Below are 288,358 nucleotides of genomic sequence, written 5' to 3'. Positions count from 1 at the left end.
AAACAATGTGGATATTCCTCAAAAAATAAAAATAGAGCTACACTATGACCTGGCAATTGCACTACTAGGTATTTACCCCAAAGATACAGACCTAGTGAAAGCAAGGGGCACATGCACCCCAATGTTCATAGCAGCAATGTCCTCAACAGCTGAACTGTGGAAGGAGCTGAGATGCCCTTCAGCAGATGAATGGATAAAGAAGATGTGGTCCATATATACAATGGAATATTACTCAGCCATCAGAAATGATGAATAGCCACCATTTGCATCGACATGGATGGAAATGGTGGAGATTATGTTAAGTGAAGTAAGTCAGAGAAAGACAATTATCATATGGTTTCACTCATATTTGGAACATAAGCAATAGCACAGAAGACCATAGGGGAAGGGAGAGAAATCCAAAGGGGGAAAATCAGAGAGAGATGAACCATGAGAAACTAGGGCCCTGAGAAATAATCTGGGGGTGTCAGAGGGCAGAAGGGTGGGGGAAGGGGGTAACAGAGTAATGGGTGTGGAGTGACGACATGCTGTGATGAGCACTGGGCATTATACTTAACTAATGAATCCTTGAACGCTGTATCAAGGACTAATTATGTATACACAGTGCTAACTGAACAAAGCAGAAAGGAAAGAAGGAAAAGATTGGTAGCAACCGGAAAATGTTTGCTTGTCATAACCTGCAAAGGACATGGTTTCTGACCTCTACTCTGCCCCCAAGAGGCAAAGGAAAAGACAAACAGAAGTTGCTTTTTTTAAAGAGTGGTTTGAATGCGGATTCTTGGCTCCTTAGCACCTGGAGTATAGCAGCCTTTTGGTAAATGGAGGTTCCTTCCTTCTTCCTTCCACTTCCCTTCTTTTTGTTCCCTCATTTATCTTCTCTTTCCTTTCCAGGCTTTCCCACCAGGTACCACATTCCTACTGGGAATCACTGTCTTCGTGTACTGTGTTTCTGCTTCATCCGGTGCCCTCCTTCCCCGAGCAACATCTGTAGATCCAAATGGATGTGGCCCAGGGACTGTCACTTACACTTTCCAAACCTGGGTATTTCATTTTGGTCACACCGTGGGGCTCTTTCCCTCAGCAAGTAAAATTCTGCTATTCTCATTCCTAGATTGTAGTCCTAGATTGTCTCATTCCCAGATGTGTAGGAAGAACGCCAGAGCCCAGTAAGATACGTCCACAACACCACCACAATATCTAAATCAATAGGAACAACAATTTCAAGAGCTGGAGAGGGTTTGGAGCCATGGGAACTGTTGCCTATTGTTTGTAGGAGTATAAATTGGTATGGTCACTATGGAAACCTTTGGCAGTATTTATTAAACTCAAGTATCTGTCTATCCTGTGACCCACTACTTCTATTCCTGCAGATGTATCTAAGAGAAAGGATTGTGTATGTCCACGAGGAGGCGTGTACATGAATGTTCGTAGCAGCTTCTTGACAATAGTCCCAAACTAAGAGGAACCCTAATGCCCTCAACAGGAGAGTACGTCCATAAATCATGGTGTAGTCCTAGAACTGAATAATACGTGGCAATGATGAAGGATGAATTACTGTTACATGAAGCAAAATGCTGACTGAAAAAGGTCAGGCAAAAAAAAAAGGACACATTTTCATTTAGACAAAGTTTGTAATCAGCATGCCTCGTCTATGGTGATGGAGGTCAGAACAGCGGTTTCCTTTGGGAATATTGATAGGGAGAGGGTACAAAGGAGCCAGCTGGGTTGCAGTCAATGTTGGTTACCTCAATCTGGGTGGCTTTTAATAGGTATGAAGTATGTAAAAATTAATTGAGCTATACACTGAAGGTTTATAGATTTTATGTATAACTTACTATGTGTAAGTTTTACTTTATTTCAAGAGTAGGAAAAGGATTTGGATGAAAAGAGGGAGACATGGGCTCCCCCAGCTCTGCCAATAACTTAATGTGACCATGGCCCAGTCACTGTCTCTAGGGACCTTAGCATCAACTCTGAAGAACCAAACCTGCATTCCATGGCTTTTTGGACACTCTGTGATGAGGTCCGTGACAGCAGTGAAGCCTGGGATCCATTGTCCCCCTTTTATCTCCACTACCACATATCCCTCTTGCTCTGTCAGCCAAGGAAGCCAGCCTCTAGGCATCTCATAAACCTCGTCCTTGGACGGGCAACTTCCAAATGCTTCTCCGAGCCCATGGGAATGTGGGTTTCATTTCTTAAGACTCTGGGAAAGAATTCTCAGTAAACCCACCTAGGTGATAGAGGTTCCTCCTGTCTTCTTACTTAATTTTAATAAACAAATTAAAATGGTGATATAAACTTGGGAACAGTAGTCCCACTGTACAGAGTAATTGTAGAGGTGGATACGTTTTTAAATGACATCATCATCATCATCATTATTTTGCCTGTAAAATAAATAAAACAAATTATTAATATTCAGTTCTGGTCATGAAAGTACTGGTATTCAGTACTCATATAGAAGATGCTGTCATAAATTGGCCCAAGCAGTTTGGAAAGCAATTTGGAAATAATTACCAGGGAATCTGTTTTTAAGAGACAGTTCAAAGTATAGAACAAAGATACTGTGTTCACAAGATGACGATGGAGCGAATTCCCTTACAATGCTTCTCCCCACATTCTGAATCCTGTAGCCACTCCCAGGGTCACCCAGGGTCGCTGGTTCTCCTAGGGTGGTTCCTGGAGCAGAAGCCACAGCCTTACCTGAGGCCTTAACAAAAACCCAAGTTCCTGTGACCCAGTCCAGACCTATGGACCTACCAATTCAGGAATTCTGGGGACAGAGCCCAGCACTGTGGGTTTTAGCACACACCCGGGGGGATGGCTGTTGCCCGTTCAAGTCCGAGACCAACTGACTGAACTTTTAGTAAAGCCTCTGAGAACCTGACAAGAGCAGCTAAAGGGAGGGAAGGGGGCATGTGTCCTGCCTCTGCTCAGTCTTGACGTCCCCTCCTCCTCATCTGGTCACCCAGCACACATGTCACGAAGCACAGAGCTTCTTCATTTCTTTGGCCAATTTTCCGAGGTTTTCAGCTACTACCAATCCTTATGACATCGATACAGGATGCGAGAGCGCACAAAATGGAGAGAAGAGACAGGAGAACCCTGTTTAATAAATGTGTCCCCTGTTGGAGTTGTGAATAGGGAGTGTAAGACAGTAGGGATCACTCCTGGTCACCCTAAAAAGTGTCCTGATGAGCACAGTAATAAAATGGTCGTTCCACTGTTCCTTGGAAAGACAGCCTCACTCACTCCTCCTGCTGCTCTGGGTGGGGAGAGAGGCAAATTCTGCTGCAGGACAAACTCCTCATCCTTCAGGCAAGCCTGACCCTGGTGGGGGTGGCTCCTGGGAGTGCCCGCTCCCTGGCTGCCGCAGTCTGAAGCCTCGTCATGTTTTCACCCCCACCACGAGCACGGCGGCTGGTGCCCAGCAAATTAGATGTGACTGTCATGCTGACCTGGACAAACTGGCAATTACAGCAGAAATAATTCTGCCCTGGACTTTGTTCCTCAGCCCATGCTTCTGGGAGATCTCGGCGGGTAGCCTTCTCCCAAGTCTGGAGTGGCCCGCGACACCTCCGGAACCTCTCCCGCCTCTTTCCCAGGAAGAGCAGCCCAGGCAGTTTTGCAGTTCCATCTCGCTCATCCTCAGCCAGCTCGGCCATGGGGGCTGCCCCCCACACCCAGGTGCATCTTCCACAGGACCAGTGACCGCAGGATCTGGGGTGGGTGGGCTCCATTCAGCCTGAGGAACCTAGGCTGAAAGATACATCCCACATATTAATTAACATATGCTGGGCTCTTGTAGCTTCCATAGTTACCCAAATGGAAATGTCAGAATTGAGCACATGGTGTCTACAAGGGCCAAATAACTGGGGCAAAATTCTGGACCCTCCTGCAGTCATGAGGCATTGAAAAGTGATCTCTTTTTGGTTGGCTGGGGTGAACTTGGTGACGTACTGGGGTGCATTATGGTTCTTTTCCCTATCTAGTTATACAGAGCTGATCTTGAAGCCCACAAACAAATGGGAAGGTTAAAGTTGGTAGAGGATTGCTTTTCTTTTTTTTCTTTTAGTATTTTAAAAGTTTATTTGACATAGAGAGAGATCACAAGTAAGTAGAGCAGCAGGCAGAGAAAGAGGGGGAAGCAGGCTCCCCGCTGAGCAGAGAACCCAATGTGGGGCTTGATCCCAGGACCTTGAGATCGTGACCTGAGCCGAAGACAGAGGCTTAACCCACTGAGCCACTTAGGCACCCCAAGAAGATTGCTTTTCAAACCAGACCATGTTATTATACACATCGCATGGAGATTGGTGAACGTGTAGTTTTAATTCAGTAGTTCTGGAATGGGGTCCAAGGTTCTGCATTGCTAAGAAGTTCCCAGCGGATACTGATGCTGCTGGTCTGTGGACCACTGTTTGAGCAGCCAGACTGTAGAGCAAGGAAGGCCAAACATCTGTACATTGGAAACACACGGGGAACATAAACAATTGTTGACATGTGTCCCACCCACCCTCTCCAGAGACTGTGACAACTGGGCTGGTGTTGTAGCCTAGATTTTGGAACTTTTAAGACACCAGGTGATGGTAATGTCCATGTTTGTTGGGACCCACTGTGGAGAAGCAAAGCAGCTGACACCTCATGGACTCAGCAGCAGGATCTTGAGTAAAAAGGGAAGCAGGTTGAGGGAGAGTAACATCCTCAGATGGGCTGATTTGTGGAGTCAGCTTGTCCTGGTTCCTGAAGCTGGCTGGCCATCCAAATCACCCAGGAACTTTTTGGGAATTTGGAACATAGAGCATCATCCCAGATTTACTGAGTTGGAATCCGAAGTGGGGTCCTTGAAAGGTGTATTTGTAATGGACTCTTCAGGTGCTTGGGAACAGCCAGCTCTGCATGGGTCTCTGCCTGTCTAGCCCTGACCAGTCTCTCCCAGTGGCCTGTCATGGGGGGCATTTATTACCTCCTTAAGGGCACCTGCTGCTGCACATTAGATACGTGCGATTTGAATTAGAGTCTGCTTTGCTTCCATACGTCTTAGAAAAATTCCACGTGCCGTCATTCCTGCCCTGTAATAGCTGTTAGTGGCTGCCACAGGGTCTAAGACTGACGTGATTCATGATTCCAGAACTCTGGGACCTACCTAATCATTGTTTCCTCTGGTGGAACATTAACATCGCCTTGGTCTGACCTTTACAGAAGAGGGCTCTGTGGTCCTGCCAGACACAGCTGTGCCTGGAGGAGGGCTCTGGGCTCCCACCAGAAGGCCTGGCCCTCATGAACTTGTGTGCCCTGGAGAGGCCAGTTTCCCCTCTTTGAGTTTACCTTTTCTGGCTGTGTGATCTAAAGCCCCCAATCATTTTTTGTAGCTAGAAATTTCTATATCCGTTCTGTTCTTTCTACTTTTTTGTCCTTGTCAGAGAAAGTCAGTATTTAGAATAAATACTCCCAGACTGTTGAGTAGAACTGAGGAATTTTAGGGCAGACAAGGCTCTGTGGGTATCCCCATCTCTCCTGGGCCTTGTTCCAAGCAAATCAGGCCCATTAATGTTCCTGGTTGTACCACCTTGAGACTTTCTAGTCATGTGACGTTTGCCCATGTCATTCGCCCTTACCTCTGAGAATCAACTTCTGAATCTGTCTTCCAATTCAGATCCTTCCCATCCTTCAATATTATGCCAATTCCTCTTCCTCAATGAAACTTGTCAGTGTGAAGGATGGGTAGGATCTGGTATTGGAAATTTAAGACAGTTCATTGAATAACTAGCCAAGATGTGTGGATTTTTTTTCTGCTAGGCATGGTGCACAGACAAGGTGGGAAATGATACAGCAGAGCTCTGCATGAGGAATACTGAGAACAGACAAGAAATGGGAACCATTTATGAGGCAATTACAAAAACCTGAGTGAGAGACACCCTCTCTAAGGGTAGTACGGATGGAGAAGAGGGAATATAAATGAATAAAATAATACTTCATGAAGAGATAAGCCATTGTCTAGATATATTGTGGTTGACTCCCCACTTCTTAGGAGATAATGTACATGAGAGTGCTTTCACCAACTCGGAAGTGCTATGTACGAGAAGGATATTGCTATTACGAGTTCATTCCTCATCAATTTATCTAAATCTTAGAAAAGCTATTAAATTAAATATTTATCCAAAAAAGGTGGATAAAAACTAAAGCCATGATAGCTATGACGTGATGACATGATATCTCATCAGAAGAAAGTTATCCAAATAATCTATTTACTTTAAAGGCAATACGGATTTTAAGTCTGCAACTTCTGCTTTGAAATGGCATAAAAATGGAAATTTCTCAAGTGAGTCATTCAATAGGACAGGCTGTTCCTTTTGGCTGTTCTATTCAAGCTCCTCTCCAGTCTCAAAAGTTTAAAAATACATGTCTGTCCCTGTGGAGTCATCTTGTGTGGCTTGGTGTACCAATTTATGGTTTAGATCCAGGAAACAACTTGACTCACCTATGTCTCCACTGGGTTTTTAATAAAACATTTATGAATGTAAACTTCTTTCAAATAGATGTCCATGTGTTATTTCCAAAGGGAAAATGGGAGATGAGTAGAACAGGCCACCATTAAAATCTAATGGGTTTCTCTCAGAAACCTGAAGTATTATAAATGTTTTAAGGGAAGAGAATCATATCTTAATTCTCTTAGAATCCTTTAAAGATTCCAGGCTGATATCTAGCCCAGAGTAGGTGATATATATATATATAAATACATATATACATATATATATATATATAAATATATATATACATATATATATAAATATATATATACATATATATATATATTTTTTTAATTAGAGGTCATTGCTATAATTTAAAAGTATTTGTCTGCTTGCTAGTAAATGTACCAAAACCAGTTTGATGAACACATTCTTACCTAAAATATGTATGAAATGCCTATCATGGGGTTAGGGCTTAGTTGTGGTATTGGATTGAAATGAACAGAAATCTAACTCAAGATGGCTGAAACTTTTTTTGAATTTAGGATGGGGATATTTTGGGAAAAAAATTGTTGGTTTTTCGTCTTTCTGCTCTGCTTGCTTTTGTGTTGGGTTTATTCTCCTACTGGCTGTCTCCTTGTTATGGAAAAATGGCAGCAGGAGCTCCAGGCCTGCCTTCTATAGGTTTTACTAACTTGGGAAAATTTTTTTTTTCTTCCAGTTGTTCCAGCAATAGTCTCAGACTGACTTGAATTCATAGTCATTCTCCCAGGAGATATGACAGTGATCCCTGGATCTGAGGGACAGGGCCAATTGGGCTGAGTCGAGAGATAGAGTTCCCAGAGGCAATCAAAGGACTGTTAATAAAAAGTAGAATCGATCCTGGACAAGCAAAAAAGTAGCAGATATCCATTTCAAGAATATTGACATATTTATTTGAAAAAAAAAAAAACCTCAGCATTTAAGGAGCTTATAGTCTGGAACAGTACTTACACAATTTATAGACTATACCACGAAATTCACCCATTTATATTTCATTCATATTCCTGAATAGAATTCAGACATGCAAATCTACTTTCATGGACTATTCAAATTCAAGGCATTTAGTATAAAACATTGCATCAGGGACTCCTCAATAAATGTTTGATCAAGTTTAAACACAACTTCTCCAAGAGTTAAAATATCTTTGCTTAAGCTTAACTTCATCCTGCCCTCAATTAAATGATTGAACTTTGTCTTAAATTAAAAATCAGTACTGCCTTCCTAAAAACCTTATGCAAATACATATACATTCCTAAGGCATATTTTCCATGGCAATCATTCCTTAGAGCATGATCCTTGCGGGTTGTATGGGTAAGTTTATGTGCCTATCATGACTAACTGAGCCTTTGAAGTCCAGGGATGCTCCTAGTCTTTGATGCTGAAACAGCACCATGGAATGAAAATAAGAGACCTACACCTCCCAAGGAAGGGGCCACCACCATTGACATACAGATGTGATTTCCTGTGCTTAGCCTTGCTCCTTACTCAGTGCCTTAAGTTGGGATTCTTAGGAGCAGAGCCAGAGATAGGAGTAGATTCCTGCATAAGTGATTTCTTGAATGAGTGCTCTGAGATACATTCTGAAAGGAACAAGGGAAGCAGAGGTCTGCAAAAAACTTAGACAAGGATATGAGGACCTAGCTTCAGTGTGATGGCACAGGGGGCTGTGGAGTATGGGGAGCACCGCAGAGTTGTCCCAGGGGGAAAAAAAGGGGTTTGCCTTTAATATGACATAGTATTCACTCATTGGCTATAGGATTCTGCCCACCCCACTCCCACTTTGCAGGGAAGTGAGCCTTGAGTAACTTCCAAGGCATTGCTGGGGAAAGTGGTTCCTGTGGATGAGGATAATTCTAATAGGAGGGTGGCAGCTGTGTTTGCTGGAAGAAGGATGAGAGCACCAGCCTGTAGAGAGGATCTGGAGAAGGCTCCACCGCTTTTGCTGTCCTGGTGATAAATCATACATGTGTGGATGCCAAGGTCAGTCTGGTAGATGGTTCATTTGGTTGCAGAGTCACTTTGAGAGCAGCAACAGATTTTGAACACACACACACACACACACACACACACACACACACACACACACACACACATTTGTGTCTACACTCCCATTGTAGGAGATTGTAGGGCTCACTGTGGTACCTGATTGGCAGTATAGCATGTAAGTTATTATTTTACCAGGAACAGTGGGATCATTGCCATACTGCGACAAAAGGGCTTTCCCTCCTGGAATGCCACTATGACATCCCCAAAATTTTCCATCATTGCTCTGTTTTCCAGAGAAACATTAGGCTGAGATTTGTTTTCTCAGTTTGTTAAGGTCAATATGACTATCAGAGACAATAGAGGTTATAATCCACCCTTAGGTCTCATTGCTTTAGTGTGTGATTGGCGTTTCTGAGCAGACAATGCAAGGAAGAAGGACAGCTTCCAGTTCTTGTCTAAGACTAGCTCCCATTAATTAACTGGAGGGCATCACTGTGCAGAAGGGCAATTTCTAAGGAGAACTGATGAAAACACATTTCATTTGCAGGGAAAGATTAAACTGGGCCATAATGGAGACATATCCAGGAAATAGAAATGCAACTCTTTCTGACAAAGAATTCAAAACTAGCCCATGCTAGACTTAAGGCCTGGGATATATCCTTCTTTCTGGCTTTTTCTTTCTGTGTCAGTGGGGACTTCCAGATACTTTCTCCAGCTGATTAAGCATTTTTTTTTTAAAACCATGTTCAACATCAGGTGACAGTGCCTGCAATAGAACACTATGGGCAGGAGTTTTAGGGAGTGAAGACCAGCCTCTGCTGGTTTGGGGCTAGAGGGGGCAAGTTGTGGATTGCTTACAAGATGAAGTTACTCTCCTTTGTGATGACTTTGGAGGCAGGGAAGGCTGTTCTGGTCTTTCTGAATTAGAAGGAATCTTGAATGACCTAATAAAGGCTATTGCTTTGTATTCACAAATAGTTGTGCCCAAGAATGCTACCCTGGGTTTCCTATATTAAGTGGCAACAGCTAAAGCATGGTCATCTTGTTTATGTGCAAAAGATGAAGGTTAAGTAGATGAAATTTACTTCTATAAAGGCAAAATGCTTCTCCCATGCTGTACCTACAACCCAACTGCCTCTTGATCAGGTTGTTTATGGAGTAGAAGAGGCAACCCATGACAGACTGTCCATGTGTGCTCACATCTCTTAGGTAAAAGACTTCATTTCTCTCTTTGTATAAGTGCTAGGCAGAGCGAATGGGATGTGGAAATACAGAAGCCAATGTCCCAGTGAAAAGATGGCCTTGGGAAGACCAGAGACGGTGGGAATGAGGCAGGCTAAGGAGATGGCCTTGCATCATGCTTGCCTAGTAGTGCGGTAGAGCCTCCTATTGCATTCCTACTGCCACCTTAAGCCAAGAGAAAGTGACTTGTCTGAGATCCCACAGCTAGTTAGTGGAGGCAGATCCAGGACCTCACTACTCATATCCCATCTCCTGGGGCTTTCCACTAGACCTGACTCATGGCTATTACCAAAGAAAAACCAGAGTTGCACAGTTGTGAACGTGGTAAAAGTAGATTTGACTCAGGATTTACGTGATAGGAGAAATGTGACTTCCATATAGAACCAAGCTCAATTCTGCATACTGCATGGACAAGTGGTGACTGAGAGCCAAGGAATGGTGTGTTTTGGGGGGGGGGGGTCACTGCATAAAAAATTGCTAAGAGGAAACATCAGGAATGCAGTGGGGTTCTGATGAAACTGACCTGGTGGGATTCTTGCTGAAGGCAAAAATAGAGGGATCAAGCATCACCTAGGACATGTGATCAGATATTAATGATGGGGAATTCTGGCTAAGTCAAACTCACAGGATTCTTGCTAAAACTGGACTCCCCAAGGACAGAGACGGAAGCCCATGTTGGGGCCTTGAGAAGCAAAGGGCTCAAAGGAGCCTCATAGTTTGGTCAAGAAGAGAATATTTGTCACTATGTAACATATCTCTCAAAAGCCCCTTGAATTGTTTGCAGATTCTCTTCCAGAAGTGGAGATCCTACCATCACTCCTACCTACCTCACAGGGATTTTAGGATAGATGAGAGATACACAAATGCTTTGGAAACTTTAAGCCATTATTTAAATATAAGGACACCTAAGGATTGATTCCTCAGTACCACACTGCCTCCCAGACTCCTGAAAAATACTCCCTCTGCCAGGTTTTTCATCACTGTCTGGGCTGCTCTTTCTGATGGTTTGGAATGGAAGTATTTGGAAATAGTCTTTGTCCTGCTGAGAAAAGGTGTCTCTCTTCAGAAAGCCAGGTGTTTATTTAATGATGCATCAAAGACTACTTTTGGAGCACATGAAGGCTTTTGTATTCTAAGGGGAAAGAGCGAGAAACATGATTTCAGCCCTCAGTTCTCAATTCTTACGCCAGTGAGTAAGATATTACAAGGATTCCTGGAAACATTGCAGTGGACCAGCATTTCTCTATGGTTTTCCCTGGCAGGGATGCAAGGAAGGAACAACCCTGGACAACCTTTGCCTGATTAGGAACAGGATCCACTCCCTAGGTTATGGCTTCCGTTTCCTTCTTGAGCTGTGAGTTAGCCAAAGACTGAAGAGCTCCAGCCTCATAAATCAATAACTCTTCAGGCAATGACAGTTAGCTTTGAGCACTGTATTAGACAGGATGGAACAGAGGAAAGAACAGTGGAGAGAAGAGAAAGACTTCTCACCTGACTCAGTGGGTTTCCTTATGGGGAAACAGCTGTGTGTGGCTCCGACTTGGCACTACCCACAGAATTTTCCAAGTGAGCTTTTCTTATTTGTTTCTTAGGCTGGCTTTCAGGCTCTGTATGTTCCTTAGGCTGGCTTTCAGGCTCTGTATGTCCCTGCCCTTACTTTTCTATCTCTTCCTCTACAAAATTATCTTGTATAACATATCCTGCTAAGCTACCTTAAAGCTTCTTTGGAATAATGGCAGGTAGAGGTCATAACGCCTGTGAGCTGAGCTGACCAGTCCTCCTTTCTGAGGCAGCTTAGAACTTGGCTGGCATCTCTTCCTGCCCTAAGGTGCAACCAGACCATGAGTCGATGATGAAATTAGGAAGATGATACTAATAGAAAGCCTGTGAGTACTACTCTCAAGGGTTAAAAAAAAAAAAAAAAAAAGAATGGGCAAAGGCAGAAGCACAAGACCAGTATAGAGACAAGACTCAGAGAATTTTAGTGCTGGAAGGAACCTAACAACCTGAGGGTCTTAACCATCTATTTTCCAGATGAGTTACCTGAGGCCCAGAGAGAAGGGTGTCACCTAAATTCATAAAACTGGTACTGGCCGCTCTGGTCCCTCACCCCGATTTGTGTGTATGGCAGGGCACGGTCCTCCCTTCACCCCTTCCTATCTTCAGCCAAGGTGGACAGGATGTCACTTAATAGTCATCATCAAAGTTTGCAATCAGAGGTGATTTATATTAGCAAAAGACTTATTTCTTTACAGATACTACCTCAATGGATGTGACTGTCCTAAACCAAGCTATGCTTGCCAGGGCATGTCCTTGGAGTAGCAGTGTGAGACATACCTGCGATTTGTTAAGAGTCAGGAAGAACTGTATAAAAGTGGGGCTTACGAGCATCAGTACATGGGAAATCTCAGTAGGACCCTCGGGTGGGGACTAGTAAGGAAAGGAAGACGAAGGGGAAAAACTGAACAGTCTTCAGGGGACTCAAGTGGGCAGATTCTCAGCCTGACCAGAAAGGTACCCAAAGGAGCAAGAAAAGGAATGTTTCTTTTGCCTTCTGTGCTCTGACTTGTGTTTTTCATTGGTTGTGAGTAACTCTGGGATGTTCTGAGGATGAACAAAGGCTGTAAGTCTTTTTGACCATGGCAGGGCATAGCGATCAAGATCCTTTTAGGATCTTCCTCCTTCCTCAGAGGCTCTGCTCTGTGTGTCCCTTGCATGCACTGGCTTGGACTTTGATGCCTTGTCCAATCTGTCAATGCCAATTGTCTCTAGGTCTATCCTCCCTGGTGTAGTAAACCCCATTAGCTGGGGGTCATCTGCACATTTAATGAGTACACATTCTATTACAGTCTATGAAAACAAAACCCATTATCTGAGAAGACTTTATAGAGAAGACAAGACTTCTGGGGGCCTAAGTGGAATTGGCATAACTGATAGAGAGAAAATATTATTTTTAGCATTAGTAATTACCACCAACCACCATTCAAAAGCATCTCTCTGTAATTAATACATTTGGAGACAGATTCCTCTGTTTCAGCGATTTCTCAGTAGAAATGTCAACTTTGTCATTTTCTTCCTGATGTGTAGCGTCTCTAATTACAAAGTATTTGGGAGCTGAAAATTACAGATGCTCTTTTGCAGTGCAACTTTAAGGATGATTTTGAGATTCCCATGTCACTTACCCTCTGTGACTGAGCTTTTGTTGTATAAGCTTGACCACGTTTCCAGGTGGCGTGGAATCAGGAGCCAGAGGACGTCAAGCAGACGGTGCTGACCCGAGGTCTTTATCATGTAGCAGTAGAACTTGATACAGCTGCTGCTGCACTGGTCCAGAGAGGACACTCCTGGAGAATTTAAGATGTTGCTAGCAACATTCTTTACTTGAGTTTTTCATATTTTAAAAGCATGAAGAGCTACTTTTGGGTTGAATGATCAAAGATGTAACTGACCAGAACTTAAGTACACCGACTACTACTAACTCACTCCAAATCCTGCCAGCTAGCTTGCTTGGAATGTACGGAATGCATGAATTAATGACAAAAATCACACAGAAAGTAGAATGTACCCAATCTCATATTTTTATTTACATGGGAGATTTCATGTTTTATTTCTGCTCAATAGGAGAATGTAAACATAAATGACAAGAGCTGTATTAAGTATACTCATGTAACCTATCCTCAACCTGACCTATTGATAGGCTTCTCCTCGAAAGGAAATCCCCAGTGGTGATCTGCCTCTAGTAGAAGTGATCTCATCCAACCTGTCCCTGCCTGGTGCCCTTTGTAGCAAGCAGGTGGTTTCAGGGGATGATGTGCTCAAGAAACTCCATAGAGCTCTTGAGGAATCTGAGGCAAACAGGTTGATGCCCTTGCCTAGAAACACCTGGACAGATATCCTTAGAAAGTCAATGAGGGATATGCCAACTCCTTACGGGTTACTTTTAATCCTGCCTGAACCACAGAGAGGATTAATGTCTTCAGAAATGGAAATGGTTTCATTTGATGTGTTTCTGAAACTTTGCCTTGTTAGCATTCTGGGTGAACCTTTTAGAGAGAAAGCTCTTAGTGGGAAAACAGAAAAGCTGTTATTATGCTACCTTTAAACCTTTCTTCCTTTTCTGTTTCAATTTAGAGATTTAAAATGCCCTCTTGTTTTCACCCCTTGGTTTGTTTCACTTTTATTCTTGCTAAAAGGAATAGCTTTTAGAAAGTAAGAAATAAATCAATGGGTAATTTCTTAAGCATCTGACAGTTTCCTTAATGTAGATAAGAAATGGATTGTTTTTAAAAAGATTTTGAGTGTGATTTTGCTTTTGGGTTTGCATTAAATGTATAGGGTGTCTCTGATCTCAACAATAGAAAATGGAAGAGACTAGAATGAAAATAGAAGAGAATTCATTTGATTTTTTAGACCTGGAGAGGTGTTAGAAATAATTTAATCAAATGCTGATTTTTATAGATGAGCAATGTGAGACTCAGAAAGACAAAGTATTTTTTCCAAGGTCATACCGCTGGATGGTCATGGTGCTAGGTCCATCTGATCAATGGGTACCCACGTACCCATTGACTCCTGAGCATTGGTCATAAATATTCATGGTTTAAGGTTCTATTCCCCATATTCCCTCTCCTGCCCTCCTTGCCATCACTTTAGTTTCCTTTACCTATTTCTGGACTTTTCACTTCCCTTCCCATCTCTATCTGGTTCTATGGTGTCCTCACCCCCGTCCTACTTCTGGCCTCTGATATTTGGGATATTCTCTCCGGTTTTGGGAATTTGATACTTGCCCTGTGATTCTCAGTGCTTGTGTTGCCTTGTGTGAGATGCTCTGTTCTAATTCCAGCCCTGCAAAACCTAAGCCTAATCTAGGCCACCCAGCAACCATCCTGGCTGTATTAGTCAACCAGTCCTGGGTTCCTTCCATTACCCCCATTTGATTTGGTTGGAGCACACTTAACTGGTAGCTGCTGAGACTTTTCAGCCTACAAAAGACATTTTCCTCTCTCTCCTTCTCATGTTCTGGCGTCCTTTATGACCTGCCATTTCTTTGAAAGTGTGATGAAAAGGGGCAGTGAACAGGGCAGTCCCGAGAGAAAACTCACTGTAAGAGCTGCTAATGTGTTCATGTGTTAAAATTCTCCTGAAAATGTGTGATTTTAAAGGCCTTCTGAAAATGCCTTCATCCCAAAGAGCAAAGCTGGTGATGAAAATTTCAGGCAGTGTGGAAAGTTAGTGAAGTCAATGTGTCTGTTCAATCTGAGCCATCTGAGAGCCCCTCAAATCACAACACTTAACACAACTCTTCTCTTACACTTGGGAGCAATGCTTAGTTAAGGAGCTCTGAACTTGGAGTAAGAAAATCTGGGTTTGAGTCTCGCTTCTACTTCTTGCTTCTTTCATGGCTTTGTGGGGTTTTAGCTCCTCAGGGTGTTCATTTTCACATTTGTGAAATGGAGGTAAACATACTTGCTCTTTGTCTTCCTGAAGGGTGGTCAAAAAGAGAAAATAAATCTAATACCTCATCATTTGACTCCCAAGAGGATGAGTTCTTATTTCTTATCCTTCCTGGCTAATCTCAGTTCTTCCTCCTGTGTCTCTTTTTTTATTACTTCTTACATAGGATATACCCCAATAATTAATGCTTGAGAATAAAGATCCCCTCTCATGGCCTTTAGGAAGTTATTTCTGGCGGGTGACCATTCATATTTCCAGCCTTAACTTCTTTTCTAAGCTTTGTACTTTGTCCTTATGCATCTGAGTATATTATAAGCAGATCTAATCCAACTTGCCCATGGCCACACTTGTGTTCTCTTCCACCACCAGAAGGATGATCCCAATAGACAGACAGACAAATAATAGGAATTGGATCATGTGGTTATGAAGATGTCCTACTGCAAGCTAGAGAATCAGAAAGCGAGTGGGTAATTCAGTTTAAGTCTGAAAGCCTGAAAATCAGGAATGTCGAGGTGTAGCCAGGAGAAGGCAGATGTCCCAGGTCAGGGAGAGAGAGCAAACTCATCCTTCTTCTACCTTTTTATTATACTCAGTTTCTCAATGGATGGTATGATGTCTACACACATTGGCGAGGGTAATCTTCCTTACTCAGTCTACAGATTCAAATGTTAATCTCTTCTGGAAGCACCTTCACAGATACACCCAGGAATAATATTTTGCCAGCAGTCTGGGTATCCCTTAGTCCAGTCAACTTGACACATAAGATTATTCATCACATAGCCCTTAATAATACTGCCTTGTAAGATTATGTCTCTTATTTTTTTCTTAAAGATTTTATTTATTTACTTGACAGAGATTGAGAGAGAGAGAGAACAAGCAAGGGGAGCAACAGGCAGAGGGAGAGGAGAAGCAGACTCCCCACCAAGCAGGGAGCCTGGTGCAGGGCTCGATCCCAGGATGCTGGGATCATGACCTGAGCCGAAGGCAGCTGCTTATGGACTGAGCCACCCAGGTGCCCCGTCTGACTCTTCCTAATGCTGAATTATAAGATCCTGAGAGCAAAGACTTTTCTTTTCATCCTTTCCCCCTAGAACATGACATATAGTAGGGCTCAGGAAATGTTGCCTGCCTGATGAGATAATTCATACCATGGAGCTTTGCAAACCAGAATCTCTACACTCTAGTTAGAGATCAAAAACATTCAGAGATGTCTCATGAATGCATGCAAATGGGATATCTTAGACTTTTCCTATGAGGACAAAATAAATGATACAATTAAGGTTATTATTCATGCAGCAAACATTTATAGGAACACCTGCTCTGTGTCAGGGTCTCTCATCCTAGCAGTACTAAGATGAATGAATAACCTATCCTTTTTTTTACCCGCTCACTGAACTCCAAGATTGTAGTCGATTGAAGGACCCACATTTTCAGGTTGTAAACAAGGATTAAGGACAATATAATGGGATATATCAAAATCCAAGTTCCTTAAAATGTTCTCTACCCCCCCCCCCCGTGAATAGTCTGAGGCCAGCAAGGTCATATAAAATGTATTACAAAATTCATGAGCTCATGCACTGTATAATGATTTATTGATAAGAAGTTAGAATAATTGTTCATTGTTCAATCAATGTATAAAGATTCATCATTGTGTTCAGACACCATCTCTTCATGTTTGGGCTCATAAACTATTTCTTTATGTTCTTTGCTGCCAAATGAACCATTTCTGGCAAATTTCATAACTCACTGAGAGAAAGAGATGGCAATAATCCCATAGGTCTCTAGGACCTGTTTCTATCGAAACATGTACACCTTCTGAACTCTACAGCTTCCTAATGCTACTTATTTACTAGTAGTTATATCATTGCTCATGATACTGCATTTTACGTGATGTTGCTTCAGAATATTGGCTTCCAATGACTCTCTTTGAGATTGTCACTGTGTTTTGTTGATGATGATCACAAGTGCAAGTTATACCCAGTGTGTATAGGAAAGAGTGAAAGGTAATTCATTTCCAGGGCAAGTTAATCTCACTTTTAAGAATGATAGCACAAAGAGAACAACACAATTTGCAACTTGGTCTTCTCTTGAACTTTTTCATTGTAATCACTACATTCCTAGAATGTGATCTCTTTCAGTGTTAATTATGTCCCAGTTGTCCACATACTTTCCCCAGTGGGAAGGATAGGTGAGGGACAATTGGTGGACTGAAAGGAGTGGCCCCATTTGTGCAAGAAATGCCTATTCCTTGTCTGGCATGACTTCAGACTGACTGAAGAGAGTCATCACTCCATCAATAGAACAAGAGAGGACATCACTTGGGACAGTCCTATAAAATTTGTGGAGGAAGAGTTTCAAAAGCCCTTTCCAGGAGTCTAACTGTCCTGTGGTGTGGGAGCACACAGCAGAAGGGTTAGATGCCCCTGGGTACCAGAATATACAGTGCTCACGGGAAAGGATGCCTGCCACCATCCCTACCATCCTTGGGTGCTGTAGACTGAAAGTGGCTCCACTGGTGGAATAGGAATAGCCAGCACAAAACAGGCCCATGCCTTAAGCTCAAGCCTGAGAGTTGGGAGTGGCCCACAGGATATCTCTAGTGCCCTGAATTTGTCCTTTATTTTATGTCAGTGAGTCATCCCAAATTAACTTGTCAACACCATCCTAGTGGCCCAGTTTTATAGTATCCTGTGAAGGAAATATCATGCCAACCAATAGGAATGATTTGCTTTCCAGTCCTTCCTCCTAAAACTGGGACCCAAGCCTAGACTGTGGAATGACCCTATAGGTGTGAAGGCATCTGGTAAATCTCAATGATGGCTGTCAAGGGAGATGACTAGGGCCCAAGTGAATTCTGGTTTGGGCACAGGGCTCTCTCCTTGGGCTGACATTGTTGGCTCACACAAATTCCAGGCATCTGACTAGGGCTTTGACATTTTTGAGGAAGAGACTCCAAAGTATAGGACCTCTGGTTTCTAACGTTGGGACTCAAAGTTCTCAGCCCTGACTGCACATTACCATCACCTGGAAAGGCTATGAAAACTAACCTGGGAACCATCCCTAGAGATTCTGATTTCATTGATCTAGAATCAGTAAGGTCTGGGCATAGAATATTTTTAAAGCTGTCTAGGTAATTCTAATGTGTTTCCAGGTTTGAAAGTCAGCAATAAAGATAAGATCTCAGATGTGATATTATCTTAGAAGGAAAGTGTCTCTTTTGGGGGTAGGGGTGGGGGCAGGCAAGACTGCCATGAAGGTACACAGGGAACTCTGCCTTCTGGGGAAGAATTTCTCCATACCTAAGAAAATCCCTTATAATTGTTTGCCAGGAAGAGAATGCTGGCCCAGTTCAGCTATGTTTAATGTATAATTGTTACAAATCTCCTTTGAAGCAGACATTTTTGTCAGCTGTTGACAATGAGGGGATAACAAAGGCAGATTCCCTTACCCAAGTACTTAATATTCAAGTGGAAGAAGCAGGCACATAAACAGACCATTTTATTTTTATTTTTTTTAAGGATTTATTTATTTATTTGAGAGAGAGTGTGTGAGAGTGAGCAGAGAGGCAGAGGCAGAGGGAAAGGGAGAGAGAGTGCAGCACACTCTCCACTGAACATGGAACCCGTCATGGGACTTGACCCTGAGATCATGACCTGAGCTGAAATCAAGAGTTGGACCCTTGGCTAACTAAGCCACCTAGGCACCCCTTAAGCAGATCATTTTAATGTGCTATGGCAGGTGCTGTAAGATAGGTAAAGATGGAGCAATAGGAACACTTACCTAAGTTTGAGGGTTAGCCCAGATGAAGTGGTGTTTCTCCACTGTTTCTCCACTGTCAGTGGCAGATACTTAGTGATGCATGGTGCCTGTCTAGTATAGTGAATGGTCTGTGGAAACTGGAGAATACATTCTGAGGAAACCGTAGAGAGAGATGAGGCTGGAGAGCATTATGGTTAAGGGTTGCAGAGGGCAGTGATTGTCATGCCAAGAACTTAGATGGAGCCTTAGCCAATATAGCATCCTTAGCCAATAGGAAATTATTGAACAATTTTATTGATGAGAGTGCCATGATTGGATTTGCATTTCAGATGGATGGGATGGGAGCTACATAAGGAAGTGGTTTGAGGGGGACAGCATGGAAGTAGAAAGACCAGTTAGAAGACCCCCAAAGAGCCTAGATGAGAAATGATGAGGAATGGAACCAGAGCTCTGATAGTGTGGTTAGATAGTCTGGAGGAGTTTGAGAAATTTCTTAGAGGCAAACCTTTCAGGGGTCTGTGTATGGCTGGTTGGGTGTTGAGGGATAGGAGAGGGAAGCATCTAGAAGGACCAATGTTTAGCATGGACAAGAGGGTTTGTGGTGCTGCAGGGAGAACAGCAGGAGGAACATCTTCTAGACAGGTTTTCGATCTGTGGTATTTGAGGTGCTCATAGGACTTTTGGTTGATTTTTTTTTTAAAGATTTTATTTATTTATTTGACAGACAGAGATCACAAGTAGGCAGAGAGGCAGGCAGAGAGAGAGAGAAGGGGAAGCAGGCTCCCCGCTGCCCAGAGAGCCCGATGTGGGGCTCGATCCCAGGACCCCGGCATCATGACCCGAGTTGAAGGCAGAGGCTTTAACCCACTGAGCCACCCAGGCGCCCCCTTTTGGTTGATTTTTAAATCAACCTTCAGATGCAGGCTGTGGCATGTGGGGAAGGGATGGTGATGGGAGGTTCAATCCTGTGGCTCTCTCAAATTTCAGCTATTGTGTGAGGAAATTAAGAGTGAGAAATCTTGAAAGATGTTAGTAGATGACATAGCCAATAAAAAGTATCCAAAATATATAAAGAACTTATAGAACTCAATACCAAAAAACAAATAATACTGTTAAAAATGGACAGAGGAGAGCAAACAGGAAGATGGTGGTGGAGTAGGAGGACCCTAGGCTCATCTTGTCCCATGAACACAATTAGATAACCATCAAATAATCCTAAATACCCCAGAAATCAACCTGAAGACTGACAGACCAAACTCCACAACTAAAGGGAGAGAAGAAGCCGCATCAAAGAAGATACCTGACACATGAAAAAGAAAAGGAAGAAGACATGAACAGCTCTTTCTCCAAAGAAGACATACAGATGGCCAGCAGACTCATGAAGAGATGCTCATCATTTTTCATCAGGGCAATGCAAATCAAAGCCACAAAGAGATATCACTTTGCACCTGTCAGAATGGCTAAAATCAACAACATGAGAAACAACAGGTATTGGTGAAGGATGTGGCACAAAAGGAACCATCCCACTGTTGGTGGCAATGCAATCAGTATGGAGGTTCCTCAAGAAATTAAAAATAGAACCACCCTAAGATCCCATAATTGCACTACTGGATACTTACCTGAAGAATACAAAGCCACTGGGTATTATATACAACTAATGAATTGTTGAACACTACAACAAAAACTTATGATGTACTATATGTACTAACTGAACACAATGAAAAATAAAAAAAAACACAAACAAATATTTACAGCAGCTAAATTATGGAAGCAGCCCAAGTGTTCATCAATGCATGAATGGATAAAGAAGATATCTTTCTCTCTCTCTTTCACACAGAGAGAGAGAGAGAGCAAGAGAGAGTGCATGTGGAATATTATGCAGCCACAAAAAATAATAAGATCTTGCCATTTGCAACAACATGGATGGAGCTAGGGAGTATAACGCTAAGCAAAGTAAGCCAGTCAGAGAAAGACAATAACCTATAATTTCACTCATATAGAGAATTTAAGAACCAAAATAAATGAACAAAGTGTTGGGGAAACAAACCAGGAAACAGACTCTTAACCATAGAGAACAAACTGATGGTGATCAGAGGGGAGGTAGGTAGGGGTGGGTGACCAAAAAAGAGTGAGAAATCCACTTCCTAACAATTCCCCCATTAAATTCCTCAGCATGAGAGAAAAAAAAAATCACCTCATATGTTTTTTGTAAGCTCTCATGCTATTGTGGCTAATCTAAGACTAAGATTTTTCCTTTCCTTCTAACCACCTGTGTGCATTGTTTTTCAAATGCTATTTAAGTGGGAAACATGGCACTAAAGCCAATTTGGTATGTTAGAACTCTTTACTACTTTTATTAGCAAATGAGAAATTCTACCTTTTGCCCAAGGCAATTATATTAAGTTCCTGAAAGTGTAATAATTTTGCATGTTACGCTGAGGATGGATTTCCTGATAAAAATGCTAAGAACCCAAGGGAGGAGTCAAGATGGCGGAGAAGTAGCAGGCTGAGACTACTTCAGGTAGCAGGAGATCAGCTAGATAGCTTATCTAAAGATTGTAAATGCCTACAAATCCAACGGGAGATTGAGGAGAAGAACAGCAATTCTAGAAACAGAAAATCAACCACTATCTGAAAGGTAGGACTGGCGGAGAAGTGAATCCAAAGCGACTGGAAGATAGACCGCAGGGGGAGGGGCCGGCTCCCCACGAGCGGCAGATCAATGGAGCACAAAATCAGGACTTTTAAAAGTCTGTTCCACTGAGGGACATTGCTCCAGAGGCTTAACCGGGGTGAAGCCCAGGCGGGGTCAGCGCGGCCTCAGGTCCCGCAGGGTCACAGAAGGATCGGGGGTGTCTGAGTGTCGCAGAGCTTACCGGTATTAGAACAGGGAAGCCGGCTACAGAGACAGAGCCGAGGAGTGAGCTCTAAGCTTGGGGTTACCTTGAACCGGTCGCAGGCTCAGTCAGCTCGGAGCGCGGCCGGAGGCCAGGGTGACGGGAGTCATTGGGCGCTGTTCTCTGAGGGCGCACTGAGGAGTGGGGCCCCGGGCTCTCGGCTCCTCCGGGCTGGAGACCAGGAGGCCGCCATCTTCATTCCCGTCTTCCAGAACTCTACAGAAAGCGCTCAGGGAACAAAAGCTCCCGAAAGCGAACCCAGCAAACCCGAGCGGATTACTCAGCCCGGCCCCGGGTAAGGGTGGTGCAACTCCACCTGGGGCAAAGACGCTTGAGAATCACTACAACAGGCCCCTCCCCCAGAAGATCAACGATAAACCCAGCCAGGACCAAGTTCACCTACCAAGGAGTGCAGTTTCAATACCAAGGAGAGCAGCGGAATTCCAGAGGAGGAGAAAGCAAAGCACGGAACTCATGGCTTTCTCCCCATGATTCTTTAGCCTTGCAGTTAATTTAATTTTTTTTTCTTTTTCAATTTTTTTTCTCTTCTTCTGCTAATTTTTTTTTAACTTTTACCGTTTTCTTTTTTTAACGTTTTTTAAATAGTTTATCTAATATATATATATATTTTTATATATATATATGTATATATTCCTTTTTATATTTTTTATCGGATTTCTTTTTTTAATAGTTTTTTTTTTTCTTTCTGAACCCCTTTTCATCCCCTTTCTCCCCCCTCACGATTTGGGATCTCTTCTGATTTGGCTAAAGCATATTTTCCGGGGGTTGTTGCCACCCATTTAGTATTTTACTTGCTCCTTCATATACTCTTATCTGGACAAAATGACAAGGCGGAAAAATTCACAACAAAAAAAAGAACAAGAGGCAGTACCAAAGGCTAGGGACCTATTCAATACAGACATTGGTAATATGTCAGATATAGAGTTCAGAATGATGATTCTCAAGGTTCTAGCCGGGCTTGAAAAAGGCATGGGAGATATAAAAGCCCTTTCTGGAGAAATACAAGAACTAAAATCTAACCAAGTTGAAATAAAAAAAGCTATTAATGAGGTGCAATAAGAAATGGAGGCTCTCAAAAAAAAAATGGAGGGTCTCACTGCTAGGATAAATGAGGCAGAAGAAAGAATTAGCGATATAGAAGACCAAATGACAGAGAATAAAGAAGCTGAGCAAAAGAGGGACAAACAGCTACTGGACCACGAGGGGAGAATTCGAGAGATAAGTGACACCATAAGACGAAACAACATTAGAATAATTGGGATTCCAGAAGAAGAGGAAACTGAGAGGGGAGCAGAAGGTATATTGGAGAGAATTATTGGAGAGAATTTCCCCAATATGGCAAAGGGAACAAGCATCAAAATTCAGGAGATTCAGAGAACCCCCCTCAAAATCAATAAGAATAGGTCCACACCCCGCCACCTAATAGTAAAATTGACAAGTCTTAGTGACAAAGAAAAGATCCTGAAGGCAGCCCGGGAAAAGAAGTCTGTAACATACAATGGTAAAAATATTAGATTGGCAGCAGACTTATCCACAGAGACCTGGCAGGCCAGAAAAAGCTGGCATGATATATTCAGAGTACTAAATGAGAAAAACATGCAGCCAAGAATACTATATCCAGCTAGGCTATCATTGAAAATAGAAGGAGAGATTAAAAGCTTCCAGGACAAACAAAAACTGAAAGAATTTGCAAATATCAAACCAGCTCTACAGGAAATATTGAAAGGGGTCCTCTAAGCAAAGAGAGACCCTAAAAGTAGTAGATCAGAAAGAAACAGAGACAATATATTATAATAGTCACCTTACAGGCAATACAATGGCACTAAATTCATATCTCTCAATACTTACCCTGAATGTTAATGGGCTAAATGCCCCAATCAAAAGACACAGGGTATCAGAATGGATAAAAAAACAAAACCCATCTATATGTTGCCTACAAGAAACTCATCTTAAACCCGAAGACACCTCCAGATTTAAAGTGAGGGGGTGGAAAAGAATTTACCATGCTAATGGACATCAGAAGAAAGCAGGAGTGGCAATCCTTATATCAGATCAATTAGATTTTAAGCCAAAGACTATAATAAGAGATGAGGAAGGACACTATATCATACTCAAAGGAACTGTCCAACAAGAAGATCTAACAATTTTAAATATCTATGCCCCTAACGTGGGAGCAGCCAACTATATAAACCAATTAATAACAAAATCAAAGAAACACATCGACAAGAATACAATAATAGTAGGGGATTTTAACACTCCCCTCACTGAAATGGACAGATCATCCAAGCAAAAGATCAACAAGGAAATCAAGGCCTTAAATGACACACTAGACCAGATGGACATCACAGATATATTCAGAACATTTCATCCCAAAGCAACAGAATACACATTCTTCTCTAGTGCACATGGAACATTCTCCAGAATAGATCACATTCTTGGTCCTAAATCAGGTCTCAACCGTTATCAAAAGATTGGGATCATTCCCTGCATATTTTCAGACCACAATGCTCTAAAGCTTGAACTCAATCACAAGAGGAAATTTGGAAAGAACCCAAATACATGGAGACTAAACAGCATCCTTCTAAAGAATGAATGGGTCAACCAGGAAATTAAAGAAGAATTGAAAAAATTTATGGAAACAAATGATAATGAAAACACAACGGTTCAGAATCTGTGGGACACAACAAAGGCAGTCCTGAGAGGAAAATATATAGCGGTACAAGCCTTTCTCAAGAAACAAGAAAGGTCTCAGGTACACAACCTAACCCTACACCTAAAGGAACTGGAGAAAGAACAAGAAAGAAAGCCTAAACCCAGCAGGAAAAGAGAAATCATAAAGATCAGAGCAGAAATCAATGAAATAGAAACCAAAAAAACAATAGAACAAATCAACGAAACTAGGAGCTGGTTCTTTGAAAGAATTAATAAGATTGATAAACCCCTGGCCAGACTTATCAAAAAGAAAAGAGAGAGGACCCAAATAAATAAAATCATGAATGAAAGAGGAGAGATCACAACGAACACCAAAGAAATACAGACAATTATAAGAACATACTATGAGCAACTCTACGCCAACAAATTTGACAATCTGGAAGAAATGGATGCATTCCTAGAGACATATAAACTACCACAACTGAACCAGGAAGAAATGGAAAGCCTGAACAGACCCAAAACCAGTAAGGAGATTGAAACAGTCATCAAAAATCTCCAAACAAACAAAAGCCCAGGGCCAGATGGCTTCCCGGGGGAATTCTACCAAATATTTAAAGAAGAACTAATTCCTATTCTCCTGAAACTGTTCCAAAAAATATAAATAGAAGGAAAACTTCCAAACTCATTTTATGAGGCCAGCATCACCTTGATCCCAAAACCAGACAAGGATCCCAACAAAAAAGAGAACTACAGACCAATATCCTTGATGAACACAGATGCAAAAATTCTCGCCAAAATACTAGCCAATAGGATTCAACAGTACATTAAAAGGATTATTCACCACGACCAAGTGGGATTTATTCCAGGGCTGCAAGGCTGGTTCAACATCCGCAAATCAATCAATGTGATACAACACATTAATAAAAAAAAGAACAAGAACCATATGATACTCTCCATAGATGCTGAAAAAGCATTTGACAAAGTACAGCATCCCTTCCTGATCAAAACTCTTCAAAGTGTAGGGATAGACGGCACATACCTCAATATTATCAAAGCCATCTATGAAAAACCCACCGCAAATATCATTCTCAATGGAGAAAAACTGAAAGCTTTTCCGCTAAGGTCAGGAACACGGCAGGGATGTCCGTTATCACCACTGCTATTCAACATAGTACTAGAAGTCCTAGCCTCAGCAATCAGACAACAAAAGGAAATTAAAGGCATCCAAATCGGCAAAGAAGAAGTCAAACTATCACTCTTCGCAGATGATATGATACTTTTGTGGAAAACCCAAAAGATTCCACTCCAAAACTGCTAGAACTTGTACAGGAATTCAGTAAAGTGTCAGGATATAAAATCAATGCACAGAAATCAGTTGCATTTCTCTACACCACAACAAGACAGAAGAAAGAGAAATTAAGGAGTCTATCCCATTTACAATTGCACCCAAAACTATAAGATACCTAGGAATAAACCTAACCAAAGAGACTAAGAATCTATACACAGAAAACTATAAAGTACTCATGAAAGAAATTGAGGAAGACACAAAGAAATGGAAAAATGTTCCATGCTCCTGGATTGGAAGAATAAATATTGTGAAAATGTCTATGCTACCTAAAGCAATCTACACATTTAATGCAATTCCTATCAAAGTACCATCCATTTTTTCAAAGAAATGGAACAAATAATCCTAAAATTTATATGGAACCAGAAAAGACCTCGAATAGCCAGAGGAATATTGAAAAAGAAAGCCAAAGTTGGTGGCATCACAATTCCGGACTTTAAGCTCTATTACAAAGCTGTCATCATCCAGACAGCATGGTACTGGCACAAAAACAGACACATAGATCAATGGAACAGAATAGAGAGCCCAGAAATAGACCCTCAACTCTATGGTCAACTAATCTTCGACAAAGCAGGAAAGAATGTCCAATGGAAAAAAGACAGCCTCTTCAATAAATGGTGTTGGGGAAATTGGACAGCCACATGCAGAAAAATGAAATTGGATCATTTCCTTACACCACACACGAAAATAGACTCAAAATGGATGAAGGATCTCAATGTGAGAAAGGAATCCATCAAAATCCTCGAGGAGAACACAGGCAGCAACCTCTTCGACCTCAGCCGCAGCAACATCTTCCTAGGAACATCGCCAAAGGCAAGGGAAGCAAGGGCAAAAATGAACTTTTGGGATTTTATCAAGATCAAAAGCTTTTGCACAACAAAGGAAACAGTGAACAAAACCAAAAGACAACTGACAGAATGGGAGAAGATATTTGCAAATGACATATCAGATAAAGGGCTAGTGTCCAAAATCTATAAAGAACTTAGCAAACTCAACACCCAAAGAACAAATAATCCAATCAAGAAATGGGCAGAGGACATGAACAGACATTTCTGCAAAGAAGACATCCAGATGGCCAACAGACACATGAAAAAGTGCTCCGTATCACTCGGCATCAGGGAAATACAAATCAAAACCACAATGAGATATCACCTCACACCAGTCAGAATGGCTAAAATTAACAAGTCAGGAAATGACAGATGCTGGCGAGGATGCGGAGAAAGGGGAACCCTCCTACACTGTTGGTGGGAATGCAAGCTGGTGCAACCACTCTGGAAAACAGCATGGAGGTTCCTCAAAATGTTGAAAATAGAACTACCCTATGACCCTGCAATTGCACTGCTGGGTATTTATCCTAAAGATACAAACGTAATGATCCGAAGGGGCACGTGCACCAGAATGTTTATAGCAGCAATGTCTACAATAGCCAAACTATGGAAAGAACCTAGATGTCCATCAACAGATGATTGGATAAAGAAGATGTGGTATATATACACAATGGAATACTATGCAGCCATCAAAAGAAATGAAATCTTGCCATTTGCGATGACGTGGATGGAACTAGAGGGTATCATGCTTAGCGAAGTAAGTCAATTGGAGAAAGACAACTATCATATGATCTCCCTGATATGAGGGAGAGGAGATGCAACATGGAGGGTTAAGGGGGTAGGAGAAGAATAAATGTAACAAGATGGGATTGGGGGGGAGACAAACCATAAGTGACTCTTAATCTCACAAAACAAACTGAGGGTTAATGGGGGGAAAGGGGTTGGGAGAGGGGGGGTGGGGTTATGGATATTGGGGAGGGTATGTGCTATGGTGAGTGCTGTGAAGTGTGTAAACCTGGCGATTCGCTGACCTGTACCCCTGGGGATAAAAATATATGTTTATAAAAAATAAAATTAAAAAAAAAATGCTAAGAACCCATCCTGTGCCCCATTGAAATGTTACATATTTGGTCTCAGCAGATCCCATATAACTCAGTGCAGAAGAGCAATGAATTAGTTTGGGTGGCAGCAACACAACAGAAAAATAACCTTTTTTTTTTCCCCAACCAGAAAAATAATCTTTAATGTAAAAACAGATAAGTATGAAATAGAAGGCTTTACTAAAATCACATGCACACAAAATGTTTTTGCCTTTAAATATAACTAGAGAAGGAATATTTGTTATTGTGGAAGTAGGGATGAAGAACATAGTCTGTTAGAATGAAAAAGATACATGGCAAATTGGAACTCAAAGAAATCAAAGTAAGAATGTTACCCTTGAGGCCCATGTATTAACCACACCTCGTCTAGTTTCTGCACCAGTTACAGAGGAGTGATGAGGAGACATCACCCAACAGAGCCCGTCCCCATCAGTCCCAAGCCAGCAGTCCTGGTCTTGGTCATGGCCATTTGTGCCCCTGTTCATTGTTGCCTGTTTTATTTTACATTCTATTGTTTATAGTTTTTATTCTTTTTTAAAGATTTTATTTATTTATTACAGAGAGAGTACATGCTCCAGAGAGAGAGAGAGAGAGAGAGAGAGAGGGAACGATCAAGCAGGGGCAGGGAGAGATGGAGAAGCAGATTCCCTGCAGAGCAGGGAGACTGACGTGGGGCTCAATCCCAGGACCCTGAGATCATGACCTGAACTGAAGGCAGACACTTAACTGACTGAGCCACCCAGGTGCCCCTAATTTTTGTTAATTCTTAAGAGCATTTATTTTAGAAATATTAAATCCATCTTTGGTAGTTATAATTTATATACATATATGTGTGTGTGTGTATATACATAAATATATATACATTCATATATGTATAGTAAATATTCTTTTTCAGTTTTTTTGTATTTTTATGACATCATTAGCTGAAATTTAATTTGTTCCATATAGATAGTAAAACATGACATGCTGGTTTTTCTTTTACGACTTTCAGCGCTTTATCACACCAAGGAAGGTCCTGCCCACTTGAGTGTTATAGAATCTATTTTCCTGTAGTATCCCCTATGACCTGAATAGATCTTCCTTATCTGGTTAGATTTTTAAAAAATAAACTTGTTATGTTATGTGTCTATAATACACATACAGAGAAATGAGCAAATCATAAGCATGAGCTCTGCAAATTATCTCTGGTTAGCTTCTCTCAATAGCTTTAAAAATATATACTTAAATTTAACAAAGGTATGATATACAATCATGTAATTTAGACATTAAAGTATACCTATCAGTGATTTTACTATATTTATAGGGTCGTGAAACCCTCACTACCATCAGTTTTAGGACATTTTCACCATCCCAAAGAGAAACTCCCTGTCTCGTCACAGTCACTCCCCATTTCCCAGCAACCCCTCAGCCCCTGGCAACCACCCATCTATTTTCTGTCTCTGTAGAATTGCCTATTCACTCCAGTTAGCTTTTTCATCCATCTGGAATCTCTTTTCATGTGTGATGTAGAGTTCTAACTTTTTTTTCTCAAATGGAAAACAACAACAACAACAACAACTCTCAGTTGTCAATAATAGTCTACTTGAGTAAACAAATAGATAAATTGCCCGGAGAATTGGAGGAATCCAGGAGCAGAAGCTACTGCCTTCCAGTGCACAGTGGGGAAGGCTGCCTGGAGGAGGAGGAGTTGCATCTTGAGTGCGGTCTGGGAAGATGGAAGAGCGAGGAGAGAAGAGGAGTGGCAGCGGGGGAGACTCGGGAAGACCCAGCATGAGCAAAGAGCAGGTCCGGGAGTCCAGTCTCTCTGAGGCAGCTCCTATGTGTCAGAAGTATCACCACCTGGGGGCGCCTGGGTGGCTCAGTGGGTTAAGCCTCTGCCTTTGGCTCAAGTCATGATCTCAGGGTCCTGGGATGGAGCCCAGCATCGCATCAGGCTTTCTACTCAGCAGGGAGCCTGCTTCCTCCTCCCTCTCTCTGCCTGCCTCTCTGCCTACTTGTGATCTCTGTCAAATAAATAAAAATCTTAAAAAAAAGAAGTATCACCACCTGGAAGGCCCACAACAATAGCTAACTAATGCATCCCCTGAAAATGGCTTGACTTAAAAGTGCCATTTCATGTAAGAAGTCATGGGACTCTCATAGAGCCTAACTTTAGGGAAGAGCTGAGCTTCCCAGGAGTGGAGAGTTATCGCTTCCCAAAATCAGTTAGCGACTCTCCCTAGCTTTTTGGAGTGACCCAGCCTCTTGTGTCTGCTGTGTACTGTTTCCCATCTCTCATTCTGTATATTGATTTCTTGCTGTGCTTGCTTCTTGACTCTACTGGTTGGTGTGTCGTATGGGGTTGCCATGGGACCACAGCTGCCCTGACTCCATGTGTCTTTACCCCAGGGCTAATTCAGTCTAATTCAGTCCCTGGGTTCCATAGCATGTTCTCAAGAAAACTCAGCTTGAATCACGTTGTCTCTCATGACAATCCACGTGACCCGGGGCCTGGTCACATGGCACTGCAAGGTTCCTTTGCCCAGGCTGAGAATGGGCGGATTATACTAAAATAAAACACGACAGGCCAATTGATTACCATTTTCCAAACACATCAAGAAATTATTTATTAGCAACAATGAAATACATTAGGGCATTTATTTTCATCTTTTTAAAAGGTGGGATCCTTTTGAGAGGTAATACGTGCCCTTAATTTATCTGATTGCAAAGTTTGTTTTCTCATTTTCAGCATTCATGAAGTAGGAACACACCTGCAATTTTATGCACCAATTACTATGTCGTGTAATGCTCTACTAAAAAGAACTTGTTTCCTGGGGGAAGAGCCCTGTTTTTGTGTGGGTGCTTAAGTTAGCAAAATATGAAGTTGGTTAGTAAAAATTTCATGTCTCAGAAGGCAAAATAATACCATCAACTGAAGAAGAGGGGAGAGTCAGATGGGCCTAAATCTGCATCCGGAACTTAAAACCGGATGATTAAGGACTTCTCTAAGACTCTGTCTCTTCTCAGTAAAATGGACCTAGTCATTATCTCATAGATTCTTGGAAGAAGTAGATGCGTTGACGTATATAATATGCATAACGTGGTACCCGGCATGTGTTAGGAACTTAATAAAAACAAGGTCATTACTATGCTTGAGAAACATTTTTTCAGCCCCTCCCCAAGAGAGATCTCTTCCAGAACCCATTGTATTTGTGGGGAGATGGAAAAGTATCCAATGCCTGCTATTTTTGCCTTGCAGGTTTAGGGCTGGTCTGGAGAGAAAATAAGTGAGCCATACAACCCACCGCTATCATGACCATTTTTGCAACTCTATGAAATAGCAGGTCGGGGGGAGCATTCATGGTGGAGGGCTGCACGCTGGGTCACACAGTGAAATGGAGTGAGCATGGAGCCCCGAGGCTTGTGGCTGTCCCAGACAGGACCTGAGGACCTTTCCTCCTCCTGTTTGTCCAAGTGTAAATTCCACCCATCCTTCTAGGGTACTTGTAAATACCACCTCTAGTAAGCCTTCTCTGATTCTTCCTGGTTTCAAGGGTGTTCTTTCTCCTCTGATCCTTTACATGTCCTCCATGCCTGTTATGCCCCCCCCAAAATGGGTCCGTGATTAAAGGAGTGAGACTGATATAAAGTGAAGGTCAAGCAAAGCTTTATTTCGAACCAAGCATCAAGAATCTAACCGAATGTTCAGGGGCACGCCTCTTACAAGAGAGAGTGACCCTTCTCTGTTTCACAGACTAGCTTTTAAGAGCAAAGGCCATGCGGTCGGGCCTGGCCGCGCACAGGTGGCCACACACACAGAAAGCTGCACAGTGATGCTAGGTCACACATAAATGACCAATTGAATTATAATTTACCCTAGTAGACATTTGAACCAGCCTATCACCTTGGTCAGAACTGGCGCCCAAAAGGTGCCCAAAGGGTGGGGCCCATACTCCTTGGTAACTAGGGAGACAGTATGCATCCCCCCACTGATCGGATGTCTCCACCTGGCCTGACCCACCCTCGTATCTGGGCTTTGTTACCTGGAGCTGGTTTCCGGGACTTGTTTTTAAGTAAGTCCCCTGGGGGAAGGGGAACAGGGATAGTTTAAGGGCTAAACAACATTATTATTTTAACCTTGATGGAAGCCTCTAGCTAAATAGGTCCTTACGATGCCCAGCGTGGCACCTTCATTCAACACATGTCTAGTCCCTACTGTGGGTCAGGCACTGCTGCCTGTTGAGGTAATGGTGAGGCAATGGCGAGACCAGCCAGCTTCTTGAGGAAGAGACCCCATGGCTGGCATTCTTATCCTCACCCCTGGGGATAAAAGGAGTCTGCTTTCTCTCTGCTGCTCCCACAGGTTCTCCCGCAAACCTTGCTTCTGGTGTGAAGGGTAAGAGGTGCTTTGGGAGTCATTTGTTTTCTTTTGCAGGTAATTGCACTGCAGCAATCCTAAAGGCTTAGGAGGCAGCCTTCTATATTATAATTAAAAAGACAAAGGTTTTGGAGTCTGTTTGAGTCTTGAGCACATCATAGCTGGGAACATTGTAGGATTCTGGTGGATCTCTCTAACTCAGTGTCCTCATCTGTAAAAGGAGATGATTGTCCCCACCTTTATAGATAATTATGAGCCCTAGAAATCAGAGCAGAACACCGAGACCTAGTATACACTGGCCAAGTGTAGCTAGCTAGTAATGTTCATTTTATCTTATTTAACCATATCATTTTATTTAGCCAAATATTTATTGAAAGCCAACTTCGTCCCATTCCAGTCAGTGTTGCAGGCACTAAAGGTACAGCACTGACCAAAGAAGGTAAAGCTCTTGGTCACAGGGAGTTCTTATCCTCAGTGCTGGGAGACAGACAACCGACAAATTTGTGTGGCAAACACGGTGAAGGAAGGAAACCCACAGGAAGGAACTGGGAGAGAGGAAAGTGCTGGACTGGGTATTTTACAGTGAGCTATCCGGGAAGGCCTCTTTGGTGGTCTAGCATGGGAACGAACCCTGGGATGATGTGAGCAAGGCATCCAGGTGGCTATAGGGGGTCACGTAGGCTTCAGGTAGAGGGAATCGTCATATGCAAAGAGCCGGGGGAGAAGGATTGGAGTTTGATGAATGGCAAGGAGAGTAGTGAGGCTGGGATGGAGTGAGAGAGAAGGGAGGTGGCAGGGACCGTACTGACATACCATCGAGGGCCTGTGGAAGAAAGACCCCGATGTAGTGAGGATGAGCCTTCCTCAAGAGGATTATTGCAAGGGAGAGAAGGGACTGTCCTTACAGGGAGGATGTTATGATCACAGAGGAATAGACAAGACTCTGGAGAGCTGGGTGTGGGGAGGAAGGGCAGAAGGACGGTGGAGCTGACAGCAGATGAGAGAACATTTCACCCTGCGGGCAGCCTCCTTTGAGAAGGGACCGAACGCCGATTCAGGCTGAGGGTAGGCTCAAGTTCGGAGGCCCAGAGGGGTTACAGAAGCATGACCAAAACTCAGCTAACAAGTGTTTTTGCTCTAGTTGAGCAGTGAGGGCAAGCTGTTCCGTTAATAATGTCTGAGACAAAGAATAGGAATTTGGAGGGTATGTGCCTGGTCTTGCCATAGATAAACAAGGGGCAGAGGGCATCCATGAGTCTTATCCAAGTCCTAGGGGGAAGCCAGTTCTTTGCAGTGCACTGTTTTCTGGAATGCAGAGGGTCAGGCCATTTCTTAACCTTCTCTATTTTGCTGGATCACAGGGCGCTGGTGAAAGGCAACACCTTCAGGCCTTGAGATTTTTTTCCATGTGAGAGATGAAGTGAGTGATATGTGACTAATCAACACATGGGCTGTAACACTGGGGATTCATACTGAAAGACTCTACTCACAGAATGTTTAGGGGCCTATCATTCCTGGGTCCCCAGCCTTCCACTTCTCTTTAGCCCACACAACCCAGCCTGTTGTGTAGCCAATGGACCCCGCACCACCAGAGGAGAAACATGGACTCCGATGTCAGTGGTTGGCCCATCATGCTCTTGCTTGCCTGCACTGTATAGTGCAGGGAGCACTTCATTCTAGAAATGTCCAGGGCCTACTTCTTATTTTTATTAAGATAATCAGAGATTGCCAGAATCTGGTCCACCTAAGGGCAAGGAGGACTCTTCCGCATTAAGAACATTTTACACTCTGATCTGCCTGGCTTACCTCCCACCAGAGCCCACTTTTATTGGAGAGATTTGCTCTTTTCTTAGGACTCTGGGTCTCTCCCCTGAGCGCTCTCTCAGTGGGAGCATGGTGAATCTTCTGTGCATCTTTGGTGCCCCACAGGTGGTGCTCATTTGGGGGGCATTATCAAGAAGGCACTTTACAGAATAAAGGCTCCCTGTCATAGGCCTCCATTTCCCATCTGTTTTAGTTTGACCGAAAGGAATCAACATTTATGAAATTCTTTCCACAGTTTATCGAAGCATTTCAATCTTTTTGCTTTTCATTGTCTTTATGATTATAAATGCAAGGTATAGATTTTATGAAATATTATAAATATACAGAAAGATATTTAAAAGAAAAAGACCATATTAATATTTTGGCATGTCTTATTTGGATCTTTTTTTCTTAGATATTTAAAGAATTGGATATCATGACAAAAATACCATTGGATAAGCCTTTCTGTCTTGGTATTTCAAGCACTTTCCCATACTATCAATATCTTGGTAAAATAATTTTTAGTAAATATGTATAAAATTCCATTTTACAGAGATGGTAAAATTTATTAATTTCCCTAATTATGATACTCAGGCAGCTTCTCTCTTTTGCTATAATTAATAATCCCATAATTTATATATAAGTCTCTATCATTATTTGTGCTATTTTTTTATAGTAGCATTCTAGAAATGGAATCACTTGGTCAAATGGTAGGAATCTTATGAGCTCTCTTTATAATTATCACCACATTTCTTTCCTAAAAGCAATTCCAAATTACTTTTCCAATATACTTTCCTAGAAGTATATTTCAACTTATATTCCTTAGCTCTTAACATTTTTTGTTTTTGCTAATCAGCTAAAATGTTATTTTGTTTTAATTCACATTTATTTGAACTGGTAATATTGAGCATCTGTTTATGTGTTGGCTGCTCATTCCTGTTCCATTCCCTATAATACTTCCATTGTAACTTGTTCCCCAGTATTGAAAGTCAAGGTGACCAGGTTCCAAACCTGGCTCATCCATTTTTCCATCTGTTCCACCTGGGAAGACTCTGAGCCTTTGTAAGCCTCGGTTTTCTCATCAGTAAGATGGGAATGGTTCTACGTACAGTCTTGTGACGATTGAGAGTGCCAAGCACCCTGTCTGGTATATAGAGGTTCTTGAAAACTTCGGGGATTGTGAAGTTTGAGAGAGAATCTATTTGATCCTGCATCTAGAGTTTCTGATGTCTTTTGTTGATTCACATTTGGAATTTTGTTTTTAGTAAATGTACAAAAGTAAAAAAAAAAAAAAACGACCACAACTGCATGTAGTTGAAGGTGTGTTGAAGGTGTGTTGCCTGCACTGATGGGGTACCAGGGACTAGAATACAGAGAAGAATGGAGGCTGCAGCCCACCAGCACTGCCCCCTAGGCTCTGGCCACCCATGGGCATGAATGGAACTCCATACTCTGTAATCACCATGCGGCAAGCAAGTTCATCACTCTATCACAAGCTCATCACTCTGAAGCCTCCCTACCTGTGTCAGAACCTCCCCAAGCCTCCTTGCCACATACTGGTAGAGCTCCCACGCCTTCCCTGATCATTTGGGGGACTGCCGAGGTGCAAATAGGCCAGTCTGCCCCGCAGCCTCCTTCTCTGTTTTTGCCTGGTTAACAATGTCACTCTGAGTCTCTGCCCTTGCGTTTGCCACCCTAACTCCTTGCTCCGATGCTTGCTTCTCCACTTTATTTTCCAAACCATCCCCACCCCAAGGCTGTTGGGCAATAGAATGTAACATAGGGAAAAGGGAAAGAGGGATTTTCGTACTTGAAAGCAAGCAAAATAATTTAAAATTCAATAGATGTCATTAAAATTTCCTGGTCCATCGCCAGCCCCAGGGAATTTCTTCCTGATTGTTCTTCTACTGAATTTCTGACTTTTCCAGAGGCAGACAGGTTCTTTTCTCTTCTACAGCAGGTGTTGACATTTTGGGTGGGATAATTCGTTGTTGAAGCTGCCCTGTGCACTGCAGGGTGTTTGGAAGTGTCCCCGGCTTCTACCCACTAGATGACAATTGTACCTCCCCCCTCCCATTGTGGCTCCTGAAAATGTCTCCAGATATTGCCAGATGTCCCCTGGGAGTCAAACTGCACCTGGTTGAGAGCTACTGCTTTAAAACTGTCTTTCCTTATGGTCTTCTTCTTTCATTCCTGGGTCCCTAGGCCCCTTACTCTTCCGTGCACCAAAGAACACTGACAAAATTCTTGAGATTTTACTATGCAGAGCAGTTTAATTTCTAATATTCCCCTCACACTGGGCTCCCATTTTTGACTTTGTGGTTGCGAAGAAACTTCACCGAGGTATTTATTTTGACTAAACCCAAAAGCTCTCTGCTGAGCCTCTATCCTTAGCAATACAAAGAACGTGGAGGTTTTGAGATTACAGTCCTTTCCTTAACTTATCCTAAACCAAATGAGTAATGAAAGATCCTTATCCACCGAGCATCTTTCCAGCAACTCTGTACTGTAACTGAAATGCAAAATTTGGTTTGGATATTTGTTATTTTCAGGAGCATTTACTAAGCATCTGAAAGTCCCCCATGCCTAAAATCTCACCCTTTTATAAACTGGCTCTTTCCTCTGGAGGTTGCAATTACATTCGATATACGTCAATGGAAGGCCTCTGGGAGCCTTCCTTCTGTGGGCTCTGCAGCAGAGAATAGGGTCAGTAGATCCCCTGCTTTGAACCTTAGAATCCATTTCTCCATGCAGATTTCTGTATTTGGCTAATGTATTTCCGTGGGCAGGAAGGATGAAAAATGCCAAGTCACGAGCTTCACAGAGTGCATTTTCAGAGTCAGCTGCACAAATGAGACGAAAGGCTGGGTGGGTAGTCAACACTGTAGGATGCTTCTTGACAATGGCCAGCCTCGTTCCTTTGTCCTGTCTGAGCTTAGATTGCTGCAGTCCGGCTGCACCTGTAATTCCCTCGGAAAGACCCCACAGCCTTCAAAGGCACATCAGGCTCCCGGGTGGCATTTTCCAATTCACAGGTATTTGTTCCTTTCCTCAATTTCACACCATTATTCCCACTTATAAAGCTTTCCCTTACATTGTTATCCTTCCATTTTTTTTTTTTTTTAGAAGAGCGAGTCTGTACGTTATGGACTCAATTCTGCCATCTTCCCCCTCCACACTCAGACGTGCTGTGTCTCTGACAGAAAGGGCTCGGGGACTGACTGATGTGCTACAGCTGCAGGAAATGTCCGCTCTTTGCACCCAGGGTCTCCGGTGGCCCATGGCAGTCTCTCAGGTTTTGTTCTTCCCTTTCCTATAAGAATGCAAACACACCTGCTCTCCAATGAGTAAAGAGGAGGAGGAAGGCAATGTAGAGTCAGAGAAGCGAGGAAAGTTGAAAGCAATGCTTTCTTCAGATTACCAGGGTTGCTTCTTAAGATTAATCATGCACGTGCTGGGGGCCTGTTGCTTTGCTAAGCTTCCAATATGCAGTATTTCATTTATCACTACAACAGTCCACCAAATTGCTGCTATTATTCTTATCCCTATTTTAAAGGTGAGGACACTGAGGCTTAAGAAAATAAGTCTCATTTACCTACAGTGGACTGCTATTCACAAAAAAAAAAAAAAAAAAAAAAAAAGACGAACACCTGATATTTGTTATGCCATGGGTGACGGATGAGCCTTAAAACCTTAAAGCCTTAAAAAATAAAAGAAGCCTTAAAGCCTTAAAAAATAAAAGAAGTCAGACACAAGAGACCTCCTACTGCATGATTTCCCTTATGGAAGTGTCCAGAAAAGGCAAATTTATAAAGACTGGAAATAGATGTATGTATAGAGACAGAAAATAGTGGCTACCTGGAGCTAGGAGCGGGGATGGGGAGTAAGTGTGTATGGGAATAAAGGTTCTTATCGGAGAGCTGAGAATGTTCCAGAACTACTTTATAGTGAAGGCTATACTTGTTGGTAAAGTCATTGATTTCTGCACTCAAAGTGTGAATTTATGACATAGGCACTATAATTCAATACAGTATTTGAAACTGGAAAGAAAGGGAAGAAGGAAGGAAGGTGGGGAGGGAGGAGGATGAGAAGAAGTCTCAGGGGAAGAAGCAGAACCCGTATGTAAACCCGGGCCTGTCTGTTTCCGGGGGCCCTGGTACCTCCCCTGTCTCCTTGATTATCTCTCCTGTTCTGTAGTCTCTCTTCCAGTCCCCCTTTCTTTATTCCTTTCTTCCTTCTCTCTCCTGAACCTAATGGTTTGCTGCCTTTTGTTCACCCTGAGTCTTTTTACAGGCTGACCCCTATGCACCAGGTCCCTGGAACCCACTTATAAGGAGGTTTGAGCATCCAGTATGATTTTGAATTACTACACTGGCCTTCCTGACTCCATCCAGGCTGTAGATCCAGCCTGGTTTCTTTCCCTGGGCTTCTGAGTATATTTTGGCTTCCCAGGTTTGTCATTTGGCAGTTTGGGGGATGTGGGGGTGCCCTTGTTGTCTGCGTCCATCTGCCCTTGGCTCTTCTGTACAACTACTTGGCTCCCAGGCCACGGATGTGGCCTCAGCAGTGTTGGCCAGTGCCTGTGTGCAGCCTGCCCAGGGCTGCTGGAGGGAGGGGCTGGGCACTCTGGGGCTCCGATGCAGGGTTAACTCGTATGCCTCTTGTCTGTTTTCTTTTCCCCTCCATGGAGCCCGTGTGAATTTCTTTCCACTGGATCAGACCAATCTGGACAAATGAAGGTTATAGTCTGAGATGTTGGGTTAAAAAGGCTATTTCTTCTTTAAAGCTCAAGATACTGAAGCTGAAGTACATTAAAGCTGCTACTTTCCTGAGAGAGAGAGAAACACAAATAATGAACACTTTTCAGGGGCCCTAGGATTCCTTCCTGTTGGTCAAGAATCATCTGGTTTTGAGTGACAAGAAACTAAAACTAGACAAGTGTAAGCATATAAGGGCATTTACTGGTCTCATAACTAGAAGGTCTAGAAGCGTATGTGCTTTAGGAATGTTTGTATCCAGGGACTCACGTAGGATTGTCGCTGTTCTCTAGGCTTCTGTGCCCTGATTTCCTTGACGTTGCCTTGATGTTGCCTCCAGTCAAAGGTAGGCATTTCCTTCATGGTAAAAAAAAAAAAAAAAAAAAAAAAAAAAAATCAGAAATTTGTTACTCAAGTCAGCATTTAGGGGAACTTCAGAATACTTTGAAGTCAAGTTAGCAGTCTTGATATACGTTTTTCTTTTCACTGGCAACTCCTAAGCACAATCCTAAAACAGAAGTCTTAGGCATGACTTATTCTAATCCCCTCAGGGAAGATCTAGCCGCAGAGAGGATGTACACCGCTCAGAGTAATAGCTCAGGTCGGTATTCACTTTGGTGATAGTTGTTTCTCATGGCTAATGTGGGTCACAGATGCTCTCATACCAGAGAATGGAAGAGTGTGCAGCCAGTTCTGACAGCACCTGATTCTAGTTCTTTAATCTGAGCTTAGACCAAAGCAACATGCGGGAATCAAAAATAGATGTGAATGGGAGCTTCAACACTGCCGCTTGGAACGGAGCCCTCAGAGTCTGGTCCTGAGAGGGAGTCCAGCTGGCTTTGGAGACATCCGCCATGACAGCCGGGAGCACTGGACCTCAGCCTTGCCAAGCCCCAATGTGCCAGTACTGCAGCCGCGATTCTCAAATAACACCCTCAGATTGAAGAGCATTTGTAAAAGTGGCTGATGTTGGGCGCCTGGGTAGCTCAGTCGGTTAAGCGTCTGGGTGTTGATTTTGGCTCAGGTCACAATCTCAGGGTTGTGAGAGCGAGGCCCACGTCAGGCTCCCTGCTCAGAACACAGTCTGCTTGAGATTCTTTCTCTCTCTGCCCCTCCCCTGCTCCCTCTCCCTCTATAAAATAAATAAATCTTTTTAAAAATGGCTGATTTCCTCAGCAGAGGTCATGTTCCCTAACGAGACTGAAATTGTCAACCTGTTGCATGTGTCAGATAACAAGACACATTTAATATAGAGAAAGCAACAAGCTACGTAATGTGGCATTCACTGCTAGCACCAGTGATTAAACTGTGCTCATAGCATTGACTTTGACAGCATTTACTATCATCTTTATCCTGGAACTACCTCTTTCTAAAGGGAATGGGCGTCCACCCGCCACGTCTTCATCTGTCAAGCTCTTTCCAGGAAATTTGAAAAGGATTTTACTTCCTCGACAGTGGGGGAATCCTGATGAATTTTTGGAAATGGTTGGATAAAGATCTTTGGTGTTATAGACTTTAATTTTGAATGTCTGAGAGATAGAAGTTATTCTGCATTTGGGCTTAATGGGAGTCTCTTGCAAGAACCACAAGGTCAAATTGCAGTGAGATGAGGGGGAGGAGTCTGGTTTGCTAGCAATATGTATGACGATGACAGTAGTTTCCTGATGGCGGTGCTGCAGAATGTGGCAGAAGTGCATTATCAAACCGGTTCTCCTCTTAGAATGCACGTACCTGGGCTTTGGAAAAAAGTCCTTTTGAGTCTCCTTCAGCGTGATCCCTTCAGAATTTTATTGGCTGCATATCAGGCAAGCTCCAGTGAGATGATTTTCTCTAAGCAGTATGTACAACTATGAAAAATTGATGATTTTACCATTTTTTATGTGTAGGTCCCATTTTAGTTATTCCAACTACTCGCTATTTAGGTGACACAATGATGTTGAGTTTTACGATGGCTAAAATTCAGGCGCATTCTGGCTCCAAGCCCCAATATCCTATGTTCTTGTCTCTTAGCCAAGCTGACCTTCTCTTGTATGGAATAGTCTTTCTCTCCTGGCTTCAATCCCAATGGCCAGTGCATCTGGAAGCTGTACAATACAGTCTGCCAGTGAATCGGGTTGTGAGTGGCTTATTTTGGACTTTGATTAATAGGCCTTTTAATCTGCCATGATGGTCAAATGAAGGCTATAATGAGGTGATCTCCCTTGTCTTGTGGGGACTGAAACTCCAGAGGATTCCCAAGTTTACTGCTCCTTCATCAAGGCTACTGGGCTCGGCCTTTTGCCATGTGGAGCCAGAAGTTGGGAACACAGGCGAAGAAAGCAGGCCTTACAGAAAAAGGCTGTAGCTTCCTTTCAGTGGTACTTGGAGAGTGAGAGCATCCAGTTTTGGTCACTAAGCAGGTGCCTGGCTTGGTGCCTGGCTTTCAGCAGTGGTGGTGTGGAGAGGGCTGGAAATATGGCCAAGCTGCTCCCAGCACATGGGATTCTTTTCGAGGTCTCAGAACCAAAGGAAAATTGCCAGCGTGTAGCCTGTTGACATGCTGAGTTTTGCCCCATGTAACATCCTATGCTGAAAGGGTGTTCTTTGAAGTAACAGTCTTTTTAAATTATTAGTGCTGTGCCCAAGCGACTATCATTTTCTTAGAAATGTCACTACTCACCTTTATTTGAACGATGCTGCACTTTCAGTGACCAACGGCACAAAGCTGTCAGAGCAAAAAGGAAGAAAAAGAAGAAAAAAAATCAAAAAGAAAAGAAAGAAAACAAACAAACAAACAAAAAATGACCAGCTTAAAAAGAGACCTTTCTCCATGGAGGTGAAGGCTTTTTCTAGGAATCTGGGGGGAGATAGAATTTGGAAGAAGCACCCGGACAGGTGCTCCCTGGAAAGAATTTATTTAGAAGTGTGGATGACCACAAACAAGCTCAACCAAGAAGAGGGAAGTCAGGAATTTGGGAGGCCCAGTGCTGCTGGCTGGTTACTCTGATCTGTAATCTCCAATCTTTTGCATGCCTACACCTGGGGTGTGACATGGTGTCTAGGGCCTTGTAGATGCCCAGGGCTTGGTGTACAAAGAAGTGAAACTTTCTCGTGGAGTGAAGGTACATGACCTTGTACGGTTAACAGTTCTCAGTTCCCAGACTTCTGGTTGCTCTACAAAGATCATGCAAAGTTGAGCTGAGAAACATGATCCTGGCTGGGAAATAAATCACTTTTATGTTACCACAAATCATGCTGCATATGAAAACACACCAAATGTAGTGGCTTAACACAGCAGGTGTTTGTTTAGCTGATGATTTGGAGGGTGGACCATTTAAGTTAGCCCCAGTGGGGGAGGTCATATGGTCTAGGCTGGGTTCCCACAGGGGCTTGGTTTCCTCATGTGGGGGACAGGTAGGCGGCTTCAGGAGGTTAGCTGGATGTCAGCAGGGAGCGGGGGTTGCCTGGCTTTCATTCTCCATTCTGCTCGCATGTTTACCTGACAGCACCAGGGTTCTGAGCAAATGCTATAGAATGACTGTGTCCTTCCCCAGACTCACTTGGATGAAATACTATCTTCCAGCGTGATGGTGCTAGGAGAGAGGCCTATGGGCTGTGACTGGGTCACAAGGGCAGAGTCTTCCTGAATGAGATGAATGCCCTAATAAAAGAGACCCCTTCCCTGATGAGAGGACACAGTGAGGAAGTGCCTGTCTCTGAATCCGGAAGTGGACTCTAAGCGGACACTGAGTCTGCCAACACCTTGGCCGACTGCGAGAAACGAACGATTGTTTTTTGAGACCCCCAGTCAATGGTATTCTGTTGGAGCGGCCCAAATGGACTAAGAGAGTAGGCAAAAGACAAGTTTTTAAAGGTCTAGATCAGAATGGGCAACAGCATCCCTTCTAGCACATTCATAAGCCATCCCAGATTCAAAGGATGGAGAACTAGCCTTCATCTTTTGATAGGAGTACCTGCCAACCTACACTGCAAAGGGACATAGATACAGGAAGGGAAATAACTGTGGTTATTATTTTTAAAATCAGCTTTTTTGAGGTGTAATTAACATACCAACAAACAGCCTGTATTTAAAATGGACAATCTGAGACGTTTTGACATATCCGTATGCCTGTAAAAGCATCATCACAATCAAGGTTATGCCCATAGCCCTCCTCCTCAAAACTTTTCTCACATTCCTTTGTAATCCTACCGTCTTTCCCCTTTCCCCATACCCAGGTAACCCCTGATTTGCTTTCTGTCTCTATAGATTGGCTTGCCTTTTTTTTTTTAGAATTTTATAGAAATGGAATCATAAAGTAGGTACTCTTGCCTGCCTTCTTTCCTCAGCATAATTATTTTGGGATTTATGCCTGTTCGTTCCTTATTTGTGAGTGTTCATTTGTATAGATACAAGAGTTTATACATTCACCTATTAGTGGGTTTGGATTGTTTTTAGTTTTTGGTTATTGTAAATAAATCTGCTATGAATGTTCCCATTCAAATCTTCGGAGATACACTTTGATTTTTCTTGGGTAAACACCCAAGAGTATTTTTACGTTGAAGTTTTTTGAGAAACTGTCAAACTGTTTTTCAAAGTGGTTGTCGCATTTTACACTTCCCCAGAAATGTATGAGGGTTCTAGTTCCTCTAAATCATAGCTCTCTATCCCTTGTAATTGGTAACTTTTTAAATTTTTGGCTACTCTGATAGGTATGCACTGGTACCTCATTGAGGTTTTAATTTGAATTTCCCTAACGATTAACAATGTTGAGAATCTTTTCATGTGCTTACTTCCCTCTGGTATATCTTCTTTAGAGAACTATCTATTCAAATCTTCTGTTCATTTTTGAAAATGGGTTTTTTTTTTCTTATTATTGACTTCATTTAATTATTATTGGCTTTTCAGGGTTATTCATTTATTCTGGGTATAAATCCCTTTCAGAAATATAATTTGTAAATATTTTCTCTCATTTTGTGGCTTTTCTTTTGTTCTTTTAGCTATCTTTTAAAGAGCAAAAGTTTTAAACTTTGTTGAAATTTAATTTATCATGTTTTTCTTTTATGGATTATGTTTGTGATGCGCTATCTAAAAACTCTTAACACAGTGCTCGCTTTGGCAGCACATATACTAAAATGGGAACGATACAGAGATGATTAGCATGGCCCCTATACAAGGATGACATACAAATTAAGGAAGTGTTCCATATTTAATAAAAACAAAAACAAAACTTTTAACACAAAGTCACTAAGGTTTTCTCCTATGTTTTCTTCTGGAAACTTTATAGTTAATAGAATTTATTGTTTTAGATGCTACATTCATATTGAGTCAACTTTTGTATATGGTGTGAGGTATGGATAGCCGATTGTTTCAGTATTGTTTGTTGTAAATATTAGACTTTCTCCATTGAACTGCCTTTGCATCTTTGTCAAAACCTAGTTGTCCATATGTGCATGCATCTCTTTCTGAATTCTATTTTGTTCCATTGAAGTACTCGTTGGTGTCCTAATACCATACTGTCTTGCTTACAGTTTTATAGTGAGACTTGAAATCAGGTAGTGTTAGTCCTTTATCCTAATTTTTCTTTTTCAGAGCTATTTTGGTTTTTTGGAATGATCACAGCTTACCTGCATGCTGGAGGAGACTTCTGAAGACCTCTGGGATGCTCTCTCAGGGCAGCTCTCTTCTCTCTGGTACTCTGTCCTTTAACTCTAACCACCCTGGTGTCCCCAGACTCTCAGCTCTGTCTCCTCAGCTCAGTCCATTATCTTCTGAAAGTTGGCCTTGCCCTATGCCATGTCCTGGAAATACTCTCAAGGCAGGAAGTGGGGGAAAATCATAAGACTCACTGAATTTGTTTCTTGTCCCTCAAGGGTTATTGTTCTCTTTTACTTGATATCCAGTGTCTTGTAAACCATTGTTTCATAGATTATGTTTGTTTTTTGGTTGTTTCAGGATGGCGGGTAAAAGTGTTACTCCATCTTGGCTGGAGTAAAGCCTCAAATATGGCTGTATTTGCAAGTAATCTCCTATAGGAGATATAAAAAATCAAGACACTAATTATTCTTGTTTTTCTATTTTGGCTTTGGTCATCGGGTGAACATCTATACCTCAATGTGGAAATAGTCGTAAGACATTTTGCCCAGTAATGGTTGGGTTAAAACAACAAGCTGTAATCATTCAAATTCCCTTGGAATTGAAAAGCAGCAAAGTATTTGGTAACTTGTGGGCATATGGTGTGTCTGATACAGCAGACATAACAACGTATTTCCTAGAAATGTTGCTTGCCAAGGTCAGTTCAATTCTACGATGCAAAGAGGTGTGATGTAGTCTGTTGTTTGGAAAACTGAAGTAGTTCAGCCTGGAGAAGCATATGTAGTATGTGTGGTGGAGAGGAAGAAAGAGAACTGTAGGGATCAAGGGGAGTTATTTAAAGAAAAACCTGGAACACTATGCAAAGTCTAGACATGGTAGCATAAGCAACCTTGTACACAGTGCTATGGAATTTGGATTATACTGAAGGCAATGGAGAATCTGATGGATGTTAAAGAGTTTAATGATATTCATACTTTACAAACACTATTTTGGAAAAAGGGTATGGGCAATGCTCGAACAGGATTTGGGTATAATCATGCAATATGTAAGAGATTCATTAAGTGGATTCTGGAATAGTTCTACTGAGGATTGAGAAAGACTTTAGAGAAACACTAACATGGGGTTGTAGAAAAGCAGGTGAGTTTAGGAGATATTTAAGAGACAAAGTCAGTAGAACTTTGGAATTGTGTAAACATATTTAGGGACTGGAACGTGATAGGGAGAGAGGAATCTGGATTTTTGACTCAAATAATGGGAGAAGTTGGAACAGTTGAACAAACAGATGAACATAGGTGGATGTTTGTGTCCACCTATGTATGTATCAACAGACCTTCATGTGATAATTTGCTTTTTCTTAGACATTTCAATGTTATTTAAGCCTCTCTCAGTTATATTGCATAAATCCAACTCATACTGGCTTAAGGAAAAAAGGAAATTTATTGGCTCTCATAATTGAAAAATCCGAGGTGTCTTTCCTCAGGTATAGCTGAATCTAGGTGTTTAGTAATCTGTAAATTGTCACTCTTCTTCTTTTGGCTCTGATTTTCTCTGTGTTGCCTCTGTTCTCTGAGAGCCTATTTTGTGTGTTTGTATATGTGTGGGGGTGGCAACTATGGCTTCCATTCTATCAGTTAAATAATCTCAAAGGAAGGAGAATGGATCTTTATCAATGGTTCTAGTAAGAGAGATGAAATGGACTCTCATTGGATCAATCTGACTCACGTGCCCAACACTAAGTCAATCACTGTCCAGGGCGATAGATTATTCTCATTGGCCAGAATAGGATCATGTGACGCCTCTAGAAATCTGAGTCAACTGCACCAGAATCATGCAGACTGAGTGTGATTCACCTGCCTACCCCTTCCAAGGAAAACTGAAGTGCTACCACAAGAATGGGACTAGATGCTGAGCAGGCAAAACCAACTTCTGTCTCCCATAATTTACTTCTAGTTCTAGAGCAGCAGCTGCACATTTGATGAATGAAAATGCTTAACTTTGGCCACTCTTGAGATCCTGCCTCACATCTGCTTCTCCATCATGATAGCCTGTTTTCTTGTCACTGGGAATCATGACTTCTTTCAAAGAGGGAAGACTGATGGTGTACATTGTTACCATGCCCCCCTGCAGTGGAGCTGGCTTCAGTTGATTTTTAAGCAGCTAAGGAAAGAATCCATATCCCCAGTCTGTATTCATAGTGTGAACTCAGTGTGATTAATAAAACGCCTCCTGAATAACAATGCCATATTGGCAATTATATTTATGGGATGTGCATAGAAATAATAGAGCTGCACAGTTTCACTGAGACAGGGACAGTGAGAATCAATAGGCACCTAAGGTATCATCCAACCCAGTGTTGCTCATGCTGTCAAATTCTGATTGTTTATAACATTGCTTTTTCTACTTCCACGTGAAAGCATTTTATTCAGATGTTTGCATGGATTCAAGAACCTCTGCTGATGGTTTTCTGCCACTTTGGGAACCCTTGATCTCATTCAGCCATCTTCATTTTGACAATTTAGGAAATTAAAAGAAATTGGTAATGAAGAGAAGTGATTTACACAGAGTCACATGGAAGAGCTAAAACAAGAACCTGTGTCCCTTGGACTCTTCTAATTTTGAGGTTTTTCCATGACAGTTGACCCTTGAACAAGGCAGGAGTTAAGGAATCCATCCTCCCAGTCCCACACAGTTGAAAATCCACATATAACTTTTAACTCCCCCAAAACTTAACTACTGGTAGCTTACTGTTGACTAGAAGCCTTACTGATAACATAAATAGTCGGTTAACTATTATATGTTTATATATTATGTCCTGTTCTTACCAAAAAGTAAGCTAGGGAAAGAAATTGTCATGAAGAAAATCATAAGGAAGAGAAAATACATTTATAGTATTGTACCATGCTTATTGAAAAAAATCTGCATGTAAGTTGATCTATGCAGTTCAAATCCATATTGCTCAAGGGTCAACTGCATATCAGGCTAAACCTGTTGCATGTTCTGTTGATACAGAAAGACTTGGTATTCTAAAAAATACTGACATTTAAGAGGAATTGCTAGAGCAATTTTTAGGCAAGTTAGACTTTTTCATTGTGTTCCTTTATGTCCACTTTTTAGAGGAAACCCATCCTTGCCCTCCATGTTTAATAAAAAGGGAAAGGGACCTGTCATGTGTTGAACAGTTACTCTGAAGTTCTTTAAACAGACTGACCATTCTGTCCAGGAGCTAGTGTGATTGTCATTTTATAGATGATGGAAGGAAGCTCAGAGAGATTGGAAATTGCCCAAGTTTGCACAGCCCACAATGAGGAGGGCCTACCAATCATCATGGCTGTGCCTTGTTTGTTCTTTAATGAACATTTTCTACAGGTAAGCAAGGACACTTCAAAGATGCTGAAAAGGTCATTGGCTGTTGTTTATTTACTAGACTGTCAAGGTGACATGTAAGCAATAATAGTAACAACAATAAAAATAATCTATAGCACTACATTCTTCAAGGTAAGAATATGCACTTAACCTTTCAGACCTTCAAAAAAGGAGGAGGAGGAGGTGGAAGAGGAAAAAGAGGAGGAGGGGGGTGGGAGGAGAAGGAGGAGAAGAAGGAGAAAAAAAAGCTTGCACCTAACCGTTCAGACCTTCAAAAAGGTAGAAGGAAGATGAGGAAGAGGAAAAAGAGGAGGAGGGGGATGGGAGGAGGAGAAGAAGGAGGAAAAAAAGCATATCCTGGCTTCTAGGGGCTGTTGACTTTCTAAGAACCTCCTCCTCTTTCAGCCAATGCAGAGATCAGCAATCCATAGCCTAAAGGTCATACTCAGTCTACTGCCTCTTTTTATAAACAAAGATTTATAGGAACACGTTCATATACATTCATTACCTATTGTTCATGGCTGCTTTTGTGCTACAATGGCAAATTTGAGTATTGCTGATGAAAACTGCATGGTTTACAAAGCCTAAAATATTCACTACTTTGCCCTTTGCAGAAAAGGTTTGGTGACCCCTGGGCTAAAGGAATGGTTTGCAAACTGTATTCTTGAGAGATTTATTAGTTCACTAAAATGGAACTCAAAAGTCTCTTTCACTAGGCATGGGTGTCAGTGTACAAGGTTATTGGGGCCTAATTTACCTCAAACAGAGCAGGTCCACTTTCATCTGTATTGCATACTGAGCTTTCACAGTTGAATCTGTGTTAGGTCAGGTGACGGACTGGAGACATTAGGTCAGATTCCTGGAGAGTCCTATAAATGTTTGTTTAACTGCTGACCCTGGGAGGAAAGTCCAGGTACCTGTGAAAAGTAAATTTGAGTATTTGGCACTTTTTTTTTTTTTTTTTTTTGTAACAATGAGAAACAGAAATTCTTCTGCCTAATACAAAAAAAAATTGCATTTACTTGAGAATCAGAGGCTTCTGAGTGTAATTGTACTGGGTGTTTTCCTTAGGAAATATGCCCTGCAATGACCATAAAGTTTGGGTGGATGATAAAAATAGTATATAAAATATGGTCTATAAAATATGGTCTATAAAAATAATGTGTTAGAACGGATATTTTGGTTGTGGAGAGTTTGATCATGCAGGAAGCCCCTGAGGCATATTACCAAAGCACTGAAAGTCTGAGATCTTTGTTCATAAGAGTAATAATAACAATGGGTACCATTTATGTAGCATTTACTCTAGAAAGAGTTCTAGGTACCCTTCCAACACTTCGCCTGGATAATTTCATTAAATCCTCAGCACGAACCTATGAATTAAGTACTCAAATTATCTCCATTTAACATATCAGAAGCCTGAGGCTCCAAGTTATCTAGTAAAAGAAGGTGGGGCTGGGACTAGAATCAAGCCTGTCTGACCCTAGCACATGAACTTACCTACGTACTGCTGTCTCAGTAGAATGTTGAGAATGAAGAACAACTATGGCTAGGAGCTGATTCCAATCTGCTCTCAGAGTGTCCAGGACCCAGGAGTCCAGACAATATATTAAGGTCTTCAATCAAATGCCCATATCTGTGTCTATAAAGGCTGAGCGCCTGCTTGCCAACTCTGAAATAATTGCAGCAGGAGACAGTGAAGTTTTGTTTTGGTTCCAAGTATGTGTAAATTCAAACATCTGTTTCTTTTGAAAATTTTGCTGAAAATATATGACCATATTTAATATATAGCCATGTAAACACATAGCTGAGGTTCCTTCTAGGACCATGGAAGGAGCCCATGAAGGTGGGGGATTAAGCTTCTACAATAGACAGTTGGCTGCTAGCTGTGAATTTGGGGATCACATGATTTTATAGTTCGTGAGACTATTACTAATGTTTGTCTTCTCATCTAGAAAGAAATTTTATAAGTAGAGAAAATATGTGGCCTTTGTTACTTCATTTTATTGTCACATAGTAGATACTCCTTTGTGTTTTAAGGTTCTAGGCTGAGCTTTATTTTTTGCCTTCTGTTTGAATCATCTTTCTGAGATGGGGAATGTAGCAACCACATTGTAGTTGGGAAAGAGGAGATATTCTGTCTTTTTTTTTTTTTTAAAGATTTTATTTATTTATTTGAGAGACAGTGAGAGAGAGCATGAGCAAGGAGAAGGTCAGAGGGAGAAGCAGACTCCCCATGGAGCTGTGAGCCTGATGCGGGACTCGATTCCGGGACTCCAGGATCATGACCTGAGCCACCCAGGTGTCCCGATATTCTATCTTTCAAAGAGGAAAGTTAATGCAAGGAATTGGTTAGCCAAGTGATGGAGGAGCTAAAGTGCCGAACAAAGGATGTTGAAGCACATCAAAAGTTATGGAATAAACTGAGGGTTACAGAAGGGAGGGTGTAGGGGGATGGGGTAACTGGGTGATGGGTATTAAAAAGAGCATGTGTTATGATGAGCACTGGGTGTTATAAGCAACTAATAAATCATTGAACACTGCATCAAAAACTAATGATGTACTATATGCTGGTTAACTGAACATTATAAAGAAAGAAAGAAAGATAGAATGGGAAAGAAAGAAAGAAAGAAATTAAAAACCCAGAAAGCTAGCTCCACCCTTAGGGATAGAAGGTCAAAGGAAGGAGACGGTTACCAGAGCTAGACCCCAGGATTATCTGACAAGAGACACAGTTATGGCAAGGACTGCCTAGTAGGAATGGGCACCATAAAGGAGGAGCTTCCTGGCTGGTGCTGGAACAATGGAGGAGAGTCATCGTCTGTCAGAGGGGCTGCTTGAGGCAGAGGGAGGAATGTACTGGCTTCTTTCCTCCTCCCACATTCAGTCTTCTCCCAGTGCCTTCTATCAACCCAGAGCCAGTTGGCAAGGGAGCCTTGGAAATGTAGTTTTCTGCAATAGAGAACAGAAAAGAATAAAGATTGGAAATAGAGCTGAGAGGAAAAAAAGTCACAAATATGCTTAAGGAATATTATGGGCTAGATTGTGTCTCACACACCCCACCCCCGCAACACATATGTTGAAATCCTAATCCAGTACCTAGGAATGTGGTTGTATTTAAATAAAGGATCTTTGAACAGGTAATTAAGTGAAGATGAGGTGATCGGGGTAGCCCTAATCCAATACAACTGGTGTCCTTATAAGAAGAGGGAATTTGGATCTGGATGAGCACAGAGGGAAGATCATGAAGAAGACAAGGAGAAGGCGGCCATCTAGAAACCAAGAAGACACCAGAAGAAACCAATCCTGCTGACACCTTGATCTTGGACTTGTAGCTTCTAGAATCATGAGAAATAAAGTTTTGTGGTTTAAGATACCCAGATTATGGTACATTGCTATGGCAGCCCAGACTACTGCAACCTCCAAAATATTCCAGGTTACAGTATTCTGAGATAGAAAATGGCCTATTATGACCTGTGGAGATTGTCTTTAACACTCCATGGTTAAGTTTGTTGTCCCCAGGTTCCTTTAGCTTCTGAATTACAGAAATCATTTGGGTCATTCCCGCAGATGGAAATCTCATTCATTATCATTTAATTCTCCTTTTCTTTCTGACGTTCCTAGAGTTCTGTGATGTCTCGCCTATGTGCAAAGTACATCAATTAGTTGTCTTATTATAGAAAGTACTCCCTTATCCATAGGCCAGGAAACAAAGAGGTGGTAAAATTTGCTTCTGAAACTGTCCAACTCCTCAAGGAAAAACAAAAATGCTTTTTGGAGCTACCTCAACTTCTATATGGGAATGGTTAAATAATAAATTCCTTCAGACCAGATGGCAATTTGATGCTTTAGAGGCAAACTGCTACCTTTTCATTTTCCCTTTGCTGCACCACAATTCATGTGGATCAGGACAACAGGAGCAGGAGGAAGAACGTTCTGCATTTTCTCCCCATCTGTTCCTGTAAGGTCAGTGTGATAACAATATGGCATTCACTGCGGGATGACAACACAAGACTCTAGACTCAAACCAGCAGAATCCTATTTTATTATAGGAATTTGTACTGCTAGACCCTGAAGGGAATTGTGGCCAATTCCAGAGCCTGAAAATATGATTACCGAGTCCAGTTATGTAATAAAAAGAACATTGTATTTGGCCACAAAATACTAGGACTTGGGGCCTGGCTATGGGGCTTCCCATATGTGTGACCTAAGGAAAATGACCTTTTCTCTCTGGACATGAGTATCCCATCTGTCAAGTGGGAGCAATACTTATCCTTTGACAAATTTAAAAAGCTGAGCAAACTGCAAAGCTGATAAATCTGAAGAAATCCTCACTGAGATAAATCATAAGAAAACTTTTGAAAATTACAGATAATGAGAAAGCAGCCAAAGAGAAACAATGTGTTACCTATGGGGTGCATCAATTTGAATTACAGAAGATTTCTCATATAAAATCATGAGGCTAAAAGGAAGCAACACAGTACTTTTCAACTGTTGAAAGAAAAGAACTGTAAATAATGAATTCTCTACCTGGCAAAATTATGCTTCAGAAATGAAGGGGACAAACACTCTCAGATAAAGGCAAACTAAAATAATTTGTTATTAATAAGACCTATCTTATGACCAGCTAAAGCAACTTCTTCAAACAGAAGGAAAAAAAAAAAAGAGGAAATCTTGGAGCATCCAGAAGGAGGAAGAGATGGAAAAAGAGAAATGTGATACAAACAATGTATTATCCTTTTCCTCATGAGTTTCCTAAATCATATTTGATGATTGAAACAAAAATTACAGCATGATCTGATACCCAAGACAATATTTAAGAAGGTAAAAGACTTTAAATGCATTGAGGTTTCTACACTACTCAAAATGGTAAGATATTGATACTAGTGGACTATTATGAGTCACATATGTATATTTGTAATGTCCAGAGCAGCCACTAAATAAAATTTTCCAAAGAGATATATTAAAAAATATTACAAATAAAATTGAACCCTAAAATATGTTCAAGTATTCTGAAGGAAGACAAGAGAAAGAAATGAAGACTAGAGAAAACAAATTGAATATACTACAACAACAATAAAAAATGACAAACTTAGGCACAAAGATATCAATAATTACATTAAATGGAAATGGTCTAAATATACCAATCAAAAGGCACACATTGATAGCCTTGATTTAAAAAAATTATAACTCAAGTATATGCTGCCCATAAGAAACTTCAAATTCAATAATGTAAGTAGACTGAAAGTAAAAACATGGAAAAAGAGATACAAACATTAATCGAAAGAACAGGATTACCCATATCAATATCTGATAAAGTAGACTTAAGAGCAAAGAAAATTACTAGAGACAAAAAAGGGACATAATGTGACAAAAGGATCAATTGCTAGGAAGCCATTACAGTCCTAAATATGTATTCACTGCACAACAGAGCCTCAAAATACATTAAACAAATACTGACAGAGCCAAAAAGAGAAATAGACAAATCCACAATTATAGTGGGGACATCAGTGTTCCCTTCCAGGAACTGACGGACTCTATTAGATGAGATCAGCAACTAATAGAAAATCAGCAAGGACAGAGAAGATGAGTAACACAATCAACCAACAGCATTTATATAATGTATATAGAACACTTTACCAAACAATAGCAGAATACACTCCCCTCACCCCAGTAGCCTTAGAACATTCACCAAGAACCTTATCTTAGGCCATAAAATGAATGTTGGCAAACTTAAAAATAACTGAAGTCATACACAGGGTACTCTCTGATCATAATAGAATCAAATTAGAAATCAGTAACAGAAAGACATCAAGAAATCCCTGAATGCATGGAAGTTAATGCCTTACTTAGAGGGGAAAACAATCTTAATTTAACAATGGCAAAGCCTCAATTATCTTATAGGTCCTCTTTAGCATATGAAAGTCCTTTTGAAAACCTCCCTTTTTCCCTACCCCCAACTCCCAAGTATATAACCCTTCACTCCTCACAACCTAGGTGCACCAGCTCCCTCTGCCCATGGGTCCTGTTCCTGTGCTTTAATAAAACCACCATTTTGCACCAAAAAAATAAAATCTTCCAAATAACTCAAAAGGAGTTAAAGAGGAAGTCCTAAGGGAAGTTAGAAAAAAAAAAAAAAAAAGAACTGGACAAAAGCACAAACATGACATCAAAATTTGTGGGATGCAGCTACAACAATATTGAAAGGAAAATTTATAGTACTGAATGTTACATGAAAATGAGGAAATGTCTCAAATCAGTAATTTAAGTCCCTATCCCAATATTTTAAGAAGGTAAAAAATGAGCAAATAATACAAGACAGAAATCAATTAAACTGAAAATAGGAAAGCAATAGAGAAAATCAGCGGGGAAAAATTAGTTATTGATAAACCTCTAGCAAGACTGACAAAAATTTAAAAAAGATATGTCACCAAAAATCATGAAGGAAATAGTGGTTAATACTTCAAATCTTTCAACCATCAAAAAAAAATGAGATACTGTGAGGAATTTTATACAAAAAATGCAAAAATTTGGAAGAAATAAGCCATTCCTTGAAAGTCACAAACTACCAAAACTCAACCATGATGAAATGGACAATATCAACAACCTTATAACCATCCAGGGAACTGAATGCTCAAGTAAAAAATCTATCAAAGAAATATCCAGGCTTGGCTGGTTTTACTAGAGATTTACCAAACATTTAGATTAAAAATTAACAATGAGGGGGGCCTGGGTGGCTCAGTGGGTTAAGTCTCTGCCTTTAGCTCAGGTCATGATCTCAAGGTCCTGGGATGGAGCCCAGCATTGGGCTCTCTGCTCAGCAGGAAGCCTGCTTCCCCACTCTTTCTGCCTACTTGTGGTCTCTCCCTCTCTGTTAAATAAATAAAATCTTTTAAAAGAAATTAATGATGATTTTACACAATGCCCTCTAAAATATAAAAGATGAGAGAATACTTCCCTATTCATTTTATGAGTCTGGTGCTGCCCTAATATCAAAACCATACAGAGATAGTACCAAACCAATTCAATACAAACCAAACCAAACCAAAACTATAGACCAGTATCTCTCATGCATGAACTGGAAGGCGAAAAGCCCTTAACAAAATATTAGCAAATCGAATCCAAACATTATAAAAAGAGTTACATACCATGACCAAGTAGAAGTTTTTCAAGTATACAAAGTTTGTTCAACATTCAAAAATCAATCGATAAAGTCCTCCATATTAATAGATTAAAGAAGGGAAATAATATACTCCTATCAGTTGACATAGAAACGCATTTCACAAAATCCAACACTCATTCATGATAAATTCTTTCTGCAAATTATGAGTAGAGAGAAAATACCTCGGCTTGATAAAGAACATCTAATTAAAAGTTACAGGAAGCCTCATACTTAATAGTAAGAGACCGGCTGCTTTTTCCCCAAGATCAGGAAACAAGGCAAGGCTGTCTACTTTCCCCACTCTTATTCTATTATAGTACCGAAAATTCTAGCCACTGCAATAGGCAAGGAGAAGAATTAAAGTCACAAACTGGAAATAAAACTATTTCTGTTTGCAGATGATATGATGGTTTGCATATAAAATTCCAAAGAATCTACAAAAAAATTTCTTGAGCTAATAAATGAGTTCAGCCAGGTCAGAGGACACATAATCAATACACAAAAGTCAACCACATTTTTATAGACTTACAATAAACATGCAGAAACCGAAATTAAAAATACAGTCACTTCGGATAAAATTACTCAGGTGTACTTTCAAGAAAAAAAAAGTTCCTTATTTGCATGCTGAAAATTTTAAAATGATAATGAAAGAAATAATGAAGACCTAAACAAATAGAGAAACATATGAATTCATGGATGGGAAGATACAATGTGGCAAAAATATCAGTACTTCCCAAGTTGATGTATAGAGTTAGTGCAACTCCTATCAAAATCCAAGCAAGATAATTTGTAAGCATAGACAAGTTTATTCTAAAGTTTATAGGCAGCAATGGCCACAGTTGCCAAACTGTGTAAGAGCCAAGATGCCCTTAAACAGACAAATGGATAAAGAAGATATGGTCCATATAAACAATGGAGTATTATGCCTCCATCAAAAATGATGAATACCCAACTTTTGTATCAACATGGACAGGACTGGAAGAGATTATGCTGAGTGAAATAAGTCAAGGAGAGAGACAATTATCATATGGTTTCACTTACTTGTGGAGCATAAGGAATAACACAGAGGACATTGGGAGATGGAGAGGAGAAGTGAGTTGGGGGAAATCGGAGGGGGGTACAAGCCATGAGAGACTGTGGACTCTGGGAAACAAACTGAGGGTTTTGGAGGGGAGGGGGATGGGGAGTTGGGAAGGCCTGGTGGTGGGTATTATGGAGGACACTTATTGCATGGAGCACTGGGTGTGCTGCATAAACAATGAATCTTGGAACACTGAAAAAAATTTTTTTAAATAAAGTTTATATGGAAAAGCACAAGCTACAGAATAGCTGAAATTATCTTGACAATTGTCAAAGTGGGAGGAGTTGCCTCCTCTCAAGACTTATGATATAGCGGGGCGCCTGGGTGGCTCAGTGGGTTAAGCCTCTGCCTTCGGCTCAGGTCACGATCCCAGGGTCCTGGGATGGAGCCCCGCATCGGGCTCTCTGCTCAGCAGGAAGCCTGCTTCCCTTCCTCTCTCTCTGCCTGCCTCTCTGCCTTGTGATCTCTCTCTGTCAAATAAATAAAATCTTAAAAAAAAAAGACATGATATAGCTACAGTAATCAAAACAATAAATGGAACAGCATAGAAGACTCAGAAATAGATTCATGTAAATAAGACTGATTTTTGAGAGTCACAAAAGCAACTTGATAGAGGAAGCCTTTTTAGGAAATGGTGCTGGAGCAATTGGTCATCCATAAACAATAAAAAATCAATAAAGGGAAAACCAGTGAAACCTCTCAACCTAACCCTTACACCTTACACACAAAAATGTCAGATCATGGACTTAAATATAAAACATAAAACTACAAAATAATAAAACTCTTTGACGAGAAGAACAGGAGAAAGATCTTCAAAATACAGAACAAAGTTAATTTGGCATTGAAAACACAAATCATAAAAGGAAAAAATTAATAAATTAGGCCTCAACAAAATTAAAGACTTTTCTGGTGCAAACCCTCATGTGAAGAGGATGAAAAGGCAAGTTGCAGACTGGGAGAAGCTGTTTGCAAACCACATATTCCATAAAGGGTTGGTACCTCGAATACATAAAGAATTCCAAAAGCTGAACAGGTTTTACTCTAATTAAAAAATGAACAGGGGTGCCTGGGTGGCTCAGTGGGTTAAAGCCTCTGCCTTTGGCTCAGGTCATGATCTCTGGGTCCTGGGATCTAGCCCCACATCAGGCTCTCTGCTCAGCAGGAAGCCTGCTTCCCTCTCTCTCTCTCTCTGCCTGCCTCTCTGCCTACTTGTGATCTCTGTCTGTCAAATAAATAAATAAAATCTTAAAAAGAAAAAAAGAAAATGAACAAAAGTCATGGAGAGACATTTCACTAGAGGTTTGCCCATGGAAAAGAAGCACAGAAACAGTTGTCCAACATCATTCGCTACTAGGGAAATGAAATTAAAGCCGTGAAATATCACTACATACCTATCAGAGCGGCTGAACTCCACCACCACCACCAAAATCTGTAACAGCAAATGCTGAGGAAGTTGCAGAGAAATCAGATCACTCATAAGTTGCTGATCTTTACCAGTGTAAGTTGGTACTGTCATTCTGGAAAATAGTTTGGCAGTTTCTTATAAAACTGAACATGCCATTACCATTTGACCCAATATTCTCACTGCAATTTCTCACATACAATTTCTATGTATCATAGAAAAATGAAAACTTATGTTCATACAAAAACCTATACTTGAATGTTTATAACAGCTTTTTCTGTAATAACCAAATAACCAAAAACTGGAATAAGCCCATGTACCCTTCAGTGGGTGAAAAATTAAACTGTGGGATCCCATACAATGCCTAACATTCCGAACACGCTGATAGCAATAGAAAGGAATGACTGATAGAGTCAAATACTTGATACATCTCCAAAGAAACACTTCAAGTGAAAAAAGCTAACCCCTAGAAGTTCTATAGTATAGGATTCCATTTATAGAACATTCTTGAACTGATGATGTTACAGAAATGGAGACCAGATTAGTGGTTTCCAGAGGTTGAGAGTTAGGGAGGGGTATTAAGGATTTAATTCTGTGCCTCCCAAATTATTATGTTGAAAACCTAACTCCCAGTGCCTTAGAATGTGACCTTAATTAGAAATAGTGTTGTTGCAAATATAATTAGTTGAGATGTGGTTAAAATGAGATAAGATGTGTCCCTGATTCAATATGCCTGAGTTCCTTATAAAAAGTGGAAACACACACACACATACACACAACATATAGAGAACACTGTGGGAAGATAAGGGCAGAGAAAGCCAAGTCAAAGAAACCCAAAGTTTATCAGCAAACAACGAGAAGCTAGGAAAGAGAGATGGACTAAATTCTCTCTCATACCACTCAGAAGGAACCAAATCTGCCAGTGCCTTGGTATTGGCCTTATAGCATCCCGAATTGTGAGGCAATAGATTTCTGTTGTTTATGCTACACAGTTGGTGGAACTTTGTTATATAGTGGCCTTGAAAACTAAAGGGTATGCTTTTAAGAAGACTACGTAGAGATCCTTTCACTATAAAAATATTCTGAAACTTGTCTGTATCAAAGTCAGCATCCTGGTTGTGATATGGTACCACAGTTCTGGAGTGTGTTACCATTTGGAGCACTGCATAAAGAGCATTTATAATTTCTCTGTGTTATTTCTTACAATTCTATCTGAATCTACAATTAATTACTCAAAAATTTGTTAAAAGCATACCTGATATGCTAAAGAAAACATACATGATATGCTTGAAATTTTTTTTGCATCTATTTAACCTTAAAATTAAAAAAAAAGTCATAATTTTTGCAAAGTATATATTTTCTCAAAAACTTTTAAGGGTATATACTAAGGAAAAAGTTGGAAGACAACGCTGTGGAATCAAGCACGGTTGTTTCTCTAAGAAGCTGGCATGTCGAGACCAATTGAGAGCAGTCCTTGGGGAGTAACGACCATGATTCCTTGAAAACAGGCTTCAGCTGGGAAGAAGAAGTATTTAAATCTGGAGCATAATCTGTGCTTTTTATTGATTTTCCTCTTGTGGCTGTGTCCCTGAAAGGGGCTTTGAGTCTGTAGGGCCTTGCCTCCTTTAGTTAACCTAATGTCTCTACCCCTGCCCCATTCTGTTACTCTCTCCGACCATGTTCACTGTCAGCCAAACACATGCTCTGGAATTCTCTGCAAATATGGAACCGGTCTTTTTGTTTATCTGCAGAAAAAAGGCCAAATGAAGTTAGTTTGGGGAGAGAGTGTGTATGTATGGTTTGAGACCAACTAGAACTGGGGGTGGGGAGATCCTTTTAAATACTTTTCTTTTCTTTGTGTCTCAAGGACAGGCACACTATCTATGCTCTTAGCGTCTGATGATCTCTTTTCTTTCTTTACTACACTGGACTTAAATAAATAAGATAATGCAGAAAAGCAGCCATCAAGGCACTAGGCACAGAGGAGCCCCGTCCTCCACGGTGTGGTTTGGAGGAAAAAGCTTCGCTTTACCGGCTGCAGGGCCCTGGGTTCAAACTCAGCTCTGGTACTCATCAGCTCACTCAATCTCTCTGGGCTCCGTTTTCGTATCTGTAAGGTGTGGACCACACTTGACTCTCCAAGGGTTGCTAGGAGGGTGAAAAAGAAATGAGATGTCATGTGTGGAACTCCTGGCAGATGGCTGGACACAGAGTAAACACTCAATAAGCCTTAGTTCCCTTTTCCCTTCTGTTAATTACTGAATGAATAAAACCATCTGATAAACTAATTTATGAGAAGGCCATTGGAATGTCAGCCATTGATTTTTATAGGTTTAATATAGCTCCAGTTAATGACTTATGGATTCCTGTGTGGTCAGGCTCCACTAGAGGTGTCTATTAATGTCGAAAAAGGCGGTGGGTGGCAGGCAGCCTCAGGGCTAGATGCCAGACCTTCCTCTGGCCCAAGATGAGCAGGGATGCTTGATCAAGACATAGTGTTTTCTTTGGTGTCTAAGTCTGAATCTATTACATAGAACCCCTTCACACAGGACCCTTCAGAGCTAGTGGCAATGGCCTCTGGAATGAAAATGCATTGTTTCTCCAATTCTGAGGCAGTGATCTTGAGAGGAGATGACGAATTGCACTGACGGAAAACAGCCTCTTGTGCAAGGCTGCCCAGGGTCAAATCTTAGCTTTACTACCCACTAGCTCTGTGAACCTGGGCAAGTCCTTCACTTTTCTTTTTTCTTTGCTTCAATTCCAATAGTAATAGTGTCCAACTCATGGGGTTGTCATGAAGATTAACGAGTTAATTTAAAGAAAGCAATTAGAACCATGCCTGGCACAAAGAAAGCACTATATAAATGTTGACTATTATTATTATTTCAAGCTTAGGAGAGCTGTTCAACAGATTTGGCTGCCATCAGCCACCACGCCCCTGAGCAAGCCTACTAAGGACAATGGCAGGAGGTGCCTGGGGAATAGAAGTGGCTTATTATACTATACTTAATTATAATAGTTCCAATTTATCAAGTATAAATTGTACCCATATAGTATCAATATAGTTGGAACATTATAATGGAGAGGGGCTGGGAAGGAACCACTTAGGTATTTAAAAGAGAGAGAGCATAAACCAGGAAATTGGTGACACAGGTAGTAGAAGAGCGACAAGGCTTTCTGGGATATGAGGGAACTCTGAGATTAGCCCTAGCAGAGGGCGACCTCCACCCCTGGGCTGGAAAGACAAGAGAAGACTTTCCGGTAATTGGCAGGCGTCGGGTGGGGTTCAGCAGTAGGAACTAGAACCATGGAGGACCTGTTTGCTAGGAGCTAGGGTCACGGCGGCAACGTTACTATAGGGATGCCACCAAGTCAGGGAAAGGGAGAGAATTCCGTGGCTTCTGTCTTCCTCGCACCCTCCATTCTCCCATGGGGACTCCCATTCGCCAACCCAGCCACAGCCAGCCTGTGAAGTAGAGCAAAAGGAAGCCGGAGGAATGGATGTGAAAACTAGAAGGTCCAGGACAGGTACAGTGCATCACTGGCATAAACATATGAAGGAGGCATTTTTATTCCCCAGTTTATAGATGCAGATACTGAGCCTGAGGGAGATTCAGTTAATGGTTCAAATATTCACAACGGTCGAAGTGGCAGAGGCAGGAATGAAATCCAAACCAGCCCAACTCCAAAGTCCCGTTTATGCAGTGAGGCTTCCTGACTTGGTTCTAGAACTAAGTCCGTGCTCCATGGTCAGCCTCACCTCCACTGGTCTGAATGTCCCACATGGAATCCCCTCCTTGCCTTTGACTCTGCTTGGGAATCGTCAGGTCACGCTTGACCTGAAGGGGTATGGCTTTCATGGCAGCTCTTCAGGCATTTGGGCAAGTGGGTGAGAGAGGTCTTTGGAGCCTAAAGACCTAATGCTTTTCTAGTCACACCTTGCCTCCAGGCCTCTACCCCACTGGGTCCCAAATCAGATACATCGGTGTCCCTTTGAGGGAACTTTGTAAATATAATTCTCTTTATCTTTGGAGATTCTAAATCAGACAGGGTAAGAGGGATCCAGAAGCTTAAGATACATGACTTTAAAACTTTCTAGAAGTCTGGCCTTGACTCATATCCTCTAGGTTTGCCATCTGCTCTGATCGCTTGAAGTGGTGGTCAGGAGTTGCTTTGTTCAAGTTACATTAGTCATTAGAGGTCACAGTCACATCCAGCTGGCCTCATGGCATCTGGAGTGAATATGGGGGAGGCCAGGGAGACCTTTCTGGCCCCTGAGGCCAGCATAAATTAGACCGCTTTCGTACCTGCTATTAAACTGCTTTGGTATGCAAACATACCAGTCCATAATAGGTTTTCTTCCAACCTGGGAAATCTCTCCCTGTATATGTTTTGCTGCTTCTATCTGCTATGCCAAAATTTTACATCCACTCTTTAGAGTCTGTAAAGACTCCACCAAGAGGGACTGTTTGGCACACAGAGCTATTTCGCTCACTTTGTTCCCGGATACTCAAGCTTCCTGGGCTAGCCCGGAACTATCTCATGGCTGGAGAATTTGGGTCTCGGTTTGGAGGGTAATTCAATGTGTGATTATTCCTACGCAGGAATCTTACCTAGAGATCTTTTTCCCTAAGTGCTAAGTATATGAATTCCAAGTTGAAATGCTACTAATTTCTAAAAGTCTCAATTTTGGTTGAACTCTGGAATAAATGGAGAGCTTTAAAATATTGATGCAAATAAATATTTCACCCATGGGCATCCTGATTAAATCAGTCTGTGGGCTGGGTTTATGTTTTTTTAAGTTCTCTAAGTGATTCTAATGAATTAATGGATTGGGAAGAATCAATTGTAGTACCTCCCTACTTCTAGGACGTGCTTTGAAAATAGGTGAGCCTAGCTTCAGATCTGGGGTCAAGTATGTAAGAGCTATGTGAACTTAGCCATTTGATTTCTCTGAGCCGGTGGCATGCAAAGGGAGTGTGGGGTGGGGAGCAGGAAAGTGGTAAGACGAAGCAGCTTACCCCAGGTGATAAAGGAATACATTATCTGCGGAAAAATTTAATGCAATAAAGCAAATTAAGGTCAGTTTGCTTTTTGTTTTCACTAAACACTGGTAATTTTAAGCAATGTTAGTAATAAAACACTTCTCCCCACAGGACCAACTCTTCTCACCTCTAGGTACCTCTCCCCGACCTTCCTTGTATGCCATGCCACTGAGCTTAAGTTTCGTTATCTGTAAAGATGAGTCAAGTAGCGATAAAAGGACACGATTTTGTCTTCGCAGTTTAGAAATCATAGGTTTGAACTCTGTCTTGATCACTCTCCTGGACTGGCTCTCCAGCTATACTGCTTGGTTGGAATTTCATCTCCATCGTTATAACTTTGAGCAAATTAATCTCTCTGCTTCCGTTTTCCTTACCTATGAAATGGGGGTAAGAAGATATCTACCTCATGGGGACGCCTGGGTGGCTCAGTTGGCTAAGTATCTCCCTTTGGCTCCTGTTGTGGTCCCAGGGTCATGGGATTGAGCCCCGTGTCCAGCTCCCTGCTCAGCGGGAGTCTGCTTCTGCTTCTCCCTCTGTTCCTCCCCCCAGTTCATGTACATGCACCCAATCTCTCTCAAATAAATAATCTTTGAAAAAAAAAAAAAGGAAGACACCTTATCATATTTCCTCATCCATGAGACAATAAATACAAAATGAGGGGCGCCTGGGTGGCTCAGTTGGTTAAGTGGCTGCCTTCAGCTCGGGTCATGATTCCAGGGTCCTGGGATCGAGCCCTACACCGGGCTCCCTGCTCAGCAGAGAGCCTGCTTCTCTCTCCCCCTCTCCCTGACGCTCTGCTTACTTGTGTCTCTCTCTAACTCTCTGTCAAATAAACAAATAAAATATAAAAAATAATAATAAATAAATAAATACAAAATGATGTGAATCATGCCCTCAGAGTAAGCACTCAGTAAGTATTAGATATTGTTATTTGGCTTAAAGTTAGATGTTTATTTAGTAATGATTATTGTGTTATAGCTACTAAAGATTTGTCAAATACCTGTATTTCTGATCAGTATCATTTGCTTCTATACAAGATAGAAGGGTACTCACCCTCTAAAGATACCAAGACAGTGGACTCATTCAGCCTCTCTCGTTACCCGGCTCCTTGTCTACTCTATAAATCTCTTTCTTCTGTCCCTTCAAATCATATTTATGCTGGAGGTAGACAGGATCTCGTTGTCAGTGTTTCAAGTCGCTAGTCATGGCAGGCCTCCAGTTCCCTGCCTCAAATATGTTAAGATAGATCATTTTTTCCGAAGGAGAATCTGAGGAAAGAAAGTTGGGCTTTCTTTGGGCTAATAGGTGTGCAATTCTGGTTAAACATGAAATTTTGATTTACCAGTCCCAATATCACTTAATCTTACTCATTCTGATAACATTGTCATAATAATAACGTTTACGGTATATCAGCTCTGTGTTAAGAGATTGACAAGTACCATCTCATTTAACGCTCATTACAACTCTTAGGTATGTTCTATTTCTGTCCCTGTTCTATAGGTGAGAAAACTAAGCCAAAGGAAGTAAGCACTTCTCTGATAAGTACAGCTAATAAGTGGTAGCTTGAACCCAGGTTTTTAGCTCCATGTTCTTAAAAACACCACCATCAGTGTGAGGGGGGGCGGGCACACAAACCTATTGCTTCCTTATAGCACATATTACCTTAGGGTCAAAGTTGGAAAGTGTACATTTTCAGCAGACAGCTCAGCAGGTCTAGAGAGAAAAGCTCCACCTGGGTTAATTCTGTAGATGGAGTAAGTTAGGAAAGTTCTACATTTGGAGCCTGTCTTACGTGGAATTCAGAGTCTGCACATACCCCTCATAATGTTGGAGTGTCTAGCTATAGTCTTGCCAACATGGCTGGGCAGGTTTGTGGTCTTCTCCCCCACTTGGTAAGGTCCCCCCACCAGCTTCCATCCCTGAAACATCCAGACATCAGCTGGCATTGTAGAGTATCTTAGATTTGCTCTTAGCTGGATCTGGTCCTGTGTAGTTCAGTCCATCCCCTTCCATGGGCCAATGCCCACTGGTTGGTGCTTCCATTGGAATCCTTTCTTGGCTGGCTCAGTGTTCTTGTGAGTTTCCATCTCCGCACACATAGACCCTCAGCTGTCACCATATAGTCTAGCCCCTTTCCTCATGAATCCATTTGCGCACATTGATTTTCTAGCTCGTTATTGCAATGGCCATTACAATTACAACTGGCTTCCTAATTCATAGCTGTTCTGATCATCAAGACAATTATGGTTAATTCTCAGTAGCTCTTATTGTTATCTTTAATATTCATTTATTCTCTTTCTTTTTTAATATAATTATGGCTTGAGTCAGGGCATTCCAAGCTTGTAAGAGGTGAGGGCACGCCACACGGTATGGTGCAGTCAGTGTAGTCTGGGCCTCCTTATTGCAAAAACAATATTATAGTAATAAAGGAAGTTGAAAAGGAAAAAAAAAATCTTAATTTCACCACTCTTGCAAAACTGTTTTCGTGTTTTCCCATTTCTTTCTAAATTAGTGGAGTGCTTATACTCCATGGTAATTACAGTGTGAATATGATTTTGTATATATATTTTTTCTTTTAGTTAACACGAGGCCAAATACAGTTTTCTATGTTGTCTTACTGTATGTATAAATTTTAGGTTGGATTAGAAAGAATTTGAGTCCCTAGCTGTGTGACTGTCAGCCTGTTGACATAGCCTTTCTGAGCTATCCTGATAAGGTAGTTTGTGATGCTTTTGAAGTTTTTGTGAGAAGTCAGTGAGAAGACAGATATGCAGATGATTCTAAGAGGACTCAGAACAAGGAGTTTCAATACTTGTTAGCTCCCATGTCATTCCCTCCCAAGATTTGGCTTTAAAGGCCTATCTTTGATCAATATCTCCCTCTTTGGGGCTGAAAAGCTTGGTTGCTGAGATTCCTTGGAGAATGCAGATACCTCTTGGAGTTATAAAGCCTAATAAATTAGCAGTTGAATTTACTGAGAAAGACCACTGGAAAGACAGCCTTGCGAAGTCTTATTAGCCATTTGGCTGGCCCACCAATAAAATTTCTCGAAAAGCACCATCTTCCTTCATCCTTTTTGTCCCTGGGGCCAAAAAACCTGATTCTTCTCTATTTTTTTTTAAAGATTTTATTTATTTATTTGACAGACAGAGATCACAAGTAGGCAGAGAGGCAGGCAGAAAGAGAGAGGGAAGCAGGCTCCCCGCCGAGCAGGGAGCCTGATGTGGGGCTCGATCCCAGGACCCTGGGACCATGACCTGAGCCGAAGGCAGAGGCTTTAACCCACTGAGCCACCCAAGTGCCCCCTTCTCTATTTTTAAACCTTAGTTCTCCAACTTTACAGCTTGCAAAAAAATTACCTTAAACTACATTTAAAAAATGTTAGCCATTCTCCATAATTTGCCATCCTCCTACGACTGCTTTATTTTTAGATAGTAGTAGTTGTGATCAATATGAAATTTAGTATGCCTTTGCACACTGCTGCTAAGAGTCACAACTTTCATTTTCCATTTCATAGCCCCTATATTACTAGCTAGTGCCCCCATGGTTGAGCATTCAGGTTGTTTGAATGTCTTACTGTTTATTATATGTAGTGCTGCAATGAACTTCATCTAATGATTATTTTATTTTTTTTACCTTTAAAACACTTCTCCAGGACAAATCCCAAGGAGTGGATTTACAGAGTCCTAGGGAGTAAGCTTTCTAATAGTGCCTGGAACATACTGATGCAGCTTTCCAGAAGATTCACACCAATTTAACCCTCATATCTTTAATATAACAAATGCTTTGCTGATACATAGGATGGTCAATTCATACCAACTCTTTAAAATCATAGCAAAGTAGATTAAGAAGAATTTTGTAAAATGAAAAAAATATAATTTTTTTTGAGTAAGTGAATCATCATTCAGGGCTTTCTTGTCTCTATTTATTTGTTTGTTTATTTGTTTTCTAAGCTTTTTAGAATTTATATTTGTTTGTTTGTTTGTTTACTTATTGAATTGGCCTCAGCCCTGTCCTAAGCTTGTGTTAGATGCCAGAAGTGAGAAGAGAGTGACATGGAAAGGGAGATTGTTATCATCCGTTACAGTTTAAGGACAAATCATTCTAGCATGGATTTTAACAACAACCCTGGAAAGGCTAAGGGGCAAAGATCATTCTCACTTTACAGACACCAGAACTGAAACTCAAGAAGGTGCAGAGTCCCCTGACTCGTCAGCTCCCCAAAATAAACGTCGACTTTCATCTTTTGGTCTGCTGACGCCGCAATCAGTACTCTTTAAATGGCACAGTTCCTGTGGCTCAAACATGGTTTACTTACAAAGTTGTCAGAGAATAAATCGGGACGTACAGAGTGCTGATTTCTTTGAGGAGGAGGGTGATGACTGACATTGATCGTGTTTACTCTGCATCAGACATGTACCTTGTCTCATTTAATCCTCATGGCAATCCTGCAAGGTGGGTATTATTAGTATCTTTATAGATGAGGTCAGAGAGTCAGGAAAAGGTGAAGTCACTTGCGTAAGATCACAGAGCTAAGAAGCGACAGAGCCAAGATTTAAAGGCAGGAAGCCCGACAGAGCTCCTGCTCACAGCACCTGCTCTGTATTTCTCTGCATCTGCTCTACATTTCTTCCCTTGGCTAAGTTCCTTTCTGGTCTGGAGAAAGGATCTCCTTCCACCTGTCCTGCTTGGAGAAGCAGCGGTGGGACTGCCTATAATGGCAAAAGTGACTGGGGCATGTGGAGGAGCAGGTCACTGGCATTTCTGAACCTAAGTTGTCTACTAAGTGGCCTGTGGCAAAAAAGAAAAAAAAAAAAAACTGAATTCCCTTTGTTCTCTGCTTTTATGTTGCCCAAAGGAAAACCAAAGCAAAAAAAAAAAAAAAAAAAAAAAAAAAAAAATACCCTTTGAAGCTGTCTTCTAGATGAAAAAGTAAGCAGACCCCTTGGCAGGGAGATACTCCAACCTGAGAGCAGAATTTCAGTAGTTGCCCTGATGGCCAGTGCCTGAGGGCAGCTGCCCTGGGGGAGGACAGACACGAGGCCCAGAGGCCGCTCCGCACCTTTCTTCATCCCATTCATCCATTTCTCTTCCCAAGAATGTCCATTCTTTTAAGCCACGTGAATGGGAGGGTTTGAGCATCCTTTAAATGACACAAAGTCAATTAATATGCAAACTATTAATAAGCTTGATTCTTTTCCTATATTCAGAATGGCAGTGGTTGTGTTTTGAATGGACAGGGTGTGGTGGGCAGGGAAGGAGATGATCTGGAGGAGAGATCTTTGCAGCATCCTTGAGGATCCTGGATTCTTGCTCACCCATGCCTCTATTCCGCTCCCATGTGTACATGCGCGTGCACACACACACACACACACACACACACATCCCTTTGATGACAAGAGTGCATTTGACTCTTGTAATCACCAGTTACCTTAAAATAATGGCTGTAATAGTGAAATATTCCTGGGGCCAAGGCTGGTCCTCAGTGAAATGCATTTAGTGAACCCCTCCTTTTGGGTCTCTTGGCTCATGGGACTCATATTACTCTCTTTGGGAACCTACAACCTACATCCTTCATCCCGCTTTCTCCAACTCCCAACAAAGGGCCATGCGCCCCAATTCCCATGGGCTTTGACTTGTAGCCTTGTATGACTGCTTCTGCAGGGAAAGGTTTTATGAAACAAAGATCATATGCTGGAGGATCCCCGGGAGCATTTTGTTCGGCCTGTGCAGTGTCTAGGAAATATCAAACCTCATGAGATTTCACATAAAAGTTGAATGTGTCAGCTTTTGATGGGGGATGTTGGGGATCTCACAATGTGTCCATGACCGCCTTCCAATCTCTCAGCACTTAGCTGGCACTGAGCAGAGGTAGCCCCTGCCTTGACTACAGTTTCTTTTTACCCCTCCAATGGGTTGCTGGAGAAGTGGAGGCTCCCTATCAATCAATCTGTAGGTCATGCCCTTGTGCTGCTCTCTCTGCACACCATACTGCCTACTGCCGGGCCATGCCCAGTGGGTGAGAATCAGAGATTGTGGTCAACCGTCTAGGCACTTACCCCTTTCTTGAGAGCCTACCTTTTGGCAGCTGAAATGGTTTGCTTCATTAATAAGATCATTACATGAATCGTTAAGGTAAAATGTTTTTACCCAGTGTCAGCTGTTCCTTTTACACTATCCCCTGCCCCCTTGCTATGTAAGAACAGAGCTTTACCCAACCCCCAGGGAAGCAGACAGTCCATCCATTTTGCACACACAAACCCTTTGCCTTACTCTTGCCTCCCCCAGGCCCAAACCTTTTGTCCCAGGACAGGGCTTCAAATATAAAAGACTGAACTGTGAGGGGAACAGCTCTTGGCCCCTTCTCTCCCTGACCTCCAGGACTATTCACTCTCCAATTCAGAACAATGAACTTTTTCTTTTCTTTTCTTTTTTCCCTAATGGCATAAAAAATTTTCCCCTCCATTGCTCTGATGCAAACTTAGAGGTATTTGGTCATCTCACTAAAGATCTGATGCCCCCTGGCTCTAATGCTCTTACCCCAGTCATGATCTCTGCAGCCCCATGTTTCTTTATCTGGAGTATTCAAATAGACTGTAGTATGTATATCTCACGTTTTCCTCAGAAAACAAAGCAGGCTACTTTTTTTTTTCCTTCCTCCCTCAGAAGCTTTTGGTTCCTTGGGAGATTAACATCAAAAGACTTTGATCCAGTCCTATTAGACCAATGGCTCTGAGACTGTTTGAATGCAAATGATTTCTCTGCAAACTGTCTCACTCTTGCTCTCATGTTTACCTTCTTATCGCCAATTACTCCTTGAACCTTTTGTACTAGATATTATTCACTGGGTGGCCAGGATGCTTCTAGAAGATACTCTCTTTCTAATCAAGTCAGGATGCAAACATAAAACAGAGCAAATGAGTGCCTTGAGAGGCCCACTGCCAGCATAGGTCTCATTTTTCACTAACTCACCTTTCACATTCAACAAAAAGAAACTCAGGGACTGAAAGGTGAGTCTCCCCGCCCCCTGTGCTGGGAGCATCCTATCCCTTGAATTACGCTCTGGCCCATTTTTCAAGAGTTGTACCACTAGACACATTTCCTTCGGCTTCTAAGGGAGTTTCTGAAGAAGGCCCGGAATTAAGGTTTCTTTTTTTGTTTTGTTTTGTTTTAAGTAGAGTCAATTGTGTATGGAGAGATTAAGGAAACAGCATTATTATCAGAGCTGGTACCTTCTTTTCGATTCACTGCCATTGATTAAAACTTGGCAAAGGGATTCTTTGTTAATTTGCATGACATTCACATCACATGCTGTCAGATAACTGACTGTGTCTTCTAATTCTTATCCTTTGTAACCCTGAGATGTCAGATAGCCTGACGGATTTGTTCTAAATTGGCTTAATTTCCAGCCTAAGCAGGCTGAGATCTGAAAGGCCGGTTAAGAAGATCACTTAGAAAATAATCTTCCAGGGGCGCCTGGGTGGCTCAGTGGGTTGGGCCGCTGCCTTCGGCTCAGGTCATGATCTCAGGGTCCTGGGATCGGGCCCCGCATCGGGCTCTCTGCTCAGCAGGGAGCCTGCTTCCTCCTGCCTCTCTGCCTGCTTGTGATCTCTCTGTCAAATAAATAAATAAAATCTTTAAAAAAAAAAAGAAAATAATCTTCCAGATAAATCTTAGAAATGTAAAATATTTTCCAGTAAAGCTCAATTTTTAATCAAACCTGATTGCATATAAAAACCTGTATTAAAACGGCACGTCTACTGATTATGAAATTTTCCTCTTCCATATTATAGGTTGGTAGACACCCGTGTAACACATGGGGGTATGAAGTGAATAGTGAAGATTGAACCACAGTGTGTTTGCTACGTGCATTATGCCTTTATAGATACAGAAATTAAATGGATTAGATACCTCCATGTGAATTTCACACATACTCCATAAGAATTATCTTTTCAAAATAAAACTCATTTTTCTCCTCCAAACACTCCTTCTCCTCTGTATTACCTGCCATGATGAGTGGCACCATCACTTAGCCCGCACTCAAGGGAGATATCAGAGAACCTTCAATAACCCGTCCCTGTAGCTCTCACACATCTTGTGTGCCACCATGTCATAAAGGTTCTTCCTAAAAGTTCTCTGTAATTGGACTCCTCTTTCCCATCCCTCTGTGGAGTCCTTGGTTTTGGTTCTCATCACCTGGAACAATAATAGATTCTTAAGTGAGAAGCCTCCATCTTTCCCTCTCATACTCTCTCTTCTACCCCAACTTTGCTGCCAGGATATTCTGAAGCCCAGGCCTCCCTACATCAATCACCGCGATGCTCAGACAACACCAACAACTTTAGTGGATTCCTATGTTGTCTATGGGATAAAAGCCCTGACACAGGAGGAGCTCTGAGGCTGTCATGATCTTGCCCCAATCTACATTTATGGCCTATTTTTCTGCTTCCTCACTTTCACTGTAGGACTGAACCAAGCAAAATTCTACCTGTTCCAAGTTTCTGGGCCTTTGCAGTGCTCTCTGCTCCAGCAGAGCGGTGAGTTATGTACTAACCTATAAATAGGACAGGTAGTTTTATCTTGTTGCCTGGGTTGGGATATGCAGTTAATGTCTTCTCTTTCTCGCTACTGTTTCACAGTCTTCTAACACCCTGTCTTGTCCACTCAGTAGTTTACACCATATGGTGATGCCTGTATTCCCTTTTGTCTTTGTAGTAATAGCTGAGCCAGAATTCTTTTCTTTCTCCTCATTTTTAAGAGAGTAGACCGTCCAGGTTTCCAGGCAGTATTCTCTTGCTCCGAGAACTGTTCAGCACAGTGGTTCTGAAACTTCAGCGTGCATCGGAGTTCCCGGAAGAGTTTGTTAAACACAGACCATTGGTCCCCACCCCTTGAGTTTCTGATTCAGGAGCTCTGGACCGTGGCCTAAGAATCGGAATTTTTAACAAGTTTCCAGGGGATGCCAGTGTTGCTCATCTGACAGCCACTCATTGAAACCCACAGAACAGAAGACTAGAGGTGAACTCACAGAAGACAAACCCTTCTTGGGGTGAAACTGAGCTAAATTGGCATTTTTGGATGGTTTGCCCTGTTTTTCTTATATTTTGGGGTTTGTTGTTGTTTAGCTGGTAGGGGGCTGAGGATTGTTACAGAAACAGAAGAGGGGTTGGTTCTGATGCATCTCTGGAAAGGGACTTGTCACTGCAAACAAGGGTGTGACCAGGTACATTTTTGTTAAAGTGAACTACCTAGAGCCTGACCTTGGGAGTCTCCTTCCTGGTTTCTGTGCCAGTGGACATCATAAGGCCGCCAAACATCCCTAAGAGTCAGTGAGACCCACAACTCTCATTCTTGCGTTCCCCTGTCCGGCTTGCCCACGAAGGCCATGGTCATCAAGGTGCGTGAGGGGCATCTTGATAGTAGCAGTCATTTTCCCTCTGCCTAGACTGTGCCTTCCTCAGCAACCTCCCAGACATCTGTAAGACAGTTTGCAAATCCTTCTTCATCCTTCTAGGAGAGTCATTTATTCTTGTGTGTTGAAGAAAGCCTGTGGTTTTTACAGCACTGATCGAATGATATTACAATGATGTAGTCTAAGGATTTCTCACCTCCATACTAGATGAGTAACTCCTTTGAGAACAGAGCATATGTGTATTTATATATGTGTGTGTATGTGTGTGTGTGTAAAGTATGAAATGTATATCCATATATTTCATCTTTTTCTCCTCCAAGCCAGGGTATATTTGCTGAATGAATGAATGGGTCCTACTTTCATGTACCTTGCTCTTTCCTCCCTTTTCAAGTGTGTAAATCTTGTTTTGATGCAGATTTCAGACTCCTACAGGTGGGTACTATATGTCATCTTTTTTCTGAGTCCTCCTCTACTCATTTTCTAGCCCCAAATTGAATATATGGTCAGAATTCAACAACAACAACAACAACAACTTGATGATAACTTGACTTTCATCTGCTTCTGGGAAATGGGAGAGTATTAGCAAGGAGGGTTTCTACTTTCTAGCCTCCACTTTAAGAGGCCAGAAAGATTAAAAGCTGCCGGATGCTTCAAAGTCAAGGTACAAATTTGAGAGAGGGATGAAATTGCTCAGACTTGGCTGTGAAAGTCTTCTCTGATTGAGAGGACTATTGCCTTTGAAAGATCAAAGAGTCACTCTTTCTGCTTTCTCCTGGAATCATTACTGCCCTTAATAAGCCATGCTGACTCTTTCTTGGGTAAATGGAGAGCTTATACCTCATCCTTATCCTGATGCGTAGCTCACAATTCAGTCATGGGCTCAATCCACTGGTTTTGGTTTAGCCACAGGTCTTCCGTGGGAGCTGGAGTGGATGGAAGTGGGATGCGCAGGATGGAAACAGCTGTGTGAAGGTAGCAGTAAGGATCTATGGTCCTCCACATCAGAGGATGGTCCACTTTTTTTCTGACAAAAGGCTAGAGAGTAAATATTTTAGGCTTTGGGGGCCTTAATAGTCATCACAACTACTCAGCTCTGCCATAGCATGAACACAGCCACAGCCAATATAGAAATGAACAAGCATGCCCGTGTTCCAATAAAACTTTATTCACAAAATCAGGTGGTAGGTTGGATTTGGCCCTCAAGCTAGTGTGACAGCCCTGGACCTCCGGCCTATAAAGCCCTGGCCCAGGGTCTGCTGGGCCTCCCAAACATGGGTGCTTTCTGCAATAAATACCCACAAAACCTAGGGTCACTGGAACAAATAATTGAAAGCTTTTGAAGGTAACTAACCAAGTATGCCCAAGAGTGGCTTCCATTTCAAAGGAAAGGGCAGACCTGCAGGCAAACAGCAAGAAGCACGCCCTTCTTCCCTCCTAACTTCTACTCTCTCTTCAGAGCCCCATATTGGTAAAACCTAAGCAGAAGCCAAATGATGGAGGAGAAAGGTGTTTTGGAGAGTCCCAGACCCAGCACCGTCAAGCAGAGTAGACAATGGTGGACTTGAGGCAGACAGACAACGGCCGAGTAACTGGCCAAGACTTCACCAATGGTATCAATACAGTCACTATGCAATGAGGTTGGCATTGAGACCCAATGCAGCGACCAGAAGCGTGAGATTGCTCTCTGAGAGTTGAACTAGTGGCTTCGATTCCCCAGCTGCTGTGATTTCACCTCTAACTCCAGCCCTACCAGTGGGGATGAGGGTGCACCAAACTTTGCATAAGGTTATCTGAGTTTATCTTCGGAGAAATGAGACTGGCATGTCATTCCAAGTCATTAAGTAGAAACCTAATCATTGCAGCATACCACCTTGGGAAAGGGGACGATGCGAGTGGAATGGAGCACATTAGCCTAGAAAAGACACCCAAAAAGCGTGTGAGTGCACTCAGTAATGATTGTGAGCCTGATGTTCACAAACAGACTCTTTGAAGTGATTATTTCAACTCTGGCCTGGTAGAAATTGAATATTCGAGGTAATGAGTTTAATTGATTATAAGAGAGTGTTCCTTTTAATAGGATGCAATAACTGCTAAGGGCAGGTTGGCTGCTTGAAATGCACAAAAGCAAGAAGAATTTGAAGTTGAAAGTCATCAGAATGATTGAAGTGTTTAAATATGTAAATGTGATTGGCCTCTGCAGCCCCAGGTGCAGCCACCATCCTCATCCCTAAAGGGTAAAATAGGTTAACGCCCACCCCCAACCCCCTCACATCTCCCTAAAAGTAGTTGTTTTGCTGATTGAGCCTTAGTAGAGGCTTAATCTGTTCTAAGCATTGTGTCTAAAGAACGCTCTGGCTTGCTGATGGTTGAGCCCCCAGAACCCCACAATGACCAGATTCTGCAATTCTCCATTTTTCTCTACCTGCTGTGCCAACACAGGGGAGCTGGGGAGATGGAAATCCATGGGGTGGCTTAGGCTATAGAATAAAGCCTTCCTCTCTGAGAAAATGTGAACATGCTTGATTATGTATTTTCCTGCACCACTAATACAGAGAATTGTTCCTCAGTCTTTCCTCTAGAGAGTATCCTTTGGCATTTCATGTGTATTTATCTACAGGCAGAGACTCCTTTTTTTTTCCCTGTCTGTCAAAGAGCTCTGGTTCACGTGACACTTGTATTTCTCGTCACAGGAACACATTGCTTGGGCTTCTGGTTTTGACTCAGCCTCTCGTAGCTTGGGCTAACATGAGTCAAATCCATACCATTGGGTCCACTCTTGTAGAGCTGACAAAATTTAGATTCTGCAACTTCAAAAGGCGGGTGCCAGAGGTGAGCCATGGTGAAGTCATCAAGGTGAGTGACTTCTTGGAGCCCTCTGAGCAGCTAGCCAAGGAAGTCTCTCTGATCTTGCTGGGTGCTGTTCTGCTCAAGCGATGGCAGATTTCAAAGTCCATTTTAAGGTGGCCTTTTCTACAAAATAAAATGCTAACCCTGCCTGGAGCTTCGTTTCTGGCAATAAAGCTCAAATCCCTACGGCTTTATTGATATTCTTTTGGGTATGAATAAGTGGGTTTTTTATTTAAAAAACAAAAACAAAAACAGGGAGAAACAGAGAGAGAGAGACAAAAACCCCCACAAAATGGTAGATCACTTTAAAAAATGAACTTACAGATCATCTGTGAGCTGTTAAGAGAAGCTGCTCTTTTTTTTTTTTTTTTTTAAGATTTTATTTATTTGTCAGAGAGAGAGAGAGAGAGCGCGAGCACAGGCAGACAGAGTGGCAGGCAGAGGCAGAGGGAGAAGCAGGCTCCCCACAGAACAAGGAGCCCGATGTGGGACTCGATCCCAGGACGCTGGGATCATGACCTGAGCCGAAGGCAGCTGCTTAACCAACTGAGCCACCCAGGCGTCCCGAGAAGCTGCTCTTTTGAAGCAAGATGGAGGACTTGGTGGGCCTCTGTTTGAAAATCGTGTCTATTCTACTGAAAAGGTTTACAGTGGGGGAGGAGGTAAGGTTTTTATTCAAAGCTTCTACCATTCTCAGTCTTTAGATCTCTGCAGAATGCAGAGACAGAATTAGCTGTGTTGCCTTAATTCAGCATGAATGCTGTACATGCTGAAAAGTTCACAGAATGTTCTACAGCTGACATTTTTTTAAGTGATGATATTTAATCAAGTCTATGGCTTCAAGAGCAACAATTCTGCTTTCCTGCATCTCTTCATACCTCATTGACTCTCCGTAAGATCTGATTTCCAGGCCCATCTTGGTCTTCTCTGCCATGTCTTTTCATTTCTGTTTCTTTCTGCTAGTGGTTTTATGACCGAATGCTCCAATTTCTCTCCATGGAGCAAAATGCATTGTTTTTTTATAATTCCTAGCATATACCCTTTTCTGCACAGAATTATTTAACTTTGGAGAGAGGCAGATGACACCCATTGCCTAATAAGCACAGTGGGAAATGAGCTGTGTGAATGAAGCACCCTTTGTTTCATTTTGTGACATTTGAGACCCAGGCAGAGTCCTGCCCACTCCACTCTGCTTTCCTAAGATCTGCTGCCTTTTAGGATGCCCCCTAGTTCCAGGTAAATAGGGAGGCCCTACAACCAGCTGAGTGTCTTTGGTTTTTAAAAATTAACTTACTTGTGGAGCATAAGGAATAACACAGAGGACATTGGGAGACAGAGAGGAGAAGTGAGTTGGGGGAAATCGGAGGGGGAGATAAACCATGAGAGACTGTGGACTCTGAGAAACAAAATGAGGGTTTTGGAGAGGAGGGGTTGGGGGGTTGGGTGAGCCTGGTGGTGGTATTAAGGAGGGCACGTAGTACATGAAGCACAGGGTGCCGTGTATAAACAATGAATTACGGATCACTGAAAAAAAATAATAAAATCAACTAAATGAAAAAAAAAAAAACAGCTTTTGAGAAGAAAGAGAGCAAGACTGGCTTTTAGGAAAAAGAATCCTTAACCTATAATCAAGGTTCTTGTCTCACTTGTAAGGAAACTATGAATATGTTTGTCTTCTCAAATGAACATGCTGCTTGCTTTTAATAATGAAGAAACTCTGTGTCTTATTCTTGTCTTGTCTGCCAGGGAGCTCAGGGTGAAAGTCAGTGTCCTGAAGATCTCCGCTTACTTTTCACTTCATGAAAAAGGTGACTTCACCCAGTCTAAGTACATTAGCTAGCTTCTCTTCTGGTCCCTCTAACTTACTGTGGTAGTTTCTCAGGGCTGCTGTATGTAACGAAGTACCACAAAGTGGGTCATTTGGAAGAAGAGGAATTTATTTTCTCTTAGTTTTCAAGAACGGTAGTTCTGAAGCCACAAATCAAGGGCCACGCTTCTTCCTTATCGCTTCCCAGCTTCCTAGCTTCTGGTGATTGCTGGCGATCCTTAGCTCTCCTTGGCTTGTATCCACATCACTCCAATTTCTGACTCCACCTTTGCGTGGTTATCTCCCCCTCTGTGTGCCTCCTCTATATGTTCACCTTCCCCTCCTATGAGTGAACCAGTCTGGATTTAGGGCCTACCCTAACTCAGATGATTTCATCTTTACTTAACTAATTATATCTGCAAAGACCCGAGTTCCAAATAAGGTCTCATTCCGAGGTCCCAGTGGATATGTCTTGAGGGTATGCTGTTCAACCCAAAATACTCCTTATAGTTCACATTGCCTCCATGGCACCCATCACTGTCTGGGTTCTTTTGGTATTATATGTGCTTCTTGTTCACTGTTTGTACCCTTCTACCACCTTCCCTGCTCCAACATATTTTTTTTTTTTTTTTTTTTAAAGCTGGGCTGTTTTGATCTCGTTCCGTACAGAAGGCATGGCATCAGGTAGGAACTTAAAAATATTTTTGTCCAGTTAGTTATTTAATTGATACAGAGCTCGATTTTAATAGTTGGTCCCTGCTACAGTGTGCTACCCTTCTTTAAAATGGCTTTTGAGTTCTCCTGTTTCTCTTCAACTCACCACCCAAGATCCTTTTGAGAACAAGAGGGGGAGATGAAATCATAAACAGTTAAAAGGCTTTTGTTTAGGACTCATAGTGTTTTTTTCCTGAGAGGTAATGTGATGAATCATGATTCCACTCCCAGGCCATCCTTAAAAGTGTTTGAAGTTAAAGTCTTTTTAACATTAATGTACTAGAAATGTATATTGGCATAGAAAAGACTGAAAAATAACAGTGTTTTCTGTGTTGTTTCAATGAGTATGGGAGTAGGGCTGTGCAGTTACCCGGCATACAGTAGGAGGCTAATAAATGTTAAGTACATTAATTAATAAAAACCAAAGAAGCTACTAAGGGACATAGTCAGGCATAGGCTCTCTTTCCTTGCTTAAGAAAATATGATGAGATGTTAGAGTATAGTGGTGGGGGTTGACTCTGAATTCTTGTTTTTTTTGTTTGTTTGTTTTCTTTTTTGTTTTGCTTTTTTCCTATGATCATCTGCTGTTTTTAGCTCACCTGGAGAATACTTATCGTGCCTCTGGAGAAACCTCTATGTTTGGTTGTCCTAAACAGTGCCCTACTTTGGTCTAAGTTTTCTGAATCACACCTTTCCCTGAATCTCTCATTATTATGCTGAGCATATCATCCAGCTAAGAATTTGGGAACAATGCTTAATGAAAACCATCCTGAAAAGTGAAACAAAATGTAGCTGATGTCACAATCCATACACTTATTTACAAATGAGTCCTGGGGGGAAAAAGGGGGAGGTGTGAGACAGTGCAAAATCTTTGCTGTCTTATTTAGTTACAGAAACCTCTAGAGGGGCAAACAGAGAATATTCTAGAATGATTTTCACTACAGTGGTAATTGCTTTGCTTTATACCATTTCATTGACTTCCCCCCTCTTTTTTAATGGAACAAGAGCATTCAGCTGTAGAATAGATGAAACACCAAAGACAGATAACAACCCAAGTCCCCTTGTAGGAGGACATGTGGTTGACTGATGGAGTCTGTTGAGTCCATGGCAGGAGCTCACAAACACATTTTAGGGGTTCCTGAAAGTCGTTCTGGCAGATGACATCACCTTTCCCAAGGAACGATCATATTGGGAATAGAAGAATATCCTTTGTCATTATGAGTCCTCCTTGAATGCACTGACATATTATCTGAAAGACATTTCCTCTTCAAAGCAAACAGGAGCACGTCCTGTGGACCTCAGAGACAGTCATTCATGGCTGGAATGACTGTGGGTGCTGCGATTTGGCCTCTTCAGAAGAACATAGCACTCTTTGCTGATATTCTTGTGTGTCACATGAAACCAACCAAGCAAATCCAATAATTCACCTTATTAGCCACAGTTTTGCTCAAGGCAAGATTGAGGAAAGCAGCATTCAGTTTCTTTCTGAATTCAGTGGTGTCTTGTTGAGAAGTGTCATGTTTCTTTTTTGCTGAGTTTATTCATTAAGGGAATGTGAACTGTTTCAACAGATAACCTCCAAATTCTGAGGGAGTTAGCACAACATGAGTTCGTTTCTAGGTTATATCACTGTCCGGTGCAGCTGTTACGGGACAGTTAGCTTTCCACTGGTCAAGGACAAGGACCCAAGCTTCTTTCATCTTAAGGCTCTGATCTCTGTTGGTCTTCAGAATTTTCTCCATTTAGAGGGTGGATGGAGAAAGGAGAGTGTATCAAACATGGGAGGCTTTTATGGGTCAGTCTTAGAAGTAGCTCACTTCATTTCTGCCCACATTCCATTGGCTAAAACTCATCACATGCCCTACCTAACAACAATGGAAGCTGAACTCTGCTGTGCAGCCAGGAAGGTGGCCAGGAAGAAGAGGGAATTGGTGTAGCGGCCATCTAGTTAATTTTTGCCACCAAGGGCAATAGTTAGATAACTAGGTCTTTCCCATAAGGTGATGTAAGAGGAGTAGCAGACATGGCCCTAAGTTAGGTTTCCTGGGGAGGTAAGTATGGAGGTTTAGAACTAGCATACAGCCTTTGGCATCCCATGTACAACACACTCCTGTGTGCAAACCCAGGTTCTTCTCAACTCCCTGTGCATCGTTGGGTATAATTCCAGCCATTTCTTAAGAAACTAAAACCTAGAGATAGAAAATGTTTGTTCTTGACCACATAGCTAATGGTGGCAAAGTGGCAAGAACAATGCTGATATCAAAGTAATGTTGAGGGTAAATACCCAGCAGTGCAATTGCTGGGTCATAGGGTAGTTCTATTTTCAACATTTTGAGGAACCTCCATGCTGTTTTCCAGAGTGGTTGCACCAGCTTGCATTCTCACCAACAGTGTAGGAGGGTTCCCCTTTCTCCGCATCCTCGCCAGCATCTGTCATTTCCTGACTTGTTAATTTTAGCCATTCTGACTGGTGTGAGGTGATATCTCATTGTGGTTTTGATTTGTATTTCCCTCATGCCGAGTGATGTGGAGCACTTTTTCATGTGTCTGTTGGCCATCTGGATGTCTTCTTTGCAGAAATGTCTGTTCATGTCCTCTGCCCATTTCTTGATTGGATTATTTGTTCTTTGGGTGTTGAGTTTGCTAAGTTCTTTATAGATTTTGGACACTAGCCATACAAACGTAGTGATCCAAAGGGGCACGTGCACCCGAATGTTTATAGCAGCAATGTCTACAATAGCCAAACTATGGAAAGAACCTAGATGTCCATCAACAGACAATTGGATAAAGAAGATGTGGTATATATACACAATGGAATACTATGCAGCCATTAAAAGAAATGAAATCTTGCCATTTGCGACGACGTGGATGGAACTAGAGGGTATCATGCTTAGCAAAATAAGTCAATCGGAGAAAGACAACTATCATATGATCTCCCTGATATGAAGGAGAGGAGATGCAACATGGGGGGTTAAGGGGGTAGGAGAAGAGTAAATGAAACAAGATGGAATTGGGAGGGAGACAAACCATAAGTGACTCTTAATCTCATAAAACAACTGAGGGTTGATGGGGTGAAGGGGGTTGGGAGGGGGGTGGGATTATGGACATTGGGGAGGGTATGTGCTATGGTGAGTGCTGTGAAGTGTGTAAACCTGGCGATTCACAGACCTGTACCCCTGGGGATAAAATATATGTTTATAAAAAATAAAATTAAAAAACAAACAAACAAACAAAAAAAAGTAATGTTGAGTTTACTTCTGTCTGTCTCTGTCACTCCTTCCCCCCCATATAATATAATACACGTGTGCACACATGTGTATGTGTATATATACACATGCATGTATATATCTATACGACTACATATATGCATATATATGGTAAAGAATTTGAAGATTTTAACATTTTAATTCATATTAACTAAAATTAACTTTTGATACACCATTTTTTATACTGTAATTAAGAATAGCTCACTTAGGACAAAGAAAGCAGTCTATTTAGCTGGCTTTTGGGACCAACTAACAAAGCCTAACCATGTTTAAATCTATCAATCAAATTATTTGTTAGCAAACATTTATGTAGTGTCTATAATATGCAAGACAGCAAGAACCAGAATTATTTATTCACTTAATCCTCAGATGGGAAAGTACTATTATTATTCCCATATTATAGATGAAAAACTTAAGGTCCAGAAGAGTTAAGTAACTGGCACAGTCACATAAGTAATTAGTGACAAAGCCAGGATTTGGACTTAGAAACTAGTTCCTCAACTAACCCTAGCCACTACATTATGGTGCTCCATATCAGATCATAAAGAGGCAGAGCAGGACTGAGGATTGGTTGATTTAATAACTCAGTGGTACTCAGATACACAGGTTTCTTACAAATTCCAGATTCCTTCTATATTTCTTTTTTTTTTAAATATTTTAATTTTTTATTTGAGAAAACAAGTGAGCAGGGGACATGGGCAAAAATAGAATTTTAAGCAGACTCTGAACTGAGCACAGAGCCTGGCCCAAGGCTGTCTCTTGATCCTGAGATCATGACCTGAGCTGAAATGAAAAGTCAGATGCCTAAGCAACTGAGCCACTCAGGTGCCCCCTCTTCCTATATTTCATCTACTATCTCTGTTTTCCTTTATGGCATGAAAACAAAGAGGCTGCCCTCTGCCCCCACCCCGGGGTGGGTTGCAAGTGGTACACTTCTTCACATCTATTGGAGGAGAGGGACTAGTTTCTTATTCTTGAGTCTGTTTCTCCCTGTGATTCATTGGCCCAAACTTGCCCAATATGGCTTTCATCTCTAAACTAATCACTGGCAAGGGGCTGAGTTAGCCTGATTGATTGGCATAACTTTAGGTCCACTATTTGGTATAAAGTGGATGTTTAAAAGTCAATCACAAAGTCTGTTGTAGACACTGACATTTCTAGGCATTAACCTGATTCTCCTGATTCTGATGCATTGCCTCCTTAGCTTATACAAGTGATACAGGGCAGTTCATGGTATTCCCTTATAATGAAATGATATTTTAAAACGTTGGAGCACTTTTACATATGTTGTCTCATTTCCCAATTAGTAGGCAGGATAAGTTTTATGATCCTTACTTCTTAAACGAGGAAACATGTTCAGGAAGGAAGATGTGTCTTCTTCAAAGCTACACCAATAGTTAGTGTGAGGGCAGAGATTTGACCCCATGTCTCCTAACTTATGGTGCAGCCATGATGAATTAACTACTCTGTCTTCATCAGATATGAAGTCACACTAATGAGAAATCTCTGGGCAGAGTAGATATCTAACTGGGTCACTTTAAGCTGATTTTATTTATTTTAAAATTTCTGTAGCAGGACTTTAGCATTTTGATTCTCCTGGGCAATTTCTAACTAGATTTTGCCTCTTATACTCAGCCAAAATGTTCTACTTTTTCTATCCCTACGGATTTGGACTGTTAAACATTTTTAATGCTGGAAGCTTCTTATGCATGAAGAGAAAGTTTAGGAGAACATCACAGCAGCCAAATCTCCAGAACACGATGCACTTCCTTTGCAAGGAATTAAAACTTTTAGAACTTCTCTGTTTCATTAAAAGTACAGGAATAAGCATTAATTAACAGGAAAATTATTAAAATAATGCATAAAACATGTCCTGCTGGTCTCTGGAGTCTGACAGTCTGAATTTTCTTTTCTTTTTCTTTTGCTCTGTATCTTCTATAAATAGTATCCAAAACTTAACTAGCATGCCACAAATTCATTTGAGGGAACTAACTGTAATTATAACCATTGTGGGGCTATGACTTTCAGCATTGTCATGTTTGGAGATATCAGAGTTTATGATGTAGTGAAGCCAAGAATTGGTGCACCATGGCCTTGAGGGGTCAGTGTTGTTTGGCTCTGTCATGACCTTTGTTAAGTTCTGGATATTACAGAATGATAAAAAAGAGCTGGAAATATTGCACAATGCTTGGTGCATAGCAGATACCTAATACATATATATTTATTGCATAAATGCTGAATAAGCGAATGCCCACCTTTTAAAAGATGAGAGTAGTAAAAACACAGAGAGGAAAAATACTGATTCAAGTTTATGGCAGAGCCAATACCAAGATTCAGCTCGCTCTTTCTTTCTTTCTTTCTTTCTCTCTCTCTCTCTCTCTCTTTCTTTCTTTAAGATAGATTTATTTGAGAGAGAAAGGGAGGGAGGGAGAGAGAGAGAGAGCAAACAAGGGAGGGGTAGAGGGAGAGAAAGGAGAATCTCAAGCTATTCTGAGCACGGAGCACAAGACTGGCTGAATCTCATGACCCTGAAATCATGACCTGAGCCAAATCAAGAGTCAGACGCTTAACTGACTGAGCCACCCAGACACACCAAGATTCAACTCTCTTGATTCCTAGTCCAATGCTCATTCTACCAAGATATGAGTTGGGGAAAGACCTTCATGCCAGTATCAAAGCAAGTTATCTAAATAAAATATATAAAGTAAATAGTTATGCAGAGTTATAAGAAGATGCTCCTAACCTGGCAGTTCTTTTAATATGGGGTTTGATTAGAATTATGTGAGGATCATTATATAACTAAGTTTAGGACTGGTAGAACCAGCAAGGTGTGGATTTTAAAGTGATGGTTTTAAAGGGTGTTGGTGGGTAAATGTCTGGTAATGCTTTCTACTGAAGAGTTCTGGGAAGTTTCTATAATGAGCAAATAAGAGGTTTACCTGGGGAAGAGTTTTATGGAATGGTAAAGTTGTATTGATGGAAACAGTGGAATAGTAAAGTCATATAGAAGTAAGCTGTGTGATTTCCATTGCTAACATGAAAAGGCAGAAGAGCTGCAGGTGTGTAGAGGGTGGGTAATTCAAAGGGTAACACATGGTAGGCGTAGGTAGAGCAACTGATAAAGTGGCAATGACTTAGGTAAGGTCAGGGACATCTCTGTTGGGAGAAAAAGCCCATGATTTATCTCTTTGCATATGCATTCCTTCTTGGGTGTGAAATCTTCTATGGAAAACCTAAGGATTGGGGCACCTGGGTGGCTCAGTGAGTTGAGCATCTGACTCTTGGCTTTAGCTTGGATCATAATCTTGGGGTAATGGGACTGAGCACCCCATCGAGCTCCAGGCTGAGTGTGGATCCTGCTTGGGATTCTCTCTCATTCTCCCTCTGCCCTTCCCTGCTTGTGCTCTCTCTCTCACTCCCCCCCAAATAGTTTTATTAGAGAGTTTGAGACTTAAGTAAAAAAAAGTGTCCTTTTGTGCTAAGGAAATAAACAACGGTTTGGGAAACTAAACAAAAATTAGATAGCTGCACGACAAGGCTATCATGCTGAAAATTATTGAATAGCAAAACAAAACAAAAAACAAACCTAGTCTCCAAAACCCCAGCTACAATAATAACAACAAACACCCTTTTAATTTCAAAAGAATATTTCACTTGCAACCTTTGTAACCAGTGGCTGGTTAACTGATCATTCTAAAATTGTTTTCTAATGATTGGTGTCCTGGTCACAATTATTTTTATAAACCTGTTACTTAGTAGGTGTAATATTTATTTACGGCTTAAATTTTACAATTAGTGGCCCAAGAATAGCAATGGATGTATGAACTATGTCTGAAGTATGTATGAGAGCAATAGGTCTGTCAATCCCTTTCCAGTGAATTCCCTAGGACCACGGTTGTGTTAGAATGCTCATTAAGAATCCCCAGGCTGGGTATTATAGTGGTGTCCATTTGGAAAGGTCCAGAAAGAGTTACAGTAAGTGACATTTTTAGACCTTCCAGTTTATCAAGTACTTTGGTGTTTGCTGTTTTCTCTTAGTTTTTGTGTCCTTTTCAAACACAAAATAAGGTGAAGTCTGAGCAGTTAAGTTTTCTTTGTTTTCTGATTATTCTTCTTCCTGTCATCCATCTTCCTTCTCCATGATTCTGCTATCAATAATGAAAACTGGGCTTTTCTTCCTCTAATGCCCAAGAATACCTAGGTTTCCAGGCCTGGAAGCCTTGCACTTATTCACGAAAAATTGGTAACATGTCCCTCTTTCCCATGTTCTCCTCACTACAGCACAATTCATAGTTCTTAGACTGGACTCTGAATGTCATAAAGTGGGGAAAAACTCTAATCTGAAATAAGGAACTTGTCTAGGAAGTTGAAACCAGGAGATTCAGAGCTGAAACCATTTCTATAGTTACCTGGTATGAAAGCCAAACACAAGAGTTGAAATGTTTAGGGAAAAAGCACTCCTCCCAGTGATCCCTTTTTTTCCTGTTTTTCTAGTTGCTATGTTATTTGTTTATTATTTTAATTCCAGTATAGCTAATATACAACGTTGTATTTGTTTCAGGTTTGCAATATCATGACTCAGCAGTCCTGTACATTACTCAGAGTTCATCATGATACCATGATAAGTGTCCTCTTAATCCCCATTACCTAGTTCCCCGTTCCCCCACCCACCTCCTCTCCAGTAATCATCAGTTTGTTCCTTATAGTTAAGAGTCTGCTTTTCTGTTTGTCTCTTTTTGTTCCTTTGTTTTGTTTCTTAAATTCTATGTATGAGTGAAATCGTTTGGTATTTGTCTTCCTGTGACTGACTTATTTCACTTACCTTTGTACCATCTAGGTCTAACCATGTTGTTGCAGATGGCAAGATTTCATTCTTTTTTATGGCTGAATAATATTCCTCTGTGTGTGTGTGTGTGTGTGTGTGTGTGTGTGTGTGTGTGGTGTGTGTACACCACATTTTCTTATCCATTCATCTATCAGTAGACACTGGATTTGCATCTATAATTTGGCTATTGTAAATAATGTTGCAGGAAACATGGGGTGCATATATCCTTTTGATTTAGTGTTTATGTGTTCTTTGGGTAAATACCCAGTAACACAATTCCTGAATCATAAGGCAGTTCTATTTTTAACTTTTTAAGGAACCTCCATACTGTTTTCCACGGTGTCTGCACCAATTTCCATCCCCACCAAAAGTGCAAGAGGGGTCTTTTTCTTCACATCCTCACCAACATTGGTTGTTTCTTATGTTTTTTATTTTAGCCCATTCTAACAGGTATGAGGTGATTTATCCTGAATAATCCCTTTCAATGCCTTCATGGGCGCAGATGAAGAAATTGAGTCCCCTTGCACAGAAAGGAAAAGTGCTCCGTTCAGAAAACATCTTGGTCTCTAACATACTTTACATAAAAATTGACATTGGCAAAGCAATTGAATTATGAAGGTTTTTTTTTTTTTTTACTACTTTCTTTGTTCAAGAATTCTGTCATTAAAATGTGTAGTTCTATTTGTGATTATTCACAACATTTGAAACAACAGCTTGAGTACAGACTGGGTCTTTCTTCTGAAAATATCAAACCACTTATGAGCCTTTTATCTCAGCTGGCAGAACCTGGCACATATCATGCTCTTTTCTAGCAGATCTTAAGAGCTATCCATAAAATATTAATGCACATTATGTATTATTCATATTTCATTGTAAACATATTTACCAATTTTCGTTTCTTCTCAGGATGTAATACTTCATGAGTTCAAAGAAGAAATCCTGAGAGGAGGGAGACATTGGCTGTCCAAGACCAAATATAAATATAAGAAGGTTAGCACTGATTCTTTTAAAGTCTTTCTTTCAACATTTGAATATTACTATCATGGCCTTTGTGCAGACATTGAACAGAGAGGTGCATGTTCATGGTTTGGTGGGATTAGGTAAAACTACCCCTTGCTGAGCCCTTGAGGAACCAAACTAAGCATTTTAAGTGTATAGATGTGGATAGATGGTCCCTTGTTGTTGTTGTTTTTTCTTTTTTTTAATTTTTTTCTTTTCTTTTTTTTTCTTTAAAGGTAAAGAAGACAGGGCTCATGATGTTAAATGTCCTGTTGTAAAAGGACAAAAACAGATGTGATGGAGGGTCTCTAGTTTTTCTTGCCTCCATCCCTCACTTCTTTAATTTTCCCCATTCTGCCTTTATTGGGCTATCTTCCCTGCCTTTGAACCGTAATTAATTAAAAAAAAAACCCTACAAGACTTACTAAAAGAGATCTTGAGTGTAATGTTCTGACAGGTATCAGTACAGCATTGTACAGAGGATCTTGAGCAAGAGGCACGAAAACTAGAACAGAACTCAAGCAGTTGCCCACTGTTCAGCTGCGAGTCTTGTAGCAGCAGTTAAAGACGAACACAGTTACCTGAGCCCAACTATACAGACACATTGCCCCTCTCCCACTGGCTCTTACGGATCCCCAGCCCTGCTTTGAGTCAAAGTTACCTATCTCAGGTCCCCTCTGATGTGTGTGAGCTGAGTAAAGCTTTTATTGGAGCCACTTCAACTAAATTTTTTTTCCCTCGCTTTGAAACAGAAACTAGCCAAATCCCATTCACCCTAATATCTCCTCTTAGAAATCCTCATTCACCCCTAAGGACTGGGTGGACGCCTGCCCTCTAGTCTCAGCCAGTCCAGAAATTCCTTTATTTTGGCATTTAACATACTGAATGACAATTACCTCTTTTACTCTCAAGAGAATATAAACTCCCTGAAGGCAGGAACTTTGTCTTGTGTGGACGAGTAGGAAACACTCCTATATTTCCTAAGTGAAAGATTGACCGACCTGAGTCATGCAGATACAAAGTGGCAATACGTTCTTTTTTTTTTTTTTTTAATATTTTATTTATTTATTTGACAGAGATCACAAGTAGGCAGAGAGGCAGGCAGAGAGAGAGGAGGAAGCAGGCCCCCTGCTGAGCAGAGAGCCTGATGCAGGGCTCCATCCCAGGACCCTGGGATCATGACCTGAGCTGAAGGCAGAGGCTTTAACCCACTGAGCCACCCAGGTGCCCCTGGCAATATGTTCTAATGAAGCTTGCTTCATTTGAAGTCTGGCCATGCTTCTTAACCTTGCCTGATCGCAGTAATTAACTGTGTCAAAAGAATGTGTATATGGAGAAATAGAGGAACGGAAGGGCTGCTCATTATCACCTGTCTCTAAGGAAAACTCTCTGAGTTTCATTTCCATAATTCAGCTCTCACCTTGTGGTTCAGATGATGTCCCACAAGTTAATCCCTATCGATTTGTTCTTAGCAAATTACTGCTGGTCATTAAACCTGGTAGCAGCCTTCTTATGTTAGGGTTTTCCCTGTCCCCACCTTCCAGATCTTTTTCTCTATGAGTTGTTTTGGTAGGCTTAAATATCATGGGCATTTTTAAGTTCTGCACAGACGTAATAGTACTGACCTGTTAAGTGATGGTTCCTTTGGATGGATGAGTGCTGTCATCTTCTAGACGGGCTGTTTTTTTGATGACCCGAGTCTCTAAAATATGAGTCAGTATCCTTGGGGATGAGGTCCTGATTGATTCAATTTCTTAGTCTCAGCTAAGAAAAATGCTTCTCCTTTATAGCGTATGGAATATAAAATATGTTTTCTTGGACTTCACGTTAGTAGCTCAGAACAGGATATGTAGTAGATGTCCCTTAAGTGTTTGCTGAGTGATAGGAAAATGGACAATTAGAGATTATAATCCTTGTAACAAAGTCATGATAGAAATGATACCAGGTGCTATCAGAGGTCAAAGAGAAGTAGGGTTAGCACAGTCGTATTTGGTATCCTCTGTTCCTTCTTTTCATCACTTTTACTCTCCTTCACTTTCAACCTAACAGGGAAAAGAATCCCTAGATTGGTGTCCTCAGATTTTACTGTTCTCCAAAACTGTTCTTCAAAGTGTGTGCCATGGGATTTTAGTTCCACAAGGTGCAGATGTCGCCTTGTCACACAGTATATGGAGATGCTGGCAATAGCCACTTGTTTCTTCTTGGCACACACTGTCCTAGGAACTCTGATGGCTTCCTCCCCCTAGCTCCTGGAACTATCTGCCTAAGGGCTTTCTCTGAGTTCAACCCACATTCAGGACAGAATAGAGGTGCTGAGGAGTTGATAGCCCTGGGCTTGGCCTTTGGCCAGGGACAGGAGTTGGTAGATGAAAACCTCAGCTTCTTTGCCTCTCTTGCCTCTCTTAGGTGGGACAACTCTATCACCTAGAAGGCCCCAGAGGGATTAGGAGAGGTAACCTGCTCATTAACATAGCCTGTATTTTCTTTCTTCCCTGTCCTGTTTCTCCTCTCCAGTTCCTTAATAAACTATTTGCATTCAAATCCTTATCTTAGTTCCACTATTCAGGGAGCCAATGCTAAGATAAACATCAAATGGTTTCTTTAGTCAAAGAAAATTGGAAAGTATTGGGTGAAAGTTACACAGGTGTCTGTTTCTAAGAGTCTTTAATATGCCGATATTTATTGTGACTATCAAAGGGAGGGAATTAGTGTAGACTATTCCCAAACTTAATTAAGATCAGCTCTCCACCCATCCCCAAGAATTTTATGAGATTAGTTTGTGAGGAACAAACCTGAGAACTATACTTTTGGGACATTCTAACCCCAACAAAACCTCCTTATGAGAAATATTTTGTAATAAGGTGGTTAACCTTTAAGAATTACAATTTTTTTATACTGTAATTACTATTTATGAGTAGTTTGAATAACCTCTCATGGTTTCAAGGGGGTTTTCTGAACTGTTGTGAGGGCATAACTTTAGCTCCACTGTGGGCGATCAGCCTTGGTGAGCAGACAGCGCAAATGATGGGGTCACCTCAGTCCCAAGACCCTGACCAGGAAGTCAGGGCTACATTTTAAGCTTTGTGGCTTTGATAGAAATACAACATTTTGGTCTACGATTCCCATTTAAACATGAGGAAAATAAAGCTCTCAGTAAAGCTAATCTCCAAAGTCATGCTGCTTAAAAAGAAAAAAAAAAAAAAACAAAAAAATCCTGACAAGTCCAGGGCCAGAAGGTTGAGCTCCATCCTCGTACAGTGCTCCTTACTCTCTTCCACATTGCTTCTGTGTGATGTGGGAGCAATAGGAGTAGAATGAGAGACAGACGGCACGTAAGGTAAAATATGGAGAACAGAGATGGGGTTGTTTTTGTGAGCTCTTAACTTGGTGGGTCTTTGTATCTTTGGACAGAAATTCAAGTCCATGTCCCTTTCCCATTCATTTCCCTTTCTTCGATGTTCTGTTACTTCTTTAAACGCGTTAGGATAGCCAAGGTAGTAAAGAGGATATCTATTCTGGTGTGTCTTATGTCTCAGCCTCTTCTCTCTACACACATGCATCTTTCTGAGAAAACTAGTTCATGGACACACGTTTGATTTCAGGAGAGGGTCTTGTGTTAACACTGCTTTCTTGTTCTTGAATTAAGAAATGATAAGTTTTTTTAAATTAATCTTTAAGTACTTCTTATTTTAAATTGTATTTTAAAGTATTTTAAATTGTGAGAGCTTAATGATCTGAACAGGAAAACGAGAAGGCGGCTTACAGATCTAGATCTCGGGGAAAAAAAATCTACTGGTGACCTTTGAAAAGAAAATAAAATGGATGTTGAAAGCTGTCCTTTGAGTTTTTCTACTTTGCCTTGGAATTTCTACGTAATAAATCTGTGTGCTATGTCACTACCTATTTCTACAGTACATCACTTAGTCTTTTTCTACTTTCTGTGATTTTTTCATATGTCTAATACTGTGAAGACAATTCTAAGAGATTCTGACAATGACAAATGCTTTATGAATTCTGGAAGGTAAAATAAAAAAAAAATAACCAAAGACTTAGTCATATAGAAATTCTGGTTCTTGGAAATGGGGTACAATACAATGGTTCTCAGTCCACTTGCACCGTAATACACAGGGTGGATGGTGGCTTTGTGAAGCCTCTGTAATGAGCACACCCAACCCTGGCTATGGTGTTGCCTCTCCTCTCTCTCTTTTTTAAGATTTTAAAATTTTAAAAATTTTTTAGATCTTATTTATTTATTTGACAGAGAGAGATCAAGTAGGCAGAGAGGCAGGCAGAGAGAGGTGGGGAAAGCAGGCTCCCTGCTGAGCAGAGAGCCCGATGCGGGGTTGGATCCCAGGATCTGAGCCCAAGGCAGAGGCTTAACCCACTGAGCCACCCAGGCGCCCCTCCTCTCTCTTACATTCAAGAGAATCTATCTTACTGAAAAGTAATCTCTTGCAAATTTAGTAACATCACTAGCGTTATTTTAAAGAGTATGTTAAAGGTAATTAACATTTCAAAATAATTATTTTAACACCAAAGCTTCAGCTCCAGTCACAGAAGGTGAATCTATACTCTTGTAAAAAAATTTAAAACGGTAGATATATATGTAGATTAAAAAGACTCTACCCTCCCAACCCTGTTCTCTTTCCCGAATAATCACTATTTATGGTTTGAGGTTGTATCCTTCCTCAACAGGGGACCACTTGGGGACCTTTGTTGTTGTCGTCGTTGGTATTTTTATAGTTACAAACAATGCTGCATTTTATGTACATGGCCAATAGTTCCCAGGCTGGAGAATCTACCTATTTTAAACTCTGCCAGATCCTGCCGATGCCTCCAAAGGACGGGAACAACGTACACATGCATCCATTCCCCACCCCATCATCTCTGCCAATACTGAGTGTCATTGCTTCATTTTTCTAAGTTGGTGGTAGAAAAATGGCACGGCTATTTCCATTTGCATTTGCCTGACCATGAGAGGAAAAACAACTCTTTAACCATCTTTTTGGCCATGTGGCTTCTTTACAAATTATTTATTCATAACTTCACTGATTCTTTACCTGTTGTGTCTCAACTCCAAATCCACTGCTCTCGATTTTGCTCTTTTGTGCTGGAACTGGAGCTCTGAAAACTGAGTGCCTTGGTCATTCTTACTTTCTGGGGTCTGTCAGCATAGGGAGGCTATGTCAGAAGGAATTTGGAAAGCGGCAGAATGGGAAGAAGGGACTTACTTCACGTTTCTTCCTGTTGCTGTGAACATTGCTCCAGGCGCATCAGTGACCTCCAACCATAGGCTTCTCTCAGCCTCCCCAGAATGAGTCACATCTTCTGCCACCCCTCACAGGTTCTGGTCACCTTATCTTTTATTTTCTTGTTCCCTCAGCCTTAGAAATGATAGCTGCTCCCTACAGTTAACATGTCTAGGTTACCCCAGTGTTACCCCCTTTCCTCCTTCAGCCCTCAAACACTTGGGTAGCCAACTTCTTGTATTAAATCCCCTGTACGAAATACTTAATGTGTTTCTGTTTTACTGACTGGCTCTTGACTATTGGCTAATATATCAATTAGGATATTTGTATTATTATTATTATTGTTATTAATTTTTAAGAGCTCTTCCTTTTTTTAAAAGAACTCTCTGTGGTTTAATATGTTGCTTTAAATGTTGTAAATATATTCTCTCAGTGCAAAATTTCCATCTTCTTATTTTTTTGTCTTGGGGTTTTCTAGAAAACATAACTTGAGACAAAAATGATAGGAAAATGATTAGTAGAGGATGCAAACCATGGCTCCCAGAATGTGGGGCAATAAAAAGGTGCAAGAGGGAGAAAGTAATGCATAATGATCAATTACTGATCTGGCCACAACCTCAGAAGAAAGAAAAAAAAAAACATGGCAAATTTATCAGTCCTTCAGGGCTGGTAAGGCCGTTTGGAACCACTGTGTCTTGGAATAGACTGTTTGGGGGATAAGGATGAGAAATTTATGTATAGGTTTCTTTCTTAATCTTGCCCCCTACCTCTAATTGCTCACACTTTGCCCCATCATAGTCAGCTTTGAAGTATTTCCCTAGCACTACCCCCTCGCAGAGCCAGGGAAGTCTGAGCTGCTGTAGATATGACAGTCAAGCCTGTGCCCTGAGGTTATTAGGACCCCACTGCACCAGGGACAACAATGCCATGATGGAACCCAGGCTCAAGTGCCTCAAGGAGAATGAGAAACCCAGCAGTATGAGACAAGTGATGGCTGGGATCCCCAGGGTCTCCACCGAGCAGGTAGTCCACACATGGGAGCAGGTGGGCCTGACCAAATCTGGGGAAACACAAACCATCTACACTATGGTTAAATATGATACAATATGGACCTGTTTCTGCATTCTACAGTCTATTCCACTGATCTGTTCATCAACAAGTATATTTACATGGATTTGTAAAAAGAGCTTTCCCATTCCTATGTATTTTACATTCTTCATCATTTTAGAATCCCAAATCTTCTTGAGGTTTTTATTGGAAGTAATTGATTTATTGATTCATTTCAATAGAACTAGCATTTGTAAGTCTTCCCAGGCAGAGAAAATGGCTTGTCTTTCCACACATTTGGGGTTATTTGAGCTTCTGCAATATTTTTCATCTATTTTATTTTATTAAGGTTTTAAGTCCCATATAGTTAACACACAGTGTTATAATAGTTTCAGGTATACAATATAGTGACTCAACAATTCTGCATTACTCAGTGCTCATCATGATAGATATAGTCTTTAATCCCTATTCACCTATTTCACCCATCCTCCGTCACCTCCCATCCAGTAACCACCAGTTTGTTCTCTAAAATTAAGAGTCTGTTTCTTCGTCTCTCTCTCTCTTTCTCTTTTTTCCCCTTTGTTTATTTGTTTTGTTTCTTAAGTTATACATATGAGTGAAATCATCTGGCTTATTTCATTTGGCATTATATTGCCTAGGTCTATCCATGATGTTGTAAATGGCTAGATTTCATTTCTTTTTATAGCTGAATAATGTTAGTGTATATGTGTGTGTGTGTGCGCACGCGCATACATACCACATTTTCTTTATTCATTCATCTATTGATGGACACTTGGATTGCTTTTATAATTTGGCTATTGTAAACTATACTGCAATAAACATAAGAGTACATGTATCTTTTCAAATTAGTGTTTTCCTATTCTTTGGGTAAATACCTAGTAGTGTGATTATTGGATCATGGGGTAACTCTAATTTTAGTGTTTTTTTTAGGGATCTCCAGTCTGTTTTCCACAGTGGCAACCCCAGTTTGTGTTCCTGCCAACAGCACACGGGTGTTCTTTTTTCTCCATAGCCTTGCCAACACTTATTATTTCTTGTTTTTACCAGAAAAATTGCTTCTACAATTTTTAAAAAATTATTTCCTTCCCATCTTGCATATTCCCTCTTAGATTTTATTCCCAGTTTTTATTGCATTTTGTGATCTCTTTTCCCACTATGCCATTTTCTACTTAGTTGTTTCGGGCCATTCATATATTACTGGTTCCCCAATTCAGTCACCTCCTAGAGCTTTCCCATGAGTGATGAGTCGACCAGCAGTTTTTGTTGGATTTTTAGGTAGATCAAAAGCCATACCGCTTTATTTCTTTTTTCACTATTTATACATTTTATTTGTTTCTATTTTTATTTTCTCATCCTCCTGTTCCATGTTGATTAGCAAGTATAATAGTGGGCATTCTTATCTTAATTCTTTTATGGGAATGCTTTTAGAAATTACTATCAGCTTAGATTTTTTTAATAATATTTTCTCAATCTAAGGAAAATATAGATATTTTATCATCTGTGTTTATTGGGAGATTGATTTCAAACAGAAACTAATAAATTTTGTTAGGTAATTTTCTAGCATCTGTTTATTAAGAAGGTTATATTGTTCTTATACTTTAATCTGCTAATTGCAATCTTTTCAATAGTCGCTTTCCTAATGTTAAGTACCCTTGCATTAGTGGGACATAATGGTTATAATTTATCTCTCTTTTAATATACTATGGATTGGATTTGCTAATATTTAAGATAAGAGATCTATAAACATAAGTGAGATTGACCTTTTTTTACTTTTGTGTTGTCCTAATGTGTAATAAGTATGAGGTTGCACTGGGCTTGTAGCTTGAGTCAACAAGTTTTCTAGAATAATTTGTAATATAGGAATTAGCTGTTTTCTTGAAAGTTTTGAAGAACTAGCCAAAGAAACCATTTAAGTATGATAACAATAGAAAATTGACTACCTATAAAGTATTTCTGTAGTTACTGCTTTGTTGATTTAAACTTGGAATTTATGTTTTTCTATGAAATCCATTATTTCCATCAAGATTTTTCAAATGTATTTTCATAATGTTGTATATAATATATACTTTTAAAAGCCTCTTGTATATTAGTAGTTATGACTATCTTTTTCATTCTCAGATTTTGTGCCTTCTTTCTTTTTTCCTAAGAAGATACTCTACAAATTTAATGAATTCATTGGTTTTAAAAACAAAAGCAAGATTTTAATCAATTGAGACTTTTTGGTTGGGTGTTTTATAGTATTTACATGCACTTTTATTCTTACTAAGTTCTTATTTCTATTTATTTTACATTTGGATTGCAGTTCCTTTTAGCTTCCAGTGTTGAATGAATAGTTCATTTATTTTCAATTTGGTTTTTTTTTTCTTTCCCTTCAGATATAAGCACTTATGGCTCTTCACTTTCCTATGAAAGTAGCTTTTATCTCATTCCATGAATTTAATATTTAATGTTCACATTGCCATTCACTTATAAGACATTTTAGTTTATCTTATTTCCATTTTAAATACCTTAGTTATTAAGGTTTAATTGACATGCTGCCCATATTTGAAATGTAAAATTTGACAACTTTTGACATATAACTACACATTAGTTTGAATTTTCTAGATTCTTTTTTTAAAATGGCATCATAAAGAACATACTCTTTTTTAGCTAAATTCTTTCACTTAGCATAATTATTTTGAGATTCATTCATGCCGAGCTCATTCTTTTTCATTGTAATATTGTATTTTATGAATATACCACTATTTGTTTATCCATTCATCTGTTGACAGACATTTGTTTTTTTCAGGTTGAGATTATTACAAATAAATATGTCTTTGTGTGAACATAGGCTTTTGTTTCTCTTAGGAAATACCTAGGAATGGAATGTATGGATCTTAAATATAGGCACCTGTGTAACTTTTTAAATCACCACCAAACTGTTTTACAAAGTGATTGTATCATTTTACATTTCACCAGTAGTATGTGAGAGTTCAGTTATTCTATAACCTCACCAATATTTAATATTGTAAGTCTTTTGAATGTTAGACATTCTAGATATATAGTAGCATCTCATTGTGGTTTTAATTTGTGTTTTCCTAATGACAAATAATGTTGAGTATCTTTTCATGTGTTTAGTTGCCAATCTGCACAAATTCTTTGGTAAAGTGTCTGTTCAAATTTTTGCCCATTTTCTATTGGGTTTCATTTTCTTGTTATTTTTAATCTTTTTGATAATAGCTGTTATAACAGGTGTGAGGTGATAATCTCATTGTGGTTTTGATTTGCATTTCCCTGATGATTAGTGATGTAGAGGATCTTTTCATATACCTGCCAGCCATTTCTATATTTTTGGAAAGAAGTCTATTCAGATCTGCCTGTATTTTTTTTGAGGTTTTTTTTATTAGAGAGAGAGAGAGAGAGAGTAGCAGCAGCAGGGTGAGGGACAGAAGGAGAACCAGACTCCCTGTTGAGCAGGGAGCTCAATGAGGGGCTTGGTCTTAGGCCTCTGGGATGGTGTCCTGAGTCTAAAGCAGACACGTAACCGACTGTTCTACCCAGGCACTCCTGGATCTGCCCATATTTAAACTGGATTGTTTGTTTTATGCTATTAAGTCATGGGATTTCTTTACATATTTTGGATATTAGCCTCTTATGAGATATATAATTTGCAAATATTTTCTCCCATCCAGTAGGTTACCCTTTCATTTTATTAATTTTGTTGTTGTTGTGCAGACGTGTTCAGCTTGATGGAGTCCCACTTGCTTACTTTTGTTGCTTTTGCATTTGGAATCAGAGTAAAAAAAAAAAAAAAATCATTACCAAGATCTATGTCTAGAAGATTACTGCCTATGTTTCCCTCTAGGAATTTTATGGTTCTAGGTTTTACATTCAAGTCTTTAATCCATTTCGACTTAATTTTTGCGTATGGTGTAAGATAGTGGTCTAGTTATATTTCTTTGCATGTGGCTGTCCAGTTTTCCCAACAACATTTATTGAAAAGACTGTACTTTCCCTATCATATATTCTTGCTTCCTTTGTTATAAATTAATTCACCAAACATGCAGGGGTTAAGCGCTTTCCATTCTGTTCCACTGACCTATGTATTTTCTCATGCCAACAACATACTGTGTTAATTACTATATCTTTGTAATACAGTTTAAAATTAAGAAGCATGATGCCTCCAGCTTTGTTCTTTCTCAAGATTGGTTTGGCCATTTGAAAACTTTTATGAATCACTTGCTCTATTTCTGTGAAAAATGCCATTGAAATTTTGATGAGGATTGCATTACATCTGTATATTGCTTTGGGAAATATGGGTATTTTAACAATATTGTTCCAATCAATGAGCACAGAGTATCTTTCCATTTATTTGTGTCTTCTTCAATTTTTTTTGTCAATTCCTTATAGTTTTCATGATACTGTTCTTTCACTGCCTTAAATTTATTCTTTTTTTTTTTAAAGATTTTATTTATTTATTTGACAGAGAGAGATCACAAGTAGGCAGAGAGGCAGGCAGAGAGAGAGGAAGGGAAGCAGGCTTCCTGCTGAGCAGCGAGCCCGACGCGGGATTCGATCCCAGGACCCTGAGATCATGACCTGAGCCGAAGGCAGCGGCTTAACCCACTGAGCCACCCAGGCGCCCAAATTTATTCTTTTTGATGCAATTGTAAATGGTATGGTTTCCTCAGTTTCTATTACTTTTTTTATTAACATATAATGTATTCTTTGTTTCAGGGGTACAGATCTGTGATTCATCAGTCTTTCACAATTCACAACACTCACCATAGCACATACCCTTCCCAGTGTCCATCACCCAACCCTTAGTTTCTATTTCTGAGAGTTTATTATTAGTATATAGAAATGCAACATATTTTTGTGTATTAATTTGTATCCTGTAACTTTACTGAATTTATTAGTTCTAACAGTTTATGATAGAGTCTTGAGGGTTTTTTATATGTAATATGTTTTTTGCAAATTGTGATTGTTTTTTTCTTCCTTTCCAATTTGGATGCCACTTTTATCTTTTTCTTGCCTGATTGTCCTGGCTAGAATTTTTAATGCTATATTGAATAAAAATGGTGAGAGTGGGCATCCTCGTTTTATTCCTGATCTTAAGGAAAAGTTTTCAGCTTTTCACTATTGAGTATGGTGCTAGCTGTAAGCTTCTCCTGTATGGCCTCTATTACATTGAGTTATGTATACTCTCTATACTTGCTTTGTTGGATCTTTACCATAAATGTATGTTTAATTTTATCAAAAGCCTTTTCTGCTTCAATTTAGATGATCATATGATTGTTATCTTTTATTTTGTTAATGTGATGCTTTGCATTGACTGATTTGTGGATGTGGAACCATTCTTGCATGGTTGAATAAATCCCACTTGATCATGGTGTATGATCTTTTTAATGCTGTTCAATTCAGTTTGCTAATATTTTGTTGAGGATTTTGCATCTATGTTCATCAGGGATATTGGTCTAAAGTTTTCTCGTGGCATCCTTGTCTGTTTTTTTTTTTTTTTTTAAGATTTTATTTATTTGACAGAGAGAGATCACAAGTAGAGAGGAAGGCAGAGAGAGAGAGAGAGAGAGGGGAGGAAGCAGGCTCCCCCTTGTCTGTTTTTTTATCAGGGAAATGCTGGTCTCCTAAAATAAGTTTGAAAGAGTTCCCTGGTGTTCTAATTTTTTGGAAGACTTTGAGAAGGATTGGTATCAACTCTTTGAATGTTTGATAGAATTCATCAGAGAAGCCCTCTGGTTTTGGGCTTGTTGGGAGATTTTTGATTACTGATTCAATCTCCTTTCTAGTAATTAGTTTAGATTTTCTATTTCATCATGATTCAGTCTTGCTAGATTGCATGTTTCTAGGAATGCATCCATTTCTTCTAGGTTCTCCAATTTGTTAGCATACATTTACTTAGGGTAGTCTCATATGATTCTTTGTATTTCTGTGGCATCAGTTGTAACATCATCTGTTTCCTTTCTGATTCTATTTGAGTTCTCTCCTTTTTTTCTTGGTGAGTCTAGTTAAAGGTTTGTCAATTTTGTTTATCTTTTCAAAGAACCAGCTCTTAGTTTCATTGATCCTTTCTTTTTATGTTTGTTTCTATTTCGCTTATTTCTGCTCTAATCTTTATTTCCTTTTTCCCACCAACTTTGTATTTTGCTTATTCTTTTTATCTAATTCCTTGAAGTATATTATATGAGGGTTTTTTTTTTTGAAGATTTGTTTATTTATTATTATTAGAGAGAGAGCATGCATTTGGGGTGAGGGGTGGAGAGAGGAGAGAGAATCTCAAGCAGACTCCCCACTGAGCACAGAGCCTGATGTGGGGCTTGATCCTATGACCCTGAGATCATGACCTGAGCTGAAATCAAGAGTCTGATGCTTAACTGACTGAGCCATCCAGGCACCCCATGATATGAGTTTTTAAATTAAGAATGGATATTAGATATTGTCAAATGCTTTTTTTAGATCTATTCAATGTCTTGTGCCTTTTTTGTGTGTTTTAGTCTGTAGCATGGTGAATTATACTATAATTTTTAAATGTTATATTCCTGGATGAACTCTACTCAGTCATGATGTAGTATCATCTCACTATTACTGGATTCCAATTTGTTAACATTTTGTTAGGAAATTTTCTATCCATGTTCATAAAAATACTGGCCTTTAGTTTTCTCATAATTTTTGGATTATAGTTTCTGGATTTTGTAGCAGAGTGAAGGAAAACTGTTCTTCTACCTACGGAACACTTCTGACACCAAGTGTGTGTGTGTGTGTGTGTGTGTGTGTGTGTGTGTGTGTGTGTGTGTGTATATGTTTTCCATACCAAACAATTCTCCAATTCTCCATGGCCATCACTTAGGTGTCCTACAGTTTAATTCAGTTCTGACACTACCTGGAATTGGTGCAGACTCTACAGACTGAGGTCTCAGTCCCACAGGACTGTCCCCACTTCAAATGCAGGCACAAGTTGTCATCTGTCCTCATGACCAACCAGATGTAAATCATAGGTTCTTCCAACACCCTCTGCAGTTTGATAATTTGACACAGTGGCTCACAAAATGCAGGGAAACACTTGTGTTTATCAGTTTGGTTTGAAGGATGCAAACAAACAGCCAGATGAAGAGGGCAAGACTGGAAGGGTCCTGAGCACAGGAGCTTCTGTCCCTGTGGAGTAGGGTTCCATCACCCTTTCAGCAAGTGGATGCTTTCACTAACCTGGAAGACCTCTGAACCACATATTTTAAAGATTTTCATCGAGACTCATTACATAACCCATTGTCAATTATAAACTCAGTCATTAGTTCCTTTCCCTTCCCCAGAGGTTGGGGAATAAAGCTGAAAGTTCAAGTTTCTAATCTAATCAATCTTGATATTTCTGGTGACCAGTCCCTATCGGAAAGCTCTCCAGGGGCCCACCAAACATCACCTAATTAGAACAAAAGATGCTTCTATCACTTAGAAAATGCCAAGGGATTTAGGACCTCTGTGTAAGATGCTCCTATCATCACTGTCACTCAGGAAATTACAATGGTTTTAGGAATTCTGTGTCATGAACTGGAGCAGAGATGAAATATGTATTTATTATGTCACTTAGAGTGATGTTGTGTTTAATGTTTCTTGAAGTGCAGGGGCTCCTGGGTGGCTCAGTTGGTTAAGTGTCTGCTTTTGGCTCAGGTCATGATCCTGGGGGCCTGGGATCCAGCCAACTGTTGGCCTTCGGATCAGTGGGAGCCTGCTTCTCCCTCTGCCCCTCCCCCTGCTTGTGTTCCTGCTCTCTGTCTCTGTCTCTCTCTCACAAATAAATAAATATTCTTTGGGGGGGGGTATTTTATTTATTTATGAGACAGTGAGAGAGGCAGCACAAGCAGGGGGAGTGGCAGAGGGAGAAGCAGGCTCCCCACTGAGCAAGGAGCCCAATGCAGGGCTCGATGAGGGACTGGATCCCAGGACCCTGAGATCCCAGGACCCTGAGATCAGGGCCCAAGCCGAAGGCAGCTGCTTAATGACTGAGCCACCCAGGTGCCCCTAAATAAAATCTTTTTTAAAATGTTTCTTGAAGTGCTGAATTAGCAGAAGTAAAATCTTTAAGATTTTGTATGTCTCAAAAAATCTTATGTCATCTTTTTAAAAAAATTTTTTGGAAGAGATTTCATCGGGCATTGAATTCTAGGGTGAGAGGTTTTTATTTCACGTTGAAAGGCATTACTCCACTCTCTTTTGTCTTACATTCTTCCCAATGAGTGATCTGCTGTTATCTTTATCTTTCGCTATACATAATGTTTCTTTCCTCTGGTGGCTTCAAAGATTTTTCTCTACTACCAGCTTTAAACAATTAGATTAGGTTGGGCCTTGATGTAGTCTTCTCCATGTTTCATGTGCTTAGGATCTGTTGAGGTTCTTGGATCTTTGAATTTATAATTTTCATTAAATTTGGAAAAATTTTGGACGTTATTTCTTTAAATATTTTTTTCTGTCCCTCCTCTTCTCTCTCTTGGGGATCCCACTTACACATATATTAGACTGCTTAAGCTTGTTACACAACTCACTGATGTTCTTTTGATTTCTTCTTTGTGTGTGTGTGTGTGTCTGTATTTCATTTTATTTTTATTTTATTTTTTTAAATATTCTATTTATTTATTTGTCAGAGAGAGAGAGAACACAATCAGGGAGCCTGCTGAGCAGGGATCCTGATGTGAAATTTGATCCCAGGACCCTGGGATCATGACCTGAGCTGAAGGCAGAGGCTTAACTGTCTGAGCCACCCAGGTGTCCTTGTATTTCATTTTAGATAGCTCCTACTGTGTTCTCAAGTTCAAAAAACTTTTCATCTTTCCTAACCTCCTACTGTAATGTGTTATCTGCATTTGATCCCACCTACTGTATATGTGCAACACTTTTTACTTAAGCCTTTTCAGTAGGTATGTGGTAATATTCTACTGTAGCTTTAATTTGCATTTCCTTAAGGTTAATGATGTTGAACATCTTTTTTTGTGCTTATTTGCCAGTGTATATCACCTTCAGTGACATTTTTTTCTTTATATCTCTTGCTTATGTTTTCCTTGAATTTGCTATTTTCACATTTAGTTCTGAGACTTCTTTAAATATTCTAGATACTAGTTCTGTATTTGTTATGTCATTGGTAAATATTTTCTCTTACTCTGTAACTTATCTTCTCATTATCTTCATGCGATTTTTCATAGAGCAAACATTTTAATTTTGATCAAGTCCAATTTACCAGCTTTACTTTCTGTGGGTCTTACTATTGGTATCATGTTAAGAACTCTGTGCCAAGCCCTAGATCCTGATGATTTTGTACTTTTTTTTCCTGAAAGTTTTATAGTTTTATATATAAGTTTGGGATCCCCTTTGAGTTAATTTTTGTGTAAGGTATGAGACTTAGAATTCATTATTTTTTTTCTTTCCTTTTCTTTCTTTTTTTTTTCTTCTTCTTCTTCTTCTTTTTTTTTTGTTTGTTTGTTTGTTTGTTTTTCCTTCCAGGACAATTAGTTTGAAAGTTCATCTTTCTTCTGCTGAGGAATTTTTTACACCTTTGTCAAAAAGCAGTTGGTGATATTTGTATGGGTCTATTGCTGGGTTCTTTACTCTGTCCCATTGATCTAACATGCCTAGTTTTCTGCTGTTCCACAGTCTTGATTGATATATCTATATAATAAGATTTGAAATTGAGTATACTGTTTCCACTCTATTCTTCTTTTTCAACTTGTTTAGCTATTATAGTTCCTTTTCTTTTCCAGATAATTTTTAAAACAACTTTATCTATAGATACAAAAAATCATGCTGGGATTACAATAAGTATTGCATCAAATCTGTGTGTTAATTTGGGAAAAAAATGACATTTTGAAAAAGTTTAATTTTTCAATTCAGCATGATCATGGCATGTTTTTCCATTGATTTTGATTTTTTGTTTTATTTTACCAACCTTTATTTCAGCATATAAGTTCTATATGTGGGGGCGCCTGGGTGGCTCAGTGGGTTAAGCCTCTGCCTTCGGCTCAGGTCATGATCTCAGGGTCCTGGGATCGAGTCCTGCATCAGGCTCTCTGCTAGGCGGGGAGCCTGCTTCCTCCTCCCTCTCTCTCTCTCTCTCTCTGCCTACTTGTGATCTCTCTCTGTCAAATAAATAAAATCTTAAAAAAAAGATAAAGATAATACAATGTTATGAAAAGAGAAAACTATAAATATTTCTCATATATATAGATACAAAAGTCCATTACAAAATATTAGCAAATAAATTCATCAATACATTCAAAAATTGATACACTATGACCACATGGAGTTTACTTCAGGGATGTAATATCCCCAGAGTCAACCAATGTAATCCACCATTTGAAAAGATAAAGAAAATATCATATGAACATATTAACTTATGAAGAAAAGTATGTGCCAAAATTCAATATCCTTTCATAATAAGAACTCTCAGAAAAATAACATAGGAAAACTTCCTTTACTTTATAAAAAATATCTACCAAAATATTATACTTAAGAATGAAAAATAAATTATACTTAACAATGAAAAACTGAATGATTTCTTCTAAGATTAGGAACAAAACAAGTATATCTGTTCTTACCTCTTTTATTCAGCATAGTGCTAGAAGGTCTAGCCAGTGTAATAAGACAAGAAGGAAATAAAAGCATGTGGACTGGAAAAGAAGAAATGAAGGGACCTGATATGGACATGATCGCAATCCCAAGGAATCTACAGAACAAACAAAAAAGGCAACAACAACAAAAATACAACTAACTCCTAGAACTAATAAATGAGTTCAGTAAGATCACATGATGCAAGCTAAACATACGAAAATCAGCTGTTTTTCCATATGTTAGCAATGAACACAGATACCATAACCAAAATACAGTATCACTTACAATTGCTCAAACATGAAATGCTTAGGTATAAATCTAACAAAACGCATATAGAACTTCTTTTTTTTTTTTTTAAAGATTTTATTTTTTATTTATTATCTTGACAGAGAGAGAGAGATCACAAGCAGGCAGAGAGGCAGGCAGAGAGAGAGAGAGGAGGAAGCAGGCTTCTTGCTGAGCAGAGAGCCCGATGCGGGGCTCGATCCCAGGACCCTGGGATCATGACCTGAGCCGAAGGCAGAGGCTTAACACACTGAGCCACCCAGGCAGCCCTTTATCTATCTTTGACGTTAGGGTAGTACTAGCTTTATAAAATGAATTGGTAAGTGTTTTATCCTCTTTTATTTTCTGGAAGACACTGTGTAGAATTAGTGCTAATTATCCTTTAAATGCTGGATAGAACTCTCCAGTAAAGCCATCTTGTTTTGGGGATTCCTTTTTTGGGAGTTTTAAAACTATGAATTCAATTACTTTTGTTATAAGGATAATTAATGATCTATTTTGTATGAAGTGAGTTGTGATAGTTGTTTTTGAGAAATTTATCCATTTGTCTTTGTTATAAAATGTATGTGTGTAGAGTTGTTTATAGTATCCCTATATTCAGTTGTTTTTATATGTATCACTTTGAAGGTTTGATTTTGATTTTTTTTTTTTCTCCTTGCTCTTAGTGCCATAGTTGTGATGATAGACAATCTATACATATCCTGCCTACTACCTCCTGGATCAGGAGCATCTCCCTAGATTAAGTGAGTGAATGAGATTTAGAGACCATTTAGAACTATAGTTTTCAATCCACCAGGAACTATAAATTTTGATTTATGGAAAAACTTTCTGGGGGAATCACTCATTTGGGGAAACATTCATATATTGCTAAACCAAGTGGAAATAATCCATACCCCTATGTGGCAACAGCTGCATAGATGAGAAGGGATGTCTGAATTGATTGGGATAACTGATTGAGATTACCATGATCATAACCAACAGAAGCAACATCTCGACTGACTTTTTCTCCAGGCGTAATTAATCTTAACAGAGAGTACCCGCTAAATGGCTCCCATCCATTGATACCAAAAATTTTTGGAGTGAAGACACTTGTGTTTGCCTCTATCTTTTCAAGAAGATAGGAAGGAAGAAAGCTTATCTGATATCAGTGAAGCAAAGGAGGATGGGCGAAGGACATAGGGAGGTGGAAATGGTTGGAAGCAATCACTGTGGAGAAGATCAAGAGAGACAAGGAGAAATGATGTTGAATAGCCTTAAGAGCTGTGGGCACAAGCAGCTGGCTTTTTTCCTCCCTTACTAGGCTATGAACTCTTTGAGGGCAGGATTACACTTGAATAATCCACAGGATACACAGAGCAGTGTGTCTTACAAGGTGGGTACTCAGGAAGTACATTTTAATTGAAGGAAGACAGGGAGACAAATTTATATTTTGACTAATGTTCAAAGTTATCTAATTTCTTAGGAACCTAAGCTATTTTTAAACACCCACAAAATCCCCACTTACCTTCAAAATAATTTTATCCGTAGGCAATGGTCCTCAACTTTGGCTGCATAATAGAATCAATTGGTATGATGATTAATTTTATGCAGCAATTTGGCTAGACTGGAACCCAGTTGTTTGTTCAAACACCAGTTTAGATATTGCTGTGAAAGTATTTTTGTAGATGTTATTAATATTTACAATCAGTTGACTTAAAGAAGATTATCTTTCCAAGTGTGGGTGGGCCTCATCCAATCAGTTGATGGACTTAAGAACCAAAGCCAAGGTTTACCAGAGAAGAAAACATTGTAAGAAAGAAATCTTGCCTGAGTTGCCAGTCTGCTGATGCCAGTCTGCTGATCTGCTCTATGGATTTTGGACTCAAGACTGCAGCATCACTGCTTACCTGAATTTCCAGCCTACCAGCCTACCCTACAGATTTCCGACTTGCCAGCTCCCACAGTCACATGAGCCAGTTGCTTAAAATAAATGAATCTAGACCTATATAGATACATCCATGTAAATATCTTTCTATGAAACTACAGAGTTATATCTGTATAAAATAAAATTGGGTATTTGTTCTATTTGTGATTCTCTGGAGATCGCTGACTGATAGACTCGGTGATTTAAAAAAAAAAAAAAAAGTAAGCTGCCTGGGCTAGCCTCACCCCCAGTGATTCTGTTTTTATTTGTTTGTTTATTTGCTTAGAATAGGTAGTTCTTTCCCATTTTTAGCTATTTATCTTCTGTGTCATCTAAGCAGTTCATGAGGATTTTTTTCCCCTCAAAATATGTTTGCTTGATGAAAAGCAAACTTTCATTGAAAGTTTAGACTAGGAAATTAAAATCAGGTTCTATTTCCTAAGTGAATATCTCATTTATTTTTCATTTTAAAAAGGGAGTACTCAAACTCCAGGTGAGGCTCACATCACGATAGAAGAGCTTCTGTCTGTTTACAGGAACTTCAGGATTCTGGCTGGTGTTTGTCCCCAAGTTCAGCTTATGGTCAAGTTTTTTTCTCTGCTTTTCAGCGATGCAGACACCTGGGCTCCTCAGAACTTGAGCTATGACCAGTTGTCTCCTTGGCAATAGGACAATAGGATTTCAAGACTGCAGAGTGAGCGTTGAGCTGAGTAGTGAGCAGGAAGAACAAGTGATCCTTGAAAAGGGTAGCATGAGAGGAAGACGAAGAGACTCTTTGCCCCAAAGTGAAATAGACGAGAGACAGGTTTTTGTTGCTGTCGTTTTAAACTTTTATTTTTATGTTTTTAATCAAATAAAGAAACATAAAAGGCAGTTATTTTTGGCTCCTGTGGAATTACAAAGAGGCTGTTAGCAGAATTTCCTGTCTCCTAGCCTCTGTGAAGTTCTAGGAAAGGAGAGTCAGATAAGACTCTTAATGAGCACCCGCCAGCATGCAGAGTGGGACCAGCGATTTAAAGGCAAGAAAAGATAAAGGCCTTTTGATTAGTTTAATCATCCTACCGAGAAGAAAATGGAGCCCCAAGGAGAAGGAGATGGACCGACCTCCTAGGAATTTTCCTGCTTCCAAACACAAAATGAAACAGTCTTTTAGTATCAACATTGAAAAAGACCACTTTGTTTTCATAAACCCAGAGATAGGGGGCTCTTTGCAGTTCCTAGAAAGGAATATCCTGGAGATTAAGTGAAGATTTCTCTTTTCATCCTTGCTGCTTGACATTTTCACGGACTCACCTTCCTGAGTCTAGGGCTGGGATGAAGAAGACGACACCGCTAATGCTTTTATGTGTTGCAGCCGATGCTCTGCTTGCAGTGTGGGATCTGGAGAGGTCGAATGGAACCGAGGGCTCAGTGTCCCCGGAACGCACAGCGCTTTGCTTCAGCTTCGGGGATAATGAACATCGTCCGCAGAATGAAGCAGGAAAAGGTAGAACGTCTCTCTTGAAGTCAAGGCAATTTCTCATCAAAACAACTTCAGTTTTCTTCCCAGAAATATTAAGCAGTGGTGTTGTACCTCGTAACCTCTCTCTATTGCCTGGTAGGAGACCATCCTTGACTGAAAAAAGAAATACACGCTTTGGCTTTCTAGCGTCTGATATGAGGAATTGAGTGGGACAGTGGTGCGGGTAAACTTCTTGGGGGCAGGGAGGGAGCCCTGCTTTGTAGCATTTGCTGATTTTCAGGTTGTGAATACACCTGAAAATGAAAACAAGAGTGAAAACAAAAGTGAAAACAAGGAGTGTTTCGAGCCATCAATGTGAAATCACTGAGAGCAGAATTGGGAAGAGAGGCAGAGTGAACTCTGGAGAGAAAGTGTCGAGCAACCCACCACCAGCCAAGGGAATGTCGGACTCCTTTATCTCCCAGCCTTAGGGAAGGCTTTAGAAGCAGAAAGCTCTTGGTTTGCGTCTAGCTGGGTGACTTGATTTTTTCCAAGCTCAGCTGGAAGATCAGAATTTGTCTACCAGTCCCACAGTGCCTTAAAAGGATGAAATTAAGGATACAATTTTATCTAAAGCACCATGTCAGTGTGTCTAGTCCTCAACGGATCGTCATAAATCTCTTGTTCTATGCCTTCTTTTAATAACTGCTACTACTTTAGCAGTAGTAAATGCTAGTAAATCTGCATTGCTCTGTTAGTTCCAGGTGTACAATAGAGTGATTCAACACTTTCATCCATCCCCTGGTGCTCGTCACAAGTGCCCTCCTTCATCCCCATCACCTGTTTCACCCATCCCCCACCCACCTCGCCTCTGGTCACCATCTTTTGTTCCCTATAGTTAAGACTATGTTTCTTGGTTTCTTGCTCCCTCCTTTTCCCCTTTGCTCATTTGTTTTGTTTCTTAAATTCCACACATGAGTGAAGTCGTATGATATTTGTCTTTTGAAGCTGTGTCATTTTTTAATCTAGCCCTGATCTAAAGGAATAGGAAGTACCAGCCTCTGTTGGAGCACATGCGACTAGATCCTTAAATGAGTATGAGGAGTGGGTGGTTAATGGGGTTTCTCTCATTCTCTTTTTGGAGGTTTCTTTTCTTACGTCTTTTCTTACACCAATAATTAATCACTGAGCTACTGAGGCTTTGACTCAGAGATATTACATGGTTTCTTCATGTGGCACACAGCACGTAAGTGGCAAAAGTTGGAAATCAAACTCACTGTTCCTTATTTCTAGTCCAGCTTTCCCATGGCCCTATTGCCAAAGCTGGGTTCCCAGATAATCTTTCACTGTGTGGAGGCAGCGGCCAGCCTGCCCCACCTATGCTTATGACCAGCTGGCGGCTGCCTCCATTTCAGGCTCATTCCTGAAAAGGTAGATTCATAATAAATAATTGCAGCAAGACCTGTCTGTGTGTAATGAAAGGAGTGCACCATGTGTCAGAACATGGAGCTCTGAGCCCCAGTTGTGTCACCTGTTCGGTCCCCAAGTCCATAAAATGGACAGAAGAACGCTTACCTTGCATATCTTACAGAGCAGTGGGAGGACAGCCTCTGTAATGGGAAGCTGGAAAGCACTGAGCTAATGCTAAATATTATCGCCACTGTCCTAGCCCAGCATTGTGGCAAACACCTGGGCTCAGGGGTTAGACCAATCTGGTCTTGGCTGGAATCCCAATTCTGCCACTTACTGGTTGGCTAACCCTGGGCAAGTTACTAATCGTATTTGAGACCCAATTTTCCCTCAGTTACCTTGGTGTAGGGATGATGGTGTTTCCTATTTAATACCTCAGATGGTATGTCTCTTGGCATGGTGCCCGGCATCTTGGAAATCTTGGAAGTGTTCATTAGCTATGGTCATTATTATGGTCATTATTATCACATGCTGTTTTTGTTCTGCAGGTGGTGCTGGTCTTTATGTAAGAACAGGGCTTTTTTTTTTTTTTTTTTTTTTTTCTTTTTTAAAGTGCAGCCAAAGGTGTACAGAAGGGATGAAGGTTTGCTGCCAGGGCAAACTTGTATCTCTTCATGGTTTTTGCAGTGATGAAACCTCGCAGAGTGCAAAGCAAAGATGTGCCTTTGCTGCTGATGGTGCCATTTGCCGTGTCTGTGGAGCCTGCTAGGGACACACATTGTGTTTGCATGCCCCTGTTTGCAGGGCAGCAATGGGAGCAGCTGCTCTCACCCATCTGTAGATGAGCAGTGTGTCTCAGAGGGGTTAAGGTACCTCCACTGGGTCTCTCAATTAGTCAGCTCAGCTACACTCAGGTCTGGCTGATTCCAGAGCTCAATGCCTCCTGGACCAGTAGCAACAGCATCACCAGAAAACTTGTTAGAAACCAATCAGAAACTCTGCGGGGAGAGCCCTGCAGTGAGTGTTCTATCAAACCTTCCAGATGTTCTGGGGTTTGCTGAGAACCACCAGTATGGTGGATCTTCCAGAAGGGTTTCCTTCAACCTCTTTCCCTGTCCTAGATTTCCCTAAGCTGCCCTTCTGGGGTGAACTTCCTCCAGTGTGAGTGGTGAAACATTAGAGCTGTCTTTTACCATTCCATTTCTTTCTAGGGAAATTCCCTGTAGATCAGGGCATTCCTGTAATTAATTAATTAGAGTAACTTAACAGCACTACTTACATTCTTAGCATGCACCTGGTGCCAATGGCATTTTTTAATTTTGCAGTGATATTTCCCCAAGATGTGCAGAGGAAATAGGGCTTCGATGCTTATTTTCAACTTAAGTCCCTGACTGGGCTGGCAGGGGAGGAGACCATGTTGTTGCCCAAGTATCATATAAAGAACAGCTGTAAAAAAATTACTATCTAGTCTCTCCTTTTATCTGAGCACACTAACAGAGAGTCTGCTATCTGATGCTAGATATATGATTTTCTTCCATGAAAAATTAGGGCTTTTTTTTTTTTGTAGTCTTTGAATTTGTAGGAGGCAAGGTCTCTAGCATTTCCTTCCAAATTTTGTGCATCTGGCAAATGATGGGGTTGGGAGGGAGCTGTCAGGCAGGTGGCATAAAATGGTGTTGTTTTAACCCAAATTGTAGGCATGCAAAATTCAAGCATAAAAGAAACGATGTGATGTTTAAGGTCACTGGTTGGGTCCATAGGAGGTGCCTAGACTACAGCTGTAGTAAAAATTTGAGAAAACGGAGTTTATTTCTCCATATTCTCTTCTTCCATGGATTTATGTTTCTTTGTTTATGCATGGTGGGGGTGGGTAGCAGAATATGCTGCTTCAAAGTATACTACTTTGGCATATTGATTTTTTTCCTTTTTCAAGTTTTTATTTAAATTCCAGTTATTAACATACGGTGTAATATAAGTTTCAGGTGTAGAAGTGAGGGATTCATCACTTAAATATAACACCAGAGCTCATCACAGCAAGTGCCCTCTGGCATATTGATTATTGATATTACTGATTTGGCATTTTGAGCTGGAGGCACTTGAAATACAGCCAATGAAGAGAGAGGCTTTCTCTGAACTCCTTATCTGACTAAAGACAGATATTCCAAACGTAGCTCAATAAATCCTCTCCCCCCTAGTGTCATCAGCCAGCTAGGATCAAGTCTTGTCATGAGAGGAGGCTGGAAGCCAACACCACACCCAGACATACTTTGTCACAAACTCCTGTACCATCCATCTGTTTCTCTGCAAACCCATTCTTCTTTCTTAAAAAGCATTTACTCTTTCCTAAGAGGTCTACACTTTCCCCAGGAGAATGGTATTTAAGCCTGAATTCTAAGCCACTTCTTTGAGTTATTCATTTTTCCCTGGGTATCTCCCCTATATACATGAGATATATCTGTTAATAAACTTCTGTTTTTCTTTGCTAATCAGTCTTTAATTATAAGGGTTTCAGGTAAGAACTCAGAAGGGTAGGGGGAAAATTATTTTTTCTCCCCTACAATTGAGTTCCCTGATGGTGCCAGATTTCATAAATAGATCTGCACTCTCATTTTTGTTCTTACTGGCCACAACTCCCACAACTCAGTTGGGAGCACCTGTTGAGGCTGAACCATGTGAGCTAGGGACACAGGGAGAGAGATGTGGCAGTGGTGACACTTTGGGGCAGGAATCAGGATACTTACTGAAGGTCCAGTTTTGTTTGTTACTTAATGGGTGTCAGGGATTTTTGTATCTCAGCATTTTCACATCTAGAAATGGAGATATTGAAATCAGTCCAACCAATCTCACAGAAGTAGTAGTATGAGGCACACTTGAGAGCACAAACATGAGTGTTTTTTGGAAAGTTTAAAGTGCTACATGAAGCTGGGGCAATATGTATCAAAACAAGCATTTTCCAGCCTTTGCTGAACTCATAATGCAGGCTTTGAGGCAATCTAATCTGCTTATTCAACTCCTTTCTCTCTCCCTGTCCTTCTCTCTTTATGATGGGAGTTTTGCCTCCTCAGCTAGTCTATAGGATGAAGGAGGCTATAGGGAGAAAGGGAAAGAACAGAGATTCTGTGGCTTTGGAAGATTTGGAGGTGCAAGAGGAAATTGTGGGTTTAAGAGTGTGAGGCTGAGTGCAAGAAAGTAAGAGGGTTGGAAAAGCATTAAGGAGGTTGGGGGTGTATTATGAACTCAATTCTCCTTTGCATTCTTTAAATAATAATTGGTTTTACTATTAAAATATTTATGATTGTTGGACTGCGTTTCTTTGACTGTAACACCATCTCTAGATAGGACCATGGGTCCTGGAGCTTACATTTGGGTACATTTATTTTTAAAGTGGCATTCGTAATTGAGCATGTAGGAAAGAGAAGGTTAATTATGGGAACTATTTGAAACTGAGAGAGATGAAAGGATGATCTAGGTTAGACCTGAGAGTCTTGTTCCCCACCTCCGATTCCCTGCCTTACGTAGTGAGATGTGAATAGTTGTTTCTGTGTATAAACAATTGAAAGGCTTTGCCTCTATTTAAAAAAAAAAAAAAAAAGTAATTTGCTCCTAACAGAAACAAATGTCATTCTTACTATTCTCTCTCACATTTAAGCAGATTCAGTTGCAGAGGGTCTCATTAAAGTTTAACAGCAACTTTCTGGGGCTAAATGAAATGATCACCCTTTAGCTCACTATTGACCTCTCCTTCCTTTCTGACTGCCCCCTGTCCTTCATTTCTAGGGCTTCTGCCTTACCCACATGTTGATATGTCCCAGGTTTCATCACTCTTACCTGCTCCTGGTGCATAGTGTCTTCTTTGCCTTTGGCTTCACTATATTCTGAGGACTTTCCAATTCTTAACTCTGTCCTTGACCTCCCCCAGAAGTTCAGACCTGTATAGCCATAGATCATGTGATTATCTCCATCTGATGATTCACAAACTACATGTTTATTCTTCATCTTCCTCTCCAGTCTCTTTCTCCTTAGTGAATGCATGACTCCAGTCAGTGAAATCAGAAACATGAGAGTGATCATTGGTCTTTTATCTTTTCAATTCCTCCTTTTTAATCTATCATGAAATCTTCTTAATTCAATCTCCTAAGGATCTTTCAACTAAATCCTTGCCTTTGCATTTCTTCCTATGCATACTTTAGTTTTACACTTAAAAAACAAAAAGAAAGAAAGAAAGAAAATACAGATGACTTTAATAACTTCCCAAATGTTTTTCCACCTCTGTTCTTGTATTCTTGCCCAACCCAGTCTGCCCACTGCCATCAGACAGACTTTTTAAAAAGGATTTCATTTATTCATTTGAGAGAGAGAGCACAAGAAAGAGAGCATAAGTCGGGGGGTTGGGAGAGGGACAGAGGTAGAGGGAGAAGTAGACTCCCTACTGAACAGGTAGCCCAATGTGGGGCAAGATCCCATGACCCTGGGATCATGACCTGAGCCAAAGGCAGACACTTAACTGACTGAGCCTCCCAGGCATCCCTAGAGAGAATTTTCTAAAATGAAACTTAAAGAATTTCAAATTTCTTAAGTGGTCAAATCTCTTTATTGGTTGCCCCTGCCTTCAGGATAATGTTCAAATCCTTTATCATGACATTCAAGACCCTTCAGGATCTTATTCACACCTATATGTCTGACTTCATTGCAATCACACCAAATAAGATACCCAGATATACAGACTTTTTGTGCATACTTTACCTCTGTCTGGGGTCCTTTCTTCATCCTTCCTTGAGCTTCCATAGGTATTGCACATCCTCCCCTAATAGCAAGTATTTCAATAGATTGCTGTTGAACAGCTGGTTCGCGAGCCCCAAAGACAGTTTTGTTAAACTCTGTGTTTTTGATAAATGGGACTATCCTGACACATGATTAAAAAAAAAAATCTGTAGATGTTCCCTAAAATTGCAAGATTAGACAGGGACACTGGACTGGGACTGTAGGAGTTCAGAATTCTTTCTGGAAGCTTATTTCTTCTTTAATTCCTGAGGACCAACTCCTTGAGCTTCAATTGTTCACCCTCCACTTTCTCTGCAGAATACTTGCCCAAAGAAAAGAGTATTGAAAGAGGAGTCAAGAAAACCTTTTTTTAAATTTTACATTCTAATAATCCCTGTGTTAACTAGAGCTAAAAACACCACCTCATCTTTCTCACAGTGTTGGTTTATAATTTTGATAACTCAAATAAATGCAACTTTCTGTGTTATGAATTTGTCTGTAAGTGTTAAGTTTTTTTTTTCAGTTCATTGGGGAAGAGGATTTCCAACTCTTTCAGCCTCACATAAGGAGGCTAAGATATTTGAAATTATATTTTAAGGTGTTTTTTTTTTCCTGCCTCGTGCTCCAGCAATAATGGGGGTTCAGAGTTTCATGGTAAATAAAGCAGTGGATAATCAAAAATAACTTTTTCTTAGGAACGCACAGCACAGGTGTTTGTTGCAGGCCAATTGGCCCCCTGTTTATACTTTGCACTGGCCACACTAAACTGAACATGCGTTTCCTGGACTTGAAGGCCAGTGGCACAGGAAGACATCAAGCAGCAGAGGTAGAACAAAGGTAGCTTCAGCTGCAAGAGCAACAACACTGCAAGAGGTAGAGGGGATTAACTCTGAAGCCCTTTGAAACTTGTTGATTTCAACACCTGACAATTAGCTTGTCAGGCTGCTGGGGCTTTGGGAAAGGATTTGACAGTTTAATGACACCTGGCAACATCAGCGCCACTCAGCCTTGCAGGGAACACCCCATTGTTGCTTGGGCAGCTGGTATCTTGAGCAGGAAGGAACCCTACTGGAGCCTCCATTCCTTCGGGAAAGTTCATCATTGAATGAGAAGGCTTCAGAATGTTCAGCTTGCGGTGGCCCTTCATAGCCTAGCTGAAAATCTCCATGGTAAGCAGTTTGGGACAAAAACTGCTGGTGTTAGGATGGCTTCAAATGCTGGTCATGACTAAGTGCCATGCCTGCCGTTCAGGGAACAGCTTGGGTTTGGAGCCAGACTTGGGCAGGGATTCCGTCTTTGTCACTTTTTTGGTTGTGTGATCTTAGGCAGTGTTCTTTCTCTCTTGGATTTCTCATATGTTAAATAAGGACAAATAGTAGCCACTTTACTTATTTTTTGTGAGAAAGAAATAAGATTAAGTATGCTAGTGGTACATTATAGGGGCCCAATAGGTGAACTCCAAATAAAACTGACTAGATGGAACTATGTCAATGATTGATTGTCTTTAGTTGGGGGGATAAGCCTAAGCAGTGAGAGCAGAGCAGAATAAAGCTCTTTAATTTCCAAAGTCCCAGATAATTCTCACTTAAGAACTATGGACTACTAATAGACTAAAGCATTTTACCACCCCTGCCACCCCTGCCCTGATCTGTAAAAGTTGTATAATGTATTGGAATGCACAAGGACTTTGGACCCGCACCTGGATTTGACTTTCATCTGGATCTCTACAAGCTCTGTGTCCTTAAGTAAGTCACTGAACCACTCTGATCCTCATTCTGTTCAGATGAAGGCAATTAACATTTGGCATGCAATATAGTTGCAAGTGGTAACTGAGAAAATAAATGAAAACGTTTCTAGCATGATCTCTGACCCTATGAGTTTGGGGTTTACTTCACTTTCCTTTCCTTATCTTTCCTCATGATCAAGAGCTTAGGCTTTCCCAACAGTCTATGATATGGCCCAGTGAGGGACCCTTTAAACAGCCAAGATAAGGAGCAGGAGAACTGACAAAGATGATGCGTCTTACCGGGAGTCACGATACTTTTAGGCCTCTTGGGGTCAGCAAATAGTTTTGACAATTTTTAAAAAAAGATTTATTTATTTTATTTTAGAGATGGAGAGAGAGGGTGTGCACAAGCATCAGGGGCAGAGGGAGAGGGAAAGAGAATCTCAAACAGACTCCAGGCTGAGCGTGGAGCCTGACATGGGGCTTGATCTCATGACTCTGAGATAATGATGTGAGCCTAAACCAAGGGCCAGGCTCTTAACCAACTGTAACCCACCCAGGCGCCCCAGTTCTGACAATGGGAAGGCTTTATAAAACAGCCAGTTATTACAGAGTTGATCACACAGCACCAGGGAGGAGGTCTCAGCAGAGTGGAAGCAGGCCTATGAGCTGCTGCTGTCCTGAGTGGCAATTCCCACCCCCAGGCTCCATGTCTTTCCTCATGTAAAATGGTGACAAGGGGGCTGGCTCTCCCTTGTCATGACACAGCTGAGATTCAGTGGGGACTAAAATGGTGCATCTTCAGTCTAAGAGTGACACTCTGAAATTAACTTTTGGTAATTCCACAAACACTGCAGATCGGGAGAAATGTTTCCTCACGGAGTCAAAGATTTTCTTTGTAGCTTATCATTGTGTTCATTCAAATATCTGCCAATTTGAGAACCTGTAATGACCCCCACTTTGAGTACTGAACCAAGGTATACATTCATGAGCTCTATGGAGACAGAATCCAGAAGCTGATTTTCTGGTTCTCAAAAATCTGCCCACCACTGCCCCATCATCTGTAACTCTACTCACCAAGGCTAGTCTAACATCCCCACCCCTGCCGTTCCCACCAAATGAAAGGTGGGAAGGAACTCTCTTGTCAGGGCTGCAATTATGCGCTTCCTGTGGCACTCAAGTTCTCTCTCCTCCCTGGAGTGGTCTCTGAGAGTGAGTGCTTTATTGGAGTTTTACCAAGGACGTTGCCTTCTTTTCTGGCAAAGCTAGGATTAGGATAACAATTGTTAATAATTCTTTGAACAGTGAACCCCCGTGAGATATTTAATGATTATTACAAAAGGTCTGTGAATCCGTATGAGCACCAAGCATTGTTTGTAGACTGAGTAAGTAGGATGTCTGCACATTCATGAAAGGCTATTTTTCAGATATACGTAGATGTCTTTGTGATTAGTAATTGTGTTGAAGGTGTGCTGAATTCATAGTAGCTTTTGTTATTACATATTTTCTTGGCTGACAATGTGTATTTGTACACTATTCAGGGAGTCTGATATGGATCTGCTGACTCAAAACCAAGCCTCTTGGGGCGCCTGGGTGGCTCAGTGGGTTAGAGCCTCTGCCTTCGGCTCAGGTCGTGATCCCGGGGTCCTGGGATCGAGCCCCACATCGGGCTCTCTGCTCCGCGGGGAGCCTGCTTCCTCCTCTCTCTCTCTCTGCCTGCCTCTCTGCCTGCTTGTGATCTCTGTCTGTCAAATGAATAAATAGAATCTTAAAAAAAAAAAAAAAAAAACCAAGCCTCTTACTGGCCCCTCTTAATAATGTTTCCTCTCTCTCTAATAATGGGTCAAAACCCAATATAGCATGATGCAGAGGCTCCATGTCCCATTAACTGTGTGTGGTTTGAGGTCAGTCACAACCCTTGTCAATACCTATAATGAACATCCCTGGATTTTGCCCAATATCTCTTCATCTGTCTTCTAGGGGAAGAGTAGCCTTCTTCACCTTCAGTGATATATTTCTCTGTTCTAGCCTGTGGTTTTAGGGTGGGCATGTGGTCCAGGTCTGGACACCAGCATGTTCCATCCACTCCAAGTACACGAACCCATAGATGTAGAATTCAGTTGCCAGTTAGTATGAGCCCTAGGGGTTTTGTTGTTGTTGTTTGTTTGTTGGAATTCTGGAGAAGAGGGCTCTCTTTCTGTTGAAGTTCTAGTCTCATGATGTAAATTGCAGATGATGCCAGCCATCTTTATTTCTTCAGAGAGAGAATCTGGTCGAAAACAAAGGCAAGGCAGAGACAAATAGGATGAGGGATTGAGACAGATACATGCCAGACCCTGCTGGGAAGCACTTCCATCTACCCATGCTGGAAGCTTGTGCTACTTCTGGACTTTTCAGTTACCCGCATAAAAGTTTCCACTTTGCGGGGCGCCTGGGTGGCTCAGTGGGTTAAAGCCTCTGCCTTCAGCTCAGGTCATGATCCCAGGGTCCTGGGATCGAGCCCCACATCGGGCTCTCTGCTCAGCAGGGAGCCTGCTTCCTCCTCTCTCTGACTGTCTCTCTGCCTGCTTGTAATCTCTGTCTGTCAAATAAATAAATAAAATCTTTAAAAAAAAAAAAAGTTTCCACTTTGCTTGAAGCCAGCCTGAGCTAGGGGTTTCTGTCACATATATCCTCACTGATCTTCCTTTGTAAAATAAGGAGATTGGACAGGTAAATTCTAAGGGTGTTACCAGCTTGAGGATCCCTGGTATTCTAAAGTCGATCTTCAAAGGTTAGTAGCCAGGGCATAAACCCCCAGTTATTGGAATAGAGCTGACTACAAAATTCTAGTAAGGTAGTTAATTGATCTATTTGGGATTCTACAGTGAAACCTGTCATTGCAATATCAGAATACTCTTTGATGGAAAACATCTTTGAAGGGCTGATTCATTTTGCCTGGGGATTTACTTTGAAATATAGATGGCATGAGAATCATCTCATCTTTTCTATTTTCTTTTTCCCCTGAACACCCTTTCACTAGCTCCTCTTCGTTATCATTAAGAAGAGTCACATAGACACACACACTCCAGAACTCTCATTCATGGGTGTAACATTAAGCAGTGAGGCTGTAGTCGGCAGGTGTGTATGGGGGGGAAGGGGGGTGTCTGTACACACCAGTACCTATCCAGCAAGGAGTTGCCTGAACTTTGTTTTTTGGAGATTGATTTTTGTTTGTTTGTTTGTTTATTATACTCACCTCTGGAGACAGATTAAAAAAAAAAAAAGATTGTACAGGCTCATCTCAGATAAGCTCTGCTTTATTTTTCTCTGTAGCAAAACAGATTCCAGGTAGCATCATGGAAATTTCCAAACTGCATTCCAGCTGCAGTGTGGAGAAGTAAGCGTGGGGGCCACCCTTCTGGAGGGAGCTCTCTGCTTCCCTCCCTTGCCTGAGCCCATCAGCCACAGTTGTTATTGACAAAATCCTCCTGTGAACAGACCTAAAAGAAAATAACTATACGTAAGTCCAGAGAAAAATCTTCTTTTTAATTTGCACTTAAAGGCCTTAATTATCTACCAGAGAACAAAGCTTTCACTAAGAGATTGTTGAATGCACTAATTCTTCAGAAGAGAGAGCAGCTCAGTGACTCATAACGTCTGTGAAGGGACACAGCAAAGTGTCTCTCAGTCTGGTATAGACTGTGTGTATATGATGATGATGATGGTGAAAATAGTTACAGTTTATTGATCACCTACGTGCCACACCCTTTCCATCTGTGCCCTCATGTAAGTGAGCTCTCACATTGTGAGAGGTGTTTAACATGGTCCTCACGTCACCGAAGAGGAAACAGCCTCACAGAGGTTAAGATCTGAGGTCTGAGGTGGATTCCAACCACCAGGCTACTCTGCCTCCGAGCAGACCATCCCGTCGATCCTGTTTAATGAGCAGACAAGGCCTTTCCTATTTCCATAACTTCTAGTTTCTCTTGAGGGAGCACATCATTCTTTCTGCTTTTCCCTGCTCCCCTGTCATTAAGGTTAAATGGCCCCACTGAGTGTTTACAATTACATTTTGGATGTATCATTAAAGTGATTATTTGCAGAAAACCAATGGCCTCATAAAAGTCCTTTATGTGGCACAGGGAGCCCTCAGAGATGCTGTTTTTAAAAGCATCTCATTAGTGGCAGGATCTACAGTGGTTTTCAGCACAGAAATGAACACTGTTAAATGGTGACCCTCTGCGTGGATGAAAATACATTTTTAAGTGAAAGACTTGGTCTTACTAATGAGAGCTTTTTCTTTTTCTTCTTCTTCTTCTTCTTCTTCTTCTTCTTCTTTTTTTTTTTTTGAATTGTATGTTGTAGGTGATAAGATCTACAAAGATCTTAAGATACCAGCCAAAAGATGTCAGATGTCACGGCTGTCCCAGATACTGAACGAAATGGGATATGTTTCTCGGTTGCACTCAGAGAGGCAGCAAGGTAGAGAGCCTGTGACCTGGCAGTTATGGAAGGCTTGCTAAGTGCCAGACCATGGGTGGAGGATTTTACCTACTGTCCAGTCTAACATGCATAGTAGCTTCCCTTTCTGACTTTGCTCCATTGCCCTGGAAACCTCTTTGACTCCTTCTGAGTTAGGAAGGATTACTTTCCGGGACCTTGTTCTGTCCATCACAGGATGATATTCAGGCTGGTGGTGGCCGCCATGAGTCTTCCGGCTAAGCGGTTGGATGCAGTTAACTCATGCAGCCCCGGTGGTGGACAAGATTCAGGGGACTGTCTGCATGAAGACAGGAGAAGGAGCCTATTTTTTTTTTCTGAGCCGGGACATTGGGGCCCAGCAAGATTAGCTGGTGTTTCAGTGCTGCAGCTGGAAGCTATTTGCCACTGCAGTGACATTTGCCCAGCCAGGGAGGGCTGTCTCCCCACCTGCCTAGACCTGGTTAACTCCTCCCTGTCCTTCAATACCCAGCTCTGGGGTCTACCCCTCCCCACCCAGAATCTTCCATAATGCCATCCTAAGCTTTCCTCTTTTTTGACATCTTTAAATGTTCCCTAAAATGTGCTTATACAGCCTTATCCTCAGACAAGCAAAGTGTTCTTTTGCTCTGTTATATATGTAACTAAACCCCAGCATCTGTTTCTCCCTCTCCTATACTCACCACCATGCTACTCACCTAGGAATACTTTGAGGGTCTAGTAAATGTTTGGTTTTGATGTCCATATCCAAATACACGGGAAGGGGAAAAGTACGGAATTCTGCACTCACATTCAAAAATGGCTCTAAGTTAATTTTTGTTCTTCAAGGATGGCCTCTGTGAGAGGGGCCCCAGCAAGCCAGGCTGCCTGGTGAGGTTGTTGGTTCCTTTTCCATTTGAGTGATTAGTCCTTGGCAATAGCTCTTTGAGAGTGAGAAAGCTGAGCATTCTGAGTTTGCTTTGTTAAAAGTTGCTGCAGCTTGATGTTCTCGTGGGTTCTAGATGTTTCCACAGCACCTCCTTCCAACTTTGGCAGAGTTTCCTGAACTGCACCGTGGGATGGGATGTTCATTCTCATTTTAAAGCAGGGTATGAAACAGAACAGGTTGGGAAAGAGAGTAGAAGACTTTTAGACAGATTGCCCTTTCAGCTGGGTTTCTTGGAGCCCTCTCCTCCCGTATCCCACTACTATCAGGAACAATGTGAAAAACTTTGAAATGGGCCAAACGTTACTTGAAATTCTTTCGACAATCTAGGTCTTGTCTGAGGATCTTTCTGGAGTTATCTGATGGAAGAGGGGGTCTTTGCCTTTCCCCGTCTTTGACTATTTTGCAATTCTGCAGAAAGAGAAATTAAGCTACGGAGAGAGACCTGATAGTAATGCAAATGATTTCTGATCGTAGAAATGGGATGAGATTGTGTCCAGAGAAGAGGCATTTGATTTCCCTTCTCTGGAAGAGATCAGTTGGTATCTATTATTTATTTGCGCTGTCCTGACTACACACATACATGTGTCCTTCAGCTTCTCCTTTGAACCATTTACAACATCTTCCTGGTTTTCCCCTAATTAACTGGACTAAAGATAAACTCTCTGGCATGTGTTCTTTTATATTTGTATGTGAGTCATGATTTTACCTTAAAAAAAATTACCCTCTAACACTCCTCTACCGTATCAGTTAGTGTAGTAGAAAAGCATTATTAATTCAGAGTCTCAATTGCCAGGTTTAAATCCCTACTTTGCCATTTGCTGGCTCAGTTTCTTAATTTGTAAAATTATTTTACTTGACTGTTCATAATGCTGTGATGGAGAATTAAAATTCATAGAGCCTTTGGAGCTGGAATAAATAATCTGACAGTTTGGAATTTGCCCTCTAGGAGTTATGGGCACCTGAGAGTTCTAGGTAATCTAGAAAAGATGAAGACTCACCTGGTATAGGAATGACAAAGATTCTTTCCTTGAGAAAACTCTAGTTGGGCTTCTCTGAGCTCTTATGAGTCTAGGTCCCATCATGGGGCGTGATCTCAAAGGCCCGATTTTAGCAAGAGTCCTCCTAAATCAGTTTAGCCATACTTCGCCACCTTCAGTATATGATCACCCTGATAACCTCACCAAATTTCTCATCCCCTACAATTCCCCAGGTGATGTCTGATCTCCCTGGCCTGCCTTCAGCCAGAACCCACCCCCATCCCTTAGTTCGAAGTTTTCTTTTCTTTTTTTTTTTTTTTAAGAATTTATTTATTTATGTGACAGAGAGAGCACAAGCAGGCAGAGAGGCAGGCAGAGAGAGAGGAGGAAGCAGGTTCCCTGCTGAGCAGAGAGCCCGATGTGGGGCTCGATCCCAGGACTCCGAGATCATGACCTGAGCTGAAGGCAGCGGCTTAACCCACTGAGCCACTCAGGCGCCCCAGTTCGAAGTTTTCTTTAGTAATTTTCCAGCCACTGGCCCTCTCCTGCTCCTTGGCATACATTCTCACGTTTCATTGTTTTTCAGAGTTGAGCCCAATCTCTCTCCCCTAGGGCAAACCTTACTCATCACACTAGTCCCTTGACCTGCTGTGATAGTCCTAAATCACGTCTATCTTTCTGTTTTCAAAAGTGTCATCAATAATTTTTTTCTTTAACAGAAATTTAGGACATTTTATTATCCCTGTGTTATCTCCCTAAGACTCTAGAAAAGAGCAAAATTACCTCCAAGTTCATATTGAAGGAAAATATTTTGACCTAGGTTTAGAGAGACCACAGAAACCCTTTTTTCTGCAACATGGAGTCAGAGTAGGATTTGATGTCTACCTTTCTTGAGCATTGTACATTCCTTGAGACCCCTGGAGCAAACAACAGTCTGGACATTTTCTTTCTTTCTTTCTTTTTTTTTTCTTCAAGATTTTATTTATTTATTTGAAAGAGAGAGCGCATGAGTTGGGGAGTGTGGAGCACAGAGAAAGAAGGAAAAGCAGACTCCTTGTGGAGCCGGGAGCTGGGGAGTGTGGAGCACAGAGAAAGAAGGAAAAGCAGACTCCTTGTGGAGCCGGGAGCATCCCAGGACCCTGAGATCATGACCTGAGCCGAAGGCAGACACTTAATTGACCGAGCCACCTAGGTGCCCTGGTTCTAGATGTTTCCTGACCATCTCAGATGTTCTTTACACTGAACATCAGCAATCCAGTTTTGATGATTCAACTTGTATATCTCATCCCATTCTGTGTTAAGGCCGAAACTAAGGAAATAAGTATATAGTGGAATACGAAAGAGGTAAAGTTGATCCCCTCTGAGTACCGAGTGTGTAGAAGGGAATCTAGGACCCTATGAAGGCCTTAAATAGTAAACAAACAGGAGGACTTTGGGAAAGCAGCAGACAGCCTCTAAGTATTAGCTATACTGACCAAGGAAAGAAAAAGAAAGTTTATCTATAGATTTCTGGGTCAATGGGATTAATGAGAAGTGGAAAAATATTCAAAGTTCTCTTTGCCTGCATGATTTACTCTTTTCTATTTTTATATTTTGCCCTATGCCCTTTGTATATTTATTTTCTAAATTTATTCACACTGAGGTTTACTCATTTATTCAATAGATAAATACTCAGGACCTTTTAACACCCCAAGCTCTGTGCTAGGTACTGGGGATAAAATGATGATTCATAAGGTCCTTGGCCCAGATTAATTCAGAGGCTAATGGGTTTACTTGTTACACTTCCCAAGAGAATTATGTGGTCTTTATATGTTTATCCCCAAAGCAAAAATTGATAACTGTGAAATTTTAGGCATCCGTTACAGTCCAGGAATGGAAATATTTAGCATGTGTGGTGGTGGCTGGTATTCTTATGAGTCCTTAAAATACTTGCAGGCAGCAGATTTTCTAGTCACCTCTCTAGCAGACCAGTCTTCCCTTAGAGGGAGCAAGAAGCCTGTGGCCCAGCGAAAAGAGGAGGGTTTTAGGGTCTTACCCCCAGTTTCATGCCATACATTGTGGCTTTTAGTAAAATATTTAATTTTTCCTAACTTCAACAATTTCATCTATAAAATGAGAATACAAATGTCTATTTCACACTAGTATTGTGAAAATTAAGCACACTAACCTATGCTATTGTAACCTATGCTACACTAACCTATGCCTAACCTAACCTATGCTATTGTAAACACATGTAGAGTAAACGATGCAGGCAAGTTCTGTGCACTGGCCAGCATTTAACATGAGTTCCTCAAACTATTATTTGCTGTCCTCACGATAGAGAAACTCTAACCCACAATCAAGGATTTGTGACCTATTTATTGTTTAATCTATGTTATTCTTGTCTGACATGTTCTTACGAGGGAATGAAAATCACCATAACGTTGTCCCCAATCGACGTTTGTCCCCTTCCACTGGCGACCAGTAAAGTCGTACTCATTGTAAGCTGGGATAATGCCTTTCTTTTTTTTTTTTTTTTTTTTAAGATATTATTTATTTATTTTACAGAGAGATCACAAGCAGGCAGAGAGGCAGGCAGAGAGAGAGGAGGAAGCAGGCTCCCTGCTGAGCAGAGAGCCCGATTCGGGGCTCGATCCCAGGACTCCGAGACCATGACCTGAGCCGAAGGCAGCGGCTTAACCCACTGAGCCACCCAGGCGCCCCAGATAATGCCTTTCTTGTAGAGTACTGGTTCCTGGCTGTACTCCCTCAGTGTATTGGAAGGCCAACAGATATTTTATGGTTTCCTGATCTTCTCTGCCGGAAAGCCTTCTCTGAGTGTGTAATATCGTCTGTCGATTGAGAAAGTTGGATGCCCCATGTAGGTCATGCTGAGGAAGGGATATTCTCTGGATGAGGAGGGATAGGAGTCAGGGGCTCAGCTCTCCAGCTTCTTCACTCATCCATGGGACAACTCTACATTGTCTCCATACCATTTCTTGGGCGATGCCTGGAGGGATTGAGTGCAAGTTGTCCATAACATTAACCTGTGCATCGGTACACCCCTTCTTGTTGGATTTCTTCCTTTCCTTCACAGAGCTTTCCAGCATTATCTTGTACCCAGATCCTTGTCTCAGCATCTGATTTGGGGGAATCCAAGCTAAAACTGTCACTAGGTAGATCAAACTGGGACAGCTGGAAGTAGAGTCCTGAGCTACAGTCTTTGAGGGTAGGACTGTTTAGGTCTGGAACACTCTCATCTGAGCCTCGAGTCTAAAGGGCAAATTGAGGTTGTAAACAGAAGCTGTGCCTAAGAATCAGAATCCAGACAGAAATGGGATTGGAGATGATGCAGGCTAGAGTGCTCTCAACCAGTCTCTATATGAGCTAATGTACGGGCTGCCAAGTCAGCCTGAGACAGTCAACCGGTGGTGCACGTCACAGCCCTTTGCAAGTGGCAGCTGGGTGGTATGGCTTCTTACTTGCAATCTCCTTCCAGGGAGGAAGAACTGTCCCTTTTGTCCCAGCTAGACAGAACACTTGAAAGCTGGTGGTGGCTGTTGAGACTGCAGAAACTTTAATATTTCATTGGCAAGTCCCATCCAGAAATGATAAACCCCCTCTCTGGGTAAGACTCAGTGCAAAAGCTGCTCATTCATGGGGACTAGGGGGCCTGCAGTGGACATTGGGATCTGTGCAGATAAATATCCTAATCTTGATTGAGTCAGTGGGAGTTTAATGAGTAACAGAGATTATAGCAAAGGAGATAAATATGTCGGCAACTAGGAAATATAATTATAACATTTCCTTACTTCACTAGACTTGGGAAACGAGATGAATTAAGGACTAAAACATATTCTAATTTGAGGGCATACATGGATAAGAATGTGATCGCCTCTTCCCTCCTCCCCCACATCTCCTCCTTCATCAAGAAAATAAAAATGAGCATTTTGTGCCACGATGCAGGAGGAATTTAATTGGGTGCTGATGATTCAATTTAGCTTGTAAATTATCTGCCAGAGAGATTACAAGTGCCAAAAAGAACCAGCCTCGCTGTCTTTTTGTTAACTTGTTGACACCTTTGACGTAAATTAGATACCGATTTATGGGGCCACAGATGACTGACTTCACAGAGCTATGTGGCACAGATCCTGGAGAATACGGGACCAAACTCAGGCCAAAAAGTTGGTTGGGTGATCTCCGGGAAGCCAACTCCTTTGGGGCTACTCTTCACTTCAGCCTTTAAAGAATGAGTAGAGAATAAGACTCTGATCTGTGTTACCCCCTTAAGTGGGGGCTTACAGGGACAAGTGTCAGCTTTTGGAACAAGTGTCATTTATTTACCTATGCAAAACACAGACCTTGCAATTTAGGTGTGTTCCCAGCAGATGGAGAACATCCTCTTATCCTATGTCTGAGCTAAGAGGTGGGAAACACTCATGGTAATTACTGCATTTAACTTCCACGACAACCCTGTACATAGACACTCTCTGTTTCCTTTTAACCAGTGAAACACTCAAGTAACTTGTCTAAGCTCATACAGCCAGCAAAGGGCAGAGCAGGAATTACAGTCTAGGAGGCCCTATAAAAATGCAAGTCAGTCAGCTTATGCTGAGTACCTTGGTCACCCTGCCTATCCTGTCCGCCCTCCGAGTTTGTTTGGATTAGACATCCCTCCAGGCATCATTGTCAACAACCAGACAGTTCTCCTTGGCTCTCTAAGTTGTCACTTCCAAGGGGCCTTTTGAAAACTAGAGCTAATGGAATTACCCGATCCCACCTCTAGTTTTGAAGCAAGCTTGAGCAAATCCTTCCAGAGTGGAGGTTGAATTTCTTTCTTCCATGTTTGAAGTCGTCAACATTGGCTGGGCTCCTGGTAAGCATGAGAACGCTAGCCTCACGAGGGTGTGGTGGGCTGCAGGCATCCACCCTGGGTAAGACGAGGAAGGTGTAAGCACTCCTCGACCCCAGTAGTAGCCTCTGAGCTAAAGATGTTCACGAGCTCAAGCTTGCCTCTTAATTTGTGAAATAAAACAATCACTCAGATCCGTTCTGCCTTTCCCAGCCCTCCCCAGCCCTGCTCCGCTACTCAGCAGGGACACCATGTCTGAGCTCCTGAGTTCCTTAGCACATTTCCATACTAGTGCTTTTCCTTCCTTTGTGGTTAAGCAAATCTGGGAAAGAATAATCTCAGTTGCCAGTCTGGTTTCTAATTATCCCAGGGAGTCTCAGTTTCCAGTTATGAACTTAGCAACAAAAGTCATCAGAGAAAAGTCTGTCCTACTAATGGCTCAGCTGACGTCTTTTATCATTGCTTTATTGCTTTCAACACATTCACCTGATAAGCCTCTAATGACTAATGAATTTGAAGAATTCCTACCCATTCTAGTTATTTCTCACTCTTAAATATTCGAAATCTACTGGTATCTTTGTTGAAGTGTTCATTTAGCTGTGCTGCCCCCAGGTTGGAAGATTTTTCAGGATTTGGATTGACGGTTCATGAATTTCACCAGGCCTTCGGGTCCATATTTCCCCAAGGCTTCTTCCCCGAGACAGTGTGTCCCATGTCTGGGAGGAATATTTTTGATCCCCACCTTAGAAACATAAAGTTAGGACCAGGGGCAGGATATCTGTAATTTTAAAATGTCCCCCCTGGGTTTTTAATTATAACCAGGTTTGAACATCATTGTCGCAGGATCCTTGGATAGTCCAACGCTTCTACCCTGTACCAGAGTAGACTCATTCCCCATGAAAGCATGTACATGTGTTAGTTTTCAAACCAAATCATTCATTCATTGGTTCATTCATCAGATTAAGTATTTGGTATTAGAGCTGATCATTATGAGAGATTCAAGTACGGGTAAAATAATGATGATTCAGAGTTCAAAGTTCTGTTGTGTATCTTGAGGATATTATAAAATAAGAGGAGTGTTCAACCTATTCTTCCCAGATATGGGTATATGATTAACTCAGAGTTGGCCAAAAGTGAATTAGTCATTTGGTTGATAAGATGAATTTCTGGCTAATTCTACTAATGCTGGCTGATTCTGCTGGATTGTTCTGTAAATCTAGGTTTTGGGTCTCTTCAACATATGCCAGGTCTCTGGAAATTCCTGGTCTTGAAGACTGTTTCTCCATCTTCTTTAAGAAACTTGCAAAGGAAATTGCTGCTTACTCTACCAAAAGTATATTCTCAGTTCACTTGGCATTAATGGAGCATTCCAAAGACTCCCTAAGACCGCGAGGAGCAGAGTGGTCTTAGATAGTGCCCTAACACCTTAGGAAGTCCCTTGGACAGGTCAGTGTATGCTTTCCCATGACCATTCAGTATTTACCATTGGCATATTCAAGAACCAAGGCTGTGTCTCGCACACTGGGAGCATATATTGTGTGTGAGCTTGAGTAGGTGTGCCCGCCATTCACTGAGATTCTGTCATATCCCTTGTACTGGGCTAAGTACACCACCTACTATTTTTTCCATTAACTCTTACCACTTCTCTGTGAGACAGTGAACAGGTAGATATCATTGACCTCATTTTACAGATGAGGCTATTTAAGTTTAGAGAGGAGGTTAAGTAACTAGCTGGTAAGTGGAAGACCCAGCATGGGCACTCACGTCTGTTTGATTTCAAAGCCCCTGACCTTTTCCTGTGATGGGGTCACCTCAACTTCACATCTATACCCAAGAACGATGCCTTCAGTGGAGAAGCATTCAGGTGAATGCTTATAAAAAAGGAAAGCTTAATGCAAATCTAGGGCTGGAAGTTATAGTCAGAAGTACAATCTTTTGCCTGAAATAAAATCTTTAATTTATTAGAGTGCTACCCTTCATTTAGAGATAATGTACTTGAAAGTTCAAGGATGAATAAATGGCAATCTGGAATATTGGGAGACCTGGCTTACCTAATATTTTCACAGAATATAGTTAGTTCTGCAAATGACACTGTTATTTAAACTGACAGTTACTTCCCTTTGTAGAATTACAGTAGAATTACAATAGACCTTACGTTTTATTTAATGAAGAATCCAATAAAAGCCATTTCCTGTTACAGACATCAGTCTAAGTGAGAGTTTTCATTTATGTACAGATACCCTGGAAAAACTCTGTAGTTCATCTTCTACTGACCCCTAGTCTTATTCCCCAGTAGAAATCATGCTGGCTTTCCTCCTTAGTTACTCCTTCTACTTGAAAAATCTGCCCCTCGCTCCTTGTTCAAAGCTGACTCATCCTTCTGAGCCCTCAGCTCTGAGCCTGATGCTTCTGTGACACCTTTCATGGTTTTGCCTGCTGTCCTCTTGCTGCCCCCTCAATGCCTCTAGCTCATTATTGCCCAACAGAAATAGAGCAGAAACCACAGAGGCAAATCATATGTAATTACTCATTTTCTAATAGCCACATAAAAAGGGGGAAAAAAAGAAACAGGTGATATTAATTTTCATAATATGTTTCATTTAACCCAATATATCCAAAATATTATTATTTCATTGTGTAATCAAAAAGTCATTTTTAAGATACTTTGTATTTTGTTGACATTAAGATTTCAAAATGTGGACTGTATTTTATGTTTATAGCACACATCTCAATTTGGATAAGGCACAAAGTACTTGGAAAATACATGTATGTAGCAGCTGCCATACTGGAGAACACAGCCTGAGCCCCACCTCCTGTGGCATTTCCGTGGCATTTGTTGTATTTTCTGCTAGGCATGCCATTCTCAGGGTGGCTTAGTGATGAGAAGAAAGGATGAGTTTGACCCTTTGCATTTATTAACTCTATGACCTTGGGTGATAGTCAACCTTGGTAAGTTTCATTTTCTTCATCAGCAAAATGGATATATTTTTATTGTAGCTACCATCACACTGGGCTTTTGTGGGGGATGAACAAGTTATGTGAAGTGTTGAACACAGGGCTTGGTACATAGTAAGGAATTTAATAAATATGAGCCAGTGATGGTAGTAGTATCTTCTCAATATAGTTTCTCTTATTCATATATTTTCTGCTCACGTTATCTCCCCATGAGGCCTTCTCAAAATGTTCAAGGTTGAGAGACTTTATTTTAGCAAATATTATACTATATCATAGTTACCATAGTCAGCTTTGGATTTCTGTCATTGATACATGAACATGTTCTCTCCTATTTTAAGCTTCTCAAAGGCAGAATCTCTGTTTTGCTTTTCTATCAAAGAACCTATCATGATGTCTACCAAGGAATAAAATGTCAATAAATTTTCAAGAAGTGAATAAAAATTTTATTTTACTGCTATTGTTTTTTCACATGTGGATATCAGGCCTCCCCAATGGTAAGGAGCCATATTTTAGAGTTATCCAATGAATTAATGGGGAAAAAAGTCATCAGGATGTATTGTCGATGAGAGACGGAAGAACGGAATTGTCAAGAATGGTTTCTGACCCCTGCGATTGTAGTACCTGAGGCATTTTTCACTGAGATATAGATTTGGAGACATGTCAGATTTGGGGGAAAATGCTGGTTATATTTTAGAAATGTTGGATTTAGAATTCTGTGGGAAATCAGAGTATTTATATGCAGCAGGCAGTTGGATATTCAGGTTTGGAGCTCAGAAGAGGAACACGGAGTAGAGAATGGCTTTGACAGTAATCCTTTAAATGCTATTCTTGATATCATGGGTAAGGACAAGATTCTAAGTTTCGGCCTTCAGCCATCTTCTCTTTTTCCTAAAAGAACACTGTACGGAAGGGTTGACCAGAGGAAGAACATGAGATGAAGACTGAGAAGGAGAGGCCAGATTCAGAAGGAGGTCTAGAAGGGAGCGGTGTGAGAGCAGCCCAAGGAGGAAGTCCTTAAGACTTCTTAAGACCTGGATTTGTTGGGGCACCTGGGTGAGCTCAGTGGCTCAGTGAAGGCTCTGCCTTCAGCTCAGGTCATGATCCCAAGGTCCTGGGATCAAGCCCCGCATCAGGCCCTCTGCTCAGCGGAAGGCCTGCTTCCCCTTCTCTCTCTCTCTGCCTGCCTTTCTTCCTACTTCTGATCTCTGTCTGTCAAATAAATAAATAAAATCTTTAAAAAAAACAAACCTGGATTTGTCAAGCTCATGGTTCAAGTTCAATTCCATTTTTAATTTCTGATTTCTTAGTCTTGTTTCCTTCTTCTTAGATGGTTTTCAATCTCTTGTTATTCTTTAGTTTCCAATATTCATTTTACCTGGTATAAATTATGGAAGTCCCTTTGCCTAGAGAATTTACAAGGACTTCAAAAAGTGGAATGCTGGTTTTGATTAATCTAGATGATATCCAGTAGCTGCCAATTTTGCCAGTTAATGGTAATAAACCCATTTTATCTCCTGTTTAAGAAAACAGGGCAAGGAAGGTGATAAAAAAATTATGTGGTGCCTATAACATTGGAATCACTGTGTCAGGAGCTTTATGCACATTATCCTCTTTGATTATTACCAATCTGTGAAAGAGATATTAGCCCCGTTTTACAGATGAGGAACTTATACTTTTAAGAGGCAGAATAACTTAAGTAGTACAAAGTAGAAGTCCGACTTGAATTTGGATTTCTTTGATTCGTAAGTCCAGTCTCTGTCCAGGACCTTCACCCAGTGATTTGATGGTGTCATTTTCACTTTACTAAGTATCCTATAGAAAAATAAATTTTTAGGACCAATGTCTTTTGGTAGAGCATTCAGCCTCTCTATAAATGCAAATTTGACTTTCCAACTGGGATTTGCATGAGCTCTAAATTAACATGAGACCCAAGTAAATACACCCTGTTCATTAAAAGGTATGATGCATTGTTCTTCCCTGAAAGGCATAATTTTCTCAGGAGTGCTTTGGGTCTGAGTTCATTTCCTTTGAGCGTCTCCTTCTCAACAGGCTGCAATTTTAGCTTTTCTCTGGGATTGATGATTCAGATTTCTGAGGTTATAACTAAATAAGTGTCAGGCTCACATACTGCAGTGTCTGTACTCAGTCCTACCTGACCGAGGGTTGAAGGGAAGCGACAGGACACAAGATAGCACAACCCTTACATGTACAGTCAAGCTGGCAAATAAGTATCTTTCAATGCCATGGCCAAGACTGGGAATCTTCAGAGAGTGCTCAGGTGCTGATGGCTTATCCATTGGAACATTTGCCATTAGCGTTAGGCTTCTGCTGCTTCCATGTAGGAAGACGAGGCAGATAGAACTGGAAACCAGGTTTGTGTTGGGTCTTCCCTCCTACACCTCTTTTAGTTGTTCTTGACAGGTTGTATGTTCACGCTGCTTGGTGAATATCCCAAAATCCCAAAGTCCAGGCCACTCCTTAGCACCTTTACAATAAAATCTTGAGGAGGGAGGGGAGACACTCAAGACTCCGTATTATTAATGCTTCATAGGTGATTCCATTGTGCAGCCAAGAGCTGAGACCCACTGTTTTCCCAAAGTTTTAGGTCTAGGAAAATGGTTTTCAACTCTGGCTGCACATCAGAATAATCTGGACAAGTATGAAAAATACAAACTGCCCAGTCACACCCATGATTTGATTGGTCTATGGTGGAGCTGAAGCATCAGTAGTTTTAAGTTTTAAGGGACTTTTCAAATAATTCTAATATTCAGCGAGGGGGAGAACCACTGTTCCAGAACTGAGTTTTGAGCAGTGGTCTCCAGGCTACTTCTTATACCTGAAGGCATCTGTGAACCCCTTGGGGATCTTATTAAAATACAAATCCACCTCACCCCCAGAGATGCTGATTTAGTGGGTATGAGGTAGGTCCTATGATTCTGTCATTTTTAATAAGCTCCCATGTGGTGCTACCCATTCCCAGACCACTCTGCAAGCAGCACTGGCCAAGCATCTACCTTACCATGATTTTGCCACTAAGCCGTCTGGTGGGCTAGATGTGGATTGGCAGATGGTAATACACTCTCTCCCCTTTGGATGCCTGGCAGGTATCTCTTAGTCACCAAGTACATTGACTTGAGAGTCACAAGTTCTTGAGTTGGTTCTCCAGCTCTGGTCCCATGCTTTCTTGCTACGGGATATAGGCCAGGGCAAGAGAGATTATTTATGTCTCCCTACATGTGAGATTGAGACAATAACAGTACCTACTTCATAGAGTTACTGTAAGGTTTAATAGAAACACTACATATAAAGTTTTAGCTAAGTGTTTGACACATTCTAAGTACTCAGTAAATGGTCACCAATACAGTTGTACATCTGTGACATCCACAGTATATTAGGTTTTTCAGTATATTTTAGCTACAAGACTTTTTTTTTTTTAAGATTTTATTTATTTATTTGACAGAGAGAGAGATCACAAGTAGGCAGAGAGGTAGGGAAGCAGGCTCCCTGCTGAGCAGAGAGCCTGGTGTGGGGATCGATCCCAAGACCCTGAGATCATGACCTGAGCCAAAGGCAGAGGCTTTAACCCACTGAGCCATCCAGGCAACCCTACAAGAACTTTCTTAATTATAACTTACATGGAAGCTCCATACATGCAAACTAGATAAGGTTAAATCCATTTTTAAAGCAGAGATGTGTGCCCAGCACCTAGAATCCCTCTGCTTCTCCCCTAGCCTTCCAAACACCTAACCAATGCAGCAGATGTGCTATCTTCTTTTAATGTACCAAGTCTAGTCCAACCTACTCATTTACAGAAAAACCCATAAGTGACCTACCCAAGGTCATGCAACTGGTGAATAGTAGAGTCCACTTCTGACCCGTGGCACCTGGTTTTAGTAAGTTCTTTTTAGTCACCAAATGATAGAGGAATTAGAACTAAGGGCAACACTACTAGATCTGTGTTTTCTGAACAAAATGGGAGTTTATTATTAACTGAATTTTAACCTTAAAATCAATGTATGTTTACAGTAAGAAAAATATTTAAAGACAAAAGGAAAGTGTAAGTCGCCTCCCCATTTTTATGACCTCCATCCCCATTTCTAAAAGCCAACCATTGTAAATAGTCACTTCGATGTTTTTCAGAATTTTTAAACATACGTACAGAGTGCTAATAAATAAAATATGTAAAAATAAACAAACATATATATTCTTTTATATAAACAGAAATAAACCATATCTACTCTTCCAATTTCTAGTTCTTATTTTACTTTGTTATCTCATTCTCTACAATGTATATACCTTTACCTTATCATTTCTCATGCTTACAAGAGATTCTTTTTTTTTTTTTAACTTAGCCCATCTTCTCGGGGATGAACACAGGACTGCTTATTGTTTTAGCTGTGGCTATGCTTACGCACTTGAGTAACTACTAGATTCCCAGAAGAAGAGATTTGTAGGGTGAGTACACTCGCACACCCAGTGTTCCTTCAGTTTTGCCACACTGCACTGCAATTTTCTTCCACGGGCCTATGAGTTAATCACCTTTGGGAAAAATAAAGGAACTTCCAGGGCTGAAATGCCAGACTCCGTCCACATCAGACGTTTCATCTTGGTTCAGTCTGTAGAGGCTGAGAGTTCTAGCACTACCTGCAGGCATTCTGTTCTAAGGACTAAATGGAGCAAATGTTCTACCCTTGATTCCCACTGGGCAACTAAACAGATATTTACAGGCCCAAATTGCTCATGTGTCAATCATCCCCCCAGCCTCCACTTACTCAGTCTCTCTTGGCCAACCAGTAACTGCGAAGTCTCCAAAAAAAAAAAAAAAAAAAAGCACAAGATGCCATGACTTCCTATTAGTAATTCTTTCTGTCTGCTCTGGGGGTTGGCCTCAAAATGGAGGTGTCTGAAACATGCACCCTGATCTATGAAATTTCTAGTGGATGAAGTTGTTCAGTGATTTTTCAAATAATGCAGCTAGAAAGGGAAAAATGGTTTAAAGCCATGATTAATGCTACCGTGTCCCCAGATGCCTCACTTCCTGAGCTCATCACTGTAAGTAATTACCTGCCTGATCCCGGACAAGTCCTTCTGTTCAGCTCAAGTTAGCTATTGATCATTTATTTAAGAATTGCATACTCTAGGGAAGGTGGAAAAAAGTCTCCAAATTAATTTTTTTTGAGCCCACTGTGGTCATGAATAAATATCTCTCATTCAGGCAATTTACATCAGCAACTGCTTAGCAGTGAGAATTTGTTTACCACTTCTGACCCGCTCCTCTGAAAATTGGTTTTCTGACCAGTCTGTGAGTAGCAGTTTTAAATTGACACATTAAATTTTCAAAATCATATTTGACTTATTGTCTGCTGCTCACGATGTTGCTCAGTGCTTTGACAGATATACATGCTGGTGTTCCGGTTATAAAACTAGAAGGCTCCCAATGCTTTTCTGTTGGGAGCACATGCTGGGACTAGAGCTAATAATTTCCTAAACTGGAGAATGCAGGCATGTGGTGATTTTTTGCCCAATCATAGTATGAAAAATAAGCAAAAAAAAAAAAAAGAAAAGAAAAGTCATCCAAGCAGGGTTTTTTTAGAACTAGTTAATGTTTATTTTCACTGGAGCTCCCTAAATGTGACTCTTTACAAACACCGTATAGTATAAAACTGCTTCTAATAATTTCAAAAATGTGTCTAAATATGCAGCCTGAGTCAGAAATGGTGCCTTAAGAAAGAAAGAAACCTTCTTCTTTGTAGTGTATGAACCCCTGTTACGTGTGTGTGTGTGTGTGTGTGTGTATGCATGTGTGTACCTACCTGCTTTCCAAGTGTTAGCCAATTTTAGTGTTGGCATATTCCTGTTAATCTGAGAGCATTTGCTTATTACTAATTACTTGGTGCTAACAACTCCCTTAGGTTTTAAGACAATCTTTTTTGACAAGGGCTTTGCTGCTACTTAGAAATGTAATTCTGTGCCACCATTTAGTAGGCATGCCAGAAGTGTCCTGTGTGAGTGCCATTTGGATTGGTTGAAGCAGGCAGGAGCCTTGAACATGAAAGCAGCACTCAGATACCATGAAAGTCATGTTTAATGCTGAGGAGCCAAGACCAAGATACAACATTATGTTTTTAAAGTTATACTACTGAAATTTTCCAGCTCAGCCTAGACTTCTACAACCTAGTGGTTATTCAAGCTTGTTCTTTAATAATTAAGTTGTTTCTCTAGTGTTTGAGGAGTCAGTTTTCTACAGTTTCTTTCCTTTAAACTGGATTCTGCAAAGTCACAGACAGAATCCTATTAAGATCCTGTTCCAGGAAAAACAACACGGAAAAAAAAAATGTAATTATAGAGTTTCTAAGGGGTAAGAGGCCAGACTTGAGAGCTGGGAGGAGGGCTGGGCTACAGCATAGGCATATAGAAGGCTAACGGCATGTCTGTCACTGGCTCCTGTTGGGCTCTCTCTCTTACCTGAATGTGTTCAAATTGGCCAAACCTTAAATCTCGAGGACGTGATCAATACCCAACATTTATGCAGGCTGTGGAAAGTGCCAAGCGGGCACAGGGGGAAAAGATCAGGGCAAAATTTTATTAAAAGGATCACATGATACAGACACAATGGGCATTAGTACCTAAAGTCTTCAGAACCATCCATAGTTTTGAGAAAACTGATGATTCAATACAGAATAAGGAGAAAACTCCCATTGTAAAGTTAACTTTTCTCTGTCCTCAGAATGATGGATGAGGCAGAGAAATGATGCCTTCCATGCAAACTCTAAAGTCTACCTTTTTTAATGGATATATAGTGACCACTTTTATGAATTAATGTATAAAAATTTAGACTAGAATATTGTATCAATATAGTTAAAAACAACTCCCAGGTCCCAGGAAAGATTACAGACTGTGGCAAGAAAATCTAAATGTATTACAAATTATGAAACAATGTTACTGAAGGAAGGAAGGGGGAAAGGTGCTGATCTCAGTAACTTTGGTAATGAGTAGCATCTCTAAGTCTAAAGGCAAAAGGAACTGCCCATGAGATCTTCATTCTAGTTGATTAACTTATTTCCCACGAAAATACTGGTTATAAATTCTGATACTGCCCTACATGTGTACTTGAACAATTAAGTAAATGGATGGTGGATAGTGGGAACCATATTTGTCACTCAGGGAGTGGTAATTTGCAGATAAGTAAGGTGAGTAGAATGAGCCAGAGAGGATGGGTTAGAGTTGGAGACATCAGTAAGAACTCATGGTACCTTAATATACATACACATGGTTGCAGAAGAAATATTTTTAGATATGTGTACATATACAGGCTGGTATGCACTCATTTATTTGTTCCGTCAGTTGAGAGGGCCTAAAAGAAATGACACCACAGTAGTAATGAGTATATCTCATACCCAGCTCCTGGTTTCTAATACTATTCTCCCATAAAAGGACCAGGATTTCTCAGAGAAATGGCTGTTATGAGGACTGGGCAGAAAATATGCAAGATGATCTTGAAACATCTTATAGTCCTTTGAAAGTAACAAAGTGTTAAAACAAACAAATGAACAAACAAACAAACAAACAAAACAACAACAGGGTGTGTCAGAGCATAGGAACCCGCTGAAAGATACCTCGATGTGCAAAGCCCCAAATTGTAACTGCTTCTTAGAGTTACATTTCTTTGTGAATTCCCATGCCTACGCAAGTCATTGAATTTGTTTTCTTTTTCTCCTGTTAATCTGTCTCTTATCATTTTGATTCATGGGTCCCAGCTGTTGAACCTAGGAGGCCAGAGGAGGAATTTTCTTTGTCCCCTACATGGCTCTTTTGTAACTTTAAGAGAGTAGTGATATAAAATGGCTACAAACGCTGAGAATGAAGGCCCAGCGAGTGATGACTTGAAAGAAGAGGAACCACTCCTAAAATCCCACTTTTGTTTAGACTCCAAAAAGCTTGGAAGTTAAAACCCTAAGCTCACGTAAAAGACTGTTAGGGGCATTCTTCTGGATAAGCATGCGTGAGCATCCAACCATCCAACAGTAAGGGTGTTTTACTTGGGTGTCACAAGAACCGTGAAATAAAGGCAGTTATTAACTTGTTATGGGTTAGTTAATAGGGTCTCAGAGAAGTGAAGTGGCCCATCTAGATTCACATAGCTACAAAGGGGGGTGGGGGGACAGATTAAAATTAGGTCTCTCTGATTCCCAAACTCATCTCTCCCTTCACCCAATCTCTCATGTACAGAATGGTGAGGTAGATGATGACAAGTCAGGGGAGTGGGGCTGGAGAACCAGGAGTGGTTGTTGCTGGGGGACAGGCAAGGGTCCTGAGAGCCTACACTGGTGTGTGGGTGTAGGGATGGACTGGAAGAGAAGGAATGGGAAGACTTTTAAAGAAACTAAGGTGATAGGTGACTGGGTGGCTCAGTTGGTTAAGTGGCTGCCTTCAGCTCAGGTCATGATCCCAGGGTCCTGGGGTTGAATCTCCCTGGAATTGAATCTCACTTTGAGCTTCTTGCTCAGTGAGGGGTCTGCTTTTCCCTTTCCCTCTGCCCCTTCCTGCTGCTCATGCTTGCTCTCTCTCAAATAAATAAATAAAATCTTAAAAAAAAAAAAAAAAGAAACAAAGGTGCTACCTGGGGACTGACTGGCAGTAGAGATCCATAACTACCATAAAATATTGCAACCTATTTCACAATAAGTTGTATTTTTTATGGGGGCCTCTAGAGATGTGAAAAGTGGTTCAAATAAGTGGTTCAAAAGGTAGTTGGTCCTAAAGCCAGTGGATACCAAGACATCTATCTCTAAGGGAGAGGCAGCATGGACCAGTGATATTTAGCCATTGTAAGGTCTTCATCTGACCCATGGCTAAGCGAATGTTGTGCTCATTTCATCCCTACTACTGCCTCTGATGTTTACTACACAGATGGATGTGAAGTGCGAGGAGTAGCTTTCACTGTCCGTGAAATCAACCCTTGGCATTTCAGTGCTTCTGAGGACCAGGATGGGAGAGTGTCTACTTCTCTTTTTTTTTCCTAGAGGACAAGCATATGCTAGATTTTCTAATTCTTCCCAAATAAATCAAGAAAAGAGTAATTTTGTTTCAAAATATCCTTCAGTATCAAAGGTTACCATTTATCCCTTCTCATTCCAGCTGAAGTGATTAATATTCACATTGGTGCTATGTAAAAGATGAAGCTCACTGTGTGTTCTCCAGCCATTTATGTTAATTGTAGGCTCTCATTTGTATGGAAAGATTCATAAAAATATCAAGAGACACTTTATACTGAATTAAAAACTATTGGCCTGGGTGTTTCAAGGCTCCTATTAAGAAAAGAACAATTATTAAAATGTATTATTCAATTAAACATGGAAATCGATATTTCCAAAAGTTGGGAGTAGAGGCAAATGTGCTACCAGTTAGGACTGGTCCATTAAATCTGATAGTTGTAGCATATTGTATATTATGTGAAGCTGGGCAAGGGGACAAGAAGTAGAGAGAGAGAGAGACTAATGATGGAGTTTAGGACACACTCCCCCAAAGATGGCACCTTAGCATATTAAATACTTTAAGCTGAAGGAGCTTAAAAAAAAAAAAAAAAAAACTACAGAAGCAGGAAGGTCCTTCTCCTCACTCTCTTCCTTCAACTATGGCATTAAAAGCTCATGTGAGAGGTGCCCTCCCTATACCAGGAGGAAAGGGGCATTCTTATCTCCAAAGACAGAGGGATACCAGGCAAGAAAAATCCTAACAAACAGGCATTTTAAGTTTCCCCCAATTTACTACGATTACCTCATACTCCTTAACCAATCATCTTTCTCCATGACTTTCGACTCTTTATCAAACCTAGCATAATGATACACAGGTCTGTTTCTTTGGGTCTTCATTTCCTTATGAAGACCTTGTGTCATATAAGACTTATATTAAGTAAACTTGTATGTTATTCTCCTGTTAATCATTGTTAGTTTCATTTCGATACCCGGCCAAGGAGTCTAAGATGCTCAAGGAAAACATTTCTCCCCTTAGGCTAACAAAAGTTGGTAGAGAAATTCTGAGCTGTTCTGTCTCCCTATTTCCTGATAGGTAAAAATAATTCTAGTTAGGTAAGAAGCCATTTCAAATTCTTTTTTTTTTTTTTAAGATTTTATTTATTTATTTGAGAGAGACAGAGACTGAGCAGGAGGAATAGAGAACACTGACCTCAGAGCCATACACAGGTCTGGATCCCATGACCCCAAGATCAAGACCTGAGCCAAAATCAAGAGTCAGATGCTTAACCAACTGAGCCACCCAGGTGCCCCAGCCCTCTAGATTTCTAATACTTTCTTAAACTAGTCAATGAACTTTCAGAAAAGGCCAATCATCCATTTAGAAAGCCACCTACAGATGCTTGCTTCAAGAAGATAGTGATGTGCCAAAAGAGAGAATCAGAAATAGAGGCCAGAATGAAAGCTTCTTAATTGAGAGCAGATTTCCTAGGTTCATTTTTTTTCATCTTCCAGGAAACATGAGCCAATGAAGTCCATTCTCCAAATCATCGGTACTGCTCATGATTTAGACTTCCACTTACACTCTGTTCATCACTGTGTTTGAGGGGTTTTGAACTCACTTGCACTCCCTGTTTTAATGTAAATTTGTCAAGCCAAGCCTTCCACCAAGTTCAGAATCATCTGGCACAGAGTCTTGGCCCCCTGGTCCTGAGTAAATTCGATCGTGCTGGCTGCTACTTCCTGCTTCCTGGCTTGGCCAGAGCTTTATAGAATACATATTACATAAGAATGGAAAATTGCTAGGAGGAAGAAAAATAGATTGCATTATTTTCAAAACCTCTAACCAAAAGACTTGTTTGATGTCTAAATAAACCAGCCTGCTCTGACACACCTAAAAATTTGGCATTTGGATGTTTATTATAGAAGCCAACAACACTGCCTCCAGAATCTGTCACGTATGAGGGATGGACTTCCCCCAGGCCCAGGTATCTGGCATGTTGTAGGTTCTCAATAAATATCAAATGAAATCTGGATCTGGGCATCATTTCTGGAGAATAGTCCCACTTGGCCAGGGATGGGGTGGTATCAACATTTAGCAGATATGTCTGAAAAATCCTCAAAATATGAGCTTTTGAGGTTGGGGTGGTCATTGTTCATTCTCTCAAAAATCGTTCCACTGGAGCAATTTAGTCTCTTGGTTCAATTTGGTTTGGTTTGTTAAATGGGTGTTGAGTATCCATATGGCCGAGCTGCTATTCCAGGAACTGGAAGAGGTAGAGGGTGATGACACAGCCTCTGTCCTTGAGAATTTCCAAGTCTGTGACCCAAATATATCAATAAGTAACATATTTATTAAGACTGAGCTCAGGTTTTTGTTTTTTTTTTTAAGATTTTATTTATTTATTTGTCAGAGAGAGAGAGGAGCAAGAGTGAGCACAGGCAGACAGAGAGGCAGGCAGAGGCAGAGGGAGAAGCAGGCTCCCTGCTGAGCAAGGAGCCCGATGTGGGACTCGATCCCAGGACACTGGGATCATGACCTGAGCTGAAGGCAGCCGCTCAACCAACGGAGCCACCCAGGCATCCCTGAGCTCAGGTTTTCTGTGTGAGACACCATGAGAATTAGAGCGGAGAGCAAATCCTTCTAGGGTCCTGAGGTTACAAAACATACACACATGAACAAGGGCCACTTTAACACTAATGTATCTTGTGCCATGCCTGAGTGAAGGAGATCAGCTATCGATGCTAGAGAACTTTAGAAAAGGAGAAATTGAGTGTGCTTCTGTGCTTCTGGGATTTTACCCACCATCATTTAATTACACTGAAAGCTATCCCACTAGGAGAGGAAAGAAGGAAGGAAGGGGGAAAGAAGGAAGAGATGAAGAAAATTTTACCTCCATCCTTTTCCAGTTACCAGCCATCTTGCTCCTTCTCACTTCAGCCAAATTTCTTACTTTTTTTGATATTTCAAGTTTTTATTTAAATTCAATTCAATTAAATTGTTAGTTAACATGTAGTGTGATATTAGTTTTAGGAGTAGAATTTAGTGGTTCATCACATATATAACACCCAATGCTCATCACAAGTGCCCTCCTTAATCCCCATCACCCATTTAGCCCATCTCCTTGTAACCCTCAGTTTCTTCTCTACACTCAAGAGTCTCATATTTTGATTCCGTCTCTTCCTTCCCCATGTTCATCTGTTTTGTTTCCTAAATTCCACATATAAGTGAAATCATATAGTATTTGTCTTTCTCTGACTGACTTATTTCACTTAGCATAATATACTCTAGCTTCATCCATGTCATTGCAAACGGCAAGATTTCATTATTTTTTTATCGGCCAAATTTTTTGACAAGTGGTCTTTGTTGTGTCAGCTTCCATCTTTCCACAAAACCATTCTTGCTAAGGTCAATGGTGATCTCCACATTGCTAAATCCTATCTTTTTCTTATGTCCCATTGTACCTGAGCCCTTAGCAACAATTAACATGGGCCATCATTCTTTTTTTTTTTTAATGTGGTAGTTTCAAAATCTGACTTTGACATTTGATCACACTCCTACCATGGGGAGTGAGGTCTGTGTCCCCTTCACTTGAATCAGATTGCCCTTATGACTGCTTCAACCAATGGACTACCACAAGAGTTAGACTGCTGACTTCAAGACTAGGTTACAATAGGCCAGGCAGTTTTGCCTTGTTCCTTGGGAAAAACCAGCTATAATTTACAAAGTTCAACTGCCTGAGATCGCCATTATTGGAAAGGCCCTGTATAGACACTCCAGGTGGCAGTCCCAGCTGAATCCCCAGCTGTCAACCGTGGATGTCCAGTTCCCTTGAGCTTCAAGATATTCAAGATATCTACAGCCCTAGCTGACATCTGGTTATATCTGCTAGAGAGACCCCCCCCCCCCCCCAGTGGGAACTAACAGGCAAGACCTTTGCAAATTCCCAATCCACAAAATCATGAGCAAGCCAAAATGGTTGATGCAGCAATAGTAGTCAAAATCCCCTGGCTTGCATGAGAATCCGTTCTCCTGCATTGCCTACTCAACCCCTATTCCCCTATGTCTGCTCATCCATTCCCATGCACTGACAGCATGGAGACAGCCTCGGGATCCAGATGCTTTCTTCTGACCTCCAGATCCATGGATATTCAAAGCGGAGACCTCAAAGACTCAGTACTGTTTTCTTTGGGTCCTTGGTCACACCCCATTTCCTTCCACCATAGCACCTCCACATATGTTGTTTCCTTTCCTGGAATGCTCTCCACTCCCCTTCCTTAACTCCTTCTCAACCCTCAGATCAGAGATGATCATGTCTCAAGAAATGGCTCACTCTCAGAAAAACTACCCCTAAGATCAAGTTTTCTTGCTTTATGTTCTCATGGAGCATTTAGCTCCATTTTTAAAGGGACATTTATTGATGCTATATTTCCTCTTCAAGATAAAGTCTGACTGCAGTACTGTATGTACATCAGGGCTGGCAACTGAATTTTGCTCACTGTTTTCTCTCCAATGCCAGCACAGGGCCTAATGCAGAGTCACTCAATTATTATTCATTCATTCCACCCTCCACTCTAGTCCCATGTCATCCACTCATTCCTTTGTTCAGTTATTTTCTCATTCAGTAAATATTAATCATGTTATAGGCCACCACTAATTAAACCCTATTATGTGCCAAGCCCAATCTAAGGACTTCGTAAATGCCATCTCATTAATTCCTCATGCTGACACTGAGGAAGGTATGTAATAATATCCTTCCTCTTTTTTATGAATGAGAGAAGGCACAGAGAAAGTAAGGGTATTTTCAAGTCTTATGTTCTTGATCTGCTCCTAAAAGGAGTAGCAGGAGCAAGATCTGGTGGTGAAGTCAGTAGTCACCTCTTTCCTCATCTTTTTTTTTAATTAATTAATTAATTTTTTTAATAAACATATAATGTATTTTTATCTCCAGGGGTACAGGTCTGTGAATCACCAGGTTTATACATTTCACAGCACTCATCATAGTACATACCCTCCCCAATGTCTGTATTCCCACCACCTCTCCCATCCCTCCTCCCCACTGCAACCCTCAGTCTGTTTTTTTGAGATTGAGTCTTTTATGGTTTGTCTCCCTCCCAATCCCATCTTCTTTCATTTTTTCTTTTCCTACCCCCAACCGTCCCCCACATTGCCTCTCCACTTCCTCCTATCAGGGAGATCATATGATAGTTGTCTTTCTCCAATTGACTTATTTCACTAAGCATAATACCCTCTAGTTCCATCCACGTCGTCACAAATGGCAAGATTTCATTTCTTTTGATGGCTGCATAGTATTCCATTATGTATATATGCCACATCTTCTTTATCCATCCATCTGTTGATGGACATCTAGGTTCTTTCCATAGTTTGGCTATTGCGGACATTGCTGCAATAAACATTCGGGTGCACATGCCCCTTCGGAGCACACGTTTGTATCTTTAGGATATATACCCAGTAGTGCAATTGCTGGGTCATAGGGTAGCTCTATTTTCAGTTTTTTGAGGAACCTCCACACTGTTTTCCAGAGTGGTTGCACCAGCTTGCATTCCCACCAATAGTGTAGGAGGGTTCCCCTCTCTCCGCATCCTCGCCAGCATCTGTCATTTCTTGACTTGTTACTTTTAGCCATTCTGACTGGTGTGAGGTGGTATCTCATTGTGGTTTTGATTTGTATTTCCCTGATGCCGAGTGATGTGGAGCATTTTTTCATGTGTCTGTTGGCCATCTGCTGGCCATTTTCTTTGCAGAAATGTCTGTTCATGTCCTCTGCCCATTTTTTGATTGGATTATTTGTTCTTTGGGTGTTGAGTTTGCTAAGCTCTTTATAGATTTTTGATACTAGCCTTTTATCTGATATGTCGTTTGCAAATATCTTCTCCCATTCTGTCAGTTGTCTTTTGGTTTTGTTCACTGTTTCCTTTGCTGTGCAAAAGCTTTTGATCTTGATGAAATCCCAATAGTTCACTTTTGCCCTTGCTTCTGTTGTCTTTGGCGATGTTCTTAGGAAGAAGTTGCTGTGGTTGCTCCCTATGTTCTCCTCAAGGATTTTGATGGATTCCTTTCTCACATTGAGGTCCTTCATCCAATTTGAGTCAATTTTCATGTGTGGTGTAAGGAAATAGTCCAATTTCATTTTTCTGCATGTGGCTGTCCAATTTTCCCAGCACCATTTGTTGAAGAGGCTGTCTTTTTTCCATTGGACATTCCTTCCTGCTTTGTCGAAGATTAGTTGACCATAGAGTTGAGGGTCTATTTCTGGGCTCTCTATTCTGTTCCATAGATCTATGTGTCTGTTTTTGTGCCAGTGCCATACTGTCTTGATGATGACAGCTTTGTAATAGAGCTTGAAGTCTGGAATTGTGATGCCACCAACTTTGGCTTTCTTTTTCAATATTCCTTTGGCTATTCGAGGTTTTTTCTGGTTCCATATAAATTTTAGGATTGTTTGTTCTATTTCTTTGAAAAAAATGGATGGGATTTTGATAGGGATTGCATTAAATGTATACATTGCTTTAGGTAGAAGAGACATTTTCACAATATTTGTTCTTCCAATCCATGAGCATGGAACATTTTTCCATTTCTTTGTGTCTTCCTCAATTTCTTTCATGAGTACTTTATAGTTTTCTGAGTATAGATTCTTTGCCTCTTTGGTTAGGTTTATTCCTAGATATCTTCTCTTTCCTCATCTTGTTGGCAGAAAGCAAAATATGGATTATAGCTACTGTCCCCACTGATGAATTTTTAAATGTAGAAAAGCTGACAGGGCCAGCTTTCCTCCCAGCTCCCACCCCAGCATCTCACCCATCATCCTGCCTAGATCCTGTTTCCTCCTGCCACGTTGGTGTCCTAGTTGGGTCTCTAGATGTTGGGAGGGGAACAGGATCTCTTTCAAGGCTCTAGCCTGCCTCTGCAGGAGTTTTTAGGGATTCATGGGGGAAAGGAATCTATCTGGGGAGTAGCTGAGCCATCCTTTAGGCAGATATGTCTGCTCATTACTTGGTGAGCAGAATGACTTCTGCATCCACTCTGTCAGCCTGGGTAAACAGGCGCTTTGGAGAGAGCGGCTACAGCAGCCCTGCCTGCCTGGTAACCAACCGCAATGTGGAATACTTCATTACCTCTCCGTTTTCACACCTATTCTGAACCTAATTATTGTTGTTGCCTCCAACTGCTCAGGGTTGAACCAGCTGACAACTTATTATGGTTGCATCAGCCTTTTCTGTCACCTAAAGACGCCTGTCAGCAGTGGCTTCCTAGAGCGTAAGGGGTTAGTAATGAGCAGGAGATGAGTGAGGCTGAGCAGAGAGACATGGTCCCTGACGATGAAGTTCGATGGTTTAGAAATGTTGCTTTCCTAGTGTGAATTCTGATACACTTTCCCACAGGGGAGTGTGGATTCTGAGAAATAGTTCAGGACAAATGGAACGAAGAGAAGGATCTTCCTGGAACCCAGGGCTTGGCATTTACTCTCACAAGCACAACCTCATTTGGACTATCAACCCCTTACTGAAAGGTCTGTTCCTTTATGGTGCCAGACCTAGGTCCCTTGCAGAGGGATCAGCCCTTTCTTTACAGAGCCAGCTGTTATGCAGGCAGCTCTGAACAGATCACTCATACGGAAATGATATTACTGATATCCTAAACAGGGACACTTTCTGAGACTATAAGTAAGCAGTAGGCACTAACCGATCTGTAACAGGTATAGGCGGGGAATCCCCTGGACAAACTAACACAATGACACAGTGCACACGTTGATATCTGCCCCCAGGAAGAATCAAAGAGAAAACCCCTGTTAGCAACCCCTAGATCTAGGAGTAAAGGGGCGGGGGTCTGTGTGACGTAAAGTGTGAAACTTGGGCTGCACTTGACCATGCAGATTAGCTACCTTCAAGTCAGAGCCACTGCGGAGATCCCAGGGTTTCCAGTGCAGTCAGATGGGAGGAGAGGACGGCAGTGGGTAACAGAGTCAGCTGGGAGGATATGAAGAGCTGTGGCTTGCCACTGGTGAAGCCAGTAGGCCAAAGGGAAAACTGGTTAAGAAACGTGGGCCCGTCACGAAGGATTCACTGAACAATAAGGAAGAAAGGGCCTCAAGCTTTCCCAACAGTGGTCAACCTGAGCCTGTAGCTTCCTCCCATCTTTTCCCATCCAGGTTGCTGGATTGCTGAATTTATAATTAAGTTTATGTCATCCAGCCCTCCAAGTTAAGATTTGGGTGGAGGATTCTAAAAGCAAGTAATAGTACAGTATATAAGACCAAAGAAATTACACCCAGTTTGTTTAAGGACAAACATTTAGCTTAGAGAAGTAATTCAAGATGGGAAAGCAAAAAACTGCAGAGCTCTGTAGAACCTGTAACAAAAAGGAGAGTATTATCCTCTAGCTCCCTAGAAAGCGTACGCTCTTGAAACACACAGGAATATGTCAATTTTACACAAGCAGGTCCTTAATAAGCTCAGCAAAATATGTTACCTGCCAAAAAAAAAAAAGTGGATGAGGCATCAATAACAATAATATTTAATATTTATTGAGCACTTTACTCTGTACCAAATGCCATTCAAAACATTTTACATGTATTTTCACATATAGACAAGATATAGAAGAAATAAAAGGAAACTGAATGAATTTAAACAAAAATAAAATTGAAAATAAAATTGCAATGGCAGAATTTGAACCCCTAGGAGAAATACCAAAGGACTGATTTGATTCCTGAAAAACTCACCTTTGGTATAAAAAGAATTTCTTTCAAAACGCATAGGAAGAAGGCAAAAGGATGACAGTTGTTAAACACAGTAATATAAAAAATACATAAAGCAAAGGCTAATGAAAACACAAGGCAGGAAAATGACAGAAAGATGGTAGGTGACTTGCACGCTTTTCTTTGCATTTGACAGGCCCAGAGATAAAAGTAAATGAGTAATTAGAGAGTCTGAAAAATAAAATTTTAAGGTTAATTTAATAAGCATATACCCAACTTTGTACTCTGTAAAGAATATCACTTTTTTTATTCAAGTTCCAATAAAGCTCATACAAAAAAAAACCAACCATATATATTAAGCCATAAACACAGTTCCAAATGATTCTAAAAAAATCAGAAATCAAATAGAATATACCTTTTAACTTCAAGCTATAATTTTCTGCCTTGAAATCATATTAAAAAATAATAATAAACACATATTTTACAAATCTAATAATTTGGAAAATGCAGATATAATTAAATCTTTGTCAAAGAAAACAGCAAATATATATGTAGTTTAATATATATATATTAGAAATTATATATATATGCATATGTAATTTTAAAATTAACAATAAGAATATTAAGAATGGGAATTTATAGCCTAAAGTAAACTCAAAGGCAAATATCCTTAAATGCTTTTATTCTTAAAACAAAAATAAGGCAAATACAAAGCACAATGAATTAAATAAGAAAAACAAATAAACACTAGGATGCAGGAAGTAGAAAGTAATGTAGATAAAAGAAAAAATGATTTTGGTATTAAGAATAAGACATCTCAAATCTCAAGGAGAGTAATAAATATCATACCATCTGAACTAGTATAGAATGTAGGTAAAGAACAAAATTTCCTCAGTTGATTTTATGAGTTTAAAACCTGATACTAAAACCTGAGAGTAGGATAGATCAATTCAAATAATATATTAGTGATTTAAATCCTATATATATATACTAAATGATACTATTGTGATTTATTCCAGAAGCATAAAAGTAGTTAATATTGAGAGTCTATTAATAAAATCTCTCATGTTAATAGTCAAAGGAAAAGCATAATTTGTTATAAAATATGCAATTCAATATTCACGTCTTTTAGACATGTTTAGTAACTTGGGAATATAAATCCAGATTTCTTCTACAGTAACATGTAGACTTTTTACCTGAAATCTGTAACTCACATTACATTAATGTTGGAATGACAGCATTATCTCCATTGAAGTCATGAATAAGGTAGAATATGCCCTGTCTCACCTATTTAGAAAGTGATCTAGGGAGAATTTGCAAAAGACTTACCTGATAAAGGGCTTATTCGACATATACAAAGAACTCTTAAAATTCAACAACATGCAAATGAAATATCCAATTTAAAAATAGGCAAAAGATCTGACTAGACACCCCACCAGAGATGGTATATAGATGATAAATAATAAGCATATGAAAAGATGTTCATCATTACCCATCATTAGGGAATTGCAAATTAAAACAATCTATTACTACCTACCTAGTCAAGTGACTAAAATCCAAAATAGTGACAACACCAAATGCCTATGATGATGTGAAGCAATGGGCACCTTCATTCATTGTTGATGGAAATGCAAAATAGAAGACAGCTTGACAGTTTCTTATGAACGTAAATATGTTATTACCATATATTCCAGCACTCATGATTCTTGGCATTTACCCAAAAGGTTGAAAACCTATGTCCACACACAACCTACACACAGATAGTAATAGCAGCTTTACTCATAGTTGCCCAAACTTGGAACCAGCTAACACATCCTTCAGTAGCTTAATGGATAAACTATAGTATATCCAGATAATGAAATATTATTCAGTGCTAAAAATAAAAGTTATCAAGCTACAAAACAAAAGAACATGGAGGAAACTCAAAGCCATTTGGCTAAGTAAAAGGAGCCAATCTGAAAGGCTACATGCTTTACTCATGATATTCTAGGAAGAACAAAACTGTAGAGCTGGGAAGATCAGTGGTGTCCAGGGGTTCAGGAAAAGGAGTGACGAAGAAATAGGTAGAGCACAGGGGAATTTTAGGGAAAGAAACTATTCTAGATGATACTATAATGGTGGTTACGTGGCATCATATGTTTGTCAAAACTCTTGGAATATAAGCACAAAATCGCTTCTTGGCCTTTTGGCTAAGATCAAGTGGAATATAAGCACAAAAAGTGAACTTTAATATAAACCATGGACTTCAGTTGATAATGATGTGTTAACGTTGGCTCACTGACTGTAACTAACGTATTACACCGATACAGGATGTTGATAGTTGAGGAGGGTGGGGTGCCTGAGTATGGGAGGACGCTACTTTCTAGTAAATTTTTCTGTGAATCTAAAATTGCCTTTAAAAATAAAGTCTAGGGGTGCCAGGGTGGCTCAGTCAGTTTAACATCCTACTCTTTTTTTTTTTAATTAACATATAATGTACTATTTGCTTCAGGGGTACAGGTCTGTGAATCATCAGTCTTACACAATTCACAGCTCTCACCATAGCACATACCCTCCCCAATGTCCATAACCCAGCCACCCTATCCATCCCCTGCCACCCCCCAGGAACCCTCAGTTTGTTTCCTGAGATTAAGAGTCTCTTATGTCTTGTCTCCCTCCCAATCCCATCTTGTTTCATTTTTTCCCTCCCTACCCTCCATGACCCCCTGACTTGCCTCTCAAATTCCTCATATCAGAGAGATCATATGATAATTGTCTTTCTCTGATTGACTTATTTCCCTAAGCCTAATACCCTCTAGTTCCATTCATATCATTGCAAATGACAAGATTTTGGGTTGTGGGGTTTTTTTTGTTGTTGTTGACTGCATGGTATTCCATTGTATGTATATGTGTGTGTGTGTGTGTGTGTATCTCACATCTTCTTTTTCCATTCATCTGTTGATGGACATCTAGGTTCTTTTTTTTTTTTTTTAAAGATTTTATTTATTATTTGACAAAGAGATAGAGAGCACAAGTAGGCAAAGCAGCAGGCAGAGAGGGAGAAGCAGGCTCTCTGCTGAGCAGAGAGCCCAATGTGGGGGTCAACCCCAGGACCCGGGGATCATGACCTGAGCTGAAGGCAGCTGCTTAACCAACTGAGCCACCCAGGCACCCGGACATCAAGGTTCTTTCCATAGTTTGGCTATTGTGGACATTGCTACTATAAATATTCTGTTGCATGTGCCCCTTTGAATCACTACCTTTGTATCTTTGGGGTAAATACCCAGTAGTGTGATTGCTGGGTCATAGGGTATCTCTATTTTCAACTTCTTGAGGAACCTCCATACTGTTTTCAAGAGTGGCTTCCCCAGCTTGCATCCCCACCAACAATGTAGGAGGGTTCCCCTTTCTCCACATCCTCATCAGCATCTGTCATTTCCTGACTTGTTAATTTTAGCCATTCTGACTGGTGTGAGGCAATATTTCATTGTAGTTTTGATTTGTATTTCCCTGATTTGTATTTCCCTGATGCTGAGTGATGTTGAGCACTTTTTCATGTGTCTGTTGGCCATTTGGATGTCTTGTTTGCAGAAATGTCTGTTCATGTCTTCTGCCCATTTCTTGATTGGATTCTTTGTTCTTTGGGTACTGAGTTTGATAAGTTCTTTATAGATTTTGGATACTAGCCCTTTATTTGATATGTGATTTGAAAATATCTTCTCCCATTCTGTCAGTTGTCTTTTGGTTTTGTTGAGTGTTTGATCTTGAAAAAGTCCCAATAGTTCATTTTTGCCCTTGCTTCCTTGCCTTTGGTGATATTTCTAGGAATAATTTGCTGCGGCTGAGGTCAAAGATATTGCTGCCTGTGTTCTCCTCAAGGATTTTGATGGATTCCTGTCTCACATTGAGGTCTTTTATCCATTTTGAGTCTATTTTTGTGTGTGGTGTAAGGAAATGGTCCAGTTTTATTCTTCCGCATGTGGCTGTCCAATTTTCCCAACACTATTTGTTGAAGAGACTGTCTTTTTTCCATTGGACATTCTTTTCTGCTTTGTTGAAGATCAGTTGACCATAGCATTGAGGGTCTATTTCTGGGCTCTCTATTCTGTTCCATTGATCTATGTGACTCTTTTTGTGCCTGTACCATACTGTCTTGATGATTACAGCTCTGTAATAGAGCTTGAAGTCTGCAATTGTGATGCTGCCAACTTTGGTTTTCTTTTTCAATATTCCTCTGGCTATTTGCAGTCTTTTCTGGTTCCATATAAGCTTTGGGATTATTTATTCCATTTCCTTGAAAAAGAATTGATGGTATTTTGAAAGAGATTGCACTAAATGCATAGATTGCTTTAGGTAGCATAGACATTTTCACAGTATTTTTTCTTCCAATCCATGAGCATGTAATATTTTTTCATTTCTTTGTGTCTTCCTCAATTTCTTTCATGAATACATTATAGTTTTCTGAATACAGGTTCTTTGCCTCTTTGGTTAGGTTTATTCCTAGGTATCTTATGGTTTTGGGTGCAATTGTAAATGGGATCAACTCCTTAATTTCCCTTTCTTCTGTCTTGCTGTTGGTATAGAGAAATAGCATCCCACTCTTGATTTAGGCTCAGTTCATGATCTCAGGGTCATGGGATGGACCCTGCTTCCAATCTGCACTCAGCACAATCTGCTTGGGATTCTCCCTCCCTCTCCCTCTGCCTCTCCCCTTCTCATGTGCGTGTGCTTGCTCTCTCTCTTGCTCAATGAATAAATAAAATCTTTTTAAAAAATAATAAAATCTATTAATTTAATGGAAAAAACAAAAGCAATCCTAGACATTCTAATATGATGAGGTTTGAAGTCAACATAATAGTCAACATCATAAAGGGGGATTCAAAATTGCCCTTTTTTGTAAATGGTGATAGTATTTTCAAAAAGCCCCAAAAAATTAAACTGAAAAAAAAAAAAGGAAATTAATAGGACTACAGTAAGTTTATGGGTAATAAAATAAATATACAGATATCATTTTACTATATAATAATAAAAACTAATAAGAAAATGCTAAAAATACAAAAATATAAATAACCTTATCAAACATATTTATGTACAAAGTAGATAATTTTTTAAACTTCTAAAGGAAAAAAATAAACTTCTAAAGGCAGAGAAACATATTTCAAAAAAATTAAGTAAATAAAATTTAATTCACTAGTTGGAAAGGTTTAATTAAGGTGTTGAAGATGATTATTCTGTATAATCTCAAAATTAAGTTTAATTAATATCAAAATTCCATTGGGACATTTTTAAACATGAAACAAGAGTAGTCCAATTCCTGAGAAAATAGAATTTTAAAAATGAGTGTAGTCAAGTATATCTTATAAAAAAAGATAAAAAGTAATGTATAATTAAAATGTATAAAAAAAAGACAAAAAGAAATGTAATAGGCCAGGGATATTCTGTTCTATAACATATTAAATAAGGTTTATCAAGTAACAATAAATAAAAAATCAAACAATATATCAAATAGTATGATATGAGCATGGTGGTGGGCCAAATAATAAAATAAAATGGAAATTTTAGAAACAGACCCAAGGATAAAAATATATTTTGTACATGATATATGTAGTATTGCAAATCAACTGTAAAAATGGATTGTTCAGTAAATGATGCTTAGATACCTGGTTAATCATTTGGAACAGTATATCTATCAGTTCCTCATTTTTTATACTAAGCAAGACAAACACACAGTATTTTCATTTTTTAATTTTTTCTTCTAAATTTTTAATTTTTTTATTATGTTCAGTTAGCCATTGTATGATACATAATTAGTTATTGATGTAGTGTTCAATGATTCATTAGTTAAGTGTAACACCCAGTGCTCACTCATCACAGCACATGCCCTCCTCAATACCCATCACCCTGTTACCTCTAACCCCTCTCCCCCTCTGAAACCCCCAGATTGTTTCTTGTGGTCCATAGTCTCTCGTGGTTCATCTTCCTCTCTGATTTCTCCCCCTTTGGATTTCCTTCCCTTTCCCTATGGTCCTCCATGCTATTGCTTGTGTTCCACCTATGAGTGAAAGCATATGATAATTGTCTTTCTCTGCTTCAACAATGTATTGAAGAGATTACTCACCAGGACCAAATGGGTTTTATGCCTGGGATGCAAGGGTGGTTCAACATTCGCAAATCAATCAACATGGTAGAACACATCAGTATAAGAAAAGGCAAGGACAATATGGTCCTCTCAATTGATGCGGAAAAAACATTTGACAAAATACAACATCCATTCCTGATTAAAACTCTTCAAAGTATAAGGATAGAAGGAACATTTCTCAATATCATAAAAACGACCTATGAAAAGCCCACAGCAAATATCATTATCAATGGGGAAAAGCTGAGAGTTTTTCCCTTAAGATCAGCAACATGAGAGCAATGCCCACTCTCACCAGGATTGTTCAACGTAGTGCTAGAAGTCCTAGCCTCAGCAATCAGACAACAAAAAGAAATAAAAGGCATCTAAATTGGCAAAGAAGTCAAACTCTCCCTCTTTGCACATGACATGATACTTTATGTGGATAACCCAAAAGACTCCACCCCCAAATTACTAGAACTCATACAGCAATTCAGCAATGTGGCAAGATGCCAGATCAATGCACAGAAATCAGTTGCTTTTCTATACACTAACAATGTAGTTGTAGAAAGAGAAATTAAGGAATCAATTCCATTCACAATAGCAACAAAAACCATAACATACAGTGCTTTTAAAGTTAAATGTAAGAAAAAAACCCATAACAACCACAGGTTAACTGGAAAAATGGAGCCCAGGAAAAGATTAGTATATTTTCGGTATACTAATACACTCCGTATACAGTTGACTTTTGAACAATGTGGAAGTGAGGGGTGCCAACCCCTTGCACAGCTGAAAATCCTTGTATAACTTTTGACTCTCCAAAAACTTAACTACTAATAACCTACTGTTGACAACAGCCTTACTGATAACATAAATAGACAATTAACATATATTTTTATGTTGAGTTTATTGTAGACTGTATCCTTACAATAAAGTAAACTAGGGAAAAATGTTAAGAAAATAATAGGGAAGGGAAATACATTTACAGTACAAAACTGTATTTATTGATAAAATCCACATATAAGTGAAGCCATGCTATTCAAACTTGTGTTGTTCAAGAGCCAGTTGTCTGTAACTGAAAAGAAAACAGTAAAATCGGAAATAGTTCCAATATAGATGGACAACAAAGTATTGATACATTTTTTATTTAAATTAAATTTGTCAATATTTTGAAGGAATGATAAATTTAAATATAATGAACCCTTATACTTTAATGTGTAACAGCAAATCCTATTAGGAAATAGCATTAATTTTTTTTAATCATAAAAAATGTAAAAAAAAGTATAGTACACAGTGTTGGTGTGTAGAGGAAATGGATCTAATGTTTCTGCAAGGCAGTTTATCAATATGCGTAAAAATCTTTAAAAATACATAGGCTTTAACCAGATAATTTCTTCCTAGGGTTTTCCCATAAAGACATTCTGATTTATTGTAATGAAATATAAGAAAGTTCTTGCACCCAGCAATATGGAATTTATTAAACAAATAATGATATGTCCATACATGAAATATTTTCAGCTTCTGAAAATCAAAACAAAAAATATTTGTGTTTGAGAAACTATACTTATGGTGTATTGCTAGTAAAAAAAAAAGCATAATTGGAAATAGTACAAAAATATGGAAAGTAAAATTTCTGATTGTGTGGTAGTAAGGGAGGAAAAGGTGTGTGTGTTGTGTGTGTGAATGCGTGTATGTATGTGTACTTGTAGAATCATTATTTCTGAGAAATGAGATCATTGGTGGTATTAATTTTCTTCTTTATACTTGTGTTTATATTTGTGTTTATACTTGTGTTTATTTTTTCTCCCAATTTTTACATTTCATAATTAGAAAAGAAACACAATAAATAGGACATAAGTAAGTTGAACAAGCCAAGCAAAAGGCTAGGGGTCCCACAGTCACATGAAGTGAGTCACATGACTCAGAGGTAAGCAAGTTCCGAGGGCAACACAGACAGCAAGTGAGGCTGGGAATGTAGCAGAATTCCTTGCACTCTAGATGCCTCTCAGACTTGGCTGGACCATGGCAGGAGAGAAATAGTCTGTTGACCAAAAAAATAGTAACGAAGCTGGCCCAGACCCAGGTGCCTTGGTCCTAGCAAGGTGATGGGGGGACACACATGTGGTTCATAAGGTCACAATAAAACAAACCATAAGTTTGGCACTTGCAACCAGAAGATAGCATTGAGTGTTGTTTGTATAACTGTATTTGTTTTTATTTGCTTGTTAAGAATTTGAATTCTGGGACCTAATCTGTTTTGTGTTTTGAAGATGACTTTTATGGAGTCAAGCGAAGTCAGACTTTGATTCTCTACTTTCATCCCTTGTCCAGTTTTTCCCAAACATATTTTCTGCCTACTTCCTTATCCCTTTGTTCAACATGACCTCTTCCTCTGCCCCTCTCAGAATACTAATATAATGGAAAGTTATGGACACACACACAATCACCATCACACACAAGTACACTCTCATAACACATCACACTCATATGTTTACACACCATTTATACTCATAAAGCTCTATTTCTTAGTTTTGCTTCCAATAGTGAGCATAGTGTCTTTTGTTCATTCAGTCATTCAGCCAGTGTTTATTCAACACCTACTTTGTGCCAGAACTATGCTGGTACTTAAGAGAGAATAATGAAATGGGCAAATCCAGTCCTCCAGCTCCTGGAGTTTATTATAGTCCACTGCAGCAGGAGAAACAAACAATCAAATAATTGTACTGATAAATAAAAACTCACCCTTAATCAGGCATTCATTCTAGAACATTTGGCATGTGCTCCTTTCCTAAGAGCTGGCAGCATGGAAAGGTGTAACAAGCATGGGGGCTGTCCCTGAAGAGCTTGTAAGTTGCAGAAGAACCAGGATGTGAATATTCGGGAGAATTTCCTAAGGATCAGACCTTGTGCTAGGTGCTCAGAGGTATGAGGCTATTGGCTCTTCACAGGGCTTGAATTTAGGCATGTCCAGTGCAAAATCACATGTATAGCCAAATTGCAACACACATTTTTTCTCATGAAGGAGTTAAAATACAAGTAGCACAATACAGAATGGGATATAAGGATATTAATTAGCTATATTGGTGAGCAGTCAGTATGTGCCGTGAATAATGTGGTCTGCCTGCAGAACCCAACTCCAAGTAAAGGGCATGATGCCCCCCACCCCCATCGCTCCTACCCCATTCAGGACTGTAGAAGTAGGGAGGCCTCACTGTGGTCATGACCTTTGTGGTTCTTCTCTGTCTATACCCATCTGCAGCAACCCCAGGGAGCTAGAATCTGCTTGGACATACTTTCCATTGACTTCGCCCAAGCTTGAATAAGCGGAAATGAAACCAATTGCTAATGAGAGATGCAGGGCACAAATAGCACTTTACTGAAGAATAATGATGAAGCGCGTTTGGCCATATGTCAGCGAGCTCAAAGGGAAGAGGCTGACTATGGTTATTACCCTCTACATTCCCCTCAAAGAGTTCCATAAAACTCTTCCATTTGCAGAATTAAGCTATAGTTTGCATGTAAACAAGACCTTAATGTTTCCTGGAAGATCCCCACATTTTAAAATATCAGTCTTGAAAACAGAACCAAACATCAGTGCCTACAAATGCTGTGAATTGTAATCTATGTATCTTAAGACATTAAAACCTCCTCGCTTTGTTGGAAGAACACGCATCAATTAACATCTCTATTGAATATGCAAGACTATGTCAAACCGCAGATACTGTGTAGGAGGTGGTGCAGACCTGCTGCTTTTAGCTCTTGGACCACATTTATAGGCCAAAAATGATTTACATAGAGATAGAAAGGACAATGAGAATTGTTCCTGGGAAGATATGCTGAGCTATATGGAACTCAGAAGAAAATGTTGACTTAAAACTACATTTTTAGTGTTCTCATCTACATCCAATAAAATGCACCAAGTCAGAACTGTTTAATTCGCATGTGACCAAACCTGCCAAAACCTAAATCAAAGTGGCTTAATTCCCACAAGGGTGTTGCCTCATGTAATTGAAAGTTCTAGGGCTTCTAAGAGAGCTGGAAGTAGGGTCTCGGGCATGTTGTCAGATTCTGTTTCATAGGTCTCTGCCGTCCTGTCTCGTGCCTCTAGCAAGTCCAGGCTTATGTTTTCCTGAGTTTAAGTCCAGACAAAGTGAGAACTCCTTTGTTCCTAACAGCTCCAATTAAAGCCAGAGGATTACAGCTCTTTGACTTGGAGTGGGTCATATGCCTTTCCAGAAATCAATTACTATGGCCAGGAGATAGTTAGTTCCATCCTCACCCCACAAACCAGGGAACAGGATCGTTGGAAAGCTAGTACCAGAAAGGAAAGGAATGGATACTGGACAGGAAAAATCAAAGAATGTTTGCAAAAACTCTGGAGGGGGTTTTAATCCCTTCTCATGTGAAGTAGTGATATGATGCTTTCAACATAATCACTATTGCTTATTAAATACCTACTGTATTTCGAGTTCTCTTATCACAACACCGTGAGATAGGTGCTGTTATGTCCATCTTACTAATGATGAAACCGGAGCTCTAAAAGTTTAAGGGAATGGCTAGGACTGTCCAGCTAGTAAGTGGGGAAGTCAGGATTTTCACTCAGGTCTATCTCAGGACCTAGCTTTGTCCATTGTGCCTGCCCCTAGGTCAGTGTTCTCTACTTCTGATTTGATGGAAAAAATGGTGCCTGCATGCATGTGCATGTATCTATCAATATTGAGAATTGTGAAACTGATGGAAGAGGAGGTAAATAATGAGGGATTCTAACACTGGTGGAGGCACCCCACCACTCCACCACCAAACTTTGCATCTCTGGAAAAGCCCAGGCCCATTTGTACCAGGGAGGTCCTATCGGGGGAGACAGAGGGAAGCGGGCAGGCAGTTTTTTAACCATCACGTATTTCTATGGCTTTCTTTTCCTTGTCAAGTTCCCAGCAGCTGCGGGACTTATTAAGACAGAATAATGTTGCATATTCATCAGATGACTTGTTAATCATCTGCAGAGCCCCTCTGGAGAGCAGGAGTCCTGGAGTGCAAATGAAGAATAGCAGACGCTTGTCCTCACCCGCTCCTGAGCAATGCGCTGTTGGCAATTATATAAAAGTTTTCAGGGAAGTGGGTTTAAACCAGAAGGAGAGTTCGCTGTTGTTAGATACAGCATGAGTTCTTTCTGATCGTCTCCCTGGCATCTTACTCTATTCCCACTATATGGGTGAAGAAAGAGTACTCTCCAGTATACAGAAGAGACAAACTGAGGCCCAGAGAGTGAATGGTGGAGAGCTTCAGTGTAGGGCAAAATGAGAAGTCGGGTCTCCTAACCCTTCTTTTAGTATCCCTACTGGTAGGGATCTTTTATCTCCGCTTTGGTGTCAAGAACCTGCTCATTATAACACATAATTCTTTCGGAGGCCTGCCCTTTGACTGTTTAGTTCCTTAACAAATCCCAAATTCCTAGTACAGGGCTTGGGTCCTAGAGGAGATTCAAAAAAGATTGGCTGAATGAATGAACCCAAGTTCTCCAGATCCCAAGTGGGCAACTGACCTATCATACACAAGGAACACAGCCCGGTCTCAATCCACTATGACTTCCAGAAGTGAGCCCTCCCAGAGAGCCTCAGGGAATGCTGCCGACACCCACAGACTCAGGCTAATTACAACCCCTTTTGAGAGGCTGCTTTAGGTTTCTTGGTAGATCCCAAAATGGTACCTGAAAATTGTTCCTTCTGTCCACTCTGCTCTCCCTTTACCACTTATCTGGAAGGACAGGCCCAACTCCAGCCTTAATTCTTCGAAAGTCCAGGTAATGGCAGGCTGTGACATTACTATACTAAGTATCCCCTTCTCTATAATGAGAGCAATAACAATACACCTTATTTCATTATAATTATCAGGAAGACATGAGATAATGCCCTGAAATATCAGGCTGCCACAGAGTAAGCATGTAGGAAAAGTTAGCCATTGTCATTTATCATTTAAAGGTGCTGGTTAAGAGCACAGACTCTGGAACCAGATCACTGGGTTCAAGTTGCAGCTCTGCTATGTAATAACTATGTGATCTTGGGTAAGTTACGTCCCCTGCCTCAGTTCCTCATCTCTATAATGGGGATAGAATATGCCTCATAGGGCTGCTATGAGACTTAAGTGAATCGATATGTATAGAGAAAACAGAAAATTTCCTAACACATAGTCCATACCAGAGATGGAGCAGTGGGGTTATCCAGAAAACCTTAGTACCAGATACCAGATAGTGCTGACCCTTGAGTCCCCAGGGTCCCCCATTTTTGTTCATTACTTACCACCATGTAAGAATTCTTCACCTTTACCCTACTGAGCCTTTCACAAATGCTGGGTCCCCTACGTCTCCTTTCTGACCTTACCAGAGGAAGAACAAAAACTGTTAGAGCCAAGGTGTGCCTGGTCCACAGTGAAGATAGTCTATTGCCCTGTCGACTAAAATTCTTAACATCCCAGAAGGATCTGCATTTGGATTACTCTTTGGATGCTGTTCTTCTCCAGGAAAAAAAAAGGGGGGGGGTGGACACATGAATAAAAGGACCCACTAAACTAGTTCCTCTATAAGGAAAGAGAAGATCTCCCCCAAATTCCATCTTCTGCCCTAAAGTGTGGAATCAGCTTCTGACACCCAGAATGTTCTTTTCCAGCTCTGTGACCTTAAAATCCAGACTCTCTTTCTGGAAGGCAATTGCTGGGAATCTTCAAATGGGAGTCTGTCCTATTTTACAGAAGGGCCCATTCTATAGCATTCTATCATTCTCACAGTGTGGGCCCTGGGCCAGCATAATCAGCTTCACCTGGCAATTTGTCAGAAATGAACATTTTAAGGACCCACCCTAGACCTCCTGAATCAAGAACTTGGGAAGTGTGGTCCAATCAACTGTTTTTAACAATCTCTCCAGGAGATCTTAAATGCCTGCTTAAGCTTGAGAATAACATGTTTATGGTGAGTCTTCATGCTGTAAAGCAGACTTTCCTAAGTTAACTCTTCTAGTCCGTTGTCCTGAATGCCCAGAGGCATCAGGCTTTGCTGAGTGCCCACCTCCCACATATGTCCTCCTCCCTCTGTCCTTGCTTCTGTCCTTCAGGGTACAGCTCCAATGGACCTCTTTCAAGAGTTGTTCTTACTTCTTGCAAGGAAGCATACTAGGCTAGTGGTTAAGAGAACAGTCTTCAGAAGCAGACAGTCTGCAGTGGAAGTCTTGATTCTGTGACTTATACCCCAGGCAAGGTGCCTTCCTCTTTGCTCCTCAATTTTCTCATTTGTAAAATGGGTATAATAACAGCTACATTTGGGTGAGGTTTAAATGGGTTTTATGAAAGCACGTTGAGTAGAAATAGGTGATAACATGGTATCTATGTATAAAATGAACAGTGATCCCTCTGATTTTTACTCTAACCACACAATAAATAGCAGATCAATCATTCTCACACTTTGCTGCACATGAAAATCACCTAGGTAAATTTTGAGACCCTGATGTCTATGCAGCATCCCAGAACAATGGAATTAGAATTTCTTGCGGTTGGATATCAGTATTTTATAAAAATTCACAAGGTGCTACCAAGTCTGGGAACCACTACTCCAGATTGCTTTCCAGTCTCTTTATAAATGGCTTGAATCATGGGGTTTGGCCCAGCAGTGTGATACAGTACCGTGGTAACAAAGCCATCTTGTCTATAGATGGTATTTTGCATGTGCCCCATCAGCCTCGCCAGAATGTAGGGCCACCAAAGCTAACTGGGGCCCAGGCCTCCTTGTTTTCCCCATCCCCAAGCCTGGAATGTGTTCAAATACATGACTTGAATTCAGCAGGTGCTTGCCCTTGATGAACTAATTGAAATAGAAACTGAGCTGGGGGGGTGCCTGGGTGGCTCAGTGGGTTAAAGCTTCTGCCTTCAGCTCAGGTCATGATCTCAGGGTCCAGGGATCGAGCCCCGCATCAGGCTCTCTACTCAGCATCGAGCCTGCTTCCTCCTCTCTCTGCCTGTCTCTTTGCCTACTTGTGATCTCTGTCTGTCAAATAAATTTAAAAAAATCTTTAAAGAAAAAAAAACTGAGCTGGTAGAAATGAGTCCCCAGTAGGCCATCTCAAAGAGGTCTGAAATGAAGAACAGGGACTCTAAAGCCAGGCTTCATTGGTTTGGGCCATGATAGAACAAATCACTAACTGTGTGACCCCGGACAAGTTAATCAACTTTTCTGTGCCTCAGTTTCCTCATCTCTAAAAGGGAGCTAATCTAATCATTAGCTCTACCTCTTGAAGTAGTTGTAAGGATCAAATATAATAACATGAGTGAAGTACTTAATACAGTACTTGACACATCAATAAATGTTACCTGTTACTATTACTGTGCTAGAGACTTAATCTAAGCTGTCTCATCCCAGCTATAGGATTGGGGTGATCATAAGATCTGCTTTTCCTTCTCATTTTCCTCAGATTGGATTTAAGACAGCAGAATTGCTCTATTTGAAATTCTGCGATGCTTCAGTATCCCCCGTCTTTTTTAGTACTCATTACAGTGCCTGACACACACTAGGATTCAATAAATATTTAGATGGAAAGAATAAAGTAGATGAATGGGACTAAAATGAACTGTTTCTCTATTAGACACGATTGTTGTCCCTGTGGAGTCAGAGAAGGGAAAGTGTCCACTTCAAAAGGAAATACAAACACAGACAAAACCCAAGGATAGAGAGAAAAAACAGACACCCCTGGCATTTTGTCATTTAAATCATAATAGCGTACCATATGTCTTTTTGTAAAATCTCTTTATTTTAGCCTTTGCTGGGTCCCCATGTAAACATCACTAATTCATTCAGTCATTAAAGTGACAATTCCTGATTACAAGCTACAATGAATTAAGTCTAGAAAGGGACTCCGTGGCAAGAGGGGCGTGAGTCAGCCTGTGGCTTAGCTTCTCCAAACTTCTCAAAGGCATCAACTCAGCTAGCAAGTCATAATGCACTTGTCTTGAAGCCCTGCTTGGGCTAATGGGTTTGTTCAGCTCTGAAAGAAAATACAAACATTTTTTAAGGGATCCCTGTGTGGCTAAGTTGGTTAAGCATCTGACTCTTGATTTTGGCTCAGGTCATGATTTCAGTGTTGTGGGATTAAGCCCCGAGTCGGGCTACACACTTGGTGGGGAGTCTCCTTGAGATTCTCTGTCTCCCCCTCCCTCTATCTCTCCCCCCTACCCAATGTGCATTCTCTCTTAAAACGAATACATCTTGGGGCGCCTGGGTGGCTCAGTGGTTTAAGCTGCTGCCTTTGGCTCAGGTCATGATCCCAGGTCCTGGGTTCGAGCCCCGCATCAGGCTTTCTGCTCAGCTGGGAGCCTGCTTCCTCCTCTCTCTCTGCCTGCCTCTCTGCTTACTTGTGATTTCTCTCTGTCAAATAAATAAATAAAATCTTAAAAAAAAAAAACAAAAAACGAATACATCTTAAATGTTGTGGGGGTGGGGTGGGGAGGGAGTACATTTATCTAGTAGCTTGGAAAATCCAACCAGTAATAGCCCGGCAACTGGGCAGTTTGGTTGGTGGCAATAGAACTCTATTACAGGAGACAGTAGATCACAGCAGTTTTTTGAGAAGAGGCTTTGAGGCCAGACATACTCTGCTGGAATCCTGGTTCCTCTCCCCACACAGTTCCATGACCTGGAACAGTGCTACACCAAGCCTACTTTACAGACCACCATCAGTCCATAGACTGCTACCTCTGGTGAGGAGGTTAGGGGCTTGCGCAGAATGTATATTAGCTACATCACTAAGCACACCATTAGTTCTGCCTCCTTTTTGTTTTGTTTTTCCAAAGTAAGACTTTCCCAATGAAGTAGGTTGATTTACATTTTTTTATTGTGTTATGTTAGTCACCATACGATATATCATTTGTTTTTGATGTAGTGTTCCAAGATTCATTGTTTATGGATAACACCCAGTGCTCCATTCTAATGTAATTTGCTTCTTCCTTTGTTGACTGACAGCAAAGAGCTCCCAGAGCAACTTTTTGAGTAGCAACAACCTAGGGCAAGTTACTTATTCATTGTGAGGCTCAGTTACCTTTTGGGTAGATTAGGGATAATCATTCCTACTAAGTAATAGGGCTGCTGTAAGACTAGAATGAGGTCTGACATGCTACATGCTTAGTATAATGCCTAGTGTGTATTAGATGCTCAATAAAAGAGAGCTATTACTAAACCAGATAATATAATCGTAATCTACCATATGATGTTAATGCTGTTATCTGAAGTGACAAAACCAAAACATATTCAGGAAACAAAGGGTTCAGTGGTCAAATAAATTTAGAAAACTGATTGAGCTCTGGAGGACAGAAGGAATTCATCCTAGGTGTCTGTCATGTTTCTGACTCTTTAAGACCAGAGCTATTTTATTTTTGGTTCTCCAAAGCCATCAGACGTTATATTCAATAAATGCATGGAAAGCCTAAAGGCAGATTTTACTTTGGAACCAGCTGTCCAGACATCAGTAGACTGAAAACTGTCCCAAGTATCTTATGTCTCATATTTTCCTCCCCTGGACAGTCTTGAGCATGAGTGATTGTTTCTTTTGGGTTATCTCCAACTGGCTGCAACTCCCGTCCTCCCCTGTTTAGACCCTCCTCCTACACTTTTTGAATCACGCTGAACACCTGACTGGACTTTTGGTACTGTGGCCTCTGCAAATGATTCTTTAAGGGCCAACTGACCGGAGTTTAAGAAAGTTGTTTTCAGGAAACCACAAGTCTTTGGCGGCAGAGAGAGGTATACACACACAGGGTAGTTTCCTCAAGAAATCTCAAAGGTACTCTTGGAGGATATGTGGAGGTAGAACTGTTCTAAATCAGCAGCTTTCAAGCATTTTCATTCTACAGCTTCCCATCATGTTTCCACTACAAAATTTTAGATTTTTTCTTTTAGTTAAATGACTGCACACTTACTTTAGATTAGCTCTATATTAATCAGGGTTCTTTTTATTAAAGGTGACCACAACTCTAATCAAAGTAGCTTGAACAAAAAGGTGAATTTGTTGATATCCATGACTGGGAGGGATGGAGGAGATGCTAACTCGAGGTGTGACTGAATCTGGGGACCAAACAATATCCTTGGGGCTTCCTGTCTCTCAACTCTGCTTTTCCTTCTGCTTCTCTTTGTTGATTTCATTTTCTTCTGCAGTATTATTTCCTCCCAGTAGATGTAACTTGGATGCTAACAGTTTGGGGGGGGGGGGCGTGTCACATCTTCATAGATTATAATCCTGGAGACAGAAAGCTGTCATTTCTGAACATCCAATTATAAAATCCCAGTGTCACCTGCCCATATGAAATCAGGTGGTTAGTTACATTAACCCACCAAGGCTGGGTATGTGGTACTCCTGCCCATCTTCCCTTTCCCTTTACAGACTGGATCTTAGAGAATTGCGAACTGAAGCCCCACCAGAACTACCTAGAGTCAGAAAACATTTAGTTTTTCAAAGGAGGGAAGAGATGTTGGGCTGATTTACAGAAGTTATACAATATTGGAGGGAGAGGGTAAAACATAAAAGAAAGACATAATGGAACTTCAAACGAAAAATAAACGAGTAAGTTTAGGTGGGCAGGTCTCATGAAGGTCACTCGAAGTACTCAATATAAGATAAACACCTTTCCTGTCTGAGGAATTGACTAGTCTTTCTTATTAAAACCTCTCTTTAGGGCACCTGGGTGGCTCAGTGGGTTAAAGCGTCTGTCTTCGGCTCAGGTCATGATCCCAGGGTCCTGGGATCGAGCCCCGCATTGGGCTCTCTGCTCAGCAGGGAACCTACTCCCTCCTCTCTCTCTCTGCCTCTCTGCCTACTTGTGATCTCTGTCTGTCAAGTGGATAAATAAAGTCTTTTAAAAAAAAATCACCTCTCCTTATTATATTAGAACTCACTTGATCTAATATAAAAACCATATTTCCCACTTTTTTGAGAGAAGCAGGAATTTTCTCATCACAACTTGGCCTTGCTGAGGAACCCAACTCTTGTGTCTCTCTGTCATTTCTCTTAATGAAATGTCTGCCACAAAGTAAATGTTTAATGCATATTAGTTATAGTCCCCATTTTGATTTAGGTTATATAAGAATAGTCTCATTAAATATTTATAATAGCCTTACATATAATAACCTTATATTATTACAGCTACTTTTCTTTCTTTCTTTCTTTCTTTTTTTTTTTTTTTGGCCATGAGGAAATTGAAGCTCACAGACTTTGGGACATTGTTATGCTCCTACCATTAGAAATGGGGGGGGGGCTGATATTATCCAGGTTTGTCTGACTCCAAGCTGAAACTCTTCATCTCCACATAATGAATTCAATCTCTGGTCGTTGGAAGAAGAGAGGAGAAAATTGACCTTTTTGACCTAACTCCAATTCCAAGTCCGTAGAAGTAATCCACACCATCCCAGCTACTAGGTACCCGCCTCCTCATGATTACAAAGCATTCATTATACAAGGATCCTTTATTTAATTTTTAAGACTATTGAGTTGAGGATGCTTCCTTGACAGTCCAATCCAATAAAGTGCAACAAAATCTCCCCACAGACATTTCTTGTTTAAATACAGATGCCACATCCTATTTAATTTGAAAAGCAGAAACAAGATTGGGCTTGTTTTCAACAGTTCCATTTGGCCCTTTATTGGCACCTTTCTGTTAATACTAATGTACTCCCGGGTTGTGGATAATTTTAGCATTACTGAAGCTCTAGGTCATCTCATTTCTGTTTTTACTGGTTGCCCATGCCCGTTCAGGTTTTACCCCCTGCTACGATGCTCATCTTCATTTTATACATGTCACCAGCTTGAGAGCCTTGAAAGATGTAACCAAGGTTTCTAAATCCAAAATAAGTATCAAATTTTTGATACTGGTTAAGGCAGTAATAGTGATTTTTCTTCCTCTACCCACTTGACTCTTAAGTCCTCTCTGGCTTGCTTATATATTTGGAAATGAGTTAACACCTGCAAGAGAAGGCAGATTGTCTGCTTTAAAATCTTGGATCAGAGGTACACTTGAAATATCTTACAATTTTATGTGTCAATTATACTTCAGTAATGTTGAAAAAACATCTTTGGATCAAAGAGTTCAAAGGGAGCCAAGAGTCCTTGTCCTGGGTCTCTGCCTTAGAACTTCATGTGTCTCCTCTCTCCTCCCCAACTCCTTCTGTCTCCTTCCCTGATGTCCTTCGTCTTTGTCATTTCTCAGGTTCCTGTCTGATGTATTAGGATGTTTGAGGTGGAAGCAACAGCTGACATCTTTGTCTCACACATCAAGGAATTTCTCCATCAGTCAGTTCTTGGTTAATTCAGCAGCTTAGGTCATTCCCCTCTTTGTTCTGTGCCCCTCAGCAGGTGGGCTTGGTTCTTACGCTAATTGTCTTGTTGCGATTGGCTTTGAGTCCCAGGTACCACACTGTACGAGCTGGCTAACCTAGATGGACACTTCTGTGCCTCGCTCTCTTTTCCCCAGTGAGGAGCACTGTCGCAGAAGCCCCCCAGCCCTTACTTCTTAATGGCCAGAGATGCATCCCAGGCCCAGGCCCAAACCTTGCAGAATGGAATACCGTCACTGACTTAGACTAATCAGATTTATGCTCTGAAGCTGGGAAGAGGCCCCACCGTGAACACCTAACTACAAGGAGTGAGAAGACAGACAAAAAAATCTGGGTTCTGTTGCTGAAAAGAACTGAGGATTCAGCAGGTAGTGTTAGGCTCAGTCTTGGGGAGCTGCCAGGGAAGGCTTACGGCCTTCATTATTACCAGTAGGGCAATGACTCCTACTTATTTATCTTCAGCCTGGATTTCTTCTGAGAATCAGAGCGGAGACTCCAAATATCCACTTAGCTATTTCACTTAGCTATATAGATCTTCCTTTTGTTTTTTTGTTTGTTTGTTTTGTTTTGTTTTTAGGTCTTCCTCTTGGATAATCCTCCGTCCCTCCAGTTATATGCCACTTAGGCCTCCCAGAAGCTCTCTCCAGGAAAATACCAAATGCCTTTTTAATCAGCCTCTTTCACTTCTAGGATTGTATCCAGGCCCCCTGAACTCTCCTCGGAGGTCAGTTGAATGGAGAAAGGTTATGCCAATGGGTCTTGTGCTATGAGTACCTTCCAGTGGGCATTATTTTTGTATTATGCCTTATTTGAGCAGAACTCCTCACTGAAAGATCAGGGGGAATACAGGAAGTTCCTGCTTTGTTTGGTAGCGTGCATTTGTAAAAATGTGCAAAATGATCTCAATAATCAATGGGAATATTTACTATTGTTCTGTGACCTTTAAAAATTTCTATCAAAACATTAGAAAGCTCTCTTACTGTCACTTATAAATGTACAGGGAAAGAGAAAAAGAGAGTAAAATTGATATTTACTTAATGCCGTGTTATTTAAACAATTAGAAACACTGAGAATCCAGGTGTTCTATTTCTTATAAAAAAATGATAAAGTGTACTTTGAACCATGCCTGCCTTCTTCTCATCACAGCACTTATAGCACCGAGTGAACACCCTCTGTATGTTCTGGCGAACTGTCAGCCTTCTTTCTAAGTTGGCATTCGCTTCCGACGTTTTTCTGTTTTTTTGTTTTTGTTTTTTCCTTTGCACCTTCAAGGTTGTGAAATAGCTCTGAGAGTTCCTTTCATGTGGTTTTTTGAAGGTACCAATTTCTCTGGGCTATTTTCCTCATCTATGTGGATAAGTCACCTTCTCTAAGTTCTTCTGATTGGCTGGCTAGAGTCTCCCAGGGGTGGCACTCAGCATTCCAGGTCCTCTCTTGCTGCTCTGTTTGCATTGTTAGAATTCTCCTTTTTTTTTTTTTTTTAAGATATTTATTTATTTGTCTATTTGAGAAAGAGAGAGAGAGAGAGAAAGAAAGCAACAGGAGAGGGCGAGACTAAAGCAGACTCCTGCTGAGCGTAGAACCCCCACTCCGGGCTCCATCTCAGGACCCTGAGATGATGACCTGAGTGGAAATCAAGATTCAGATGCTCACTCCACTGACCCACGCAGGTGCCCCAGAATTTTCCTTCTGATTTGAATTTTATTTTCACTTCTTATTTCCTTTCCTTCCTCTTTTCTGGCCATCCCCTTCTTTGGATTACCCAGTTCTGTAACATGTCCCATGAGTGTCTCACCAAGAGAGACCAGGAGGCAGCACAATCCCAAGGTTTGCTGGCTGTGCGCAACTGAAACCTGCGCCCCGCGACCAGTTGCCCCCAGACCTTGAAAGACGTGACTTGATTGGTCACTGACCATGGGGCGTATCTGTTATTTTCAAGGTGATTTGTGGACTAAAAGAGCTGGCGGCACACTTTATTCAATGACTCCTAATTACTATACTGTGATAACTGGAAATTGATCTGCGCCGTTGGGAAATTGATGCCTATTGAACGAAACCACAGTGGCTGAAATCTGCATACCGTGAAGGGTGAAGGTCGCTTATGTTGTAATTCAGGACAGAGCTGCTCAGCGGCCCCTTGCGGACAGTGTTTTCAGCTCTGTACTTACGAGACACCCCCAGGCCAGCCCGCTCCTTCCAGGTGGTGTAAAGTAGACGGAGCACGGTTTCATCAAATGCCTATCTCTGGACCGTATGCCTGGTCTCTGGCTTTAGGAGAGGGTGTACTGTTAGCCTTGAGTCTGTACAGCAGGCCTGGATGGAAACAGCTGTTAATTAGGGAGGTGACACATAGTAGCTCTGCTGAGAAGCAGGAATGCCATTACCAAGTTTAATAAGCCGAGTAACTGCCCGTGTGTCAATCAAAGATGGTAAAGGGAACAAATAAGTAGCCTGCAGGTCCCCTCTTTCTTTGTTACTAATCTGTTAGCAAAAATGAAAACTCACTCTCTTTTAGTGCTTTGGCCTTCAGAACCTAATGTAATCCAATCTAATCAAGGGAATGCTGAGAGAAGGCCTGGAGGACTCTGACCTTATCTTTGCTGTGTGGCCTTACCCAGAAATTGGAACCTTTGTTTACCGGCACTGGGTCCGTCCCTTGCTTTCAAATCCTCTCCTTGTCACAGGCACGGAGCAGGCCCCTTTGATGCCATCACAGGAGATCTCTACCCTAACCTCAAAGTGGCTTGAAATAGTGAGAAAGACTTTGTATTTGCTCACTTGGAGCTCATTAAGATGCCACCTCTTTCATTTAGGAAAAATAGAGTAGACACATCTTCTGTTGTTTGTGTGTGTGCCTGTATGTGTGTATGTGTGTCTATTTGATTACATACTTTCCTTTATGTGATGGAGAGAAATGTTAGGTTATGGTAAGGGCACAGACCGCCATCAGAGCTGAATTGCAACCTAGCCTTGACCACTGAATGTAGTTGAGATGTTCTATGTCTTACTGAGAAGGAATTCGAGATGTGGTAGCTACTGATGGTCACAAGCTGGTGTGCGGTCCAACAAGGTGATCAGTGTACAGTGTTTCACACAATCACTGGGACATTGTATGTGCTCAAAATGCTATTTTCCTAACCTCTCCATTCTTTCTACTTTAGCTTCTAGTGCTCAGAGAGGAAATTATTGTTCAGTTGTAATGATTAACCAATCCTAAATAATTGGTATAGTTAGATTTCTGCTCTAAATATTTAACTACTTTTCATTGTATGCGTGTGGTTGTGTTCTTTTTTAAAATTTTTATTTTATTTTTTCAGTCTTCCAAGTGTGTGGTTTTGTTCTTATTTCTTTTTTGATGTGCTTAAATATTAGAAACCTGCTGAAATCACTTGTAGATATGCATGGGGATACAAAAAGGATGAATGAATTAATAGTAATATCTCCATTGACGTCCCAGTGATATATAAATCATTCTTCTCTTCTTTCCTCTGTTCTGGTAACCTGTTGTGATACAGAGCCACATTCTTCAGCTTATGGAAATCTTCACCTCTGAAATAACTCCGTTTTTTTCTTCAGATCTTTTGTTTCTTCCAAACAGTTGGCACACTGTCAAAGATTTTGACTATGATGTTTTGCTTGCCAACCTCTCATAGATGGCTTGGGACAAGTGCTGGTATATTTTGGAATGGCAGAAAAAATGTTTTGTATTTATCAAACCCCATCTCATTTATTCTTCCCGGGTATACAAGAAGACTACCTTTCCTTTGTCGTTAGTTAGGCTGAGGTCATGACCAGGTTCAGGCAAATAAGATGTGGGTGGAAATGATGGCCGGGCAATAAAACCTTCCAGGAAATTGATGACATTGTATTACCCTTCTCTGGTGACTTCTAAGGGCTGTATTTTTTAAATGGAGAATGATAGTAGGAAAGAGTACTGGTTACCACATGGGGGAATATCACCATAGAGAGCCACCTAGACCTGCATCAGACCATGATATGAACATGTAATCAACCTTTGTTGGGTCAAGTGTCTGAGATATCAGGGCCATTTGTTACCAAAGCATAACACACTCTATGCTGACCAAAATGCTTCCCCATCTGATTCATGGGGCTTTTCTGTAGATACAATGATACTATCCTCATACTAGTACTTTGTAAAGGGCATGTGAAAGCAAGATGTAAATGTAGCATACGTTTGGGAGGTAAGAGACCACACTCTTGCAAGAATGTCACATGCTTGCATCCCTCTTGTCAGTGGCCTTGTCATCTGCAAAGTAACAGTCCTCAACCTTATCATGAATACTTCTCAGAGTTGTTACAAGATGCAAATGAAATCACAGACATGTAAGAACCTGGTAAATTGTAAAGTACTGTCGAGTAGAAGCCACTGTAATTATTTCTCTGGAGCTTTGAGCCTCTCTCTGGAGTATACTTTCACATGTTTTCTAGAATGTCAGCACAGATTTTTGTTCACAAAAGCATGAGCTCAAATATACCTCCTAAATGTAATCTGAAACACTTGGCTGGCAGGCATTTTCTGCCTCAAATATCTGCTTGAAGCTGAAAATAGAAGTGGCTAGGATATTAGGCACAAAATGTCTGGAGGGGAGATAAAAGAACCTTGCACAGATTTTTACTCTCTCCTGAAGATGAGGGTGGAGATGTAGGTAAGAAGATATATAGTTGAAGTCTGGTATAGGAGAAGGAGAGATATCAAAGTTACCTCTGGGAAGGACAGCCCATGGACCCCTAGAAGGGGCCCCAGGGCTACGTGCTCAGCCTTCTACAAGGCAGTTTTGATGAAACATGTGAGACAAAGCAGGTGGTTTACGGATGGAAACTTCAGGGCCAGGATCGACCAACAGGTCCCTGAGTGCAACTTTCTCTTGTTGGGGCTCTGCTCCAAGGACAGCTATGTCCTCTGAACCTCAGTGTTCAGCTTCCTAGCTCTTGCTACAGGCCAGGCACCCTGCTAGGTGCTTCACAAATATTAGCTCATTTATTAGTCATGAATAACCCTAGGCAATAGGTACTCTTATTATCCTCACTTGAGAAATGGGGAAACTTAGGCCAGAACCGCTAAACTCTAGGACACAGAAACTATAAGTGGTTGAGCCAGGACTAAAACCCAGGCAGCATGCTCTAAACAATAAGCACACTATGCTGCCTCATCCAGAAACAGAGTGGAACATGCTTGTGTACCTGGGAGGCCCAGTGGCCTTCAATACCCTGGAATTCTCAGACTTCAATTCATCAGATGAGAGTCCATTAAAACCAAATCCAAACAAGAAAGCCACTTCCTGACCAGTTCAGGTTGCACAGATATGTGGTTGTGGCTCCCAGAAATAAAATGCAAATCCTCTTCTTGCTACTGGTATTAGCAATGCCTTGCTCCTGGAAACAGAGCATCGCTCATTGAGTTTCCCAAGGGATTGGACAGCTCTACTGCAGAGACCCAGTGCCCACCACATGGAAAGCCAGACCCAAGCGAGCTCATTACCTATATCACTTGGTTGTTGGCTAAAAGAAATAAATAAAAAGAAAACCCTCCTGGGGTTCTGCTTTCAGTCTTGGATACGAAGATTCATTAGCATATCTTCATAAAAATGTGTGTCTGTGGCATGTGTTTACTGCACATCACAATGCTTATACGCACTCATTAATTACCAGTTGCCTTTAGGCATTTACTTGAAGACAGTCAAGTACTATGTAATCAAGTAGAGCTAACAAATTACTTTTGTAGAAAATCTGGAAAAAGGAAAATGTGAGATTAACAATTAGTATGTCTCCTATTTCCCTTGCTAGCTGGTTGCTTACTTTATAATGTATCAAGCATCACACGACTGGGTCTCGGTGAGTCCTTCTCTAGACTTGGTGTTTCCATCTCCCAAATGAGTATTTTTCTACCATCTTTCCTTCCTACTACTAAGGGCTGTTCAGAAATACAGTCCGAACCACCTGTATCCAGCTTATCTGGGGATGCTTTCTTAAAGTTGGAGAGTCTCTAGCTCCAACACTGACCGCCGAATCAGAATTTGCACAAGAGAGGTCTGGGGACTGCTGATCGTGTAACCTGGTTCACCCCCATTAACTCAAAGTTACTTTCATTCTCAAAATGTTTCTGCTTTGATAATAAACTATGTGGACCCGCTAGGCCTGAAGTTTTGCATTTTGACAGGGGGCCCAGATGAGTTTTATGCTTATTAAAGTTTGAGAACTATCATTGTACATGTGGTAGAAGGATTGGAGTAGATATGACTGTTAGTGAAATTGATGGGGAAAAAAAACCACTCAAGGTTTATAAAAATCATATTCTTACACACATCATTTGTCTAAGACAAAAAAGATTTTACTAGGAGATAAACATGTAAAACATACTATATTAAATGTTAATTATGAGACTAACTTCTCCGATTGGCCTCAAGCAAATCAGGAAATCTCGTACACCCGAGTCGAAGAACACAGTCGGGTTCATGCCCCTATAGAAATTGTATGAAGGCAGGAGTAGACTATATACAAACCTATGAGCTCCTTCTGAACTGGCCCCTGAGGAGTGGTCACCACGGGAAGACATCCTTATATTGCCCATATGGCTGAGAAACGTTGTCAGCAGAGGCCACAAACTGGCAGTCCCTGGCCCATAGCCACCCACAGCTGTATTCTGTTCTGAACATAGTGATTTACTCACTTTGTGTCATTTTCAAACACTTAAAAATCAGGAGATGTCATATTCAAAGAATTATTTCTAACTTTTTGTGAACTCTCAGAGGATTTTCTTCTCACATGGCAGGAGCTGACTAGCTGAGTAGCAGCCGGGCTCTTGAGATGGAGCTGAGGTTTCCCTTCACTGGAGCCCTTGGCTAGCCTGCTTCCTTCGTTCCCTTTGCCTGCCAAGCCCTGTGGCTGGGATGTTGCTGCCTCCGCTCTGCGACCAGGTGGTTCCCATTCTTGGCTGCATATTAGACTTTTCTTGGGAGCTTAAAAAAAGAGAAGGAAGTAGAGAGAAGGGAAAAAGAAAGAGGGGAGAAGAAGAAGGAGAAGAAGGAAAAAAGCAAAGCAAAAAATAAAGATTGGACTTAGCACAGATGATTACTATAGGACCTCAGGGGTGGGGCTCAGATATTTGCATTTTCTAAGCTCTCCAGGTGATTCTATGCCAACAGAAGGTTGAGAACCTCTGGTTCACCATGAGAACTTTCCAGAATCTGCCTCAAGACAGGATCCCAGCATGTTCTCAGTTACTTCAGGGCTCATCTGTGACTACTTTGTTTTAATGTACCTGGCACATTTGACCTTGAGGTGTTACCCTCAGAAATTTTGTTTAAGTCAGGAGGAGGGCCAGTGTGTGTGTGTGTGTGTGTGTGTTGGGGGTGGGTGCCAAGGTTTGCATTTTTCCCAATAGTTTTGGTGTAGGTGGTCCAGAGCCTGAGTGGGATAATTGCTCAGAGCTTTCCTTCTCCTCCCCCTGACGAGTTGGAACTCAAGGTAAGCTCAAGAAAATCAGCCATCTCGTGTCATAAACAGGAAGAGCTGGGATAATTCTGAGGTGAATGTTGCCTGAGAGAGCTGACGAGGCATTATTTCTGAAAACCTGTGTGGCATTTTAAATGAATTCTGCTCATGGCTTCTCCCCTGTTTTTCAACCTGACTGCAGTGAGCAGCTGAGCTCTGAGGGATAAGTTGTTGACATCTCAGTTTGAAATGTAAGTGCCGGGAACACTTCATGATCACAGCTAATTCTCCCCTTCTCTGCCTACCTGCTACCATTTGGACTTTCAGAAAAGCTGCCCCCTCCCATGATAAAATGGCACAAATGGAAACTCATCAGAGGAAAGGCCACTTGTGTTTTTCCTGACTGATTCAACTCACTCCACCTCACCGTTGTGGAAGTGACTGAGAGGCCTGGTGAAGAGTCTTCGTTTCATAGTTTCTCTCAAGGTCTAAAAAAAAGAAAAGAAAAATATAGGAGAAGTTCTTTGTGGTGTCAGGGGTAGGTAAAGTTGTTCTGGATAAACCACAAAGCACTTCAACAGAAGAATGGATAAAGAAGATATGGTCCATGTATACAATGGAATATTAGCCATCAGAAAGGATGAATACCCAACTTTTGTATCAGTATGGATGGGACTGGAGGAGATTATGCTGAGTGAAATAAGTCAAGCAGAGAAAGTGAATTATTATATGGTTTTACTTACTTGTGGAACATAAGGAATAACATGGAGGACATTAGGAGAAGGAAATGAAAAGTGAATTGGAGGAAATCAGAGGGGGAGATAAACCATGAGAGACTGTGGACTTTGAGAAACAAACTGAGAGTTTTAGAGGGGAGGAAGGTGGGGGGATGGGTGACCCTGGTGGTGGGTATTAAGGAGGGCAAGTATTGTATGGAGCACTGGGTGTGGTAACTAAACAATGAATCTTGGAACATTGAAAAAATTAAATAAATAAATAAAAATACCCCCCCCCCCAAAAAAAACTGAAAACAAACCACCAAGAGAGTAATTTACAAAAGAAAATAAATGGTCATTTGGACTTTGTCACAGAATTTCTGCTTTTGGACACATTAATGCTGACGTGGATGAACTATTTACAAATCCTGTATTTGATTAAGTACTTACATCTGGCATGTAGAAAGAATTCTGGGATATTCCAATTTCAGGGATTAACACACTCAGGTTAAAAACTAGGCAAAAATCGTTGGTGGGGGGGGCACCTGCCTGGCAGTTAGTAGAGCATATGGCTCTTTTTTTTTTTAAGAGTTTTTTTTTAAGACTTTATTTATTTGACAGACAGAGATCACAAGTAGGCAGAGAGGCAGGCAGAGAGAGAGGAGGAAGCAGGCTTCCCGCCAAGCAGAGAGCCAGATGTGGGGCTCGATCCCAGGACCCTGGGACCATGACCTGAATCGAAGGCAGAGGCTTTAACCCACTGAGCCACACAGGCGCCCCGAGCATATGGCTCTTGATCTTGGGATTGTAATTTCAAGCCCCACATTGGGTGGAGAGATTATTTAAAAATACAATCTTCAAAAGAAAATAAGCAAAAAATTTGAATAGACACTTCACCTTAGAGGATAGCAGGTTGGAAAATAAGCATGTAAAAAGAATCTCAGTGTCTGTAGTCATTAGGGAAATGCAAATTGCAACTAGTTTGTAATAGCACTACATGTTTATTACATTGTCCAAAATTGAAAACCTTGAGCACATTGGATGTCGGCAAGGATGTGGAGGAACAGAAACTCTCATACACTGCTGATGGGAATTAAAATGGTACAACCACTTTGGCAAACAGCATTGCAATTTTTCAGAAGATTAATCCTGTACCACATAATCCAGCCATTCTGCTTCTGGATATTTAACCCAAGAGTAATGAAAGTATATTTCCATTAAAGACTTGTACCTGAAGGCTTGTAGCAACTTTATTTGTAATAGCCTAAAATTGGAAACAATCCAAGTATCTATCCACAGGCTAGCAGGTAAGCAAACGATGTCATGTACGTACCGTGGAGTACTACTCAGTAATTAATATGAATGAACTATGGATACATCCTCAGTATGGATGAATTTCAAGATAATTGTGCTAAATGAGAGAAGCCAGACCAAAAAAAAAAGTACATCCTGTATGATTACGTTTCTGTAAAAGCTTTAAAAAATGCAAGCTATGACAGAAAGTAGATCAGGGTTGCCAGGGAGAGGGTAGAAGGGGAAAGGAATGAGAAGGAGGGATTATGAAGAGTTAGGAGTAAACTCTTAAGTGAAGATACTCATTATTTTAATTGTATGCATGGCTTCCTAGGTGTATACATACATCAAATCTTATCAAATTTTATACTTCCAATATATGTAGCTTATTGCTTGCAATCATTCCTAAATTGTTTGAAAAGGAAAGGGAAAATGAAACACAACAAAAAATTAGTTCTGTGATTTTTGTTGTTTCTGTTAAGATTTTTTTTTCTGTTATAAGTGATAGAAAATTGAATGTAAACTGGCTTAGGTGAATCTTGAGTCCTCAAGGAGATGTTTGCCTCATTAGGAGGAATAAAAGTGAAATTAAGGAAGCTAGAACTTAGAACATTTATATTTAACTCTTCCTCTCCATCTGGCTCAATCAGAAATAAATGGGCTCACTTGCACATTTACTTTCTAAAAAGCATTTTTTTTTTCTACCCAGAGCTCAGAGGCAGAAAGAGAGCACAAGATCTTGGCTGGATATCAGATTCTATTTCCTCCAGCAGAAGGGCAGGGCTGTAAAGCTTGAAAGAATGTCTTTTCTTGCTCTCATTAAGGTCTTTGGATAAGTTTTTTCTTTGCTCTTTCTTTTGCAAAGGGAAAGGTGTAGGTCAATTACTTATAAGGCAGGCCACACTCAAGGGATGGAAGTTATAAGGAAGCTAGAGGCACTCTGAGGACAAAAATGTGTCCATGGCTCTGGTACCAGATTGTGCTGGAAAGACGCCATGCCCTTTACATCCATCAATGTTCAGTTGAAAGGAACCTTCAATTTCAGTCATTAAAAACAAAGGACTGTGTGATAGTAATGTGAATGTCCAGACAGTCCATGATGTGGGTGAGCAAGCGGATGCTGACTGCTAAGGAGATGAGTTTTCAACTGTGTTGGTCCATGCAAAACTGATTTTTATGAGGTCCATTCCAATGACAGGAAAGGTAAAATACTTGGAGAACTCATAACTTTTTCCAAATAAAAGTCAAACTTTTCTTTGTACCTTCCTCCTGCCTGCAGTAATTAACATAATTTTGATCATTATCTCCATCAAGTACCAGAAGGGATACTGACAGCTCCACCTGTTATCACTAGAGAAGTTAATCCATCACAGCTTCTAGAAAGGTTAGCCCACCATACTGCATGATCTTGCACCCCTGGCAAGTGATTGGATTAAAGTGTGCATCTGACCTAAACCTAGCCAGTGACTTCAACCAATCAGATCCCCAGTGGGGAATCTGAATTTAAGACTCAAGGACCCGTCTCACTCTAGTCAGATGGTGTGGTGATGGGTACCAAAGATGAAGAGTCACAATGTGTTGAGGTGCTGAGGAAGCAGAAGTATGGGGGAGATCATGTGGTTCGTGGAGGATATTGAGTATAGTATCTATTTCTGACTTTTGTAGTTGCAATTATTCTGAAAACTCAGCTGCCCTTCATTGCCCTTTCTTGGATGTCTGTGTTCTCTCTTATTATGTCCTCAAGGTAAACCCCTCATTGAGTTGGTGTGAGGGAGCTCCTGTCATAATCTAAAGAGCCCTGATGGCTATTGGTCAATATTATAGGGCTACAAGTACCTTAGAATATGCAAAAGCACTTTTATTAGCATTTAATTTATTCTTTACTACAAATGAGATAGGAATTCTTATTTTTATTTTACAGAAAGGGTCCCGGGAAAAAATGTGTTTCAGGGAGGGGAAGTAAATCGTCCAAGGTCACACAGGTGATCAGTGGTGGATTTGGAATTCAGTCCTAGGTGCTTTGAGAGGATACTGCCTTTTCCGGGATAGCTAATCATTTGCCCTTGGTTTTAGTTACCACATAGGTTTGGCTACATGTTATAAAACTAAAAAAATAGTGGCTTAAACAATATTTCCCCATGACATAACTGTTCCCGAGTAGGTAGTTCGGTGCTGGGGTGATGATTTTGTTTCCTGTGGTTATCCAGAGACCCTGGCTCCTCTGTCCTGTTGCTCTGCTACCCCCAGGAAATTGTCCTTGCCTCCTGGTCTGAGATGGATTACCTCCATGACCATGTTCCAGCAAATAGGATTGGTAAAGTGGATGCAAGGAAGGGGCATTCCCTTTAAGAATGCCTTGTAAACTACATGCATGACTTCCTATCACATTCCACTGGCCATGATGTGATTACCTAACACATCTAACAGTGAGAGAGGCTGGAAAATATAATCTTTACTCTCAGCAGCCACACCCTCCGCTGATAATTGGGGTATGTTGCTGTGGAGGAGACTCAGGAGCTAATGGATTTGGGGTGACAGCTAGAAATCTCTGCCTATGTACCTGTTTCCTCAAAATCCAGGTTGTCTCCTGCCCCCATTTAAAGAAGGAAGTGATTATGCCAATTCACACTAAGATACAAATGACTGGCAATGGATACTACTTGAGAGGAGATCCTGTAGACAGAGGGTACAGGAGAACAAAAAGGAAGAGCAGGACACTGTGCACTGGGAGAGATAATTGGGAGAACTCCTATGGGGAACTTCATACAGCAAAGGAAGCTGGAGGAAGAAAAGTCAAGGTGTGCTACTTTCCAGTTTTGCAAATATCAGTTCCATTCCTCAGGTTCTTTCTGTTCTGTGATTTCAAGGATCAATGTGGGTACCTCAGTAATATGTCAATTAAGTCAGTCTCTATCTTTTCCACTAGGAGTGAATCAAATTTCCACACCAGATCCTGGGTGCTCCATACCGGTGAGTTAAAATGTCGGCTAGCTTAGCCCCCCATATATTTAGTTTCCTGTTGCTTGGATTTCTTCTTTAATGAGTGAAACCCAAAGGAACCCCAATACTAATAGTGTTAGTATTAGAGGTTTCAACCCTAAAGGTAGGGAAAGCATAGTTAAATTTCAGTCCCTGAGTGTCACTTCCTCTTTGGGTCAAGCTTAAGACTGAGGCCACCATATCCTCCAAATTCCAGCTTTGGAGTTTCCTCCTGGGTCGAAGATGTTTGATGATGTCATTCATCAATGACAGTCAGTAGAGCCTCAGACACCATGCAGGTGAGTCCATCTTCATGAGCCGACAACTCAGACCGAGAGAGGGGAATTTCACAGTCATTTCTTGAAGAGCTGAGATGAGAATTCTCATCACTTCTTTCCCAGGCTTATGGTTTCTGCCATACCAGCAGCATTTATCTTTCTAGCCTTCCCTTGGTTAGGAGTGCCCTTTCTAAAATTTTTAGGAGTGACCCAGAAGAACCAGCAAAGGTCTACATCATCCCACCATTCAACCTTCTCTACTCAAAAGGAGGGCTTGGAGAGCTCCAGCCCATCCACCCAGCACCACTTTGTGGCTGTGGAGAAGGGCTGATGTGTGGATTACCTGTGTCAGAAAGCCGGTTCCAGGAAGGGGCTGATCCCAGCAGCCAAGGCATTAAGAAAACCAGTGGCCTCTGTAGCTCTACCGTGCCCCTGAGACTGTCATAATTTGGCTTTCTCACATACTTCGTGAGCCAGTGCAACTTCCCCAAATCAGAAACCCAGGAGTGGATTTGGACTAATTGATTAGCTTGGGAAGCCTCCGTGTTGCTTTTTACATCCTCCAGAAATAAATACCATATGAATTTGACATGATGAATGTGGATACAAATGCCAAAGAAAGTAATAAAGATTTGACACTTATTAAAAAGTGTTGCCAGAAAAGTATGAATGATTATTTTAATATAAGCACCGTGTGGTGCATATCCCCCTGCTTTGCTTTAATTTCCCCACAGATAGGCTGCTGTGAGTGCCATACCCTTGTGAAGCAAATGAGAAATTATATTTGGAATTAAATTTTCAAAAGAAATTGCAATTGTTTTAATTATAAGTCACCCAGTGTGGGTCCTGAGCTAGACAGGCTCTCAGGCACTGATGGATTGGGGTGCCCGCACTAGCACGGGACTGATAGTCAAAGCATGAAACGGGGCTTTGCAGCAGGTATGTGTGCCTGTGCTTGACTCCCATGGGGAAGAGCAGATTTGTTATTAATTATTATTAAATGCAAAAGCAGGTTGAGAGCCTTTTTCATTGTAGCATCCGCAGGCCTTCTAGCTATGTAAATCCCATTAAACCTAATGGGGCTCTTCTGATTAAAGCTCCAGGCTTAAATCCAGAAGATGCTCTCTCGTGCATATGTTGAGGGAGTCCCTGAGGTCTACTGGGTAAATAATCTATATATTAAATAGCCCTTAAGTTATCATTAGAGCTCAAAATGACTCCTCCAGCATATGTACTAAGTCCCCACTAAGTACTAGGAATTCCAAAGTAACTGGTAGCCCTTTGCAATTCAGCGTAGTTGACATAACATGCTTGTCTTTTCCATCCTACACCTGTTCCTCCTCTTGGGCTTTAATCTTGGTCAGTGGCACCACTTACCCTGAGAGTCCTCCCATCACCTCCCAACACAGCCCCCCCCCCACCAACCGTGCTCAACTGAAGCAGAAATCACTTATCCTGCCACCATTTCCCACTGGGTTTGGATGTCACCTTAGATGCTTTTCACCCAGAATTCCAGCCCAACACTGACACGCCCAGAATTGGCCTGTTGTGTGAAAACACTTTCCAGTTCACCTAGTATCTCCACTCATGGTCCACATTTCTGACGGGTCCCTGAGTGCAGTGGATTCTGCCTTCTCTTAGAGCTCTTTTATTTGTATTTGCTTCCTATCCTCATTGTTGCCACCCTCTTTTCTTCTTCTTCTTCTTCTTATTTTTTACACAAAGGATGGTATTGCATTTGCTTTATTGTAGCTTTCCAGCGGGAGTCCTCAGACCGGCTTCGGTCAGGCCGAAGGCTCCATAGCTGTACCTCAGGGACCTGGAGATAGCTGTGTGTGTGGGAGTGGGGGGAGTAATAAAAGCATGGGGTGGGGGCAGGTGGAGTGTCAGGTTATCATCTCTGCTGCTGCCCTAGCTGCCCACTTTCCCTATGTTTTGTGCATGGAGATTCTATGGGATATTTCTTAAAAGATATATTTATTTATGAGAGAGAGAAAGAGAGAGAGCAATGTGAGTTGGGGGAAGGGCAGAGGGAGAGGAAGAGAATCTTAAGCAGGCTCCATGCCCAGCACAGAGCCTGGGGGTACTTGGGGAATCTCAGGACCCTGAGATCATGACCTGAGCGGAAAGCAAGAGTCGGTTGCTTAACCGACTGGGTCTCCCAGGCACCCCTGGAATATTTTTTCCTAGAGTAAAAGATTGGAAACCAATGGCCTGCCAGTGCCCAGAGCCAGAAAATAAGGAGCACACTCTTCAGTCTGCCCAGAGAAAATCCTACTCCACCACATAGGAGGGGTTTAGAATGAAAGAAGGTAGCCAGGGGTTATTTCTGGCTGGTCTTCATTTATCATCCAACCCCCAGATCTTATCTTCCTTCTCTGCCTCACCCTGTGGTCCCAGTGAGGCTGACCTATGGTGACTGGGCCACAAGGATTCCCTTGCTCTCTGGCTTCTAGCTGAATATAGACAGTAGAAGGCACTGGCCCTAGATTGTGGGGGTGAGAAAGGACAGTAAGAGGTGTAGGGTTGCCAGATTTTGCAAATTAAAATACAGGATCCCAGTATCTCCTCATTTCCCCCAACCCTCAGCCCCTGGTAACTATCATTCTACACTCTATTTCTATGAATTTGACTCTTATTTTACTTTTTATTTTAAATCTTTATTTAAATTCTGGTTAGTTCACATATAGTGAAATATTGGTTTCAGGAAAAGAATTTAGTGATTCATCACTTACATGTAACACCCAGTGGACATCAGAAGTGCCCCATCGTCCATTTAGCCCATCTCCCACCCACCCTCCCTCCAGCCCATCTCCCACTCACCTTCCCTCCAGCAACCCTCAATTTGTTCTTTAGAGTTAAGAGTCTCTTACGGTTTACTTCCTCTCTCTTTTTTTCCCCCTTTCCCTGGTCATCTGTTTTGTTTCTTAAATTCCACATATGAGTTAAATCATAGGGTATTTGTCTTTCTGTGACCAATTTGTTTTGCTTAACGTAATACCCTCCAGATCCATCCACATTGCTGCAAACGGCCAGAATTCATTCTTTTTGATGGCCGAGTAATATTCCATTGTATGTGTGTGTGTGTATATATATATATATATATATATATACCACTACTTTTGTTCATCAGTTGATGGACATTTGGGCTCTTTCCATAATTTAACTATTTAACTATTGTTGATAATGCTGCTATAAATATTGGGTACATGTTTTGTTTTTTTTTTTTTTCTCAAGCTAGAAACTGTGACCTCTAAATCCCACCCCCGCTTCAGCACAGGTGGTCGCGTCAACGTGCACCTCTTTCTCCTGCTGCCATGCTGAGCTGCCCCAACTACCCATCTGCAGAACCCCAGCAGCGCTCGTCTCAGCTGCTGAGGTCCGACCCCCACCCCTGGCCCCCGCGCTACCCTGGCTTTACGTGGGCCTGGCAGAGGCCAAAGTCTAGAGGAGAGGCCACTCCCAGGACTGGACTGGGCAGGGCCGCCTCTTCAAATCAGTACTTCTGCATCTTTGCATAAATTCCTAGTAGTGTAATTGCTGAGTGATGGACAGTTCTATTTTTAACTTTTTGAGGACCCTCCATACTATCTTCCAGAGTGGCTGCATCAGCTCGAATTCCCACCAGCAGTGTAGAGAGGGCTCCCCTTTCTTCTCATCCTCGCGAACATCTGTTGTTTCCTTTGTTGTTACTTTTAGCCATTCTGACAGGTGCAGGGTAGTATCTAATTGTGGTTTTGATTTGTATTTCCCTGATGCTGAGTGAAAGAATGAGTTTTTTATTGATGACCACTCATGTTCTCCACCCTGGGGCTGTGCAATTGAAGCCCTCAGGGAATGGCTTCTTTTCCAAGCTTAGGGATGCATTAAAAAATTTTTGTTTGTTTGTTAGATTTCACATATAGTGAGATCATGTAGCATGTGTCTTTCTGTCTGGCTTATGCCTCGTAGCACAATTTCCTCCAGTTCCATCCATGTTGTAGCAAATGGTAGGATTTCCTTCTTTCTCATGGTTGAATAACATTCCATTGTACATATATGTCACTGTACATACCCATATCTTCTTTATCCCTTCATTTATTAGCAGGCACTTGGTTCGTTTCCACATCTTGACTATTGTGAATAATGCTGCAATGAACATGGGTGTGCATATCTCTTTGAGAGCTATCTTTCTGAGAAATTAATTTTCTTTCCTTTGGATATATACCCAGAAGTGGGATTATTGGAGCATGTTACATAAATAAATTCTGAGGATATTAGGTACTTTGTGGTGACTATAGTTCATGGTAATGTATTACATACTTGAAATTTGCTGAGAGTAGATCTTTGGCATTCTCAGCACACATCCACAAGGAAACCATGTGAAGTAATGGATATGTTAATTAACCTGATTGTGGCAATCATTCATATATAGATACAGATATATAAGTATCTAAATATAAAAATATATATTTTATTTATATATATAACATCAGCATATTGTATGCTTTAAATATATGTACTTTGATTTGTCAGCTCTATCCCAGTAAAGCCAATGGTGGGGGGAGGGGAGGGAGGATACAAGATCCCAGTAAAATTTAAGTTGTAGGTAGCCATGAAAGAGTTTGAAATATTTGGGACATACCTATACTATAGAATTATTTGTTGTTTGTCTGCAATTCATATTTAACCATGAATCCTGGATTTTATCTGGCAATCCTAGAGAGGCTGAGCTCTTTAGTCCTATTCCTGCTGAAGCCTGGCTGAGCTTTTATAATGACTTTGGCAACAGCTCTTCTTGAGACCCCTTTTCTATGGCTCCAGGTGTCACTGGGCTGGAAACCCAGTCCTCTCCCCTTTAAGCCTCCCACGATTTTCAGTATATAAGAGCCTCACCGTCCCTTGCTGGAAACAATCTCTTTAAAAGGTTCAGTTCAGGGGCACCTGGGTGGCTCAGTGGGTTAAAGCCTCTGCCTTCAGCTCAGGTCATGATCCCAGGGTCCTGGGATCGAGCCCCGCATTGGGCTCTCTGGGCAATGGGGAGCCTGCTTCCCCTTCTCTCTCTCTCTGCCTGCCTCTCTGCCTAATTGTGATCTCTGTCTGTCAAATAAATAAATAAAATCTTTAAAAAAAAAAAAAGGTTCAGTTCAATAAATTCCTTTTTAAAAAAAGATTTATTTACTTATTTATTTGTCAGAGAGAGAGAAAGAGCACAAGCAGGCCGAGCAGCAGGCAGAGGTGGAGAAACAGTCTCCCTACTGAGCAAGGAGCCTGATGTGGGACTCGATCCCAGGACCCTGGGATCATGACCTGAGCCGAAGGCAGTGGCTTAACCGACTAAGCTTCCCAGGCATCCCAATAAATTCCTTTGGAATAGACCATCTGCTTCCTGTCTGATACAAGGGCCACCCCTGTTATAGACATTTTCAGGCCCCTGGTATGTCAGGACAGGGTACCCCTAGCTAGGAGCATCTGTGTCATTCTTCATGGCCGCAGGCCGAGTGAATGGGTCCAGTGGTCAGTTACCAGCACATCAGTATCTACCGTGAAGACTGGAATTCGAATAGAGCATGAATGGAAATGATTAACAGAAAGGGTTTTCTAGGCTACATCTCAGATGGGTTCCCGAAGCACAAGACACGTTAGTACCTGAATGTGCCTGTGTAGATGTGTACACACATGTACGTACACACATGCATACACACATATACATTCATATATAATACATATTCTAAAAAAATAATCTTTAAAAAAATAAACCTATTCTTCCTCTGTGATAATCTGCTAAATCTGCTACGAAGGAACAGTGAAGCGAACCAAGGAAGCTTATGAAATCTCCTGAGGTGGAAGGAACCGAGTTTCCTTAGCTCGGGCTTCTCAGGCCAGTTTCAAGAACCACTGAGGTGATGTACGTCTTCTATTGGGTGATCAGTATTCTTCGCCATGTCTCTTCATTTATCATTTCAGCAAGGATTTGTGAGGTGCAGTTCTTTGTGTTTTTAATAAAATAAAAAGCATTTGATTTCTTCAATTTGTCATTTCTTGTTTAATCATAAAATTTTAAATTTGCACATAAAACAAAGATAATTTCCATTAATTCTGTGCAGCAATTCATTTGCGTGAACATTTTTTGATGTCTACTTTGACCTAAGCATGAATTATGTCTCATGAGGCCCATTGGTATCCCATCAACAATGCATTATAGCCTAAAACATGTCCTTGAGGAAACAGATGGAGAAAATGCTGATTAAGTGCATTCTCAATGCCTTAGCTGCCTGGGTGATCTTTGAGCCACAAGCCATGATCAAAGTCCTTCATTCCCATTGTGGGTCCCCACTTCCTCTTTCCGAGGCTGGCAAGATTGCATCGGGGATGGGGACACTTCCTTTTCTGCCCTTCTCAGTGGCTCCACCTCCCCGAAAAAGGTTTTCTCTTCATCTCCCCACTCTCAGCTTTCTTACTTTCTTATTCTCTTCCAGAGATAGCTCTGTCATCTTCACCTGTGCTCAGCCCCTTTGGGTACAGGCAACTCCTAGTAATTTTGAATCTTCAGAGAAATTAGAAGCTGCTTCTCCCTAGAAATCAATAACCATAGTATTAGAGATCCTGATTTTGGAGTAGGATTTCTTGACTCAGAAGGAGTCTAGAGACCTGGATGGACCCCTACCCTACTTTTTTTCCAAGGGTTGATTTCAGGCAAATGTCTCTGTCCTCATGCTCAATCTTCTTATGTGAAATGGACATAATAATACCTATCTGGCTAACTCACAGAGCTCTGGCTGGGGGCCAAGGAAGTGATAGACTTAAAGGTCCATTGATGTCTTAAAGGTCCACTGATGTAAGTCGACTCTAAGGTTATAGCAGATACATCACCTTGACAAAAATGAGCATGCAATTCAGGAAAACAGCCAATTTCTTTTTTCTTATGGAATAAGTCACGGATTGACCGCTGATTGTTTTGGCCTTATGTTAAGAAATTAAATTTTCTTTTGTTTTAACAAATCTGAATCAAGTAACTATCATGTGCCAGGCACAGTGGCAGTAGGAATAAAATGAGAACTTGGTTATATACCCTGACATCCAAGAGCTCACAACTTAGTCACAACCCACCCTAAGTAGGACATAATATAGTTAGAATGATCAACGTGTCTGCAAAGCACTCTGGGAGTATAAGTGAGAGAACAACAAAATCTTCCTGGAAACAAGAATAATTGTAGGAAGGTTTTGTACTGGATTTTAATTGGTTTACTCATTTATTCATTCAACAAATATCCTTTGAGCCTTGGCTTTGTTTCAGGCTCTGTGCCAAATGCTGGGAATACAGCAATGAGCAGGTCAGATGTTTTCTTATTCTCAGCAGCTTACAGGGTAGTGATACAGGGTAGTTCAAAGATTAACAAGCATCTTACCATTATACAATTATAAATATAATAGGTGTGCAGTAGTAGTACAGGATAGTTTTACAAGAGTCTGGTTAGCCTGGTAGTCCACAGATGGAAACTGTCCTAACACAGTGGTTCAAAGTCCTCCCCTAGAAAGTAACACCCAGGCTGGCATATTAAGGATGGGTTAAGGGAGAGAATGGGATGAGCAGAAGAAGGGACAGCAGGTGTGCATAAACACTGAGGAATGGCAGAGTAGGGATCCTTAGAAGAACTAAAAGGTACCCTGCTATGAAGGAACAGAAGCTTCATGAACATGTCCTAGTCTTTCTGATTCTGAATTCATCTTGTTTTCTGTCTTGTTCTGTCATCTTTTCTCCAGTTACCAGCTAGGGCATCAGTATCCACCGTTTTTCAGACACCCTAGAGTCCTTTCCTGAGATGCATACTGAGTCTTTGATTGAACATATGTCAAGTCATTTCACAGAAAGATGGGGACAAACAAGGAAGATTGGGAAGACCAGGAACTCAGGAGCAGAAGTTCAGGGACATTTTGTCAAGCTACCATAAATGGGACTCAGAGTTCATTATTTGATTTCCATTTCTGGTTTATAGTTCTAAGTAGCTGGACTTTGAGTGGACTGCTGTGGGTGAGCTATCTGCCCCTGGATCAGTCTCCGTGGCAGGAGGTAACAACACATATAGGGAGTGTCTACTGTGGGACAGGCACTGAGTGCTTTGGACATGTATCTCATTTAATTCTCAGAGCAGCGCAGAAGTAGATATTACCAAAATCTCCATTTCACTTAGGAGAAAGTAGGACAGGGACAGATGAAACACTTGCCAAGGTCACAGCTAGTGAGAAGAGCCCAGTTTTGAACTCGAGGAGTCTGACTACAGACACTCTGCTCTTAATCATTGTTCTATACAGGGACCGTTCCATGATAGACATGGCCATGGTAACTTTCCTTGTGTATTCAAGCAGTTTCCAGAAAAGGAGGAATTGTTAATGAGCCAGTAAGACACCTCCAGGCTTGTTGACCAGATATCCCAGTTCAGTTTTAAAATTTCTTTCTTCTTGGGGCACCTGAGTGGCTCAGTGGGTTAAGCCTCTGCCTTCGGCTCAAGTCATGATCACAGGGTTCTGGGATTGAGCCCTGCTTCCCCCTTCCCCTCTGTCTGCCTCTCTGCCTACTCGTGATCTCTCTCTGTCAAATAAATAAATAAAATCTTAAGAAAAAATTCCTTTCTTCTTAAGATCAGGTCTTCCCCAGCCATCAAGACCACAGCCAAAACTATAGTACAAAATTCTAGTTAAGTCAGATGTCTACTACCAAGAGCATACACAGAAATACACAAAAGTGTGGCAGACATACTTTCCCAATGAGAGGCAGGTCATTCTCTCACCAGCAGATCTATAAAAGTGCAACCAAAGGCAGTCAAGAATCTCACATGCTTCTTGTTCTCTTCAATTCCATAATGTCCTCCAGCACTAATGTTTAGCTCTTCCCATTTCTGAATGTAGTCCTGTCTTACTAATTCCCTTTACATCTTCCTGCAAGGAACTTTCTTCCTTTTGTCTTTAAATCATGGTGCAGAGAATTCATTACCTCATTAGTTGGGAAGATTTGAGCAGGTCCTTTGGGCATAATAACACTTCTATTTATTTTTCTGTCAGAGAATGACAAGGAAGGAAACACAGTTGCCTACAATAAAAGTTTTTAAGAGTTTGCTGGAGCTTCCTTAGTTGCAAATGCTGTTTTTTCCCTTAGGCAATCTTAAGCAGAGGAGTTGGTGAATGGATCCCACTGCCTAGCTCAGGAAGTAGGTCAACTACTCTTTTCCTCTGGAAATTCACAGAGCCCTTGAGAGGACCTTTGGAGTTAACAGGAGCCAGGCTTGGACAGTGCCTTAAAGAGTAACTGGTCTGCCTTGTGTACGTGTTCTCGCCTCAGAGCTTTGGAAGCAGTAAGAGACACGATCTCAGGAATGAGAACATAGTGGCCACTACGTGGTAGCAACTCACCACTGTCAAAAGACCCAGAAGGAATTAATAGGACTTTTACAGCATCTGAAAATTCACATAACTGTGGTTGCAGATTAAGTCAGAGAAACATAGCTGTAAAGGAAAAAGTTGTCTATAGTTAATGCATATGATGTGATGAGTTTGGAGTCAGTATACATTAGTAAAACCATTACTGTCATCAGTGTCACAAACATATCCTATAAAACTGTAATTTTTAATTTTTTTTTAATTTTAAAATTTTAAAAACTCAATTGTAAAATTTTCTTTTGTGTATGATAAGAACACTTAACATAAGTTCTACTCTCGTTGAAAAAAAATTGTTTTAAAGATTATTTATCTGATAGAGGAGAGAGAGCAGGGGAGGGATGGAGGGAAAGAGAAGATCTCAAGCAGACCCTCTGTTGAGCATGGAGCCCAACACAGGGCTCTGTCACACGACCCTGAGAGCATGACCTGAGCCAAAATCAAGAGTTGGTCACCTCACTGACTGAGCCACCCAGACACCCCTCTTCGAAAAATTTTATAATTATAAAATTTATAAAAATTTATAATGTAATACAGTATTGTTAACTATTGGCACTAGTAGGTGTAGTAGATTTCTAGGACTTATTCGTGTAACTGAAACTTTGTGTTTCTTGATGAATACCTCCTCATTGCCCCCTTCTTCTACCCCATGGCCAGTAGCATTCTACTCTCTGCTTCTATGAATTTGACAATTTTTGATTCCTCATATAAGAGGCATCATGTGGTATTTTAATTTCTGTCTGGTTTATTTCATTTAACAACATCCTCCAAATCCATCCATGGTGTCCCAAATAGTAGCATTTTCTTCTTTTTAAAGCTTAATATTCCATTGGATGTAAATACCACATTTTCTTTATCTATTTATCCACTAAAGGACATGTAGATGCTTCCATGTCTTGGCTAGTTTGAATAGTAATGCAGTGAGTGTAGAAAAGCCCGTGTCTCTTCCAGAGCCTGATTCCAATTTCTTTGGATATCTACCCATAAATGAAATTGCTAGAATATATGTTCTATTATTTTTAAAAAAATGTTAATTTTTTGACGAACCTCCATACTGTTTTCCATAGTGGCTACACAATTTCCCACTAACTGTATACAGGTGTTCCCTTGTCTCCTCACCAATGAGCCTTATCATTTGTTTATGTTGTTGTTGTTTGTTTGTTTTGATAATAGCCTACCTAACGTGTATGATGTAATATCTCATTGTGGTTTTGATTTGCGTTTCCCTGATGATTAGAATTGTTGAACACTTTTTCCTCATACATGTGATGTAGTCCTACATGTCTATTTTTGCTTTTATTTCCTTTGTTTTTAGTGTCATTATCAAAGAAATCATTGACAAGGGCAATGTTCAGCCTTTTTTCTGTTTTCTTCTGGAAATTTTATAGTTTCTGTCTTACATTTAAGTCTTCAGTCCATTTGAATTTATTTTTGTATATGGTATATGACAAGGGTTAAATTTCATTTTTTTGAATATGGATATCCAGTATTCTCAACACCATTTATTAGAGAGTCCATTCATTTCTTATTGTGTGTTCTTGGCACCTTTATCAAAGATCAGTTGACAATATATGTCTGAGTTTATTTCTGGGCCCTCTTTTCTGTTACCATCGATCTAGATGTTTGAGTTTATGTCAGTACTACACTGTTTTAATTACTGTCACTTTGTCATAAATACAGAAATCAGGAAGTATAATGCCTCCAGCTTTGCCCTTCTTACTCAAAATTGGCTTGGCTATTCAGGATCATTTGTGTTTCATATGAATTGTAGGATTGGTTTTTTCTATTTCTTAAAAAAAAAGCCATTGGGATTTTTATAAGGATTTCATTGAATTTGTAGATTGCTTTGGGTAGTATGCCATTTTAATAATATTAATTCTTTCTATCCATGAACATAGGGTATATTTCCATTTATGTATTTTCTTTAAATTTCTTTCATCAGTGTTTTATAGTTTTCAGTGTACAAATCTTTCACCATCCTGGTTAAGTTTATTCCTCAGTATTATATTCTTTTGGGGACTATTTTCTTGATTTCCTTTTCAGATAGTTTACTGTTAGTATATGAAAATACAGCTGATTTTTGCATGTTAATTTTGTAGGCTGCAAATTTACTGAATTCATTCCAACAATTTTGGGGGAGTCTTTAGGGATTTCTACATATAAGATCATGTCATCAGCCAAGGGAAATAACTTCACTTCTTTCTGGCTTATATACCTTTCATTTCTTTTTTTTGTTTAATTTCTGCAGCTAGGACTTCCAGTACTATGTTGAATAGAAGTGGTGGAAGTGGACATCCTTCACTTGTTCCAGATCATAGAGGAAAAGCTTTCAGTTTTTCAACATTGAGTATGATGTTGGCTATGGGCTTTTCATACATGATCTTTTTTATTATTATTATGTTCAGTTAGCCAACATATAATACATCATTAGTTTTTGATGTACAACAATTCATTAGTTGTGTATAACACCCAGTGCTCATCACAACATGTGCCCTCCTTAATACCCATCACCTGGTTACCCCATCCCTCCACTCCCTCCTTTCTGTAACCCTCAGTTTGTTTGCTTTTTTTTCCCTAGCATACAAAGTCTCTTATGGTTTGTCTCCTCTCTGATTTCTTCCCATTCAATTTTCCCTCCCTTCTTCTATGGTTCTCCATACTATGTTCCACACATGAGTGAAACCATATGATAATTGTCTTTCTCTGCTTGTCTTATTTCACTTAGCAAAATCCCCTCCAGTTCCATCCAATGATCTTATTTATATGAAGGAAATTTCCTATTAAAGTTATTTTTTGAAAGTTTTATCATGAATGGATGTTGAATATTGTTAAATGGATTTTCTGCATTTATTGAGAAGATCATATAATTTTTAGCCTTCATTGTGTTAATGTCACCTTGATTGATTGGTATATGTTGAATCATTCTTGTATCCCAGTAATAAATCCCATTTGGTCATGGTATATGATCCTTTTAATGTGCTGTTGAATTTGGTTTTATTGAGGATCTTTGCTTCTATGTTAGTCAAGGATAATGGCCTGTAATTTTTTTTCTTCTGGTGTCTTTTTCTGATTTGGTATTAGGATGATGCTAGCCTCATAAAATGAATTTGGAAGTATTCCTTCTTCTTTCATATTTTGGAAGAGTTTAAGAATTACTGGTATTATTTCTTCTTTGAATGCTTCATAAAATTCACCTGTCAGGCCATCTGGTCCTGGGCTTTTCTTTCTTAGGAGCTTTTTGATTACTGATTTTATCTCCTTATTTATAATTGGTCTGTTTAGACTTTTTCTTTCTTTCTTTCTTTTTTTAAAGATTTTAATTTATTAGAGAGAGAGAGAGAGAGAGAGAGAGATCACAAATAGGCAGAGAGGTAGATAGAGAGGAGGAAGCAGGCTCCCTGTCGAGCAGAGAGCCCGATGCGGGGCTCGATCCTGGGACCCTGGGATCATGACCTGAACTGAAGGCAGAGGCTTTAACCCACTGAGGCACCCAGGTGCCCGGCTTTTTATTTCTTTTGATTCAGTCTTCATAGGTTGTATGTTTCTAGAAATTCATCCCCTCTAGGCTGTTCAATTCATTGATGTATTATTGTTCATGGTAGTCTCTTATGGCTCCTCCCCCCCCCATTTCATGGTATCAATTGTAATATTTCTTCTTTAATTTATGCTTTTATTTATTTGAGTCTTTTCTCTTTTTTCTTGGTTAATATAGCTAAGGGTTGGTCAATTTTGCTTATCGTTAAAAAAATCTCAATTCCATTAATTTTTCTATTGTTCTCTGTTCTCCATTTTTTTTGTTTTTGTCTCAAGATATTTTTTCCCTTTTTGTTTCTTCTTTAACCCAATGGTTATTAAATAATGTGTTGTTTAATTTCCATGTATTTACAAATTTTCCTATTTTTCTTATGATGTTTTTAGTTTTATTCCATTATGGTCAGAAAAGATATTTGGGAAAATTTAGTTTTATTAAATTTGTTAAGACTTGTTTTGTGACCTCATGTGTGATCTGTTCTGTAGAATGTTCCATGTGTGCTTGAGAAGAATGTGTATTTTGCTGTTGTTAGGTGCAGTGTTCTGTATATGTCTCAGTATTGTTTAGGTCTGCTATTTCCTTATTGATATTCTCTCTAGATGCTGTGTTTATTATGAAAATGGGCATCAAAATTATTCTCAGTCTTCTGAATTATGGTGTCATTCATTAATATGGGTGATACAAAAGGATGAGCTTTTCAATTTGGGGGAGGAAAGTTGTTGTTGTTTGATCAATTTCATTTACTTGTTTAGTTTATACACTTGCCCAGAGTTTGAGTATGACCTTTTTCGGTGGTGTTGTTAAGGAGGTTTTTATTTCCCTACAGTGAGCATGAAAAAAAACACTTGCCATCCTGGGGATGTCTTCTACCACTGTTTACAAGGCAGTGGAGACTGTGTGTGTTTCTCTCTGCTTTGCTGAGAACACTCCGAGTGCTCCGAGGGGAGGTTTGCTTTCTTATTTCAGTGCTTGCTGCAGAGCTGGAGTAAATGCATATGTGTTTCTAATATCTTTTTCCTGAAAAAGTAACTTCCCCAATTTCATTCTGAAACATACTACCCTATAGAGGAGAACCATCGAATTATAATAGCATCTCAAGTGGGACAGTATTAAACATTTCTTTCTCAACCCATAGAAGCTTTGTATCATTCTTCTCACTTTTATGTACAACATAACGAATCTGCAGATGTTTTCATTCTAAGTGAACAGTCCACAGGGCCTAGGTTGCTTTTTTTTTCTCTGCTGCCCACATTCTGGCCTTCTAGTGTCTTCCAGCACATTCGGAGATCTGTGTCATAGCTGGAAAAAGAATCCCAGTACTCAAATATCACCTTAGATTAGGTACTTAATTTATGTCTCCCTCTCAGATTAATAGTTAATTGTAACTATTTAGTGGGCTTATATAACCCTAGTAAGAAAGGAAGATAAGCAAAGTGTAAGGTAGCTTTAGCAAACTCATTGACAAGAGCGTCCATTGGAATTTGGAAAAAAAAAAAAAAAACCCTACATATATTTTCTTTCCATCCTCTTCCCTTCCTTTCTTCTTCTTTTCTTGATTTCTTTTCCTGTTCCTGCCCTTTATGAATGTGTTAAAAATGAGTACAGCCCTAAATTAAAATCAGTTTTGAGAAGTCACTGTTAATATCTTTTTCACAGCTAGCCAAGTGTCAGGATTCCTCTTTTCACCGCGATGGAGATTTTCAACAATTAATCCTTGGGCCTGTGCTTGCTAGTCAGTTCTTTAGAAAAAGATTAGATGATATGGGGAGAGAAAACTTCTGCTTTTCTAAAGCTTCTGCTTTTCTAAAATCTCCAATGCAGATTCTGTCTAGGACATCTTCATCCCAAATTAAGGATTAGCATCAGTTCATGTGATGCCAAAGATAAAAGTCAACCAGTTTTGCATCATGCCCTGATGACTGGGTAGAGCAGCATTGTTCTCACACTTTTGGAAGTACAGAAAGTCTGTCTACTCAGTTCAACAGCGATGGCCATATTCTTGACTTGAACTGTGTTTCATGTCTAGAGAAGCCTTTAGAAGCAATACCCTGAAAGAGGGCAAACCACGGTTCTCTCTATTGACTTGCCAGGCTGAAGCCATGCCTGGGGCAGTAGGGCCCTCTCCACTCATGGTTCAAATGGCCTCTAAAACCATGTGTTTGAGAGTTTTACATTTGTATTGGCTACTAAGCCCTGCTATAATCAGAAAGTAAACAATAGAATTATTTTCAAGGGTATTCCTCCTCTTGATTCTTATTGTTAAATAGATAATTCTTACAAAAGATGCAATCATTATGCACTTTTTTGTGCATATTGCCTTTGTTCCTCTTTTAAAACAGAAGTTCATTCTTACTGTAAAAATGTCACATTTGGGAGGAGTCAAGATGGCGGAGAAGTAGCAGGCTGAGACTACTTCGGGTAGCGGGAGATCAGCTAAATAGCTTATCTAAAGATTGCAAACACCTACAAATCCAACGGGAGATTGAAGAGAAGAAGAACAGCAATTCCAGAAACAGAAAATCAACCACTTTCTGCAAGGTAGGACTGGCGGAGAAGTGAATCCAAAGCGACGGGAAGATAGACCACGGGGGGAGGGGCCGGCTCCCGGCGAGCGGCGGAGCAACGGAGCAAAATCAGGACTTTTAAAAGTCTGTTCTGCTGCGGGACATCGCTCCAGAGGCTTAACTGGGGTGAAGCCCAGTCGGGGTAAGCGCGGCCTCAGGTCCCGCAGGGTCGCAGAAGGATCGGGGGTGTCTCAGTGTCGCAGAGCTTACCGGTATTAGAACGGGGAAGCCGGCTGCAGAGACAGAGCCGAGGAGTGACTCTCAGCTCAGGGTTGCCTTGAACCGGTCGCAGGCTCGGTCAGCTCGGAGCGCGGCCGGAGACCAGGGTGACGAGAGTCATTTGGCGCTGTTCTCTGAGGGTGCACTGAGGAGTGGGGCCCCAGACTCTCGGCTCCCCCGGGCCAGAGACCGGGAGGCCGCCATCTTTATTCCCATCCTCCGGACTCTACGGAAAGCGCTCAGGGAACAAAAGCTCCCGAAAGCGAACCCGAGCGGATGACTCAGCGCGGCCCCGGGTAAGGGCAGTGCAACTCCGCCTGGGGCAAAGACGCTTGAGAATCACTACAACGGGCCCCTCCCCCAGAAGATCTATGGGAAACCCAGCCAGGACCAAGTTCACCTACCAAGGAGAACGGCGGAATTCCAGAGGAGAAGAAAGCAAAGCACGGAACTCATGGCTTTCTCCCCATGATTTTTTAGCCTTGCAGTTAATTTAATTTTTTTTCTTTTTCAATTTTTTTTTCTTTTTCTCTTCTTCTGCTAAATTTTTTTTAACTTTTACCATTTTCTTTTTTTTAACGTTTTTTAAATAGTTTATCTAATATATATATTTTTTCCTCTTTTTATATTTTTTTCTTTATCGGCTTTCTTTTTTTTAATAGTTTTTTTTTTCTTTCTTTCTGAACCCCTTTTTATCCCCTTTCTCCCCCCTCACAATTCAGGATCTCTTCTGATTTGGCTAAAGCATATTTTCCTGGGGTTGTTGCCACCCTTTTAGTATTTTACTTGCTCCTTCATAAACTCTTATCTGGACAAAATGACAAGGCGGAAAAATTCACAACAAAAAAAAGAACAAGAGGCAATACCAAAGGCTAGGGACCTAATCAATACAGACATTGGTAATATGTCAGATATAGAGTTCAGAATGATGATTCTCAAGGTTCTAGCCGGGCTTGAAAAAGGCATGGAAGATATTAAAGCAACCCTCTCGGGAGATATAAAAGCCCTTTCTGGAGAAATAAAAGAACTAAAATCTAACCAAGTTGAAATCAAAAAAGCTATTAATGAGGTGCAATCAAAAATGGAGACTCTCACTGCTAGGATAAATGAGGCAGAAGAAAGAATTAGCGATATAGAAGACCAAATGACAGAGAATAAAGAAGCTGAGCAAAAGAGGGACAAACAGCTACTGGACCACGAGGGGAGAATTCGAGAGATAAGTGACACCATAAGACGAAACAACATTAGAATAATTGGGATTCCAGAAGAAGAGGAAACAGAGAGGGGAGCAGAAGGTATATTGGAGAGAATTATTGGAGAGAATTTCCCCAATATGGCAAAGGGAACAAGCATCAAAATCCAGGAGGTTCAGAGAACCCCCCTCAAAATCAATAAGAATAGGTCTACACCCCGTCACCTAATAGTAAAATTGACAAGTCTTAGTGACAAAGAAAAGATCCTGAAAGCAGCCCGGGAAAAGAAGTCTGTAACGTACAATGGTAAAAATATTCGATTGGCAGCAGACTTATCCACAGAGACCTGGCAGGCCAGAAAGAGCTGGCATGATATATTCAGAGTACTAAATGAGAAAAACATGCAGCCAAGAATACTATATCCAGCTAGGCTATCATTGAAAATAGACGGAGAAATTAAAAGCTTCCAGGACAAACAAAAACTGAAAGAATTTGCAAATACCAAACCAGCTCTACAGGAAATATTGAAAGGGGTCCTCTAAGCAAAGAGAGACCCTCAAAGTAGTAGATCAGAAAGAAACAGAGACAATATACAATAACAGTCACCTTACAGGCAATACAATGGCACTAAATTCATATCTCTCAATACTTACCCTGAATGTTAATGGGCTAAATGCCCCAATCAAAAGACACAGGGTATCAGAATGGATAAAAAAACAAAACCCATCTATATGTTGCCTACAAGAAACTCATCTTACACCCGAAGACACCTCCAGGTTTAAAGTGAGGGGGTGGAAAAGAATTTACCATGCTAATGGACATCAGAAGAAAGCAGGAGTGGCAATCCTTATATCAGATCAATTAGATTTTAAGCCAAAGATTATAATAAGAGATGAGGAAGGACACTATATCATACTCAAAGGAACTGTCCAACAAGAAGATCTAACAATTTTAAATATCTATGCCCCTAACGTGGGAGCAGCCAACTATATAAACCAATTAATAACAAAATCAAAGAAACACATCGACAAGAATACAATAATAGTAGGGGATTTTAACACTCCCCTCACTGAAATGGACAGATCATCCAAGCAAAAGATCAACAAGGAAATCAAGGCCTTAAATGACACACTGGACCAGATGGACATCACAGATATATTCAGAACATTTCATCCCAAAGCAACAGAATACACATTCTTCTCTAGTGCACATGGAACGTTCTCCAGAATAGATCACATTCTTGGTCCTAAATCAAGTCTCAACCATTATCAAAAGATTGGGATCATTCCCTGCATATTTTCAGACCACAATGCTCTAAAGCTAGAACTCAATAACAAGAGGAAATTTGGAAAGAACCCAAATACATGGAGACTAAACAGCATCCTTCTAAAGAATGAATGGGTCAACCAGGAAATCAAAGAAGAATTGAAAAAAAATATGGAAACAAATGATAATGAAAACACAACAGTTCAGAATCTGTGGGACACAATAAAGGCAGTCCTGAGAGGAAAATATATAGCGGTACAAGCCTTTCTCAAGAAACAAGAAAGGTCTCAGGTACACAACCTAACCCTACACCTAAAGGAGCTGGAGAAAGAACAAGAAAGAAACCCTAAACCCAGCAGGAGAAGAGAAATCATAAAGATCAGAGCAGAAATCAATGAAATAGAAACCAAAAAAACAATAGAACAAATCAACGAAACTAGGAGCTGGTTCTTTGAAAGAATTAATAAGATTGATAAACCCCTGGCCAGACTTATCAAAAAGAAAAGAGAGAGGACCCAAATAAATAAAATCATGAATGAAAGAGGAGAGATCACAACGAACACCAAAGAAATACAGACAATTATAAGAACATACTATGAGCAACTCTACGCCAACAAATTTGACAATCTGGAAGAAATGGATGCATTCCTAGAGACATATAAACTACCACAACTGAACCAGGAAGAAATAGAAAGCCTGAACAGACCCATAACCAGTAAGGAGATTGAAACAATCATCAAAAATCTCCAAACAAACAAAAGCCCAGGGCCAGACGGCTTCCCGGGGGAATTCTACCAAACATTTAAAGAAGAACTAATTCCTATTCTCCTGAAACTGTTCCAAAAAGTAGCAATAGAAGGAAAACTTCCAAACTCATTTTATGAGGCCAGCATCACCTTGATCCCAAAACCAGACAAGGATCCCAACAAAAAAGAGAACTACAGACCAATATCCTTGATGAACACAGATGCAAAAATTCTCGCCAAAATACTAGCCAATAGGATTCGACAGTACATTAAAAGGATTATTCACCACGACCAAGTGGGATTTATTCCAGGGCTGCAAGGCTGGTTCAACATCCGCAAATCAATCAATGTGATACAACACATTAATAAAAGAAAGAACAAGAACCATATGATACTCTCCATAGATGCTGAAAAAGCATTTGACAAAGTACAGCATCCCTTCCTGATCAAAACTCTTCAAAGTGTAGGGATAGACGGCACATACCTCAATATTATCAAAGCCATCTATGAAAAACCCACCGCAAATATCATTCTCAATGGAGAAAAACTGAAAGCTTTTCCGCTAAGGTCAGGAACACGGCAGGGATGTCCGTTATCACCACTGCTATTCAACATAGTACTAGAAGTCCTAGCCTCAGCAATCAGACAACAAAAGGAAATTAAAGGCATCCAAATCGGCAAAGAAGAAGTCAAACTATCACTCTTCGCAGATGATATGATACTCTATGTGGAAAACCCAAAAGACTCCACTCCAAAACTGCTAGAACTTGTACAGGAGTTCAGTAAAGTGTCAGGATATAAAATCAATGCACAGAAATCAGTTGCATTTCTCTACACCAACAACAAGACAGAAGAAAGAGAAATTAAGGAGTCCATCCCATTTACAATTGCACCCAAAACTATAAGATACCTAGGAATAAACCTAACCAAAGAGACTAAGAATCTATACTCAGAAAACTATAAAGTACTCATGAAAGAAATTGAGGAAGACACAAAGAAATGGAAAAATGTTCCATGCTCCTGGATTGGAAGAATAAATATTGTGAAAATGTCTATGCTACCTAAAGCAATCTACACATTTAATGCAATTCCTATCAAAGTACCATCCATTTTTTTCAAAGAAATGGAACAAATAATCCTAAAATTTATATGGAACCAGAAAAGACCTCGAATAGCCAAAGGAATATTGAAAAAGAAAGCCAAAGTTGGTGGCATCACAATTCCGGACTTCAAGCTCTATTACAAAGCTGTCATCATCAAGACAGCATGGTACTGGCACAAAAACAGACACATAGATCAATGGAACAGAATAGAGAGCCCAGAAATGGACCCTCAACTCTATGGTCAACTCATCTTCGACAAAGCAGGAAAGAATGTCCAATGGAACAAAGACAGCCTCTTCAATAAATGGTGTTGGGAAAATTGGACAGCCACATGCAGAAAAATGAAATTGGATCATTTCCTTACACCACACACGAAAATAGACTCAAAATGGATGAAGGATCTCAATGTGAGAAAGGAATCCATCAAAATCCTCGAGGAAAACACAGGCAGCAACCTCTTCGATGTCAGCCGCAGCAACATCTTCCTAGGAACATCACCAAAGGCAAGGGAAGCAAGGGCAAAAATGAACTTTTGGGATTTTATCAAGATCAAAAGCTTTTGCACAGCAAAGGAAACAGTGAACAAAACCAAAAGACAACTGACAGAATGGGAGAAGATATTTGCAAATGACATATCAGATAAAGGGCTAGTGTCCAAAATCTATAAAGAACTTAGCAAACTCAACACCCAAAGAACAAATAATCCAATCAAGAAATGGGCAGAGGACATGAACAGACATTTCTGCAAAGAAGACATCCAGATGGCCAACAGACACATGAAAAAGTGCTCCATATCACTCGGCATCAGGGAAATACAAATCAAAACCACCATGAGATATCACCTCACACCAGTCAGAATGGCTAAAATTAACAAGTCAGGAAATGACAGATGCTGGCGAGGATGCGGAGAAAGGGGAACCCTCCTACACTGTTGGTGGGAATGCAAGCTGGTGCAACCACTCTGGAAAACAGCATGGAGGTTCCTCAAAATGTTGAAAATAGAACTACCCTATGACCCTGCAATTGCACTGCTGGGTATTTACCCTAAAGATACAAACATAGTGATCCGAAGGGGCACATGCACCCGAATGTTTATAGCAGCAATGTCTACAATAGCCAAACTATGGAAAGAACCTAGATGTCCATCTACAGACGAATGGATAAAGAAGATGTGGTATATATACACAATGGAATACTATGCAGCCATCAAAAGAAATGAAATCTTGCCATTTGCGACAACGTGGATGGAACTAGAGGGTATCATGCTTAGCGAAATAAGTCAATCGGAGAAAGACAACTATCATTTGATCTCCCTGATATGAGGGAGAGGAGATGCAACATGGGGGGTCGAGGGGGTAGGAGAAGAGTAAATGAAACAAGATGGGATTGGGAGGGAGACAAACCATAAGTGACTCTTAATCTCACAAAACAAACTGAGGGTTGATGGGGGGAGGGGGTTGGGAGAGGGGGTGGGGTTATGGATATCGGGGAGGGTATGTGCTATGGTGAGTGTTGTGAAGTGTGTAAACCTGGCGATTCGCAGACCTGTACCCCTGGGGATAAAAATATATGTTTATAAAGCTGTAAAAAAAAAAAAAAAAAAAAAAAAAGAAAGGATGAATCCCCAAGTTTTGTAGCAACATGGATGGGACTGGAAGAGATTATGCTGAGTGAAATAAGTCAAGCAGAGAGAGTCAATTATCATATGGTTTCACTTATTTGTGGAGCATAACAAATAGCATGGAGGACAAGGGGAGATGGAGAGGAGAAGGGAGTTGAGGGAAATTGGAAGGGGAGGTGAACCATGAGAGACTATGGACTCTGAAAAACGATCTGAGAATTTTGAAGGGGTGGGGGGTGGGAGGTTGGGGGCACCAGGTGGTGGGTATTGTAGAGGGCACGGATTGCATGGAGCACTGGGTGTGGTGCAAAAATAATGAATACTGTTATGCTGAAAAAAAATAAAAAAATTAAAAAAAAAATGTCACATTTGCAGAAGTGTACATCGTGCAAAAAAAGTACACAAAAAAGAAAGCAAAAATAAACACATAAGGTTGTACCATCTAGAAAAAGGATTTTTAATGTTTTCATGAACAATAGATTGTGTTTAACGAATCATTGAATACTACATCAAAAGCTAATCATGTACTATACAGTGGCTAACTGAACATTGAAAAAAAAAAAAAGGCTTGAGTCACAGCAATTGCACTACTGGGTATTTACCCCAAAGATACAAATATAGTGATCCAAAGGGGTACATGCACCTCAATGTTTATAGCAGCAATGTCCACAATAGCCAAACTATGGAAAAAGTCTACATAAGAATAAGAAAAAATAACATAAGAATAAATAAAGAAGATGTGGGAGATACACACACACACACACACACACATACATATGTATATATACATACACATACATATATATAGTGCAGCCATCAAAAAACCCTGAAATTTTGCCATTTGCAACGATGTAGATGGAACTAGAGGATATTATGCTAAGCAAAATAAGTCAATCAGAGAAAAATAATTATCATATGATCTCACTGATATGTGGAATTTGAGAAACAAGGCAGAAGTTCATAGGGGAAGAGAGGAAAGAATGAAGCAAGACAAAACCAGAGAGGGAGACAAACCATGAGAGACTCTTAATCTCAGGAAATAAACTGAGGGTTGCTGGAGTGGAAGGGGTTGGGAGGTATAGGGTGGCTGGGTGATGGACATTGGGGAGGGTATATGCTATGGTGAGTGCTGTGAATTGTGTAAGACTCATGAATTACAGACCCGTACTCCTGAAACAAATAATATGTTACATGTTAATAAAAATTTTAAAAATTTAAAGTAAATAAACTTAAAAAATAAAAATAAAAAGCCATCTTGAAAATTAGGTGTGGTTGGGTTATGGTGTGTAGCTATGTATGACGTGAGAAAGAACAGGCAAGAGCTACCATTAACATTTTCTCTAGCACCAAAGAGGGGCACCTGGGTGGCTCAGTGGGTTAAAGCCTCTGCCTTGGGCTCGGGTCAAGATCCCAGGGTCCTGGGATCAAGCCCCACATCAGGTTCTCTGCTCAGCAGGGAGCCTGCTTCCTCCTCTCTCCGCCTGCTTCTCTGCTTACTTGTGATCTCTGTCAAATAAATAAATAAAATCTTAAAAAAAAAAAAAAAAAAAGAATCACCAACAAGGGGCAATTGGGTGGCTCAGTCAGTTGAGGTCTGACTCTTGATTTCAGCTCAGGTCATGATACCAGAGTCATGAGATCAAGCCCCACATCTGTTTGAGGTTCTCTCTCTCCTTCTCCTTCTTCTCTCTCTCTTCTCTCCTTCTCCCTCTGCCCTTCCCTTCCACTCACACTCATGCTCTTGCTCAGGCTCTCTCTCAAATCAATCAATAAATCTTAAAAAAAAAAAAAGAAAGAAAAGGAGAAGAAGCAGAAGCAGGAAAGAAATCACATTCAGAGGAGAAGGGAGAAAAGCTGAGAGGATAGATTGTGCATGTATATATGTGTGTCTGTGTGTGCATTTGTGAATAAAAAATGGAGCACGTAGGGTGCTGGATATGGATGAAGGAATGCAAATCTAGACAACACACGTGGTTAGAACCCACACATGAAGAGATTTTTTTCTTTTTGGAGAGGTTTCCCAGGCCTGCCGCAAACAATAACATCCACAGGGCTAACCTGTATCCGCTCAAATACAATTTAAACAGTTCTGAATTGGACTTCCTAATTAAGATTTTAAAGTCTCTTTCTTGAAACTGCTAATTAAATTCAATTGAAAACCTCCACGTGGGCTTATCTACGTGTGTGTGTGTGTGTGTGTGTGTGTGTGTGTGTGTGTGTGTGTGTGTTTCCATAATTGAACCAATCCACAGAGATACAGATCTGTTGCTTGGGTCTCGATTCAAGAAATACAGAGTTCACACAGTTTTTTAACTTATCTCGGGGGAGTAGGACTCAGAGACCCTTCACTCCCAGCCAGTTCTCAAGTTGACCTATTCTGGGTTTATTCTTCAGTGCCAAGAGAGCCCCGTAACCTCCTTTGCAACTCAGCCCAGATTCCGGGTGCAAAACTGTTGGCCCAGGATGGTTCATTGAAATCCACAGAGACCAAGAAGCAGAAACCGGCACATCCACTTGGAATACCAAACAGTTTTGTTTTGTTTAGCTTTTTCTTCTTCTCCTTCGCCTACGAGGGCCTGTCTCAGTCACAGGGAGCATAATAAACACATCTTAGATTTAATCAATTTCAGAGACTCTGGTCTGTTTGCCAACTAGTTTAAATGTATTGAATTTCCTCAGCTCCTCAGTGGGCTGGGAAGGGGAACAGTGGCTTATAGCCCAGGATGGATCTTGACTTCTTTCATGAACATCTCCTCCTTTGTTTGTGACAAATCCAGTGACGATTAGTTTTGTAATGCTGCTGAATGGCTTCTTGCCTGCTCGCTGCCCCCAGATAATAGTTTTATCACACCAAATCACCATTATAAGAATCATTGCCAATGTTTCCCCAGGATAAATAGCTGCTTTTTGACTAAGCTTGTCTTTCAGGGTAAATGCTTGAAGACCTACGTGTCTCGTGTCATTAACAAGTTAGCAGATAAATAGTCCTATTCAGTAATTCTCTTTGCTGATATAGACAGTTATAAATTCACATAAATGAAGCAGACAGTTTTCATTTGGAGCCCCCACTTGGCATTTTTATGTTACTGATGCTTGCCAGATAAAATAAAATACAACCTCTTTGCTTGGCAGGCAGTTAGCACCCTCCCACTTCGGTATTTTTTTTTTCCTTGTTACTGGTGCTAGAGTCACCCTGAAGTCAGAACATTTTTAACTCAGGAGCCAGCTGAGCTCCTAAGATTGACCTGGTAGGATTGCATTCTCTGAGTGTAGATAGAACTCTGGCAGAGAGAGAATAGCACTCAGCCGTCAACGTGTGGCTCCTTACAAAATCCCTGCCTCAAGTGTATTAGATTTGAATCAGGAAAGAATAAGAACCACTGACCACCAGGGGAGGAAAGGACTGTAAAAAGATGCAATCTTTTTGTGTTACAGTTGGGGAAAGTTGATCCAAGAGCAGGAACATGTCTTGCCCAGGGCCACACAATTAGTCTAAGTTGGAGTAAAAGAAAAAGTCCACATACCAGTCTTCCAAGGGATGGGATTCCTTCCACCACCCTTTACATGGGCTCTTTTATGTTAGGGTGTCAGTTCTCACACAGGACCTATCAAAAAGGAAAGACTGCTTGGTAGAGAGATATTTGAATGTCTTGTCCTTCCACTTAAGCAATTAACAAGAGTTTCTTTATCCGGGAAATTACCAATGACAGCTCAGCCAAAAAAACAACGTGGAACCTCTCTAACTTCTGTTGAAGTTGGACTCATCCCAAGCTCTGAGACTAATGCCAAGAGAACAAACCAAACCCTGGGAGCTATGCCCTTGCCTAGGGCTTCCCTTTGCTCATCTGGGACTCTTCTTTCATTCCTTCAGCATTTGACACTTTTGACGAAACCCCTCCTTTTGGACTTTTTCCTGTGCGATGACCCCTTTGCCTGCCTAATAACCCATTCCTGGTTTCTCTTCTTTGTAATTCAGGTCTTCCCCCTAACTTGTATTTAATTCTGATCTTGATAAGGGATGTTTGGGAGAAATTCAGCTCAGCACCTCATCAGCCCAGCTGCTGGACCCACACTGACCTTGCGCCCAACTTAAATGGCACTTACAGTGACCAAGTCTCTGACCGATGGAGAACAATGAGATAGTTGCAACTCCCTCTGAAAGGGTTCAAATTCAGGGCTCTGCCTCACTCAGGATTTCCCTCTGCAGGAAACTCTGTGGCTAGAGAACTGGGCGTGCCTGTCTACCTGGCCAAGTCTACCCACAGCCTGAAAGACAGATGGCCAAGGTGGATGGAGCTGGAGGAGGCAATAGCTGAGCAGCCAGGAAGTCCCATGCAGGGAGGTAGAAGACAGATTTTAATGCCAAATGTCCTTGGCCATCCAAGGCCAGGAAACCAGAGCATACTGGGCAACTACCAAAGGAAAAATGTATCTTTGAAGTCTATGCTGAAGGACATAGAACCCAGAAGTTGCCTTTAGCAGGAGAGCCATAGGGTCTTTTCCAGCCATCTCCTCTGTCTCTCGGACTAGCGAGGAGGCTGATTTATGAGATGCCAATGACCTACCATGTAAAAGGGGTAGATAAAGAAAAGAGAATATCTGAAATCAGTCTTAGGACAGCTGATTATAGCTTAATTTTTCTGTAGAATTTATATCTTCTTTTGGCATTCTTTATTTCTAGCTTTAGTTTAGAAGATTTCATGCTGACAGGAAAGACCATCTATTTGGAGGGGTTATTATTATCTGTTTAATGTTGAGAGTTAAAGGACTCAGTTTGACATGCTCCAGAAACTTATATAATTCAACTGACAATCTGACAATCTGGCCACCTGAGGACCCTTGAGCTAAGATGCTAAGCATGCAAGGAACACCCTGACTTCACTGTCACTGACATCTCGGGGTGTTGTCTTACACTTTGTGAAGGACAGAACAAATGTAAATGGGATATCTTATTCACTTGGGGCTAATACAACAAAATATCATTGATGGGGTGGCTTGGACAGTTAACATTTTTCACAGTTCAGGAGTCTATGAAGTCTAAGATCAAGGTGCAGGCAGAATAGTGCCTGGTGAGGTCTCTCTTCCTGGTATGCGGAGGGCCACTTCCTTGCTTTATCTTCAGCAAAGTGGAGAGAGAAAGAGCTCTGGTTTCCTTCTCCTCACATAAGGCCACTAATCCCATCGTGGGGGCTCCTCCCCTATGACCTCCTCTAAACCTAATTACCTCCAAATCTCATGACATTGAGGATTAGGGCTTCATGTGAACATTGAGTCCATGGTGAGGGATTCCAAGTTGGACTTCAAAAAGAATCAGGGGGACACTGGGGAACTCAGTCTGTTGAGCATCTGATTCTTGATTTCGGCTCAGGTCATCTCAGGGTCTTGAGATCAAGTCCTGTGTTGGGCTCCATGCTCAGTGAGGAGTCTGCTTGAGATTCTCTCTCTCCCTCTCCCTCTTCCCCTTCTCCCCTCCTCTCTTTCTCAATACATTAAAACAAAACAAAACAAAAAACAAACACTTTAAAAAAGCATGAAGGAGGGAGTCAGGAAGTATCTTTTTAATGCCGAATGTAGGTGGTGTTTTCTTTTTTTTTTTTAAGATTTTATTTATTAATTTGACAGACAGAGATCACAAGTAGGCAGAGAGGCAGGCAGAGAGAGAGGGGGAAGCAGGCTTCTTGAGGAGCAGAGAGCCTGATGTGGGGCTCAATCCCAGGACCCTGGGATCATGACCTGAGCTGAAGGCAGAGACTTTAACCCACTGAGCCACCCAGGCACCCCTTGGTCGTGTTTTCTAAAGTGTCTTATTTCAGATTTAGCCTAATTGAAGAATCAGTTTTATTTCTCATGAATCAAGTAAGATAAATGGTCCAATATTGATGATCTATTGCTATAACAGTACATTTTAATACTCAGTGGCTTAAAAAATAATCATCTATTGGTTATGTGTGAGGAAATCAGCTATGGGAAGAGAAGGTGAGTTCATAGGATAGCAATTTAGGTTATGCTGGGTTAGACTGCTCTTCTGGTCTCAGCTAGGCTCCCTCACGTGTCTGCTTGATTGGCTGCCCTGGATCTTTGATAGCCTTATTGTAGATGGCTGTGGTGACTGGGGCCTCTCTCCATGCACCCCTCCACCCGGCTGGCTCAGGCACATCCTCATAAAAATTGTGCAGAATCAAAGGTGAAAGCAAAAAATGTACAGGTGCTTCCACAAATTTCTGCTGCCTTGTTTGCTATTCCATGGGTCAAAGCAAGTGACATGGCCAAACTGAGAGTCAGCCTATGAGGGCATTTACAAAGGCATGAAACGTGAAAGTTATTGATCAGAGCAAATAATGCAGCCATTCTACAATACCAAGGGAAAATCCAGCTTGCTCTGTACTGATAACTGCCAAATCCTTACCAGTTTTAGGGTATTGATAGCTTTTAGACAGATTGCACACATGGGCAATTTGGTTTCCACTGCATTGAACACTGATTGTTTCCCAGGAGAGCTTTGGTTCCTGCCCACCCTTTCCTCCCAATCTGAGTCTAATTGACTTTTAGTCCCAACAGCAGCACCTGATTGCTGGAGCAGCCACTCTATAGTCAGAGCCCAAAACAAGAACCCTTTATCTCTTTGTGCACCGTTAGCTTCCATTCTGTGGGTGTGAGGGTGATGAATGTTTAGAGAAGCCCAAGGATGAAGAGAAGTTTATTAATCAGGTTTCTCCCAAGAAGCAGAACCAATAGGATATATTATATGTAATATTATATCACATATATTATATAATCTGAGGGGGAGATGGACATATACATCCTTATAATAAATCACTTTATAAAAAGGAATTGATTGGCTTATGTGATTATGGAGTCTAAGAAATTCTACAAACCACCATTTGCCAGCCAGAGAGCTGGGAAACCTGGTGTTGCAGTTCCAGGCTGGGTCAGAAGACCTGAGAATCAGGGGAGTTGATGGTGTAAGTGCCAGTCTGAGGACAGGAGAAGGCCCAGCTCGAACAGGCAGGCAGAGAGAGCATATTCATTTTTTTCTCCACTTTTTTGTTCTGTCCAGGCCCTCACTGGATGGGATGATGCCCATCAAGCCCAGAGAAGACAAGATGCTTTACTCAGGGTACAGATTCAAATGCTAATCTCACCCAGAAACACCCTCACAGACACACTCAGAAATAATGTTTAACCAAATATCTGGGACTCTGTGGCCTAATCAAGTTAATGCATAAAATCAGCCATCACAAGAATAATAAATGGAAATATTGGAGAGTGAGACCAAGACCACCTTGAAGATTCCCCCAAGACCCTCTATCTTTGAGGCACCGGTGATTAAAGCAGGGAGGGACCTTCAAGGTCATATTCCTAGTGTCAGTGATCTTCATGTGTCACCATAAAATATTCAGGGAATCTCAAGTTATGGATTTTAGCTCCAATGATATATGGGGGAAATATTGTACAAGGTTTCTGGGTCCACAATATTGAGGAAGAGAGCTGATTATACATTCAGACTTATTATCTCTCAATCTCCCTTCCCACTCCATACAGGAACCTTCACCCTTGTCATACTACTAGATGCACCATTCCTAGCCCCTTTCTACTTCTTTACCAGTCTGGATAGAGTTGGCGTCATCCTCCTGTTCTAACTTGCTACTCTTCCAGCTAGTGGAGAGTCTATTCTTTTCTTCTTACTTGGTCTTCTTCTTCCACTCCTTTCTTGCAAGGTTTAGGCTTCACCTCTTTATTTCCAGACAAGCACTTCTTGGCTAGTCCCCCATTTAAGGTAGGTGCCAGAGTGACACGGTAGTTATATTCTCTTACATAGTCTTGAGCAGGGTGGGAAAAAAAGGAATATTCTTTGCATATTAGGGATTTGATATCACTGAAATTTCATGAATGCCATATCAGAAATTCTTTAATTCATCTTCCTTGCTTTGCAGAATAGGAGCATGAAATTCAGTCAAGTGAGGGATTCTATACATAGATATATAGTCAATTTCTTAATAGGGCCGGGACTCAAGTCTTCTGCCTCCAAGCTCTGAGATCTTATCCAGTGATGACATTTAGAGACAGCAGATGTCTTCTCATCTCTGAAACTGTTCAAGCAATGATCACATCAAGGAAAGATAGGATTAAATGGCCCCTGAGATTCAGAGACAGTGAGTCTAACCTCTCAAGTTATAGATGAGGCAGCCAAGAGAAGTTGAACAAACTGCCTACATCCCATTAGCCTTGAAGTTAAAATGTAAAACTGGGTCTTCAGTCCCTGTTCAGTGTCCATTCCCTGCACTGTCTTCTGTGTATCTCACCTAGAAGAGAATCATTGTCTTGGATTCTTCACATTTCTTGAATCTAAGTGCTACAGAACAGAAGAGAAGAACTTGTGCTCCTCATTTGCATTTGTTGGATTCCTTTAAGTTGTTCCTGGGCCAGAAACCCATTTTTTAAAATATTTTCTGTAAAGTTGCCCAGAAGCACTGAGCCCTGGTTATTTGGATCATTTAAAGCAATTGATTTCTTTCTTTACTTTTTTCTCTTGTTCTTTCTCAATTCCTTCGGAAGACTCCAAATGAAAACAAAGAGAAAAGCAATTTTTGAAAGAATTGAACATCTTGAATTTCTTTCTCAGATGATGTTTTTCTCATTCTTAATCATCCTCTTTATTTTTTAAGTAAATGCAACTAAAAATTTCTACCAAATATCCTCAATAATGAAGAAGAATGAGCCTGTACCTCTGGAGGTCTGGAAACATAACTCTAAGTTCTCCCCAGTTACCTTGAAATTTCCTTGAAAACTTTGTCTTTTTTAAAAAATGAGAATTTCGGGGCACCTGGGTGGCTCAGTGGGTTAAGCCGCTGCCTTCAGCTCAGGTCATGACCTCAGGGTCCTGGGATCGAGTCCCGCATCGGGCTCTCTGCTCAGCAAGAGGCCTGCTTCCCTCTCTCTCTCTGCCTGCCTCTCTGTCTACTTGTGATCTCTCTCTGTCAAATAAATAAATAAAATCTTAAAAAATAATAAAATAAAAAATAAAAAATGAGAATTTCACATTTATTTCTCTAATTTATGCATTTTATTTAAAGTGTTTCAAATTACATACCATGAACAAAAATTGATTCTGCATCCTATGTCACCATCTATATCTCGGCATTCTGCCACCTATCCTTTTGGCATTGTGAAAAAATATTCTTGTTTAAAGAAGTATGGCTTTACACACCTCATAGAGATGGGTATTGAGCTTCCCAGCTTGCCCCCGAAAACCATAAAATCACCAAAGGACGAATTCAATAACTGCCAATATTTGATCTCCCTCAAAAATATTAAAATTACATTCTGCCCCATTATGGAATAACACCTTCCCCAATATGCATGTCATAATATAATATTGTACAAGATTAAAAACTAATATTTATTGTTTTATGCATGATCTCACTTCATCCTCACAACCCTATACAATAAGAACAATACCATCAGCTACATTACAAAGATGAATTGGAACCACAAAGGAGCTCAGTCACCTACCCAAGCTCACATAACAATAAAGGGCTGGAGGTGAGGGTTGGGATGAGACCCAGGCAATGTGTCTCAGAACCACCACACTTTCTGGCTTTTCTGTATGAGATTCTTCCAGTTCTTGGCAAATATTTGCTCCTTCAGATGATATACCTCTCTCCCCAAGAGTATTTGTTCTAGAAACAAATCTCATAACTTGTGTTCCCCAAGTCATTGTTTCTTGTCTGTCCCTCCAGTAAATAGAAGAACAAAAGAACTCCTTGGCTATTTCTGATATCTTTTGTATTTTTTAAGAAAAAGGAGGGCATTTGTATCAAAGACAAAAACCAAATCAAACCAAAATGAAAATGCAGTGACTCAGATGCTGTAGGGAACTATCTTGGAGAAACTCAAACTGACAAGGATGAGGTCAGGGAGAAGCTTCAGGGAGAAGACTCAATCCGTATGGAAAAGACTTCTGAGAAGAAAATGTCTTAAGATGCATTCTGGTGTTTTCCTTGCCTTTGCACTGTGTGCTATCTACCTGCATTCCCTTCAGACCTTTCTTTTTTTAATCCCTTCAGATGCTCTACCATGCTTCCTGGCTTGTGTCATGTAAGGATATTTTGGCCACTGTGAACAAAGATGGTGCTATCACTTTGATGCACTTCTTCCTAGAGACCGACACTATGCCCTTGAACATGGAGATATCTGGTACCATACTGCCAATACCCCAAAAGGGAGCTTTGGTTCTCTCAGCCTGTTCTCTAACAGTCATGGAACTTCTCATCATCCTACCTTATTGTTGCTTCATTCAACAGTATTTTTTAAACCTCTACTACATGCAAACCCTGGGATGGGAACTGGAGATAAGATCATAGTGGAACACATATACTCCCATTATCTGGAAGAAAGGGAGACCCAGTTAATAAATCATACAAATATATGAAAACTTACACTGGCTAAGTACACTAAAGAAGATGTATGTAATGGCACCATGAGAACATTTAGCAGGCATGCCTGACCTTGTCTGAGAGAGTTGGAAGAGAATTCTGCAAAACCTGAAGAATGAACAGTTGTAAATTTTGGGAAGGTAGAGGGAGGACAGAACATTCCAGGAAAGAGAACAGCATAGAATACATTTAAGGCAGGCATGCAGAGAACACAAAGCAAGGTGATAGAACATGAGACCACAAACGTGGGCAAGATCAGGCAGAGTCTTCTGGGTCATGTGTATGACTTTATCCTAAAAGCATGGGAAGCCACTGAAGTGTTGAGTGTTGGGGGGGAGCTGAGTGTCTTGTGTAATCAGAGTGACAGTCTGGAAAGTTACTCTGGTCTTGGGGAGGGAGAGAATGAATTAGAAGAAGGGCAAGTGGGGATTAAGGGAAATCAACAAAAGGCTATGAATAAATTCTACCCCTGAAACTAATGATACATTGTCTGTTAACTAAATTAAATTTAAATAAAAATGTTAAAAAACACAAAAAAGTAAATTATAGAAAAGGCTATTAAAGATGTTCAGGCAAAAAGGAGTAGACTGAATATTGACATTGGAGTGAGAGATAAATGTTTTGATTAGAAAGATATTGGGAGGGCGCCTGGGTGGCTCAGTGGGTTAAGCCGCTGCCTTCGGCTCAGGTCATGATCTCAGGGTCCTGGGATCGAGTCCTGCATCGGGCTCTCTGCTCAGCAGGGAGCCTGCTTCCCTCTCTCTCTCTCTCTCTCTCTGCCTGCTTCTCCGTCTACTTGTGATCTCTCTCTGTCAAATAAATAAATAAAATCTTAAAAAAAAGAAAGAAAGATATTGGGAATTGAGTTGGGGGAAATCATAGGGGGAGACAAACCATGAGAGACTGTGGACTCTGAGAGACAAACTGAGGGTTTTAGAGTGGAGGGAGGTGGGTTTGGCGAGCCTGGTGGCAGGTATTATGGAGGACATGTATTTCATGGAGCACTGGGTGTGGTATAAAAATAATGAATTTTGGGACACTGAAAAAAATTGAATTAAATTAAAAGGAAAGATATTGGAATATAAATTCCATAGGAATTATTGATTGATTGATATGGAGGATTAAAGCATGACCTTGATTTTCTGGTTTGCATAGCTGGATGAATTGTAGTGCCTTTCAGTGCTACAGAGAACATCAAAAGGAGGCCAGGTTTGAGGATGAAAATCATGTTTAGTTTCAGACCATTTTTTAAATTGGAGCAACTTTGAGTTTGAGGTAAAGGCATTAGGTAGTCAGTCAGATATACAGGTCTTCAGTTGAGGAGAGAACTCTGAATCAGAAACATAAATTTGAGTCACTGGTATAGAGAACATAATTAAAACCATAAACAAGGAGATTGCCTACGACACACTGGTGTCAGATGGGGTTAGATTGGACTGGATGGAGGAGTGGCTGGGAGACAAGGAAATAAAGACAGAAAATGTAGACAAAAATTTGGAAAAGTTTGGCTCTCATGGGCAGGTGGGAGACAGGGTGATAGTTAGAAAAATATGTGGAGTCTTTCCCCCACCTTGGTCTTAACAAGCCCATTCTCACTTCTTGATTTCAGACAGTTCCTTGCCTTCTTCAGCCCAGACTCCTCTGTGTGTGTGTGTGTGTGTGTGTGTGTGTGTGTGTGTGTGCGTACACATGTGTGTGTGTTCATGCACACACATGTGAGGATTTTTAGTCACCTTCTGGTTCTCTGTATTCCTGGCCATCCCTCCAGGGGACGCCCTATCATGGTTCCACCTTCACTCATCACCCCTCTCCGATTGGATCTCCTGATACTGGCTCTGCAAGTTTGATAAAAACAAAATAATTGTGTGTGTGCCTTGAGTGGAGGGATGAGAGGGAAGAGTTGGGTTGATCCAGACCTTGCTGTAATCAGCTAAATTAAATCACCAGCCCCATCCCACAGCTGGAATATGCTGGAAATTATAGCCTTGACTGTAATGACAGATAGCACTTACTGAGTTATTGCTATGAACTAGGTGCTGTGCTAAGTGTTTCATACATATCTTATCTTTTTATATTCACAGTGATAAGGTAGATACTATCATCATCTCCATTTTACAGAAGAAAGTCCCAAGGACAATGAGATTTAGAGACAGTAAGTGATTTGCTGGATGTCACACAGAGCTAGAAGTGGTAGGGCCTATGTGTCCACTCAGTCAAGCTCTATAATTCGGGCTTATCACCACCCCCACTCTACCTCCTCTCAATCCTCTCAATCAGTCTCAGAACATTTAGGTAGATTCTCTCCCTGGGAAACTTGGAATAGCTACATTGCTGTGTCTAGTTACAAAAAAAACAACACCATGAGACTTCTGATACTTTCTGTTCTTGGCAGGGGGAAAAGCAAATGAGCTTTAGTGGAAAGGGTGCTGAATTAGGAAGAACTGGGTTCCATTTTGACATTGCCTCTTGCGAGCTATGTGATGCTGGGGAACTTAATTCACATTTCTTTTTTTTTTATATATAGATTTTATTTATTTGACAAACAGAGAACACAGGTAGGCAGAGAGGCAGGCAGAGAGAGGGGGAAGCAGGCTCCCCGCTGAGCAGAGAGCCCGATGTGGGGCTTGATCCCAGGACTCTGGGATCATGACCTGAGCAGAAGACAGAGGCTTTAACCCACTGAGCCACCCAGGCACCCCTTAATTCACATTTCTGAGCCTCAAAGTGCCCTTGGTTAATTGGAAATAACACTCACTGAGGGCTGTAAATATGCAAGATATTTTCATATCCATTGCCTCATTAAAACTTTACTCCCCCCAAAATCCCACATAAGGTAGTTATATCAGTATTCCCTTTTTACAGTTGAGCAAATGAGTCTTACTGAGGTAAGTACGTGGTACATTTCTCTGGACATACTCGCACCTGTGTGCAGGGCCGGCCCCCTCATTCCTGCCTGCAGAATCCACCAAACCAGCCCCTTTCCACGACCCTTTGGGAAATTATCTAGTTTGCAAGCTCTCATCCTCCCAGCCAAGTCTTTCATCTCCTCAGTCAACAGATAATAACTGAACTCCCACTCTGCACGAGCCCCTGTATCACTGGGGGAAGAGGACTTTCTTAACACCTTTTGAAGCTCGTCGAATGGATGGTTTGGTACAGCTGTCATCTTTATAGGGAAGCTGAGTTCCTTCTGCTAATTCCACTCCCTCGGTGCAGCCTGTTGCTACTTGGATGTCTCCCACAGAAGAGAAGGAGGAAGACGTGGCAGTGGGTGTGTGTCAGGGAAGGATCATTAGTCCATGCTCATGTTGTCTGCATGGAGACGGCCCACACACTGCACAGTGGGCCTGGGGTCCTTGGTATTCACTTGGGGCATTGAGCTGGCTCGAGCCTCCACTCCATGGGTAGAATGAGTCTGATGATCATGGTTGTAAAAGACTAATGTGGTCATTAAAAAATCAGTCCCAAGCAAGCATGACCTCCAAATGATAAGAAAACAAGAGCTGTTTTTTAGGGTGACATCATTTTCTCAACTTGGAAAAGCACTGTCATGACCACAGGCAACCATCACCCTTAAAGTATTTGTCCTAAGATACTCACATGTTAGTTCCTTCTTCTTGAGGACATGGATATAGTGGGGGCACCTCAAGAAGAAGGAACCCCCATGGTGGGGGCAGGAGCCTCCTGGAAAGAACACTCTGAAGGCAGGAAGCCTTGCTACAATGTCCTCTTCTGACCTTGACTAGCTTTCCTCACTTCTCTGCACTGAGGGTCTCAACAGCTCACATTGCTCTGTGGTCTTTCCTGACATCCTTCAAAACAAGCTGCAGGAAGGAATGGGTTGTGTGTGTGTGTTCCTTTTCAGGTTTTTTTTTTTTTTAAAAGATTTTATTATTTATTAGAGAGAGAGATCACAAGTAGGCAGAGAGGCAGGCAGAGAGAGAGAGGGGGAAGCAGACTCCCCACCAAGCGGAGAGCCGGATATGGGGCTCGATCCCAGGACCTGGGGATCATGACCTGAGCTGAAGGCAGAGGATTTAACCCACTTAGCCACCCAGGCGCCCCCCTTTTCAGGTTTTTAATTGCACAAATTCCCCATGATAGTACCTCTCACCCAAAACCCTGAAGCAATTCTAAAGATTTCTCAATAGACTATGTGCCTAATCTGTGTCTATATTCTTACACCGGCCACCATGAATTTTGCTTTGAAAAAAAAAATTGACTTTGGCAAGGCTCTCTAGTTAACAACTAAGAAATGTTAAAGTTCACATCACTGCCAAGCCTTTAAAATTAATATACCTTTAACTTTAAACAAATTTAGGTGAAAATAACCTAAAAACAATTGATGGGGGTAAAGTGCTGATTTTGTTTTCTTCTCGAGGCTGAACTTTCTAGGCATTTAAGAATGAGTGGGAATTGCAGTCAAGTAAAAGTGACATCAGCAGCAAAGAGCAACCATCCCACATGCCCACCCTTCCTTGCTGGAGAAGCAATGGCTTACTACTGAAACTTTTGGGTGTTATTATCCAAAAAGTCTTCCAGCCTGGAAAAGCAGGCTATCTCCAGTAGGACTTTATGGTTTGCTGTCTTTGTTTTTCATTCCAAACTTAATACATGCATGTATACTCATTTAACTTGAACTTGGTAGCTCCTCACCCTTACCTTCCCTTTCTCTTCTCTGTGCTTCTGTTTTCTTCCTTCTTTTCCTCCTTCCTTTATATCATGGCAAATTTTACTCTAATTTTGTTTTATATAGCAGATGTCTGAAAAGACTGACCGATTTGCTAAAAATATTCATTTGTGCATTTGTATGTATACGCATATTTGCTATTGCTTTTTCAGTATTTCCCACCATTTTTCCATGTTTCTCTTTTTATCAATGAAACACAGAGTCTTGGGGAGCCTGGGAGGCTCAGTGAGTTAAAGCCTCTACCTTCGGCTCAGGTCATGATCTCAGGGTCCTGGGATCAAGCCCTGCATCTGGCTCTCTGCTCGGCAGGTATCCTGCTTCCCTTCCTCTCTCTGTCTGCCTCTCTGCCTACTTGTAATCTTGTTCTGTCAAATGAATAAATAAAATCTTAAAAAAAAAAGAAGAAGAAGAAGAAGCACAGAGTCTTCTATATTCTAATCAAGCTATAGTTTGGGGTTCTACAAGAAGGTTGGTATCATTCCTTTTATTTATTTATTTATTTATTTATTTATTTATTTATTTATTTATTTATTTTCAGCATAACAGTATTCATTGTTTTTGCACCATACCCAGTACTCCATGCAATCCATGCCCTCTCTAATACCCACCACCTCGTTCCCCCAACCTCCTACCCCCCCACCCCTTCAAAATCCTCAGATTGTTTTTCAGAATCCATAGTCTCTCATGGTTCACCTCCCCTTCCAATTTCCCTCAACTCCCTTCTCCTTTCTAACTCCCCTTGTCCTCCATGCTATTTGTTATGCTCCACAAATAAGTGAAACCATATGATAATTGACTCTCTCTGCTTGACTTATTTCACTCAGCATAATCTTCCAGTCCCATCCATGTTGCTACTAAAGTTGGGTATTCATCCTTTCTGATGGAGGCATAATACTCCCCAGGTAGCAATAACAAATGCACAAACTTTGCACAAAGGCTTTGGGGATACCTCTTGCAAGATATTCATTCACATCCAGGAGAATTTTGTCCTCTCTTTTCCTCTCTGACACTTTTGTCCCAGCAGAGTGAAGATACCATGCATGTTCAGATTTGAAAATTCTAAAATGTGCCAGGAAGTTGTCTTGAAAGCCATTGCCTTATGCTCACCTAGAAACCATCCCAATATATGCCATAAATCAAGTCCCTGTTTAATATGATTGTTCAAAGAAACCAGACTAGGAAAATCTTACTGCTAGTCATGACTTGCTCCTTTGTGCCATTCAGATCTCAGCTTTAATGTCGCTTTTTCAGAAAAGCCTTCCTGACTACTCAGTCTTTTTTTTTTTTTTCATTTTATTTTATCTTATTTCTTTTCAGTGTTCCAGCATTCATTGGTTATGCACCACACCCAGTGCTCCATGCAATACGTGCCCTCCTTAATACCCACCATCAGGCTCACCCAATCCCCCACTTCCCTCCTCTCCAAAACCCTTAGTTTGTTTCTCAGGGTCCACAGTCTCTCATGGTTTGTCTCCCTCTCCAATTTCCCCCAACTCACTTCTCCTCTCCTCCCCATGTCCTCTGTGTTATTCCTTATGCTCCACAAGTAAGCAAAACCATATGATAATTGACTCTCTCTACTTGACTTATTTCACTCAGCATAATCTCCTCCAGTCCCGTCCATGTTGATACAAAAGTTGAGTATGTATCCTTTCTGATGGAGGCATAATACTCCATGGTATCTATGGACCATATCTTCTTCATCCATTCATCTGTTGAAGGGCATCTTGGTTCTTTCCACAGTTTGGCAACTGACTACTCAATCTTTAGCAGTTCTCCAGGCACTTGCTGTTACATTGCCCCATTTCAAGTCTCTGCCTTACCATAGCTGATATTTCCTTCCCCTCTCCCTCCCTTTCTTCTTTCCTTCCTTCATCTATCTATCTATCTATCTATCATCTACCTATCTATCATCTATCATTCTTCCGCAAAGGAAAGGTTATTTTATGAGAGCAAGGATATTTTCTGCTTTCTTTTTTTTTTCTGTTTTATGTATTGTTGAATTTCCAGCACTAGGTCAGTTCACTCTTGCTGTCTAACGAATCATCTCTGAAACTTAGTGACCTAAAACAACAAACCACTTATTTATTTGCTTATGGTTCTGTGGGACAACAATCTAAAAGTAACTTTGATGAGACAGTTTTTCTCTGCTCATCATGGTGTCCACTGGGTTCATTTATGCATTTGCTGGCATCATATGGTCACATGTCCACTCATAGATATGGGGGTTGGCTCACCGTCAGCAAGAGAAATGGAGATAGCCGTGTGCTCTTCATCTGGCAGATACACCTGGGCTCATTCATAGGGTGATGTTCAAAGAGTTCCCAAGAGCAACCAGGGAGGGTAAACTCCAATGATCAATCACCTTTCTTGGCCCTGACTGCATCATACATGCTAATATCCCTATTGGTCAAATCAATGCCCAAGCCCAGATTAAAGTAGTGGAGAAATACTTTCTTTTCTTTTCATGGAAGAAGCTTCAAAGCCATGTTACAAAGGGCCTATAGGAAGGGGAAGCAGATACAAAGATGGGAGAAATTTATGACCATTTCCACAATTTATAATAAGCGTGGTGCATGGTGGGCACTGAATAAATACTTGCTGAATGAGCAAATGAAAAATGAACAATCCAGATCTATTGGGAGTAATCTTAAGTACCTCATATGAAGTCTAGTTCCTGATACTGAGTATCAAGTTTATCAGGTCATGGTTTCTGTCCTTAAAGAGTTCATGATCTAAGGCAGTCTAAAGTTCTGCTAGAACTTACCCTCTGGAATGTGTGCTTATAAGAATTCCTGTATCCACAGTGGCAGACACACTTCAAAGAGAATGATAGACATGCATGCTTGGACCACATCACTAGAGGTATAAACCTACCAATCTGAGAGATAAATGACAGTGAATTCAAAAAGTCAGTTGCCAATGGGCCAGGTTTTCTCAATCAGCAGTAATTTGCCTTTATGTCCAAAGCTACCTATTTGTATATATACAGAATAGATGTGCAGATGAGAGGAATCTCCAGTATGTTACAACTACCTGGTGATCTCGGTCACCTTCTAGCATTTCACAGTGGAAGACTCATGATAGCTCGGGTCAGGCTTTAAAACATATGCCACACTGCCAGTCTACACAGATAGGAAAACTTTGGATTAAAAAAAAAAAAAAAAAGAGGTTGGGGGAAAAGCCTTTCACTGCTTTGCATTTCAAAATTCTTCCCTTCTTTCTCCTCATTCTCATCTTACTTACCTCACTGGTATGAAAATCTTGATGATAACTTCATCCTTTCCAGATCCTGATGAAAATGATCTTGGACCAGCCTCGTTTACCTTTTACTAGGATTCCATAGGTGGACCCTTATTTGGAGGTTTTAGGGACCCCCTTTCCCTGTCAGAAGCACCAAAAGCAGGTAGCTGGAAAGCAAACTCTCAGCTGTATTGCCAATGAAGATGCATTGCAGAGCAAGGCTCCTATCCATAGCCACACTGACTACCAGATGCTGAGCCCCCCAAATTAGACTCCCCACCTGGTTGCAGGCTGCCCTGCACAACCACAGTCCTCTCCTCATTGGGACTTGCTCTAAATATTAAGGCCAAGATGAGCAAACCAGAATTCTAGTTTCCAGCAGAAAGAAGAGACAAGTTAAGCCAAGAATGCTCCTCTTCTTTTCTGCAAACAACCCCTTCTTTTTATTTTTTACAGACAGAAGTCAGGATAAGAGTGGAAAATTAAATAACAAGCCAAAGAGATTTCCCTTAACACCTTGAACCCACCGTATGTTTTCTAAGGTTTGCCTCGGAAAATCCAGGTTTCTCATTCCAAGTTCCCCAGAAGAAATACCACTGCCCCTTATGTATCCCTGGTTACATCAAATATAGCCATCCTTGTGTTGAATCCCATTCTCATAGGTTTGGGATTCAGAAAAACCTGGAGGCTGTCTCATACTGCATTATCTGAATTGCTGCACCCTATGTCAGGCAAGCCTTTCTCCTGCCAGGCTGCAGCAGGGAGGGAAGAATACAAGAACCGCATGGCTGGCTGACATCATTTTTGGCCTCAGCCACTGTGTCTTCCAATTGTGTTTTGAACTAAGGACTCCATCTCTCCGAGGTCCTTAGCTAGACTCATCAATCAAGCCAGGACTTTATTGAGAGGCTCCTCTGCTCCAAGGGAGGTACAGGCCCATAGTAGTGTTGCTAAGTTGGTAGGGATGGCTTTCATCCCCTCTGCTTTGGGATTTATTACAAAAGGGGGGCAGACATACCTATCCCCCATCTCACTCACCCAACTGACAAGGATATCATTTCTGATGTGTGGTCAGTATTAACCATTTTAAAATAAAATTCTTACCCTGTATCCAGAGGAATCTCAATACTTCAGCAATGTGATATTCACTATCCTCAGTGTAAAACACACACATACACATAAGAATAAGTTAACAGTTGGAAATTTTACATCAGTTCCTTTTCTCCTTGAATTTAAATTCCATTCTACTTCCCACACAGAATTTTATCCTAATGTAATGTATTTTAAGCCTGAAACTGTTCTATAGAAAACCCTATTATGCTTTTCTGCATCAAAAGTATTGCATATAAATGGATATGTAACTTTTTATTGCCTGTGAGCATAAGGTTCTTAGTATTAACTTGTGTGTGTGTGTGTGAGATATCATTAAAACTATTATTTTATACATTAATCAAAACAAATATATTGTTACTTCTGAAAAATATTTTTAAACTAATAACATTGTGAGAATGAGGCAGGATTCAACATTCTCTTTTTCTCTGTCTTTGTCTTAAAAATGTAAACAATGACAAGCCATATTTAAGATTTGTTGTAACAATGCCACTCAATTCTTTGAGCTCTTTCCGAGTTACATACTAAAATCACAGGGATTTATCATTAACAATAATGATTAATGATCTATTTATTGACAGATCAGATTGAACTGTCCCTTATTTTTATTGAAAGCAAATTTTATTAGAAACTATCTTATTAAAGGATGGATTTCCAAATTATTAGTCATTATTAGTCATTTACTTTCTCCACACCAATAACAGCATTTCAAAATGTGTCTTTGTTTAGTGCCCTAGAGGTTTCTATTCCCTGGGACAATGCTTCTTGGTAAGAGAATAGTGTGAGATGTGGGGGTTTTTGTCAAGTTGGGGGAGAGAAAGAAACATCACCACTATCTCAGCCACTTTATCAGGCAGTCTTCCACTTGAAGACTCATTTCCATACGACCACACCTGCCCACAATAACACTGGTTAGTGTTATTCTGATACACCTACTCTTTGAAACAGAAAAGCTCAGATTTGTGGTATTTGCTGAGTTCTATCTTATAAATATTCCCATGATACTAATATAAATGTACTAAACTGCAGAGATGAGGAAAGAGGCACATGAGCCAAGAATCAGATTTTCTATTTACAGAGTCATGTTGAGTCCCTAGGTCAGTACCTTGTAGATACCTACAGTCTTGGAGTTGGAAGGGACCCTATGGAACATCTGGTTCTATGTCTGTTACTTGCCTGAATGCACCTCCATAACATTCTCTAGAGGCGAACGTATAATTTATGGTGAAATGTCCCCAGAAACGTTGGCCGTTGCCATCACAGTGTGTTCAGTTGCAGTTTGACCAGTGTTAATTGCTTTTTCTTTATATCACTCAAATTCTATCCCATGTTTGCAATAAGACCTTTCTAATCTGCCTTCTGAAGACTTCAGAATAAATCTGACTACTCTTTCATGGGGCAGACTTCAATTATTAGAGGATTTTAATTATAATGCTGTTCCCCTCTTATACCTTTCAGTGTATAAAGCAAGCAGAGGCAATGGAGCCAGTGGCTTACTTTGCAGTCCATGGGCTATGAAAGTCCTTGGTCATTGAAGGAAGCACCCATCTGATATTGTTTATAGATACAGTATTTGACTTTTGGCATTGAAGCATTAACCCTCTACATAGATAGACAGACATTGGCATAAACATACCCCTAATCACACACAGGGGAATTTAAGAAGCCATGCTGCTTCTAAATCATATCTAAATCATTGATTACCCCCAAAGCATATCGACTATCTATATAGAGAGATACCCTCTTGTCTATATTAACTGGCAGAACCTAGTAAGTTCTACAAGTTCATTAACTTATACAGAATCATCTTCTGGGAAAGGACTGGATACAAGCAAGTCTGAATGGGTTATGACTACATATCCAGCTTTATAACCTTCTTTTTGAGTTCTTAAATAGGATCATTTACGAACAGTTATGAGTCTTTCTTTTGTAAATGGGTTTCAAGGAGGTCAGGGCAAGGCAAGAAAAACTCCTGAGTAAGAGCTTGGCAGTCATGAAATTGTATCTCCTTTCAGAGTAGAAGGAGGGTGGTTGGGTTGAGCGTTGCAGTGATGGAGAGAAATATATATGGATTTGAGAAGGTTCTGATAGGAGATCATTCTAGAAGCAGAAAACTTCTGGGTATTTTCAGTGAAGAGGAAGGTCTAAAACACTAGGGATCATGTGGCGAAGTTTATCTCCTAAGTCAGAAGAGGCTTCAGTTAAATTTGTGGTTGCTGCCACCGTACACAGATAAGGAGAGGGAGGCTTTGTTTCCTGGTAAAGTGACATGGATCACTGATATCCATTGTACTCTTGTGTAGAACCCCCAAAGTTTATCTTGATCTTTACTCTTTTTTTTTTTTTAACAGAGAGATCACAAGCAGGCAGAGAGGCAGGCAGAGAGAGAGGAGGAAGCAGGCTCCCCGAGAGAGCAGAGAGCCCGATGCGGGGCTCGATCCCAGGACTCCGAGATCATGACCCGAGCCGAAGGCAACGGCTTAACCCACTGAGCCACCCAGGCGCCCCTATCTTGATCTTTAATATACAAATAGAAAGGTAATGATAATTAGTGAGACCAAGGCTAGCAGGTTTTCAAAGGAGTCCTTTACAGCAGATAGTTCAAGGAAGTTTTTCAGCCCAAGGACTCACCTTACATATCATCCTTTACTGGATTATACAGAAAAGAAGCCAGTTTGGAAATGTTACAAATCAAATACCTATCTATCATATAACACCAAATAATTTTTAAGCTGCCTACTAATAATTGGCTCAGGAAAATCACAAATAGCTTACAGTCTTTGAGAAAAAAGAGTATCTCAATTTTGCATTATGTCATAGCCTGGACAATGTGTTCAGGCATGACAAAATGGAAGACAGTCCTTAGCAATTGTGTCCCACATATGCTACCACTGTCAACAAATAGATGAGATCAATTCTGCAAGACTTTTAATTTGAAGAACATAACAGATCATCCACATTTTATTTAAGAACAGAATCCTGAGTGATTTGGATGCTTCTAAAATAATTAAATAAATCTAAGGAGTAAGAGGGTATTTTGTAAACCACTGGGGCAAACTGTGTGTGTGCTTATGTATGTCTGTGTATTTATTTATTTATTTATTTATTATTGATTTCCCCAAGTAAATGCAAATAGATATGTGAGTCTGCCTGTCTTTTCACTTTCCTACAGCCCTAGTCCCTAATACCATAATTCTGCAAGACAGTCGCTTACTTTACAGTGAGACAGATCAAGTCAAGATGACTAGACCAAAACAAACAAACAAACAAAGAAAACAAAAAACAAAGAAGGACTTTCCAAAGAAAATTATTTAATTATTTAATAATTAATTAATAAAAAATTAAAATAACAGCTTAGAGAGCACTTCAGTGAAAAGGAAGCCAAGTGTCTTTTCATCAGGAGTGGGACTTACTTATTTTACCAGCCATGGAACTCCAGGCTCCAGGGAGGGGAGACATCAAAGAGTCTTTGATACCCTCTATTTTTAGATTTTTTTTTTTCTTTAATCAGAGAGAGAGGGAGAGAGAGCAAGCACAGGCAGACAGAATGGCAGGCAAGGGCAGAGGGAGAAGCAGGCTCCCCGCCGAGCAAGGAGCCCGATGTGGGACTCGATCCCAGGACGCTGGGATCATGACCTGAGCCGAAGGCAGCTGCTTAACCAACTGAGCCACCCAGGTGTCCCTGAAACCCTCTATTTTTATCCAAATGGCCAAGCCTGTGCAGAAGTTCAGCCAGAGCCAATAGACTGCACCAAACATCTTTGGAGGAAGATCAACTAGAGCATGGATAGGATAAGCCTTTATTCAAAAGGAGGTGAGAGGGCTCCAAAAGAACATTACAAATTAAAAGAGAAAGGTACAAAGATTTTTAACACTTTAACAAGAGAGATCAGCAAAATTTAGCCTGTTTGGGGAATAGTTGGACCAAAAATTAGTTCTAAAAGGAGAGGGAAATTATTCTTTCAGATGAGTAGCCTTTGGTTGGACAATTCAAGCTCATTGAATGGGGTGGGATATCACTGTTAGGGGCAGAAGTCAATTACTTTAGGGAAGTTACATAGGGAAAACAACTATGGGGAACAAGGACAACATTAGAAGTGTGATCTCTATGCCCAAAGTTGTAGTTAACCATTTGGTTGTAAAAGAAAGCATTATCGTTCCTACTTACTTTGGGTTTCTCTCCTCGTGGTTCTCTAAATGGGACTAGCATGAGTTTGTTTCTCATTCCTTTTGCTGTATAATAAAGGCCAACCTACCTCACCTTTCCAATATGGCTTCATCATACTCTTCATCAACTGTGACAGACAACTGGTACCTCAAGTCTACCTCTTGGTCCACCTCTGATTCTAGCCTCTGCTCTGATGAATAAATAGTTCCTGGGAATTGAGTCTGACATCATCATGACTGACTTGCCTCAAGCACAAGAGACTCAGTTTTCTTTCTTTCTCTCTTTCTTTTCCTTCCTTCTTTCTTTTCTTTCTCTCTCCCTCACCCTCTCTTCCTCGCTCTTTCTTTCTTTCTTTCTTCCTGCCTTGAGATCTTACAACTCTATTTATAGTTCAGATAAATCAATGCCTTCAGTGCAAACCTCAGCATGTGATGGGAGTCAGTAGGTAGATGTAAATGTCTATGTTCCTTAGTGGGTACCAGAAGAACTGGGCCTCTGTTACTCACAGGTGTACTTTAGATAATGCATTCTTAAATTGGCCAGCCTTACTTTCCTATTTCCTATTTCACTCTACCTACTCCCTCCATCCTGCTTCTTGGGCTTAGCTCCCAAGCAAACTACCTGTACCCAAGTCCTTGTCTCCTGTTTTGGGAAGAACCCAAACTAATATATCAACCACACCTTATATATATATTCACTTAAAGATTATGAAGTATTTATTGAGTACATAAAATGGATCAGATGGCGTTCTAGATGTTGGAGATACAGCAATGAATGAGACAGAAAAAAAAAAAATGCCCATTCCTAATGGAGGAGAAGAGGGATTTATAAATGCTCAAAAAACATTCAAAACAAAAAACACATTCAAATTAAGAATGTAAATTCTGGGTGCCTGGGTAGCTCTGCCTTTGGCTGAAGTTATGATCCCAGGGTCCTGGGATAGAGCTCAGCATTGGAGGGGGGAAGGGGAGGATGGTCCCTGCTCAACAGGGAGTCTGCTTCTCCCTCATCTCTTTATGCTCTCTTATGCTCCCTCAAATAAATAAATAAATAAATCTTAAAAAAAAAAACAGACATAAATTTCATGCAATCCCATGGAACTAATATTTATATCCCATCTAGTCCTTCATAGATTTGCCACAAGCGAATTGCCTCTCTATCTGGATTCTATAGATCCTTTAAAAATTAAATCAAGTTTTATTCTGATTATAAGAGTAATATATGTCTACCATTGAAAATTTAGAAAATACAGAGGAAGTAGAGAGAGGAAAATAAAAGCAAATAGCTACCTCAACCTAGAAACATTCATAATTATCATATCAGCTTAGTATCTTTCCAGGTATTTAAAACTCATTTTAGCTTAAAAATATACTTAAATACTAACATAGTAAAATTTAACTCCAATATATTAAAATGAAAAATATATATCAAGTACCACATTGTCACTTTTCTTTTTCAAATTTTCTTGGCTATCTTAATCTATTTGTCTTTTTTCATAAACTTCATAATCACCTTGACAACTCAAAAATAACCACGTTGCTGGGCTGCCTATATGGCTTAATTGGTAGAACATGTGACTCTTGATCTCGGGGTTGTGAGTTTGAGCCCCACATTACGTATAGAGATTACTTAAATATCTATGTATTAAAAAACCTTAAGAAAATAACTATGTTGGGATTTTGATTGATATGCATTAAAATCTATAAATTTATTTGGGTATTCTTGACATAATAATATTCAGTCTTCTTACCAAGGAACCAAGGTATAATTTTTCATGTATTCAAACCTCCTTATATAACCTTAAGAAATTATCTGTAGTCTCCTTCATATAGGTTCCAAGTGTTCTTATTACATTTATCCCAGACTGTTTTATATATTTATTGGGTAACTTTTCCATTATATTTTAAAAATTGGTTATAAAGAAAGATAACTGTTTTCTATGTTTGTAACTAATCAGTTTCCTGATCTTACTTTTACTAATTCTAATACTTTTTCAGTTGTTCTCTTGAATTTTCTGAATAGATAAGTTGATTCAAATGAGCCTCCTAACCCTCCCCCCAACACCTCAAAAACTCCTTTCTTCTTGCTACTGTATTCATGCATTATTTTACTTTTTCCAGAAGATTTGGTGGGCTTATCTGATTGGTCAGTATCCAGGAGAGTTGACTGGATACAATAGCAATGGGAATAGTCTGATGTCCCTCTTTTATGTGTTATATTTATCCAATTTTGGTTATCCGGGTTATACCAGCTTCAAACAAAAATCACCCCAAATTGAGAATCTTTCCATCTTTATTTTATGAAAGAGTTAAAAGAACATGGGTATTTTCTGTGCCTTAAAGGATCCACCTGTTAAATTCATGGAAGTATGTTAAACCTCATAGAGGTGTTCTGTTTTGTTCTTAACTGGAGAAAGTGAGAAAAGCTTCCTTGATTATTACCCAATTCCTTTTTTCTATGAAGTCAATTTTAATCATTTATATCCTCTACAGACTTTATTAATTTTATTCAAACATTTTAATGGCATTTAAAAATAATTTTAGATTTTCTCTACAGGTTACGAACTCTTTTTCGTTTTTTTTAAGATTTTATTTATTTATTTGGCAGAGAAAGATATCACAAGTAGACAGAGAGGCAGGCAGAGAGAGAGAGAAGGAAGCAGGCTCCCTGCTGAGCAGAGAGCCTGATGTGGGGCTCGATCCCAGGACCCTGAGATCATGACCTGAGCCGAAGGCAGAGGCTTAACCCACTGAGCCACCCAGGAGCCCCCCTCTCTTCACTTTCTAATTCATTCATCTTTTTTATTCTTTTCTCCTACTTAGGAATTTTTTTTAATTTCCTAACTTCTTGAATTTAATAATTGTTTCCTCTATATTTATTCTTTGGTATGTAAAAATAAAAGTATTTATGACAATGTAATTTCCTTTGAGCGCAGCTTTGATCACATCACATAAATTTGTTATGTGGAGCTTTTAGAGTAGCTATTCTCTAAAAGTCTATAACTGCAGTGCTCATTTCCTCGATAATCGGAAGTTTATTTAGAATGATATTTTAGAATTTCCAAGTTTTTTTAACTAAAATGTTTATGATTAATTTTCATTTTCATTCCTTTGTCTACCTATCATCCAGCTTAAGGACATCTGCTTCTTAAAAAGGTGGAATTGAGCTGTATTTTCTTTAGTATCTTATTCTACCTCTGAGTAGTCCTTGCTTTCTCTGATCCCCGATCATACTCGGCTTGGATGACCTGATGTCATAGTTCGTTTGTTTTCTTTTGTTTGTGTCTTATGTCTGTCTCTCTAAGTCTGTAAGCAGTACAAGCAACCTGAAGATAGAGCCCACATTTTATAATTCTTTGTGTCTCCCACAGCATCGAACACTTCGAATACATGAAGTAATCAATAAATATAAGAATACCATTTTGTATTTCAGGGATGGTGAGACTGACTCACGACGTAGAGGGATCAAAACCCTTGCTAAGTAATTATGTGGTTAGCCATTTTACTAAAATACATCTACGTTATGCCTTCTTTTGTCCTGAAAAATACTGCTCTCCTGACAATAATCATGATTGTGGTGACTAATAATGATCTAATATGACTATCGATACTGACCATGGGTTGAGCACATCTACATTCCAGGCACTGCTTTTAGAACTTCACATACTGCCTCTCACTCTCTAATGCTCACAATAGTTCTCCTAAGTAAATATGATAATTAGCCTCATTTCCCAGATGAGAAAAACAAAGCTTAAGGTCAAGACCACGCGCAGCATCTCCCAGCTGGTGAAGATGAAGCCTGGATTAGATTTCACATTTGTCTGTTCCTTCCACTTCTGATGCACACCAGTTTCTGCACATTTATTCTCCCAATTGCTCACTCATTCCCTCTTTCATCCATCCCACATGCAAACAGCTAAATGCTTGCTGGTTTACCTTGCCAGGAACTGTACTAAAAGACAGGAACATAAATGTGAATAAAACATAGCCCTGGCTTTTGGTGACCTTCCAGAGTCTAAGGGAGCCTTTTCTTTGACATACACCAAGTTTTAAAATGTTGCAGAATGTGCTAATTGTATCTGCGCTACCCTGCAGTTTCTCTGTTTCTCTGTTCTCTGCTCCCATGATGATCAGGTGTTTACTTCAGGGTTCAACTGATCCAAGCTGATTCAGATCCCGGCTGCCAAAACTGGGGCAAGTGAAGTCATTGTATGCTCTTTGTATGTGCAGAAAGAACCCAGGGTTTTAATAGCCTTTCTCCACCCACCTTCAACTCGGTTTCCCTCAGGACAATAATATAAGCTTTAAAGCCAAAGACAATTATGACAATGTTATTATTTCTTATGGAGAAAATCGATCTTGCCAGCCTGAAGTGGGTGCCAGACTTCTGAAATATACAACAGAAACCAGTCTTGGAGGCAGGGAAGACAAGCTTCAGAAATATGTTTTATAGGGAAGAAACAACCCGGGTCTTTGCTCAGACTGTCTGGTCATGTGGGCTCAGAAGAGGCTTCAGGGACTCTCATCCTTAAGATCTTTGCTGCTGCATGTTTTCATCCACACCTGGCTCGGAGTCTACAAAAGCGCCACACCACGGTAAGGCAGCCACCAGGCACTGCCTAGAGGGACAAAGCTAGGACCAGAGGATAAAAATGAAGTGGGGCCTGCTGGAACTCACCTCTTGGATTTGAAGTCTTCCCAGGTTTATAAATTTTGCTACAAGATTTCATCATTGTAGCAAAATGACCAGATCGTCCTCACCCACGGCCAGTGCCACTTCCTACTTTTCTATCCCTTCACTTTACTTTTTTTCTCACTGTCTAAAACTCTAATAATGCTATGATTATCCATCTATGTGAACTTTCTCTCTCAATAAAAAAGTAAGGCAGTTACTTAATTTTGTTTTTTACTGTATCCGTAATGCTAGATGGTATCCAACATAGATCTCTTCGTACAATGATGGAATGGATCGTGAGGAATCATCACAGCCAGACTACACTTTTGTGTTCATCTTTTATACTGCCACCTTCTCCAGATTCTTTATCTTCACAGTCACGACCTTTGCCACATCAGCATGTCGGTGTGCATCGCAGATCCCATGCTGCCCTCCTCTCATCACCTTCCTGATATTCTTGGCTCTTACTCCTGTCCGAGGTGAGGTACACGGGGAAGATGAACACTCCCAGCCCACAGATGAGGGAGCTGAGCCGCAAACTGGTACATTAACTCACTTTGGGTCACAGTCTGGGTCACTGCCCTGTTTGTTCCTCTCTTTGCAAGGGTTATTTGTATATGGCTTTTTTTTTAACTTAATTTTATTATTATTATTATTATTATTATTATTATTATTATTATTATTTTATGTAAAGCAATGTCATTTCCTTCTTTGTTCCTTTATAGTACTTCACACAGTGCCTGGTGCATTGGGGCACTTCAGACTCTACTGAAAGACCAAACGGCACCAGAGTCCTCCATGATTTGGGCTCTAGCTTCCTCTACAGTCTTCGAGCTCATGCACCCCAGTACCCATCTGAGAAATTCTTGCTGTTGCCTATCACCTTTTAGCACTGATCTGCCTGTACCCTTCCTTGCAGCCCTCTGTTGCTACCCAGTCTTCTTATTTAATGAAAGCTTTTCAGGCTTCTCCAGCTTGAATTGACCACCATTCCCTTGAATGATATCCTACCCTATAACCATTCCTTAGTGCCCCTTTGGAAAATTAGATAAGTGCCGTAGACTGTAAGCCCCTAGAGGGTGGCTGTCATATCAATATTGCTCAACACTCTATCCTGCCCCAGCACCTGGCAGTGACCGCTAATAGCAGGTTGCATTTACTGAGCACTTACAGTATGCCAGACACTAGGTTTGTTGATGTATATAGATTATCTAATTTAATCCTCATAATAACCCCAGGACATAGCTATCATTACTGTTCACATTTTATGAATGAGAAAGTAAGGTTTAAAGTTGTTACATAAGCAGTCAAAGCCACCTTCTAGCACCATCAGTAAACAGGGAACACATTCAAACACTTTTGCCAACGTTCAATCAATGTGGATAAAATCATGTAAAAATTACATGGAATGATTGCTCGTCTTCAAGTCATTGTGCTTTACACTTGATCTGTCTTGAAACACGTGTCTTCCACCCACCTCATCAAGTGATGTCCGTTGCTCCAGTGGGGGTCCCTTTATGTCGGAGACCTCCTGCTTCTTTTGTGTTTAAAATTAAGGGAAACTGGCTTCTATATTTGTAACAGCTCTTTCTGTACCTGTTCTGATGGAAAGGTATGGTGGGTGGTATTCTCTACAAGGTTACATGATTAACTTGTCTTTCTTCTCTAAATGCATTTCCTGTCTTACAAAGGTTGCCCAGTGGCAAGTCTTAGCTTCTAGGAATGTGTGCCATTTTCTGACCCCTCTGTGGGCTGCCCGCACACGAATACAGTCTACGAAGGTGGTATTAACCACACAGGATATCTCCTCCAATATACTTAACCAAGTCATAAAGCCTTTCACCTGTTTTCTTAATGTCTAGCCTAAGAACAGTAGCTTCTTACTAACCTCTCCAAACTCATAATTATAATAAGGATTTCTTTGTGTTCATGGCACTGTTTTTAGACTTGCAGAATAAAATGAACGTATGCCATCATAATTCTTTCCCCTTGACTCCTGGAAAAAAAATCAAGAAGTCATAAGGACTTGGGATGAAGAGGAAGAATATACCTGCTTTGTTTGTTTTTGCTTCTTCCAAATATTGCCCTTGTCAAAACACAGCAAGCGTAAGCAATGCTCTTGCACAAAGCGTAAGCACAGCTCTTGAATATCCCTGTCTTGTGCCAACCTATTTAAAAGAGGGGTGGGAATCTCTGTGAGATTCTGTAGTCTAATTAGCCATCAATAATGAATGAATAAATAAACTGACAAACAAAACTTCCATGTGTTAAGAGAAGATTCTATATCCCCATTTTATAGAAGAGACTACTGTAGGTCTGAAAGGGTTAGTTACATGCATTCTGCTCTAAAGCCTGGTGGTTTGGGGCATAGATTTTGGAATCCAGTGTCATGGCTCTGCCAGTTACCATTTACATGTCCTTGGGTATGTAACCTCTCAAAATGTTGATCTCAACTGCAAAGTGGTGACAATAATGGCACCTATCTGTAATAATAGAGTTATTATTTTTTAATAGAAAAATAAGCCATTTCTGTCTTATTCAGCTATTTCTCTAGTGCCTAAAATGATGCTTACATGTAGAAAATACTCAGAATATTTCTGTGCAATGGAGAGCAATGACTAGCACAGTGGTTATATAGTAAGTCTTCAGAAGATGCTGGCTATTATTATTACTACTACTGCTACTACTGCTACTACTGCTGCTGCTGCTGCTGCTACTGTCCAGGTGAATGGTAGAAGCAGGAGACAGAACCAGGTCTCGGTTGACTCTCAGAGCAAACACGGGCCATTCTTCCTTGGTGTTGCCCCCTCCCTCTCTCTCATTCCTTATTTCCTTCCACCACTCATGAAGAACTTCATTCCTCAACCACTGAAGTGACTTTCTAAATAGATTCCCTCACTTAATTCATTCTGGACCCAATTGCCTAAAATAAACTCCGTCAATTATGTTCATGGGAAAAATACAGATTCTGTAACCTAAGTCTCAAAGTCCCTCTTTTTTTTCTAGACCCACTGGCATCTCTCTTCTTCCTTTCCACGATGCTTTTATTGCAAACTGTATCTACTAGACTGAGAAGCTCCATGTGCCCCAGAATCCTACCTCTGCCCGCCCTCCATCATTCTTTCCACGGCCCTGTTCTTACCTTTTTTCTCAGTCAGACCAAACCTGGCTCACTCTTTAAGCCTCTATTCAATGAAATATTCCCTAATCACCTGAACCACAGCTATCATGTTCTTTCAAATTTGGCATTCCAACCTATGCTACTCCTATGGACTTTTCTTTATTTTAAAACATGCTTGTGGTCAAATTTCCCACACTACGTGCACTACTGATTTCCAAACAAGTGTGACTTACTATTCCTTGGATAGGCATATGCTTGTTTTAGCTGAAGGATAATGATTAGGCAAGCTATTCTGTGAGCATCCATTTCCTCATCTATAAAATGGGAATAGTAGTACGTACCTTTCTAGATTGCCATAAAAGGGACAATAAATGTAATGTGTTCCTTCCATTGAGTATCTTGCAGGTAAAATGCAGTAGCTACAGTTGCTAAATATTATTTGTTTACTAAATTTAAGTAAAGATGAGCTGAGCATGTTCTAAAAATACCAAGGAATGTTGGAACTTTTTTTTTTTCCAGTTTATAAAACCAGCTCTGTGTTCTCTTTCTTATCTTTGGTAGAACCTGATTTCTTATATATCAAGTGCCCCTAAATTAATGATTACTCCCATTTTATATGAAAAATAGAAAGCCTGTCATGAATTCCCTCATTAATAAAATTCTTTCAGCCCCCTCCCTAGCTCTGCTTTCATATTTCTGTACTATTGACCCAGGAAAGGACCAGTACATGTAGGAGGCAGACCAGATGGGGCTCCAGGGTTGGAGAACCCACAGACACTTCACCTCACCTAACCTCTTCTTACCTCACCTCACTTTCTGTAAGGGTGCCTCCCAGAAAGCCTGTCCAGGGTGCCTCCTTTTTTTTTTTTTTTTCTTTTTTTTTCTCTTTTTGGTTCTGTCTGTTTTAATAAGATTAGTTTTTACGCTAAGCCTAGAAGCGGAAGGGCCAGGATAATGTCAGGAGGGGGTGGCCCTTATGCAATTTCCTATTGTTGACTAGCAATGGAACAGAGAAATCTTCCTGGCAGTTTTATGAGATTGAGATTTCTCACTCCCAGAGGCCAAGGAGGAAGAGCTACAGGAGTGGGCAAGAGATTGCGATGAACTCCAGCCTTGGAAGGAATCAGTCTCCCAGGCCTGGGGCCATGCTTCCTGGAGACCCTCTCTCCTAGAAGACAGAGGTTAAATGTGTAGGCCCTGCACACCTGAGAGTGTACCTGCTGGGGGCTGCTTGAGCAAAGAACTGGCTTGGGCCATTAACCCTTCAAGAGCTTTACACCTTCCCCTACTATGGTCAACAATGAACATCTTAACAACAATGGTTTCCCACCAATCAGGGCTTGACAACTCCAGGCCTCCTGTGATTCATACAGAGAAAATATACTCAAGTCATAGCAGAGCATATTTCTGTTATATTCTTACTAGTAGGCACCAGAGTGTTGGGTTGCAGATTTAACGTTAGCATCAGGCCCTGGCTGCCTTCTTCTAGTGGAGAAACCGATGTTTAGGATAGTCATAGTCTTAAGCTCTTGAAATCATCTATGTGAGAACCACTTGAGGTTTAAACCACTTGCTTAAAATGTAGCTTTCTGGACACCCACTGCAGATCTTCAGAATTGAACTCTCTGAGGGACTGGCCTAGAAATCTGCATTTGACAAACTCCCCCAAACTTCAGTTTGGGGGTAACTGAGGTGCCCCAGGCTGCTGAGGACTGAGTTCTTATGACCTTCTGTGTTATGAAACTATGGTTTTGTTTTTCTTCGTCATTCATTGCCTGGAGGAAATTGACTCCCAGTTTTAATCTGATCTGGAAGAATACACACATTTTTAAAACAGTATCACTTTTGCATTCATTCTTTAACACATACACCTATTGAGCACTTTCTGTGTGCCAGGAACAATACTAGAAGCCTGGCTCTGAAGATGAATAAGACATGGTCCTTGAATTCAAGGAACTTCTAATCTCTTAAGAAAGCATATATGTGCAATTGGGTGTTAGAGGAGCTCTGAAAGAGGTCCACAAGGATAAAACCAGGAAGGTGAGAACAATCAATTACACCTAGGGAACATGGCAGTCATCAGAAATATCTTCACATGGTGAAAGTTGTGTAGGTATCCCCAACCAGACAAATGGGAAGAAAGGTAGCATTCTAGACTGACGGGGCAAAGATTTAAATTCTAAAATAGCAAGACAGTTCCTAGGAACCAAAGGTGTTTCAGGATAGCTAGGAGATAAGATGATGGGTAGAGGAGAGGAACAGAGCAATAAATGACCCCTGGGAGACAAAGAGGAGCCAGATTATAGATATCTGTGCTAAGGAATTTGATTTTTTTTTTCATTGAAATATACTTGGCATACAATATTATATCAGTTTCAGGTATACAGCATGGTGCATCAAAACTCTGTACATTCTGCTATGCTCCACAAGTATAGCTACCGCGTGTCACCATACAATCCTATTACAATGTCATTGACTATATTCCCTATGCTGTACTTTTATCCCGGGGACCTAGACAAAGAATTTGAAATTTATCTTCTAGGATTGTTTTCTCAAAGTGTAGACCTAGAGATTTCCATGAAAGAATCACCCAACTGAATCAGCATTTTTAGAAGCATCCCACATGACCAGTACATTAAGTTTGGAACCCACTGTTTGTGCAGAGGAGAGAAATGATTAGAAAGAGTATTCATCAGGATGGATAATGGTTGAGTTGCACTGAATTTAGAGGCAAAGAGAGTCCTGGAGGCTAGTTCACAGACCAAAGCAATTCTCCAGATGAGAGATATTAAGGGATTCAGCTAATAAGGATGGGGTCTGGATTGGGAGGTATGCAAAGAAGGTATTATAGGGCATAGTCCAAATGGAAAAAGAGAAATTTCCAAGAAGGTCTTGCAGTCAAGTGCAAAGCTTAGTATTTGTTGAAAGTCTTAGCCACTTATCTGGGGTCATTTCTATCTTGTGTGACAAAGAAAAGAAATGTTCTTTCATCAGAACTTTCTTTGTAAAAATTGACACCCTTATTCATTCTTGTGCATTCCCATGAGTGTGCATGAAAAGCCACAGTAGTTCCAGAGCAATTGTAGGTGCTATTATGGATGGTGCTGAAAGTAACTGTCTCTTCTCAGAGACATAATTCTGCCTCACACTTCTAAGAACGATGAGGTTGAAAGGTTGCTTGGGCTGCCAAGGCTTGGCATCTTAAACAACAGAAATTTATTTTCTCACAATTCTGAAGGTTAGGAGTTCATGATCAAGTTGCCAGAAGAATTTAGTTTCTGGTGAAAGCTCTCCCCTCAGATTGCAGATGACTGCCTTCTCACTGTGTGCTCACATGGCCTTTTGTGTGTGTGCTCAGAATGAGAGGAAGAGAGGGAGAGGCAGAGAGGGAGGGAGGAAAGAGAGAGCACATGATTCCTCTTGTGTGTCCTCCTACAAGAACACTAATCCTATATTGGGGCACTTGAAGATCTAGAACACTGATTACAACAGCCTGGCTCATAAAAGACACTCAATTTTTTGTTGACTATTGAATGAATGAATGAATTTGAAAATTCAGGAATTTCAGAGAGAGGTAAGTAAAAGATTTGGCCTAGTTTTCTTTAAAACTCTCAAAAATTATAAAAAATTAAAAACTATACTCCTTGGAAAAGAATTTCAACACTGAAATTCTTCAAGATATAGCAAATACAAGATTAACAGTGGTCGATTAAAATATAAAGTGTTCAGGGGCACTTGGGTGGCTCAGTGAGTTAAAGCCTCTGCCTTTGGCTCAGGTCATGATCCCAGGGTCCTGGGATCAAGCCCCGCATCTAGCTCTCTGCTCAGCAGGGAGCCTGTTTCCTCTCTCTCTCTCTCTCTTTCTCTCTCTCTGCCTGCCTCTCTGCCTACTTGTGATCTCTGCCTGTCAAATAAATAAATAAAATCTTAAAAAAAAAAAGAACACTAATCCTATTGGATCAGGCCCCACCCTTATGACCTCATTTAACCTTCCTTAGAGGCCCCGTCTCCAAACACAGCCACATCAGGGATAAGGCTTCAACCTATGAATTTTTAGGGGACACAAACATTCAGTCCATAACATTCCACCCTGGTTCTTATCTTCAAAATGAATTCATTTAATTCTAATGAACCCAGACGTCTTGATTTATCCATTATCAACTCTAAAGTCTAAGGTCCAAAGTTTCCTCTAAATATCATCTAAGTCAGGTATTGGTGAAACTTCAGGTATGATTCATCCTGAGGCAAAATTCCCCTCCAGTCCTGAAACCATACAAATTATGTGCTACTCCAGAATGCTGGGACAGACTAAGGATAGACACTCCCATTCCAAAAGCAAGACACATTCTAAGCAATTTGCAAACCAAGCAAGGCAAAAACTCTATTATATGTCAAACCTTGATAATAGGGGCACTTGGGTGGCTCAGTTGGTTAAGCATCTGCCTCAGGTCATGATCCTGGAGTCCTGGGATCAATCCCCACATCAGACTCCCTCCTCAGTGGGGAGTCTGCTTCTCCCTCTGCCCCTCACCCCGCTTGTGCTCTCTTGCTCTCTCTCTCAAACAAATAGGTAAAATCTTTAAGAAACAAAAACCAAAAACTTTTGTAATGGTCCTCTTTGGCTTAATGACCACCTTTTGGACCCACTGGGGTGATGATCCTGTCCCCAAGGCTCTCTAGGCCACTCCTGTCCCCCAAGTTTTCAGGTGTAAGCTGTTTGGCCTTTTAAAATCAAGGAGGTGGCCCCGCCCTTTGAAACAGAGGGAACAACACTGATGATCTCTGAATCACCTTTTAGGTGTTTCTTCCTTTTTCTTGAAAAATAGTACACATTCATAGCCAAAGAGTTTTATTGTTCCATTCTTTAGAATCCAAAAAATTCAACAGACTTCCTTAATTTTGTCCAGTCTCCATCTGGGTTTGAATCTCTTACGCACTAATTGCTGGCTGTATTGGGTTGACAATCCAAACTGTTTCTCATTTGCAAGTTGTGTGTTTATACCTATTTCATAGGGCTATTCATTCAGCCATCAGCTCATTCATTCAACAAATATTTATTTGTGTTTTGTTTCATAAATCACATGGTGGAGAAAAACAGAGTTCCTGCTCTCATGTGAATTTGCATGGAAGGATACAGACAATGAAACAAACATATGGTAACAATGCTAAGGGAGAGAGGAGTGGTACCTTTTAGAAGGTGTAGTCAGGGAAACCTCTCTCAGAATGTGACATTCGGACAGAGATAGAATGAAGTAAGGCAGTGACACAGCTGACTGTTTGGGGGATGAGTATTCCAGGGAGAGTAAGCAGTGGAAGCAAGAAAGTCCAGAGATAGGATAAGGCTCGTGGAAGGATCAGCAGGGAGGCTAGGGCTGTAGATGCTCCAGCAAGGAGCGCCTGGAGTAAAAAAAAGTGAAAAACAGAACCAATCCCTTTGCTTAGGTAGGTAGCTATCTGGGAAAGGAACCTTCTAGACAGAGGGAATAGTGGTTACGAAGGTTCTAAGGTGAGAGGGTATTACCTGTGTTTGAGGAGGAGCCAGAGGACCAGAGTAGCTGGCGTAAATCCACCCAGGTATGAACTAGAAATAAATGAGAGCAGAGGAAAAGGAGCCAGCTCATATAGGACAGCTGAGGCCATGACATGAACAGCAGGTTTAATTCTAAAAAGGGTGGTGTCATTGGAGCACCCTAGGCAGAGGAATGACACAATCAGAATTATAGTGTGATGGAGTCATTCTGGCTTTGAAATGGATGATATACTCTTGGGGTCAAGTGTGAAACTAAGAGATTGGTAAGGAGACTAAAGCAATAATTGAGTCAAGAAATGATGATGGCTTAATCAAGGTCCTAGCAGAGGAGGTGGTGAGGGCGAGAAGAGTTCAGATTCCAGATACATTTTACAATTGGAACTGATAGGCTTCACTGCTGGATTGGATGACAGGTGACCATTTCCAGCGTACACAGTCTCTAGTTGCAAAGGGAAATGTGTTTTTCCTAGTGGCCTGTGTCATAGACGCTTTTAAACATTTTCATTTGGCAAGGAAATGATGAGGGGAGACCTGAGAAGAGGTTCAGAATTCTGCAACCAGGGGGTTCATCCCTAGGAATGTTTGCTGAGTCATCATGGATGTTCCTGTTGATCCAAAGAATAGGCAGCTCTCATCTTCAGAAGAAATACAATTGCCTTCTCCACGTGACTGTCTCTCTCATGCCTATCCTACTCTTAGCCTTAAAGCAGACCAAATCTTATCCAGAAACTTGACAAGACTTCCCAGTTTCTTATACTGGAGGGGAAGACTATGAGGAAATGAGAGGAGCATGGGTCTTTCCTGATTGTACAAAGTGTGGTCACATCGTGGCTTCTGTAGTAAAAGTTCTAGAACAGGAGTCCATAGAAGGGGATTTCTTGGGCATTTGCATCAGGGACCATAGCTTAAAGCTGTGCAGAATGGAGAGCTCCCTTTTCTGGAATGAAATTTTGTTCAATGTTCTTATGCCCATCTGGGCCAGCGTGCTGGGCCCCAGGCTTCAGTCTTCTAACATCAGGTCCCACAAAACAGTTGGAGAAGCAAGGGCAGGTATTCAGAAACAGACCCATGTGTTCTAGGCTATAGCCAGTCTCCTGCAAGGCTGAGCTCTGCTAATGGGTATACCATATCTCTGTTCCTTCTACATGCTTCTCTCCCCACATGACAGCCACCGACTCTCAGTCATAGAGGCACAACCACCTCTTTTTTCTCAAAGCCGGCTTTTCTATTTCCTGCCTGTTTAGGGCACAGCACCAGATTTTATTATTATTCCACGTGTTGACATTAACATTAATTTTTAAAAGATTGTTGTCCTTTTATACACAATAAAATCACATGAACTCAGGGAATCGTTTTTTATAATGACTGATTCAGAACTTCCTTTTCTCCTGAGCAGTAATAATTTGTGCTTCTGGAGGGTTTCTTTTTCTTGACAACAGAAGTGAGATGTAAAAGGGTAACCATTCTAACATAAATGCTTTCCAGATTAAAAAGCCATTTGTTGCTAAGCAAAATAAGATATCCTTACAGACCCACATTTTGTTGAGCTATGAGAGTGTTTGGACTTTTATCACCTTGTTAGTTAGGAAGAGGAAATTCAGAGTAATTTAGTAAAATAGTGGCTTCTCTTTGGGACTAGGTATGAAATGATGAGGAAAATAAGATAATTACCTACTAGGGCTAGAGGGAGACAGTATGGAACTGCCCACGTGAAGACTGGAAGCATAAATGAGTGAAGAGCAAACAGGCTGTGACAAATGGTGGAGGCCACATTCCTGTCCTGGGACAGCTGAGGTTCACCTCTTGGTCAAACTAACTCTTATTTCTCCAGCTCCAAGCAGGGTGCCTGGTTCAGATTCAGCACTCAATGAATATTTGTAGGTTAAATGCATAAGGGTTAACTTGGCACCGAAAGTTCTGGATGGAACAAAAGCTGGCTTGGTTCTAGGATGAAAACGTAAGACACGTGTGATTTTGATTTTGACTGTGCTCTGGGATAGGAGTCGAGGTGGATGTTAGGAGTAGAAAATGAGGCTTGAGGGATCTCTCACAGATCCAGTCCAAGTCCCAAGAAAGCCAGATCAAATCGTATATTTTTAGGGTAATGTCACAGCAGAGTAGTGATATGAGCTATTTATCTGCCATTCAGTTTTCTTAGATACAGATTAGCCCCTACTGGGTATACACAGACTGATATTTTCCCCTATTTTCCAGCTCATAGACATATACTTTTGGTCAAAAGGTGGCCCAGGAAAAGATCTTTGGGTGAGTCACTGAGAACTCATGCTTACTACTAAAGAAAATATCAAACCCATCATCCTACATAATAAAATAAATTAAAAGTGACACCTTGTTGTTGAACTATGTGCAAAAAAGTTGTTGAACCACTCTTCCTGAGCTGACTATGCTTATCTCCTCCCATTTAGTTGTAGAGATGGGACGTTGAGAACTTTCACAGCTTTGGCCTCATTACTTAGTCCCACCAGACTTGAACCTCTTTTTCACCTCCTCTTAGGGTAGCTCAGTAAGACTATATTCCCTAAATAAACACTGCTCTAGGATTGGGAAATGTTTTGTTGAGGCGAAAAACCTGTAATTTGCATTTCTGTGTTCAGTCCTTATAGTATTGTTTGAGGAAGAACAGTGAGGATCTCATAATCAGTCCTAACTCTCTATTTATTTGATTTTAAGTTTACTACCTAGACTTGAATACCTTATAGGATAAGAATTCCAAAACTGACAGAAAAAGATGCACGGCATATACCACTCCTATTCAACATTGTACTAAAGGTACAATAACAATAATAATATGAATTGTCTAAGAAAGGAAGGGATAAATACACACATATTTATACTAAAGAAATGGAGAGATAAACTAAAAATTTGAGAAAATTTTTGACCAATAGTGAAAAGCAAGGGCCTGGATAGAAACTAGACTTCTTTGAAGTACTTTATTTGTAGATTTTAGAGATGTTTTATTTAATTATAAAACAAAGTTTTATCTTTAAAAACAATTCCTAAAAATCAAAAGTAAAACCAACAACTAAAATGATTGTGTTTAAAACTTTTGGAGGGGAGGGTGGTGGGAGGTTCAGTGAGCCTAGTGGTGGGTATTAAAGAGGGCATGTTGGGGCGTCTGGGTGGCTCAGTGGGTTAAGCCGCTGCCTTCGGCTCAGGTCATGATATCAGGGTCCTGGGATCGAGCCCCGCATCGGGCTCTCTGCTCAGCAGGGAGCCTGCTTCCTCCTCTCTTTCTGCCTGCCTCTCCACCTACTTGTGATCTCTCTCTGTCAAATAAATAAATAAAATCTTTTAAAAATAAAAAAAAAATAAAGAGGGCATGTATTGCATGGAGCACTGGGTGTGGTGCATAAACAATGAATCTTGGAACACTGAAAAAAAAATGTAAAATTTCAATAAAAAAAAAAACCTGGTAGAATAATCACCCAGAAAGTTCAAGGTCATTTGAAAACATGGTTAATTGATTGTATATCTCTGGTGAGGGATAGATGAATGCTCCAACCCCCCCAAATCTTTACTATCATATCAACATTGTTGATATTATTCCAAGGTAGGTTTCATGTGTGTTAAAGAATAAACCCAAAGAATGTGTCTGTCGATGTGTTTGAGAATTGAGACTTTAGTGATTTTAATATTAAGTAAAAACATCAGGTTAAATACAGTCCTGTAGTTCTAAATTTAGATTGGAAGAATTAGTACAATCTAATTAAATGGTGTAACTTAAAAATCATGCTTTCTTTTTTTTTTGCTTCTGGCAAATGAAATTACTAGAAATCATGACCAGCTCAGTAGGTATAAGTACCACAAGTGCCCAGATTGTGATTTCTAAGTATCATTTCCATTAAAAGAACCAAGAATCCTTGGAAGAAGTGACTGTTTCTAAGTTCACAGAAGAAAGTATTCAAGATGATCCTGGGATATTTTATCATATAGAAAGTGAGGGGAATATCAAAATCAATTAGAGTCACGACAAAAGAACTTAGGATCCAATGTAATTAAGTTCCTATTGACCAAAGGAACAATGTGTCTGTTAAGAGTAAGAACTACAGTACACTAAAGGACATTAAATATGTTGGCATCCGTGAGTTCCTACTGATAGTATTTATGAGGATGACAATGATAAAATCAATAAAATTGTTGTTGATCTTTTCAAAATGGTAAAGACCTCTCCATTATTTTGAAAGCTGGTAATTAAAGAAAGAATCAAGATTTATCTTGTCTTTATTCAAAATATATACCTCAGGATGACAAAGTAGTTAATGAGAAAATTTTTGTTTTTGACATTTTCAGCTAACAATGAAGAGGGAATAAGAGAATTATAAATCGCCAATTTATTACGTCTCTTGAATTAATGGTTCCAGACATGGATTATCAATGGCCGCTAACATCACAAGAAGAGGTAAGTATACATTTTTGTACTTCCTGGTGGAAGTTGACTTGTAAAACAGAACTGCAACCACAAAAATGACAAAATCAAACCTGAATCTGATCAAACCTCTAAGTATAACAATCAGTTAACAGGAAGTTAGTACTGTAGCAGAGCGATTGTTTCACTAAGTTTAGTGATTAGTTTAATTCAACTTCTAGTCTGAATGTGTCATTATCAGGTAATTGGAGAATAAATACAGAAACCATAGAACTTCTTGTCTTCAAGATCTCCAAAACATGGGCATGTGTGCGCATGTTGTGTGTGCATGTGCATGCGCGTGTATGAGAGAGAGAGAGAAAGAGAAAGAGAGAGAGAGAAAAGAAGACAGAGACATGGAGACAGAGGGAGAGAGAAAGACCATCATTGAATGAGTATTTGAAATTTCCCAGGAGCCCTAATAAATACTTCATGTATGTTCTATAATTTAATCCTTACAACAACTCTGTGAATTACCTTACTTGACAGATAGTGCTCTGCAAAGTTAAGTGACTTATTGGAGGTTATAGCTGCCTGATTCCCAAGCCCATGTTCACATCCATTACAATGTAATTACTTCCTTCTCTAAATGACTACAGAAAGACTTTGAAAACTGGTGGCCTGGGGACTCAATGTGGCACCCAGACATGTTTCATTAGACTTGAAGACTCACATAGGATTATCTATTTATTTATTTTAGATATTTCAAATTTTAGATATTTTTATATATTTAGATTTTTAATATAGATTTTTTATAATCCAGATTACTGGATTCTTCTGGAAAGTAAAGAGATTAGCAGAAGATGTCCCATATTCTTGCCCGATAAAATACAACTCAAATGAGTAGAAGCTGCTCTTATTAGTTAGTAGAAGTGCTCTGGAGTTGCCACACTCCCCACTAATCCCTATTGGTTGTTTCACAGACCAGTTTTACCTATCCTTCATTTCCTGCCGGATCCACTAGCCTCATGTGTTTGTAAATCCTGATCCATACCACAGCACTTAACTAACTTAATCATTCATACAGCTTTATCATATTCTGGCTTATGTCATAATTAGTCTATGCATCTCATCTCTATAATCAGACTGAAGCTACTAGAAATTTCATATTATTATTTTATATATTCATAGCATAAAATGTCTAGATATCCAATGAATAAATAAATTTAATTAGTTGACTAATGAAAAGTAAAATGGGTGGTTGTTAAAATGTAGCTGGTGGTTCTAGTCTTAGTTGATTTCAGAAGACTTCTAAATGCTCATTCTAATGAACTATTATGTCTTCCAAAAGGAGAAGTAAGTCACTAAAAACAGGACTCAGATAGTGGGGTTCTTTGTTGCATAGTAGAAAAAGTTGGACTGAAAATATAGACTTTTTTATTTTTGAAAATCCCATCTTATTCTCAAAATCATCATTCTTCATGGAACTTTTATTTTACAGCTGAAATAATCAGTTTCTGTGGGGTGTTATTACTTACACTATCTTTTCTGTTGAGAGAAAACGTGTTTTCAAAGCACAAGTTCCCAATCTTTCAAAATAAGTCATCTTGCTAGAAAATGAAAATGTAACTTTAGTATTTTCCAAATGTCAGCATATAAAAGGAATACTTTTCCAACTTGTAGCTACCTATGGGGAGCTATTGTGGGCATTTCCACAGACCAGCTCCCCACAGGGATGTGTAGAACAGACATAAGCTTTGAATGGCCCAGACATAAGGAATGGTATAACCAAAACACAAGACAAACACAAGGAATCTCCTCACTTGTCTGCATTTTTTTCTTTTCTCTTCCATATGACATACTAGAAACATTTTTTTCTATTTTAAAAAATTTTAAACATTTACTTCTTACTCTGGCTAGAAAATGAATGGAATTAAAAGTCCAGTCTGTCTTTTGGGTGGTATTATTTAAGTCCTCTCCTCACAGAGAATTTTCCAGGTTCAGCTCTGCAGTTGAATTCTGAGATCCAGGTAGGGTAGAGAGTGAGGAATATTTCCTTAATCATCCTCAGTGTGCAGAGTCAGAGGTAGGAGGGGACAGACCTGATGTACCGCCCCAGACCAGGATGGGAGGGAGATCGTAGTGAAACACAGGACCGGGAGCAAAGCTCTGGCTTAAAGTGGCTAAAGTTTTGGTATAAGCAAGGAGGGTCTAATGATTACAGCCCTGAATATTGTAGCCACCTTTGGAACACAGGACCATGATGATGGGTACCAGAATGAAAGAAAGCAAGGAGGCATTTCCTGGGACCATTGGGAACGTCAGGACACTTTCATACCAAAAGATGGTATGAGGACTTGGCCAATTTGAGCAAACCTCTTGACCTTGTCTTCTCTTCTTCATATTAGATCAAATTTTCCATGACATTCATGGCCCTTACTTATCTGATTCTAAGCTACTTTTACTGTCTTATTATTCATTTCTTCATGCTCACCATTTATGTACATGGCAGTCAAACCAAACACACAAGCCCCATACATTCCCCCATATTTTGTTTATGTTTTCTCTTTGGGATGGTCCTTTTCCCCATGGAGCATTCCTGAAATTCATCTTTTCCCTCTGGATTCTCATGCTCATCCCTCTTCTTCCACATTGCCTGACTCCTAAAGGCCAAGCTGAATCTGCCTGATTTCTTGTGCCCTGCAAGGCCAGGCACATGTCTTGAGTACAACAGACATTCCAGGTAAAGAAAGAAGTTCAGTCAGAATGAAGCTAATCCATGGGGCAACTTGCTTAATCACAATAGCCTGAAGTCAAGTGGATTTGGATAATTCTTCCCTTTCCTTTATTACAGTTCCCAGTTTTCTTATCTTTTTTTTTTAAGATTTTAATTTATTTATTTTAGAGAGAGAGAGAGAGAGAGCACATGAGCAGGGGTAGGGGCAGAGAGAGAGAGAGAGAATCCTAAGCAGACTCCCTGCTGAATGTGGAGCCAGTAGAGGGGCTTGATCTCAAGACCCTGAGATCATGACCTGAGCTGAACTCATGAGCCAGACACCCAACTGACCGAGCCACCCAGGCACCCCCCAGTTTTCTTATCTATTAAAGACATTCAGTCCTTCACCTTTTTCCAGGTCTCAGGTTTTCATGCTGCAGACACAGAGCTCTAAACAGTCCAAGGAGGTCTCCAGAAGCTAGCAAAGAAAATGAGCTTTTTTTTTCCTAAGGTGCATTTCAAGTTTTTTTTTTTAATTTAAATTAAATTAGCCCACATATAGTACACCATTAGTTTCAGATGTAGTTCAGTGATTTTATCAGTTGCATATTATATCCAGTGCTCATCACATTATGTGACCTCCTTAACGCCCATCACCCTGTTACCCCATCCCTCACCCACCTCCCCTTCTTCAACACTCAGTTTATTTCCCAGACTCAAGAGTCTCTCATGGTTCCTCTCCTTCTCTGATTTCTTCCCATTCAGTTCTCCCTCCCTTCCCCTGTGGTCTTCCATGCTATTTCTTATATTCCCCATATGAATGAAACCATATGATAATTGTCTTTCTCTGATTGATTTTTTCACTTAGCATAATATCCTCCAGTTCCATCCCCATCAATGTAAATGGTAGCTATTCATCCTTTCTGAATGCTGAGTAATATTCCATTGTATATATGAGCCACATCTTTATCCATTCATCTGTTGAAGGACATCTCGGCTCCTTTCACAGTTGCTGTTGCGGATGTTACTGCTATGAACATAGGGATGCAGGTGCCCCCTTCTTTTCACTACATCTGTATCTTTGGGGTAAATACCCAGTAGTGCAATTACTGGATTGTAGGGACAGCTCTATTTTTTTGTTGTTGTTGTTATTATGTTATGTTAGTCACCATATAGTACATCATTAGTTTTTGATGTAGTGTTCCACAATACACTGTTTGCATATAACACCCAGTGCTCCATGCAATCCTGCCCTCCTTAATACCCATCATTGGGCTCACCCATCCCCCCACCTCTTCCCCTCTGAAGAGAGGGTGAGCTTCAGTAACACTTTCATCTTGCTATCTGGGTATTGACTGTACTTCTCCCATACCCAATCCCAAGAAATTAGGCAGATGCAAAAAGTACATGAATTCTCCAAATGAATTCAGAAAATAGTTTGAAGCCTCTTTTTAAAAATTTATGGATTAATTGAAATAATCATCACCTTAATAAAACAATATCATATGTGAAATCTCACTGTAAGGTAAAGTCAAATGTAAACTTTCATATAAGATTTGCTGATGTCGTTCTGCAGAAGGAGAGAGAGAGAGAGAGAACTCGGACCTCTATTACTAATGAATTGCAAGTTGTTTGCCACTGGACATGACTTAGTAAGGGGATGGATCAAAGAAACTGCAGGAAGAGAGAATTCTTTCTCTAATCTTCAGGGTCTTCCAGTTGCACTAGGAATTCAGTCTACATGAGACAGATTAATAGGAGGAAAAATTCCAAAGTCTTATTACGTGTGCACAGAGCCCAGTACTGAAATTGAGACCCAAGAAATGACTAGGGCAGGTAGTTTTTATATATTTTAGACAAAGAGACAATAACTGTGAAGAATTTAGACAATAAGGAAAATAGGTACTTGAGAGCTTTCATAAGTAAGGAATTCTGAGTGGAATTTGGGCTGAAGCAGTATATTAATAAAAAAAGGAACAACGTTCATTTCTGCAGTTCTCTTAACTTTAACGTTCCTATCCCTGGCGATAAAAATGTCTTTTTACTTCTTTAGTACAGGGAGGGTGTTCTTCATATGGGAGATTTGTTTCCTGCTTTCAGGGGGCCTGGAGAGGATTTCATGGTCCTCCCATCAGTTGTTTGCCAAGTAACTTCAATTCAAAAAAATCAATATGCCATTGAGGTACATTTTGGGGGCAGCCTGTCCTACAAAGCCAACCCAAGAAAAAAATCATCAAACAAGGAGTAGAAAATAAATCTTTTTAAAAGTACACATCATTCAGTTGGACATTAGACTTCTAAAATCTCTTTTTGTTTGATATAAATACTCAATTTCAACCTGATAAATTGTCATTTTGCTTAACGGTGTCCTTGTTTTGAGATGTCTTGTGTTCTGGGCTGCATCTTAAAGATAGTCAGCATAACCAAAAGCCTTGTCTGTGCAGGCAGTGTTGCTTTGCTCCATTTGGAAATAAGAAACAATATACAGGTTTGAGTGAAGGAGGAAGTAATGAAAAGAGCATAGACCTCAAGATTCTCAGGTCTGGGTATTGCCTAGAGATCTACGACTTGAGATGTGTGGCCTTAGGCAATTTACTTAATTTTACTGCGCCTTGATTTCAATAAAATAGGTATGCTAGTAACTGCCTTGAAAGATTATTATTATACATGTACACTGTATGTGATGCTTCTTTTTTTTATTTAATTTTATTTTTTCAGTGTTCCGAGATTCATTGTTTATGCACCACACCCAGTGCTCCATGCAATACGTGCCCTCCACCTGGTGGTACCTACCACCAGGCTCACCCATCCCCTAACCCCCCTCCCTTCCAGAACCCTCCATTTGTTTCTCAGAGTCCAGTCTCTCATGGTTCATCTCCCCCCTGGATCCCCCCCCCTTCATTTTTCCCATCCTTTTCCTAAGATCCTCCATGTTATTCTTTATGCTCCACAAGTAAGTGATGCTTCTAAAGGAGCTGCTTTTCAGTGAATAATTTTCCTACCCCTCCTCCACACTTCCAAAGGGGAATATGAGATAAGAAGAGTTACTAAATCAAAAAACAACATCAAGTAAGAACTTCCCATTTTTGTCTATAGATTTTGATTAAAGAATATCAAGAAACCATCTTCATTTCATTTCATGCATTAATTCATTATTGTGGAAAGGGGGGAAAAAAGTGCATCTAACTTCCCCCCATTCCCATCTCTGATCTATGAGCTTCCCCGGATCCAGGCTGCTGTGAAGTTCTGGGCTCTGGGTTCTGGCCTTAGCAAGGTGAATCTAGGAGAGTCTACAGCAATTTCAGAGATCCCCAGAGAACTGGAATGTTGTGCATTCTGGGAAAACTTTGGCCCAAGAAAATATGAACCAGAGGTTAATACATAAGTATTTCTGGTGTCCTTTTAGTCGTCAAGAAGCTAAAAGCACATTGAGCAACTGGATAAGCCTTCTCTGTTTTTGAGGCTGGACTTGCTCAAGGACATGGAGAGCACAGCAGCCCACAGGGCATAAACTAGTTCACTGCCCATTCCTTTCAAGATTGCTGTCACAATGTGAGACCTGGTAAGCTAACAAAACAACTCCTCTACGGGAACACAAGAGCCAGGGAGAGAAAGGTCAAACGGAATCGGTGTGTAGCAATACTGAGCTACGGGACAACAAAGTGAGAAAAATGAAATTATTTAAGGAGCTTCAGATACAGCACAGAAAAACATGATGAATTCATAAGTTTTAAACTAAAAATTTCAAAATATGAGCTGAATTACCAACAATGACCAAATAACTCAAAAACTTGTATAGACCCATGGCCACAGAGATTGGCGAAGCATGCCAAGATCTACTGTTGAAAAGGTACCCAGAACAGACAGGCTCAAGAGTGAGTGCTCTTTAACTTAAAGGAAGAAATACTTCTAATGTCATTTAGGCTTTTCTTTTATAAAAATGGAAACATTCCCACTTCATTTTATGAAACCAACATTATACCCAACATTCATACCTATTTTATGAAACCAACATTATGCCCAACATTCATACCCAGCCTGATAGGTACAGAACAAAAGAGAACTCTGCAGGCTAATCTCAATCAAAATTTAAAATCTAGTAACTCTAAATAAGCTATTAGCAAAGAGAATCTGAGAGTGTAGCAAAAAAACACTACAATATGACTAAAAAGATTTATTGGGAAATGTGTGGAAAGTTCAAGCCAGGAAAGTCTCAATATGTTCACCATATCAACTAATTAATGACAAGATACTTATAAAACTGCCAGTGTCAGATACGGGCAGTTGGTAAAATATAAAGTCCTTTCTAAAACTTACTGAGCATAATAGAAACTAGTTAATGAAGCAACTTAAATAAAATATTTCCCCAAACCCAATAACATAATAGTCTAAAGAGGAAAACAACAGACCATTTATAATAATAACAGGAGATAATACAGTGCCTACTCTCAAGATTATTGATCAACATTGTCTTGACAATTTAAAAAAATACCATAAGATAAGAAAATAAGATAATGGATATAAACATTGGAAGAAATATAGCTATCTATTTTTGCTGATAATGTGATTGTGATAATGTGACCCAGAAAATCCTAGAGACTGTAGGAAAAACTCTAAAAGTAATGTGAGCATTTGGTAGGCACCTAGATATAAGATAATTACATTCATATAACTAACACATACACACACATACACACACAAACTGACACACCTACATATACGTATGTGTGTGTATCTCCCATAAGCTGAACTTAATGTCCCCTTCATGAATAGATGAGAGTGGAAGGAACATCATTCCAGAGAGTCATTCAAGGAACTCAGGCTGATAGAGTTCCTGCCAATTTTATTTCAAGGCTCTGAAGGCTGCTTGAGGTATTAAAATCTAAATGATGGCTAGAGAAAGAGAGAAAGCCTGGGATATTTTTGAGCCAGACCTGAAGCTAGTGAACAACACTTCCAGTATATTCTGTCTGCCTAAAGTCAGTCATTTGGAACCATGCAGATAGCAGGGAATCTTGGAATTATAGTCCTTGCAGGGCTGGACATCTGTTCCCCAGGGATAACTTTTCACTCTGGAGAGAGAAGATATATTCAGGGAATGGCTTACCTCTATGTTTTAGGTAGGCACTATTATTTCCATTTTATAGGTGAGAAAACAGAGGCACAGGAAGTTCAAATAGCAAGTCCAAAGCCATCTAGGCAGTAGTAGTAGATACAGGACTTGAACCCCAGCAGTTTCGTTCCAGAATCCATGGTCTTAACCACTATGTTACATTAGACGGTATCATAGGGCTTTTGTCTATTTTAGAAAAAAGCACCAAGAAGTAGAGGTAGGAAAAAAATCATCTGCACTAGTGGAAGAAACTACAAAGTTATGAGGCTTGTGTTTATAAGAAAGACAAACGTCCTATGTCAAGAAAACTATAAGATGTCATTGAAGGACATAAAAAATGAACAGATAAAAAAGCACTGCATATTCTGGAATAAAACTTAATAGCATGAAAGTGTTGATTCTCCTAGAATTAATAACCCCAAAAATTGCATTTAAAAAAATTAGACATTTATATGAAATAACAAATTGCTCAATATTAGTCTGCAAAAACACAATACTGGGGTGGGAGGGATTGCCCTGCCATCAAATTAAAATGGAAATATCAGAGAAATAGGTAAAGTAAAATAGAGAATCCTGGGGGAAAAAATCTCACTATATATTAAAATTTGATAGATGTTAAAGATAATAGTTTGATTCAGTGGGAAAGGATGAATTATTAAACAGTGGTGATAATATCACTGTTCTTCCATGATAAAGAAAACAACATTGGACCTTTATATTTCATCCCCCCTGAAAATAAATTCCAGATGAATGAAAGTCTTAAATGTAAATAACAGAAAGGTTAAAAAAAAAAACCAACTTAGTAAAAATCAAAGAGATATGTTCCATCTAAAACCAAGAGAAACTTTGTTAACCAAGGCAAGAGATCACAACTGTTAAAAAACAAAACAAAACAAAACATAGTTTCCTATACAAAAAAAAAAGTGCAAAATGCTTCCCGCATAGCAAAATATAGATCAATAAACAAACTGTGTATGGGAAGGAGCAGCAGGGCAGCCAACCAAAAATTGACAATCTTAAATATATGTAAATAGGTCTTACAAATTGACAAGAAAAACAATTGAAGAGAAAAATCAGCCAAAAAAAAATCTGAATAAACAGTTCAAAGAAAGAGAAATCCAAATGGCTGGCACACACATTTCAGACTTTTCCCACTCACTAGTGGTCAGAGAAATACAAATTAAAGTAACATTGAAATGTCATATACCTATCAAACTGACAAAAGTTATAAAAGCCTCTATTATTTATTCCTGTTGGAGAATTTAAGTATACATTCATCCATTGCTAATAGAAATCTGAATTGCTCAGTCCTTTGGGGAAAGCAATCTGAAAATATTTATTTAAAAATACACCATCTGACCAGGCACTCCCATAGAAATAAGCAAATCACGTCTCAAGATATAAGTGGTTCAATCCATCATAAAAATAAAGTGAACTTGTGAGCTATAATATTTTTGAAAAATGAAAATGATACATTTATTTAAGTGATTGCTCTCCTTTCATCAGTGAAGAAGATCTGACAGCCATCAGTGCCATCCTTGTTCTAATTTTGAAGTGTCAAAACTAGTGTACCTCTGTGGTTCAGTGGTCAGTGCTCCGTTAAGGCAAATTTAGGATAGGTCTTCCATGTTTGGCTTAATCTCAAGGCATCTAGACCTCTAGGTCCAAGCTGAGATGATGAGAAAAATGTTTTCCCTGTTAGGTTTGGGACAGAATGGAAGGGTGTATACAAGGACTACTCTGAACTGTCTCCATGGAAAGTGCCAGAAAGAGGTACATCAGGATTGATCATGTACATGTGATTGATCCAGTCCACTGGATGATGAGTGACATTTGGCCTTGTTACCCTAACAGCCAGCCAACCAACCTCCAACCAACTGCCAAACATATGAATGAGGCCATCAACCACTAGCTGATGAAAGATGCCTGAGTGAGCCCAAATGAGATCATCACAACTGCCCAGGGGGGCACAGCTCAAAGTGTCAACCTACTAAATCTAGAGCTAATGAAATGGATATTATTTTAAGGCATTAACTTGGGGAATGGTTTGTTACACCGCTAAAGCTGCCATACTACCAATGGGCCAGGAAACAAATATGTCATAAAACTTGAGAGTCTCTCAAACATCCATGTTCTAAAGTGAGAAGCTTATGTGAATATAAGCAAGTGTAAATCTGTAGAGATGTATGTGAGTAGAGAGATGGTAAAATGAAAGGAGTTAGGAAAGAAAGGCAAAGCTGACATGGAAATAAGGATATCTAATGACATAACACAATAAAAAAAAAATATCTAATCAAGTTGATTCAACCTGTGAAAGAAAACAAACTGACATATAAAAGCATTGAAAAAGTGTGAATGCTTAGATTGTATGAATAATGGAGTTTGAGTATAAGCATATCTAATTCTCTAATAGTAAATTAAAGTAGTTCTAAAGACATATGGTGCACTAGATGTAAAAACAGGAGAACTGAATTATTTTTTTAATTGAATTGTGTTTGTAAAAATCAAGCAATACCTAATTAGTCTAAATGAGTGCTTATGAAGTACAGCTTGGAAAGAATTGTTTCAAATGTGAGGCATATAGCAAGGAGCTGGGGAATGCTGGTCAGCGGAGATCAACCCAAATGAAATCCACTGCCCACTGAAACAGGAATTATCATCATGAATTTCTCCTGAGCTTTGTTTTTCGTTGCTGTCATCAACGAGAAATAATTTACTTCTCTACCCAACTCCTTGTCTTATTCTCCAAGGATCACTTGCAAAAGCCTTTAGTAAGTACTTCGGGTAGACTCAGAAAGATAAGACCTGTAGTTGAAAGAATGGTGTCCAACCTGTGGTGGATATGGAATCACACCCTGTCCCCAAAAGATGTCTCAGGAAAAACACCACTCTCCAGGGACATATCGGTCAGGCATTTGAAAGCATGGACAGTTTGTTATCTGTGGAAACTTCCTTGATGTCCTGGGAAGGTAGGCATTCTGCCTTTGTGTGGATGAAAAACTTCCGACCCTGCAAACTGGCCAACACCCTGACTCTTGCCCCCTAGGTGTTTAGTGGTTCCAGATATCGGGGAACTGCTCCAATTGCTAAGAAGCTGGAAAACTTGCTCTTAATTCTTGATTCTCCACTAAGACATTAGTTTGAAAAGCTTGCTGAGAAGTTCTGTTGCTAATAGAGGTTCCTCATCCCAGATATCACCTTTAGAGCCCCACAGCAGATCCCAGGCTTTCCCTGTGCCTTGAATGCCATTGTAGAGATGTCCCTGCCTGCCCTCACTATTAACTAACACTCTCTTCCATTTTTATCAGTCCACTTGCCCTTGCTGTCCTGGGCTCCCAATAGCTCTACAACAACAAAGTCAAACACGCACTTTTATAAATCTGGGGACAATTGTTTTGCTAAATTAATTTGTTCTGCAACTGAAGACCTAAAAGCTCCTTTGAAGGAACACAAAAGAGCACAGAGAGCTGGATTTTAATTTTTGGACACACAGACCATGTTCTCCAGAAATTTAATTTTCTAGATTAATGAATCATATCGGATATTGTAAATTAGAAATTCCTTTTACAGCATGGAAAACAATGCAAATAAATTGAATCTACTTACTGATGAAGACATTGCAGTAGCCACATGTCACACACACTTAAACATGGCTTTGTGTATTTTAGGCTACATTGAATTGGTTCTTTTCAATTAGAAATCCCCTTTTGAGCTTCTCATCAGATTGGTCTCTAAAAGGACTAGGGTTTCCTCACTTCCTCCCCTCCCCCACCCTTTTTTAGAACTTAGGAAGGATCTGAACTATCTGGAAATGCTGAAATATCCAAAAATCCAGTCCAACAGGCTCTTTATGCAGTAACAATATTTTACATCTATTATCGTGTCATTTCCAAAACATGACTACACATGTGATTTTATTTGGTCCGCATAAATTTTTAAAGCGTGTTCAGAGAAGCAGTGATTGGGAAAACTAGCATTTTATCTTCATTTCAAGAACAGGAGCCTTTAGGAAGAAAGCTTACGGGATTAGCTGGCCACCAGTGGAAAGAGTGCAGAGGCAGCCTTGTTCCTCTAAGCCAGCTTACTCTCTCCTACAGCCTGCAAATCAGGCTTATCAGAGTTACTAACTCATTGCAGGGAAAAGAGCTTCCTACCACCTTTCACAAGCACTTCTGCTCCCTATTGGAGAGATAGTGGGAAGCTCCAAGGGCAGGGTCTCAGAAGACCTGGACCCACCCTCAGCCTGTCCTAAACCACCTGTATTTATTTTTAGACCCAATGTCTTAAAATGGGAATAAGGTTACCTCCTGTATTCATTAGCTTGTTTTGATGAAAAAAATAAATAATGGATAATAAAGCCATCTGTGAACCACAGATTACTACATATATGTCAAAGGCAGGACAGAAAATCTGGAAGGAGGGGAGGCTTCCTTCTCTGAGGCCCTGGTCTAGGCACTGGAGCCAGACAGTACACAAGACGGTTTAGATATAGTATCTCATTTAACCCTTACATCAGCCCAGAGAACTGAGTAGTATTAGTATTAAGTCCCCTAATTTCCTTTCTAATTATTTTAAATTATGAAATAATTTGAACATTTTATAATAAAAAATATACTAGTTCAGAGAATATCATACAAGCATCTTCCCCACCCAGATCTGCAGATGTTAACATTTCACAAATAGTCTTGAGATGTCTCTTTTTCTCTCCAAGAAATAAAATGTCTCTTTTTCTCTCCAAGAAATAGACTGTCTCATTGGGAAGCCTGCTTCTCCCTCTCCCACTCCCCCTGCTTGTGTTCCCTCTTGCTGTGTCTCTCTCTGTCAGATAAATAAATAAAAATCTTTTAAAAATTAAACAATTTTAAAAAAAGAAGTGGGACCACCAGCTTATAGAATGTGAACATCTTCACCTTTAAAAGGTGTTGCCAATTTCTGCCCCAAATGTAATAATCACTCAGTCACTTTTTTGTCACCAGGGTTTGAGTTCCCACACACCACATCTGTGCCCACACTTGGGGTTATCAGAGTTTTAAATATACATCCGTCTGATAGACATGAAATGGCACTTCATTGCTATTTTAATTCCTCTTCTTTTTCTGTCCACAAAAATTCAAAATTAACTTCTCCAAAGTCTATCTATGGAGGTTCCAGACGATGAAAGCATTGAGAAGTTCAGTTCTGGTCTGATCTAAGTCTTCTGCGGATCCAGGAAAAGTCTGGCAAAATGGAGCCTGGGAAAGCCCTCACTCACATCTGTCTGAAGGTTCGGCGTTACTTTCTCTTCTCAAAGCCTTGAGCCTGATCACCTACTGCCTGAAGCACCATAGAAGCCTCTAGACTAGTCCCCTTGCCTCTAGTCTATATCACTTGGTTTGGACACAGGACATTCAATGAGTGTTTAATGTAGGCTGAATTGTGTTTCCCCACAAGTTCATATGTGGAATCCTTGATGTGAGGATTATTTGGAAATGGGGCATCTGGGAAACAATTAGGTCTTAAATGAGGTCATGATGATGGGATCCTCACAATGGCATCAGTGCCCTTGTCAGAAGAGACACCAGAGAGCTTGATCTCTATTTCTCTCTCTGTCCTGTGAGGACACAGTGAAAGGACCCAGTTACAAGACAGGAAAAGGGTTCTCACCGATGAACAAATCAACCACAATCTGGGTCTTGGACTTTCTAGCCTCCAGAAATGTGAGAAAATCAGTGTCTGCTGTAGAAGCCAGTATTTTGTTATGGTCCCCCAAGTGTGCTAAGATAGGGGTTAAGAACTCAGACCCTGGAACCCGATTAGCTGACTTAAATTGCAGTTCCCCAATTTATCAAACCTGTGTCCATAGGCAAGTGTCTCAAGTCTCCTGGCCTCAGTTTCCTCATCCATAAAGTAGAGATCTTAATAGTTTTTATCTCACAGGATTGTCGGGGTGTTAAAATGAGTACCGAATGTGAAATACTTAAACCAGTGCCTGGCAGTTGAAAGTCTCAGTAAATCATACCCAAGGTCATTATTTACATTATTAGACAGGAGCTTTTGTTATGTGGTTCCCATGCTTAACTACTTCATGTTTCCCCATTAATACACTATCAACCATAAAATCAAGGCTTCCTAGCATCTGGACACACACCTTCCTGTCTAGATTTATGTGTCATAATGACCTCCATGAGCCATCTGCCAGTCACACCTGTTGGTACACTCTCCTCCACCAGTCTGTGGGCTTCCCTGCAGTTGTCTTTGAACTTGCCAACTCTGCTGCCTAGAATCCCTTGTTCTTCATGCTTTCTCTACTCACCTAAGTCCTATGCAGCCTTTGAGAGTCTGGTCCAAATCTCCTGTGTCAGATAGAATAAGGCCCCCTTTACTTGTCCTCATCTTCATTCCTGAAACCTATGACTATGTGGCTTTATGCTGCAAAATGTGATTAAGATGAAAGATCTTAAGATGGGAATATTTTCCTGGGTTATCTGGGCGGGCCTAATGTAATTAAGTCAGTTCTTATAGGGTGGGAGGGTCAGATCAGGAGATGTGATGACAAAGTGTCACAAGACCACAAACCAGCAATGTCAGTAGCTTCTAGAAGCTGGAAAAGACAAGGAAACAGATTCTACCCCTAGAGTTTCTGGCAAAAAGGCAGCCATGCTGATCCATTTCAGGCTTCTGATCTCCAAAACTGTGAGTTAATACTTCTGTGTTATTTTAAGCCACTAAGTTTACAGCAATGACCGGAAACTAATATTATCTCTCCTTGACCATGGAGCCTACCCTAATTGTTTCTCTTAGCCCCCTTGGCAAATGTTGTCCTTATGGCTTGATTTGAACCCATGCCAGTCATTTACCCTCAGCCCTCCTTCCCACCCTCAATGCTGACTTCTATGACCAGTAAACAACATACCTTCGACTCCCTGGGACTGGGTTACATTCTGCCTATGGGGGTGCAGGGGGCAGGGCACAGGTGGGAAGATGGAAAGTGGCTCTTGGCCGTGTCTTGAAGCGGCATCGGGAACCACACTGGTTGCTGGAGCTATGTTGGTGGCAGTGACAGTGGCGGCTGTAGCAGCTGCAGTCCTGGGAGTTGTGCTCAGGCAGCTGAGCTCTAGTAGCAAGAGCTTCAGCAGCACTGCACACTGGCCTCCAGGCTGAGTTTTTGCTCTGAAGATCTAGAAACATCCTTCTTTCCTCCAAATACTATGAGTAACTTTATCTTCCCCTCTTCTAAGAACTCCAGCCCTTGAGATACCCTTGAAATCAATTCCCATCTTAAAGATCTTCTGTGGAGCGCCTGGGTGGCTCAGTTGGTTAGGTGTCTGCCTTCGGCTCAGGTTGTGATCTCTGGGTCCTGGGATCGAGTCCCACGTCAGGCTCCCCGCTCAGTGGGGAGTCTTCTCCCATTCCCTCTGCCCCTCCCCAAGCTCATGCTCTGTCTCTCTCTCAAATAAATAAAGACATAAATAAATCTTTAAAAAACTATCTTCTGTTTAACCTACCCAGAGTTATTTCTGTTTTCCTGATTGGATCATGATGTATAGTTCTTCACATATTCTTTGATATTTAAGATGTATTTTTGTGTGTGCATGTTTTATATCCTAACACTAGTTGATAAATTCTTTAACAACAGGGACAGTATCTTTAACAACAGGGATATAACAATGAAATGGGAGAGGTAGGATATATTGCATTAATGATTCTTAGATGCCACATCATACCCCAAAACCAGAGTGGCTTAATGCTGTAATAAAGGGTACTATGCCACTTAATGACTAAGGGATTCAGTGTCTCTCAGTCTGTGACATGCCATATCAACATATGCTTTCCATGACAGTGCAGAGAGGCATGAAGAAGTCTCACCAAATCATAAGCATTCTGGTTCAGAAATGACTCATCATTTCCCATTCATTTGCCCCAATGCAATGGCAAAGGACTTTAGGAAATATAAGGAACACATTTTTTTTTTTTTAACTTAATGTCTCATCCATTTTCAAGCCAGACAGATTTAGGTTTAAATCTGCATTTTGTCTCTTACAAGCTATGTGATCTGCTTCGGTTTACTTAAACCCTCTAAACATTGATTTTCCATCTATAATAATTCCCAGCCTACAGGGTGGTTTTAAGTTTTCATTGAGGGGATGGCCCTGGTGATAGAAATGACGATGATGATGAGGAGGAGGGGGAGGAGGAGGAGGAGGATTGAGAATGCTTACAATATGCAGGCACATGTGCCAATAACTTTATATACATAACCTCATTTCATTCAGTTCTCAAAATATTCCTACAAGGTACTAAAATATCCCCATTTTACAGAAGAAACTGGAGTACAATTGTGAACTTGCTTAAGAGCACACAGCTAGAAAATGACAGCTGCTATTTGAATCATAACTATCTGACTTGAAACTCCTTGTTCTTTTCATAATGCTTAAAATATGAATCATAAACTCTTAGACTTTTAATCCATGTCAATCTGGATTCTGCAACAACAAAACAACCACAAGAATCAATAGTCAATAATCAATTATCACTTGCATAGTATTTACTATGGTCCAGGAATTATTCTAAGTTTTATGTATATATACATAATATATATATACACACACACATATATACATATATACACACATATATACATATACATATTTTATGTATATATACATAAAATTAAGAATAATGTATATAATATATATAACTAAGAATATAACTAAGTTATATATATAGTTATATATATATGCATTTAATCATCTTAATTTAATCATCTTAATTTCCCCATTTGAAAAATAAAAGACATATTTGAGTAACTTGCCCAAGGTCACACAGCTTGTAACTGACTCTTACAGAAGACTTAGCAAGACAATTCTAAGTTAATTATATTGGAGAACCACCATTTGCTGGATGCATACTTTTGGAGATTCAAAATTTACAGTAATGTATTTTCAGTTCTCAGAAACCCTGTGCTCTTGAAACCCAATTATGTCCTAAACCTATCTGTCATGGAATACTTTATCTTTTCTTCTAGCATGTAAGGGACTCATTCCTTGGACCTCCACCTGGGAAAGTCTGGACTAGATTGTCCAAGTCAACCTGTCCTTCTAGTGCTTTGAGGAAAGAACCTGGTGTTTGCTCTTCCAAAAAGCCTCAAACAGAATGAGACCAGGGATGACAGCCTGGGTAACTAGTCACCGTCTGATTGCCCTTTCTTCTGTACAAGCCCAAAACATTACCTTCTCTCTTTTTCCCAATGACCATGTCCTACCATTTTGTGAAAACTCAATCCATTCTCCTGACAGGTCAATTCCGTGAGACACAGGCCTTTTGTAATGCTGTTAACAAGGGTATTCTTGGGTAAGCGGTGATTTGGGGCAGCTCCCAACAGGGTACCCTCACGCTTCTGTGGGGCCTGTAGGGTACACATGACTCTCAGTTTGTTTCAGATAAGCCTGGCCCTGAACTACCAATCATTTCTTCTTTTTTTTTTTTTTTAAGATTTTATTTATTGATTTGACAGAGAGAGATCACAAGTAGACAGAGAGGCAGGCAGAGAGAGAGAGAGAGGGAAGCAGGCTCCCCGCCGAGCAGAGAGCCCGATGCGGGACCTGATCCCAGGACCCTGAGATTATGACCTGAGCCAAAGGCAGCGGCTTAACCCACTGAGCCACCCAGGCGCCCCAGAACTACCAATCATTTCTTTTTTTTTTTTTTTTTTTTTTTTTTTTTAAAGATTTTGTTTATTTATTTATTTGACAGAGAGAGATCACAAGTAGACAGAAAGGCAGGCAGAGACAGAGAGAGGGAGAGAGGGAAGCAGGCTCCCTGCTGAGCAGAGAGCCCGATGCGGGACTCGATCCCAGGACCCTGAGATCATGACCTGAGCCGAAGGCAGCGGCTTAACCCACTGAGCCACCCAGGCGCCCCCTACCAATCATTTCTAACCGCATGCGCCCCTCAGCCAAGAATGAGCACGAGGAGGAGAAAGTTTGCTCAGGACCTTCATCAAGTGGGAGGACGGGGACTGTGGAAATAATAAATGCTCATGCATTATTTATCACTATTATTGCTTATTGCAAACAGCTTCATTCCATTGACTTCTCGCTTTTAAATGAGCTGGGAAGAGGGCCAAGGTTGTTTTTCAGATTCCCCTGAGAGAATGTGAGTGAGTCTGTGGCATTTGTATTTTATTAACTCAGAGTTTTTCTTTTGTTTCTTCCAAATAATACAGGGAGAAATTAGACTCTTATTTTAAGTTGAATTCGGGGAAGCCAGCAGACCCTTAATCATATACTAATTATTTCTTTCACTATAGAAGCAAAAGGAGTCCCTGAAACCAAAAAATCTCAGCAAGGAGAAAGGAGAAGATAAAATGTCATCCTCCCAATGCCCCCTGGGAACCAGAATATATAAAAGCAGTGTTATTAAACAGTATAAAGGGGGAATTTGTCTTCAAAGTGGGCATGATTCCTTTGTTTCTAGGTACATTTTGAGAAGAGGGATATCAAAAAGGCTCTTTATTGAGACAATTGCAAGATTGTTCTGTGACCATGTTCTAAACCTACAGAATGTAGATTTTGAATATACACTAGAAATTTTTAGGATATTCATAATGTATTCTGATAGCCAGGCAAAGATACAGAAAGTAGATCAGCCAAATGCTAATTCTCCACACATTCAAAGGGATTGGACTTAATCCACTGAGAAATAAGATATGCATGGATTTTGCAAGTTTAACTATTTACAAATCAGCGGAAGGAGAAACCATGTGGCTTGTGGCATGCTGGTCTCTGGCTTTCTAATGACTCAGTGTCACCCAAGAGAGCACCCTGGGTACAAAACCCTGATCTAATTAATGGGGGTGGGATTAATGGGGTGGGTGTGTCATAACATGCATGGTAGAAGATCCCTAATACATGCAAGAAAAAAGAAAAGAGAGTGAGAATTGGAGGGAAGGTGACTGCAAAGAAAGTAATAATAGATCAAGGTGGCTGATTCTTTCTGCAAAAAATTTTATGGCGTTTCTGATTTCCCAGCAGTCTCAGGGTATTCCCTCATCTCAGCAGTCTCAAAAGAGCTTCTGTGTTTCCCCTTTGCCTTTTCACGCCCCCAGTGCCTGTTTTTGGCTACCAGAACTGAAAAAATGCTGGCGAGGATGTACAAACCTTTCCAACACCAGGTAGAGAACCATCTAGGGAATCTAAAGTGAAGATCAGGGGCTCCCAGAGGCTCCCAGGCTGGCAACTCAGAGAGGGTACGCTCTGAGACTCTTCCTCTTGACTCCGTTCTGACTGGCTGAGAGTGTTGGGGAGGCTGGAGAAGAGGCAAAGGGTAGAAGAAGAGGGGTGTGATGAAAAGAGCAGAAGTCCTGTTGCCTACCAGACTCTGGCCAACCCCCAGTTTCATCACTGAGCTAGCAGTGGACTGTTTTCTCCTCTGTGAAAATTAGGGCTACACCAGATACCTCATAGAGTCACTCTAAGTTTCTCATTGAAGTGTTTTGTCTTGTTTTAGTTCCAGAGGTAGAGTTTAGTGGTTCATCAGTTGTATATAACACCCAGTGCTCATCACATCATGTGCCCTCCTTAATTGCCTATCACCCAGTTACTCCTTCCCTCCCCACTCACCTCCCCTCCAGAAACCCTCAGTTTGTTCCCTAGAGTTGAATCTCTTATAGTTTGTCTTGGTTCTCTGGTTTCATCTTCTTTTATTTTTCCTTCCCTTCCCCTATGATCTTGTTTTGTTTCTTAAATTCCACATATGAATGAGATCAAATAATTGTCTGTGTCTGATTGACTTATTTCGCTTAGCATAATACCCTCTATTTCCAACCACATCATTGCAAATGGTAAGATTTTGATTTTTTGATGGCTGAATAATATTCCATTGTATGTATGTATATATATACACTTTAAATCACTATGTTTGTATCCTTTGGATAAATACCCAGTAGTGCAATTGCTGAGTCATAGAGCAGTTCTATTTTTAACTGTTTGAGGAACCTCCATACTGTTTTCCAGAGTGGCTGTACCAGCTTGCATTCCCACCAGGAATGTGAGAGGGCTCCCCTTTCTCTAGATCCTCGCCAACATCTGTTATTTCCTGACTTGTTAATTTTAGCCATTCTGACTGGTTGAGGTGGTATTTAAGTTTTAAATGAGAACACGTGTAAGTGTCTAGCACAATATTTCACAGCGTTAGCCCCGCATTCCTCTCTACCAGCCCACAGCCTGAGTCAGGGCATAGGGGAGTCCTACACATTACAATTATGTTATGTAAAACATAGCACACAACAACATAACAACAGGACTCCCTGCCCAACACTGAGCTTGTAGTCTGAGCAAAACATGCAGTCTCCATCCTTACAAAGCATAGTCTGATAAGGAGATAACCAGGCACCACAATCATGGAAATACAAGAGCATGAATCAGGAGAAATGCAATAAGGTGCTGTTCTGGCCCAGGGCAGAGCACAAAAGGGCTTCTGCTGGCCAAGGGATAGGTTGGCAGGAGCAGGGAAGGGTCTCATGTCCCCAACGATTTTGACCAACTCCTGCTCTCTAGATTCTCCTTCCCAGGGCTCAAAGACTCTTCTTCCTTAGTCAGCTTTGAAATGCAGCTTGTCCAGGGAGAGGAGAAGCACTGATTTATAATTCCAGTTGAAATAATTTCCTTCCTGGAATCAGTGATAAAGGGACCACATAGGTTTGGGGGTTAGAAGGGAAAAAAGGCAAAAACAAACAAACAAACAACAACAACAAAACAATTCCAAAGAAACACTGTGACAATTTCAAAGTGCTGAACCAGTCCTTAACAGTCCTCCATTTAAGGCATTTACAGGCTAACATGTGTGGTTCAACCAATATGCCAAGCAGTGGTCAACCTATACCAGCTCCAGAGGCCAGTCCTGACCTTACAAAGCATAGAGAGAGATGTACAAAGTGTAAATTATTATTCAACACAGTAAGATTTAAAACAGAGGCATAGGGACTATGTTATAGAAGATTGGAGAACTACTCTAAGAGGGATATCTGAGCAGAGAAAATTCTGGCCACATCTTCTTCTTTTAACCAAAAAAAAAAAAAAAAAATCAGTGAGATACATGGATAGGTTTGAGTACACTCAACCATGCAGCAGTTAGAAATAAACCCAGGTCTCTGTGACTTAGCCACAGTTGTTCAGAAAGTTAGGTTCCTTTAATTTTGTAGTGCCTCCATATTCAAAATGTGCCTTCCAAAGTCACCATGGAAAGAAATAGGAGCATTGAGCATGGGAGGTTTTTATGGGCCAAGAGTGGCTCCCATTGCTTCTGACCTCATTCTATTTTATCTAGACTCAGTCATGTGGCTCCATCATATCTCAAGGAGTCTGGAAGTAAAGTTTAGCTGTGGAACTAGAAGGAAAATGAAATGAGTTTTGCAAACACATAGCAGTGTCTCTCACACAAGGGACAGACCCACACACTGGGGAGACAATGAGGTGTTCTGCATTTGAGAATCTACTTGGGTGATTCAGGTAAGGCTGATTTGAGTTTGAATGAGAGTTCCACCCCTTCCTATCTTTATAAATCCAGGCAGTTTCCTTGCCCATAATGATGAGGTTAATAACAATGCCTAGTCTACAAGGTTGTCACAAAGATTTGACTGATATTGTTTCTGCCATGCTCAATCAATTATAGTCATCATTTCACAGTGCAAATTCCTTGCCATGACCTACCTGCATCTACATCAAATGGTTTCTCAGTGTAAATGTACTTGTGATTTTTACATAATATTCTGGCTTCAGGGTGAATGTCAATTGCTTTTCTCATAAGGTAAACCTCTACTCCTCCCAGCTATAGCTAAGACTGTGTTGAAGTGAGCTTTCTCCTTCCTTCCTGCAGAATCTCTGAAGCTTCTGAAATACTGAATAAAGAACTTCATACATTGGAAATGTAAGCATCCGAATCTCCATGAACCTTAAGCTTTCATGTTTCCATTTAATAGTATGGAGATATAGATGCTAAATTTTCCAATATAGTAGACTTATCGTGATGAGCACTGAGTAATGTATAGAATTATTGAATCACTATATTACATACCCGAAACTAATATAACACTGTATGTTAACTATACTAGAATTAAAATAAAAATAATAAAATTTTAAAAACATTTTAAAGAACTAGAGCATCAAATTTTCTGCTAGCAAAAATCCTGTGGTTCTCAGGAGAACTTATCATCATAGAAGACAAGAAGTAGTTGTACCTGTCTCTTCCTTTCCCAGAGAAAAAAGAAGCATCAATGAGAACAATGTATAAGTACGATTTTGTTCCATGCCTAATTCTGTGTTCAAGCAGATGTGAACATGACCCAGTGGTATACTAGAGTATCATATAAACACTCACAAAAGTCTATTGTGAGTATATTGTCCTAAAATCTTGTTCCATGACTTAATGTAAGGTCTTTTGCTGGAATTGCCTGTGCTGTTCTATGTGTTAAATAACTGTTCTTGTAAGGTTTCTTTATTTATTAACTTGGAGATTCTGAATTTTGGATTTTTTAATATGTGAGGTACCATGGTTAGTGACATGTTGGTAGCTTGAAATTGCCACAGAGGAAGTATTTATACCATGGAAATTGACAAACTCTAAAAATTCAGGCTTTTTTTTTTCTTTTTTTTTTTTTTTTGGATGGGAAAGCAGATCCTCTTGTTAAATACTTATTAGAACATCACTGGTATAACCCTCCAAAAACCACACACCCCCACTATACAAAGGGGATGTAGCCAGCTAGTCAAAGGGATTTCAAATATTTTGGTGACAAGTTTGATATGTCTATGGGTAAATCGATTTTTTTGTTATTATGCTCTTTTTTAAAAAAAAAAAGATTTATTTATTTATTTGAGAAAGAGAGAGAGTGAGAGAGAGAGAGAGAGAGCATGAACAGGAGGGACAGAGGGAGAGGGAGAAAGAATCCCAAGCCTGGAACCCTACTTGGGGCTCAATCTCAGGACCCTGAAATCATGACTTGCACTGAAACCTGGAGTCAGACATTGAACAGACTATGCCACCCAGGCACCCCTTGTTATTATGCTTTAAATATAACTTTTGTTATTTATATCTTTTCACAAAAATGACATGTTTATTGTATAAAAAGAAGAAAGTACAAATTGCCCACAAGTCTACCATCCCGAGATAACCTATGTTAATATTTTGGTTTCCTTTCATTTATGAATAATAACATCAAAAATGGTGTCATATCATACATATATGGCTTTCCCACTTTATAAAATATTTTGATGACCTTTCCAGGCAATCAGGTATTCTTCTGCAATACTACTTCTACTGGTTGTTTGGCATCAATGGGGTGTGTATTAATTACAAGCATTATACATAGTGTCAACCTTTTTATTGGAAAGAGAAGTGTCTCTGTTAACTACTGAGGGGTGGAATATTTCCCATGACCTTCTGCCACATTCCTATGGACAGGTCATAATAACAAGCAGAATGGCACTCTTTTGGCCACCTAGCTGAGCTCCCTCACTTCTCCACTCTACGTCTGATGATTTTTGAGATTTCTCACAGCTGCTTTCCACCCACTCTTCTCACCCAGAGAGGATAAATGGGAGGATGTTTCTAGGTAAAGGGAACTGCCCATGATCACCTGGAAGGGTTACTTTGCATCCAGAAGAGAGACATGAATGGAAAATCCACTTAAATAAATGAAGTCAAACATCCTTGAACACAAACACACTTTCCCATCCCACCAGTAAGTTCACCATCTCTCTGATTCTCAAACATCAATTAAAATAATTATTCTTAAGTTATCATTTCAATCCACTTTTCACACAAAGCAGCATTAAACATCTGCAGATTCAGCCCAGAGCTATTATCTCTGAGGTGATACTAATTATGATGCTGGTTGGTGAAACTCTCTGAAAGTCAGTTTAAAAGCTGTCACACTCTAGGGGCACCTGGGTGGCTTAGTGGGTTAAGCCCCTGCCTTGGGCTCAAGTCATGATCTCGGGGTCCTGGGATTGAGACCCGCATGGGGCTCTCTGCTCAGCAGGGAGCCTGCTTCCATCTCTCTCTCTGCCTGCCTCTCTGCCTGCTTGTGATCTCTCTCTCTGTCAAATGAATAAATAAAATCTTTAAAAAAAAAAAAAAGCTGTCACACTCTACCCCATCCCCCAGGCTCCCAATCCCTTACCCCGATCTCTTTTGATCTTTATTCTATTGCACTTTGATCATTTTCTCACATGCTATGTAATTTTACTTATTTATCCCATTTTTTTTTAATCTTTCCCTCTGCTGGGTAGTAAGCACCATGAATGTAGGGAAGTTTGTCCTTCATGTTTACTGATGTGACCTCATGCTTAGAAGAGTGGCTGGCATATAGTTGGTGCTCCCTCAATATCCCTTTTAAGAATCTTATGGACCTGATAGAAATTTGGAGGCCTTGTATCATGGCATTTTTTTTTTCTCTATGCCTGTGAGAAAACCTGTGAGTTGGATGTCAACATCAGTCATTAAACAGGAAGGCAGAAGAACTGGGTTCCAGGGTGTCTCTCCTTTTGTCAGGAACAAATACAGTGTATTTGCTTTAAGAGAATTAAAGGAAGAGGAGCAAGAGATGATGTCAGAGCCTTCAAAAAAGTCCATCTAGGCCAATATTCTTTTCTCGAAACTGTCTAGATTCATTTATTTCCAATGCACCCTTATCATTTGATCCTTCTTGACAACAGATTATGGTCCATTTCTTATAAGTACCTTTTAATGTACATCAACTAAAGGTCAGGAACTGACCTGGACACTAGACATACAGTAATTATTTTCTTTTAATACTGACAACCCCAAAAGGTATGTATTGTTATCTCCATTTTACAGATGAATGCATTGAGATTGATAGGTGCTGAGTAGCCTGTTCAAGATGACATAAGGCAGGAGGACCATGTTTGAGCTGAGCTGATCTAAGTCCAAGACTGTGATCTTACTACTGAATGGCTCTGCTTTGCCACAAGACTCTGGGCACCAGGTTCTTTCCTCCATAGCTTTCTAATCCGTAAAATGAAGATAAGCTGGGTTCTCTGAGGGATTGGAATAAAGATTAAATGAGATATGCATAGAATTTGATTATTATAGTGCCTGATACTCAGTAAGTACAAGTTTCTTTCTATATTTCCCTGTTGATAAACAGAAAAACCAAGACAGAACGATAAAACAGCTTAGCTTGAAGTAGTGCTTACAGTGGTCAACTAATGAGACATGAATCCAGGTTCCTACACAGGTCCGTCTGTGCTGCTTCTGGACCCATCCAAATCCAAATCCTGACAAATCACAACTTCACAGATTCAACCAGGGTAGCAGGCACATCTTCACTGTGACCATCCTTTCAGATTCATGACGAAGCAGGAAAAACACAAAAATAAATAAATATTGCACAGAAAATAATGCCCACAAAAATAAATTTGCACAATAGCAAAATAAATTTTAAAACACTTGGCTCATTTTCCTAGTGCTGATTAAAGTCAGAAAAAGGAATAGGTGTTATTTATTATGTCCCTACTACTGGACCGGCCCTGCTAAAGCATCACACACAGTATGTATTACTTACCCTGTTTTGCAGAATTAGAAACTGAGGCAAAGGAAGTTAAGCAAATTACTCAAGGCCACAAAGCCAGGGAGTGATGGAGATGGAAAATGAATCTAGCTCTGTCTGAGCTGAACACCCCATGTATAATCTATATTTTGAGTTGCTGATAGAATGATTTCTAGTCTCATGACATTGACTCCCCAGTGGTACTCTGCTTCCTTGGGAGTTTAGCTGTCTCAGCCATGAAGGTAATTGTGAGTATAAGCTTTTTAATGACAAGAACTGAGCCGTATTATTACACTTATCACGGGTTACACTTAGTACAATGCTTTATTCCTTATGATATGAATAAATATTTTTGGTTAAATAATTCATCCATAAAAGACCTCGACTTGAATCCTTTGGGGGAAGCATTGATCACTCAGGGCTAACTCTATAGTAAATAAGACCCCCTACTGTGAGAAGAATAGAAATGAAAAGTTTTGGGATCACATGTCACAAATGTTGCATTTTGTAGTTGATTCTTAATGACAACAGCTTCCTATTTTGCACAAGTTTATTCTAACACTTTCTCCCACTCACTTAATTCCTCCCAGGCCGCAATAGCTCTAGTGTCTATGTAAGGACCCAAATGGTACTTCAAGCTCTTTGGCCACCCCAGGAATGTGCTGTGGTGTCATTTGTAGCCACAACCTGGGTGCATCTACTGAGGCAATGACTTTCAGTTTCTGCTGGAGATGCATTTGTCTTTGTTCTGCACCTTTATCTAATAACAGATCCCTCTTAATCATGTTACGAAGACAGACAAAGTTTAATCATGCCATTCATCATGATTGGGACACAATGTGCTAAGAAGGGTACTTTATTGCATTGTCTAAACTGAGTTTTAATACAACTAATTTTGACAACCAGGAGATGCTATTATTTATCCAATCAGGACATTACTACAAGTACAAATCTGTTGTCAATTCTGAATTGAGAGTAACAAAATGAGTTCTATTTAGTCTCAAGATGGCTTTCTTGAGCCTTTGAAAAGGTTCCTAGTTTTGACAGCCAGGACTGCAGATGAATTCCTCCCTTGGATCTTGAGCTCACCCCCAGATGGAGACGTGAGCCCAAAGTTGTACCTTTACCGCTCACACAGGGACTGCTGTTGGCAGGCAGCATTTTTGTTATATCATGACTCATCTTTTTGTCGCCTTTGTTATTGCAAAAGAGATAGAGAGATAGTAGGGAAATCCTTCCCCAACCCCCATTCCCAATCCCAGGGGGCTGTAAATCCCAGTAATTCCATTTTAGGAATACCAGCTACTTGCTCTGCTCTCTTCATTCTCTCCAAATCAGGAGGCATCAAGAAAAAAGAACCTTCCATGTGGGTCCCAGTAACTGACTGTTAGAGAGGTCTGAGGTCATATTGAACTCAGTAATCACTTCCTGATTATGTAGATTTCAAGGAAAGGGAGGATCGTGAACAGAACAATTCTGGAATAACCAAAAACAGTCTGACAGGAAGCCTACCCATTTCTTGGTTTTTATGTGATTCTAATCTATGCCCTTTGACCATGATAGTGATGATAATGATGATGAGGGTGATACCACCACATATGATGGTGATATGTACCAAAGAAGTGGAGTTGCAGAGACCACATATTACACGTAGGAGATTATACACATTAGGAGATTATACTTAATCCTTACTCTTCATGTTTCCTAGAGGGGAAGAATTTTTCTCCTTGATTCTTCTCAACCTCTAACTCACTCACTCTTTTCCAAGGTATTGGAAGGCATGTATCCAGCTAGCAAAATTGGGAGCAGAGATTGAATAGACTGGCAGAAACTGTCCTCTTCTTTCAGAGCATTCCATTGGTGGATTTGTGTATCTGTCTTTGCTCCTAACTTCTCTACATACCAAGGCCAAATCAGGTCCAAGGCTGGCCTTTGAGAGAGAGAGAGAGAGTTGTGGGTTTTTTCTCTCCTTCTCTCCTATGGAAAGAAATGAAGACCAGCCAAATGAGAATAAGCAAAGGCTATTTATTTTAGAACTTGCTACAGAAAGAAAGTCAGTCCCTTTTACATGGTATTTTGGCAGAGATTTCAAGACAGACAGGGGAGTGGGAAAGCTTTATACTGGAAAAAAGAGAGGCTCTAGGTGTATTCTGATTGGAGCCTATTATTGTGGGGAGGCTGTAAGGGCACTAATGATCTAAAAGTAGGGCATCCTATGTGTTCAATTAGGGAAGCATATTTGGCTTTCTCTGGTCCTGAATTGGAAGTGGAGACAAAAATGGGGATGCTGTCAGTTATTAATCACGTTTTGACCACTTAGGGCAAATTGCTACAGGGATTATTGTTTGGTTTCCTGGTCTGGTTGCTAGAGATAGGGGACTGACTTCCTACAAGTCTTATAGATAGCAGTCTGGTTTCCTGGACTAGTTACTGTGGATAATGGGTTGGTTTCTGGTCTTGTTGCTACACATTATAGATAAGATTTCTGTTATATATATTGTCTGGCCAGTATCCACTTTTATATTCAGTCTCTCATTCTCTACTACAGAAGTGAGGAGTAGCAATATGGAATGTGTCTTCTTTTATTTCACACTCTCGGGTGAGAACTTTCCGAGATAATTTCTTGGTTTGAGAGACAAATATTAGGACACACTATGGTGTTCATATATCCAAGCCACATCTTGTAATCAACTTTACTGCTAATATGGCGGATATATTGACTTCTGACCTCTGGGTTTTTCAAATTAGTACTAAACTCAGGGGTGAAGACATGGATGAGGTCAACAAATAAACCTCTAGCCCTATGGAGGACTAATATTCACACAGAATTGAGGAAATATCTTAATGGGCAGAAAACTCTTAAATCCATTCCCATCCTTTTGTTAATACCCGAACTATGTATCTAACACACTTTATTTCAAACCTTAATCCCTTTATGTTTTATTTTCATTTTCTTTCCTTTGTGGTTCCAAATTATTACTTTAGGGTGCCTTCGGTTACAATTTTTCCCTTTTTTATAACCCTATTGATGGGGATGTGGTTCTTTTTGTTCCTGTATATAAATTACATGTTACTTGGACTTGGGCTACAGGATGCAGACATTAAGAAAACACATAAGGCTATAAAATATTATGGGCATCAAGGTGCCTGGGCAGGGTGATGAGCCTGAGTTCTCTTTTCTTTATTCAGCTTTATTGAGATATAACTGATATTACATATGTCATATGTAAATTTAAAGCGTATAATACGGTGATTTGACTTGTTACATGTATATATTGGAAAATGATTATAATAATAAGATGAGTTAATACCTCTACCTCCTTATATAATGATCATTTTTTGTGGCAGTAACAGGGCTTTTTTTTTCTTTTTAAGAGAGAGAGGAGGGGGAAGAACAGAAAGAGAGGGAGAGATGGAAACTTAGGTAGACCCCACGATGCAGGACTTGATCTCAAAACCCTGAGATCATGACCTGAGCTAAAATCGAGTCAGATGCTTAAGTGACTGAACCACCTAGGTGCCCCTGGAGTGGCAGTAACATTAAAGATCTACTCTGCTATTAACTTTCAAGTATACAGTACTATACCATTAATTATCATCACCAGAACTTATTCCTCTTATAGTTGGGTGTTTGTACACTTCGATCAACATCTCCCATTTCCCCCATCCCCAGTCTCTGGAAAGCATCATTCTACTTTCTAGTTTTATGATTGTGTCTTTTTAAGATTATACATTTAAGTGAGAACATGTAGTATTTGTCTTCTTTTGACTTATTTCACTAGTACAATACCCTCAAGTTCTATCCATGTTGTCACAAAAGGCAGGATTTCCTTTTTTATGCCTAATATTTCATTTTATATATATATATAAAATATAAAATATGTTATTATAAGTGTATATTACATTTTATTTATATTATATATTATATTATTTTTAATACATTATGTTATATGTATATATAAATATTACATTTTTTAATCCATTTATCCATCGATGAACACTGTTTGTTTCCATTCCTTGGTTATTATGAATAATATTGCAATGGACATGAAAATACAGATTATCTCTTCAAGATAGTGATTTTATTTTCTTCTATGTACACCCAGAAGTAGAATTGCTAGATCTTATGGTAATTCTATGTTCAATTTTTTGAGGAACCTCCATACCCTTTACCATAGTGGCTGTATCAATTTACATTCCCACCCATGCACGAGGTTTCTCTTTCTCCATAGCCCTGCCAAAACATTTAATGTCTTTTGTCTTTTTGGCAATAGCCATTGTAACAGGTGTTAAGTGATATTGTAGTTTTGATTGTATTTCCCTGATAATTAGTGATCTAGAACCTCTGTTTATTTCCTAGGCATTTATATGTCTTCTTTGGAAAAATGTCTATTCAGATCTTCCACTCATTTTTTAATTGGTTTGTTTTGTTTGTTTGTTTGTTTTTGCCATTGAGGTGTAGAAGTACTCTATATCTTTTGGATATTGATATCTTATGATATTTTGGATACCTTATCAGATAGATGGTTTGCAAATAATTTTTCTAATTCAATACTTTGTCTTTCATTTTGCTGATTGCTTATTTTGCTGTCCAGAAGCTTCTCAGTTTAATGTAGTCCTATTTGTTTATTTTAAAAATTATTATTACCTTTGATTTTGGCATCATATCTGAGTCTAATCTCTTATATATTGTTTTGGGATGGGTGCATTGAAGAGATAAATCTGAACAAGTAAAATGCCAGAAACCTTAAGTCCTACCCTTTCCTGTCAGGCATATTGGTTATGGGTTATTATCCTGATGAAAGAAAGAGTGGGGCTAGATTAGAAGCCAACACAGAAAGATTCTGAAATGAATTGGGAATCCCATTGAACTTTTTTGTGATGTGAGGCAGACTATGGAGTCATCTACCCTGAGAATTTATGATTCAAATGCCTCTTTTCTCACTTACACTAACCTTGAACTCCAAAGGTCTATGATAATGAAGGGGAGGAGAGCCAGAGAGGACTACATATTCCTTGATAAATTTACTGAAATAAAGTTACATACTGATTAGCTGACTAGTAAATCCTCATCATAATCCTGTGAGGTAAGAATTATATCCACGTTTTCCAAACCAGGGAGCTGAGGAACAAATAGGAAAACTACCTTGCCCAAGTCCACATGACTTCACAAAGGAAAAAAAATGAGAGAAAAGACAGAAAATATGTAGAATTACTGAGGTGTGGAAATAAAAAGAGTCTAGAAATCGAATTATTTCCACTGTATCCATGTGAAAGGGGGAAACTGTGAATGAATTAAAGCAGGTATGTTAGAGAATCCAAGCTCCCCCCAATTCAACACTTGACTCCTCTCCTTCTACCTCCTACAGCTTCCTCCCCAAATCTTGACAAACAGCAAAGCACTTCCGAAATGAATTCTCAAGCAAACTGTTCTGAGAGCTGTCGGGATGGGATTGTTCCAACAATCCAGACAAGATGTACAAAACCTAGCATCATCTCCGACCAGTCTGATCACAAATTTTGTAGGAGTTACAGATGAAGAAAACTGCCACCCAAGCCAGACTGTGAGGATACTATTCCTTTCTCCCCTCGCTCTATGAAACTCCAATCTTGCTTTGATTCAAAGTTACCTGGTCTTCAGCTGCTCCTGGATTCACATCAGCTGAACAAAGCCTTGAATTTCTATCTGAGTCACTAAAACTGTTCATATTCTTTGATGAAAACATAAATTATTTTTAAATAGGTGACACCAGATCGAGAAGCTTATTTGATTGGGGGAGTTAAGGCTCAAAGGACATAAGGAGACGGCAAAACAAAGATACAGAAAAATTGTTCATTAAGAAACTAAGAGCATTTTGGAAGACTGCAGGTAAATCAATTCAAGCGCACATGTATAACAATGTCGGAATTAACTTGTACCTCCCCTGAGAGGAAAAAATCACCAATTAGATTAAAGTGCTCATGTCTTTTTTTTTTTTCCCCAGACTCTATGCCTTTCCAAAGTTACTTAAGTCAGTGCACCTTTTCCTCCCAAGATTGTTTCATTCATTTCTTTTTTTTTTTTTAAAGATTTTATTTATTTATTTGTCAGAGAGAGAGAGAGCGAGCACAGGCAGACAGAGTGGCAGGCAGAGGCAGAGGGAGAAGCAGGCTCCCCACAGAACGAGGAGCCCGATGTGGGACTCGATCCCAGGACGCCGGGATCATGACCTGAGCCGAAGGCAGCGGCTTAACCCACTGAGCCACCCAGGCGTCCCTGTTTCATTCATTTCATTCTGCATTCCATTCCATCCCAGGATCCACTGACTTCCTAAGTGATATTTAAATTTTGCATATAGAAAAGTCTGCTCTTTCTGCTGTCAGGTTCAATGGGTTTTGATGACCGTATTGTAATGCATATCTACAAGAATAGTCTCATCTCCCTAAATTATCTGCTGGATTTCACTGCCCTCGTCCCTCAAATCCATTCTACCATTGCTATAGTTTTTCTGTCTCTGGAATGTCCTATAATTGGAATCATATAATATGTCCTTCTAGTCTGGCTTCCTTCATGGTATTTATTTAAGGCTCATCCACGTCATTTCATTTTTTGATAGCTCATTTCTCTTTATCATTGAATGGATGTACCACAGTTGGTTTATCTAATCATGTTTAAATTTGTAGTTTCCTCTAGTTTTGGGTGATTACAAATACAGCTGCTATAAACATTTGAGTTCAGGCTCTTGTGTGGACACAGGTCTTCAAATCAATTAGGTAAATGGATAGGGACGTGATTGCCAAATCCTATGGTAAGGTTGTATTTAGCACTGTAGAAAAACTGCTAAACCATATCCCAGAGTGGTTTTTCGGTTTTGTGCTCCTAGTGTCAATGAATGAGAGTTCCTGTTGTTTCCTGTTGTGTCAGGTTTTTTTGACTTTGGCCATTCTAATCGCTGTGTCTCATTCTGGTTTTGATTTGAAGTTTTCTACTGACAAGTGATGTTGATCATCTTTTCATATGCTTACTTGCCAATTGGTACATCATCTTTGTTGAGCTGTCTTCTGCCCTTTTTTTTTTTTTTTTTTACTGTGTTGTTCTCTTATTGTTGAGTTTTAAGGTGTTCTTTGTATATTTTGAATACAAATCCTTTATCAGTTATGTGTTTTGCAAGTATTTCTCCCAATCTGGGTCTTGTGTTTTCATTATTTTAACTGTGTCTTGCAGAGTAGAAGTTTTAAATTTATTAAATAGTCTAATTTTTCTATCATGGATTATGCTTTTTGTATTATACCTAAAAATGTGTTGCCAGGCCAAAGATCAAGTATATGCTACCCTCTCTTCTAGAAATTTTGAGATTTTGCATTTTACAGTTAGATCTGTGGTCCATTTTGAGTTAATTTTTATGAAAGTCATAAGGTCTATGTCTAGGTTCATTTTTTTGCATATGGACATCCAATGTTCCAGCAGGGGTTGTTGAAAAGAATATCCTGTTTATGTGGAATTGCTTTTGATTCTTTGTCAAAGATTAGTTGACTATATCTGTATGAGTCAATTTCCTGGACTCTCTGTTCCATTAATCTATGTGTTTATTTTTTTTCCAGTTACATGTTGTCTCAATTATTGTAGTTCTATAGTAAGTATTAAGTTGAGTAGGATGTATCCTACAACTTTGTTCTTCAGTATTGTGTTGACTATTTAGGGTCTTTTGCCTTTTATATAAACTTTCGAATCAGTTGGTATTTATGAAATAGTTTGCTGAGATTTTGATTGGGATTTGTTGAATCTATAAATCAAGATGAGAATGATTGACATCTTAACAATATTGTCTTCTAAACCACAAACTTGGAATATGTCTCTATCTTTTTTTAAATTCCTCTTTGATTTCTTGCATCATAGTTTTATAGTTTTATTTTTTTAAGATTTTACTTATTTGAGAGAAAGAAAGAAAGAAAAAGCACACGCAGGAGGGAGAGGCTGAGGGAGAGGGAGAAGCAGGCTCCCTGCTGAGCAAGGATTTTTTTTTTTTTTAGCCCATGCAAGACTCGATCCCTGGACCCTAGAATCATGACCTAGCTGAAGGCAGATACTTAACCAACTGAGCCACCCATGTGCCCTGTAATTTTATAGTTTTTGTATACAGATGAGCATATATATTTTTTATATTTATAATTAAGATTATTACCTTGGGGATTTTATTATAATGATAACTTTTAAATTTTAAATTCAAATTGTTTATTACTGGTAGATATGAAACCAATTGACTTTTGTATATTAACCTTTATTCTGTTACCTTGCTATACTTGGCTGTTAGTTCCAGAAGTTTTTTGATTTTTTTAAAATCAATTCTTTGGGTTTGTATACAGATAATCAAATTATCTGCACAGGTCATCTTATTACTTCCTTCTCAATCTGTATGCCTTTTAATTTTATCTTATTTCACTAATTAGCACTTGCAGGAGTGGTCAGATAATACATTCTTACGTATTCCTAGTCTAAGGAGGAAAGCATCCATTTTCTCACCATCAGGTATGATGTTATTTGTAGGGGTTTTGTACGTATTCTTCCTTAAATAGAGGAATTCCCCTCTATTCCTACTTGCTGAACATTTTTATTATGAATTGGTTTTGGATTTTGTTAAATGTTTTTTTTTTCTGCATCAATTGACATGGTCATAGGATTTTTCTTCTTGAACCTATTAATGTGGTAGATTAATTTGGTTAATTTTTGAATGTCAGGTCAGCATACCTGAAATAAATCTTGCTTTGTAATGGTGTATGCCATTTTATCCATTGTTGGATTTTATTTGCTCATATTTTATTGAGGATTTTTGCATTCATGTTCATCAGAAGTACTGATCTATATTTTTCCTTTCCTGTAATGTCTTAATCTTATTTTTATTTCCACTTGTATTTTCTGGAAGAGATTGTGGAGAACTGGTTTAATGTCTTCCTTAAATATTTGATTGAATTCCCCAAGAAAACCGTCTTGGCCTGGTGCCTTCTTTTAGGAAGATTATTAGTTGCTCATTCAATTTCATGAATGGATATAGACCAATCTGGATTAGCTATATCTCCTTCTGTGATTTTGATAGTTTATGTCTTTCAAGGAATTGGTTCATTTCATCTAAGTTATCAAGGTTTTGGGCAGAGAGTTGTTCATACAACTGTTCTGTTATTATCCTTTTAATATCTATGGGATCAGTGTGATGAAGCTTTTTCATTTCTGCTATTGTTAGTCTGTATTTTCTCTCTTATTTTCTTGTTTAACCTAGATAAAGGTTTATAATTTTCACTAATATTTTCACAAGGTAAGAATGTAGCCATAGCCCTAGACTATCTTCTCCTAGGCTTCTTATTAGATAAGAAAAATTCCAAAGCTTTACTTTGTTTGAGCCATAACTTTTTTTTTTTACAAGCAGATGAACTTAATCCTTAACACTACCCCCTGCACCTCACCTCTCATTCTTTGTGAATCTACTGTCTGTTCTAAAGTTTAAGAGTTGCACTCCCTCTTTTCTCTTTCTTCCCTCCTCCCTCTTGTATTTGTCCTATCAATTATTCTATCAATTGGCACCTAACAGGGTAGATACTAGATAAACACTGGTTGAATGAGTGAATAAGTTATCTTGATTATAACAATTTCTAAGCATGTAAGAGGGGTAAGAGCCCACTCACAAATCCATCTCCAGTATCTATACCATGAAACAACTCCTAAGAGAAACAGACATGTATGTCTTTACCTAACCGCAAGATTAGAAAATTTCCAAAGCAAAACTAAGGCTTGAATGATTACCAGAATCATTTGTCAAAACAAGTACTTTAGCCAAATACTCAGTCCCCAGCAGGACATATTTCTGCCCAAATTATCTGGATAATTAGTTTAGTCTTCCAGTTGGCTTTTCTGTGGCCTCCTATGGTCCTTATAAACTCCCAAAGCTACGGTTATGCCAGTGCTTGGCTCAGGGGTAGAATGCAGGTAAGTGAGGGTGGAAAGCACTGAAAATCCAACAGCAAGGTCCAAAGGCACTTTTTCTGGGTAGTCCTATGTCTTGCTTTTTTGTGGTTTTGTTTTGTTTTGTTTTGTTTTTTGTTTTTCCCCTGGGAAGGCAGGGGGGAAAATGTCAAATGAAAAGAGAACTAACCTACATAATTGCATTTCTCTTCTTGGCACTTTTCATTATCTGAAGTTATATTTTGTTTTTCTTTAAGTTTGATTTCTTTCCCCTCCCTTTAGTTGTGAGCTCCATGAGGGCAAGGGCCATCTCTGTCTTGTTGTTCTCTTAACATGAAAACTTGGCACATAAGGGATGACCAATAAATACGCCTCAGATGAATGGATGCATCAGTGAATGGTTCAAAAATAAACCAAAAGCCTCTGAGGCAAGCACAGCTCTCCTCTATGGAGGTTCCCCCCCTCCAAGAAATTGGTAATTTTCTTTTTTATTTTATTTTAATTTATTTTATTTTCAGTGATCTAAAATTCACTGTTTATGCACCACACCCAGTGCTCCATGTAATACGTGCCCTCCACAATACCCACCACCAGACTCATCCAACCTACCACCCCCTTCCCCTCCAAAACCCTCAGTTTGTTTCTCAGAGTCCATAGTCTCTCATGGTTTGTCTCTCCCTCTAATTTCCCCCAACTCCCTTCTCCTCTCCTTCACCCAATGTCCTCGTGTTATTCCTTATGCTCCACAAGTAGGAGAAAACCGTATGATAATTGACTCTCTCTGCTTGACTTACTTCACTCAGTATAATCTCCTCCAGTCCATGTTGATACAAAAGTTGGGTATTCATCCTTTCTAATGGAGGCATAATACTCCATAGTGTATATGGACCACATCTTTATCCATTCATCTGTTGAAGGGCATCTTCTATGGGGTTTTGTGTTAAGATCTCTGTTTGGAATCAGATTGCCCAGGTTTGTATTCTTGTACGGTCTATTGCCAGCTTGCAACTGGTCTTATTTTCTTCATCACACTAAACTTATTTCCTTATCATAAAATGGAAGCAATAATTATGCTCTCCAATATGCTCAATATACTACCAATTACCAAGTGCAAATTTATTTTTGCTCCAAAAATTGTGTTGAAAAGATTCTGAAAAGGAAGTACCCAGGATCAATTTGCAGTGTACAAGACTAGAGATTCATACCTTTGTGCTAAGCATCACGACTTCTAATTAGTCTAATTTCCTAATCCATCATGTCTAAATGATCTCTTAGGTTTCCTTTTGCTTCAGCATTCCATAACCAGGTGACCAAGTGTGCAGTTCTGAGGGCCTTCCCTATGCTACTCCCTTCTCCTCTCCCCAGTGAAGAGTGCCTTGACACGTCTTGCTCTCTTAGAACCCCATCATCTTTCCTCATAGTAATAGGCCCAAGTACAGAGCACATGGTTTCTCTTAACTTTGCAGCATCTTGCAGTGAGTAGAATGTGTTTGGCATACCCATGAACCACTACAGGGAAAGGCCAACAAAACAACTACAGGGAAGGGCCAACAAAACAAAGTCTAATTCACCTCTTCCAAGTCAGTATCTGATGGGGCTTGGAGGAGAGTGAGACATTATTGTTTTATGTTCGTCAGAAAAGACTGAGGCCTGGCAAGGAGTATCTTAGTGGCTAATGTAACAAAGAAAAACACTGTAACAGCCACTGAGTTATTCAGAACATATTCATGTTTCCCTCTGTCTGGGCATAGGACTCACAGGTTCCCCATAAATAAAAGGCAAACATAAGTTTCTCAGAACTTGCTCATTTTTATGCAGAGGTATTCCTAATAGCAGCCAATGTTCTGCTAAAACCAGAGGCTTTATAAATCCATTCTTCCCTCCTACTTGCCTGTGCTCTGATAATCAGCAAAACAAGAGTTTTATTCCAAAGTGCCTAATAGTGTTCATTGAAATACCATCTGCACATAGTGAAGTAGTTAGTTGGTGGGTTTTTTATTTCCATCCTTCTGGAAAGGACTCCAGGATTTTAGTTGTCTCTATCACTAGCTGTATGATTGCAGTATTTTATTCAAGAATAACAACCCCACCCCCACTGACAATGAATCACAACTTTCTATATCAATGTTCTTGTATATCTCTCTATGTTGGATTTTGCTTTGGCCAATGGATCATCAGCAAATAGGACTCCAGCAGAGACTCAATAAGCACTCATACATCCTCATGTAATGGAGTCCAGAGCTGTGTCCTTCAGATTCAAAAGCCATAGGGACAGAGAGGGACAACTATCTGGTATATCCCAATTTAGCCCTCCAGAACTTCTCTAGCTGCATTCAGTCATATGAGCAAATCCAGGGAAACCATTGGAAAATCCACCCAGCTAACCCACAGAAATTTGAGAAATGGCAAATTATTTTAAGTCCTTGTTTTTTTTTCCCCCAATGCCAGTACGATTAATGTAAGGTGTTATATTAGTTTCAGGTGTACAATATAGTAATCCAGCAATTCTATACATTACTCTGTGCTTATCACAGTAAGTGTATGCTTAATCCCTCCCCTTCACCTATTTTACCCAGCCCACCCACCCACCTCCCCTCTGGTTACTACCAGTTTGTTCTCTATATTGTGTTTTGTTTGTTTTCCTCTTTTCTTCTTTATCTTTTTGTTTCTTAACTTCCACATATGAATGAAATCGTATGGTATTTGTCTTTCTCTGGCTTATTTCACTTAACACTATATCTTATATCTATATTATAGATATATCTATATTATATATAGATTCATCCATGTTGTTACAAATGACAAGATTTTCTTTTTTTATGGCTGAATAGTATCCCCATCATGTGTGTGTACATATATATAATATATATATTATACATATTTATTATATATATAAAAATAAATACAATTTAAATAGTTTCATTTTAATTTTTAAATATAATTTAAATTATATAAATATAATTTAAATGGTATAAAAATATAAATATAATAAATATAAGTTATATGCCTATATACATATTATATCTTCCTTATGTATTCTATATATGGATACTTAGATTTCTTCCATAATTTGACTATTGTAAATAATGCTGCAATAACTTTTTCAGTTACATATATTTTTTTCAAATAAGTGTTTTTATATTCTTTGAGTAAATATTCAGTAGCAGAACTATTGGGTCATATGGTAATTCTATTTTTAATTTTTTGAGGAAACTCCATACTGTTTTCCACAGCAGCTGTACCAGTTTGCATTCTGAACAATACACGAGCTTTCCTTTTTCTCCACATCCTACACTTGTTTCTTATGTCTCTTATTTTAGCCATTCTGACAGGTATAAGGTAATATCTCATTGTGATTTTGATTTGCATTTCCCTGATGATGAGTGATGTTGAGCATCTTTTTACATATTTGTTGTTCATCTGTATGTCTTCTTTTTTTTTCTTAAAATTTTATTTATTTATTTGACAGATCACAACCAGGCAGAGAGGCAGGCAGAGAGAGAGAGGAAGGGAAGCAGGCTCCCTGCTGAGCAGAGAGCCTGATGCAGGGCTTGATCACAGGACCCTGAGATCATGACCCGAGCCGAAGGCAGAGGCTTTAACCCACTGAGCCACCCAGGCGCCCCTGTATGTCTTCTTTGGGGAAATGTCTGTTCATGTCTTCTGTCCATTTTGTAAATTGGATTATTTGGGGTTTGGGGGAGTTTTTGTTTTTTTTTGTTTTGTTTTTATGTTATTATCGTTGTTGTTGTTGTTGATGTTGGATAGTATAAGTTCTTTATATATTCTGGATACTATGACCTTATCAGATATATCATTTGCTAATATCTCCTCCCATTCACTAAGGTTGTCTTTTGTTGATTGTTTCCTTTGCTATGCAGAAGCTTTTTATTTTGATGAAGCCACTGGGTTTTGAGAATGTTGGTTATGTATTGACAAGCAGCTGGTACTGTGACTTTGGGCTGGTTTCATAAGCCTTGGAAACCTGAGTTTCCTCTTCTACAAAATGGGAATAATGGCATTCACCCTACAAGGATATTGTGAAGATTAAATATAATGATAAATTTGATTATCCCTAACACTGAGCCTGGCCCATAGTAGACCCTAGGCTTTTAATACATTACATATTTTTATTACTACTTTTGCTGCCTCTGTATGTGTAGCAGAAAAAATGAATTGCTTTTTATCATGAAAATTTAGTGTATTTTCCTGAAAAATTATTTTATAGGTACATCAGGGTGACTAATCAAGATGAGAAGTTTCCTTATAAATAAAGGAATTATTTTATTTGAACTTTTAAAAAGGGGGGCACTTTTAGAAGTTGTTTCACTTAAGGAAAAATGACTTTTTCTCAGAGCAGCAACATTCACCTAGCTAATGTTGACTTTTTTTTTTTTTTTTGCAAATATTTCAGTGGACTATGCACTTTGACTAGACAGTAACCACAAGGAGAGACTGTGTGGTGATATGAGTTTAAAAAAACATATAACAAACTCAGAACATAATTGGGGGAAAGAGCTTATTCATCTCTGAGACAAAAAACATCAACCATCACATACCTCGATGCTTACTGAAACCAAAATATGGCACAAATGATTTGTTATGAATATAAATTTGTAGAAAAATAAGTCTAATGGTGTAATTATAGAGAAAATCTCAGCCCTGTTTATCAGGCATTTTAAACAAAAATTTTCTAAAGAAGTGCAATGGTAGATCAGTATATTTGAAAAGATGATGTACTTTTAAATAGCTGAAGGATTCAGAGTGGTTCAGTCCATTGAAAATAGATTTATTGCCGTAGAAAACATCATTAGGCCCAATGGACATTCAAGATGAGATAAACAAAACAGGAAGAATATAAGATGATGAAATTACTTTGGCCCTTTCAATATATTGTGTAATGGGATTCTTGGGCTATTATTGACTGGAGTTGGTGAAAAGCTAGAAAATATATACAACATTACCAGAGAAATTATCAGTATAAAAACACAAAACAATCCAGAAGCTAATTTGGGTCAGACTTCCAGGGAGGTTAGAAATGATTTAAACTATTTTTTGACTTGAGATTTTTTTTAGGGGGGGGTGGAGCTTTATTTTGGCAAATTTTTGTAACTTTCCTGTGTTCCAATAATAAATATTTATGATAACTTGGATTATGGATTACACTTTAAAATGCAACAGAAACGTGGCAGAGCAGCAAGGGTACATTCCTTGGACTCAGAAGGCCTTATTTCAAGTTAATGATTATGTGACTTGAATAAGCCACCTTATTGGATCTAAGTCTCTACATCTTCAAAATGAAGGTATTGGAAGTTAGTTATTAGATATTTTTAAGATCTAAAAAATACCTGATTTTCCCTAATTTTGTGTTTTAAAGTTAGGCATTTGTGTTATGCTAATCAACTGTCCCCAAAGATATCCAGATCCTAATCCTTGGGACTTGTAAATATAACTTTTTATGACCAAGGGGACTTTCCAAATGTGACCAATTTAAGGGTCTTAAGAAGAAACAATTATCCTGGATTATTTGGTTGGGTTCTAAATATAATCACAATCATCCTTATAAGAAAGAATCAGAGAGATATTTGACTACAAATGAAGTAGGAATCATGACAAGAGATGCAAGGGGTTACAGGGGTTATAAGTCAAGGAATGCAAGCAGCTTCCAGAAAGTAAAAAGAGCAAGGAAACAGATTCTCCCCTAGAGCCTCCAGAGGAATCAGTTTTGCTGACACCTTAACTTTAGCCTAGTGAAACTGAATTTCAGACTTCTGGCTTCCAGAACTATGAGAGAATAAAAGTGTGTTGCTATAAGCCACTAAGTGTGTTATAATCTGTGATGGTGATATCAGGAAACTAATATAGTAGTTGAAAACCCTAACACCGCTTTAAGATATAAATGACTTAAATCATGAAATAGTAACTACAGATTTGGTCGTTTATTAAGGGACTTATTTGGTGCCAAGTATGGAAGAGATATGAAACCTGGTCCTGGGGTTGAGACATAAGTCAGAGTTGTATTAGTTAGGATGCTTTGGCCTTGAGTAACAGAAAACTCAACCCAGACATGTTTAAACATTAAAACAGATTTATGAACATGAGTTCATGAACTGAAAAAATGCAGAGGCAGGACAGAGTTTAGGAATTGGTACTTCTCAAAAATGGGAAATGGATTCTAGGAAAACAACTTCTGCAACAGTATTCATAAACATCATGAATATTTGAAGGGGCAGAGACAAAGTATAATCAAAGAAGTGTAAGATATTGTGATAAATCTATCCTAAGGATATCTTTTAAAATGCTGTGGATACAATAGCCAAACTGTAGAAAGAGCCCAGATGTCCATCAACAGTTGAGTGGATAAAGAAGATATGGTATGTGTGCGTGTGTGTGTATACATATATACAATGGAATATTACTAAGCCATCAAAAATGAAACTTGCCATTTGCAATGATGTGGATGGAAATAGAGGGTATTATGCTAAGTGAATTAAGTCAGTCAGAGAAAGACAATTATCATGTGATTTCACTCATATGTGGAATTTGAGAAACAAAATAGAGGATCATAGGGGAATGGAGGGAAAATAAAATAAGATGAAATCAGAGAGGGAGACAAACCATAACAGACTCTTAACTCTAGGAAACAAACTATGGGTTGCTGGAGGGGAGGTGGGTAGAGGGATGGGACTAATAATACAATATATGTTAATTGTATTTAAATAAAGTTAAAATTTTTTAACTGTGGATAAATATAGAAACAATGTGGAAGAATGAAGAAATCTGACTGGGATGCTTTAGGGTCAGTTTCTTGGGGGAGTAACATATAAACTGAATCTTGAAAGATGAGTGAGTTAGTCAGATGGAGCAGGGGGGTGGTATTCCAAGAAAAGAATACAGATCGTTCAAGACTAAGGAAGGATGAAAACATGAGCTCAGTGAGAAGTGCAGTGTGGTTAGGAGTCCATAGTGGGACTGAAGGGGTTGAAAGGTTAAGAGTGCCATGGGACGTGAAGCAGGAAAACAGGACTGGGGCCAGAACTTATAAATTTTAGTTTCTGTAGATCTCACAGGTCATTGTGAGGAGTTTGGTCTTCATCCTGATAACATAGGAATCAGGGGCCTTGTTACTGATCTACAGAATAGGGAACTATAGAATAGACAGAACTTTGCAATTCCCGGACTTAGAAGCTAAGGAAGAAAGAGCTGCGTGCGGGACTACTGTGGAGGATCTGGCGTAAGTGAGAGATCTTTAGGTAGCCAGGAATGAGTCTGTAGTGCCCCATACCCTGAGACAGGCATACACAGTGAGCTGACAGAGCTGTGGGAAGTGTCTGTCTCTCCCTACATGCACGAGGATAGGGAGGTGTGGAGATGTAAAAGAACTTGTCCAAAGTCACGGGACAGAAAGTTTCCGATTCTGCCAGATTCACTCAAAAAATATGCAAGATTCAAACCCAGGCCCCCAGACTCCAAAGGTCATGCTTTAAACACTTCTGCCACATGGCTTCCAGTGGCTCTTTCTATGGGTGTTAATGAGCACCTGTTCTGCAGATAGAAGCGGAAGCTCAGAGAATTGATTTGTTCGAGGCTATATGGCCATTCAGTAGTAAATCTCGGCCTTGCAAGCTGGCTTTTTTCATTTCAAGTCCAGTGCTATTTCCATTACCAGGCATTGTCTTTCTGTAAAATTTTGCTGTCCAGGGACCTTTTTAATTTTTTTCTTTAGAACATATACAGGCAATTCTTTGATGAGATTGGATCAAGTAAAATTCTTCAGAGAGAAAAAACAAATTATTCTAGAGTAATTCCCTTTGGCAGTAGAATTCAGCGTGGGTGGCTTTGATCCCCAGGGGACATTTGGCAATGCTAGGAATGGTCTTTAGTTGTCACAATTGGGTGTGAGTGATGCGAGCATCTAATGAGTAGAGACCAGATGTGGTACCCAACATCCTACAGTGCATAAGCCAGCCTCCCACAGCAAAGACTTTCCCAGCTTCAAATGTCAATGAGAAATTCTGGCGTATAGCAATAATGCTTTTGCTTGGTAGATGGGGTCATTGTGGACCACCATCTCTCCGAACTTCCCAAGCACAGAAAGCTCTGCTTTCCCTCTCCTGTTTGAGCTATTACACTGATTTTTGGCCTTTATGCTGTCCCTTGACCATCATTTTAAATAATGCAGAATATTAAAACCCATGTCCCAAGAGGCTGGCCGGATATATTTTCAGAAGGAAACTTTCTAGGAAATCTTTAAAATAGTTTTAGTCTTAAAAGTTGAGTAAGGCACCTAATGACACCATACCTAAAGGAAAAGCCTAAATTTTAGTTGAAGACAAGTGGTTTAGACAGCAGTTGTAGAAGATGCATAAATAATTGGATTGGAACGTTACCCTAGGGCAGGTTCGGTGACGGGTTTCACCCTTATTTCCATTTGTCCTTTCTTCCTTGTCTGTCTCCCACAGGGTCATGCCTCCTCCTTCTGTTCCCTTAAAGAAACTCTGCAAATTCCTATGAGCTCTGAGGAGACACAATTTTGGTCTATGTTTTGGTTAAGTCCTTCTCTTATTATAGTGATTTTTTTAAAATTTGAATTGGCAACATTATACATACTCATTTTCAAAGTTATCAACAACACTGAAAAGGATAAAGAAGCAGAAGAAAAAAATCATCCATTATCTCATAGCCCAGTAGTAATTGTGGGTGAGTTCAACAGTTTTAAATATTTTATTCTTTTTTTGATATAGATGATTTAATGTTTTAGCTTCAAAGTTTTGTGCCCTTTTGTTTTTCTTAGCATTATTTTATAAGCATTCCCCCATCCCATTAAAAATTCCTTGGCAATCTATGATTAATGGATATAGAGTCTTCCATTTGTGGGACATATCTTTTTTTTTTTTTAACTAATGTTCCATTGATGCCTATTTCCTCTTTTCTCCCACTATTATAAATAAGTCTGCTATGAATACCTTTGGAAATAAATCTTTCCCTGTATTTCTTTTTTTTTTTTTTTTTAAGATTTTATTTATTTATTTGACAGAGAGGGACACAGCGGGAGAGGGAGCACAGCAGGGGGAGTGGGAGAAGGAGAAGCAGACTTCCTGCCAAGCAGGGAGCCCAACACAGGGCTTGATCCCCGGACCCTGGAATCATGACCTGAGCCGAAGGCGCTTAACACCTGAGCCACCCAGGTGCCCCTTTCTCTGTATTTCTGATTATTTTTTCAGGTTATATTCCTAGAAGTGCTCAAGCTTTGGGTCAAAGAGCATGAGAGCTTTTATGGTTGGCCAAATCGCTTTCCAAATTATATTAAATTGCTACCACCCCAGCATGCATAAGAATGCTTAGTTTTGTAAGCATCCCCAGATCAAAAGAAAAAGTTTCTTTAAAGAAATACCTAAGTAGAGTATAGTGGTATGTACCAGAGTTTTTAGATTGGAGAACAGAGCCCTAAAAAAATAAATAAATAAATAAATAAATAAATAAATAAATAAATAAATCTTAAGAAATAGATCAGTAGCAATTAGCTTGGGAAAGTTAAATGCAGATGCCCACCTTTCTTTTTTTATTACATAGCCAAAAGGGCAGTAACTGACTTCTCCTTTTCCCTCATCAGTCTGTCAGCATCATGTCTGAAAATATTTGTTGACTTTAAACCAAAAGTTTGTTTTAAAATCTTTTTTTAATTTTATTTATTTATTTATTTGACAGACAGAGATCACAAGTAGGCAGAGAGGCAGGCAGAGAGAGAGGAAGGGAAGCAGGCTCTCTGCCGAGCAGAGAGCCCGACGTGGGGCTCGATCCCAGAACCCTGGGATCATGACCTGAGCCGAAGGCAGAGGCTTTAACCCACTGAGCCACCCAGGTGCCCCCAAAAGTTTATTTTAAACAGGTGGAATTTTCCAGGAGCTTCATATTTCTATCTAGCTCCTTATACTAGGTCAGGGGCCAGCTCGGTTCACAAGCGAATTAGCTGAGACAAGCCAAAGGTATTAAGTGACAACACTCGTAATTTATAAAGTAGATATTATTCTGATTGGAAGTATCTATAAATGGTTCTTTCTTCAGTGTCTTTCAGTAATGGGCTTATTGTAGATAAAAAAGGAGCATTCCTTGAGGCCACAGATGTGCTTAACAAACCAGTGGAGAATGTAGAACAATTGCCAGATGGAAGATGAGGAAAATGAATTGGCCTCTGTGTGACATTAGATGGGGGCATGAAGACCACTGCTGGGGATAAGAGGAGGGAGCACCAACCCTGGGAGACTATGGTACCTGGGAAAGCTGAGGGTTACTGACATTTAAAAAGAAAATTAGGATACACCTAACATGTGCATATCAGGGCTGTTTAAGGGCGATCCCTAGACTGAAGAGTAGAAAGAGAATGGAATAAGGATATCAGGAAGTGGACCTCTGGGTAGCTCAGATGGTTAAGTGTCTACCTTCGGCTCAGGTCATGGTCCCAGGGTCCTGGGATTGAGCCCCTCATCGGGCTCCCTGCTGAGTGGGGAGGCCGCTTTTCCCTCTCCCTCTACAGCTCCCCCTGCTTGTGCTCTGTCAAATAAATAAATAAAATCTTAAAAAAATAAAAAAAGGAATATCAGGAAACAAGGTGCCATAAGAGGCAAATGTCAACTCTGCTTACTTTATTTGACTTGAAATTGTACCCAATCTCCTTCTGAACAGACAACATAGCTACAGATTAAAAGCCTAATCAAGGAAAGACATATAAGGCCTTTGACCCAAAGTAGGAAATGTACATTTTTAGGCTATGTGGCAGGAGACAATCCAGCCAGTGGAATCCAAATAGGACCTCTCTGCCTCTACCACCACTGCAACCACAGAGTTTAGCTGAACTCACCTTTCAACCTTTCTGTATTTGTAGCAATGTGTGCCTTACTCAAGCTTAAAACCAAATAATAGATCTCATGAGTACACAGAGTTTTCACATACTGAAGGTTTATAATCAAGAAAAAAAATGGAACTACCGTCCAATATGCTGCTCGTACAGTTCCCTCAGCTTGCAAGTTTTTGTGCTGTACGTGGTCCATAAGAGAGCTTGACCATTAATCCGAAAGCATCAAGGGAATGCTAATAAGAGGTAATAGATACTATTGTTCCCCAGCCCATGTGTGGTAGGTGTAGCTGAGGCTTTGCAGATGTCATATACGCACGCAGAGTGAACAATTTGGGCAATTATCCAAAAAAGCTTGACTATAAGGCTCACATTCACTTGACAAATCCCGATTGTTAACAAGAAACAATGTGCATATGGTTTTTCACCCCTTAGTTTGGTTCACCTTGAGGTTGTTTACTTGAGTCACTCATCTAGATAACTGCTTCATTTTTCCACCTTTCCTGGTTCCTGTAGTCACAACCCTCACATGTCAGAGTTCTGAGGGGTCTGAGAGAAGCCCCGTCT

The 288,358-nt window shown here is 40.3% G+C and overlaps 1 non-coding gene across 1 annotated transcript; it reads left to right on the top strand.

The window, feature by feature from the left end:
- Positions 1-43,789: 43,789 nt before the first annotated feature.
- On the top strand, positions 43,790-43,896 carry LOC125085325 (U6 spliceosomal RNA). Its single transcript, XR_007122858.1, has one exon. It is a non-coding gene; the product is annotated as a U6 spliceosomal RNA (small nuclear RNA).
- The last annotated feature ends 244,462 nt before the right edge of the window (positions 43,897-288,358 follow it).

This window comes from Lutra lutra, chromosome 14 (genome assembly GCF_902655055.1).
Source record: "Lutra lutra chromosome 14, mLutLut1.2, whole genome shotgun sequence".
In the NCBI taxonomy this organism is placed as follows: Eukaryota; Metazoa; Chordata; class Mammalia; order Carnivora; family Mustelidae; genus Lutra; species Lutra lutra.
The sequence above is the reverse complement of the archived record's forward strand: the minus strand, read 5'-3'. Positions and strand labels throughout refer to the sequence as shown.